Here is a 240326-nt window from a genome sequence, read left to right as displayed (position 1 = left end):
AGTCAATCTGACACTTCTCACCATCATAAAAAAATCTTCCTCTTTGAAGTATTCAGGAAATAAGCTGTATGCTTAACACTCTGCTTGTAAGCGTCTGACAGTTTGGGATAGTCATAAATGCTAGAGCTACAGTCACTGTTTATGTTTTATATTTTTTGTTTTTAAAGACAGTAAAACACGCTCATTCTGGAATTAGATTGGAAGCATCACAGCAGATGCTGTTCAATTTCATGGGGAGGGGGGTATAAATGCACATCCCAATTTCATGTGTAACCCTTCTGCCAGGTGGAGTTGGTGCCAACAGGGGCCGATTTCAATGTCTAAGGGATTCTCTTAACAGAAAATAGAACCGGCTTGAGCCCTACCCAGTAATCTGGGAAAACCAAACACCACCCTTGGGCACCCCTAAGAAGCACTGAGTGTTTGTGCAACAAACTAAAACTTTTATTACAAGGGAAAAAGGACCCCAATGTTAATTTGGCAAAACAGCACAACCATAGGCAAACACCCACCCCCACAGAGCATTGGGCACTGTCGTTTGCCTCAGCTTCTCACCTTGCAGTGTGAAAGTCCAACACTCAACACACCACTCCCCTGTCCCTCTGAGGTACCTCACAGTTAACAAAGACCCAGGTAGTGGGGAACTTCACTGTCAGTGCAGTTTCTATGTAACCTTTCACTGTTTCCACATGAGCTAACGCTAAGCTCCTAAACTCATATAGGAATTACCAACAAGGACTCTTAATTGAGCCTAATCAGCTCTGTCATTAAATGCTGGAGTGGAACAGGTCAAATGATATCTAGGCTTTCTCGGGTAGAGTCCACAATAGCATGTATAAATATCTACCACCCCCCCAATCTCCTCTTTGCTAGGTTTTGGCATCCCTATCCCCTACTCAGCAAGTGAGGTTCAGAACATGTTAATCAGGGTATGTTAAGCACAGGTCTGCTGTCCTTTACTTGTACATAAGAATAACAATATTTCTATCACCCCTGTATTTGAATACTAGAGTGATTTGTGTAGTAAGAGGCCCTGAAACATAAACCCTTGTATCAGAGGCCTGGTCTGAGGCCTAAAGCCTGAACCAAAGTACTTCCAGGCAGTGTTAAGCGAAGCTGGGCTGTGAGCCAGAGGCAGGTCCCACTCACAGAAGTTGGCAAGAAAAGGTTGTTAGAAGCACGTACACACATAAGTGCTAATGAGAGGAACTTGTGCCAAGACGGCATCAGAAAACTCCACAGAGATAACAAGGAACAGGCAGGTGCATCTTAAAGACAGGGTCAAAAGGACAACATGATGGATAGATTCGTTTGAACTATGATGAGTAATCTGTCCTGCAACTGTATAAAAGTAGGTCCGGGAGCACACATCTTTGTCCAGCCTAGGGGGCAGTGGAGTGTCCCGCCACTGACTGAGCTGTGTCCATTGCCAGGGAGCACAAATTCGTAGTATGCTCTGTAGAGTCTATAGGGAACTATTCCTGTGTTTCATTTGACAATAAACCTGGCTCGGTTCCTTCGTACCTTACTAGAGTCTGTGGTTTTGGGGGGATCTCTCGGGGTCTGCTGTGTTAACTATCTGTGCAGAGCTGGGGCAGCACACAGAGGGTACACGCACGCAGCCGACTGTTATCATCATTGAACAAGAGCAGAACACCATACCGGTAGCTACCGACAATAATTTGTAACCCAAACCAGCCAAAATTGATCATTTTTGGCAGAGCAGCTCCATCATGCTGCGCACTGAGGCAGAGTAGGCATGTCTATGCAAACATGGCCTGCTCCTGAAGTCACTGAAGTTGTCAGAGGAGATCTCATTCAGGTCCTGCTTACCCATGTAAGGGCATAAAGAGCAGGATTCTGCAACTTGTTTAGAGCAGATGCTAAAAGTCATAACTGTAGCCATATTTGTTTGTTCTGCTTTACTTTCAGGGCCAAAGCTCTGCGCCTGTTGGAGTTAATCGGGCCACAGTTTGTCCTGCAGTATGTGTCACAGAAAGTGTGTGAGTCGAATTCTGAGCTTGGATGTAGGTGTGGAATTCTCAGATGAGCCATCGCGGTCCCTGTTGGCAGAACTTGGCCCAGAAAGCCTGATCGAACTCCCACTGAAGTCAATGGAAAGTCTCCGATTGTCTTCAGTAGAAGTTGTCAGGTCCTAAATTAGCAGCAGCTTCGGTGTGGGATCTCATTCTTCATTAAATCGTGGATTACTGATCACACTGAGTGCCAGCCCAGTAATAATAAATTTGGAATATTTCTTACAGTGAAAAGTGTGCTTATATATATGAGAGAGAGAAGGTGGTTGAGGTAGTATCTTTTACTGGACCAACTTCTGTTGGTGGAAGGTACGAGCTTTCCAGCTACACAGAAACAAGGAGTCCGGTGGCGCCTTAAAGACTAACAGATTTATTTGGGCATAAGCTTTCATGGGTAAAAAACCCACTTCTTCAGATGCATGGAATGAAAATTACAGATTTTCACTGTAATTTTCACTCCATGCATCTGACGAAGTGGGTTTTTTACCCACGAAAGCTTATGCCCAAATAAATCTGTTAGTCTTTAGGGTGCCACCTGATTCCTTGATGTTTTTGTGGGTACAGACTAACACGGCTACCCCTCTGATACTAGCTCCACAGAGCTCTTCTTAAGGTCTGGGGAAGGAAGCAGAGTGCCTGAGCTAAATATAGGTTGGGACAGATTGTTAAACGGCAGGGGTAACACATATTGGAGGTGGTCACTTGAAATGAAGTGAGCAATTAGGGGTTAGATTGTTATGCATAAAGGGTTTGAAGTGGGCCATTAAGGGTAGCAGGCAGGGTGGTTTGTTACAAATTTTGTTGTAATGAGCCATAAAAAGCAGTGTCCCTGTTAAGGCCAGGGCTTTTAGTGTCTAGCAGATTGACACATGTAAGTTCTCCAGGGTTGCCTTTTGGAGGTATTTTGCGGGTTTCCTTAGAGGACAAGTATCGAAAGATCAGATATGGAGGGATTGTTTGTGAAAAGTGTTCGCCACAGGTGGTGTGGTGTTTTTGTCTTTTATCATTATATATCCTTACATATATTTCCTTCCTTAGGAATAGAGATGAAATTGACATGTCTGTATTTGTTTTATGGCAATAGTACCGTATCATTCCCAAACCTTTGTGGACTAGAATCCTTGGATGATGCCACTGCTGTTCTGGAATAGCCTCTGTAAACTAGCTGCTGCAGCTGCTACCAAGTCAGTGGAGACAGCACAATGCATTCTGGGTTTCTCTTTTGTAAGCTCCATCAAAATAATGGCTCCTAGGTGTCTTGAGGGTTTTTTTTTTTTAGCGTATTTAAAATTAGGGTTACCAGATAGCAACTGTGAAAAAACAGGACGGGGGTGGGGGGTAATAGGCATCTATGTAAGAAAAAGTCCCCAAAAACGGGACTGTCCCTTTAAAAACGGGACATCTGGTCACCCTATTTAAAATGCAAACACCTGGGATGGGCCCCCAAAGAGAGTAAGGGGAAGTCCCCCTGCCCACATTACCTCCCGTTAATTAATTATACAACCTGCACGCTCTACCATAATCTGCCTGGCAACCAGGGATCCTCGAGAGAGGCATTATGAAGAAGAAACTTTAAAATCTCACTTCTGTGAAGGCTTTTGTAATCTAGGTGGCTCTTTAAGATTTCAGCCCAATGACACGGCTCTGTATGAGAAGAATGCGTGTGTATGCAAATGGGGAGGTGGACACCAATTCCGCAACCTTTATTTGGGCTGGGTAGCACTTGACTCCACACAGTCCCATTGATTTCAGCTGGAACGACTCCAGCTGTGTGACTAAGGGTTTACGCTTCTGGGGCCAGATGAAATAAGCAATATTTAGGTGCCCAAAAATGCAGGTAGGTGCCTATGGTGGTTTACACTATACTAGATGCCAAATTGCCTCGTTTGGCACCTAAATACCTGTGTACTGAACCCTGCAAGCTGCTCCATGGAAGTGGAAGGGTCTGCAGAAATGCCAGCTCTCCCGATTTTATCATGAGTCTTGCAATAGTTGGGGGGGGGGGGGGGATTTAAGCCCTGGCTGCTGGAGTTAAGAGATTACTTGAGAATCTCTGCTTTTATTTAAACCAGGACATTTCTAGCCCTCCTGGCTGCAGAGAAGAGCTTGGATACGTGAAGTAAGTGCATCCTGAAGGCTCAGAAACTGGAAGGCAAAGAGCCCCCCCCCATCTATGATTTTAAAAATTTCATGTTTTTACAGCTGATCTTGTGCTTTTGGGGCCTGACTTGTGATTTTTGAACACTTGACATTGGTAATACTGGTTCTGTACCTCTGGAATGGCTTACAGGTTCGGGGTCTAAAGAGTTAAACTCCTTGTATAAAAAAAAGAAAGAATCACTTGTCTTGGGCAATATTTATCATTGATCCTTCTTTTGATGCTTTGTACTGATATTTCGTTCAATAAAAAGATGCACAAACTAACTTGTCATAATTTGTACAGGGTCCAATATATGCAATAGAAAGCAAGTAACCAAGGTACAGCTGCACACCTGGAAAAGTAGACGGGAAAACCCACCTGGGATGCTTTAGTATTACTTATATTGCTGTAGTTTGTAGGAGCCCTACTCATGGATCAGGACTCCATTGTGCATGGGAGGGCTGGACAAACCCAGAACAAAAAGATGGTCTCTGCCCCAAAGGGTTTACAATCTAAGGTATATTTTTGTTTTACAACCCAATATGGTCTTGAAAGACCCAAATCCTGGGCCCACAAAGTGGGGGGCCGTAGACTCAAAAGGAGTTTAAAGACCAAGGATTTGCAGCTCAGCAGGGATTAAAGGAGTGAAAACCTGGCGCAGGGAGATTGATGCTTTGTGGAGAAACCACTGTGTTGGGTTTCTGTCTGTGGATCACTATTTAGGACAATGACGAGCAGACAGGAGCAGGGCCAGTGGGCTGATGTACAGTGTGGTTCTGCTGGCACATGACCACATGGTCGGGCAGGGAACATGGCAGGCTGCATTTTATATCACATCAATCAGCTGTAGTCGTGACCATGGCTCTGCTTTGCTGCTGCCTTGAGGTCAGAGGGGTCAGGATATCATCTCCCTCCTTCTACAGCTCCTGCGTAGTTCTCCCCCCTGCAAAATTTTCCTCTGGTTTTGCTGGCGGCATGATCAGGATTTGAGCCACAGTGCATCTTTACATAAAGCCCTGGGCAAGGCTGTTGTATATAGCATGGCCTGCCATTGTTTGACAGCTCCTTAAAATACGTAGAGCTTGAAGGACAAATCTAGAGCATTCACTTGGCTTTATGGGAACCATACACTTATGATAAGCTTTCATACTGTGACAGATTCGTCCCTGTTATTTATAGAGACTCAGCTGCACGCTGAAATCCAGTGTTCCCAGCGCTCGTGATTTTGTCATAAGTCTCATGATAATTATTGTTTCTCTTAAAGCCCCAGCTCCTGGAGTCACGTGGATCTGTGATGATTTCAGCCTCCAGTCTTAAAGAAAAAATAAGTTTCTAGCCCTCGTGGCTGTGGAGGAAGCTTCCAAATGTGACCCCGGTGCACCCTAAAGGCTCAAAAAGCAGAAGGCAAATCAAAAGAACCCCACATCTATTATTTTTACATAATCTCATGATTTTAAAGCCAATCGTGGGATTTTTGGTGAGCCTGACTCATGATTTTTGAGCATTTGTGCGTGTCAATCCTGGAAACCCTTTTGCTTTTTGCATGGTCTCATTTATGGTGTTTGGTCAATGGCATGGTGGAAAGGTGGCTTCAGACCCTGGCTCTGCTGCTGACTTCCTGCGAAACCTTGGGCAAGTCGCTGTACATCTCTGGGCCTGCTTCCTCCTCTGTAAAACAAGGATAATATTTTCTTACCTCACAGGGTCGTTGTGAGGATAAACTCATGGAAGTGTGAGGTGCCAGAGAGAATCCTGGCAATGCAGGGATTTTCCAGTATTACAGACAGAACTCTATTATTAATCATGTTTATTACACTAGTGCCTAGCCCAATCTGTTCCATCTAGTATTTAGCTGTGACCCTCTGAGTACATTTCCCAAGCCTGAAGAGGAACTCTTAAAGCTTGTCTCGCTCATCAACAGAAGTTGGTCTAATAAAAGATATTACCTCACCCACTTTGCGTCTCTAATGCTCAAGGACACACAGCCAGTCAGTGGCAGAACTGGAAACACAACCCAGGCCTCCTAAGTAACAGTCTGGTGCCCTACCCAGCAGAACATGTGGCCTCTCAGGGCACGTCTACACATACAGCACTTCAGTGGCGCAGCTGCAGCGAGTCTGGTGAAGACGCTCTATGCTGACAGGAGAGAGCTCTCCCGTCGGCATGATGAAATCACCTCTGCGAGCAGCAGAAGCTGTCGGCGGGAGAAGCTCTCCCACTGACATAGCGCTGTGCACACCGACGCTTATGTCGGTGTAACTTACGTCACTCAGGGGGTGGTTTTATCACACCCCTGAGCAGCAAAAATTATGCTGACATAAGCTGTAGTGTGCACATAAGAATGGCCATACTGGGTCAGACCAAAGATCCATCTAGCCCAGTATCCTGTCTTCCTTCAGTGGCCAGTGCCACGTGGCCCAGAGGGAATGAACAGAACAGGTAATCATCAAGTGATGCATCCCCTGTGGCCCATTCCCAGCAAACAGAGGCTAGGGACACCATCCCTGCCCATCCTGGCTAATAGCCATTAATGGACCTATCCTCCATGAACTTATCTAGTTCTTTTTTGAACCCTGTTATAGTCTCAGAGACATAGCCTCATAATGGTGGAAATGCATCCTGTAATCTGATTAGAAAGTCTTAAACATTGACAGTAGAAATTGGCTCAGGATATCTAGTCAAGGCCTATCACTGGCTATTTGCAGGCATTTCTCCAGACCCCTTTAATCTTCCCTTAGGTTTTGTCTACACTACGGAATTAGGTCGAATTTATAGAAGTCGGTTTTGTAGAAAGCGTTTTTATACAGTCGATTGTGTGTGTCCCCACACAAATGATCTAAGTGCATGTAGTCGGCGGAGTGTGTCCACAGTACCGAGGCAACTGTCAACTTCTGGAGCGTTGCACTGTGGGTAGCTATCCCACAGTTCCCGCAGTCTCCACCGCCCATTTGAATTCTGGGTAGAAATCCCAGTGCCTGATGGGGCTAAAACATTGTCGCGGGTGGTTCTGGGTACATATCGTCAGGCCCCTCTTCCCTCCGTCCCTCCATGAAAGCAAGGGCAGACAGTCGTTTTGCACCTTTTTTCTTGAGATACCTGTGCAGACGCCATACCACGGCAAGCATGGAGCCCTCTCAGCTAACCGTCACCGTATGTCGTTATCTTTGAAAACTCATGGCGAACGGGGGAAGTCCCGGATGACTGGAAAAAGGCTAATGTAGTGCCAATCTTTAAAAAAGGGAAAAAGGAGGATCCTGGGAACTACAGGCCAGTCAGTCTCACCTCAGTCCCCGGAAAAATCATGGAGCAGGTCCTCAAGGAATCAATCCTGAAGCACTTACATGAGAGGAAAGTGATCAGGAACAGTCAGCATGGATTCACCAAGGGAAGGTCATGCCTGACTAATCTAATTGCCTTCTATGATGAGATTACTGGTTCTGTGGATGAAGGGAAAGCAGTGGATATATTGTTTCTTGACTTTAGCAAAGCTTTTGACATGGTCTCCCACAGTATTCTTGTCAGCAAGTTAAAGAAGTATGGGCTGGATGAATGCACTATAAGGTGGGTAGAAAGTTGGCTAGATTGTTGGGCTCAACGGGTAGTGATCAATGGCTCCATGTCTAGTTGGCAGCCGGTATCAAGTGGAGTGCCCCAGGGGTTGGTCCTGGGGCCGGTTTTGTTCAATATCTTCATAAATGATCTGGAGGATGGTGTGGATTGCACTCTCAGCAAATTTGCGGATGATACTAAACTAGGAGGAGTGGTAGATATGCTGGAGGGCAGGGATAGGATATAGAGGGACCTAGACAAATTAGAGGATTGGGCCAAAAGAAATCTGATGAGGTTCAACAAGGACAAGTGCAGGGTCCTGCACTTAGGACGGAAGAACCCAATGCACCGCTACAGACTAGGGACCGAATGGCTAGGCAGCAGTTCTGCGGAAAAGGACCTAGGGGTTACAGTGGACGAGAAGCTGGATATGAGTCAGCAGTGTGCCCTTGTTGCCAAGAAGGCCAATGGCATTTTGGGATGTATAAGTAGGGGCATAGCCAGCAGATCGAGGGACGTGATCGTTCCCCTCTATTCGACATTGGTGAGGCCTCATCTGGAGTACTGTGTCCAGTTTTGGGCCCTGCACTACAAGAAGGATGTGGATAAATTGGAGAGAGTCCAGCGAAGGGCAACAAAAATGATTAGGGGTCTGGAACACATGACTTATGAGGAGAGGTTGAGGGAACTGGGATTGTTTAGTCTGCAGAAGAGAAGAATGAGGGGGGATTTGATAGCTGCTTTCAACTACCTGAGAGGTGGTTCCAAAGAGGATGATTCTAGACTATTCTCAGTGGTAGAAAAGGACAGGACAAGGAGTAATGGTCTCAAGTTGCAGTGGGGGAGGTTTAGGTTGGATATTAGGAAAACTTTTTCACTAGGAGGGTGGTGAAACACTGGAATGCGTTACCTAGGGAGGTGGTAGAATCTCCTTCCTTAGAAGTTTTTAAGGTCAGGCTTGACAAAGCCCTGGCTGGGATGATTTAATTGGGGATTGGTCCCTTCCAACCCCGATATTCTATGATTCTATGATTCTATGTCTCCTGGGTGCTGGCAGATGCGGTACTGCATTGTTACACAGCAGCAGTTTATTACCTTTTGGCAGCAGACGGTGCAGTATGACTGGTAGCCGTCGTCGACATAGTCCAGGGTGCTCTTTTAACCGACCTCGATGAGGTCAGGGGCGCTTGGGCAAACATGGGAGTGACTCAGCCAGGTCATTTCCCTTTTAAGTTTCGTCTTATGGCGATTCAGTCCTACCTGCAGTGCACTGTCTTTTAATCTGCAGCCAGCAGAAGACGATGGCCAGCAGTCATACTGCACCGTCTTCTGCCGAGCACGATGGCTAGTGGTTGTGCTGCACAGCCTGCTGCCAGTAAGATGTATAAAGGTAGATGAAGTGGATCAAAACAAGAAATAGACCAGATTTGTTTTGTATTCATTTTCTCCTCCCTCCCTCCGTGAAATCAACGGCCTGCTAAACCCAGTTTTGAGTTCTATGCTTGAGGTTTTGAGTTCTATCCTTGAGGGGGCCATTCTGTTTCTCGCAAAGCCACCCGCTTTGTTGATTTTAATTCCCTGTAAGCCAACCCTGTAAGCCATGTTGTCAGTCGCCCCTCCCTCCGCCAGAGCAACGGCAAACAATCGTTTCGCACCTTTGTCCCTGGATTGCCCGAGCAGGAGCAGACACCATAGCACAGCAAGCATGGAGCCTGTTCAGCTCACCACTGCAGTTATGACCATTGTAAACACCTCGCGCATTATCATGCAGTGTATGCAAAACCAGCACCTGAAAAACCAGGCGAGGAGGCGACGGCAGCACGGTGATGAGGACATGAACACACTTTTCTCTAAAACCGCGTTCCCCCGCAATTTGGAGATCTTGGTGTTAATGGGGCAGGCTCATGCCGTGGAACACCGATTCTGGGCCCGGGAAACAAGCACAGAGTGGTGGGGCCGGATAGTGTTGCCGGTCTGGGATGATTCCCCGTGGCTCCAAAACTTTCGCACGCGTAAGGGCACTTTCATGGAACTTTGTGACTTGCTTTCCCCTGCCGTGAAGCGCAAGAATACCAAGATGAGAGCAGTCCTCACAGTTCACAAGCGAGTGGCAATAGCCCTATGGAAGCTTGCAACGCCAGACAGCTACCGGTCAGTCGAGAATCAATTTGGAGTGGGCAAATCTACTCTGGGGGTTGCTGTGATGCAAGTAGCCAACGCAATCACTGAGCTGCTGCTATCAAAGGTAGTGACTCTGGGAAATGTGCAGGTCATACTAGATGGCTTTGCTGCAATGAGATTCCCTAACTGTGGTGGGGCTATAGATGGAACTCATATCCCTATCTTGGGACCGGACCACCAGGGCAGCCAGTACATAAACCGCAAGGGGTACTTTTCAATGGTGCTGCAAGCACTGGTGGATCACAAGGGACGTTTCACCAACATCAACGTGGGATGGCCGGGAAAGGTTCATGACGCTTGTGTCTTCAGGAACTCCGGTCTGTTTAAACGGCTGCAGGAAGGGATTTACTTCCCAGACCAGAAAATAACTGTTGGGGATGTTGAAATGCCAATAGTTATCCTTGGGGACCCAGCCTACCCCTTAATGCCCTGGCTCATGAAGCCGTACACAGGCATCCTGGACGGTAGTCAGGAGCTGTTCAACTATAGGCTGAGCAAGTGCAGAATGGTGGTAGAGTGTGCATTTGGACGTTTAGAGGGTCGCTGGCGCAGTTTACTGACTCGCTCAGACCTCAGCGAAACCAATATTCCCATTGTTATTGCTGCTTGTTGTGTGCTCCACAATCTCTGTGAGAGTAAGGGGGAGACGTTTATGGTGGGTTGGGAGGTTGATGCAAATCGCCTGGCCACTGAATACGCACAGCCAGACACCAGGGCGGTTAGAAGAGCACAGCAGGAAGCAGTGCGCATCAGAGAAGCTTTGAAAACCAGTTTCATGACTGGCCAGGGTACTGTGTGACACTTCTGTTTGTTTCTCCTTGATGAAAACCCGCCCCCTTGGTTGACTCTAATTCCCTGTAAGCCACCCGCCCTCCCGTCTTCGATCATAGTCCTTGCTTGCAAAGGAAATAAAGTCACTATCATTTAAAAAACATGTATTCTTTATTAATTGATTGTAATAATAGGGAGATAACTCACAAGGTAGCCTGGGTGGGGTGTGGGAGGAGGGTAGGAGGGAAGGAAAAGGCCACTTTAAAACTTGTTGAATGCCAGCCTTCTGTTGCTTGGGCTGTCCACTGGGGTGGAGTGGTTGGGTGCCTGGAGCCTCCCACCCCGCGTTCTTGGGTGTCTGGGTGAGGAGGCTATAGAACTTGGGGAGGAGGGAGGGCAGTTAAGCAGGGGCTGCAGCAGCAGTCTGTGATCCTGCTGCCGTTCATGAACTTCCACCAGACGCCGGAGCATGTCCGTTTGATCCTGCAGTATCCCCAGCATTTCCTCATGCCTCCTCTGATCTTCCTGCCGCCACCTCTCCTCACGTTCATCGGCCACCATCCTGTACTCTGCTATTGTGTCCCTCCACTCATTCTGCTGAGCTCTGTCAGTGCTGGACAACTGCATGAGCTCAGAGAACATGTCATTGGGTGTGCGTTTTTTTTCACCGCCTTATCTGAGATAGCCTCTGGGATGGAGGAGGGAGGCTTGAAACATTTGCAGCTGCTGGAGGAAAAAAAGGGAGTGAAGTATTTAAAAAGATACATTTTACAGAACAATGGCTATACTATTTCTCTGTGAACAACACTATTCACATTACATAGCACATGTGATTTTGGTACAAGGTCGCATTTTTCATCTTATATTGAGTGCCTGCGGCTTTGGTGTTAGAGATCACTCATGCAGGGCCGGGCAACAGAATTCGGCTTGCAGGCAGCCATGGTAAGCCATAGTCTTTCGGCTTCTGCAAGCTTCATAACAGCAGCCCCCTCCTTTCCCATACCAAGCAAAGCCCGTTGAGTTGGCCATTTACTGCTGCAGTTTTCCTGTTAACATGCAGCAGCAGAAATCAAACTAACCGCCTCCCCCCATCCAATTCTCTGGGATGATTGCTTTTCCTCTCCCCCCACCGCCTGGCTGGTATCAGGGAAGAGCCCTGCTAGCCAAACGCGAACAGCTCAGCGCCAATGGCCCCCCCTCCCACCGCGTGGCTAACTGCGGGGAGGATTTATTTTCAGCCACAGGCAAACAGCCCAGTAGGAACGGCCACCTCAGAATGTCCTCTTAATCAAATTCCCCTATTTCAACCAGGTTACCGTGAATGATATCATTCTCCTGAGGATACCACAGAGAGATAAAGAACGGATGTTGCTTGAATGCCAGCAAACACCGGGACCATACACTGCCAGGCTTTGTCATGCAATGATACCAGATTACTTGCTACTAACATGGCGTGGTAAAGTGTCCTACCATGGAGGACGGAATAAGGCTGCTCTCCCCAGAAACCTTCTGCAAAGGCTTTTAGAGTACCTCCAGGAGAGCTTCATGGAGATGTCCCTGGAGGATTTCCGCTCCATCCCCAGACACGTTAACAGACTTTTCCAGTAGCGGTACTAGCCACGAATGCATCCCAAGTCCTTAGGGCTACTTAATCATTAAAAAACACTTGCTTTTATAACAGAATTGCATGCAGCTCAGCATAGAAGCGGCATGTCTGGGGCTCTGTCCCAGAGCATCCGTTTGATTCTTTGGTTTTCTGGTACGCTTGTCTGAGCTCCTTAAGTTTCACCCGGCACTGTGTTGCGTCCCTGGTGTAGCCTCTGTCCCTCATGGCCTCTGAGATTTTTTGAAATGTTTTGGCATTTCGTCTTTTGGAACGTAGTTCTGATAGCATGGATTCCTCTCCCCATACAGCGATCAGATCCAGTGCCTCCCGTTCGGTCCATGCTGGAGCTCTTTTTCGATTCTTGGACTGCATGGTCACCTGTGCTGATGAGCTTTGCATGGTCACCTGTGCTGATGAGCTTGCCTGGCCAAACAGGAAATGAGATTCAAAAGTTCCCAGGGCTTTTCCTGTACACCTGGCCAGTGCATCCGAGTTCAGAGCGCTGTCCAGAGCGGTCACAATGGTGCACTGTGGGATAGCTCCCGGAGGCCAATACCTTCGAATTGCATCCACACTAACCCTAATTCGAAACGGTGATGTTGATTTCAGCGCTAATCCCCTCGTTGGGGAGGAGTACAGAAATCAGTTTTAAGAGCCCTTTATGTCGAAAAAAATGTCTTCGTTGCAGGGTTAATTTGGATTTAATGCTGCTAAATCCGACATCAATGCATAGTGTAGACCAGGCCTTAGAGAGTTAAGCAGCTTTGCATTAAGTGCTCCTGTAGCACAGGCATCATCCATAGATATTTTCTAGGGGAACAAATGCAGTGTATATTCTCGACCTCCTGAGCGCGACCGGCCTGTATTCGGCAGCAGAGACAGGCTGCCGTGAGCATTCCATACGTGTCAGCATGAGAGTGCTTAGCTCCGTGGCCTTAAAACTCATGCATTTCTGCAGTGCAACATTCTACCCAACTCATCTGTAGCTAATCCTGCTCCTGTCCCTACGCGAATGGATCGTTACAGCCCACAGGGATCGTACAGACAGCCACAAAGAGTTACTTTATTCTGTTAAAATGCAGTGATGTCTAAGCGGTTCAAATTACAGGCCTGTAACACTCAGTGATATCAAATGTCCCTGAGGCTTTAATGGCAAAGGCCAGGTGGGGGTTGATAAATGGGAGACAGGCAGCAGACAGCAATAGGGACTGTGGCCTGGACAGATGCGACAATCAATGGATGTCAGAAAGGCTTGACAGGAGCAAGTGGAGGTTTTGTATTTGAAGCATTAAGGAAATTCAATCTGGAAGCGAATTTCTTCAAACAGAGTGGAATCCTCCCTGCCAGCAGGGTGGTGAGTCACAGCTGCTCTCAGCAGCACCCAGTGATACCATATGACTTTTATGGGCTATTTTAGACCCAATCTGACTCTCATTAAAGACACTGGGAATCTTTCCATTGACTTTAATACGGATTGGATCAGGTGCTCACTCAGGAAAACACTTAAGCCCATACATACAGCTAAGCACCTACTTAAATCCCAAGGACAGAAATAAGATTTCAGCACATGCTTAAAATTAAGCACGTACTTAAGAGCATTATTGAACTGGGACCTTAGGTAAAATAAAAATGAAGCCAGGATACTTGGGATTATATCCGTGCTCTTGAAAAACCTGTCTTGTGATTTATCATCATTACAGTAGCCCCCAGAGCCCCTGATCAAACTGGGTCCCACTTTGCCAGTTACCTTAATTATGCATCTGATCAGAGAGATGGCACCTCCATTAGCACCTCACTGGATTTTGGTTTGGGACACACTCGGAGAGAACAGTGGATCACCACCACAGGATCCAGAACACTGCATCTTCTTGTGACGTCTCTTATCCCACGGGGCCCATCTCGTATAGCTTGATAACTATCAACCAGTACTCCTCTTGAGGGTATAATGCTTGCAGATAGATGTAAGCACGTGAAGGGACAAGACAAGGGTTCTCCCCTTGTTGCTGCTACATTTCTTTATTTTCTTGGCTCAAATAAAAGTCAAGATATAGAGAATCTTGGGGCTGTTCAGTCTGGAAATGCTCATCCCCATAAATACTGATCGTCGCTTTGCAGACAATGTAGTGTGGGCAGTTATCAAACTGATAATCTCATTGCAGGGTATTCAGGGACGGAACGCTGGAGTCTGCCAAAAGACCTTCCCTGTGAGATCTTCCAGAGAATTTGTTACCTTTTCTGATGGCTGCGCGCATACATATGATGGCTGGGCGCATACAGCTTGGAACATATGTCCGAGCAGTGGTTGGGAGACTTGTGGGGAATCTGACACAGGCAAGAAAACAAAGGTTGGAGAATTATACAGTTTGGCTCACATTCATAGGCTATGAAGCTAGAACAATGGACACCTTCTTTTATTTGCTCTGGGTCCAAATTTGTCGCTCTTACTCTGATTAGTAACGTACTACACAAATGGTCCCACTGAAGACAATACCTAGCCCTCGTCTAGGACTTTTCATCTGTCAGTCTCAAAGCACTTTCTAAGGGAAGGCAGTATCATTATCCCCATTTTACAGATGGAGAAATGGAGGCAGTGAGGGGACATGATACGCCCAGGGTCACTGTGACAGGATTTGCCATTTTAGAGTGCCCCCTCACAGAAAGACCCAGCCCTGCAGCACTTCCACCTCAGCTTCCTCACAACCATAGGTGCTGAGTTTTTCTTTTCCCTGCGAGGTTCTTCACCCTGCTCTGCCCTGAGGCCCTGCCCCCACTCCGCCCCCTACCCTGGGGCCCCCGCCTGCTTGCTGCTCTCTGCCCTCCCCCACCCCCCTCCTTCAGTCGCCAAACAGCTATTTGGCAGCGCCACCAATCAGCTAATTGGGGGTGCTGCCAAACAGTTGTGGCTGGGGGGTGCTGAGCATCCACTATTATTTTTCCGTGGGTGCTCCAGGACTGGAGCATCCACAGAGTTGGCACCTCTGCTCACAATGATCTTCAGCCTCTTCCTGCAATAGATGGGACTTGGCCCTCTGGCCAAGCCACTTTACAGCATTCAGCCCCTTCTAGAGCACAGGGGTCCTGTAGTCCAAGCCCAAAAATAGTCTCACAAGGAAGATCTCCAACCTCACTGGGCTCAACCTTCAGTCCCCTTCTCGCAGCCCGGCTCGCTCACACTCTAACCAGCAGCGCCTGGCCTCCAATCAGCCCAACGATCCGTGTCAGATCTACCCTCCTACCAAGGGTGTCTGGCCAGCCATAGCAGTCAGCCAGCTCCTCACTCAAGCCCAGCTTCTTGCCTCACATCGGAGCTCCTGTCTGCTGTCACCCCAGCTAACACTTAATTGCCAGGCTTTCTTCCTCAGTCCCCCAGTGCTAGTCCAGTCCACAAGCCTCTGGCTCCTCTTGGGCTCAGTCTTTACATACCACCCCAGCTTCCTCCTGACCCAGGCATCCCCAGCTCTCACGTCCCAACCTCCCAACTCAAACCCAACATCCTGTCCACTCTGCTCCCCAGCCAGTACTTGACTGTGGGGTTCTTCCCTCCTTGTAACTTCCACAGTTTGCACCGGGGTAGCCAGGCTAGGCAAACTGAACAGGGCTGACCTGCCCCAGGCCTCCTGGCTTCAAAGTTAGTCACCCAGCAAACCAGTAGCAGAACGCAGGTCTATCAAATCCCAGTTTCCTGCTCTGTTCACTAGGCCACACTGCCTGGAGACAGTTAGGTGCTTCTCGACACAAGTAACAGGATCAGAAACTGGCTGAGAGCAAAGTACTGCTCAGTGCAAATGTGGGTGGCAGAAGTGAGGACTAAATGAACACAGCGCAAACATTAACTCTTAAAACACCGTTGAAACTGAAATGATTGGCACCATGGGAAGATATATTTGTAGTCGTGTGCACACAGATCACTGATCCCAAGTGTTCAAAAAATCCCCAGTCAGGCCTCCCAAAATGATGAGATTGGTTTTACCATCATGAGCTTTCCAACCATAATAATAAATTTGGGGTACTTTTTATCTGCCTTCCGTTTTTTGAGCCTTTAAGGTTCATGTTTTCAAACTTTTCTCAGTAGCCATGAGCACTAGAAAGTTCCTTTAATAAATGCTGAGATTCTCCCATAATCACATGACTCCAGGAATTCAGTCTTAGGAGACTGTCATATGTTGAGACTCGTGATAAAATCATGAGAGTGATCACCAGGGCAAATGAAAGGTGGGCTGGATAGCTCAGGGCCTTGGCCCTGGGTTAACTAGCCCTTTTGGGTCTGCATTGCCTGTTTGAATCTAACCCACATTAGTGGTATCAGTAACAGTTACCTTCTCCAGCAGGGCCAGGACCGAAGCAGCTGGAGTGAAGGTTTACCAGGTGATCACCAGACCATAACTTTTTTTCTCATTTTATATCTAAAATATAGATTGTGCGTCATTGAAAGGAAGGGACGGAGCTTCCGGCATGAACAGGAACAGAAATGCCATCCTTACATTTTGATTCATGTTCGTTGCAGACTTGTATGCTTATTTTTGTATGTAAGCATTCCTCTCCATGGCTGCAAAGCCAAATCCGGTGGGCCTACTCCTTAGCTCCTTACTCAGTGAAACTCTGCCAGTTTCCACCAGCTGGGGATCTGGTCCCTGGTGTAGTGCATAAGAAAGTGAAATTGACTAAAACAGAAAGTGAAAGTGGTGCCACTATTCAAACTGAGTGATATACTGAAAGTAAAGAAACAGATGAATGTTGAAAAAGTACATTTATTATTTATATTAAAGAAGCACCCAGTGGCCCCAACTGAAATTAGAGCACCATTGTACTAGCCACCGAACAGACACATAGGAAGAGACAGTCCCTGCCTCAAAAGCTTACAGTACAAATAGACAAAGGATGGGAGGGGAAACTGAGGCACAGAGGGGTGGTGTGATTTGCCCAGGGTCACCCAGCAGGCTCGTGGCAATGCTGGGAATAGAACCCAGGTGTCCTCAGTCCCAGTCCAGTGCTCTCTCCAAGAGATCACACAATGTTGCTGAATTTTAAAATATCTTTTCACTTTCAATCACCCTGTGGCTTCTTTGTAACACACGCCCATCACTTAAACACACACACACACATACACACACACACACACGGGCCATGACTTTCAAAGAGGAGTGCCTGAAATTAAGCACCTGTCTCCATAGTTAGATATCTAAATCGTCATCTACAGTACTTAACTCTCCCCCTTTACTGTTGTACCTGAGCGCTTCACAGTGTTTAATATATTCACCCTCATAACCCCAATGGGAGGGAGGGAATCGCTGTCAGCCCCATTGTACCATTCGGGAACTGAGACACAAAGGGGATGTCTTCACTGTACACTGAGCCTGGGCTCTGACTCGGGTTTGAGCCTGAGCCACGCCCTGCCTTCTGTCAGACATAAATCAGTCTGATTCAGGTAAGCAAGGCCTAGGTAGTGGCGTGAGTCGGAGCCCAAGTCCTGTCAATTTGCAATGTGAACAAGCCGCAGGCCTGAGTCAGAAGGCCCATGTAGTGCGGTATGGAGACATTAGCCCAGCTGCGAGACCCAGGTCCAGCAACTGCAAGCCCAGTTTATCATGTAGTGTGGACACTCAAGGGTGAGCTTGGAAACACTAGGTATGTCTGCACTGCAATTAGACACCTGCAGCTGGCCTGTGCCAGCTGCCTCAAGCTCGCAGGGTTTGGGCTTAGGGGCTGTTTCATTGCTGTGTAGACTTCCGGGCTCAGACCGGAGCCCGGGCTCTAGGACCCTGCAATTAAACAGCCCCTTAGCCCGAGCCCCGCGAGCCTGAGTTAGCTGGCACAGGCCAGCTGCAAGTGTCTAATTGCAGTGTAGATCTATCCACTGAGTCCACACTCCCAGGTCCCACAGACCCAGGTCCACAATGCAGTGTAGACATACCCAGAGAGACTAGCCCCAGGTCACAGAGAGCAAGACACTGAATCCAGGTCTCCCAAGTCCAAGGCTCGTACCCTAACCACTGGGCCACCCTCCCTCTCCACTCATTTTAAAAAAAGCGGTCGGCACCTTTCAATCAGACCAAATATTTAGCTATCTCAGTATGGACGTAGGCACCTCATTTTAGGCCTCTGTTTTTGAAAATCATGGCTCGCTCCTTCATGCTGATGTTGCCTTTCTAACCACATCCTGGCTGTCACGCACAGAGCTGAACGGAAGAGCACAGTTTGCTGCTTTTATGTGGGGTTTATTGGATCAGAGGTTCCCTGGAGTAAAACAAATTGAAAAGCAGCTCAAAGGCTATATCAGCACATGCATTTAGGCCCACGCGGAAACAATCCTCAGCATTACGAGAAAGGGACCGAGGGGAGGCTCAAGTTTGGGTGGCTTTAACCGTGTCTGAAAGTATGGGTGGGTTTCTTGGCGTTGAGAATTTTTCTGTGTGACCCGTAATCCTTTATTCAGCTTTCAGACGGCTGTGGCCAAGGGGAGGGAAACACTGCACTGACCTTTTCTCTTTGCATTCGTCCTCGGCTCAGCCTCTCTGTGCCTGCTGGGCAAACGCCCCCACAGGCCTTTCTCCCCAGCTCAGGCACACAGCTGCACGCATTTCTGACCACACTTGCCAGTCAGATGTGCCCGATCCCCGAACTTGTTGAAACCAATAACACATAATCAAATAAGCTGAGCCACATTTTCCGTTGCTTTGTCTTTTGTCTTAGCACTGACAGGCCATGGGAGCCTGCTCTAATCCTGACGGTTACGATGGCATGGTGATGGGGTGTCACGTTTTATTCAGATCAATTTATCTTCATTGTTTCTCTGCTGTCGGCAGAGAAAGCGGCTCCTGGGACTGGAAAGTGCAATTCATTCAGCTGTGACTGCTACAGCCTTCCTGGCTCTCCTGGCCCTTGCATTTATGATCGAACGTACAGCTGAGGATCTCAAAGCACTTCACAAATACGCAAGCCTCGATTATCCCCTCCTCTGAAGGTGGAGCCTCCCAGGATGGGGTTTAGGGGTGAGGAATCTCCATCCCCTCAGGATCCCTGCAGGTACTAGGGGATCCACTTGCAGCAAAGACCTTCCATGTGGAGGTCCTGTGCCTCCATACAAGCTCTGGGCTCCCCTCAACCTCCCTCAGCTCCCTGACAGTGTGGCTGCTTGGCATCTTCAAAGCAGTGCACCCAACTCCCCCAAGAGGCAGAACAGGCCTACGGAAAAGTGACTGCAGCCTCAAGTCTCCTGCATCAGCTGCAGGCATTTGCTGGGCTTTGCTCTTGGTCCAACCAGCAGTAACCTCCAGGTGAATGTCCCCTGGGGACTCCTTTTGGACATGTGGTAGCATGCCTCACCACATAGCATGCTCCTTACTCCTCCCACTCTAATCTTGCACCCCAGGGCCACTGAGCCCCAACACCATGGAGCGCCTGCAGAGAGGCCTCCACAAGGTCCAAGGAAGTGAGGAGAAAAATATTGGGGAGCCAGTCCACCCCTCTTATTTGGCACCACCAGCCTCTGCCCAAGCTGGGCCCCCTCCATATTCCCAGAAGCAGAGAGGGTCACAGTTCAGAGCACCTGCACCTGTATTCCCCCTCCATGGTCCAGCCAGGGCACGCACTCTTAGGTTTCGGCTCCCCAGCTGTCACCCCTTTTGGGGAGAGCCCCACCTCTCTCCCCTTTCTGACTGGGGACTTTCCAGGCTGCACAGTTCCCTGCCTACACGGTATTATTCTCAGCAAGCCAGACTGGCTAGGCTGGCCTGCACTGGTGCAAATGCTTACTCTTCGAAAGCTATGAACAATGTAATGCCCACAGCTGCAAGCTGCCATATAGCCTTTTCTAAGCAAGCACATTTATTCTTAAAGTGAAAGCATTACAGAGAAAACATATTAAAAACAATTAGAAAACCTACTTGGATGATAAGATGCTTACCAGAAATCTCCCCCAACTCCAACAAGGGCTTTGAGCAGATCCAGTCCTTCAAACCCCACAAAGGGTTTTCATGTGGTTACAAGTTCATAACAGCTTTTAGCTCAGAACATGCACCCCAGTGCATAGGTTAGCCTTCTCTGTCTACAGCTTAGGTCGTCGATCTCCTGAGACCATGAACAGGTAATCAGCAGAAAATGGTTCTCTCCTCAGGGCATAGCTTCAAAAGCTTGGGTCTGGAGGTGGGAATTTGCATTTACTTCCCCCCAGGTATTTACTAGGAAACCCTCTTAACTTTAAAAAGAAAAGGAGTACTTGTGGCACCTTAGAGACTAACCAGTTTATTTGAGCATGAGCTTTCGTGAGCTACAGCTCACTTCATCGGATCCGATGAAGTGAGCTGTAGCTCACGAAAGCTCATGCTCAAATAAACTGGTTAGTCTCTAAGGTGCCACAAGTACTCCTTTTCTTTTTACGAATACAGACTAACACGGCTGTTACTCTGAAACCTCTTAACTTTGTTTCTCCCAGAAGTTCCTTCTTGTCTGACGTATCGTCCTCTGAAGCTTGTAACACTTCCCAATGTTTACATAGACCATGTCTCTCCCCTCAAGAAGTTACACACAATCCCACAATAAAGCATAACCTTTGCATTTATAATACAACGGACTCCAAAGCTATTTAAACTTAATTCAATAAGAGCTCCGAGAGATATTCCCGAAAACTAATGTTTCGAGAAAGAACAATCAGGCTCTTGGCATAGAATTAATGTAATTCTGGGGCTGAGTAATGAGAGACCCACCACTTCTCTGAGACTACTTAGATTATGACCTTTCTGGGCCAGGGACTGTCTTCTCTGTGACTTGTTGGTCGCACCATGAGGCCCTGATAATTGACTGGAGTGCCTTGGGCAGCAGTCCCCATACTTTTGAGGGTCACCCCCCCTCACCCCGTCCACGCCTCTCCACCCCCCCAGAGCCGGAGCTGGGAGTCGAGACGCAGCCCCGGGGAGAACGTGGACAAGGGTAAGGGGGCCGAGGCTGGGGCTGCAACTGGGGGTGAATCTGGGGCCAGGAGCGGGGCAGCGGCCAGGGGTCGAGGCTGGGGGAGGGGACGGGAGCGGAGCCACAACCCGGCAGCCATGGGGGCCAGCAGCCAGGCCTGTGGCCAGGTGTGGCTCTGCTCCTGGCCTCGCCCCCAGCCTCGGTCCTCGGCCAGGAGCAGAGCCGTGGCCAGTAGCTGAGGCTGGGGGCTGGTGTGCAGCTGTGAGCGGAGCCACTCCGAGGCTCGAGACAGGGCCAGGCGTGGGGCTGAGAGCTGGGCGTGTGGCTGGGGGCAGGACCAGAGCAGAGCTGGGGGTGGGGCAGGGCTGGGTGGCACTCCCTCCCTGCCCCCCATGGGGGCTTTCCTGTGCCCTGCCACAGCCCCCCCCCATGGATGTTCCTCTAGGCCCCCCTAGAGGGGCATGCCCCACAGTTTGGGGACCTCTGGCCTAGGCACTAACCTAGTAGAAATCAATAATAATTGTGATACACTTTTTCTGTTAGTCACCATCTTAGTGCATTCTCTGTTTATCCCCAATGGACTGGAAATGCCATCCTCATCCTAGGAATTGGTGGTGGAAACTCCTCCACACAAAAATATGTTGCCTGACCCAAAAAACTCCCCCTCTTCTATCTCAAGGGCCAAATCTTGGTTTTATTGGCATCAGGGGGATTTTTGCCATCAGCTACAATGGGATCTGCATTTGGCTCCAAACTATTAGACATGGTTTGTACAAAAAAACCCCAACGCTGAAAAATATTTTCTAGACGCGTTTGACAAGGTTCAGTGTAAACGGGAGACAAGTGGAGGTGACAACCGAGAAAGTAGATGTGAGTGGGAAGTGAAAGCGGCACTTGAAAAGGGAAGTACAAATAATCTATTATTATAATAGCCGCATTGCTCTGATTAAGACTGAGCTGCTGTGCTGTTTCCATTATAAATCTCTCTTTTCAAGGCTTGGAAACCCAGCTCATTAGAGTTTGAGCTGAGCTGAAATGTGGCAGGAAAAAAAAATCTCACTACAGGAATAAATCTGTCATTTGGTGTGCTGATCTTTCTAGGCGTTATTTAAGGGCAAACAAAGGAAATTAACATTTTTATGATCTTTTATATGGTAGGAAGGGCAACTTAGTGGATAAGGTCCTGGATTCAGACACAGTTTTACAGTGTGACCTTGCGCAAGTCATTTACTCTACCTGTGCCTGCGTTCCCCATCTGTAAAATGGGGATAATACTTCTCTATCTCTCAAGGCTGTTGTAAGGATAAAATCCATGGATGACTGAGAGGCGCTCAGGTACTCCAGGGATGAGGGCCACATGTGCAAACAGAGCCAACCTGCTAGTCCACGTCTTAACACTCAAGAGATGTGTTTGGCATACGTGTTCTACTGCCGATCTATCATAAAAGAGAGTGTTGTCCTGTGGTTTGAGCAGGGGTCTTGGTGTCTGGATTCCTTCATTCGAGTGCTAGGTCTGCCATTGGCTCACATCTAGCTAAGGTACGTATATGACTCCACCACCATAGGATATGATCGCTGTCTTTAATGTATTTATCCTCACAATTCCTCTGGGAAGTAAGGAAGTGCTATTATCTGCATTTTACAGATGGGGATCAGAGGCATAAGGAGACAAAGGCCCAGATCCGCAGAGCTGCATAATAACTTCTATTGAGTTCCATGGGAGTTAGGTGCCTAACAACTTTTGAGGATCTGGGCCTAAGTGAGTTAGCCAAGATTACATAGGAAAGCTGTGGCAGAGGAGGGATTTGAATCCAGATCTCCTAAGTCTTAGGCTACTGTTCTAAACCAGTGAACTATCTACCTCAGTTTTCCCATTTCTAAAATGGGTATAAATGTTATCTACTTCACAGGAGGTTTGTGAAGGGTAATTTAGCGATATGGTAAGGGCTGGGTGGTTATGACTTCCAGGCTGAGACACTTGTTCGAAAGTTTTCTCTGTTCTCATTTTATATGGTATCCATCTGTGGCCACCTAGAAACTTCAAAGTTGTCACTATTCTGCACACATTATGGTCATCGTGAACTTCATGATAGCAGTGGAGAGCTAACGGAGATGCTCCTACTCCGTACACAGGACCCCCTCGTGGGATAAATGCCAGCACTATAGGGCAGATGACACAATGGAGCAGTTAGGTTCCACTCCATAGTGGGCATACACACACTTTCAGTACACTGCACTCTGGGATGCAAACAGACCTTTAGTATTGGAGATAAACTGATTAATCTTTTATGCATGTCACAGGATCCAAAGAGTTAATTTTTTCTTCTTCAGATTAATTCCTCAGACAATAAAAATCTCACAGCAGCGTCACGTGACAATACCTCACTCAACACCTGGCTGGATTTAAACATGGCCAGTGAAATGCAAGGATTAACAGACAAAGAGACAGACTGCATGGCAGGGTGATGTTTACCTCCTTTGAATACAAGTGACTTTTAAATCATGTGTATTTTTCCATCCAGTTCTTGCTAGACAAGGTTTATTTGTGGATCGTTGTTATAGGAAACAGGTCTGGATACTGCTGTTTTTAAGAAGTACTTCAATATCGTTTGAAGGTTTAAATGTCTCCCCCAATATAAAAGACACTATTCAATTGCTGATCTCCCAGTATAACTGACACTGTTATATAATTGATCCTCCAGTGTAACCAACATCACCATACAGTTGATGTCTTGTTCCACTATCCTGAGAATCCCCTCTCATTGGCTGTTGGGTAAATCATAACAAGGCTGCTGCTGTCCTGTGCTGTCACTTCCCCCGGAAATAAAACTGCTTCATACACCAGCAATTTAACTTCCCCAGGGACTCAGCTTCTTTTTCTGTTCTCCGTCTGCCATGGCTGAAGCCCAGATAGAGAAGTCAGCTGCATTTGTAAGCAGAAAGGAAAAAGGGAACCTAACGTTGCTTCCGCAGAGACAGGAGGGGAAGCTGTTTGATATTCTGAAGTCACCATGGGACATAAGGTTAAACACAATTCAGACACTTATGGAATGTTGAAGTGTCCTGACATTCTGTGGGAATCAAGATCTCCTCTCTGGTCTCAGGAACCTTTAAGCGTGTGAATGGTCTCACAGACTGCAAGGGAATTGTGCCTGTGCCAAAAATGTGGTATTAGCACTGGGAAAACATGCCAATTACTTTTCTTTTTTATTCAAAATTTCCTTCCTAAATGCTTCAGGCAGCTTTTTGGAAGAAGGGGGCGGGGGGAAAAACAACAACCACCACCACCACCAACTCCTCGCCACCCCCGCGCCCCAAACACACACACATTTTCAGCTTCTGAAAGCCATTTTTGGTAAAAGACAAATTGGCTTTTGGTTAAAAAACAAAGTTTACGAAACCAGAAACTGAATATTTTTGCGCCCCCCGCCCCCAATTCCGTTTCTTTTTTCATTGAAAAGCCAGAAAAATCCAACCACAATGAAAATTGTCTTTCCAGAAAAGCCATTTTCCATAGCAAAATCGGTTGAACAAAAAATATATTCAACTGGCTCGATCCAGTAAAAGTCTGCTCCTGCTCCCACGCAATTCAATGGGGGAACCTCCACTGACTTCGAAGGGGCAGGACTGACTTCTGTTTTCTTAAGTGCTGGTTAAGGGACTTAAAACAGAAGGCAGACAGGGCTCCTTGGTTCTGTTCGCAGCTCTGCACAGAACTGCTGTGTGACCTCGACTGTAAGTAAGGCCATGATTTAGTCACGGGTATTTTTAGTAAAAGTCACAGACAGGTCACAGGCAATAACCAAAAAATCAGGGCCAGTGACCTGTCCATGACTTTTACGAAAAATACCCATAACTAAATCTTACCTGCTGGGGGGAGCGGTGGGGGGGCGGTGCTCCAGGGGACGCTGTGTGGGGGGGGTGGCCTGGGGCCCTGCTGCCGCTGCTGCTTTGGGGGGGGAGCAGCCTGGGGATCCCACCACTGCTGCTCCAGGAGTGGAAGGGTGGCCTGGGGCTCCACCGCCGCTGCTCTTCCAGGCAGGGGGTGGCCCCACTGCCACCACTCCAAGCCGGGGGGCAGCCCAGGACCCCGCTGCCGCCGCTACTCTGGGCAGAGGGCAGCCCAGCGCCCCACTACAACTGCTGCTCCTCCGGGCGGGGGCGGCCTGTGGTACTGCTTCTTCTCCCAGACTGCTGCTGTGGGGCAGCGCCTGGGACCAGTTGCCTGGGGCCGCTGGAGCAGCGGCCGGCCCCAAGGCCGCCCCAGCTGCTCAGGCGGGCAGCCCTGGGGTCAGCTGCACCAGCCGCTGCAGTTGCGGAAGTCACGGAGGCCTGGAAAGTCCTGGAGTCCGTGACTTACGTGACGTCCGTGAAAGATTTGCAGCCTTAACTATAAGCATGCAAGTACTCCCATTGACTTAACTGGTATTCACACGCGTAAAGTTAAGCACGTTTAGGTGCTTTTCTGGTTGTTGGCCACCATGAGATCATATACTACTAAGAGTTCCCTTTTTTTTTTTTTAACTTTGTTGCAATGCATTTGTTGGGTGAGTGTAGAAATACATATAAGTAAACTAAAGATGTTGTGATGCCATATCCTTGACACTAATTTGCAAATCACTGTAACCTGCAGTGAGTTCCCCCAGCGGTCAGTGTGAACTGATGAGGTTCTGTTCCATTATTTTATAGGTGTGTAAATTCCCATAGCAGAACAGAATATGGAAAACAAACGAAGTTGTTGTTTTTTACATATTGGCTTGCTTCGTTTTGCACTTCGGCCCATACCCAGAAATGCAGATCTTTGAAAACTTGGCTTGGAGAGTGTGCGTTGAACCTTGCGTGTCCTTCTCTGGGACCAGTGTTATTGACTGCATAGAAATAACCTTGTGAACTGGGTGAGCAGGATTAGCCCCATGTTTGATGTTAATGAAGAATAAAGAGGAATGAGTCTTTCTCTGACTCACACTTCCAGCTGCTATACGTTTCCTCATGTTTCCTCCTTAATCTCTTGATTCAGTGTCTCTCACCTGTTACTGAATTTTAACTATTTTTACTCGTTTATCCAAACAATACAAGAGGCAGTGCAGCAACATCCGATCATAACAGGCTGATACCTGAGCATGCAGGAAAAAAGCCAACAAGGCAATGAGACTGGGCTGGGAGCCTGGATCCAGTTCCCACCTCTGTCACGGTCTTCCCATGTGACGCTGGGTGTGTCACTTCATGTCTTTGTGCCTTAATTCCCCATCTGCCACATGTGGTTAGAAATAACAATGCTTCCTTTCTTCCAGCCCTTTATCTGGGTTGGCTATTTAGATTGTAAATTCTTAGAGGCAGAGACTGTCTTTTGTTAAGGCCTGCTCTACACTAGAAAATTAGGTCGGTTTACCTACATAGGTCAGGGGTGTGAAAAATCCACACCCTGGAACAGCATAGTTAAGCCGACCTAAGGGCTTGTCTACACTACAAAATTAAGTCGACTTTATCTCATTCAACTTCGAGCCTCCAAATTAATTAATTCGATTGTGCGTGGCCACTCCATGCTCATTGTCTGGATGGTGTGTGTCCTCACTAGCAGTGCCTGCATTGATGCACAAAGCAGTGCATCATGGGTAGCTATCCCAAAGTAAAGCTTGCCGCCATGTGTTTTGGGAAGTTTGTGCAATGCCTCATGGGACCAAAACATTGTCGCAGGGGAGAATGGGAGCATTGCGTCAGCATCCCATGATGCACTGTGTTCAACGGCAAACAACCCAGTGGTTTTTGTGCTTAAAACTGCTGCGTGTACGCCATAACCCCAGAAGCATGGAGCCTGCTCAGTTGTGCACTCTTGCTGTGAGCATCTCAAACACCTCGCGTCTTCTCCTGCAGTATTTCCAGAGCGGAAGTAGGGCCCGCCGCGAGGAACACAGTGATGTCCTGCAAGCAGCCTCGCTGCAAGCCATTGAAAAAAACAATTCACAGTTGCTGCTGGCAGTCACAGAGCAGCTGCACTCCTTTGAGCGCTGTTTCTGGTCCCGGGAAACAAGCACTGACTGGTGGGACTGCATCGTTTTGCAGGTGTGGGATGACGAGCAGTGGCTGCAGAACCTCTGAATGCGGAAGCCACCTTCCAGGAACGTTGTGCAGCGCTTTCCCCTGCCCTGCAGTTCAGCAACACAAAAAGAAGAGCTGCTCTGACAGCGGAGAAGCGAGTGGCGATCGCTATTTGGAAGCTTGCAGTGCCAGACAGTTACCGGTCAGTGGGAAATCAATTTGGAGTAGGTAAATCAACCGTTGGAGCTGCTGTGCTCTGAGTGTGCAGGGCCATTAATCGACTTCTGCTATGAAGGGCAGTGAGTCTGAGAAATGTGCAGGACATAGTGGATGGTTTTGCCGCAATAGGGGTTCCTAATTGCAGTAAGGCAATAGATGGCATGCATATCCCCATCTTGGCACCAGACCACCTTGCCAAAGAGTACATAACCAAAAGGGATACTTTTCAATGGTGTTGCAAGCGCTGGTGGATCACAGGGGGCGTTTCACCGACATCAATGTAGGATGGCTGGGAAAGGTTCATGACACGCGCATCTTTAGGAACTCAGGTCTGTTCAAAAAGCTGCAATACGGGACTTTCTTTCCAAACCACAGAATGAACATTGACGACATTAAGAGGCCTATTGTTATCCTGGGGGACTCAGCCTACCCCTTGCTCCCATGGCTCATGAAGCCATATACCGACCATCTGGACAGCAGTAAGGAACAGTTCAGCTATAGGCTCAGCAAATGCAGAATGGTGGTTGAATGTGCGTTTGGCTGTTTGAAAGGGCGCTGGAGAAGTTTACTAACAAGGTTGGACCTAAGTGAAGAGAACATCCCCATGGTTATAGCTGCCTGCTGTGTGCTCCATAATATCTGTGAAAAAAGGGGGAAAATTTTCCGCAGGGCTGGGCAGTTGAGACAGATCACATGGCAGCCATTTTTGAGCAGCCAGAACCAGGGCAATAAGAAGAGCACAGCCAGGGGCGCTGCATATCTGCGAGGCTTTGAAAAGCTGTTTCAATATTGAGTCACAGTAATGTGAGCTGCTTATCTACTTTGTGTTTTCCCAAACCTTCACCTGCCCTGTATCACTGTCCCTGTAAAGCCAAGCCCACTGCTTCTACTCAATAAAGAACATTTATTTCTCAAATCCATTTACTTTATTTAACAAACATAAGTAAAGAGGGAGAACAGAAAAAAAAGGTAACCTTAGGGAAAAGGGGCTGTAAAGTTGGAACAGGAGAAACATTTTCAGCTCTGTAACATAATACCGCACTCCAGACCATCAAAGGTCCATGAATAGCTCCTTCTGTTCCTTATACCCTCCCCCCAAGTTAAGTGAAAGGGATAATGGACTTCTTACCCATGCCTCAGGGAATGCTTGGCGGAGGGTGATGCTGGCTGGCTGTCCTCCAGGGTCTGCATAGGGATTCTACCCTCCTGCTTCTGTTCCTGCAGTTCAACCAGACGTCTCAACATGTCCGTTTGGTCCCTCATAATCTGAAGCATCTCATCCTGCACTGCATGCTCTTGCTCATTGGAAGCTTTCCTGCTCTCCATGTCCATGTCTAACTTCTCGGACAGTGAAATCCTCCACACTCTCAGCTCTGTGTCAGCTGTCCTGGAGCCGTTCATTCTCTTGGTGAACATGTCCTCCCGCGTTCTCTTTCTCTTCCTTCTAATCAGCGAAAGTCTGCTTTCAGGTGTTGATGACCCACCGAAGGACACATTTCCCGCTGTCAGTCATGGGAAAAAATAAAGGAGCCATTTTACATGAATAAAATGTTTCCATAGCAAGGCCATTTTCATTAAAAAAAAAAAACGCTTATTACACTAGGTGCAGCCGTAACATCATCAGAATCCATAACTGTTCACTGTGCCATTTTGCTGCTCCAGCCATAGTGAGTAGGCCCCCCCGGGTCATGGGTGACCACACTTCTAATGAAGTTTATGGCAGGCCCATGTCGGGAGCAGAGGTAGCTAGTTGAACAATGGCCCTTCCCCATAGCACCATGGGAAGTTGAATTACACAACAGTGCACCTGCACTTCCTCACAGCTGACCCATGAAAATCGAATTAAGTGCTACGCCTCTCGCAGAGGTGGATTACAGAAGTTGACATTAGTGGCGACTTAGGTTGGCGTAAAGGACCCGGTAGTGTAGACACATACATTAATAGGTTAACTTAAGGCGGCTTCCTTCGACCTAACTTTTTAGTGTAGACCAGGCCTAAGTCCCTGTGTAAGCTGTGCTAGGTCAATGGAAGAATTCTTCCATCACCCTAGCTACCGTCTCTTAGGGAGGTAGATTACCTATGCCAATGGGAGAATCCCTCCCGTTGATGTCGGTAGTGTCTATGCTGAGGCACTACAGTAGCACAGCGGTGCCGCTGCAGCATGTTAAGTGCAGAAAAGCCCTAAGAGCTTGGAGGGAGAGAGAGTATAGCCTAGTGGTTAAAGTACGTTGGTGAAAATCAAGCGGTCTGGATTCTATTTCCAGCTTGCCTCAGCCTCCCTACGTGACTTTAGGCAAATCACTTAGCACCAGTTTTTCTAGAGTTTAGGGTCTAATTGCCAGTTTTGCTGAGCAGCCGCATCTCCCGTTGATTTCTACAGGAGTTGGTGGTATGTGGCAGTTGTGAAAAATCAGACCCTCAGTGTCTCGTATTGGACACCCAAAAGGAGTGGGCACTTTGGAAAATGTGGCCTTTAACCTCTCTGTGTCTGAGTTCCCCATTGGCCAAATGGGGATAACAACACTTATTAAATACCAGGGACGTTGTGCAGATAAGGGTCACCATTCAACAAAGCCCTGGTACACATGCTGAACTTTAACTTTTAATTCAGTGGGTCTTCCGCACATGCTTAAAATTAAGCACATGCCACAGTGCTCAAGGAATCCTAGCAAGTGGCTCACAGGAATAGTCTTTTGGGAACAAAGCTTCTTGTAGATCTGCTGGTTTCCAGGCATGTGTATTTTCCATAAATAGCCTGAGCAGATACTTCAGGTTGTTTCATTAGCATAATAACACTAATAGTGGGGTTTTAAAAAACACTCAGCTTTGGCCTCACTCTGTTCCCGTTGAAGTCAGAAAGGCCCATTGACTTCGGCGGGGAGGAAAGTCAGGCCAAAAGCTGAGCACTTTTGAAAAATCCCACCCGTGGCTCTTGTTTATTGCTTTGCATCCAAGGATTCCAAAGTGCTTTGCAAAAGCGGGTAAGTGTCATTATCTCCCATTGAGCAGAACGAGAAATTGAGGCACTTGGGAGGAATTAAACTAATAACACAAAGCCAGCCTGTTGCAGAGCCAGAAGTAGAAGTCAGGTCTCCTGCCATATGCTCCTATACTCTACGCATGGGACTTTGCCATTGCATCTAAAGCTGAAAGGTTCTGCTGCTTTTATATAAAGCTAAAACTGTCCGCAAGCCTCTTTAATGGCGGGGAAAGGCTGGGCTTGCCATGGAGGCTACATGCCTAACCCCTAGAGATGTCGGGGGAGACCACGCATTCCCTTGGATGACTGTGGGTATCAGGTTTCAGAGTAACAGCAGTGTTAGTCTGTATTCGCAAAAAGAAAAGGAGTACTTGTGGCACCTTAGAGACTAACCAATTTATTTGAGCATGAGCTTTCGTGAGCTACAGCTCAGGGACTCTGATCTAATCTCTCAGCTGGAAGAATAGCATCTATGACTTGGGGGACCAGTCAGGCTAGGGGAAGGGGTCTGACAGGGATGCGAAAGACTCTTGCTGGGGAAAAGAATTTGAGGCAGTTGCTAAAAGTGGGAATAAAATGTGTACTGGGATGTGCATAGGGACCATTTCCTGATCAGGGCTACCATGCACATATATATGCACTACGTACCCTTTATCCATGGGCCATACCATGTTATACCCCGTCCGTGACTCATGTGGCTTGGAGGTGCAGGCTCCCCACAACTTGTCTAGGAAGCCTGGAGAGGGGCATCTTGCTTCCATCATGCAACTGAATAGTTATCCCATGGGTTTCCTGGTCCTCTCATCCAAAACGGCTCCAGGAAAATACAAATCTTACACGGTGTGCAGTTTATCCTCCTCCTCCTCCTTTTTCTTCTATTGTGGTAACACCTAAAGGCCAATTAGGTTAGGCCCCATTATGCTCAGCATTGTATAAAATATCGAAAACGACAGTCCCTGCCCCAAAGAACTGACAATCTCAAAGACAAGGTGGATGAGACAAACAAGGGCGTGAGAAGGATAGCAGGGACAAAAATAATCGAAGGTGCTCAAGTCTTAGCCAGCCAGGAGCTGTAATGGCCACAGAGAGAGAGGTTTAAACTCATTCGACAAAGCAAGGGGGGAGGGAAATTTACATTGCACTATAGTATTGTTAGGTAACAATACACCTAGAGGCTCTAACCAAGATCGGACTCCATCATGCTAGGCACTGTACACACATAGTAAGAGACAGCCCCTGCCCTGAAAAGCTTACCAGCTAAATAGACAAAGGAAGACTGAATAACTTACTGAGAGTCACACTGGGTGATTGACCCTATATCTTCTGAGGGCCAAAGTGCCTTTCACCACAAGACCTTACTGTTGCATGTCTTATAGCAGAAACCTTCTTTTTATTTCAGTGCCAACCACAACCAATCATCGGAACATTCTCAGAATGATTCCCTAAGAACATATATCACTTTGAAGTGAAACTCCTCTTTGGCTTATTCTGTGGAGAGATCAGTTAATACATCAAACAAAATCCAGGCCCAATATTCCCATTCATTTTTTTTGGTCCAGAATTTGCTTCTCCACTATCCCCGCCTCAGTGAGACATAAAGCAGTGATGAGCCTTGCCACCATTTTCCATTCTTCTAGGATATTGATTGTTGAATTTATATGGGCTGCCTTTCTGTCGTATTTTCTAGTGTCCAGGTTTGCTGCTGTTTATACTGTAAAGTTAAAAAAAGGGGGAGTCTTAAATTACAAAAAACGTAAGACTTTCCTGGATCTGCATGGGATGAGTCATGATAGTAGAAACTATTTCTCTAATTTAAGGTCCGTCTTTAGAGGAAACTGTTGCAACAGCTTCTCACAACTGGCTAACTTTTGCAGAACAAAAAGAAAAGAAGGACTTGTGGCACCTTAGAGACTAACAAATTTATTTGAGCATAAGCTTTTGTGAGCTACAGCTCACTTCATCGGATGCATTCAGTGAAAAATACAGTGGGGAGATTTATATATATAGAGAACATGAAACAATGGGTGTTATCATACACACTGTAACAAGAGTGATCACTTAAGGTGAGATATTACCAGCAGGAGAGCGCGGAGGCCGGGGGAAGGAAAACCTTTTGTAGTGATAATTAAGATCGGCCATTTCCAGCAGTTGACAAGAACGTCTGAGGAACAGTGGGGGGTGGGGAGGGAAAATAAACATGGGGAAATAGTTTTACTTTGTGTAATGACACATCCACTCCCAGTCTCTATTCAAGCCTAAGTTAATTGTATCCGGTTTGCAAATTAATTCCAATTCAGCAGTCTCTCGTTGGAGTCTGTTTTTGAAGTTTTTTTGTTGAAGAATTGCAACTTTTAGGTCTGTAATCGAGTGACCAAAGAGATTGAAGTGTTCTCCGACTGGTTTTTGAATGTTATAATTCTTGACGTCTGATTTGTGTCGATTTATTCTTTTACGTAGAGACTGTCCAGTTTGACCAATGTACATGGCAGAGGGGCATTGCTGGCACATGATGGCATATATCACATTGGTAGATGTGCAGGTGAAGGAGCCTCTGATAGTGTGGCTGATGTGATTAGGCCCTATGATGGTGTCCCCTGAATAGATATGTGGACACAGTTGGCAACGGGCTTTGTTGCAAGGATAGGTTCCTGGGTTAGTGGTTCTGTTGTGTGGTATGTGGTTGCTGATGAGTATTTGCTTCAGGTTGGGGGGCTGTCTGTAAGCAAGGACTGGCCTGTCTCCCAAGATCTGTGAGAGTGATGGGTCGTCCTTCAGGATAGGTTGTAGATCCTTGATGATGCGTTGGAGAGGTTTTAGTTGGGGGCTGAAGGTGATGGCTAGTGGTGTTCTGTTATTTTCTTTGTTGGGCCTGTCCTGTAGTAGGTGACTTCTGGGTACTCTTCTGGCTCTGTCAATCTGTTTCTTCACTTCAGCAGGTGGGTACTGTAGTTGTAAGAATGCTTGATAGAGATCTTGTAGGTGTTTATCTCTGTCTGAGGGGTTGGAGCAAATGCGGTTGTATCGCAGAGCTTGGCTGTAGACGATGGATCATGTGGTGTGGTCTGGATGAAAGCTGGAGGCATGTAGGTAAGCATAGCGGTCAGTAGGTTTCCGGTATAGGGTGGTGTTTATGTGACCATCGCTTATTAGCACCATAGTGTCCAGGAAGTGGATCTCTTGTGTGGACTGGTCAAGGCTGAGGTTAATGGTGGGATGGAAATTGTTGAAATCATGGTGGAATTCCTCAAGGGCTTCTTTTCCATGGGTCCAGATGATGAAGATGTCATCAGTGTAGCGCAAGTAGAGTAGGGGCATTAGGGGATGAGAGCTGAAGAAGCGTTGTTCTAAGTCAGCCATAAAAATGTTGGCATACTGTGGGGCCATGTGGGTACCCATAGCAGTGCCGCTGATTTGAAGGTATACATTGTCCCCAAATGTGAAATAGTCATGGGTGAGGACAAAATCACAAAGTTCAGCCACCAGGTTTGCCGTGACATTATCGGGGATACTGTTCCTGACGGCTTGTAGTCCATCTTTGTGTGGAATGTTGGTGTAGAGGGCTTCTACATCCATAATGGCCAGGATGGGGTTTTCAGGAAGTTCACCGATGGATTGTAGTTTCCTCAGGAAGTCAGTGGTGTCTCGAAGATAGCTGGGAGTGCTGGTAGCATAGGGCCTGAGGAGGGAGTCTACATAGCCAGACAATCCTGCTGTCAGGGTGCCAATGCCTGAGATGATGGGGCGTCCAGGATTTCCAGGTTCATGGATCTTGGGTAGCAGATAGAATACCCCAGCTCGGGGTTCCAGGGGTGTGTCTGTGCGGATTTGTTCTTGTGCTTTTTCAGGGAGTTTCTTGAGCAAATGGTGTAGTTTCTTTTGGTAACCCTCAGTGGGATCAGAGGGTAATGGCTTGTAGAAAGTGGTACTGGAGAGCTGCCTAGCAGCCTCTTGTTCATATTCCGACCTATTCATGATGATGACAGCACCTCCTTTGTCAGCCTTTTTGATTATGATGTCAGAGTTGTTTCTGAGGCTGTGGATGGCATTGTGTTCCGCACGGCTGAGGTTATGGGGCAAGTGATGCTGCTTTCCCACAATTTCAGCCCGTGCACGTCGGCAGAACTATAAGCACAATAAGCTAACTTTTGCATCATCAATTTTGCAACAGCTAAACCTCTGCTACCTCTGTTTATGCTGCACAGCACAGCCACTCATAACTGCATTGTGACCGTGGGATTGAACCCAGATCCTCTTGCACCAAAAGTCTGAGCCGCTAAAGGAATACCTTTAGCAGGTATTAGTAGTATAGGGTCTATAACACACACTTAAGTAGATGACTCCATCCAGCAGTGACTAGTGGTGTACACGTACATGACATACTTTCTTTTGAGGACTCCAACATGCTTTACAAACACTAATTAATAAGTTAAGCCCCACAGTACTCCTGTGCGGGAGGTAAGTGTCACTGTTTTCAACCAGGACTTTGTCTACTCTTTTGATCTGAGTATTTTGTATTTCAGAGCTCCCTGTATCTCTGCCATGCCTGATAAATAGTGACCATTATACAGATTAGTATACTGAGGCACCATTGGTAAGACTAACATTTTCTAAAATTGTTAACTGGAGACACCCTGTTTTTTAGCAGTAATGAAAACCCAAAGCTTGTGCTATTGTCATTTGGAGTTGTGAGTGGTCAGCACCCATGACTGTCTGGCCCAAGGTGCCTCACTGGACACAGAAACAGAGGCACCAACATTTTGAAAAATTGGGCTAAGTAACTCCCTCAGAGTCACCCAGAAAGCAGGTAATAGAAACAGCGGTCTGGATTCCCAGTCTTGTGCTCTAAACAGTTCTACTCAGTATTAATCACACAGGAAATAAATGTTTGTGCTGTTGACCATGCCAGGAGCTGGAAGCAAGATTTATGATAAGGGAAGTTTCTGGCCAGAGATTTTCATGCCATGATACAGGCTAGACTTTCTGAGGTGCTGATCTCTTCAACAGGGAAGTATAACTAAGCACAAGGGGTTTTTTGCCTTCTCATACTATAACTTAACACAAGGATAGGCAAATTTGCAAAACTAACTCTCTGATTATTCACCATATGGTTATACTTTTGCCATGTCCTCAGCAGAAATAACCTGACATTGGCTCACCTGCAGCTGCTTCCTGTAGAAAAAAAACCCACTCCATGCAGCACATCTATGTATGCAGAAAACAGACAAAAAAACAAAACCCTGAGCAGATGGGTTCAGACCCAGCAAAACCATGCAGGCTGATAGGAACACAGTCAGATATCAGTCAAGTCTTGCAGTTACCAGTGATGTAAAAATGTGTGAATGGCTAGATAGACTGGTTTGATCTAGATCTGGGCCCTGAATCAGCAAAGGACTTAAGCATGCATTTAATTTTAAGTGCATGCGAAAGTCATATCCAGTTCAATGGGACTTAAGCACATGCTTAAAGTTAAGTACGTGCGAGTGTTTTGTTGATTTGGACCGTAGTTCTGTCTGTCTATCCAACTGTAGAACAAGTGCGAGTAAAACAAAGGTGTCAATCACATTGTAATCACTTAACAAATCATAAATAATATCTAGCTAAATAGATCTGTCCGTGTAGCTGTCCATTTGTGAAATAGAAAATGTGTCTGTCTTTTTAGATCTGTGTGCCTGTCCATATCAACAAGAGGGATTGTCCCATCTTTTTCTCTTAGAATAGCTGATGGTTGGGGGTATCTCTGAAGCTACAGATAATATTTTGCAGTATGCACTTAATCTATAATCTGCAGAACTGGTTGACATTTTTTTCTGGTCCAAAATTTCTGAAAATTTCAACCACTGGTCAAAAACAAATATGTTTTTGCAAAAAAATTTCTTTGCAATTTTGAAAAATGTTGACCAACTCTAAGTATCAGCCTTTAAGCTACAGCCAACGCCGACCATATGCACAAAGAAGTGCCTGCATGGGGAGCTGCAGTCAGGAATTGTCTATTATTCCACTTTAATTTCACCAGGTGATGGGTGTTCCTATACTGTACACTCAAAATATACACGTTTTGAGTCCTGATTTCATATTGATTTTAAAAGTTTCAGGATTTAGCTTCCATCATCTCCTTTCGACTTTCAAATACCCAGCCTGTGTTCTTTCATATACCCAACCCCAGAGGTTGCCCAGTAAAAATTATATAAAGAAAAAATTAAAATGAAATTCTCTGAATTGACTCTTGCAGTTTCATTTGCCATTTTTTTAATTTAATTGTATGTGTTTGAGACTTTTTTAAAATGGCTCTTTTCAGCATCTTTAGTCTTGATAAAAGAAGCCTGAGGGAAGACCGAATAACAGTCTTCAAATATGTTAAGGGCTGTTATAAAGAGGACCGTGATCAATTGTTCTCCATGTCCACTGAAGGTAGGACCAGAGGTAATGGGCTTAATCTGCAACAAGGGAGATTTAGATTAAATATTAAATAAAGCTTTTGAACTATAAGGATAGATAAGATCTGGAATAGGCTACCAAGGGAGACTGTGGAATCTCCATCATTTGAGGTTTTTAAGAACCGGTTGGACAAACACGTCAGGGAAGGTCTAAGTTTACTTGGTTAGGCTTTGTCTACACTATCGCTTTTGTCGGTCAAACTTTTGTCAGTCAGGGGTGTGAAAAAGCCCAGCCCTGTGACCAAGGTAAGTTTCCCCAGCAGAAGTGCTGGTGTGGACAGCTATGTCGGCAGGAGAGGCTTTCCTGCCGGCAAAGAGCGGCCACATGGGAGACCTTCCAGGGGCACAGCTGTAGCGGTGCAGCTGCAGGGTCGCTAGAGATAGCCCCAGCGCAGGGGGCCGGACCTGATGGCTTCTTGCGGGTTGCGGTCCCTCCCAGCCCGCAGCCCGAGGCTCTGGCAATGCCAGAGGAGTCTGCGAGATCGCCACGAAGGGCATTGCTGAGGGGGCTTGAGGGGCTGCGCGCCAAAGCCGTATTTCAAAGCCAACTGCAATGCACTATCCGCCGCCACACTGGCGCGGGTGAATGGCTCGGCCGTGAGCTCCGCGCCCCAGCCGCTATTTCACCCCCATGGAGGGCGTTTGCAGCGAAGGAGATTCCTGCGGGGCCTTGGGAGCGCGACACGCAGTGCAATGCGTATGCATTGCCAAGCCTCGCTGAAAATGCATTGTGCCCCCCCCCCCAACATGCCCCCGGTGAGCGCGGCTCTGCCAGGCGGCGGCTCAGGCGGCGCAATTGTCTCTTTGCACCAGCGGCGCCCGCCCCGGCTCGCGCTGCAGCACTCGCGGCGCCTCGGGCTCAGCGCAGCACCCGCCTCCCTCCGCGCAGGCGCGCCCCCCGCCCCAGCACCACGGTGGCATTCCCGTTGGCAAGGCCGGCGTCCCGCCCCTTAGCGACGGGCGGGGGCGGAGCCGCCCGACTGACAGCCGAGCGGCCCAACGGGGGGGAGTCGATCGGGCGCGATTGACAGGGGCTGGTGCCCGGCCCCGCCCCCTCGGCTCGTTGCGGCGGCCCCGCCCACCCCCCTGGCGCGGTCTCTTCACGGCGGCGGCGGCGGCGGCGTCTCCATTTTGCCCTGCTTCTGTCGCCGCGGCCTGCAGCGCCCGACCCGCCCGCCCGCGACCCGGACCCGCCCGCGACCCCGCCGCCATGAACGAGGAGTACGACGTGATCGTGCTGGGCACCGGCCTCACGGTGAGGAGGGGGCGCCCGGCCGGGCCTCATCCCCGCTCCCCTCCCCCGGGGCGGGCGGGCAGGGCCGGGCTCCCGCCCCGTCTCCTCTCACCTCCGCAGCCCCGCCCCGCCCCTCACCCCGTTTCCCCCTGCCCCCCCCCCCCGCCGCCGCCCGCCCTCCCACTTCGCCCCCTCACCGCTGTCCCCGCCCCTTGCTTCTCCCGTCTCTGCCCCTCCCCCCGCCTCTTGCCCCCCCCCGCAGCCCTGCCCTGCCCCCACTCCTGCGCCCGTTCTCCCACCCCACGCGTCTCCTCCTGCCCCCGGCTCCCGACCCTGCCCCCCCCCGCGCTCCCCCACTTTGCCCCCTTCCTGTCACCTCTCTCACCTCCCCCCCCCCCCAGTCTCCGAGGCCGGCTGGGTCCCAGCAGGGCCTGAGCCGCTCGCTGTTCTCCCGGCTCCGCTTGCGGAAGAGGGGCCCGGCCTGTTGGTGGGGTGGAGGTGGAGGTGGGGCGGGGTCTCCCCTGTGACTGCGGGGCTAGGGATCGGTAGTGGTGTCTCCCTTCCTTGAGGCGGCTTGAATATTTGGCTGTAAAATCCTGTTTCCTGAAGCTGCCTCTAGGAGGCCTCAGGAAATGCAGTTCTTAGAAAAACAATAAAAACCCCCATAGGGCTTTTATTGCCTGGTTTGCTGGTGGCTTCTCCTCTCTTCCCCCCCACCCCCGAAAAAAATGCACGCGCTGGGGTTTAAGGAGTTTCAACTGGGACTCCGATCTCCGTGGGTGGGAGCTGGAAAGGCACAAGCCTAGCTTTAGGGTGGAGGCAGGCAGTCTTTCTCCCCCTCCTTTCCTCAATGCAGCGTTCATGCTCTGTCAATCCCTGACTGCAGTAGGAGGGGGTGGGGAAAAGAACAAGCAATTGCGTGACTGAGTTGTAAACAGGCAACCAGTCCCTTCAAGGGATTTTCTTCTGCTCACAAATGGTCCCTCTTTTCTCCACTGCTGAAATTTGACTATTAGTAATACTTCTGGTGGTCCAGATGCAACATCCTTTAGTGTTCATCTTATGAACACAAATCTTAAAAAGGTCACATTGATCGTAACCTGTTTAAGAGCTACAGGTGCTCAACAGTTTTATTTGAATGGGTATACTTGAGTAAATGGCTGTATTGTTATAAAGTGCTTGGAGTGAAACTTAAAGATATCATGTGGTAAAAGGTAGGATTTAACTTGATTCTTTGTACTGTAGTGCCTAGGAGCTCCAGTCACAATAGGCATTGGATTTAATTGTGGAAGTTCTTCTAAAAGACTTTCCTCTTCAAAAGAATACTATGAGGAGATAAAATTGAGGTTTTTTTGTAAGGATAGACTCAAATGTGGGGAAGTGAATGCATGGGAACAAGGGGAGGAATGGGATAGCTAAGGGATTGGAATCAATAAACATAAACTGCAACTTTGAGAGGGAAATAGATTACCAGCCAAAAGTAGGAGATAAATGTCAAACCTGGAATCTCATTCAAACTTGACTACAGGATTTCTGCCCCCGCAAATAAATGAGGTAACACACAAGAAGCTTTCAGAGTAACAGCTGTGTTAGTCTATGTTCGCAAAAAGAAAAGGAGGACTTGTGGCACCTTAGAGACTAACCAAATTGGTTAGTCTCTAAGGTGCCACAAGTACTCCTTTTCTCTTTGCCCTGTTGATCCCCAAACCCCTGTTGAAACTTCACATGTCGGCTGGCCACACCCCCTTAGCCTCAAGGACTCTTCATCTGAGAGAAGCTGGATAGGGTTCCCTTCAGAGGTCCAGGTAGGAAGATGAGTAAGGCATGTTTTCTAAACTTTCTTGAGGGAGGTGCTTTATGGGATGGTTGTGAAGCTCTGTAAGAGTCTCTAGGGGTTCGCATTTGGTGTGTGTTTTGAGGGGGAATGGAGAGATGTCAAGCTCCTAGAGATGAGGAACCTTAATATATTATACATGGAAATACCCTTAACCTGCTTGTCAGAAGTAAACTGTAGAATAACTTGTATCCCTAGGCACTAGTGAAGTGTGTCAGCATTCAAATGTCTGACTGTACAGTACAGTGTTGCTATGCTGCACCTGTCCTTCGAATTACCATCATATCAGCACAACTTTTGGTGGACATGCCAAATGTTGCTGAACTCTCAACACAGTGATGTCAAGAACTTTGGAATTCCAGTCTATATAAAACACAATATATGAAATCTTCTTCCTTGCGTTAATCCCATCAAATGGGATCTTTGTAATGAGTCCTCCCTCCAAAGTACTCTGTTCAATGTCATATCCTCCATCACACTACATGCTAGCATGTCTTCCTTTATTACATCCCACCACCTCTTTTTTTTCTTTTTACTAATTTAAAATAAAAAATTGTTCTAAAAGCACCTGTTGCTTCCCCCTTTTTGTCACTCCCATCAAATGTGAAATAAAATCAATAAGTTGTCAGTGTTAAAATCTCCCAAGCCTTTGTACTGGGACATAAAAACATGCATTGTCTATTGATCATTCTAGAGCCATAGGTTCACTGTTATATAAATGTTGTGGAGAATTAGTAACCTACTGTATTGTCAAATAGTTAGTTTTGATACTTACTCAATTGAGATCTCATGTCAAATTGGGGAAAACTTGCAGTACAAATTTAAATAAGCCCCTCCCATGAATATCCAAAGGCATCACATCACTAACAATTGAAACATTTAGAAACAGATTAGATCTGCTAGTCAATTAAAACAAGCTAATTCTAGAGTTTGCTTTCCCAAGGAGCCTGGTGGATTTGGTAGCCTACAAAAAGTAAACAAACCCTTATACACTTTTGTAAGTCAAATTGGTAGTTCTTTTATTGTTACTTTGTACCTTTAGTGGGAGATGGATCAATTGCAATGCTAATTAGTCATGGTATCAATTGATAAAGAGGTGTTGGGATATTTGTGCAACTTTAAATTACTAAGAAGCTTGGTTTTCCTAGAGTTAAAAGTACAGCTGAACACATGAACTTCTCATTCATGACAGGTTTCACAATCTTTTGTCTGTAGGAATTCAAACTTTGATGCTACTTGTGACCTATCAAATTAAACCTGTATGAGGATGGTGGGGGAGCAATTTTGATCCATCTTAAGTGGTGATGCCTGTCTGCCTACATGTCTACCAAAAGGACAGTTCGTATTTTCAGAGCTGACTGCTGCAAACTGATTGCAGTACAACACCAAAGCTAACACAGGCCCTGCAGTTTTCTTACTATGTCCTAGAAATCCTGGTGCTGAATGGCATTTCAGAGTTGCATTTCAGTAGACTCCTAATGAAGTCTTAACCTTCATTGTTGTAGTTAGAAGTTATGTGCTTAAGGTGCATGTTCAATTGAACCTATGTCTTGGTTCCAGCCTGATGTTGGCTGGCATCAAAGGGACAGATAGCAGTGTCATTCATTCCATGAAATGAATAGGCAATAAATCTTCAGTGTGTAAGAGCATGGGTTGAAGTAGAAGAGAGACTAAAGAATGAGTTTTTGCTGGCCAGGGATCACTGTCAAAAATATTTCCATAGCATGCTTGGTTGAAAAGGCCTAGATAGGCTTACTCTAAACATTGCAAGAAAAGTGTGTCAGTAATGCCTTTCAAGTATCTGGAAAATATTGTTTTAAACAAAATCTCTTGTTACTAATGTGTTTTTCTCATTTTCTTACTTTAATCAGTTTCATTTCTGATTAAACTAGTGGCTTGAGCTCACTTCAGAAAGTGACATGTACTTGCGGCTGGAGGAGTCTGGTTTGACTGCCTGTCAAATCAGCATACATTCAAACAAAGCAATAGTCATAACAGTATCTCTGTAGGAGTCTTCACTTTGTCAAATAGTAATACACTGAATTAGATTTTGTCACCTTGGCAAAAATTATAGAACTAAATTGTATCCACAGATTAAATTGCTATACAAACACATCAGTAGATACTGGTCCTATACAAAACAATTGAGGTAACTCAACTTTTCAGCCTGTCAGCTGATATGCAACTTGGGGTTGATTTGCACTCCATAGGTAACAACTTTGGTTTAGGTTCCTTGACCAACCTAAATCTACCTCTGGGGGAATGTAATTTCCAAAATGGATGGCATGCTGTTTTGTGCACATCATCTCTTCTGGTAGCTGATTATGGAGATGGGATATCCCATTAATCGGAGCTTTAAAATTAGCTGACTAAACTCTCTTCTACCTTGATACTCATTGGTTGGAATATATTAATGATGGTGCTGTGAGTCTCCTAGAGATTTTTGGTGGGGGGGGGGGGGGGGGGAGTGGGAGAGCTTTGAATAACATACACTGTATGTAAACTTAAAGATGAGTAATATTTTCTCTAGTAAGTGAGGATCTTCACCTACTGACATACTACCTGTCAGGTTCTTCTTCGAGTGGTTGCTCATGTGCATGCTAATAGCCGTGTGCACGTGCAGGCCACATGCACGATCGCTGGAAGCTTTTCCCTGTGGTACCCATCGGGTCAGCAGTGGAGACCCCTAGAGTGGCGCCCTCATGGCGACGTGTATATGACCTGCTGCCCGTTCAGTCCCTTCTTAGCGCCCTTGTTGGAACAGCTTAGTGCTTGCTTGCAGGTTACTTAGCCTAGTGGTTTCCTTTGTCTTCAGTGTAGATAGTTATTCAAGTTAATAGTTATTATTCTCCCAAGGGGTTCCCCCCCTTAGTTCTACTCTTCCCCAGTGTTGGGGAATGCCTTGGCCATGGGGGTTTAAACCGTGTGAGAGGTGTGGGAAGCCTATGCCAACAAGTGATCCGCATGCCGATTGTCTCAAGTGTCTCTGCAAGGGCCATCAAACGGATAAGTGCCCTATTTGCAGGGGCTTTAAACCCAGAACAAAGAAAGAGCAGGACTACCTAGGCCTGAAACTCCTTTTGATGGAGCCTGCCCTTCAGCCGCAGATGGAACCAGTGCTGGTCTCCTCGGTACACCATGCGCCGGCCTTGGTACGGGATGTCCCGGCACCGAGGAAGGACCCGGCAAGGAGCCACCGGCACCATTCCCCAGCACGCAAGGTCAGTGCCTCGCGTCCACACCGATACCAGTCTCCAGTGCCACATAAGAAAAATAAGCTGGACAGAGGTCGTTCCCCTGTCAGGAAGCCGAAGGGCAATCACAGTGGGGCGCATCCTCCAGTTGGACACCCTTGGCAAGGCCCTCAAGAGCCAATACCATCTTCCTTGGCCCTGGCTGCAGAGCCCTTGAGTCCGGCGGGAACAGAGTCTCCTACCTGTAGGGAATTGGAGGAAGAGCTCAACCTCCCCTCCACTCCAGACATCTCATTGATATGATGTCGCAGTACCCGGCTCCGCACGTGCGAGATCCGGGCCTGCAGACTCAGCTACCAGCGTAGGTACTGACTGTAGCAGCTTGCCCGGCACCGAGGGGCGCCGCTATACCACCAACAACTTCAGCACCAATGATGGGGGTTCCGATGGCTACGGCACCATTGGGGACAGCAATGTCAGCACCGATGACAGCATCACCACTAATCCAGCACTGCACTAAACCCATGATGCTACGGCGCTTGTCTCCGTCCACGCGCTACCGTTTTCTGGCACCGTTGGGCTCCGCTCTACCGTGGTCAGCGTCAGAGGCCGAATGTTCATGGTCCCAATGCAGTCATTACCGATCTTGGTCCCGACATCGTTCCCGGCACCAATGGCAGGCGGACCAAGCAGCACCCGTAGCCACTTGGCCACCCCAGTGGCAGGACCCAGTACAATGGCCCTTTTGGACCCCCGGGCCTACCATCAGGCACAAGGCCAAGGGTCTAGACCTGTGTTGGTGGTATCGGGACCCTGTGCCACTCCATCAGTGTCATCGATGGCAGTCCGCTCCCCTAGGGCACTGGAGGACTCTACACAGGATGTGACTGTTGATCAGCCGCAGTCGGCCACAGCTCCCGCTCCACCGACGGTAGCGGCCACTCAGCTGGTTGTTGTCAGGCCTCCTGAGTTACCATGTCCAGCCTCTAGACAACTGGAGGGGCAGGTTCCGGGAATGTCTTCCTCCTCTTTGCCTGATGAGGCTTTGGCGGGCACATCCACCGCTTTACCACCAATGGATGTCAAGGGCCACCGGGACCTACTTAGGAGGGTGGCAATTAACCTTAACCTCCAGGCGGAGGAAGTTGCCGAGGATTTAGACCCCACAGTAGATATCCTCGCCCTGGAGGGTTCCTCCAGGGTTGCATTGCCCCTCATAAAGTCTCTACAGACCACCACCAACGTGCTTTGGTAGATTCCAGCCTCTATACCACCGACGGCTAAGGGTGTGGAGAGACGCTACTTTGTGCCACAAAAGGGCTGTGAGCACCTTTTCGCACACCCCCAACCGGGTATGTTGGTTGTAGACCATAAGGAAATCATAAGGAGCGGCAGGGTCAACTGGGTTCCGCTCCTAAGTCATGTGACGCAAAGAAGCTGGACCTCTTCGGCCATAAAGTCTGTTCGACTGGGGGTCTCCAGCTTCAAATAGCTAATCAACAGGCAGTGCTAGGCTGATATCCCTTTAATTCCTGGTCGGTGTTGGCCAAGTTTCAGGAGTTTATCCCAACTGATTCAGGTAGGGAGTTCGGAGTCCTCCTAGAGGAAGGCTGGGTGGTCTCTAGAACTGCTCTTCAAGCAGCCCTCGATGTGATGGTTTCAGCAGCTAGAACTATGGCCACTGCCATCACTGAGACGTAGTGCATGGCTCCAAGTCTCTGGTATCTCTCCCGAGGTCCAAAATACAATACAGGACCTTCCCTTTGACTGTTAGGGCCTGTTTGCCCAAAATACGGACTAACGTTTACACAGCCTCAAGGACTGATGGGCCATGCTGAGATCTCTTGGGCTGCACATCCCTGCACCTCAGAGAAGACCTTTCAGGCCTCAGCCCCCATCTCGCTTCTATCAAGGACCCCCTAGCTGGGACCCACCTAGAAGGAGGGGCAGAAACAATAGGAGGCACCCACAGTCCTCTTCGGGCCAAGGCCAGGGTTGGACTAAACAGCCCCCTGGCCCTAAGCCTAAGTTTTGAAGTTATGCACGAGGACGGTGAACCAGTTGCCTTTTCGGACCCTTCCCGTCCGTTTATGAACCAACTCCAGCTTCTACTGAGCTTGGGCTCAGATCACGTCAGGGTTCTCAGCACAGTAGGGGCGGGATATTCTATCCAATTCTGCTCCCTACCACCCTCTTTCCCTCCCCGCCCCTCTTCAGGGACCCTTCTCATGAGCAACTTCTTTTACAGGAGGTTCAGTCGCTCCTAGCGCTAGGGGCGATAGAGGAAGTCCCTCAGGAATTCAGGGGCAAGGGGTTCTACTCCCGTTCTTTCCTTATCGCCGGGGGGCCTTCGGCCTATCCTGGACCTGCGAGACCTCAATTCGTACATAAAAAGTGACGTTTTGCATGGTCTCTCTGGCCACCATCATTCCCTCAATGGAGCTGGGAGACTGGTACACCGCCCTCGACTTGAAGGACGCGTATTGCCATATTTCAATTATCCCTTCCCACAGGCGTTTTTTCAGGTTCGTAGTTGGTGGCCATCACTACCGGTTCAGGGTGCTTCCGTTCAGCCTTTCTGCCGCCCCTCGGGTATTCACCAAGTGTATGGCGGTAGTGGCAGCGTTCCTCTGCAGGTGCCAGGTCCAGGTTTTCCCACACCTGGACGACTGGCTTCTCAAGGCAGAATCTCAAACAAGGGTAGCGCAGCACGTATCCCTGGTCAGGGACGCGTTCCTCAAGCTGGGCCTTATATTGAACGAATCCAAGTCTATCCTGACCCCCACTCAAAGGATAGAGTTCCCCGGAGCCCTCCTGGACTCTACCATCGCGAGGGTGTTCCTCCCAGACCTACGTTCAAAACAATCTCGGATATTATTCATACCCTCCTTTGTTTTCCAACCGCCACAGCCAGAAATTGTATGGGGCTTCTGGGACATATGGTGGCCTGCACATACGTGGTGCAACACGCCAGGCTCCGCCTTCCACCTCTACAAGCGTAGCTAGTACAGGTGCACAGGCAGGGCAGGGATCCACTGGACTCAATAGTGACCCTCCCTCCACGAATACTCAGCTCCTCCACTGGTGGCTCTAACCTCAGATGGTCTGTGTGGGAGTACCTTTCGCAAAGCCCCAACTGACTATTGTCCTGGTTACAGACGCTTTGGCACTCGGTTGGGGAGCTCATCTGGGCAGTGTCAGAACCCAAGGACTCTGGTCCCAGGCAGAGCTGTTGCTGCACATCAGTGTCCGAGAGTTGAGAGCAGTTCTCCTGGCATGCCAGACCTTCCAGAGTGGTCTCTGAGATAAGTGCATATCAGTACTCACAGACATTGCAGCAGTGTGTTATATAAACAGGGTGGTGCTCGCTCCTCTTCCCTCTGTCGGGAAGCCCTTGCCCTGTGGGATTTTTGCATCACGCACTCCATACACCTGCAGGCGTCCTACCTTCCTGGGGTGCAGAACGAGCTGGCAGACCGCCTCAGCCGCTTGTTCCAGGGACACGAGTGGTCCCTCAGATTGGATACCACCCACTCAATTTTCCAGAAGTGAGGCTTTCCCCACACAGATCTGTTCGCCACGCGGGGCAACAGGAAGTGCCAGAGGTTCTGCTCCTTCCTGAACTACAGCCCGGGCGCTGTTTCGGACGCCTTTCACCTGTCTTGGGCGGGGCACCTGATGTATGCATTCCCACCGTTTCCCCCTTATACACAGAGTGCTCCTCAAGGTTCGCCAGGACAGGGCCTCGTTGATCCTGATAGCACCAGTGTGGCCCCGCCAGTACTGGTTCACCGTATTGCTGAACCTTTCAGTGATCACACCAATCGCACTCCCCATCTGCCCATCCCTAATTTCATAGGACCACGGCCAGCTGCAGCACCCCAACCTGGAGTCCCTCCACCACACAGCGTGGAAACTCCATCGTTGAACCCTTTGGAACTTCAGTGCTCAAAGTCGGTCAGGGAAGTCCTGTTGGGATGCAGAGATTCCACGTACCTGGCCAAGTGGAAGCGTTTCTCCGTTTGGTCTCGACAAAGAGGATCTGAACCACAATCGGCCCCAGTTCCCCTTGTCCTAGACTACCTTTTGGACCTCAAGTGCAAAGGGTTGGTGATATCCTCCCTAAGGGTACACCTAGTGGCCATTTCGGCCTTCCACCTGGAAACGCTGCAGGGATCAGTATTCAGTAACCCTGTGGTGGGCAGGTTATTTAAGGGCCTTGACAGACTTTACCCACCTGTACGTTGGCCTGTTCCCCCCGGGGACATAAACCTGGTCCTAGCCTCTCTCCCCCCGATTTGAGCCTATGGCTACCTGCCCTCTCTCCTATCTGGCCTTTCTTGTAGCTATAACCTCTGTGTAGAGGGTGTCCGAGCTCAGAGCCCTGACCTTTGAATCCCTGTACGCAGTGTTTTATAAAGACAAGGTGCAGCTACGCCCCCACCCTGCATTTTTTCCCAAAGTGGTCTCCCAGTTTCATGTGAACCAGGATATATTCTTGCCTGTGTTCTTCCCTAAACCCCACGTCACCAGCAGGGAGTGCATGTTTCACACCTTAGATGTTAGATGGGCCTTAGCCTTTTACATACAAAGCCATTCCGTAAATTACCACAGCTTTTTATTGCAATTGCAGAAAGGATGGGGGAGGGGGGGTTCCTATCATCACAGAGAATGTCATCATGGATCACGTCCTGCATCAGGATGTGCTATGACCCGGCTAAAATTCTAGCTCCACCTATTACAGTGCATTCCACCAGAGTGCAAGCGACGTCTGCAGCTTTCCTGGCGCGGGTCCCTATCCTGGACATCTGCAAGGCAGCAACGTGGTCTTCAGTCCACACCTTCACTTCCCATTACGCCATTACCCAGCAGGCGAGGGATGCTGCTGCTTTTGGTTTGGCAGTCGTCCAGTCGACAGTCAGGTGAACTCCAACCCCTCCTCCGGGGTGGCCGCTTGGAAGTCACCTATTGGAATGCACATGAGCAATCGCTTGAAGAAGAAAAAAGAGTTACACACCTCTTGTAACTGTTCTTTGAGATGTGTTGCTCACGTCCATTCCAAATCCCGCCCACCTCCCCACTGTCGGAGTCTTCCGGCAAGAAGGAACTGAACAGGAGGCGGGTCGGCAGGGTCATATATACGTTGCCATGAGGGCCCCACTCTAGGGGTCTCCACTGCCGACCCGATGGGTACCACTAGGGAAAAGCTTCCAGCGATCATGCATGCAGCGTGCGCACACCTCTATTGGAATGGACATGAGCAACACATCTAGAAGAACAACAGTTACGAGAGGTGAGTAACCGTTTTATCACCTAGGCTTCCAACTTGTTAGGTTAGAACACTTATGCCTCAACGTGTGTTTAGAGAGGGCCTTAAAATCAATACTTAATCTTCTAAACTAGAGGCTGTGTCACAAGATCAGTTGAATACAGAATCTTTTCAGCCAATTGTGTCATTGTGGGGGAGTTTCTATGATTCTGGCAGTTTGCGGCTGTTTCTGAACTTGTCATACTTGGCATCGAGCTCTAGGAGAAAATCCATACAAACTCAGACTTTTTTTTTTCTCGAAGGTTTTCTGTTTGAGAGTGAGACTTCTGCCATGTTGGCACCAGCAGAGAGAAGCAAATCCTGTTCATGTAAACAGGGCAGGTCACTTGGTGTCCTTGCTTGTGAAAAGCTGTTACTAGGAAGCTTAACTTAAGCCCCAGTGCCTCTGAGCTATCTTTTTCTGTCCCTGTGTTGATATGGGTTCATATCTTTCCTTACCTGTTACTGTATCAGACTATGCTGAATCACAAACTGGACTCTTGCCTTAAACTTAAGTATGCATCCAAAAGGGAATCTGCTTTCAGCTACCTGACAGCTAGTGAAAGGCCCTTAACCTGATTTGAAGCCGTGCCCGGGACAAACAGTCTATGCCCCCAAGGAGCTTGTAGTCTAAAAGGACCTATCACTGACTGACTGCATATGCTACAATGGCACATTGCTGCATGAGTATGGTTAACACTAACTTTCACTTTTCTGATAGTTTGAACAATCTCTTGGGTGTTCATCATGATTTATATGCAAAATGAGCATGCTAAGCCTCTTATTACTACTTCATTCTTTTCTTACACTTTAAGATTCCCTGGGTTATCTGGGTCCCTTTCCCTTGCAGAAGCCTTGATGCATTTTCAGCAATATTTGGTGTTCCAACAGCCACTCTAACTTATTTTAAAAACTACTTGTGGCAGGCTGAAGGGCCTGATTTGGTTCTACCAATAAAATGGGTGGAGGGCCACAAACTGCTACTGAAAGGGAAGTTTGACAGTTAAAAACTATCACTTTCTCCACCTCTTCCTCCCTCCCCAGAGGCTGTTCTTATTCTGTTCTCTGACTAACTTCCCCATCCCAATTTAACATATGGGCATAAAGTTTCAGCAGTGGGGTCCCAGGTGTGAACTGCTGCACCTGGGGCCTGGATGTGACCTCAAAAGCCTGATCAGCCAACAAGTTTGGCTTTGGACAGTCTATATCTGCAACTAATCAGATTTCAGAGTAGCAGTCGTGTCTGTATTCGCAAAAAGAAAAGGAGGACTTTTGGCACATTAGAAACTAACAAATTTATTTGAGCATAAGCTTTCGTGAGCTACAGCTCACTTCATCAGATGCAACAGACTCCATCAGAGAAAAAGATGACATATCAGCCTGATACAGGACATGACATAAGGCTTGATACAGTTTGTTGCTGCCTCTTTCACATTCTCTGTCTGACATAGGCTTGTGGTATTTGGGTACAAACTGCTTAAGTTGAACTCCAGTGCTGTGTGCTAAACCTGCTTTTGGAGTTCAGTAGCAGGCCATTAGTTGCATGGATTTTAATCTATTACAAATGGATCTTAAATAAAATTGTACTAGTTCTTAAAGCCTGAACTATAAGAAGAACTGAAGGAATGAGGCAACTAGAACACTTTCTATGACTTTTACCAAGCTCCAAATTCATCTTTTGCTGCGTCCTCTTAAGATTGTCCTGATGGAAGTAGCATACACCTGTGAACTGGTGAGAGAGAGATGAGGCAAAAGATACCCAAAATGTCTATTTGTGTCACTACTGGGGAGAGGAAGTCCGCTGACATCCGGCTTCAGGAATTTAGTTATTGAAGGCATTAGAGTAACTCAGATATGTTAAGTTGACTTTTTCCTTTTGTTTTGCAATCCTAGTCAGCTTTCTCATGGCTGAACTCAGGCATGGAAGTTATCAGTGCTGTACCACCATCTGCCAGACCTGACAAGCCAGTGTTTTGGCAGATTTTAATTTTTCAAATGGCTGCTGAAGAGCAGCTGTAAAGACAAGCCGTTCAGTTAATGAGGGAGGACCTGTCAAGCCAAATCCACAAAACTACAAATGGAGACTTTGCAGGTTAATTTAGTGAACTGAGTCCAGGGTTTCAAATTAGCCAGAGAATTAATTGCACTTGGTAAAAATCCTGTTGTTCGCTGTCAGAATACAGCTTAGTGGCACCCTCTCTCAGGTAGGGATCGCTCTAATCTTTGCCAGCTCTGCTTCTCGATCAGTGTGACTTTTTTCTTTCTGGATTGAGCAGTAGCTAGGCTAACCTTCGTTCAGGACAAAGGCAATCTAGACATGTAGTTATGCATTCCATTTGGGTGGTATGTAACCAACCAGCAATAACTTCACTTCTCTCGAAAGAGATTCACGTCTTCCTGAATTCTGGCAATGGTAAGAAATGCTGCTGCTGCTGCAGTGTTACTGTTCTTGGAGCTCTGATGTTTGCCACACTTGCGGATAGCGCGGCATGTGAATTCAGCAGACCTTGATCTTACTATAAAGAGAGACCACAGGCTTGGTTCGGTAGCGAAGGCACTCAGCTGGGTTTACTGTTGACAAAGCACAATACTAGTGCTCTGGCTCCATGGTTACAGATGCAGAAACATGTATGGCCATGACAATGGGACCAGCTCAGTGAGCATACCAAGATGCTGCCCCCTTGGCTGGCCAGAGATGCCCCTTCTATGACTTTTTATATACTGATACAAACAAGTTACTTTTACTCCAGATATTGCTAGTTACCACCTTCTCCTTGTATCTGCTAGTTTGAACAGAACATCCTTGTCCCGTATCCTGTCATCCCATCCCTATCTTATAAGGGATTGGTGTGTTCCTGTACCATCTCTTAAGAATGTTTATGTAGGTACTTGAGAACTCTGGGTGGTTCTTATACCTTCCTCCTGTCCGGAATATGCTTACTTGGTTAGCCAAAAATTAGTGCGTTTTGCCAAGGCTGGGGGGGGAAACCCAACCCTGCCCCAAACCAACCAACACAAGCTAGCTATTTTAAGATTAAAGCACCACTTAACTTGATCTTGAGACTCTGTATGGGTGGGAGTCAGGTTAGAGGCAACACTCCAGTTACAGCTTGAGCTAAAAATGCAGTGAAGACAAGCCCTTAATGTATTCTAGTTCAACGTATCCGTGTTCTGTCTAAAAGGTTTGTTTAAGAGCAAACAAGGGTTGACTGTAGCAGAATATTCTAGTTCTGTAACTTATTTTTTTGAGAACCATACACTAAAATGTAGACCCACAAAGGCAGATGTTTGGACTGTTAACCAATATGGGTTAACAGGTTCACTTAGCATTGTGGTAGACCAGACTCTGGAAAAAAAGAGAGCAGTGGACAATGCTGAGAATAGCAAACTAATCGCAACATGTGGTGAACGTTGGTGAAAGAGCATGGCTAGATATGATGGCTTTTGGCTGACAGCTGCATGCTGCAGATTTTCAGGAAGTTGGTAGAAGCAGCATTAGTTTCACTAAAGAAGTAAACTAAACACTTGGCCATTCTAGAGGGCAACTTTTGACATCTGAATGTCTTAAGGATGGATGTTAGCATATCCAGCTCCAGGTCAGATAGGGTGGCAGAGGAACGCTAACAGCTGGTAGCTATTAGGCATGGCCAAAAGACTTACCATCACTATTGATGCCTCTGACAGTGGATGTAGAAGTCAAGGACTGAATGTAGAGAACTACCACTTCACTCTGCAAGCTGTCCTGGGATAAGAGGGAAGGTCCTCTCATTGATTGGTAACTGGTTAAAAGATAGGAAACAAAGGGTAGGAATAAATGGTCCGTCTTCAGAACAGAGAGAGGTAAATAGTGGTGTCCCCCAGGGATCTGTACTGGGCCCAGTCCTATTTAACATGTTCATAAATTAACTGGAAAAGGGGGTAAACGGTGAGGTGGCAAGATTTGCAGATGATACAAAACTACTCAAGATAGTTAAGACCCAGCAAGACTGCAAAGAGCTACAAAAGGATCTCTTAAAACTGGGTGACTGGGAAACAGATGAAATTCAATGTTGATAAATGCAAAGTACTGCATTTTGGAAAACATAATCCCAACTATACATATAAAATAATGGGGTCTAAATTAGCTTTTACCACTCAAGAATGAGATCTTGGAGTCATTGTGGATAGTTTTTTTTGAAAACATCCACTCAATGTGCAGTGGCAGTCAAAAAAGCAAAACAATGTTGGGCCTCATTAAGAAAGGGATAGATAATAAGACACAAAGTATCCTATTGCCTCTGCATAAATCCATGGTATGCCCACATCTTGAATACTGCATGCAAATGTGCTTGCCCATCTCAAAGATATATTGGAATTGGAAAAGGTACAGAAAAGGGCAACAAAAATGATTAGGGGTATGGAACAGCTTCCATATGAGGAGAGTTTAAGAAGACTGGGACTTTTCAGCGTGGAAAAGAATCCAGTTTCATTTATGTGCTCAGGCTATCACTTCAGCTGTTTCTCAGCAGGGCAAATGTAAATGTGTTCTAACTTCAAACATGTGAATGGGAAAAAGGGCCACAACTGGGTCAGTGTTAAATGACTAGTGGGTTCCTTGGTCTAATGTTCAGTAACATCTCTATTCTTAAAGGGTGCCAGCAGCAGCAGTATAAAAATTGTGTTAAGTCAAATTCATAAGAACCGTGGTGTGTGTTCATATGCTCTTCTGCGCATCACTCCGCTTGAACAGAAACAAATGGCAAAATAAACCTTTAGTTTTAACTGAAGTTTTAACTTTTCCACAGTATGCATCCAGTGAAGTGAGCTGTAGCTCACGAAAGCTTATGCTCAAATAAATTGGTTAGTCTCTAAGGTGCCACAAGTACTCCTTTTCTTTTTGCGAATACAGACTGACACGCCTGTTACTCTGAAACCAGTTTTAACTGAAGCTTACTAAGGAAATATCAAGGTCTTGAGTCCTTCAAGGCTTGGCTAGCACTTCTAGTGCTGATATAGCAGCAGCTGCGTCTCCCCATAAGATGGGCATCTTTAAACTGGTTGTAACCTGTAGCTCCACAACAGGCAGCTTTCCTGTCTTGACACACATGCACTATAAAACTTCCCAAAGCTTAATGTGAGAGCCACCATAGCTTCCGTTTTGAACAAAGCTCAGCAAAACGGTAACACAGCTTGGGTCTTCTACAGTCCATGCCAACACTGATCCCAGGCACTGCTTTCCTTCTAACTTGATGGGGAGAGTGGAGACGACTACTACTTGTTCTACCTTCAGTGGACATGCTAATCTGCAGCAGGGAAAATCTGTGTTAGATATTAGGAAAAGATTTCTAACTATAAGGATACCTAAACTCTGGAATAGACTTCACTGCAGATTTTTAGGAGCCAATTAAACATCTGTCAGGGATGGTCTAGTAACATTACTTAATCCTGCCTCAGTGCAGGGAACTGGACGAGATCTATTGAGTGCCCTTCCAGCCCTACATTTCTGTGTATGCTCCTAGTCTGCCAAAAGTTACTTGTGTATAACAGGCTGACGAGCTTCACTCTGAAAAAGAAATGTTCACAGCGTGGGGTGATACCTCAGACAGAATATCTAGAACCGCTGTTTTGAAACACTTGACATCAATGGCTTTTATCACATACAAAACTGCTAAAGACTAGCAGGCTTGTATTGACTTGTTAAATCAACATTGGATTTTGAGTTGCGTGCATCTATTCAATTTTTGCTGCTTATAAGTTGTCTTGCAATTAAAAAATAGTAAAATAACTACTTCAGCATATACTCTCTGTAACAGCACCTTAAAAAGATGCCTATTCCTCATGTCTGCCTGGTGGTCACATTGTCAAAAACTACAACTTCCTGGCATGTAGTGGCTATATACTCCAAGGACTCTTTCCCTGCATTTAAAACCTCTTATTTGTACAGGAATGCATCCTCTCTGGCATCATGTCAGTGAATGGAAAGAAGGTCCTTCACATGGATCGCAACTCGTACTATGGAGGTGAAAGTGCATCCATAACTCCGCTGGAGGATGTAAGTACCTAGAATAATACACTGTATTGTACTCACTCTTGTACCTACATGATCTTGCTTCTAACTCTTTAAGTATCCTCATCCGAAGTGAAGACTGAATCTTGCCCCTGTTCCTAAAGGGAGGATTAACTGCACATCTTACCAGGAGTGCAGCTAGTACAAGCGTGGAAGAGACCAAAAATGTAGCTAACACCTAAAACAAAGAAATGCTGCCTTAGAGCCTTTGGTCCTTATTCCTACACCACTTGGGGAGCTTAATGCTAAGGACAGTTCATTCAATGTCACGTGTAATCTTTCAGCGTTCATGCTAATAGCTAGTATTTTTAAACATGTCTTTAGAAACAAGTTGATCCAAAATAGCTTCGTTTCGACTGTCGTGGTTATGACGTGGCTGTCTTCTGTATTGCTGTCCTGCTTGCTGAGTGACATGACTGTTGTATTTTTATGCCAATGTGTCAAGGCGTCTAGCACTCAAATAGGATCAAAAGTAAAAGCACTAATGCATTTTAATCCAAAAGTCACTGATTGGAATAGACTTAATTGCTTAGCTCACTTACACATGATGATTGCAAAGCTCTCTGAACATCCTAGCCTCAAAGCTGCAGTTGCTGCAAATCACTGATTAATATTCTAGTAGGAATTGATCTCAGTAATCTAAACGCATAAATCCTACAATACAAGATGGACAAAACACTAATTCACATGGAAACTTTTGTTTTAAAAATCAGTCTCACAAATATGGATATTTGCCCTTCTGCTCAGTGAGGCAACAGACTTGATCAGCGGAGTGAAATTACTCTTGCAGTATTATACAACTGCAACTTCAGTTCGGCAGGTCACAAACCTGACAAGCTTGTCTCCAGTTTAAGAGCTCTATATTAGAGGAAAATCAGACACTGAGGAAAGCAGGCCTACCTGATGCTATACCTAAAGTAGCAATGGCTTGACGTGATTTGCACATGTCATCAATTAGTCCAGTTTCCGCCAAACTAAATTCTGGCTGGCCACAGGCTTGCAGCGGGAGGGCGGGCTATAGACTAATGCACAAGAAGTTTTGGCATGTTGTGGGGAGCATAAGCATGTATTGTGATGAGATTATTTGTAACCGTGCAGATTCATTAATGTAATGAATAGTGCATGTTTTCTCCACTGTATAAGAGCATTTATCCTTTTCTAAAGCTTTACAAAAGGTTTAACATACCAGGATCTCCACCAGAATCAATGGGCCGAGGAAGAGACTGGAATGTGGACCTAATTCCAAAATTCCTTATGGCTAATGGTAAGTAACTTAACTTAAATCAAACCAAAGATCCCAAGCTAGTAAACTTTCTATGAATCAGTCACTCTAACAGCTACTATTAAGGACTAGTTTATTGCAGTATCTACTCCAAGGCTTGAAATACTGCTCATCCAAACCAGACAGATACAAGAGCATGCTCTCATTACTTGTAATACACATCTACCCTCTGATGGCAAGTTACACAGGTGCCACAGTTCTAGCTGTCTTTCCAACTGAGATGTTGCACATGAAGATCTGTCTCATAGTAGATGCACTGTAGCATGCTATGCTACTCTAAAGGAATCCTAAAAACACAACTGGAAAATTCTTGTCCTACTGTGTAAGAGAGAGGAAAGTCTGTAGATGACAAATTAACACCTGTTTTGCACACTAATTAATCGGGGAAAGTTGAGCCATGACTTGTGAAGGCTTTATGGAAAAACACACTCTAAAACCTCTGTGCTTACTAAAGCAAGGTTTCTGAATTTTTAGCTAGAGTGGATGCCATTAGGCTGCAGTACTCCTCAAAAAATGTAGGAAGAAACAGTGATTGCAGTTGTCGCGTGGGAAAATTATTGAGTTCACTGACACAAGCTGTTAGTCTATGGCTTGCATACTTCTTGACTCCAGTGATCCCTCCCTTCCTAACTTTTCCAAAAACTAATTTCTTTATAACCACTGACAACTTCAGTAGTACTGAGTTTCCTGCTCCTCAGTGCTTATTGGTGCTGATAAGTGTTCTGGGATGGCTTCCTCTCTTTCATTGGCAGCTGCAGAATTTTTAGGGTGCGGTTGCCTTGTTGACTAGTCAACAACTTGTCCTGTGGTGTGTCCCTTAGAACTTATACTTTCAATCTGACAGTGTATTACTTCTGGTGACTTTGTCACTGAAATGTATGTAAGGGATAAGACACTACCAAGCATAAAACTTGTCTTTGCATAGTGACAGTAACTACATAAAACTAGCTGAAGCTTGAATGTAATAGCTCTGGAACAGCTCATTATGTTGAGACTACTTCGTGTGCAGAACTCTAAACTCAACTAACCCAGATGAAAACAACTAGGGATGTGACTTTTTCTGTCAGTAGGCTAGGTCAGGGGTCGGCAACCTTTCAGAAATGGTGTGCTGAGTCTTCATTTATTCACTCTAATTTAAGGTTTCGCGTGCCAGTAATACATTTTAACATTTTTGGAAGATATCTTTCTAGAAGTCTATAATATTTACTTTAAATACAACAATAGTTTAGTTTTATATAAGGTTTTTAAAATGTTTAAGAAGCTTCATTTAAAATTAAATTAAAATGCAGATCATATCAGTTTAGTGTGATCCTTGCCCTTGCTTTTCCTTGTTGAGTTTTCCAATGTCTGGCACATATTTGGATACTTTAAGCTGCACACAGGCTTCTGAGTGATCAGTTGTTAACCGGCTCCGAGAGGGACAGATTTCATGTGTGAAAATACCTGTTCACACAGGCACATGGATCCAAATGCTGAAAGCATTGCAAACACAATTTTCTTCAAACTGTTAAATTTCACTGGCAGGGACGTCCAGCAGGTCAGAATAGAGGCCCCGTGATCTCTCTTGGTAGCTTCAAGTGCACTCCGCAGATCTCCAAACTTTGATGCCCACAATTCTGACCTTTTTAACTGAATGAGCTGCATTTCGGAATCTTCAACACCCATCCACTGAAATACAGACAAATCCAAGCCACTTTAATTGAACTTTTCAGGTTTAATTAGAAAAGAAAGCATTGGGCCAAATTGCTGGAAATCTTGAAATCGGTCAGAAAATTCTGATTCCAGTTCTTGCATGTACATTCTAATCTCAATGTCAAACACGGTGCGCTGTTCCACGTGGCACGATAGTGATGTCAAAGCAACAAACCAGGACTTAAAAATATCCCAGTACAGTGGTGCTAGAACAATTTTTAAGGGTGGAGATGCTGAGCTGTGCCCCCTCGTGCCCTTGTCTGCCCCCCTCACTGCCCCAGGCTTGGGCCAGTGGCTGGGGGCTGGTATGCCGGCCGGCTGGGGTCCAGGATGTGCCACTGAAAATCAGCTTGTGTCCCGCATTCGGCACACGTGCCATAGGCTGCCTACCCCTGAGCTAGGTAGTAGTATGTTCTTTCCTGTCAGGGATGTATTCATGGGGTCTGAGGCAGAAGGGACAGGGACGGGGCAGGGGACCACCCTACAACTGCATACAACAGCTTCTTTGTTTAGCTTGTTTGTATACTTGACTAATACTCTGCTCTTATGGACAAGAGCTCCTGTCCCTGCTACTACAGTCTATTCTATGTAACATTATTTGGAAAGTTGAAACTTAAGTCTAAACGTTGCTACGTGTAGCAGGCTCCATGATAAATGACAGGGATACTAATAGAGTGGGGACAGTGGTTGTAATATTCTTGTATACTTACCAATGCTCTAGTGTGTGTAATTTGTATCCAAGGAAGTTGTTAAACAGCTGTAAGCTGGCTAAAATTAATAGAATGTCAACATTTTCATAAGTCTCTACAATTTGTGCAACCTCTACCTTGTGTGTGCTAATCTGTGGGAATGCTATGGCAGAGCAGTGCTCCTAGCATTGCAGGAGCTCATCCTAAACTGCAAAAGCACACTTCTGTCATAATGAGGGCCTTGCAAAAAGACTAACAGTCATCTGTCCTTCATACACAGAGTAAATGATCACCTGGCTGCAGACTGCTGGCTGACTTTTCTGTTGAAACTTCTTAATTGCAGGTCAGTTGGTAAAGATGCTGCTTTACACAGAAGTCACTCGCTACCTAGACTTCAAAGTGACTGAAGGAAGCTTTGTCTACAGGGGAGGAAAAATCTACAAAGTTCCTTCCACTGAGTCAGAAGCCCTGGCATCCAGTAAGCTGTTATACTTTGCTGTACTATTGCTTGTGTCCTTCTGAGAGGTCATAGCTGTAAGCTTAATTATTTGACATTTCCTGTGACTTGAGTTGTACCAAGGTCATCGTGGGTCTCGGATGAACTGGGACTCGTTCCTGGATGTGTTCATCTGCAACCACACTATAGAAAAGGGTAACAAGATTTGATTAATGTGTCAAGGTAATGATGTGCATTAGTAATGGTGTTTATAATGTGATCTGTTCCAGTAGCGCATTCTATGCCTGAGTACAGTAATCATCCTCAGCTGCTCACTTTCCAAATGAGAAATCTATTTCTTGCTGCAAACACCAGATGTGGTCAATGTAGCTGACAGATTCTCAACCTTCTTTGAATTGCACCCCACCTTAGTACTCTTTTTTTCTTTTTCTTTTTTTTTCTTTTTTTGCTTGCAGCTCCTCCCCCTTATAGTAGCAGTAAGGATGCTGTCTGGTATGTGGGGTTGCAGTGCCATTCAGATTTGATCTACACACATCTGCATTTGCCTATCATGGAGGGGCTGTGGAAGTGCCCTGCAGGCAGGTGCAGGACCTAAATTTCAGTTTTGTAACTCATTAACTGTTGAGTTGGCAGTAGGGCCTGTTACCCTCCATCAGGGGCTGCATACCCCCCATTCTGCCATAACTGGGGTGGGGGAGGTAAAGGCCCTCTGTGGGGCTGGCACTGCCAGGATCACCTGTCCTAGCCCTGCTCCCTGCAGAAGGCACAAGACCTGGCCCCACTCACTAGGCCTCACTGAGCCTATCTCTTGGCACAGCTGGGCAGCTATAGAAGGGGCAGCCCTCAGGGTGCACAAGAGCTGCTGCTGCTCAGCAGGCCTGGCTCACATCCTCTGACAGAGGCAGAAGTACATCGGGGTGAAGTGTGAGGCCAGTGTCAGCAGGGCTGAATGCAGGGGGCGATGCTTTGCACAGAACCCGAGCAAGGTGAGCCTCCTGGGGAACTAGGCCCCATGCTCATCCTGTTCTGATCCCTTCTCCCCACCTGATCATGACTGAAGAATGTCTGGAACAAATTTGAGTGGTGGTGTAACCTCATGCACCAAATCATAATGCCACATTCAGTCTGGGTCTGACATGCTCTGCCCCCTATTGGGTCTCTGAGGGATGGTCTCTCTAGAAGGTCTCCTGTAGTACAGGACTAGCAGACGAAACTCTGCCACAGACTTATTACCTTGTAGCTGTAATCTTTCCATCTGCAAGTTTCTTCACTGTGAACAAAGATGCTTGCTTATCTTGTATTGTAGGCAAACTGTTAAAATTCTCCTCCTCATATGAATGTGTTAAATAACTTTTCACCTGGCAAACCTGAACTTTCTCATTCCTTTACTACAAACTAGGAATCCGCTAGCAACAGTTAAGGTTAATGACTGAACAGTTTTGTCTCCAAGTAGTATGCTAGTGATTATTCACAGTGCAGTGCAGCTTTTTAGGATGGCCTAAGACAGTCAGGCACTCCCAACACCGCTCCAAATATTAAAATTGGGGTACTAGATAATACCTAGAGCCTGGAAAATCCAAAGATATCCACAGACCATTTTTGCTGATCACAGCTCCAATGCAGATACAAATTTTGTATCCACGCAGGGCTCTGCAGCACACTCACCAGAACAGAGTGACTGTCACCCAGCCCTGAGGCTGCAGCTCCACTCTCTGAATCACACTGCAGCAATTGCCTGCTGGGCATTCTGGGAGTTGTAGTCTCCAGTTTGTTCAGACGGAGGTGATAAAATACTACTCCCAGAAGGGAGCGTCACCATGCACTCCTGTGCAGTGAGTCGAGCACAGTATGTGTTAGAGCTGCTGCTGCACGGCGGTGTCCAAACCCCTCATTGGGAGGGTGGCGCTGCACGTGAGGGCCCAGGATGTAGGCTCCCCTCCCCACCCCCACCCCATAGCGGGGAAGGAAGCATGAGTGTGCTGTGGGAGGTCTCTGGGGAGAAGTGGGCGGTGGTTGGGGGTTTGGCAAAGCCCTGTGTCACTGTTGCGTGGTGACCTGTGGAGCTGTCAGTAGAGCCCTGCAAATCTGCAATATCTGTAGACAATTTATGTGGATCGGATGTGGATACAAATTTTTGTATCCATGCAGGGCTCTAGTAATACCCTCTCCAGAGGAACAAGACAGCCCAGAATCTTTCACAGGTGCAGAAATACCCTTCCTGATGACAAGCTGGGGGAGGCTCTGAATGTGCCAGGGAGGACGCTGCATGTGCGCTCCAGATGCACATATCATGCATGGTACAGGGGAGACCTCTTTGTCAGTAGCAGACCTGGCTGTTAGCAAACCAGAGAGAACAGGTCCAGAGGCAAAAATGTATCCCTTGGTGACCCTGTCAAATCAGCCCTTTGTGGCTAGTCTCTTGTTCTGATTAATTGGCCTTCTATAAGTTTTCTGTGGCATTCCCCTGCTTCAAGTTCCTATTTAACTTTTTCATTTTCACTGACATGTAAAATCCTGAGACTCCAGGAAATTGGTGTATTTGGCTTCTTGCTCAGTAGCAATGCCATCTCTCGGCACTTTAGAGTCTTTGGGTATGTGTACGCTAGAAATGGCACAGCTGGAGCACTTTAGTGTAGACACTACAGCACTGGGAGTGGTCTTGCACTGCTGTAGTACATGCATCTCTCCAAGAGGCAGTAGCTAGGTCCAGGGAAAAACTCTTCTGTTGACCTGGCAGTGTGAACACTGGGGCTTAGATGGCTTAACTTCATCTCTGAGGAGTTTTTTTCTCACCCCCAAGCGAGGTAGCTGAGTTGACCTAACTTTGTAATGTAGACCAGCACTCAGACTCTTAAATGACATTAAGCAGGCAAGATGCATAAACTGAGGAAGAGTTATTTAGGTAGCCCTTTTAGTTCCTTTTGTACCCGTTGCAAAAAAAAGTGACGGTCTAGTAACTTGTAATCATATAAAGGGTCCTTGTGCATTTCTATTGTGGAACACACCTGAATAATATATCATGGGGCAAGACTCTCCCACTTGCTGTCCTATCCATGTAGTTGCTACAGTTTACATGGACCAGCATTACATAGCCATCTTTGGCAAGTATGGGGAACTAAGCCATTAAGTTCCTCAAAGTTGTTGTAAAGAATTCTCAAACGTGAACTGAAAGCAACCAATGAAATGTCTGCCTAAATCTGCAGCTGCTCGGTCTAGTTCAGCATTGCTATCTGTTGACAGTGACTACCTTTTGCTTTTGCTTAGAGCAGCAGTGGATTGATCATGTCTGCTTCATGTCTTCAATTTGGGGAAAGCTGGCAGCCACATAGGCAGTTGCTAACCTTTTGGGGAGGAGCCAAATGCTGTGGAAGAGGGTGTCTGGTTCCCAGTGAATTGGATAGGGGAGAGAGCTCCTTCTCCCTTAGCTAGAGGGTAATAGAGCTTAACACAGACTTCTTCTAGTCTGAGGCTGATCCAAAAAAGCTCACTGACCATGGTCAGGGTCAGTTCCCTCCCCTCTTCCAGTGACTGGAAGTAGTGAAAGCCAGGCCACATATAGGTTGTCTCTGAACTCTCTGGGTGTGGTTGTCATTCTTCCTGCCTCTGAGTAGTGTCTGGCACATCTTCCAAGCTCTTAATAGTCAGTTACTATGGCAGCTGCCAGTATTAAGCAAACTGGTTTTCCATGCTTAGCTGGATTTTTGGCCTCTGTAGCCTGAATGGTTACTTCATACTCTGGCACAGTTAATTTAGGGATACCTTAGGGAAAGATTAAAGTGTAAACTTTTGCTGTCTAGGGTTAAACAAAGCCCTTCATCTCTGTTGTAATACTCCATGGTCTTTGCCATGGAACTGGAGGAAAGCTTACTTTGAAAGGACCTTCAAAGTAACTCATTCCTCACTTCTAACCTCTGATCTGACCCATTCTTTTGGTGTTGTAGGTTTAATGGGCTTGTTTGAGAAACGCCGATTCAGGAAATTCTTAGTGTGTGTTGCCAACTTTGATGAAAATGACCCCCGGACTTTTGAAGGTATTGATCCCAAGAAGACCACCATGAGAGAGGTGTATAAAAAGTTTGACCTGGGCCAAGATGTCATAGACTTCACAGGCCATGCCCTTGCACTCTACAGAACTGATGAGTAAGTGGTTGCTATTCACTGGCTTTTCCCAAAGTAAGCTAGTGGCCAGTGAGTTGGGAGATAATCCTTCAGAGTAATGGACCACGTCCATTAGCCACAAATGTACCTTTCTTGAAGTAAATCTCATGCAGCATCCTTAAGTGCTGCTTGTTGGAATGGAGCCTTTAAACGCTGGGTCTTCAGTACTGATTGGGTTTCTTTCACAAGCAGAAATATCCTCCTGAGGTACTTAGAGCCTAAATGAGTTCTCCAATTGTACACTGAATAAAGTGTTCTCTTCCCTTTCAGCCTGACTGAGAGCTCTTCTGAAGGATAAGCCTTTAAGGGGAAGCAGTGGAGTCGGGGGAACCATGGGGAGCATATCTTCATTGGGGAGGGGGGTGAATGTGAATTCTTAAAGCACAACCTAATCCAAGGCCATCTGGGTCTGAGTAAATCGCAACTCATTTCACCACATGCATTTTACAGTCTTGATTCTCTTTTTGCAGCTACCTAGATCAGCCATGCCAAGAAACAATCAACAGGATTAAACTTTACAGCGAGTCTCTGGCTAGATATGGTAAAAGCCCATACCTTTATCCCCTCTATGGCCTTGGAGAGCTGCCCCAGGGATTTGCAAGGTGAGGACTGGGTTGTGGTGGTGTGAATAACTTGTCTCAAATGCGACAAGTGTATTCGAGGATTCTGTTAGAATCTAATGCACAGACTCTGCTGAGAACCTTTTAAGTATTAAACAGCATTTTCTTTAGCTTCCCTCTTGTCTCTAGGTAAATCCCACTGTGTGGGATGGGCAGCATCAGCCAGGAGCTGGGAGGGGCAGTGCTTCTGCAGGAGGGCAGGATGGTACTTGAATAAGCAGTGTGGATGGGGGCCAGGCGTTTCTCAGAGGATGAAGTGTCTAGTGGGTCACATATTAGTTCTCTGGCCCCAGGTTAACTAAACTGACTTGAAAGGGGAAGGCCTTTCAAACTAAACTTTTCTGCAGAGTTGAGCCGTGGTCTATGCTAATTGTTTAGTGTCAGAGGTGAGCTAAAGCAGAGGTTGTTAATATTGGCTTAACTTAGCAGTTAGCAGGGCATCTGAAATACTACAGGAACTGACTAAGCTGCCTTTGGGAGGTGTGGGTCTTGTTTTTTTTTTTTCTTTTAAAAAAACAAACTGGAAACTACAGTAAAATGCAGTGACTAGCATTTCTACTTTAAATGTGCCAGTGTTTTATGTGGAATCACACTCCAGCTTCTTCATAACTGAGGCCTGCTGGCTGGTGTTCAGAATTACTAAACCTTTGTCTGTGACACAGGGAGATCTGTATAAGCCGAGTAGAATTTGTTCAAAGTCCAAATGTTAAAGCCGAAACAGTATCCAGCTTTTTTTAATAGACTTGGCTTTTCTACCACAGAACAGTTGCCTGAATGCTGCAGGTCTTGGAGTTATTAGTGGCTTGAAGCCTATTTGAGTTACTTGGCCATCAAGTAGCTGATTTACACCAGTCAGCAGATGTAAATAACGGCTTTGACTAGTCCCAAGTATTGGCTGGTGTCTTGATAGTTCACTCCAGCCTCCTCCTTTGGCCTTAAGCTGACAGTCCTTGACTCTTAATCAAAGAAGTAGGTAGTGACTGGACATGTTGGGTCTCTGCTTTCAGTAATTCCCATGCAATTTCAAAACTTGTTGCTTAAGTTACCACATATTGGCCTCTCCTCTTAATATTTGAAATAAGCAATTGCTACAATAAGATGCATGTCTTGGCTAGAACTGCAACTGCTCTTAAAAGTTAATTGTAAAATGGATATTTGGGAGCAAGTATCTAAGTTACTGAACTATATTCTTAGTGGTATCCTAGGCAGTAAAACTATGACCCCAGATTCTTGAGTTACAGGAATAAGACACTTCTGACTCCAAACTAAAGGTGCACGGGCTGTTTAAATGGCCTACTGAGGAATAGTCCAAGTTACCTAGACTTGGGCAGGGCATGTGTTCCCTGGGTGAGGTGGGGTGGGGGTGAAGGGGATTTTTCTTCAAACCCTCCTGGCTCTGACTCTTTCCAGAGACCAGGAAACTGTTACCAGAAGCTCAGTCGCCTCCAGTGTATGCAGCTGCCTGCTAAGGCAGAGTAAATGAACAATCTGCTATAAGAAGGCTGTAGCAAACATGAGGCTTCATTATGCTAAAGCGTCCTTACTCTTGTAGGCTAAGTGCTATTTATGGAGGCACCTACATGCTGAACAAGCCAATTGAAGAGATTGTGATAGAAAATGGCAAAGTCATTGGTGTGAAATCTGAAGGAGAGGTACAGTAATGCTTTGGATTATTTTCTCAGATATTTGCTGTTCGAGACCTCCTCCTCAATCGGCATTAACACAAAAGCAAGTGTAGTGTCTGAGTAACTCAGGCTTGGTTTGGTACATGCACAAACTAGGTTGAGCCATCAGATTGTAAACTCGTTGGGATTTTTGATTCAATCTTAAGGTTGCTTTTAAGCTCGCAAAGCTGTGCCACTGGAGTGATGTGGTAAAAAGACAGTAAGAAAATCTAAACGGGTGAATGTCCTACGTTACTTGAAGTAGACTTAGAAAATAACTTCAGAGGGATTTTATCCTAAATCTTAACTCTGGATGTATGTCAGGATTGTTGTATTCCTTGAAAGCTGAGGAGACCGTTCAATCAAAACGAGACACCTTTCCGTGCAGCTGTCAGTGCATCTAACCTAAACATACAATTGACTCTGCCCTTGTCCTTAAGATGCATTAGTTGCTTGTATATTTCTGGCACTGAATTTTCTTACTGTTTCCTCAGATACACAGTTAAATCAGCCTTGCACAACTATCAGAATTTGCCAGCCCAAGCAGAAAATCTACTTGCCCATATCTGATGGAAGCTCTAAATACACTTTACTCATCTGCCGGTTTGCTTGCAGTTTTACAGGGCGAGTAGAATTTCTCACTTGCTAACCATCTCTATAATACAGATGCCTCTTAATCTTCAAATCATGAAAAAAAAGGCACAGTTGTTCATACCAGGATGAATCCAAATAAAACTCTACAAATGATGGATGCTGTATATAGCAAATATCTAACTTGTGCTCACATTCTGTTTCCAAATCTCCAGATGGCCTCACTGACTGGACACATGCATTTATAACCTTAATCCCTCTGATGCTGATGGGGCAATTCTTGTTCAATGTCCCTACATTCTTACTATTGATACATCCATAAGATGGCACAATATAAATGCGAAGTTACACTAAATAAACATCTGGATTAAGGAAACCAAACTTTGCAGCATGTATTAACTTCTAACCTTTCAATAGTTCATGTGTATAGCTCAAAAGTGTAGAAAAATGTAAGTGTCTGCTTGTAAAGTTGCAGATAATGACTTGTATTGATGACATGTACAAAACTATGGTCTAGAGCTGATGGTGGAAAATCCAGATCCTGCTGAAGGTGGAATACAAACCTATGACACAAGGAAAATAGCTCCTAAATGGAATGCTTCGTAATACTGGAGGCTTCATTGCTCTAAGAGCATTTTACTTCTCTGCTGTGAAAATCTGATACTGCACTAAACTGTCAGGCTAATCTACTAGAAACAACCACCTCACGGAACTAAATCTAAAATAGTTTTGTTTCTGTTGCTGGTCAGCAGCAGTGCATCTCATCAGTTCTGACTAGAGATGCTAAGAGGCTACTCTGTGCTTGAGGACATCTGGGAAAACTCTTCTTCCAGTTGAGGAATTTAAGTTTGTACTTTGTCCATCCTTGGCAGGTTGCTCGCTGCAAACAACTCATCTGTGATCCCAGTTATGTCCCAGATCGTGTAACAAAAGTTGGCCTAGTGATTCGAGTAATCTGTATGTTAAACCACCCAATCAAGAACACAAATGATGCCAATTCCTGCCAGATCATCATTCCACAGAATCAGGTCAACCGGAAATCAGGTGTGTGGGGAATAGTGGCTGTTAAGTGCTTAGCATGTCAGTGCATAAGTGGGTGTTGCTATAGACTGTCTGCACTTAAGTTGGCATGCTCATTAAATCCATACTAAGTGGACTTGCCTCCACTGGGCCAAATGAAAGTCGTAGGCTTCTGTGAAGTAAAGAACTTTATCAGCCATCAAGGAAAACATTTAAACAATTCAGAATAAAAACCACTTCAGGAAGCCACCCTCCCAAAGAACATGATCACCTTCCCTTTTAATGGCTTGCACAGGTGCTACTTCTTGGGGTCCTCAGTGTCTTGGTATAGCTCCCTTCCTGATCCCACCCTTGTAAAATACGGTATTTCTTATTGGGGGGAAAAGAATACTAACATGGCTGCACATGTGCAGCTTTAATGAAGTGGGTACATTATGCAGTTGAGATCCCTGACTTGTGTTCAGTTCAGCTTCCTCTCTAATTTTGCACTGCTTTGCTGTCTGAGGCAATGTGCACTCTCCACGCTTGTTCCGTGTTGTCTCAGCATCATGTGGCAGTAATTCCTGGACTCCTTTTCCCACACACTAGTTCCTAGTCCTTTCCATTGTGGAAGCAGGATTGGTTCCTGAAGGAAACAGCTGTTGGCTGTTTCTGCAGGTGATGATGGTATCATTTAGGCATGCAAAGCCCATCACTCTCCCCAGCATGCATAAGATGTTGAAGTGCTTTATGGACCCAAGTTGGAGCTGCTTGCTGCCCTCCCATAATCTAGGCAGGGACCTCTGTATCTGAAGCACCAAGTGCCAGTAGAGCTACATGAGAAACTAAAAGGTTTAGGTGAAGTTTGTATTTCAGACTGATTTAGGCCCCAAACCTAGGGGGCCTTTCGTACTCAAATCCCTTGTCTGAATCCAAAGCATCCAAGTGGTTGCAGTCCAATACTGGGCACGGGCATGAGCCAGAATGTGAAACTTGCTGCTTCTAATTCAGCTTGGATCTGGAAACGCTCTTTTATGCCTGACACTTTCTTGAAGGGTTGTGATGTACTGGCTTATAAATAGCTGCCCGGTACTGGATGTGGTTGGATCTGCCCAGTTTGCAACTCAGTTGATTGGCCTGATGAGAAGGGCCTCCTCTTCTCTTACTGCTGTCAGTTATTGTCTGTCTTTACTCAAGCAGTGGAGGCAGAGGGCTGAATTCTGTTCCTAGTGCAATCAGCTGATGGGGGTTTGTATGGCCAGAGATCTCAATACTGGGTGTGTGAACTCCTTGAAATTAGGGGTTTTCATATAAAATCCCACTGTATGCTGAGGCCAAGGGCTTGATGTACGTAGAGGTCTGAATTACATGTAAATCCTTGTCCCAACAAACTAAAACTAGATCTCAGACAAGGTTCAAATGCAACAAGTTCTAGGAGGAAAAAGAGGGAAACAGAAATGTGAATGCACATCCCCATGGCCCAGCTATGTGTGCAGCTGGATGGGTGAGTCAGCTCACATCCAAAGTCGCTGCCAGCATCTCCCTAGCTCTTCTCAACTGGCATGTGGTGTAGATGAAATCTCATTACTGTAATGTTTTTCTAGATATCTACGTTTGCATGATCTCTTCTGCACACAACGTGGCAGCGCAAGGGAAGTACATAGCCATTGTTAGCACTACTGTGGAAACAGGAGATCCAGAGAGAGAAATCAAACCTGCCTTAGATCTCTTGGAGCCCATTGAACAGAAGTAAGCTTTCCACCTTGCATCAGCAATCTAGCGGCTCATATGCATTCGTGATTACTAAACTAGCCCGGGGACTAATTAACAATTACTTGCCACACACAGACAGATCTGGGTGTCTTTTGGTTGTATTCTGATCTTGAGAGGTCGTGGGGCAGATGAGGGAGGCTGGAAGGCCAGTAGATACATCCACTCCCATGGGAGTGGATATATCAGTCATTGGAATACCTACTCGGCCTACTCCTTCACCCCCAAGACAACTGCTCCAATGCTCTGTCCTAGCACCAAAACCTCCTCGTGTGCTTCTTGCCCTAGGGCTTTGGCATTTGATCATATTACAAATTACCTGGCTCCTGTATTCGTTCACCTTTCATTGAGGCGCTGGGAAACATTTAAGCATTCTGAAAAATGTCTTCTCTCATAGGTTTGTTAGCATCAGTGATCTGTTTGCACCAACTGACTTGGGAACCGAAAGCCAGGTTAGTATGAAATGGCAAACAATCAAACTGGTGTGCCCATGTAAGGGGAGAATCTCCAGACACTAAGCCTGAAAACTTATTTTCCAGATCTTTATTTCTCGTACCTACGATGCTACCACTCACTTTGAGACGACGTGTGACGACATCAAAGATATTTATAAGAGGATGATGGGATCAGAGTTCGATTTTGAAGAGATGAAACGCAAGAAAAATGATATCTATGGGGAGCAGGAGCAGCAGTAATGAAGTAATGTCTAATTAGGAGAAATTAAATCGGCTAATATGAATATAAGGAACTTTAATGAACACTGTATGAAACTCAATATTGTAAGGCCTGCTTTTGTAATCACATCTCTGAGAGACTGAAGAGTACTGCACTGGTAAATGCTCCCCTTTTGGGTATCATGTGTTAATTTCATTCTAGCAGGGCTGCTGTCCAGAATCTGGCTAATTACTGACACTGATTTAACTGTTCACTAACCTTATAAGCAAACAGCAGACTACTGAACTTTTTTTTGCAGACCTAGACTTTGGTGCAAACTGAAATAACTCATTGACCGGTTACCTTTGTGTTTTTAATCATTTGTAAACCCATTTCCCAATTATGTGCTTCTGGTGCATCCGTGAATTTGACAGATGCCATTCAGACCCGATACCAAGAAAACGCTAAACTGAGCACTCCATTATTGTGGACAGCATCCCTAAAGTCTTTCCCATCAATCTTAACTTTGTGGCAAGTTGTATTATGGACAAAGCCCACATCTATTGTAGCAGCAAATGTTGGCATAGTTTTAGGCACAGAACCTAACCCACCCTTAAGCTTCTAAAACTGTTTACATCAGTTGGGACAACTGTGCCTAAGGTTCCTTTGTGTGTCAATCTAATAAAATTGAGAGAACAAATTACAAAGCAGGCATGATGTGAAAGTATTTTCTGTACCCCATGTGGCTTTTTGGATGGACCAAACTGCACTGCAGTATTGATATGACAGAGCCTCTGCTTCTGATGTCTCTTGAAAAGGCTCAAATGATTTCTGTACTGCAAAGTAAAGCCAAATTCTGGAAACCAGTCCTTTGCTCTGGTCTGATTCACTCCAGTTAGTACAAATAGCGTCTGCTTAAGATCTTAAAAGATGCGTGCCTGCCAGAGTGAAGCTTCTGTGCCTTGGACTTCAACCATCCAAATACAAGGAAAAACCATGGATTTAAACATCCTTGGCTTGACTTTCAAAGCAGCTGTGCACTTACTTTCAGAGCAGTTGATGACCATGTAAGCTGTAAGCCCATCACATGGACACTCAGTCTGTCCCCGCTAACCAGCAGTAAGGGCATAGACCAGATGAATCACTATACAAGGAGTGCACTGCAGCACCTGGGCTAAACACTTCAGCCCTTACTTCTAGCATTACTTGGCCCTATCCTCACTCTCTCAGCAGGAAGTTTGACAGCTTGGTGTGCAGCCAAATTCCTAGACTCTATTCAATCTCACCGGAGCTACTTTCATTTGCCCCTCAAGTGCCACTGTTGCGGTTGAAAACAGCACAGCATCACCTTGGTTCTGGACTGCAAACTCCTGTCTAACTTGATGCCCATTAACAAGCCTAACTTTGGCTGTTTTAAAGATTCATGGGTGTCTCCTTTTTGATAGGGGTACTTCAGACTTTAACCAGATCTGTTAGTACTTCTCATTTCAGTGTTCACACAAAGTAATCCTGCATTTACCAGAACAAGCTTTGCAGGGTACAGCTCAACGTGTTGGACTAAAGCTATGCTGCTACTCAACCTCTATGGGAGGTAGTAAAGCAATTGCTGACCTAGGTTTGGTAAATTGCCTCTGAACCATAACACTCAGTGGATGTGTAAGTTAGGAAGTGATAGCTAGCACCACTGTCTCAGTGAAAAGCCTCCTATCAGCCCTAAACGTGAGCCAAAATGCTTGTGGGGGTGACACATGGCATTAGTGACTGGCCAACTGAACAATAGAACCAGAAGTACAAGGATGTTACCTTGCTACCCTACTGTTGCATGCTAAATTTGAATAAAATACTCAGTTTTACCAGTACCCCTCAAACGCCTCAGCAGTGCTTTTGGAAAAAAGCAGAAATGATGATGGTTCCTGACACACCACCACAATAAAACTGTGTTCAGTTGTAAACCAAGGGACCAGGCTGTCCGTTCCATTCCCAATCTGTTTCCAGGTATTCCAGTAATGTGCTAAAAGTGGGCGTTACTCCATTGATGTGGTGGAGGTGAACGAGGAATAGAATGACTTGCCTTGTTCTTTGAAGACAGGGCTTTTCTGAAGATCTATGTATGGTTGGAAGCCTCTGGTACCTAATAGGTAGGTAGTAAGAGTTGTGCTTGGTAGAGCAAGAGCCATTTCCAGATGTACACTCGCAGAAAGTGCCTCTAACTTGAACTAATGCACCTTGAGAACTTGCATGAGGGGTTAGTTCTTACTATCCCTTTCATAACTCTCCCCTCAGTTAGTGGTTGCTATCTCCAATAGTCTGGTTTTATTCTCAGTAGACTGATTTCTTTTTGGATGCATCTGCTAATTGTTGTCAGTACTGGCCACGCTCTTCACCTTTCAGCAGCCAGTGCCTCATCTCTTGTCTGATTCAACTACTTTTGGAGCCAGGTCTTACTCTTGGGTGACAATCAAGCTATGGGAGGAGTAAATCTTGCCTTTCCCTAAATTTGGCCACCTATGCAATAGCAGAGGAGTGTGTAAAGGAAAGCTAACAGAACTAACTTGTCTTCCACTCAAAGCTCATGGTGTAGGTGGTGGAAAAGGAATGTTACTATAATAAAAAAAAACTTTCCTGTGCTGTTGCTATCCATCCATTGAGTTTGCAGCTTCAAACAGTGAACTGTAGTCTGTTTTCAGAGTTGTCAGAACCCTGAACTCCCTGCTCGTGCCCAAGAAGCTTGTTTCCTTCATGCTGTCAGCTAGTGGTTTTGGCATGAAACCTTTTTCATAAGTGCTGTCTGGCTGCAGGCTCCTCCTTGGAGGCTTTAAGTGAAGAGCTTATTTCTTAAACTATGTCTGGTTAGTGCTCTCCTCTCCCTTCCCTCCCCCCCCCCCAAAATGGGGAAGGAGTAGGGGATGTCCCAGGAAGCCTACATCAGTAGTATCAGAGTGTAGTGTTTGCTTCATGTAGGTGTCCTCTTCTCCCTACCCTGCAAAACCATGAATATCTTCCTCATGAAATCCTTCATCTTTTAAGGTATGAAGTGGGGTGCCTACCTGGCCAACTACTAGAAAGATGTAGGCTTTGGATTCCATCTCAGCTTAGTCTCCCTTGCTTCTAGCACCCTTTTTAATCATGAAATGTGAGAGGTTCATGGACTTCTGCAAACTTTTTGACCTGTCCAAAACCATAGCCATGTAGGCAGTCACACCCTGACATGACAAAGGACTAGAGGAGTGAACTCTCATTGAAGACGCTAAATAGCCCAGGAAGGGTAGGATCACTCCATTGCCCAGTGTAGGGGAAAAGTCAAGTCTTTCCTAGAACTATTGCCAAACTCTAAGCACTGCTATTTCCATACAAGCCCACTGAGGGGTGGGGTGGTGGAGGAATCTTTAACCAACCACCAGCCATGGCTTTTAGCTTGTGGCAACCAGTAATGCCCTATTACTGTTATCCCTTCAGCAGCCCCTTGAAACACAGGCCCTGACTACATGCCAGAGAGGTCACTGCTGGTGTACAGTAACTGAGCTTGAAGATGTGCTTTCCCCCATGCTTGTGGCACTATACGTGTGGTAATGCTCCCTGCAGCTGGGATCAGAGATCTTTAGCCAGTGCCTGGTGGCCTGCACATGTGCTCTCCCTCACTTGTGCTGTGAGTGGCAGCTCCAGGTAGAGGGCCGGGGGGCCTGTTTTTGTAGACTTAAACTCCCTCTCAAGGAAGTGAAAGCAACAGCACAAGCTGCTTCGTATCCTGCATGCCTCTACGACAGCAGAACCTTCCCTATCGCTAAAGCCCTTCTAGACCCAGCCAAGGTTCTTTAGCCCACCCCAGCGTTGATCCTGCCAACCTACAAGCCAGCAGATAAACATTACAGCCTGCTAAGGATGTGGAATTTCTCTTTTCCTGCCCAACTCCCTGTTTGTCAATGCAGTTCACCAGAAGGATTTGTATTTGGGGGTAAGCTACACTAGTTTACAGGGGAGGAAGGTTGAGTGCTTTGGTAAAGTCCTAAACCAACAGCAATGCACGAGACTTTGAATTGTCTTGTTTTATTTGTCAAACATTATACAAAGTCCTCCTGTACACGACAGCTTTATTTTAGTCTGCTTTATTTTAAAAAAATGATTAGTTACAAAACACTTCCCAGTAGATACCGTAAGTATCTTACAAATGTCGCTTGACTGCTGCAGTTTCCTTTCAAAGTCTATTAATTTTTTTTAGAAGACCATAAATATGATTTTTGTTCCAGAAGCCTGACGTTCTGCTATTTACAAGAGTTCCATCTAGTGGAAAACAGGAGTCCCACAAGTCAAATGGAAATGGTACCATCAGAAAACCAGTGAGAACTTAATGTAGTGTTGATTGACCAATTGCAGACTTAGTGAGCTGGAGTAATCTTGAACACGCTGAAAATGTACAAAACTCCTGCTGCTCATATACCACATGCATGTTGTGTACCTTATTTACATAAACACGCATTTATAAAAAGCACTTGCTAAAATGGACTAACATCTCTCCTAAGCTTCAAGTAAACTGCACTTCCCCTAGTTTCCATATGTAGCTGGACTAACTTCAGAAAACAAATAATTTAAAATACTGTATACATTAAAATAGTTCTCTTCCTATGCAGCTGGAGTAGGGTGCATCTGTTCCTCTACTAAGACTCATTGGCTATCCTTAAATAATTAACATTCTACTAAAAAAGGGAAATCTACTACCTCTGCCTTCTGCGCCTAGAGCTTTAGGCTGTAACAGCAGAACCCGAACAAGTTACCTTTTATCTAAACTATTTTAACAAAAGCTTCATTCTTTGTCACTGGAACCACCGCTGCTGTCCTTGAATTTCATCACCTGTAACACATGAAGTTTCCCAGATTGTTTTTAGTAGCTGTTTAAATGGCACTGGCTACCCGCGCTATGCTGTGTGACAGGCAGGATGTTCTATACGTTCACAGGGGATTGCCATGCTGTCAAAATAGGGGCCGAGTCACTGGAAGAACATCCAGGCATCTGGTCGAATGACCGACTGCCAGCTGGTGTTACCTCCAGCAGAGTCTCACTAGGGGAAACATTTTCAGGAAGTCTGTTCAATTCTCCCCCCTGCCCAAGGCTCCCTCCTTTCCAACAACGGGCTCTGAGCCCATCCCTTCTTCCCCTTGTGAGCACAGGACAAAGGAGAGTGCAGCTTGTGTGCCGTAGAGCTGGCTTCATCAACCCCCGCTCCATCCCTCTCCTTCCACTTCTCAGGGGAGGGGGGCGAGGGTGAGCTGGATTGCAGGTCTCCATTCAGTGCAGCACAGCCCCCTCTCACTCAATTCCTGCCAACCGGAACATCACAGCCAACAAAACAAGACCTGGGCTCAGCCGAGGCTGCTGCCTGCTGTCAAGGGAGAGGCTGTTCCTATTCCACACATGCTGTCCCAGCTGAGCTAGAGGGGAATAGGCTGCTGACCGCCCCCCCCCCCCCCCCCCCCGCCACATAATTACCATGACAACCCTTCATCCCTTGAAAGTCTGTGCCAGCAGTTCTCAACCCACAGACCACATGTGGCTCAAATAGGGCCCAGCTGTGCGCTAAAAAAAATTCAAAAATTTGCTGCTCTGGTCTGATAGGGGGAGGGCTCCTGCCAGCAGGGGGCTGGTGACTGGTCTCTGGGCAGGGGCTTTGGGCTGTGAGGGGGTGGAGGGTGCTGGGAACCAGAGGTTTGCAGGGTGCCAGCTTTTAGGTGGGGCTCTGTGCCTAGGGACTTGGCTGCTGGCCCTCCTCTGGCACTCCTGGCTTGGCGCAGGAGTCCCAGCTGCCTGGCCCCATGTGGTGGGATCCTGGGGTCTAGCTACCTGGCCCCACGCCACAGGGTCCTGGGGTCTGGGTTTGGCTGCCAGCTGCCCGGTCCTGCATGGCATGATCTCGGTCCCGGTGCCTGGTCCCCGCAGCGGGGTCTGCTGCCAGCTGCCTGGCCTCGCACTGCGGGGTCCCAGTCCAGGTGCCTGGCTCCCCACGGCAGGGTTCCAGCTGTCCAGTTCCCCCCTCTCAGGGCTCCCCTTCGGGTCCCCTCTGTGGAGGGTTCTCTGGGGGGTGGGCGCTGGGCATAGGGGACTGTAGCTATGGTTCTCACTGATAAACCGGTTGAGAATCACTGCTCTGTGCACGAGCAACCTGCATGTTAACACAAGGTGCGCTGTAAGGGCTTATCTATGCTGCAGTGTTAGCTTGAGCTGTTGCCCCTAATCTGCCTCCTGTCCACGCCAATCTCTAGCTCATGGTAAACGGTGCTTTATGCGGGAGCTAGCTGGTCTGTCCAAGGGGAGTGGGCCTTGGTTTAAAGCTCGGCGGCTGCTCCTGCCGGAGCAAGTGAGACAGCAGGGAGGCAGCTGCTCTGCAGCGGGAGCATGCTCAGCAGAGCTCCGCGAGCTCCAGGAGTTCATTTGCTAGCACAGCAGGGAAGCTAAGCCCTGGGGAGTTACACGCGCACCGAAATAGCTTTAACCCTGCAGTTCCTGGCTAACACGTGCCTGCCTTTTGGCTGCATGGTCTTTCCGACTTCTTTCATCATTAACCCCTTCTGACAGCTTTTCTTAAACTGGGGGAGGAGTCAGGGGCAATCAGGTGGACAGTGGCCGCAAGACAATTAGGCAGGGAATGCCCTGGTGGTGGGAGGAACAGATGCAGGAGCAGGAGAGCAGCGGGGTGCAGAAGAGGTGGGAGGCCAGCTGGCTGGTGTGGCAAAGTGTTGCAGAACAAGGGGCGCAGGCTGGGATTCTCAGGAAGAAGACAAGAGCCTAGCGGAAGTGTGTGCGGACACAGCTCCGCTGTACCCATTTTACTTGTGCGCCGTCCAAGAGACAGCATGGCCCTTTGACACGCTCAACTGTCTGACCGAGGGAAGTAGTTTGAGAGAAGGAAGGCACAGATACCCGGGCGCTGCTGACCACTGAAAACATGCAGGCTGGGTAGGCGGGGCGCTGCCTTTCTGCCTTGACCTCAACGCTTTAAAAAACTGCAATGGATTCAATAGGAGCACATGCCAAGGCAGGTATGTGAGCGTGTTCCATTTCCTAAAGAATTCCATTCAGGAGCGCTAGGATTCCTTTATTCGCGTTCTGGACCGTGCTGTTCCCTTTTTCAGCTGCTGGAAGGCAGCTACCACTCTAGGAATACCAGGCGGGTGTCAATTTAATGTACTGGTGGCTGTGTGCCCTTAATGCAAAGCACTAGTGCAAAAGACAGCAGCACTCAGGAATCCCAGCTCCTGGGTCTTAGACACAACACACACAGGATTTAGCTACAAAGGTAACTCCCTCTCCCAAAGCACCAGAGGGAGCCATTGAGTAGTCAAGCTCCTGAAGTGACTGGGAGGAAAAGAACAGTGATAAGCTATAATGTTATATAGGCCCCCTGTGGAACAGGCTAGATCAGCCTCATCTGAGTAATTCTAAACTCCAGGACTCCACTGTCTCCCCACAGAGCACTGATAAATTCCCTCTCTTATTGAGAAGTCTGTTACTAGATTTGCTGCTTCTGCAATTCTACAATTCCCAGCATGGGCATTAGTGCACTTTCTGATAGAGGGATTCGCATCATAAGCCCTCGTTTGCTCTTACCAATAGCTGCTTTGAAATGGGACAACCACGTTTTGCACAGTTCCAGTGAAGTTATTTACATCAGTGACTAGGATCCCTTTGCTTTCAAAGACCTCTCTGCTGACACTGGGCTTATCTGCAAATGGAAAAGCAGCAAGAAGAATACCCTTGATGAAATGAAACAGTCCTTTTTGCTTATGGAAACCCTAAAGTAACTGTCAAACTGACACATCTAACAGCATGTATTCTCTTCCTTGTGTCAGAGTGGAGTGGGTTCATCTCCCTGGGTGAAATGACTGATTCCAATTATTATTTGCTGTTTTGCAAATTTCAGCAGATTAATGGAAAGTGCCTTGTAAATATCTATTGAGCAGCCAATAACAAATGATCAAATATAAGAAAACACATGAGTGCATTAAATAGCCTTGAAAAATTGGCACAAAAAATTTACTAACGCAGGCAGAAAATTCTCTTGCCCTTTACCGTGGCGAATGATAATGAAACAATCTTTTATTTGCCTGATAAAAAAAATATTACTTGCACTGAACAACTGGAAGTTTGCAATCCGGTACAACAGTACCGAGGAGAGCACTGGAATGGGAGACCCGGATCATATTTCTGCTCTCCTTGTGTGACACTCGTCTGTGCATCAGCTCCCCCAGCTCTAAAGAGCAATTAACACGGTCACTTCACAAGGCTATTCTACGCTTTAATTCCTTAACTGCTTGTAAAGCACTGTGAGATTATCCGAGGGAAGGAACTCTAGAGCATGAAACACCGAGTTATTAGCTATGCCTGTTCCATGGACCCATCTGTTTTCTATCCGCCTAGACTGATGGGTCCATGGAACCACAATGCTCTGTGCTGACAAGCAAACTCTCATCTATGCAAAGCTCACAGAGCACACAGTGAGCCTGCGGGCATGTCGGCAAGGCAGGTAAGCATCTTCACATCATCACGCTCCTTTTGAAGAAGGGTGAAGGGAAGCCCAGAGGTCAGGTGCATCCTTCCAGTGAAAAAGCCAGATAGTAACAAAGCTGGGAAGACAACAAGATGCCTGTGCTTCTAATCCCCTATGCTATAGACACCGCCCCTTTATCAGGATAAGAGGACACGACAGGTGCTTGCCTCACAGCTTTGAGTTAATTAGCATTCAACTCCCAAAGGAATCTTTTCTTTATTTTCACCAATTATAATTCATGTAAAAATGTGTTTGTCATCAAAAGGGAATGTTTAATAGAATCCATAAGAACGGCCATACTGGGTCAGACCAAAGGTCTGTCTAGCCCAGTGTCCTGTCTTCCAACAGTGGCCAGTGCCAGGTGCCCCCGAGGGAATGAACAGAACAGGGAATCATCAAGTGACCCATCCCCTGTCGCCCATTCCCAGCTTCTGGCAAACAGGCTAGGGACACCAGAATGATATGCAATCGGATGTCCCTGTTTTGTTACCCTTGCCTCATGCTGTGTTTCACACCCACCTACCGTGTCTGTTTATGTTCTAACGAAGGACAATTTGGGGGCAGACACTGTCTATTTTACGATTGTAAAGCACCCAGCACAATGAAGCCCCAATGCCGACTAGGGCTAAAGGGTGCTACTGTATGACAAATCATTAGTGGTGTCCTGAGCTCAGTTCTCACCTGTGAGATACACAGCAAACCTAGCACTGATGTGCTGAACCTGCAAGTTTAATAAGCACTTCAGATGCTCAGATTTTGTGCATGATTTGGAGTCGCACTGATGGTAATGAAGAACTTCAACAGTATTAGCTTCTTGGCACGATTTCAGTATCCAGTTCTTTTTGTGCGCAGTAGAATCCACCCTGTTGGAACAGAAACAAATTTTACCCCATGAATCATGGCGTTGGTTTACGTTCAGACAGAATAATCACGGATAATATTTAAAGCCTTTGTTCTACACACTTGTTTCTTTCCCCTTGACTTTCCCCCCTACATGTGTTTGCTTTTTTAACCTGTGCCAATGCAATTACATTAGTAATTATCACTACGGCTCACCCCCACCCCGCCACCTTGCAAGAAAGTTTGCCAAGGGAGCTCCCAACGCTGACCACTGCTTGGGTGGTCTCAGGGTGGCCTGTTATCGTCAGCTCAGGTGTCTTGTTACCAGCACCAGAACAGGGCTTGAGAAGGGCTGCTTGAGTCTAACTGAAGTAATGGTTCCATCTATGTCGCTGACACCTACAGATGTTACGCACTGCAGGAGCCTCGTCTGGTAGATTCTGAAGAGCGAGCCATTGAGGGTACGTCCCTAGTGCAAATAAAACGCTGCAGCAGCGAGTCTCCTGCTTCAGCACGATGCTCCCACTAGGGCAAGAGCCCAGGCTTTGAAACCACCTGGGCCCGAGCGGGAACATCTACGTGGCTATGGTTAGCTCTGGAGCGCAAGCTTGAGTCCGTAAACCCAGACTCGCTGCCCCGGCTTTTGGTTTGGTTTGGTTTTTTCGCAGTGCAGATGTCAGAGGCCCAAAGTTTCTGAGACACCAGAGGCCATTCAAAGGGACGTACTGTCTGATGACAAATCGCATTTCCTGACCTGTATTCACGCGTTAGGTTGCTGAAGGTGAAGGAATTTTAAAACTATATTTACTTTTCACCAATTTTCCTTTCAGTTCTTCTCTCTGCTCGGGCAGTGAAAACAGACTGCTCAGTTTTCACCTTTGATTCTAGTAAGTTTCACTTTCTGTCTTACTCGCTAGCTGGGGAATGTTCAAACAAATGGTTTTCATTTAAAAAAAACATGGAAGCAATATTATTAAATGGACATTGTTAGCTTTAAAAAAAAATCACTTTTTTTTAAACTTAGGGGTCTTACAAGTAGCACCTAAAATGACTGACTGACAGAGATGTTTTTTCCAGCATATATAACTTTGTCCATTTGACAGTACTTCCTAATAGTTGGTTTCACGGTTTTCCTGGCACAGTCATTGTTCGTGTGAGTCTTTCACACAGCAACAGCGGGAAAATGTTTTAAAAAACACAAAGCCACAAACATTATTCTGGAAACTTAGTGGCTGATGTAGGACCACAAAATACTTGGAACTATTTTTCTTTGAAAATTGACTAGAGTTCAGGTTGACAATGCCCCTTTAGCTTTCGCAAAGCTCTGCCTTTACAAAGCTTACACTGAGCCTAATCTGATCTGACAGTTTAATAATAGTACAGCCAAACCCAATTTACCTGAAACTGCTTAATGGAAATTTGTAAAATTAATAATTTCCTTTTTAATATCAATTGGAAAACCCACAACCCACTCCAAACAGCCCTCAATAAACCAGATGTTAAAGTCCTTACACAGGTACCACTCCCAATGATTTCAATGGGAGTTTTGCACAGGAAGGACTTCAGGATCTGGCCCAATGCCAGCAAGTCCAGTACAGCATGAGTAGCTTTTTAATTGCCTATACAATACACCTTTGTTTTCAGTGTAGGTGCACAGTTCGTATATGCACTGAATCAGGCAGGTGTCTGGTGGAAAGACAGTATGTGATCATTTAATTAAAGACTATCACGAATATACACAAGCAACCTTAATTCTGGCATTTTCTAACTCCAGAGGGCTTGACTTGGCAAGCATAATCTCTTTTACCACCGTTGTGTGTGTGGTTTCACTGATTGAGGCCTTTTTTTCACACTCCCCAAGGTTAACAGATTAAAGAAGCGTTTTTGCTGACCTGGATCAGATGATTTTTTGTAACTTTTACTTGATTTATAGATCGTCTGGATTTCAGATTTTAATTATAACCTTGCTGGAACTGGTCCTTGTCTAACAAAAAATTGCTCAGGTAAACAAAAAGTAACACGAGCAGAACTTAAAACCCTCTAATCAGTCCAATAAGGGACCAAGACAAAGTTTCAGATGCTTAACTAGCCCGATCAGTCCATACTGGACTTTCTGAAGATTGTGATGTCAGGATGTATTACTCATGCAACTGACGAAGGGCTGGAAGCTAAATGAATCTGATGGGGCCTGGTCTACAAGGGGGTGTGATTTCTGGAGCACTCTAACATATTGTGCTCAGACTTCTCCATAGACCCTGCTGGCGTGGTCTTAAAGGTACTTAATGTGCATTAATGTAGTCCTGTTTGAAACACAAACGAGAGATCTTGTAGTTCGTGCCAGCAGAGGCTACATAGGGCTGAGTGCTCTAGAAATCACACCTCTGTAGTCCACACTGCAGCACTGTGTAGACAAGCCCTGGGAAACCAGCCAGCCAATGCTGTCATTACTTTAGAATCACAGAATCGCAGGACTGGAAGGGACCTCAAGAGCTCCAGTCCCCTGCACTCAAGGCAGGACTAAGTATTATCTAGACCATCCCTGGCAGGTGTTTGTCTAACCTGCTCTTAAAAATCTCCAATGATGGAGATTCCACAACCTCCCTGGGCAATTTGTTCCAGTGCTTAACCACCCTGACAGTTAGAAAACCTAGGAGTACCAATTCATTAAGGTGAGCTATTCTTTATTCTTTTGTGTAGAGATTGTCCAATTTGGCCAATGTACATGGCAGAGGAGCATTGTTGGCAACCTTGGTACATTGGCCAAACTGGACAATCTCTACGCAAAAGAATAAATGGACACAAATCAGACGTCAAGAATTATAACATTCAAAAACCAGTTGGAGAACACTTCAACCTCCCCAGTCACTCAATTTCAGACCTAAAAGTTGCAATTCTCCAGCAAAAAAACTTCAAAAACAGACTCCAACAAGAGACTGCAGAATTGGAATTAATTTGCAAACTGGACACCATTCAATTAGGCTTGAAGAAAGACTGGGTCAGTACGCAAAGTAAAACTATTTCTCCGTGCTAATTTTTCCCCCCTACTCTTACTCACACCTTCTTGTCAACAGTTGGAAATGGGCCATCCTGATTATCACTACAAAAGGCTTTTTTTCTCCTGCTGATAATAGCCCACCTTAATTAATTGTTCTCCTTACAGTTGGTATGGCAACACCCATTTTTTCACGTTCTCTGTGTATATATATATCTTCCTACTGTATTTTCCACTGCATGCATCCAATGAAGTGGGTTTGGGCCCACAAAAGCTTATGCTCAAATAAATTTGTTAGTCTCTAAGGTGCCACAAGTACTCCTCGGTTTTTTTGCTGATACAGACTAACATGGCTACCACTCTGAAATCTGACAGGAAGTTTTTCCTAATGTCCAACCTAAACCTCCCTTGCTGCAATTTAAGCCCATTGCTTCTTGTTCTATTCGCAGAGGTTAACAAGAACAATTTACCTCCCTCCTTCTTGTAACAGTCTTCTCTTCTCCAGACTAAACAAACCCAGTTTTTTCAATCTTCCCTCATATGTCATGTTTTCTAGACTTTTAATCATTTGTGTCGCTCTTCTCTGGACTCTCTCCAATTTCTCCACATCTTTCCTGAAATGTGGCGCCCAGAACTGGACACAATACTCCAGCTGAGGCCTAAGCAGTGCAGTGTAGAGCAGAAGAATTACTTCTCGTGTCTTGCTTACAACACTCCTGCTAATACAGCCCAGAATGATGTTTGCTTTTTTTGCAACAGTGTTACACTGTTGACACATATTTAGCTTGTGATCCACTGTGACCCCCAGATCCCTTTCTACAGTCCTCCTTCCTAGGCAGTCATTGCCCATTTTGTATGTGTGCAACTGATTGTTCCTTCCTTAATGGAGTACTTTTCATTTGTCCTTATTGCATTTCATCTTATTTACTTCAGACCATTTCTCCAGATCATTCTGAATTTTAATCCTATCCTCCAAAGCACTTGCAACCCCTCCCAGCTTGGTATCGTCTGCCAACTTTATAAGTGTACTCTCTGTACCATTATCTAAATCACTGATGAAAAATATTGAACAGAATTGGACCCAGAACTGATCCCTTGCTGCGGGACCCCACTCATTATGCCCTTCCAGCTTGACTGTGAACCACACTCTGGGAACGGTTTTCCAACCAGTTCTGCACCCATCTTATAGCAGCTCCATCTAGGTTGTATTTCCCTAGTTTGTTTATGAGAAGGTCATGTAAGACAGTATCAAAACGCTTACTAAAATCAAGATATACCACATCTACCGCTTCCCCCCATCTGCAATGTTTGTTACCCTGTGAAAGAAAGCTGGTGGTTTGGCACAATTTGTTCTTGACAGATCTGTGCCGACAGTTACCTTATGTCTTCTTTTAGTTTTTTACTTTCTTTGTAGTGAAGCAGCCATTTCCACTTTCCATGACTGTTCAGCTTTTCCAGTGTTTTAACTATTTCCTTCAGCTGACCTGTGGGAATAAAATATTTCAGTATCGAGTCTGAGAATCCGGTGGTGTCGGAAAACCGGATGTCCAAGCATTACTACATATAGAAAGCACATCGTCATGTTCTTAAAGAGCAATCTGAAGGCCAAAAAGTCAAAGAGTTTTGTATTATTTTCAGTGAGAGTTCAAGGGGTTATTAGAACAGAGGCATCCTTCATCTCCAGCTCGCCAGTGGATCCAGAGAAGTTTGGTATTGGCCAAAAGATGTTACCCACTAACTACTGTCCTTTGGCCTATGTAAAATCAATTAGTGGGAATCTCTGCCTAGTTTCTAGTGTACAGATGTTCACACCACAAAACACTCCCATTCTCACTGGAATGAACTGACACCACAACTGTCATAAGAATGGCCATACTGGGTCAGACCAAAGGTCCACCTAGCCCAGTGTCCTGTCTTCCGACAGTGGCCAGTGCTGGGTGCCCCAGAGGAAATGAACAGAACAGGTAATCATCAAGTGATTCATCTCCTGTCGCCCATTCCCAGCTTCTGGCAAACAGAGGCTAGGGACACCATCCCTGTCCATCCTGGCAAATAGCCATTGATGGACTTATCCTCCATGAACTTATCTAGTTCTTTTTTGAACCCTGTTCTAGTCTTGGCCTTCACAACATCCTCTGGCAAGGAGTTCCACAGGTTGACTGTGCATTGTGTGAAGAAACACTTCCCGTTGTTTTAAACCCACTGCCTATTAATTTCATTTGGTGACCCCTAGTTCTTGTATTATGAGAAGGAGTAAATAACACTTCCTTATTTACTTTCTCCGCAGCAGTCATGATTTTATAGACCTCTATCACATCCCCCCTTAGTCGTCTCTTTTCCAAGCTGAAAAGTCCCAGTCTTATTAATCTCCCCTCATATGGAAGCTGTTCCATACCCCTAATCATTTTTGTTGCCCTTTTCTGAACCTTTTCCAATTCCAGTATATCTTTTTCGAGATAGGGCGACCACATCTCCACGCAGTATTCAAGAGGTGGGCGTACCATGGATTTATATAGAGGCAACATGATATTTTCTGTTTTATTATCTATCCCTTTCTTAATGCCCATGAAGGGCCATGGACACTGAACTACGCTCTCAGCCCTAGAGATGATCTCGCATTGTTAGGGTTCAGGAAAGCTGGCGATGGTGCCCATTTTGTGGACAGAGGGAAGCCAATCCAATGCCTTTCACAAGCATTATATTCAATACACAGAAAGAAAAAAGTTCTCTCTTCTGGGGAGAAATGCTCCATCCTGACTGGCTTTGGGAATACTGGCCTCTGCTACCAACCAACATCTCTCGAGAGGCTCCTGACAATGCCACAGCTTCTAGAGCCACGTGTTTCCCTAGATCCATCCTAAGCCTGCGCTGTATTTAAGTCACAGTTATTACAGTACTGCAATATCATCCTCTTGCAACAAAGACCAATGATTTTCATGGGTATAAAGGGGGAGGAGGTAATTAGACTCACCTAAAGTTACAGTTTCTAACACTTCATCATCAGAGACCACAAACCCCCCCATGTGAAACAGCTCCTGATAAGTGTGATCAGTTACGTCCTCTGGGCTGTCCACTCCAGCAAAGGTTACATTTGGGCAATGCTTTAATCTCAGCAAGGAAGGGATCTGTTAAAGGCAAAAACATTCTTCATGTACAATATGTACCTTTTAATGGGTCAGACTTCACACACCTAACCAGGAACTTCTCTCATTCTTTCTTCTTCCAGGAGACAGGGTGTCCCTGCTGGAGTCCTGAGGATGTTGCCCATTTCCTCCTGTTTTACGCACTCCATCCTCAAGTCTCCACAGCACAGCCCCACCAAGCTGTGGATGACTCAATGGGACTCTGCAGGAGCCTCTTAGCCCTCTCTTTATGAATCCAGTGGTGATCGCTGTGAGGCTATGAGGTACTTCTCTCTCACGCTGAGCCACGGGGCTGAATACATCACACTGCTCCCAGCACACTGGCAGCAATTCAAGGACTACGGGTACGTCTACACTGCATGCTCAGCCCAGGGTCTGACTTGAGCCCAAGACCTCCTTCTGTCCACAGACAAGACACAAAGCCATCTGACTCAGGTCAGCAAGCACTCAGAACCGAGGTCCAAGGAGCCTGCTTAGGGGATGTGTCAGAGCCCAAGTCTTGCTGCGACTCAGGTCCAAGTTGTATCGTCTTGCAGAGGGGACGCAGTCCAAGCCACAGATCGGAGTCAGAAAGTCTGCATAGTGCAGTACGAACACGTTAGCTCGGCCATGAGACCCGGGTCCAGCCATTTTAAACCCAGGTTTACAGTGCAGTGTGGCGGCGTAAGCATGGGCTTGAGAACAGTGAGTCCAAAGACCTGGGCTTAGTGTGTAGTGTAGACATGAGACTAGGTAGAGAAATCAAAACTGGGTCACAGGGTACAGTGAACTCTACTACGTCTTAAAACATGCAAGTTAAAAAAAGACAGAGAAAAGCTGGAGCTGGGGACAGAAAGGGGTACTTTGATAAATAGTCTCTGGTCACATCTTAGAATAAGCAACTACTGGGATAGGCTCACAGGTAAAACTGAAGAAATGCAGGATTTACAATTACCACACAGGCTCCAGAGAATTATTCTAAATGACACTCTGCCATAGTATAATTATAGCATAATTTCAGAAAGTGGCAATTCCTGTGTCTATTCAGTGCCAAGTGAGTTCAATGAAAGCCTCGCCTGGGTTTTATACCTTGTGGATAGCACTTAGACACTGCAGTGATTGGTGCTGCTGGAATGCTGATGGGGATCTCAACAGGGGCCTACGAGCCAGAAATTCCTGCGTTCTAACCCTGGCTCCAACTAGTTTACTGTGCAGACTTGGAAAAGCTAAACCAGACAACCCAGACTGGTGCCTTGCCTGGTTTGTATGGACTTCTGAGGTTGCTAGCTATTTTGTGATCTGAACTGGAGCAACAGCAGTGAAAGAAATGGGCCCTCTGTTCTTGTGGTTTTTACAACTCCTTAGCCATGGACCCTGCGTATGTATTAGGTTAGCTTTAAACTGCGACATCTTTAGGACATCACCAATAGGTATGCAGATGTGAACAATTAAAGACAAAACTCTGGATAGGTGCAAAATTAGAAACCTGTTTAAAAATGGACTGTCGTATTTAGAAAGGGCGTTTCCAGTTTTGACACAAGAAAGATACTTCTGAACCTACTTTATGAATATGCAAAGATATGTCCTCATTTCTAATAATGACAATCAGTCTGTCTGTCTCCAGGTGTTGTGTTTTACAGAAATTCAGAGGTTCAATTTCAGCATGGCCACCTTTCTTCAATAAGCTCTGAAACACAAATAAATCATCACAACAAAGTAAGAATGTTTGTATGGCGAACATTTTTACACCTTACCCAAAACAGGCCATTTAATATGATTTCCAGTTGAGCATGAAAGCTATGATTTATCTGCAAATAACCTGGCTATTCAGACTCTGGTTATGCTAAAGCCCAACATGAAAAATAAATCTCGTCTTGTTTAGATGGGTTTTTTCCCCAATTCTGCAAACAAATTTATATAAAGTTTGATCTTATATAGTTCAGGCTTGTTTGATGAGAGTATCAGTCAGGACTGGAAAGAGTAAGCTATTTTTTCAATATGCCTAAGGCAGGGGTTCTGAAACTGGGGGTTGGGACCCCTTCAGGGGGTCACAAGGTTATTATATGGGTGTCGCGAGCTGTCTGCCTCCACCCCGAACCCCGCTTTGCACTCAGCATTTATAATGGTGTTAAATATCTAAAAAAGTGTTTTTAATTTATAAGGGGGGGGGTCGCACTCAGAGGCTTGCTATGTGAAAGGGGTCACCAGTACAAAAGTCTGAGAACCACTGGCCAAAGGTGTATTTCTGTTATTGATTATTTGGTTTCTAAAATAATCTAATTATCTGAAAATTCAACTTACTCTAAATATCAAACACAAAACTTTAAAAATAAATTGACCACTTACTCAACCACCACACGGGAAAAGAAAGAAGAAAAAAAAAAGGCAAGCATTTTGAAATGGACTCTCCCGTGCCAACCAGTTTGCAGTGAGAAGAGGTTCAGAATGGCCAACACCTCTCTCATCTCAACTCATCAGCACAGCAAAATCTATTTTCGTTCTCTAATATACTCTTGGTTAGATAAACATCTCGATCTATGTATTACATGTGCTCTCGGGAAAGTCCGCTGCAGCCAAAATGCAGAGAGTAGATGACCCAGTACTGAGACAGCGTGCTAGCTCATTTAATTTTACATTTTTTAAAGTTCCATTTACAGACAAACTCCACCGCAGAATTAAGTTGCTGAGGTTAAAAAAAAAAAAAAAATGCACCCAGTCAATCAACTACATAGAAAAGCATGAGTAAGCAGATGGGCTTTCCACCACGCTCTGGAAGTCAGGCTGGAGTTCTGTCAGACTAAGGCTGTGTCTACTAGAGTTGGCCGGAAAACAGATATACCTTCCTGCATAAAATGTTGCGTGTTTGAAATTTTTCTTTTGTCCCACACTGGGACAAAAGGCCAAAAATGCAAAAATTTTCACGGGAAGGGTTTTCAGGAAATCTTTTGTTTCCGGAGCACTGAAACACAATGTTTGGCTTCCTGTCTGCCTGCTTGTAAGACACTTGTCAATTACACTTTTGAAATTCACAGGAGCCTTCCAGCCTGCCTGCAGGAGCTGGAGAGAGTCTCAAAGTGACACAGCCTGGCAGCCCTCCAGGAAAGCTTTTGTCAATTTCACAGGTAGAAAGTGCACTTGACCAGAGCCTTGCTGTCAGGCAGCTGGGGAGCCCTTATTTTGATCTTCCCAATGGGGAAAAAAGTCTCCTTTTTTCCCCTGCAAAACTGAAATTTTCTTGTGGAAAATTGTGTTTTTGTGAAAAAGCCCTCTCCCCCCCTTTTTTGTGTGTGTCAGAAAAGGCACAACTGGGAGCACAGAGAAGGCACTGACACACACCATTGTTTTTACCACCCTGTTTTCTAGACCAGTTCAGAGCTGGGGTAGACAACAACAGTGGTAAAGATGCCAGTGACTGTCTATACTAGCTCTCCAACGTTGCTACTTCCAATGCAGCTGAAACTGAGAGATTTCCCCAAAAAACTCTAGTATAGATATAGCCTAATTGGGGAAACAAATTCCAGTGTCAAAGACCCCCACTGAAAACCACCTTTCAGTAGCATGCAGATGTTCAAAACACTTGGGACTCTCGCCTAAACTCGGCTGTCACAATCAGGCACAGTGAGAGAGGCCGGTTTCTCAGGTTAAACAGGAATCAAACCATGTACTGTAAGGTTTTTTTAAAAAGCACCATCATCAATGTCTTGAACTGTGATCAAAAGCAAACGGAAGACACCAGTACAGTCTATGGAACACTGGTACAAGGTGCTCTCGATGGCTAACTGCCCAAAATAGTTGGCAACCATAATTTATACCACCTGAAATGTGTGTGGGGTCTCCAAGAGTGGCCCCATTTGGATGAACTACGTCACCGGAGCAAGTAGGCAAAACCTAAATCAGAAACAGTCATAGTTGTGCCAAATGCAAATGAAAAAAGGCATTTCAAGCCAGAGAAGCCACCTGGGACTCCGGGACAATCCAGGAGCCAGGACTATTCCTAAACTGTGCAAAACCAGGACAAAGGCAGAGCAAAGGCTGCCTCACATTCTTCCCAGTATAAACATTTTTAAAAAATTATGAAGCATACACAAACTATGGCCATGATACAGGCCTGGCAAATGCAAACCGTAATCATCTGGCACATGGTTTTGTGTGGTTTGCCAATTTTCTTTGCTATTATGAACAGAAAAAAATCTGAGGTGCTGGATTAGCCTTTAATGCCTGAAGTCCACCTCTTTTCTTTGCTCACCAGTGAAAATTAATCAGTGATCGCTGATCCTAGTTCCCTCTGTTTATGCATCACTAAACTACCACACACTTTGGCATAATTTGGTTTGAATTATGGCTCCAGAGAGCCAAGATGAAGTAGCAGAGGGTGTTACTGATCAGGACTGAAATCCCCTAGGACCAACACAGCAGGAAGATACCGCAGGTCAGCATTAAGAAGCATTGGCCAAATCGTGTGAGGAAGCCTGCATAGAGACCCCCCCAGGACTTGGTCCTGCTTTGAGCAGGGGGTTAGACTAGATGACCTTCTGGGGTCCCTTCCAACCCTGATATTCTATGATTCTATTCTATGATTCTATGAGTGCCATACCTGACTCAAGCCACTGGTACCAGTTCAACATTATAAGCAGCACTAAGTTCACTCACAATTTTAAACAAACTAGGAAGATTTAGAAATTGCCACATTACCTTCATTCTCACAAAGAAAGGGTCATCTTCTGTTTCAACTAGGTAGAACATACACGCATTTTTGCAAGCGTCTTTAACAACACTTTTCAGTCGGTAGTGCAGAGTGTTGCATAAGTCACTAATCATGTTCTCATAGGAGGCGGTTCTTTTGGGGAAATGTGTGCATTTTTTCCTTTTGCCTGCACACTCTTCTGGGGTAACGCGCTGACCTCTTCCTTTGTTCCCCGCATGTATATTGTTCAAGATCACCCTGCTGAACTCAGCATATTCATTTAGAATGACCGAAATATCCCCCCGGGATTCTTTTAGTTTATCATCGTATTTTAACTTGCTGAGATGTAAAGGAATACCATAGTCACGGCCCTGGCTTTTGACTTTTGCCGCATTTCTTTCACTGATAAATTTATCCTGCCATGGGACAAAGAGAGGTGGTTCAGCAAAATCTGTGTATATATCGTTTCTCGGGTGCCAACTTGAGCTACGCTGCCTTGAATCTGAACGCACAACTGTTACCAGAAGGGGGCTCCTACTCCTGCATGGTGAATTTAGACTAGGGGCTTCAGGAGCCTCTCTCAGGGGCAAAGTCTCAGCCATTACCTGGGCAGAAATCTCTTTTGGAAAGATACAACTGGAGGTAGAAAGTCGTGATTTCTGGCTCTTTATTACTTGTTTTAGCTTATAACTGAAACGCAGACATTCCATATCTAAAGTGTTCTGGGTAAGATCATCAATAACCTTCCAGGTCCTAGTCAATGAGCTTATTAAGTCAGATCGTTCCACAAAATGGTCATGTCTCTTTGAAGATTGTAAAGGTCTAGTTTTGTCTTTGTGTTTTTTGGTAACAATAAAGTTTGTATAATCCCTCACGGTGCCCTGATCATCTTTAATATTGACAAAAGGGGGCACATACCTAGCATCTTCCCTAAACCCAACGGGCCAGCCTGACTCAGCCACTGAAAATCTTTTGCCTGCTTCCAAGGAGTCCCAGTCATCACTCTTCCAATTTTCATTCGCTGAGCTTCTACATGAACAATCATAATTAGTCCTTGTAACGGTTGTTGCGCGGATAGTACCAATGGGTCTTGTGCCACAAGAACCCCTAAATTTAACTGTGGGATGTACAGTACCTCCAAAGTACTCCTGGTCAGAGTCTCCAGAAAAAGACTCAGACGATAAACTTTCAAAGGTCAAATGCACACCTCTACCTTTGTTAGGGAATTTTGTACCTGGGTTGGCCAAATGTTTCTCCAAAATATCCTCAGTATCACTAACTTCTAGAGTCTCTCTAGAGTCTGCGTGTGCATATAATGTTGTAGGCATTTGAACAGAGGAAACAGGGATTTCTTCCCTAGTGTCATCTAAGTTGGTTTGATGTAAATCAGCAAACATATTAGATTCTTCCATCATACAATCACTCTGCAGTTCTGTTATTTCACAAACAGAGCTCTGGTCACATGCTTCTGCGAACTGTTCCTCCTCCTCTTCTAAAATAGATGGAGTGCTCGCAGCAGGGCTAGTCCTTCCTAGATCAAATTCCTCACGTGATGTGGGTTCTTCTTTGTCATCATTCTCTAGTAAGTCTGCTACTTTGCCGACAGGGATTTTATGCTCTAAAAACATGTCTTTTTTTGCCCATTCTGTGTAACAGGAACCTGAGAAAGCTTCTTCTGCTGTAGAAGGCATCTCCATCACATCTATTTGATCAGTGCGGTCAGAATTCATACTTTTGGAAAATATTGGATTCTTCTCACTTTGCTTTAATAAATTAGTGTGCACATCTGTCTCTCGGCTGATGGGGATACTATGCTGCTGAAAAGCAACACCAGTCAACAATTCTGGGTTAGTACAAGTGGGCTTGTCAGTTGGAGAAATCTCTTCCTCACTCCCCAGTAAGTCTGCTACTTTAACTACAGGTGTTTCGTGTTCTAGAAATTTGTCTTTCTTTGGTCGTTCAGTATAACAAGAACTTGAGGAGTCATCCCCAGCAGACAAGGGTGTTAGACTCTCAGAGATGGAGCATATTTTCGTAACATCTATTTGATCAGTGTGGTCAGAATTCATATTTTTGCAAAGCACTGGATCATGCTCACTTGGCTCTAATATACTTTTGTGCAGTTCAGTCTCTCTGCTAATAGGGCTGCTATGCTGCTGAAAAGGAGTGCCAATCATCAATTCTGGGTCAGTGTGAGTGGACTTGTCAGTTGGACTTGTCTCTTCTTCACTCAAAATAAGACTGTGCGTATACTGATGGTTTACAAAATTAATTTGTTTCAAGTCCAAATGTTCTTTAGCAAAAGATTTTTCGTTATCCACTGATAAGATACAAGCCGATTCTACCAATTTGCAAAGAGAGGTCTCATGTTCTCCATGTGTAATAACCATAGTTACCTGGTTTAATTCATCATTACATGGTGACTTTTTAGTAACAGAACAGACTTCAGTATTCTTAAATTTGTCACAGCTTTTCTTGGCTTCAGAGTCAGCTTCCAAGTGTGTATTTTCAAAGACTAAGCATGGGCTTTCACTTGCTTCTGAAGATTTGTTCAGCAGCTCTGTTGTGTCAGTAGAAGGGCTCTTTTGCTCTCCTTGAGTTGCTGTATTGCTTTGTACTTGATTTGATTCTTTAATAGTCGGAGAAGTGTAATTGGCAGAACCAGTTCCGCTGTCTTCCTGAGAAATGCAGCTGTCCTCTACTGAATCACTTTGTGCTGATGACTTAATTTCTTCAGCTGGTTGGACAGTGATTTCTTGGTTCTCAGGAAGTGCATCTGCAGACTGTGTTATTTCATCAGAAGGTACGTCCTGGACAGGACTTGCACCAGGTGATAATGTTAGAGTTAATACACTATCAAAGGGTTCTTCCAAGTCAATTGGACTGATTGCTTTGCTCTCTTCAGGTATGCAAATTTCCTTAGGAAGTACTACATTGATTGGATCCTGGTCCATATCTTCATGTTCCAGATCTGCATCATTAATTTCTTCAGCTGGTTTGACAGTGACCTCTTGGTTCTCTGGAAGTGCATCTTCAGATTGTGTTATTTCATCAGAAGGTACGTCCTGGACAGGACTTGCACTAGGTGATAATGTTAGCGTTAATACACTATCAAAGGGTTCTTCCAAGTCAATTGGACTGATTGCTTTGCTCTCTTCAGGTATGCAAATTTCCTTAGGAAGTACTACATTGATTGGATCCTGGTCCATATCTTCATGTTCCAGATCTGCATCATTAATTTCTTCAGCTGGTTTGACAGTGACCTCTTGGTTCTTTGGAAGTGCATCTTCAGATTGTGTTATTTCATCAGAAGGTACGTCCTGGACAGGACTTGCACTAGGTGATAATGTTAGCGTTAATACACTATCAAAGGGTTCTTCCAAGTCAACTGGACTGATTGCTTTGCTCTCTTCAGGTATGCAAATTTCCTTAGGAAGTACTACATTGATTGGATCCTGGTCCATATCTTCATATTCCATATCTGCATCATTAATTTCTTCAGCTGGTTTGACAGTGACCTCTTGGTTCTTTGGAAGTGCATCTTCAGATTGTGTTATTTCATCAGAAGGTACGTCCTGGACAGGACTTGCACCAGGTGATAATGTTAGCGTTAATACACTATCAAAGGGTTCTTCCAAGTCAACTGGACTGATTGCTTTGCTCTCTTCAGGTATGCAAATTTCCTTAGGAAGTACTACATTGATTGGATCCTGGTCCATATCTTCATGTTCCAGATCTGCATCATTAATTTCTTCAGCTGGTTTGACAGTGACCTCTTGGTTCTTTGGAAGTGCATCTTCAGATTGTGTTATTTCATCAGAAGGTACATCCTGGACAGGACTTGCACCAGGTGATAATGTTAGCGTTAATACACTATCAAAGGGTTCTTCCAAGTCAACTGGACTGATTGCTTTGCTCTCTTCAGGTATGCAAATTTCCTTAGGAAGTACTACATTGATTGGATCCTGGTCCATATCTTCATGTTCCAGATCAGCATCATTACTTTCAGAAAGTGCTAAATCAATTGGTTCTACATTTATACTTTCATAGTCAAAATCTTCCTCCTCCTCCTCTTCTCCCTGGTTTTCTAATGGATCATACGATTCTCTCCCTTTTTCACATGGGCTATCATGTTTTGTGCTCTTCATATTCACTTCTAACTCTATTGCTTCACAGAGATGTAGTGATCCATCACCACCAGCCTGGCAATTGTCTTTGTCCTCTGCAGAGAGAGTGATGTTGTCCAGTGTCTTTCTTTCCTCAGAAATGACAGTATCATCACTAATAATCGCTGGCTGTTTATTTTCCTGCTTCTCTGGAAATTCAGTCTGCGAAAATGCAGAGTCACTCTGTGAAACTTTACTTAAATCAAGGGCTTGATGTGCTTCATCTGAGTCATCAGTGGAAAATTCTTCAGGTCTTATCCTTATATTGCTGGGTTTACCAGAAGGGCTGCAAGTAGAGTTACTGATAGAAATTACAGGGTCCAGCAATTCCTCTCTTTCACTCTTCTCTTCATCAACCTGAAATTTCAAAGTTCGAAATTTAACTACCGAGAAAGACAAATGTAGGAAGAGAAAGATCTCTGCAACTGGAGAATGTATCTTTTTAACTCCTCAAGCTTTCATAAGACAATCTTTTTTTAAAAACCCTAGAGAAATGAATTTCAATTCACATCCCAAATATCTTACTGCCAAATTCTGTCCTCAAAATAGACAAGTGAGCCCATTCATGTCCTCTATCCTTCCAATTCCTCCTCAAGATCTGCTTCTTCTGTGATACTTATAGGGTATTGGCAACTAACAACAGCTAGGGAGATGGCAAGTAGGAATTCCTGATTTGCTATTTTGTTTATTTGTATCTTAATATTTATTTTTTTAAACTGCCTTGAAATCATCTCATGGTGCACATAGCTAATCAAACCTCACGCTTTCCAACTTTACTCTCGCTTATTGCGTCTTGTCTTGAATTAGACGGTAAGTTCTTTGGAGCCTGGAACTGCCTCTTACATTTGTACAACACCTAACGTAATGGGTTCCCAATGATCCCAATTATGGCCGCTGGGTGCTACTGTAGTACAAGAAATAGTGAAATCAACAGACACTGTTCACACTAATCTGAGGGCTGAATTTGGCTGTAAAAGCTGACTTTTGTCCACGTGGGGCTTGTTCACCTGGTGGGGTAATGGGCTCTCCAGGGGAGTGATTTCTAAAGCACACTAATGTGTGTACATTAATTGGTCTGGGTAGAGCCTGCTGGTGCGCTTTAATGCAGTACTGTTTCAAACAGCACTATGTTAAAGCATACCAGCAGGGTCTACATGGACCAGTTAATATGCAACATGTTAGTGCTTTAGAAATCACTCCCCTGGAGAGCCTATTACCTTACCATGTAAACAAGCCCAAGTGGACAAAAATAGTATTATGTAGACTCAGCAGGGTCTACACATTGTATGGACCAATTACCGTGCAAGACGTTCGTGAGCTGTAGAAATCACACCCCCATAGAACACATTATCCCACCATGTAGACAAGCCCTTGGGTTCCTCCCAAAGTACTTCTAAATTTACAGTACAATACTAAACGTATATTAAAAACCTTTGGTACATGCTTTAAAATGCAAAAGGGGATCCCACTCTATAGTCTTGCAATCTGTTCAAGATGCTCCAGGAGACCCAGTCTAGGGGCTGAGTGCTCTATCCCAAAGCCGAAAAGACTACCAAAAGGTAGCCCAGAAACGGGTTGGGAACAGGGCCCAGAGGGTGGGCTGAAGAGAAGCCCTGGAAGGCATAAGAATCCTTTGGTTTGTTTGGACCTTTGTAGTTTGGACTTTTGCTACCATGGAACAGGTTATGTTTATTAGTGACTTGCCCAGAGGGCTAAGCCACATCTCCAGCACAGACTGGTGTCTGGAAGGCAGACGATACCAGCCCTGGGGAAGGAAACTGAGGCAGGGAGTGCCATGCTCGGCCAGTAGGGGACATTATAGGGCAGCCATACCCCATGACACACACCCTATAGAGAAAAAAAAACCCACACATAACAAGCTATCCCAACCTCAACAGTTAAACCACCCTCCCCACCCCAACTCCCCAGCCCAAAATACCCCTGCAAACAGACAGCCTTTGCGGTGGGCCACAAAGGCCAACAAATTCTGGCTATTTTGGACAGAGGGTGAGTGAATTCCAAACACAAAGGACCTTCATGAATGGAGAATGTCTGGCCAGAGTACTTATAAACAGAAGGGGACTCCATTTCAAACCCCTTGGCTGAGCAGAATGTGGCCGTATCCCATGGGGAGATAGGGTGCTTCTCAAGTAGGAAAGTCTCAAGCCACTCACCGTTTTGTTTCAGCAACAAATGAATGAATGACTGAAACACTGGTCAGCTTAAAAGAGGCACTGTAAAGCTTTTTATTATTTTTTTTAAAAGGATGGTTTATGATCCTGAAATCAGCATCTATAGACTTAAAAGGGTACAAAAACATCACCAACACCCCTTCTGCCAATCAGTTCCTTCCTCATTTGTCAGACAGGGCATGAGTTCATCAGGGGTTCATCAGGGGTTCATCTGATGAGGTTTAATAAGGATAAGTGCAGGGTCCTGCACTTAGGATGGAAGAACCCAATACACCGCTACAGACTAGGGACCGAATGGCTAGGCAGCAGTTCTGCGGAAAAGGACCTAGGGGTGACAGTGGACGAGAAGCTGGATATGAGTCAGCAGTGTGCCCTTGTTGCCAAGAAGGCCAATGGCATTTTGGGATGTATAAGTAGGGGCATTGCCAGCAGATCGAGGGACGTGATCGTTCCCCTCTATTCGACACTGGTGAGGCCTCATCTGGAGTACTGTGTCCAGTTTTGGGCCCCACACTACAAGAAGGATGTGGATAAATTGGAGAGAGTCCAGCGAAGGGCAACAAAAATGATTAGGGGTCTAGAGCACATGACTTATGAGGAGAGGCTGAGGGAGCTGGGATTGTTTAGTCTGCAGAAGAGAAGAATGAGGGGGGATTTGATAGCTGCTTTCAACTACCTGAAAGGGGGTTCCAAAGAGGATGGCTCTAGACTGTTCTCAATGGTAGCAGATGACAGAACGAGGAGTAATGGTCTCAAGTTGCAATGGGGGAGGTTTAGATTGGATATTAGGAAAAACTTTTTCACTAAGAGGGTGGTGAAACACTGGAATGCGTTACCTAGGGAGGTGGTAGAATCTCCTTCCTTAGAGGTTTTTAAGGTCAGGCTTGACACAGCCCTGGCTGGGATGATTTAACTGGGACTTGGTCCTGCTTCGAGCAGGGGGTTGGACTAGATGACCTTCTGGGGTCCCTTCCAACCCTGATATTCTATGATTCTAGGGTCCACAGTGCTTCGTGTGCAATAACAACTTTATTAGGGTCTAAGCAATGAAAATAGGAGCGAACACGCTCCCAGCCTCTGCCTAGGTGTCTGTGATGTCAGGAGACGCTCTAAGAGAAACTGAAGCCTGAACGTGGGACTCAACTGTCTGTCAGGTGCTCTCTAAGTCCAGCGGATTCCACTTAATCGAATCCTGGTATTAGCAACTTCTGCTTAATGGCAACATATTGCTGGGAACCATGGCCATCCCATGAACATCAATGATAAGGGAGTTTGGATATTGGCACCTGCATGCTGCTTATTTAAAAAAAAAAAAAAAGAGCTTAAGAATGGCCCCACTGCAGGCAGGCTTGTGCAGCTGCAGTCAGGGAAGGAAGTGCTGGGACGTGCCTGCCCTGGTCGCCCCCCCCTCCCCCACCCCTCCCCCGCCCCAAGCAAACCTGCCTGCAGCTGCTGCTCAGCCTGTCACAGCACTTCCTTGTGGGCTGCAACCCGGCAAACCTGCTGGCACGCAGGGACCACACCGGAGGTAAGGGGCCCTGGCCAGGGCTGCAGGCTGGGACGGGAAACAGTGGGCAGGGCAGTAGTAAGGGGAAGGGTGGAGGGTGCAGCCTGGATACCAGAGTACCTCTCCTTGCACTCTCCAGGCTGCACCCTGCTGGGGGGACTGCACGAAGCGCTGGGAAGGGCTGGGCCCTGAATGCTGGAGAATACAGGAGAGATAGGAGCCTGTACCCTATCACCCCTGCTCTCTGAGGAAAGCCCCAGCATCCAGCCTGCAGCTCCCCTTCTTGCTGCTGCCCTGCCTGAAGCAGGTTTGCAGGGCTGCAGCCAGGGAAGGCACATCCCTATGCTTCCTTCCCTGCCTGCTGCTGTACAAACCTGCCTGCCACTTATTAGCAACTGCTGGACAATGGCAACTTTTTGCTGGCAACTGAGGGGTTGCTAATCAGTGGCATCTACCGTATGATTAGCTCCCACCTGCAGGGCATGGTCAGAGCCTTCAGGACTCCTCACATTCCTCCCCATTCTGTTACCTTCTTCTCCATCAAAAGAGTCACTGTTGTGGCAACATTCCCCTAACAGGGATGGATACAGCTCCTTCCAGCTCCCACGCACACTGGTAGTTATGAACCCAGCAGAAGGAGCAAGCGTCACTCGAGTGGGAAACAAGGCCCTCTTGTGCCCCCTTTTTACATTACTTAGTATGGGTCTTCGAGGCAGGTGTTTGTCACAAACACTCCCTATGTTGAATTTCTTACATAACTATAGCGACTCAAATCCATGATCTTACCTTATTGAATGCATGGACAATATCTACGCATCCATCAATAATCACCTCTTGTGGTCCATCTTTCAAAGGTGGGCTGCTGGGATCACTGCAGTCATTGTTTGAAAAGGTCTTTATACAACTCGTGGATGATGGTTCATCACAAGAAAGCAATTGCTCAGAGGAATAGGATACTGTGCTATGGACAGTGCTGGAAACTTGATTGACCTCAGACTGAGAATCTGCAGGACATTTTTCCAAGCCGAAAGCTCCTTCACAGTCATCACTTAATTCCAGAGTAGTGCTGGAAGTCTGATTGGCCTCAGATTGAGAGTCTGCAGGGCACTTTTCTAGATCAAAAGCGCCTTCACAATCATCACTTAATTCAAAAGCATCCAGACTACTGTTTATGGATACATATTTTTCAGGGTTACTGTGTTCTACCACCTTCCTTGTACTGCTTAGGAATTTGTTTGGTTTGCTATAAAACAGAGCTACCCACATATGAAGTATAAGCTTCATTTCTTCCACATCATCGGGCATACCAGGGTCCCAGGGCCTGGAGGGAAAAACAAATAAACTTAATTTCTCTAGCTGGTTGTGCAAAACTAATTCACATCAGCTCAATGGATTCAGAAGTCTCGAATGCAGGGAGCTCTTAGCAGAGCTCTAAATTATAAACTAGGCGGTTGTTTGTTTTTGTTTTTCCTTGTCTGAAAAAGGGTGAAATTTGTAGCCATAAATCAGTGGCTACAGTTTTAGATTTTCAATTCACTGGATGGGGACACCAGCCAGGAGCAGGGGGGAATCTGCCCAGAGTCTGGTTGGCTGCCGTGCTCCCTGTGGGGAGCCCGGGTGAGAGCCCAAGCCAGGAGCCTGGGTAGCAGCCTGGCTTGGAGCCGAGACCTACCAGCAGCCCCCCCTCCGGGAACTGGCTTTCTTGTCAATTTCACAGCCCCATCAGAGCCATGAAATTTACAAGATAGCCAGCAGCCAAGGTAAGGAATGCAGTGTCTACAGGACACTGCCTCGCCCTAAGTACACTGACATAAGCCCAACGCCTCTCATAGAGGTGGAGTTATTATTAGGGCTGTCAAGCAATTAAAAAACTTAATCATGATTAATCGCCCTGTTCAACAATAATAGAATACCATTTATTTAAATATTTTGGATGTTTTCTACATTTTCAAATATATTGTTTTCAATTATAACACAGAATACAAAGTGTACAGTGCTCACTTTATTTTTTATTACCAATATTTGTGCTGTAAAAAACAAAAGAAATAGTATTTTTCAATTCACCTCATACAAGTACTGTAGTGCAATCTCTTTATCATGAAAGTTGAACTTACAAATGTAGAATTATGTACACAAAAAACTGCATTCAAAAATAAAACAAAATGTAAAACTTTAGAGCCTACAAGTCCACTCAGTCCTACTTCTTGTTCAGCCAATCATTCACACAAACAAGTTTGTTTACCTTTGCAGGAGATAATACTGCCCACTTCTTGTTTACACTGTCACCTGAAAGTGAGAACAGGTGTTCTCATGGCACTGTTGTAGCCAGCGTTGCAAGATATTTACATGCCAGATGCACTAAAGATGTCCCTTCATCTTCAACCACCTTTCCAGAGGACACGCTTCCAGGCTGATGAGGGGTTCTGCTCAATAACAGTCCAAAGCAGTGCAGACCAATGCATGTTCATTTTCATCATCTGAGTCAGATGCCACTAGCAGAAGGTTGATTTTCTTTTTTGATGGTTCAGGTTCTGTAGTTTCTGCATCCGAGTGTTGCTCTTTTAAGACTTCTGAAAGCATGCTCCACACCTTGTCCCTCTCAGATTTTGGAAGGCACGTCATATTCTTAAACCTTGGGTTCAGTGCTGTAGCTCTCTTTAGAAATCTCACACTGGTACCTTCTTTGCGTTTTGTGAAATCTGCAGTGAAAGTGTTCTTAAAATGAACAACATGTGCTGGGTCATCATCCAAGACAGAAATACATGTCAGAAAGCGGGTAGGAGCAGGAGACATACTATTCTCCCACAAGGAGTTCTGTCAAAATTTAATTAACACATTATTTTTTTAACGAGCGTCATCAGCATGGAATCATGTCCCCTGGAATGGTAGCCGAAGCATGAAGGGGCATACGAATGTTTAGCATATCTGGCACCTAAATACCTTGCAGTGCCAGCTACAAAAGTGCCATGCAAACACCTGTTCTCGCTTTCAGGTAACATCGTAAATAAGAAGCGGGCAGCATTATATCCCAAAAATGTGAACAAACTTGTTTGTCTTAGCGATTGGCTGAACAAGAAGTAGGACTGAGTGGACTTGTAGGCTCTAAAGTTTTACATTGTTTTGTTTTTGAGTGCAATTATGTAGCAAAAAAAAAATCTACATTTGTAAGTTGCACTTTCACGATAAAGAGATTGCATTATGGTACGTGCATGAGGTGAACTGAAAATACTATTTCTTATCATTTTTACAGTGCAAATATTCATAATAAAAATAATAATATAAAGTGAGCACTGTACAATTTGTATTCTGTGTTGTAATTTAAATCAATATATTTGAAAATATAGAAAAACACCCAAAAACAGTTAATAAATTTCAATTGATATTCTATTGTTTAACAGTGCAATTAAAACTGCGATTAATTGCAATTAATTTTTTAAATCGCGATTAATATTATTGAGTTAATCGTGTGAGTTAACTGCAATTAATCGGCAGCCCTAGTTATTATGTTGGTGTAGTAGGGCCCTTACATTGGCAGGAGCAAGGCTGTAGCTTAGACACTGACATAGTTAGGTCGACATAAGCTGCCTTTTGTCAACCTACCTCTATAGCGTAGACCAGGCCAAAGAATCCCCTTTTCAACAGTGCTCCAGAAGTACTGTAGAGAAGACAGGGTAAGAAATATCTATCTACCCACCACTGAGCCACTTACCCATGCAGAGCACGAATTACAGTTTTCTCTAAAGAATTGTTGGTGTATTTGCTATCTAAATTGAAGAGGTATTCAGCTTCCCATTGACATGTCACCTTAACAGATCCATCACAGCTCTTCACTGTGTGAGACTTGGAGAAGTCTTCCTTCAACCTGGAAGAAAGGGCACCTCTTCTGCGTTTTACCACCAAGTCGTCAAATGGCTTCTGCGTATGAGTATTGTTCTGCTGATGCCGGAAAGGCAGAACTTTCCCAACTAGAGGACTCGATTTAGCACTTTTAGCTCCATTTCTGAAGGCAGCAGGGCCCTGTGCTCCTTTTGGGAGGGCGCTTTTTTTAGAATGTTCTGATATCTGTGAGGCATAAGAGTGCTCAGAGGCAATAGAAGAATGCTTGTTCACATCTGAAGTATCTAGCACCTCCTTGGAAAGCAATGGCCGGGCTTTGGCAGAGTTAGGGCTTGTGCAGTTCTTCTTGCTGGAAATTACAGGGCTTTTATCTCTTGGGATAGCAGCTAAGTCTTTTCTTAAATCAGATTTTGCAGGAGAAGAAAGTTTCTGATTCTCTGTTTGGCTAGAAGAGGATCCTCCCTTTAGATGTTTATCCACCCTGTGGTATTCATGATCTGAAGCAATTCGCGAAGGCTTCCTTTTCCGAAGAGAGCGTCGCTCTTTTGACAGGTCATAAGGAGAGGCAACTCTACTATCTTTATGATCAAGTGGAGGAATGCAAGAGCTCAGAGCTAGATCAGCCAACAAATTCAACCCATGCGATTCACAGTTACTTCCTTTCAGAGTCAGGTTGACATCTTGAGCAGTAACACTGTGTGTGTAAGTCTCATTTACGCCACTGACTGTCCCTTGACTTTCTGATGGAACTTCATTTGATGACAGTGACAAAGTCTCTTTCTTTACTGCATAAGAAAAACAAAATCAGATAATAAATACTGAACCACTTATTTCTATCATGAGAAATACTTAAAGTAGAGTTCTGCTCTTGAAAGTGACTGTCCAAATGGCATCATGGCATTTATTACTTCTCAATTATTTCCACCTCAAATATACCCAGTCTGCAAGTATAAAGATGGTAAATTTGCAAATTTAAAATAAAAGTTCAAGAAATACAAAAGTTAATTTTGCTATTGTTGTTACAGTAGCATTTTAGGATTCGCTTTGCTGTGCAAGGAGCTGTGCAGAGAGAGGCTGTGAGTTTACGGTGTAATAGAATCTTAACTTGAACGCGCTGCACATACTGAATATATTCGAGTATACATTTAAACAATACAGCCAGTAAGGAAAAATACGACATATATACAATTTAACTGCTCTTCAACCTTACTTTTACATTTCCTCCCTTTTTTCATTTTAATTTGCAATCTTCATGTTGCACGAACAGTGGTTTGCTTTTACTTCTCCACATAGTTTCTGAAGTCTTTAAAAAGAGGAAACACACCCCACTGATGCATGCTTCCAAGTAGTGCATAATCAGTTCTTCCTAGTGCGTAACACAGATACATGCATCTCAAAGACTGTGCACTTTACACAGATCCAGGCACAATTATGGTGCCTCCTGGAAGTCAGCTAGTGACACAAAACTCCAGAGCGTCAGGAATATTCATTTATTTATTTATTTAACCAATGTTTAAAATGCACCCACCACCATGTCTCTGAGCACGTGCATATAAAAACAATACAAAAATTATATAACATTACATAAAGTAGACTCATAATAAAAAACAGGACAAAAATATCCCTTCCCACTCTTCATGCAAAGCCATGAAAAGATACGCTCTGTATAGTGTCCTGAAGGCTAAACTCTGGCTCTGTAGCAAGGCATTTAAGTTGTGTTTTTCTTCTTCCTAAAAATTTTCCCTTTTTTTGGCACATGCTGGGACTCTGCTCCCAGTTTCTTTCCCTAAAATATTACATATCTACGTACGTGAGTAACCAAACCAAAACAGGACGTGCCCTCTGAGGGCATAAACAAGACACTGGAGGGGCCTGGTGCTCAACTTTGAGACTCCACCTCACCTCTGCCCAGCCAGTGCACAGGTGGGAGACGAGTGCTAATCTAACAAACGCTGAATGAAGTATATTGCTTACACCACAGACAGCACTGCTTATTTTTTATGGTCTGTAGTAAAAGAATAACGATTCATAATTTGAGTCCAGGGAGTGAGATTACTCTCCAAAACCTTCTCTCCACTTGGCAAAGGGGCCAGAGAGAAAGAAAGACTGGAGACAGAGATCTAGAGAAGGATGTTGTAAAACATGCTGAGTTTAAAAAATGTAAGGGCTTTCCTGTTCCATCGTTTATTCTGGCACTAGTTCTCAGTTGTAGACAGAGAGTCTTTGCAAGCCAACATTTGCACATACTGTATAAACAGGCTTTCCACGCTGCTTTTGAAACTCTCTCTAGTTTATTCTTTTGAGTTGTGGCAATTTCACTATTTTTAAAAGCACTGGATTTACAGTGTAATAAGCTAAAAACCTGGTCAGATGCCAAATATAAATTGGGCTTATAAGACATGTTACACAATTTGCCTTAAAGCAGTTTAAAAGCATGAGCCATTTTCAGATGTGAAAAGAGCAGTTTGAATGATCAGAGAACTGCACATTTTCCAAGCTTACTATCTGAGTGATTAGGAAGTGTCTCAAAGAGGCTGGAACGATTTACAAATCAAATATGATATTCATGATATCCCTAATATTTTAGATGAAAAGTTACACAAAGAACAACATTCTTACCAGGTTCCAATTGCTGTATGGCTTTAGGCTTACAGCTCCCTTTAGGTATGGTTTTTATGGTCTTACTTTTTGTTTGCTTTGCGACTTGCTCAGAAATCTGATCATTTTTTGCATCTGGTTGCTTAAGTTTCCTTGGTTTCTTGGTAGCCAAGCTAGTATCTTCAGGCGAAGACGTTCCTTTAGTTGTAGGCTCAGATTGTGTTCTGTGTACAAATTCTGCAGACAGTACCTCAGCACCTTGGATGAAAAAAGCTCTTTTTAAAGGGGGGTTAGTTAAAAAATTTTTTTTAAAAAGAAACACTAGTTTCAATAGACATAGGAATGTACGAGTTACTGCTGACAAGTAAGCACTGGTGACAACACAGGCCAGATGACAATTGGTTTAAAATATTTGATTTTAGAAAGAGGGGTATATGACTGAAAGTAACCAGCAAGTGCTTATTAAAATTTAAGCTTCAACACACAAGCTTATCTTAGTGCACTATTTCTCAACACTGTCACTGTCCAAGAATCAACACTTGATCAGTGTGAACTCGTTTGGCACGTTACTGTACTCCTCCTGCTTGGCACATCTAGATGTAAAGCCTAGATGTATTTATTTAGCATCCCAAGTGGCTTCTGAGCCCTTGTCTCATATTGCTCAGAACTGTAGCCAGGAGCAGAAGCTTTTGGGTAATTTCCAAATGGAAGGCAGCGCAGTGCAGGATGGAGTTTGGCATGTCGGTTGAACAGGTGCAGCCATACTCATAGTTTCCAATCCACATGGAGGAGAAACCATTGTAGACTCCACAAATTCAGCCTAACCTGAACTAAAGACCAGCTCCTGATGTTGCAGCTACTGATACAAACACACACTTCTAAAATGTCTGGAACGACTGCTGTGTGTGGACATATACGACAACAGCTTTGCATGCCCAAGGCATTTTAGCTGCAAGCTTATCACCATGTTTTTTCACCTAGTGTCATCAGGGTCATAGTGAGAAGGAGAGTCCCCTGTAAGGAAGCCAGAAGGAAAACCATGAAAGGAAGTCTTTCAATCAACTAGCAACAAGGGATGACTCAGCAACTGATCTACCTGCCCGAGATATTGGAAACCTGTTTATTATTATTAACATTCTCACCCAAGGTAGGAATCGAGTGGTGTTCCTTAAGTATATCAGCACACAAACAAGGTAAGACAACTGTGATCGAGTTTTAAACTTCAGACATGGATTATATATAGGATGAGTTTTTTTGAGCGAGTTGGTTTATATGGTGCTTACCTCTTTTCCTTTTATGTGGAAACTGCAAATTTGCTAATTTAAGTGTGGGTTCATTAGAATTTGTTGTGAGTCCTTGTTTTTTGGGAAAAGGAAAAGAAACATTCATCCTTTTCTTTTTGGTCCCTTTTCTGTTGCTGTCCACCACAGAAAGAATTTTCAAAGGGGCCCATTTCTTCTTTGTGCTGCTGACAATGGCTCTGTTGGATTTCCTCTTATTCTGCTGCATCTTCAGATTAGCTGCTGGGTTCATTTCCACCTTGGTATCTTCCTGGAACTGGTTCAATTCTGGAATATTCTTAGGTTTTTCAGTTTCAACTCTGATCTCTGCTGCTATGTCAGGAAGCACAGAGTCCGGTGGCAAAACGAAAGCCAAGTCAGCTTCACAGGTTCTGTCAGAAATGCCGCACAGGGACTGAGGATTGCCCGCCAAACAGTCTAAGGCCACGGACATTTCCAAAGAATAGCTGCTGGGGTCAGAAAGGTAAGACTGCAGTTGGGAAAATGACTGTTTCGGGCATTTTTCAGAAGGAGAAACACTTTCAGACTTATTTGGTGATGGATCACAAGAAAGGGGCAAATTGTCATTTGTGCCAGAAGCTGCAAGTGAATTTTTAGCAAGTTTTGCAAATTTCTGGAAGTACCGCTTCACCAAAATGCTGGAATGGAGTCCCGCCTCAGGTGGACATGCTGTCGCTTCCTGTATGGCATAGTGAAGGCCAGGCAAAACAGAGGTTACTTTTAAAGAGATCTCGTTGAGTTTGTTTTCACAGTTCAATTCCTGTTTTTTTACTGGGGGGGAAAAAAAAAGTACTTCAATAATATAACAATATGATCACGCAGACACACAAACATATCAATGCTAAAGTAATGTTAAAGATCTGAAAAACCCACAAAAAGTTATCCCAAAAACAGTCTCCTCACTTTGATGGATGCTTTTAACTCCTGCTAAAGATAAGGAGAGTTCCACATGGATAACAAACATAGACTAGACCCCTCGCAGTCAAGAAAGAAATTCTAAGCTAATTCTCTTTCATTAGCTTGCCCCGTTGTGCAAGTTATTACAGAGGCTTTACAGAAAAGTGTAACATTACATATCATACACAGATCAAGTTCAGTTATCTGAATGTTTCCAAGGAAAACTGAAATGCTGGGATAAACAGAGTTTTGAATAAATGAATTTTTGGTTCCATACCAATTTAAAATTTGAGATACCTCAAAATTCAGGTAACTGGGGTTGGCCTGTGCTGTTTATCTCCCTGTTTAGATGCTATCTTCAATAGTATTTGCATCTTTACTATACCGACCGCTGGAGAAAGTAATTGGCTTGGAAACTACAGTTCTACTAAACAAAAGACATATAGTACGTTGTGCAGAATAGGGAAAAGAGGGTATAAACAGGAGGCGCTAAGGTAATACAAATAAATAATGCCAGAATGTTACTCTCAGCTGGACACATTGCCTTTAATGGGGCCAGCATTTCACCCACTGGGAGTTTTACCATTGACTTCAGTGCGGCCAGAATTTTACTACCCATTGTCTTCAACATTAGGGAAACAGCCAACTTGCTGAAGGTACGGATTTCCATTTGTTAAATGTCCCTGCTGTTTGGGGGAATTCATTTGAAGGTAGAGTCAGATGCTTTTCAACCACACCCATTTCATGAATAACCAATGTGAGACACGGCTTGCTGGGTTTTGCCAGATGCCCAATTTGTGCAACCTGCTTTATTATTTAGCCTACTGCAATCTCACAATGGCAACACAAGCCCTGGCGAGCCCAAGACTTGATTGACATGTGTCACTCTTAGCAAGGCTCCCAGCCGTGCTGCTCCCCTGCCCGTTGCTTGTTCAAGAACGCAGCAGCTCATCTGTTCACTGGATTGAGCAACCCCCGTCGTATTACACGTATCCTGCACTCTTCACATCGGGTGGGCTTCAGAGCCCAGGCTCCAACTTGAGCTGAAACTTCAAAGTGCTGTTTACACAGCTATTTTTAGAGCACCAGCCCTGCCAGCCCAAGTCTGTTGGCCAGGGGTGGGAGGCTTGCTGCCAAACGTTGTGCAGATATACCACGGGCGGGCAAACTTTTTGGCCTGAGGGCTGCATCGGGTTTCCGAAATTGTACAGAGGGCTGCTTAGGGGAGGCTGTGCTTCCCCAAACAGCCAGGCGTGGCCCGGCCCCCGCCCCCTATCCAACCCCCCCTGCTTCTCGCCCCCCCCCAGGACTCCTGCCCCATCCAACCCGCCCTGTTCCCTGACAGCCCCCCCAGGACTCCTGCCCCATCCACCCCCCCTGCTCCCTGTCCCCTGACTGCCCCCCGCCACCCCATCCAACCCCTCCTCTCATTCCTGACTGCCGCCCCGGGACCCCTGCCCCATCCAAGCACCCCTTCTCCCTGTCCCCTGCTGCCCCTGGAACCCCTGCCCCGACTGCCCCCTGCCGCCCCATCCAACCCCCCCTCCTTCCTGACTGCCCCCTGGGGACCCCTGTTCCCCGCCCTCTGACCGCCCCGACCCCTATCCACACCCCCGCCTCTGACCACCCTCCCCAAACTCCCCTGCCCCTTTACTGCGCTGCCTGGAGCACCGGTGACTGGCGGCGCTACAGCAGCGCTGCCCAGAGCACCAGGACAGACAGAGCATTGTGCCGGCGGCACAGTGAGCTGAGACTGCGGGGGAGGGGCCGGGGGCTAGCCTCCCGGACCAGGAGCTCAGGGGACGGGCAGGAGGGTCCCACGGGCCGGATGTGGCCCATGGGCCATAGTTTGCCCACCTCTGAGATATATCCTTAGGTAGGCTCACAACAGACACTGTTAATTTTCAAAGCCTCAAATCTCCAACGGCATAAGAATGGCCATATTGGGTCAGACCAAAGGTCCATCTAGCCCAGTATCCTGTCTTCCGACAGTGCCCAATGCCAGGTTCCCCAGAAGGAATGAACAGAACAGGGAATCATCAAGTGATCCATCCTCGGTCACCCATTCCCAGCTTCTGGGAGACTAGAAACACCATCCCTGCCAATCCTGGCTAATAGCCATTGATGGACCTATCCTCCATGAACTTATCTAGTTCTTTTTTTAACTCGGTTATAGTCTTGGCCTTCACGACATCCTCTGGCAAAGAATTCCATGGGTTGACTGTGCATTGGGGGAAGAAATATTTCCTTTTGTTTGTTTTAAACCAGCTGCCTATTAATTTCATTGGGTTACTCCTAGTTCTTGTGTTATGAGAAGGAGTGAGTAACACTTCCTTATTTACTTTCTCCACACCAGTCATGATTTTATAGACCTCAATCATATCCCCCCTTAGTCATCTCTTTTCCAAGCGGAAAATGTCCCAGTCTTATTAATCTCTCCTGATACAGAAACCACTCGATACCCCTAACCATTTTTGTTGCCCTTCTCTGCACCTTTTCCAATTCCAATATATCTTTTTTGACATGGGGCGACCACATCTGCACGCAGTATTCAAGAGGTGGGCGTACCATAGATTTATAGAGAGGCAACATGATATTTTCTATCTTATCATCTCTCCCTTTCTTAATGATTCCCAACATTCTGTTCGCTGTTTTGACTGTGGCTGCCCATAGAGTGGCTGTTTTCAGAGAATTATCCACAATGACTCCAAGATCTCTTTCTTGAGGGGTAACAGCTAATTTAGCCCCCGTCGCTGTATGTGCAGAGTTGGCATGACTATTAATTCTTAGAATTCTAAAGTGAGAAACAGCAACTGAGTAAATTCAGCGCCACCTCTCTTCTCCTCTCCCTTTGCCCTCCTTTTTCCATCTTGCCATCTTCATAGCCTCACAAAACCCCAGGACAGAGCCAACCAAAAGGCTCTCCACTCCTCCCCTCAGAGCTAGGAGAGGGTCTATAACAGGGGTGGCCAACCTGTGGCTCTTCAGAAGTTAACATACGGCTCCTTGTATAGGCACTGACTCCAGGGCTGGAGCTATAGATGCCAACTTTCCAGTGTGCTGGGGGGTGCTCACTGCTCAACCCCCTGCTTTGCCCCAAGCCCTGCCCCCACTCCACCCCCTCCCCCAAGGTCTCTGCCCCTTTCCCCAAGTCTGCCATGCCCTCGCTCCTCCCCCACAGAGCCTCCTGTGCATGCGAAACAGCTGATTGCGGCAGGTGCTGACTGGCGGGGCCACCGGCAGGTGGGAGGCGTTGCAGGCTGGAGCTGATGGGGGGCTGCTGACGTATTACTGTGGCTCTTTGGCAATGTACACTGGTAAATTCTGGCTCCTTCTGAGGCTCAGGTTGGCCACCCCTGGTCTATGACAACTTTATTTTTAACACTGGGAAGGAGAAAGTTCAGTTCTGGCAGGAAAGCAAGATTTGAACTGGGTTAACACAGGTCTACAATAGCTCATTCAGATAACTGAAATTAAACAGCAACCTAAAAAGGAGTCCTGTTGAAACCAACAACTGGAAGCTACTAAACGTTAAAATCCTACAGTGCAATCTAATTAAAATTAGACTATCAATATAATTTAAGAACTGTAATATAATTAGTACTCTAATTACTATACATTATCCTCTCCTCTTCCCTCTTTTCCTGGCTTGGAACCAGGAAGTAATGGCAAACTCCTTCCCACATCCACACTGTGCTCAAACCTGCCACTTCATTCTCCACAACACATCAAAGCTCTGTCCTCTCTGTCCCATTCATCTGGGCAGCGCTGGGCTCCAATAATTTCCTGCCTTGACTACAGCAAAATCCTCCCCTCTGGCCTCAGTGACACCCACATCATCCCCACTCCAGTCTGTCCAAAATGTGGCCATCAAAATTATCTTCCTTCACAGACTGACCATCTCACCCCGCGTTCTGAATCCCCTCCAGTAGCTTCCCTTTGGAGACACATCAAGTTTAAAATTCTCACATGCATCTTCAAAGCTATCCATAACTCTATCCCAGCCTACATCTTGGATCTTGTCTGCTATCACATTTTCCCCTTCTTGCTCTGCCATTTTCTGTGATTTCCTTCTCTCACATTAGTCTCCATATGTCTCCTCCCACCCCAAGCATGGAATGCCATTCCCAAAGCAGTGTGCCAAGCTACAGTCATCTTTTCATCCAAATTACATTTAAAAGCCTATTTCTGCCACAGCTGCCCGAAGGAAGAGAGTTTATAGCTTAGTTCAAATTATGAATACAAGCTAAACTCCCCCCACCTCTGGATTTCCAATTGGATCCTGTCTACTTTCTAAATCGTGAGCTCTTTAAGGCCTGGTTTGTTTTTATTTGTGTGCTGTACGGCACCGAAGCACATTGTCAGCCCAATAATCACTAAAACAAGAACAGAATAAAATACATGATAGTGTGTGTTGATGTAATGTTTTACTGGCTTGAGTTTAGGATGAATCACCAAAAACAAAGCCAAAAGTTACACAGGTCATTTAAAAGGAGAAGCAAATACAACTTTTCTACCAGCATCACGTATTATATTTCATATGTTTAAAATGAAAAGTTGTTTCAGAAACTATTTTAGAATTGTAACATTTTGAGTGCTACAATTTGTTGTATCCTTCCACCTGTACAGTCTAGTTAGTTGCGTTACAGTACATCCTCACAGCAAGAAAAAAGCATTGCAGCGAGTCCGAGAGCCTGGGTCACCTGACTTGGGCTCACGCTGCAATGCTAAAAATAGCAGCTTAAATGGTTGGCCCTGGGCTGGAGTCCGGGCTCTGGAACCCGGGGACAGGGGAGGGTCTTGCAGCCTAGGATCTAGCCCAAGCATCTACCTGGCTATTTTTAGCCCCGCAGGAGGAGTCCTGAGAGCCAGAGTCTTTTTTTGCTCTGTAGACGTACCCTTAGTTACTATGCGATGAATTCTACAGGTCCCAGGAGGAAGTTATAATACATGTTTAAACACATGACTTTAAATAGCTTTACTGTTCACTGGGATTACACAGATCTATAGTCCAGTATCTTATGATCCACCAGAGATGATAGGGGGTGTGTGTGTGCGTGTGTCTGTGAGCGATATGGGGTAATGTGCCCCCCCATTTGCTGCTTGCCTTGTACTGTTCAGAGGTTTGCAATATTAGAAGTATTCCCTGCTGAGGTGAATTAGTGAAAAGACTGCAGGCGGGGCAGTAAAAAGTGAATAACCATTTTTTCACATGATTAAATAAATAAACTTTACACATTAATACCATCACCCTCTATAAGGCATGGTATAAAATTAATATACAGATATAAAATGTTATGTGAATATAACACTGAAGTTGAAATTGTATTATATTTCGAGATTTGTGTGTGTTTAAATTTGCAACCTTCATTTTCCATTCATTCGATTTTTTTTTTTTTTTTTTTTTTTACATAAAACATAGGCAAATCTTAGAGACCACAAACAGCAGTGAACGTAAGTAGTGCTTTAGTCAACAAAGCTCCTATACTTAACTTCTAGTTCTTACTGAAAATATCATTCAAAGATTTATAATAGGTAAACCACTGTTTATAATTCCATCAGTATTAGAGTTTTAGAATCTGCTGACCAAGAGGCCTAAAGGGAATCATGTAATCAAAATACAAATGCTGTGTTTTATACCAGTTCAATATTTTCACACATATAATAGATGCAAACAGAACACCCTACCTGTCAAACATACTGATCTAGAGGAAGTGAATAAAAACAACGCTTGGAGACTGATGGGCTCATCTAGGTCAAAACCTGTAAAAAAAAAAAAGAAGAAAATGCAGTTTATTTATAAAAAAGAGAGTGTTCTACAATTTAAAAAAAAGCATACAATGTGAAATATTTATTTAGACCTTAGTAAATTCTTACCTTTGTCACCTGTTAACGCAGAGGATGTAAGTAAAATAAGAAACCCTTGATCTTGTAAATATTTGATGATTGCCTAGAATAAGTGCATATGAAACTATAGTGAGTTTTTTCTTTTCCTTTAGAGCAAATTCATTACTCACTAAAGACACACAGCATAGTCACCAGCACTGCGGGTTTTCCCACCAATGTGTCTCAACAAAATCTTAGCAGCGAAACCTCTAGAGATAAGGCAGCAGTTCAGCCTCTAGACCTCTCAGCCTGTGCTGAGATCATCAACAAGAGTGCCAGCTGGGATGATTTTCTAATGTAACTGTTCTCTAAGAAATAGACCAGAATGATCAACTCACTCATTTCCTATATATGAGGTCAATGAACCACAGTCAGATGGTAAAAACGTTTCAGTCAGTACCAGCCTGTACCAATTTGAGCTAGTGACCCATAGATGAAATGTTCCATATAGTCTATTATCAATCCCCCAAATTATCCACTCCCCCCTTATTTCTTAATAATTATATACAGATACACACGCAAAACTAAGAAAATTTGTCCAAATAAATCCAAGAGTAGGAGCGAAATAAAACTCCAGTATCCTACCAGCATACAATAAACAGTTACACCCACATCACCAAACTATAGTGAAAATAAAATGTTACATGTGTTTGACTTATGAATATCAGCAATATAAAATGGGAAAAGTAAAAAAAAAAAAAAAATTCAGTGAAAATACAGTAATTTAGAAACATTAAATATTTTCACTATTTAATATTTAAAGAAATGAATGTTAAAACATTTTATAGTTGTTTTGAACCAGTACGTGAAAAGAATAAAAGCCAAGTTCATCACAAAGTTATTACAATGCGCATCCAAATAAATAAAACAATGACATTTCTTATCATTATGAAGGCTGCAAGCAGGAAGGATGAGGAAAGCCAAACGCTAATTAAACATCAGAGTTTAAAATACAGTTCAAAAATTTATCCTGAACAAAATAGGTGCAGTTTGATTTCAAGCAGCACAACTTACCCCAATATCACTTTCATTTTTAGACAGCAAGAAGAGTATGTATGTACGCACATACAACTGAAAGTGAAACTATGATGCTAGTAATTTTAGTTTCACTTTCAATTAGGTGCCAATGAAGTAAAATTACCAGCAATTAACTAACATAAATAAATGGTAAATAATAATAATATAATAAAAAGCCACAAAACAGAACGGGGCAATGCTTGCTGCCTCCTCCTTGAAACACAGAAGAGGCTTTTCAGCCCAATTTGACTATTTTTTGATACTTTAAATACAACTATGAAATGTTCTTATTTGCACTCAATTCCCAATTCCCATTCACCACCACTGTGAAACCTTGACTTCATAGGCTCCTCTGAGATTCCATTCTACCAGTGCTTAATTTGTAATGAAAGAGGTGCCGGGGCTCAAGCAATTTTTTTACATTCAAAACTGACGCAGCAAGCCCAGAGGTGCCAGGGCTATGAACTGCCAAGCCCAGAGGTGCCAGGGCTCAGCCCTGAGGCAAGCCCTGGCACAAATTAAGCACTGATTCTACCCATGTCACACAAGATGGAAATCCAGCCATCAACCTCTTCAGCCTTTCTGAACAATGAGAAGCTGTAGAAGGCTGCAGACCTTGGGCCAGTCCTCAGCTGGTATACATCAGCATACCGTACCTGAAGTCAACAGAACCTTGCCAGTTTACATCAGGTGAGGATTTGGCCCCCTAGCTCTGAGTCAGGAGGAGAAATTCTTTTTCAGATCACAGCATAGCCTCCACAATTTCAGAACTCAGGAAGCCTATGAAGCTTCTAGGGGACAGCTGCCAAATATCTGGTTGGATTGGGGCTCCTTATCAGCCATAAAGGAGAACTCTGAGAGTGGAGCACCTGGTATCCTTTGCTCAGTAATTCGTCATTCTGCTTGCATTGCAGCAATCAGTCTCCACCAGCTTAATAGATATAATGCACTAAGAGCCCTTTAACTATATGATTTAGTGTGCAATAGTAAAAAAAACCAACCCATCTCGGCAAGCCATAAAGGAAGACTCAAAGGCCTTGAAAAATGCATTGTATTCATTGCTGTGTTTAATTCATGCTAGAAATCAGGTCACAACTTGTACCCTGTGATCTTCTGTCAACACTCCATAAATTACGGTCCCCCACCTAAAAATATACAACATGCCACTTTTCAAAGTTAAGTAACTCAGATGCCAATTTGCATTATTTAGGAAAAGTCCTGTACACCCTTTTTAAAGACTAAGAATCTTCACATAAAAATTAAATATGACCATTTTTCCCTGGACTACAATCACTTAAAATAATTCTTACCAACTCCTTTTCCTTTAGGTTTTCTAATAATGGATCCATTTTATGTTGGTCTTTATTGGAAATTTCCACTTCATACAAACTGAAGTAAATATCTTGATAACAGACTGGGAAGAAAACAAAGAGCACTTTATATTTAAATAACTGACTTAAATGAACCTCTGACATACAAAACAGAAAAAAACGTACTGGCCGCCGCTTCCAGCAGCTCCCATGGGCCTGCAGCAGCGAACCGCGGCCACTGGGAGCTGCGATCGGCCGAACCTGCGGACGCGGCAGGTAAACAAACCGGCCCGGCCCGCCCGGGGCTTTCCCTGCACAAGCGGTGGAACAAGTTTGGGAACCACTGATCTACTGCTGTCACCAGTTTAAGAGGAAGTTCACAGCTGAAACACTGCAGCAGACAAAGCAACTTAATGTATTTTCACTGATTTTGCAGAGCTTTGCGGCGTTGTCCAGAGGTATGTACCATGCAATATAAAATACAACAAGTTGTCATAAAATGCTCATGAATGCTATCAAAACCATCTATTTTCTATCCTGGATTCCATAGGCGGTGTAGTGGAACACAGACACTGGGCCCTATCTAGCAGCTACTGAGGTCAATAGCAGAATTCTCCGTTACAAATTAATATTTAGATCTATCATTCGGCATGGTAAAAATTGGTTCTAAGAGTCCATAAACCATATCCTAATGGTCAAAATCCCATGCCAAAAGACAGATAAACTAACAGACCCAAACTTGAAAACAGAAACACATTTCTTCTTCACATTTGTTCTCCCTCCACCCACCCCATTGACTAGGGCAGAGGGAGAGAGAAAAGAAGAAATCCCTATGCGAATACTTTATATCACAGTGACAAGGGCAGTATAAAATTACTAGCTTAGTAAATCTCTTTTCTCTCCCCTCCCTAATTTTGCTCCGATATGAGAATTCCTCACACTTGACTTCAAATGGTATCTTCCGAGCTTCTCCCAGAGCCCTGTGGATCTTCCCATTTAATTTCTCCCACTCTCAGACACCCAAAGTCACGGTAGCGCTCCCTCTAGTAGACAGCTGGATGCTGCTCCCTGCAGACTCTGTTCTTTGGGCTTATCAAAGGTTGCTAGATAGCGCCATGAGGCCTACACATTGGCTGCTGAATGCCTCCTGCTGGCTTAGGAGTGAGTGACTATGGGTTTGATCAGGCAGGATGTAAAGTACCCCGAGATCAATGATAGATGAGGATACCCAACACCGTGCAAATTCAGGCTCCGAGTGTGGATAGGCAACGGCAGAAGTATCTTGTGCTATCCTCTGTCACCCTATAAAAAGGGCTGCTTTAAAAGCAAACAAGCCACATATGAAAAATTATGAAATAAATATTCATACTGTGAGTGATTTTACACATACCTTCATTTTCAGTGTAATTACTTTTTCCAAATGCAGCTTCCGGTAGCTTTTTTTTCAAATCAGACACGCCTATGATGTATTTCATTTCCAGTTTGGCTGGCCTATCAAAAGAAGAGCAAAAGTGGTCAAGATGAAATATATGTATAGTTCTAACTCAAATGATGAATCTAAGGTTATTATACCATTGTAAAACGGAAAAGCGGAAAACTTCTCATTCCACTGAGCAGAGCTCTGATATGTGGCTTATTGTTTGCAGTGTTGCAGCTGTACTGGTCCCAGGATCTGAGAGAGACTCAAGATGGATGAGGTAATATCGTTTACTGGACCAACTTCTCTCTCTTTCACCAACAGAAGCTGGTCCAATAAAACAATATTACATCACCCACTTTGTCTCTCTCATATTGATTACTGGCTTCCAGAGAAAGGATACTGAAGTGGACCTGACAGAATTAATTAGTTTCAGTTGACAAAATAGAATAGTCTTCCCAAAAATTACTTCTTAAAAATAATACCAATTTATGGCTTCTTTGACTAGCTTGACAATGACGCCAAATGAGTAATAGTCGCCACAGACCAAAGCAGACATCAGAAAGAATTAACAAACATAGATACAGGTGATGCCACCTAATAGTGAAGTGTCCAATCAGATGTCTCAAAAATAAAAGCATGTCCCGCATGAGGTAGAAATGGTTAGGATACAAAGCCACGTGGATGCCTACTGCAGCAACAGAAAGGTGGCATTGTGTATTCTGTACCAGACTTTGGCCTGGACCAGCATCACGTGGTCTCTACTGACCCAAAGAAACCTTAAACAGTGGCATGTTACTGCAAGTCAGGGGGCATATGTTGGAGAAAACAGCTTTTGACCTGAAGAGTTATAGCCAGTATCCTGCCTGTCTGACACTACTTGCTAAAGAACCTACGTAAAGCAGAAGACAATATATTGTACTCTCTCCCACTTTAAAACTTTTTATAAATATGTTTTTAGCTTCGAGGCCAACACACACTCCGTGCGAAATTTATAAAAACCACAGCAGACCTGGGAGGAAAGTATGATCAGAAGAAAATGAGCGACTAACAAATCCCTAGCACCAAACAGACTACAAACCCTTTAACTTGTTAAATTCTTCACTGTTATCTAATTCTGACTAAATATTTTAAACACTTACTTTAATATCTTATTCACCATTTCCCCAAGCTACAGTTCAGCAGTTTCACTTTATTAGTATAATAACAAAGTCTATTTGCCATAGAAAAAAGAAAAGGAAAAACTAGGAATAATGTATTAGACTCAATACTCAACACTAGACACCTCATGTAGCAAAAGGAAAATATGCCATTTCTTGGTGCAGCTCACCTTCCTCTCGATGCCAGCTCATCTGGCAGCATGGGGGTGGGGGAGGGGGCAGCAGAGCCTGGGGAAGGGAGGGGCAAGAGCAGCCACTGCTACCTCTGTGCATGGGAAGGAAGTAGGAGGAGCAGGAGCTCAGAAATGCTAGTGGCTGGCCTCCCCTAACACACCCCCTGTGAAAGTTCAAGTGATAAGGGTAGCCCATGTAGGGTGACCAGATAGCAAGTGTGAAAAATCAGGACACTTTTTTGGGATGGGGGTTTATAGTTGCCAAAATAAAACAAAGCCCCTAATATTGGGACGGTTCCGATAACATCAGGACGTCTGGTCACCCGAAGCCGATGTAAGGGAGTAAGGTGGCTCTTTACCCCACTAAGCAGGGGTGCAGCTGAGCTTATGACTGAGCCTTTAGCTTTTACATCTGCTTGAAGCTGGAAACTGCCTTTCTAGCTAAGGTGCCAAAGGATACATCTGTGATTCCCAGCATCAGTGTCAATAAAGCCTCAAATTGTGGGTTTTTTCCATTTCACTCTGCGGCTACCCAAGCGTACAGAAAAAGGGAAAATATACTTATACTTACAGTTGTGCTGGAATCACAGCACTATATGGGGACCTAAGGGCTATATCACACAGTAGGTGCCCCTGGATAGAAAGCTGCCCTCTCCACGGGCAATAATATACTAAAAATAAAATCAGAAAAAGAATTATGTGTAAATGAAAACAATGCCAATAAAGCTACATTTAAATACCACATATCAAACCAACAAGAGGTTCTCTTACCTTTATTTTCAAGTTCAATTCTAGAGAAAAAAGGGCGGGGGAGGGAGGGAGAAAAGAAGAATGCTTAAAAATGGTCAAGGAAAAGCGGCACATGACTGAATATTGTACAATAATGTAAAGTTGCTTACATTCTTTTATGATTTAATGTTGACATTATTTTAGGTTCAGTGTACTGAAAGGCTATTATTACATAGGGACAGATCTGTCTAGGGCGTTCAACAACAGTGTCACTGGAAAATTCATACACGTAATACTGGAAAGAAAAAAAAAAGGAAAAACAGATGAAAGAGAATGACTTCATTCAGCAGTGCCTTAATGCAGTCCTTCATCCCACACCCATCTCACATTCAGTTCAGAAATATTTCTTCAAGCCGTCTGTTTGTTGCCAGCCACTGTACCTGACTCAATTCGAAGGCCCGAAAATGACTAGTCTCCAAGGAAATATTGTTTATATTCACAGAGATGTGGCAGTCATAGCCAGGAGTCGGATTGGTGTAATTTGCCGTGTAATTCTCTGGCACAAACTTGACCTTTCCCTGTGACAAACACATTTGCAAAAAAACAACGCTGGTAAAAATGCTTTAAACAGCAGCAAACCACCCGTGAATTTGAAGATAACTTTGCCATCCCTCCCAGAATCTCAAAGCTCTCTATAAAAGGGGCTGCTCGCACATCCTCCACAACTCCCTAAAAGAGGGAGGGAGACAGATCGATTTCTCCATCGGGGTCCCGCTGAGCAAGGGAAGCCGGTGGCGGGGAGACAGGGAGCCTATGTCCCCCACCGCACACTCCTTGCGGGGAGAAGACCCAGAACCAGAGCCCTGATGGGAGTCTGGGGCTGTGAGGGGTGGCGAGGGGGTGGGGGGGAGGGAGCCTGGCACAAAGCTTGGGTGGGTTGCTGGGAGCCTGGGGAGTGGCAAGGAACGTGGAGCTGCCTTTCCCACTCTGCTCTCCCATTTCCGCCCCTGCTTCACCGCTCTGCCACCAACGCCCCACCTCTGCCCCCACCACCCGCCTCCCTGCTGCCAGGAGGGCTCAGAGAACGCTGGCCAAGCAGCACCTGGAGACCCACAGAGAGGGGAGGCAAGAGAGGATGCCTGAAATCCAGCACCACAGCAGCGCCCAGGGGCCAGGAGGACAAACATGCAGATGGATATGGGACACCGTAACAGGGCTGCGGGATGGATCGGTGTCACGCCAGATACGTGACACTTGGAAGTGCTGTAATTCTGCCTTTGGATAGGAGTATGTGCGCCGCTCCAATCAGCTTCCGTGGGAGCCCCATCTTTGAACGCAAAAGGCTGAGTTTCTCATTTAAGTCTAGCAGGGTAGTAAATAGGGTGACCAGGTGTCCGGTTTTCGACCAGAACACCCGGTTGAAAAGGGACCCTGGTGGCTCCAGTCAGCACTGCTGACCAGGGCCATTAAAAGTCCAGTCGGCGGTGATGCAGAGCCAAGGCAGGCTAGTCCCTTCCTGTCCTGGGGCACTGCGCTGTGCCCCGGAAGTGGCCAGCAGGTCTGGCTCCTAGGCGGGGGGGGCCACGGGGCTCTGCATGGTGCCCCCGCCCTGAGCACTGGCTCCACACTCCCACTGGCTGGGAACCAGCCAATGGGAATTGGCGGGGGCGGTGCTTATGGGTGAGAGCAGCACGCCCCACGGAGCCTCCTGCCCCCCACTCCCCACCTAGGAGCAGGACCTGCTGGCCGCTTCCGGGGTGCAGCACAGTGCCCCAGGACAGGCAGGCAGCCTGGCTTAGTTCCACTGCACCGCTGTCCTGGAGCTGCCCGAGGTAAGCCCGCACCCCAACCCCGAACTCCCTGCCCCAGCCCTGAGCCCCCCCAAAGCCCCCTCCTGCATCCAAAACCCCTCATCCCCGGCCCCATCCCAAAGACTGCACCCCCACCCTGAGCTCCTCCCCAAACCCGGAGCCTCCTCTTGCACCCCAAACCCCTCATCCCTGGGCCCACCCCAGAGCCCGCACCCCCAGCCCAGAGCCCTCACCCCCCTTCACCTCAACCCCCTGCCCCAGCCCAGAGCCCCCTCCCACACCCTGAACCCTTCATCCCTGGCCCTGCCTCAGAGCCCTCACCCGCTCCTGTATCCCAGCCCCCTGCCCCAACCTGCAGCCTCCTCCCACACTCCGAATCCCTCAGCCCCAGCCTGGAGCCCCCTCCTGCACCCAAACCCCTAATCCCTAGCCCCACCCCAGAGCCCACACCCCCAGCCGGAGCCCTCACCCCCTCCTGCACCCCAACCCCCTGCCTCAACCTGCAGCCCCCTCCCACATTCCAAATCCCTCGGCCCCAAACTCCAGCCTGGAGCCCCCTCCTACACCCCAAATCCCTCATCCCCAGCCCAAGCCCTCACCACCCCCACACCCCAGCCTGGAGCCCACTCCCACACCCTGAACCCCTCATTTCTGGCCCCACCCCGAAGCCCACACCTGCATTTAGAGCCCTCATCCCCTCCCGCACCTCAACCCCTGCCCCAGCCCAGTGAAAGTGAGTGAGGGTGGGGGAAAGCAAGCCACCAAGGGAGGGGGAAATGTCGTGAGTGGGGGCGGGACCTCGGGGAACGGGCAGGGCTAGGGTGTTCAATTTTGTGCCAACAGAAAGTTGACAACCCTAGTAGTAAATAATGCATTGTGGAACAAATACTGAAAGACTTTCTCAGATGAAACTCTCAGTGATATCCACGCTTCTGGAGTAATACCAAGGCACCCTCTGATCTCATACTTCACGGTGCACCGTGCCCCTAATCAATATGTACTAAATACCCCAGATTCCAAAAAAAGGTATCAATATAGTATTGATTTTATAGCATATCAATATTAAGACAACACACCAACATTAACATTTTTGTCTTGCCTGCTGCTCTATGGGAACTTTCATTAACCAGTCTGTGGGGGGACAAAAAGATTGAGTTTTACCTTAATAAGTTTAAAAATTACAATACAGCCAGATTTTCCATGATACCAGGGCCTTGGATGAAGGTAGTCTGAGTACTTGGAAACATAAGCCCCTTTAAAAAAAATAAATTATAAATATATTTAATATTCTTTTTAGAATTCTGGATTATAAATAATGATTAAATAAGAAAATCCCAATGAAAAATATTTTAGCTATTATACTGTATGATTTGTTCTTTGAGTAAAACCTTAATTTTGAGCCTAAGCTACCTGAAAGTGTCCCTTTGTACCCTGAAAAGGGTTCTTAAAGGACTGAAACTGTGACAGCTCAGTGTTGTTTGCTATTGTAGATTGTGGGCCCTGCATTATATTGTTTGTATGATATCCAAGCATATCATGTAAGACCGCACAATTACGTCGCACCCCTCCCGAGACCCTCAAGTCTCACAGGAGATGTGTATGTTATAAGATTTTCCCAGTCAGAAGTGTTTAAATACATTTCAAAGTTAAAACTAGGGCTATGGATTTATTTTAGATATGACTGGCTACAATACACCTCATTCACTGCCAAACTTAGGGCCTACTCCTGTGAGTAGTCCTACTGATTTAGTAGGAGTACTTACAGTACGCGTTTGCAGGATCAGGGCCCTCTATGGTGAAACCTGATGAAAGGTCATAAAGAGCTGTGTATGTTGGCCTAGCATTGAGGGGGTTAATACATGCTGAGGTTATCAATTTGGAATTTACATAAGTAGGAGAGCTCAGACCAGATGTAATACTGTGGTGTTTGCTGAGGGCTTGTTTTTATTCAGCTTTCACCTGGGTTAATTAAAGAGGGACAGTCTGTGGTTCAGGCCAGATGACAACCACGCCTTTCGACTCCTTCTCTGTAACCTCTACATGCCCCTCAACTTCCAGATAAAATAACTCTAAACTATTTCATGACACAAGGGAGCTTTATGTGAAAGTCAGCATCTCCTATCCCCTTTCTCTGTGGGGAAAATCCAACAGTGCTTACAACCAAAAATACAGATAGCTACCAGCAACAGTCAAAAACAATAACTTCCAGTTCATTGGCTGCATTTATCCCTTGATTTCCATATACAAAAGGGTGGCAAGGGAAGGGAGTGAGATTATGTGTTTGAATTCATAGAGGCAACAATTTCTTGGCAGCTGCTAGTGTACAAAACATCAGGAAAAAATGAAACCACAACAGATCTTGAATAACTTTCAAAAGAAGGACCTATGTACAAAAATATTAGGTCAAGCAGGAGAAAAAACCCTAAGAAATTAAAATATTTCAGACACTTTCTGTTTTAGCATTGCTTTCATGTAGCCCCCTTCCCCCAAAAAAACACAAACACATGTCTAAATTCTCAGAAATGTAGTGTGTGATTCACTGCCACACTACTTCAGTTTTACTCCCGTTTGATTCCACTGATTCCAGAATACACCTCCTTGCTCAGGAATCGTACAGTTACAATATTACTTTCAGTGGAACCAAAAACCTATTTCAGCTTCCTGATACCAATAATAAAATAGTTTAAAACAAAAGATATAATGCTGACAAACATGTCGCCTTAGTTTCAAATCTTAAATCAACTTCACAGGGTGGTTTTTTTGTTTGTTTGTTTTAACTTTAAAATGTAAAATTGATGTAAACCTCTAAATTATGCATTGATCAGCTATACGTTGGGTGTGTAAATCAAGTTACGAATATCAGTGGCCCTAATCATCTAGATTTGCTTGTACTATTTTAATTTATATTGAAAAAAATGTGCCAAAGTGTCAGGTTATAACATTTGGGGCATTCAATTAAATATCTAAAACAAAAACGACAAACAAACGTCTGTTTGTTTTTTTAATACGAAAATTCACCCTCAAGAACATTAAATTAAAAGAGTGAAAATCCACAGGGCCTTTTCATCAGCTTCCTGAAATGAATGCGACTTTATGTAATTTATTTAAAAGTTCTTGTTGTCATAGTACTCTTCATAATCCAGTGGGATTAAGATGCAGACATAGATGAAGCAATTCTAACCTTCCCCGTCTGTTATTGTCTAAATTGTTTCTAAATTTGGGGCTCAATCCTGCAAACATTTCTCTGAGCCTAGCATTTACTATCATGAGTGGTCCTACTGATTGTCAATGGGATTACTCACGATGGTTAACCCTATACCAAGTATCTTTTGCAGGATCAGGTCCTTAGACTTTTGGGTCAGGGAATGGGTCTTTTCTATGTTTTGTAAAGTGTGCAGCACTGTATTATTTTGGCACGATATTATTATTAAAAGTAGTAATAACAAGAACTGGCAAAATGCAATGGATCAGCAAGAAGCTCTGGACAAGTATGATGGTCAATGTAGAGGAAGATGTTTTAAATTTTGGCATTTTTGCTAAATTGTTATTCTGACTGAAAAAACTAAGATGGAGAAGAAAGGTGGTAAAACCATCATCATTTCAATAACTAACTACATTACAGGAGGAAAACAATACTGATTGCTTGATCCATAGAACAACTGAATCTAATTTTAAAAAATAAGAAATAACAGATTTTTAATCTTTCAAATAAATAAAATTAACAAAGTAAGTCATAAAAGTTCATTTGTATGTTTCTTTTCAAGAAACTGCTTGCAGTTTATTATAACAAGTCAGATTTTTTCCCCTCTGTACTTAAACCTTACCTTTCGCTGGATCACCTAGCGTGGTAAGGGATCGGGTGTTTATACGAAGTCCACTCTGACACACCGCTTTTGCCTTCAAAATAAGTTATAGCCTCATTTATTTATTTTAAAGATAAGATGTTTAGCTATCCTGTCACTACTACAACACTTAGCAAACATACTTTCAGTTAATAAATGTATTTAAGTATTGCCAAAAAGTTAATTATTTTCACATCCACAAGACACTTATGATCCGAATATAATTACGGACAGATCCAACGTTCATTGAAGTCAGTGGAAAGATGGCCCTAAATGCCGAGAGCCATTTATCAGGTCTGGCTATGACATTTAATGAACATTTTATATTCATGCAACACACAGTGCTTTGGAAGTTTTTGGAAAATTCCACCCCCTCAGAAAAGTCTTGGCAGACAGAAGGCTGATGTCTTGCACTTTCTTAATATTCTAGCACTTTACTTCCACAACCTACAGAGTTTCTTCAAAAGGATGCTTGTAAACTGCTGTCTTCTGTCACTGAGGTTCTTTTTCATTATAAATATATCTGAGCTGTTTTGCTCATGTCTGCACTGGACTGTAAATTCACCAGGGGAGGGAAAATGCCTTTCCCTCTGTTTGCACAGTCTGTCAGCACTCAGACGACAACAACAGACTTTTTAAAAAAAAGATCAGAGTCACTGTCAGATCCTTTTTATCAGAGAAATTCTCCTCTGGCTTATTTATACAGCAATGATCACCATGAAGAGGCAGTGCAGATTACAAAGAGAAACTAAACCATTTAAGAATAATTCTGATGGACTTCCTTGGGGAGGAGCCTCATTGAAAATGAAAGTATTCAAAGATGCAGCATCTCAATATCTTATACTGAATAACTTTTCCACTTTACCTCGCTTTCACTATCAAACAGAAGAAATGCATAGGTCTCATCAAGTTCCTCCTTGGTATAGCCACTCGCTTCCTTTTCCTGGGTAAAAGTTTTGTACTGCAGAAGACACAAAAAGGCTGCTTCTTTTATATATTCCAAGTACTAGACCCACATTAATATTGTGATACAGGGATTATTATGCAGTTATATAGCACACTTCATTTAAAGATCTTAAAGTGCTCTACAAACATTAACTAAAGGTAACTAAAATGCTTTTTTCTTTCATTTCAAAAAGCATTTAAGGTCTTACGGTCTTGAAAGCATACATACTTAATATGTATTAATAATTATATTTTAAAAATCAAAATATGGTAGTTAATAATTAGTTCCTCCTTTATTTATGTGGCAAGACCCAAGTTCAGGGTCTGTGATTTCCCTACAAATATCAGTGACCTCACTAACTCCCAAAGCAACGTAAGGAAACATCTAACCGCACTGTTTAGATGCTAGTAAGATAAACAACTGCCGGTGCAGGAGAAACACGGATCATGGAATGCCTAAAAAGCCTTTCAACACAAGTATTTATAGACTCATAGACTTTAAAGCCGGAAGGGCCCATCATGATCATCTAGTCTGACCTCCTGTTCTTGCACACTGAAGGCCACAGAACTTTTCCCACCCACCCCTTTAATAGACCCATAACCTCTGGCTGAGTTACTGAAGTCATCAAATCATGATTTAAAGACTTAAAGTTAAAGAGAATCCACCATTTACACTAGTTTAAACCTGCAAGTGACCCGATCCCCATGCTGCAGAGGAAGGCAAAAAGCCCCCTCGGTTTCTACCAATCTGACCGAGGGGAAAATTCCTTCCCAACCCCATATATGATGATCAGTTAGACGCTGAGCATGTGAGCAAGACCCAGCAGCAGTGTATTTGTATTATTTGTTCATCTCTTCACCATAGTCTGTTAATTGCTTGAGGCCATTTTTATTATTTTTAAAAGAATTGCAGCAGTACACTTTTTACCCTTGCAACTTCCATGTGATGTCGGCATATGTTATATCCATTTCACAGAAGGGGAAACTGATGCACAGGGAAGTTGGAATACTGTATAGCCTAGGAGTCTTGGTTCCAGTCCTCTGCTCTAAACACACTCCCTTTCTAGGGCATAAAATATATTTAAAATGGTGACAGAATTCAAACTGACCTGCTTAAACTAAAACATTTACCGGGTCTAAACAAACCACACACAAAAAGAATTCTTCATTCTTGCCCCTCTTTACAGAAATGATGTGAAGGTTTTGTATCCAGTATTAAAATTTCTTTCATGACTTGCTCCCTGGACATGCAATCATTGACGAATCATGCAGCAGGCCAGCTGATCTATCCCACTTGTTAGTGCTCGAAGTGTGCACAGGGTTTGAAGGGAAATCCAGGGGACTGTTGAAGTGCCCCGATGTTCCAGACTGACAGCGCTTTGAAAGGGTGAAACTATGAGACAGTGGCTTTGACAGACAAGCGTGATTATGCCTACTCCAGCAATTTTCTCAAAATCTCCTGCGGGTGCACTACCATTGGTGGTATCAGTAGGAGGAGGAAAGGAACAGTTGTTTTTTACCACTGTCTCATCTGTTTACATTTGGCAGGATTTCTTCACTGGCGTATGAGCTAAAACTTCATTTGAAAGCGTAGTTTGACTCCCCCACTAGAAAGCAGGGGAGTGTGTTTGTCAAGGCTTGTGAGAACCTCGGTCCAGATGCACAAAGGGACTTGCTCAGCATTCCATTCTGCCCTTTCTGCTGGCCAAATGCAATTATGGGGGTTTATAGTTTGATTCTTTTAAAACTTTTTTCCAGGGATTTAGTACTTGTATAACTCCAGCCGGGATGCTTTTAACTGAGCTCCACGCTACAGAAAATGTCACAAGAGCCTAAGTGAGCAGGCAGGGAGCTAATTTTTTCAAATCACTTTTCTTATCTCATGGAATTGATTTATGAAATCTCCCTAAAAATTGTGGGAGGAGAGAAAAGATTTAAGATGAGACTGCAAGTTAGAAAAGCAGTAGGCTGAATATCACACTTTCGTTTTTTGTATTTACGCCCAAGTGTGACTGCAGCATTGAAGACGGTCTGATCGGATTTTAAAACAAACGTAGATGTTTGCTAAATTATTGTTAAATAGCAAATGAACTGATTTCTAGTTTAGGAGTCCATGACTGGGATTCCCGGGCTACAATAATATAAATAATAATATTATCTAAAAAAATAAACCGTTATTAGGTTGACAAAAGAATTCTGCCGGCGACCTACTTGTGCCTACAGTGGGGGTTAGGTCGATCTAACTATCTCACAGAGGGCATAAGAACATAAGAATGGCCCTACTGGGTCAGTCCAAAGGTCCATCTAGCCCAGTATCCTGTCTTCCGTCAGTGGCCAATGCCAGGTGCCCCAGAATAGAACAGGTGATCATCAAGTGATCCATCCCCTGTCGCTCATTCCCAGCTTCTGGCAAACAGAAATTTTTCACAACCCTGAGCCATGTGGCCAGGTTGACTTAAGATTTAGGTGTAGAGCAGGCCTCTCAGAGCCTTGGATTACCTACATCAATGGAAAACCCCTTCCACAGATATAGGAAATCTTTACACTCTACAGTGTAACTGTGACACTGTAATGCAGTGAGAAAGAGTCAGAGTGGCCTAAGGCTGATTTGGCAATCGTCCCCATGCAAGTCCAATTGAGGAGATAATTGGCTAAGGACTGGATGTTTAACCAGTTAACAAGGCGAGTCAGCTGCTCAGCTGAGGACAGTTAAAAGAGAGACAGGAAGAGGAAAGGTTCAGATCTTCTACACTTTCCACAGTATGCATCCGATGAAGTGAGCTGTAGCTCATGAAAGCTTATGCTCAGATAAATTGGTTAGTCTCTAAGGTGCCACAAGTCCTCCTTTTCTTTTAGGAAGAGGAAAGAGCAGGGAGGGATACACAGGAAAGAAGAGCCAGTGAAGCCCAGGATCTCAGGGAGGTGAGATCTCTTCTCTCCCCTCTTCCCCTCCACCTCCCACCCCCCTGCCTAGAGGAAATGTAAAAGTTTTATGTTGTGGAGGGACAAGGACTTGTCTACTGTAAATAAAGCACTGGGTGTTGAACTTGCCACTGGCATACATGAGGACTGCTTGCAGAGAGGAATCCAGGGTGAGGTGAACCCTGCCCTGTGACACGCTGACTACGATTTCAGCTCTATTTTTAGTTAATGACAACAGAAGCACTGGTTCCTGGGGGCTCGAAGAGTCATTTGCAGTCTTCAAAGAATACAGCCTCGAGCACAATACAAATGAAGATGGTACTGGAAAGCCCTCTTTAAATAAATATTTTTAAAATGGTTTCACCCCTGCTGTAGAAAGGGCATGATGTGGTTCAGTCTTGTGCATGTGTAGCCCACACACCTCCTGGGTGTGGTGCTCTGTCCCATCTAGTGGCACCGAGACCACTTAGAGAGAGATTAATGAGTCTGCTCTACAGCCTTAGCTAAGAAGACAGTTGGCTTTTAGCTCATGCGGTAGAAGCTCATGCACTAAGCTCCAGAGGTCCCCTGGTTTGATCCCGCCCGCCGACAACTGCGGTCTGTCGGCGTTACACATGAATGTTTGCAAGAGGAGTTAAGGGAAGAGCATAGGGAGCTATCCTGGTCACAGGTAGATGGAGGACCTGACATGCCCCAGCCAGGGCCTCGATAAAAGGAGAGATATCCTGATTTAACTTGGGGCTCAAGTCAGCATGAAGCAGCTCATGCTCCACGCGAAAAGCCCTCGAGCATAAGCATCGCATTAGCATTTCAACCGGGCGTGAGGGCCCCCCATGACTTGTAGAGGAGGCCCTGCAGCTGCAGGTTTTGCAGCCTTTATTCCACAGTCAAAGGAAGGAGTGGGGTAGGGAGCAGAAGGGTCAAGAAGAGAAAAGAAAGAAAATGCTCGACTCATTCAGGAATTGTAAATTGGGCAAAGGTCACAATGGGACGTATAAATTAACTGAACTCTGGAAACGAAAGAATCAAAACATCTGCCACAAATGGCAGGCAAAAAAAACAATGGAACATAACAGAACCCTGGAAGACACGGAAGAAATTCCCTCCTTTGCAAAACCTTTAACTAAACCCCTCGCCCACGAAACATACCTCCTTTAAAAATACATCATTATTCACCAAAGTCACTCGACTGTACTGAAAGCCATTCCGAGATGTGGAATCCAAATACGAGTTATGCAGCACCGAAACTGCTGACTGGTAAAGGGAACTTGAATCCACTGGCATTTGGTGAAAAGCTGTAAGTAAAACAATAAAGAAGTGAAAATATTCAAGAAGACAGTGTGTGTACACAGATCACCACGAGAGTCTCTTCTGATTTTGGTAGCAGCTGAGCAAAAACAACATCAAAAATTGCTAGACTTATTGATAATTCAACAAACCCTGACATTAAATTACAATTAAAAATGTAAAATAAAATTGAGGACATAGGGAAGAAAGGTCTCACCTCATTTCCCTGGTGCCTGTAACTCAGTTCTACGTAGGACTTGAAAATCAATCTCTCTATTTGAATTGGGAAGGCTCTTGGTAGCAACTACCCTCAAATTCATGTAACCTACAATACTTTATAGCTGCAGTTTAAACTACTATCAAACAGGAAGAATAAGAGTTCACTGTTCTCCTCTAGCTTCATTAATAACCTCTAATAACTACTGAGTTCAGTTCCCACACTTTTCTCACAGGACCCCTTCTCTCAACCCCCTCTAAAGAGACAGGACGCTGAGGAAGCCTTATTTTATTCAGAGCAGGCACACCTTCAAATTCCTTTTCACAGCCCTGTTTTGTTTTGTTTGTAAATGATATAAATGCAAAACCAAAGAGAATAACATTTAAATAATAGGGACAAATGAGACCTTACAGCAAATTATGTTTGTGATTCCTAATAATGCCAGATTTGATCATAATATTACAAATATCATCTTAGATCTGTTGTCCCTCTGCTGAGCAGTCGCAGAGGTTGGGACCTTGGGAGCTGGCTTTGTCTTGGAGGAGAAATCAATGATGTGGAGTCAAGGATTTTCTCTGTGTAACTTGTTTATTTACACTATATACACCAGTCATTGAACAAAGGTCACTAACCACATGCAGGCAATCCCAATCCCTCGTTAAGAAATGTCAGGCCAAACACCAATGCCCATTTCCAGGAAGCCACTCTTCAGCAGTAAGAATAGTTAGAGAGAATGATTAAAGCAGAAAAACTCATGGTTTACCACAGCTCCCTCAAAAGAGCTGTGGTAAACAGCCAGTCAGCCACAAAACTAACACAAATACAGACTAACACGGCTGCTACTCTGAAACCTGACATCAATACAGTGTTCAGACCGCATACTGCTCACATTCTAAGAAAAGGCATTTGCAAACCCATGTGTAACAGTAGCAACTGGTGATTCATGCCATAACAGATCCCAAACTATATGTAAATATATTTGACTAGGGAAAAACAAACAGTGTGTTACTATAGAGCTATAGTTGCTAAAATCTATTCAGAGAAAACACAAACACTTAAAATACAGGAAATCCTGAATTAAGGTTCTTAGACTTCACAAATCTTTACTACAGGTGAGGGTGCACAAGCCGGAAGCTTCAGTTCACAGGTTTAGTTTTCAGTACAGACAAATTACAAAATATGTTTTTGTAACTTGTGAACTTAAAATAGAACATGAGCCTGAAGTCACTGAACGACAATAAATATGGAAGCTCACAATGCCATTTAGAGAGTAATTTTTCAGTGGATAGTGGTGCTTTAAGAAAGATACCAGGAGACCTGTAAAGGCAAGGGGTTAGATCTCACGTCAAAAGTAATATCTTCATCATAGTTATGACTAAGTAAGAGATCATTAATCTCTCTCACACCACATTTTTCACTTTTATGATCTCAGGTTTTTTAAAGTGAGTTTGAAGGTTTTTCTTTTTTGCTTCTTTACAATAAAAAACGTCCCTAGTCCTCAAATCCCATTATCCCTGTCAATTACTCAGATCCAAAAAGATCTAACATAAGGAAAATAATGGCCAACACTCCCAAACTGGCAAGCTTTTAATTTATTTAACATAGGCAATGTTGCCTATAGCCTCAGAGTTATCTGATTTTGCATTTCTGCAGCATATGATTTGCAACAATAAAGGGAGATAAATTCTAGTTTTATGTGGGTCAAATGAAACATATGAAGAAAGGCAATTATATCAGTGGAAAACCAGATTTAAATAATTGTTGTAATAAATGCATTTAGAGGACAGACAAGAATGGATATCAGGTTATAATTATGGAAATTAATTATTCGAAAGTGCCTTTTCTCTTTTAACCTTCCTGTGGAAAAGTTACCTCTTTTTTCCCTGTTCACATTTGCCCTTTATCTATCCTGTATTGTACTAATCACTCTGTTGGGATTAGAAAAGGAATACTTGTGGCACCTTAGAGACTAACCAATTTATTTGAGCATAAGCTTTCGTGAGCTACAGCTCACTTCATCGGATGCATCCGATGAAGTGAGCTGTAGCTCACTAAAGCTTATGCTCAAATAAATTGGTTAGTCTCTAAGGTGCCACAAGTACTCCTTTTCTTTTTGCGAATACAGACTAACACGGCTGTTACTCTGAAATCTGTTGGGATTATTATTTAAAAAGTAGAAGTAAAAAAGTAAGAAGCAGAACTATTTTTCCTAAACACACAAAGATGAAAAATATAAACAGCTTAAAGAAAAACATCTGAAAGATATTAATCTATTTTCTCTTATTGAACCTAATGATGATGAAACGGAATATATTAGTTTGCTTTTTCCTGACCCCTCTTATTTTTCTTTGTCTGTAACTTTCCCGCTCACATCTTGAAGATATTAAAAAGATAACATGGGAGGTCAGACTTATTCCTGTAAATCAGATGAGGAATTTTATATAGGTAGAATAAAATTACTTCAACGGTTTCAATTGAAATACACTAGCTTTCTTCCCTTCCTGTCACAAATTTTATGAGAGTGCTGCTGTACGCTTTTACATTCCACCTCAGTGATGGCTGAATTTCATTGGTGAAGGAAGTAATAAAGGCCCGGTTCTTCAAATACGTAAGTTCATAAATCACTTTACTCACACAGGTAGTCCCTGTGATTTGAATGGGGCCAAGGCACAAAACAAGATTAAACCAGCTAGAGACACAAAGAGTAACAAGAAAACATTCTACAAATACATTACAAGCAAGAGGAAGACCAAGGACAGGGTATGCCCATTACTCAATGAGAGAAGGAAAACAATAACAGAAAATGTAGAAATGGCAGAAGTGCTAAATTACTTTTTTGTTTCAATTTTCACCAACAAATTTAGTAGCAATTGAACATCTAGCTTAATGAATGCCAGTGAACAGAAGATAGGATCAGAGGCTAAAATATGGAAAGAACAAGTTAAAAATTACTTAGACAAGTTAGATGTTTTCAAATCACCAGGGCCTGATGAAATACATCCTAGAATACTCAAGGAGGTGACTGAGGAGACATCTGAGCCATTAGCGATTATCTTCGAAAAGTCATGGAAGATGGGTGAGATTCCAGAGGACGGGAAAAGGGCAAATATAGTGCCCATCTATAAAAATGGGAATAAAGACAACCTGGGGAATTACAGATCAGTCATCTTAACTTCAGTGCCTGAAAGATAATGGAGCAAATAATTAAGCAATCAATGTGAAGAAACCTAGAAGATAATAATGTGATAAGTAACAGTCAGCACGGATTTGTCAAGAACAAATCATGTCAAACCAACCTAATAGCTTTCTTTGACAGGGTAACAAGCCTGGGGCGAGGGGAAGTGGTAGTTGTGGTATATCTTGAGTTTAGTAAGGCTTTTGATACTGTCTGACAGTTTATGACTGTCTCATAAACTAGGGAAATACAGCCTAGATGGAGCTACTGTAAGATGGATATGTAACTGATTGGAAAACCATTCCCAGAGAATAGTTATCAGTGATTCACAGTCAAGCTGGAAAGGCATATCGAGTGGGGTCCTGTAGGGATCAGTTCTGGGCCCGGTTCTGTTCAATATCTTCATCAATGATTTAGATCAGAGGTCAGCAACCTTTGACACCCAGTCAGTCAAGATAAAGCCACTGACTAAAGCAGTGGCTAGCACTTCCTTCGGCCCGCGCCGCTTCCCGCAGCTCCCATTGGCCAGGAATGGCAAACTGCAGCCAGTGGGAGCTGCGGGGCTCCATGCCTCTGGACCATCCAGATAAACAAACTGGCCTGGCCTGCCAGTGGCTTTACCCTGACAGGCTGCGTGCCAAAGGTGGCCAACCGCTGATTTAGATAATGGCATAGAAAGTACACTTATAAAGTATGCAGATGATACCACGCTGGGAGGGGTTGCAAGCGCTTTGAAGGACAGAATTAAAATTCAAAATGATCTGGACAAACTGAAGAAATGGTCTGAAGTAAACAGGAAGAAATTCAATTAGGACAAATGCAAAGAACTCCACTTAGGAAAGAACAATCAATTCTACCCACGCAAAATGGGAAATGACCGCCTAAGAAGGAGAATTGAGGAAAGGGATCGGGGGTCATAGTAGATCACAAGCTAAATATGCGTCAACAGTGTAACACCGTTGCAAAAAAAGCAAACATCTTTCTGGGATGTATGAGCAGGAGTATTGTAAGCAAGACATGAGAAGTAATTCTTCTGCTCTACTCCGCACTGATTAAGCCTCAACTGGAGTATTGTGTCCAGTTCTGGGCACCACATTTGAGGAAAGATATGGACAAATTGGAGAAAGTCCAGAGGAGAGCAATGCAAATGATTCAAGTTCTAGAGAACATGGCCTATGAGGGAAGATTAAACAAACCCAGTTTTTTCAGTCTGGAGAAGAGAAGACTGAGGGGGGACATGAGAACAGTTTTCAAGTCCATAAAAAGTTGTTACAAGGAGGAGGGAGACAAATTGTTCTCCTTAACCTCTGAGGATAGGACAAGAAGCAGTGGGCTTAACTTGCAGCAAGGGCAGTTCAGGTTGGACATTAGGGAAAGCTTCCTAACTGTCAGGGTGGTTAAGCACTGGAATAAATTGCCCAGGGAGGTTGTGGAATCTCTGTCATTGGAGATTTTTAAGAGCAGGTTAGACAAACACCTGTCAGGGATAGTCCAGTTAATATTTAATCCAGCCACAAGTGCAGGGACTGGCCTAGATGACCTCTCAAGGTCCCTTCCAGTCCTACGATTCTACTCACAAGAGTTACTCACCTATGTGTTTGTAAGATTGGGGTGTTGGAGCGCTTCAGTGAGACTCCACACGCGTCTAAGAGTCTGCTTGCATGGATCCAATTACAGTACTGGGACCTGTGTTTGTCTAATGCCTTGGGATCCTTTGGAATAGAAAGCACTATTAAAGTGTCAGATACTCATGTATTATTGGCTGAGAGAAGGTAGGCCTTACACTCAACTCGATGACATTTCTCTGTCTGCCTGTAAAACAATCACTTTTGAATGCCACATTTGTAGTTATATTTCTCGCTTTTTCTCTAATTCTCATTTAAACACTTCTGATTTACACCTGGTTTCAGGACCAGCGGTAGCCACTTACAGGAAGCTCCTATAATTCTCAGAACCTAGTCAACAGAGGTGGTGGGCATGAAAGAGGGGGTTGTTGGAATAAGCCTACGGGACTCAATACTGAAATTCACAGGGGGAAATGCAGCCATTTGTATTTCACCACAAGTCTAGTGAAGATAAGCCCATTAGGGGTGAGAAGCCTTGTACAGTGCTTTGGAAGAGCTGGGGGCTCAACTGGGCCCAGAGACCCCATAAAGAGCTTGGGGGGCGGTGGAAGAGAATCTGAGGGGCAACAATCAACTGAGGGGTTAATCTTCAGGAATGTAGCTTTCTAAATGGTCTCCCACAATGCTCAACCCCAGACTCCCATGGGACTCTGTGCTTCCCCGTGTTGGATCTGTGGGGTAGGAGTGTGTGTGCACTCTCTGCTACTCCTGACTGGACTTTCTCTCTCGTGTGTGCGTGTGTGAATCCTGAAAGAGCGGTGGGCAAATGGCAAGAGGAGAAGGGGGCAAGTGGGGGAGGTTTAGCTCTATTCTCTGAGCACCTGCATAGGTCCAGCTCTCTCAGACTAAACAAGGCACAGAAATGCCACAAAGCCATAAAAGTTCTAGCTGCAGAGGACATTTGTGCTCTTCCTTCCGATAGGAAGGTCCCCAGCTCTGCCACAACCTTCCGGAGTGACACTGGCCAAGCAAAAGTCAACCTGGGCCTCAGTTTCCCATCTGTAAAACAGGGCAGAGGCGGGATTGGGACTGTGTGTGAAAGAAGACTGGGAAGATTGCTTCCAATGCCAATGAACTGGGATCTGTTTGGGGCTGGGGACTGGACGTAGGGGTTCATTGGATGAGGTGGGGACGGGGGAAAGAAATTGAGGGAACGAGGTCTGAAAGAGGGTTGGGAAGATAGGTATGTGGGGCTGGGTGGGAAAAGAAGAAGGGTGTGAGAGGTAGTTGGGGTGTGTGGGGGGGAGATGGGGTCCTAGGGCCGGGGAGGCTATGGTTGAGGGGGGCTTGGAGACTGGGAGTGGGGCACATGGGGGGGCTAAGTGGTTTGGGTGTGGAGGCATGGGGACTAGGGGGATTGGGGTAGGGTTGAAAGGTGTGGGTGAGGGAAGATAGGATGGATAAGGTAGGATTGGGGGCACAAGGGGGCTGAGTCTGGGGGAGATGGGAGCCAGGGGGGTTGGGAGTAGGGCCGAGGGGCTCAGGACTGAGGGTGTGGGTGGAGCCTGGGATTTGGGGGTAGGGCTGAGGGGGCAGGGGACATTGAGGGAGGCTGGTTATGAGAGCACTGAAGGAAGGAGAAGGGTGAGACTGGAGGAGATGAGGCAGCATTGGGGGGCTTCCCCTTCCCCTCAACTGCAGGCCTGGCTCACTCCCCGGAGGCCGCTCCCCCTCCCACTCAGGCCCACCCGAGGGCGGTTACCTCTCTCCAAGTAGCCTGGCCTGTCTGTGGGCAGCAATCCTGGGTGAGCAGGTGACACCGGCAAAGCTAAGCACTGGGAGAGGGGGCAGCGGTGCATGCCCCTAGCGACGGAGACTGGCGGGAGTGTTTCGGGAGGAAGGGGGAAATTTTTACAGGGGGGCAGGATTTGGGGGCAGTTTTCAGGAGGTGGAGGCAGTTTTCAAAGGGAAGGGATCTGGGGGGCTGGGAGCCATGCCAGCATCACCCCACAACCTACACCGATGGAAGAGGTTTTCCGTTGCTATAGGAACACCCTCTCCCTGAGTGACGGTACCGTTCTTCTGTTGACCTAGCTGCATCTACTGGGGGGCGGGTTAGGTCGGCTCAGTTACAGCCCTCACACCCCTGACCGACGTACCTATGTCAATCTAAATATTAAGCGAAGACCAGAGCTAATAGTGTAAAACCCACTTATATATAACTGCAGCCACACTGAGCGGTTGTACTGCTTTAACTGTACCAGCAAACAAGATTCACCCTGCTAACTGACAGTTATACTGATACAAAAAGCAGTCCTCAGACTCCTAGCAATGACAGCAGGAGACTACTGGGCGTGCCCAGCAAGTCCTTCAGTGCCCTAAGGTCTGCGCCAACTCCCACTGAAATCAGTGGCCGTCTTTCTACTTCCTTCAAAGGGGGCTGGATTGGGCCCTGCAAGTGGTTACAGCCTGATGTTTTGGCTTTTCTTTGCGTAACAGATCATCTCCGAAGGTTCACCAGAGAACAACTGGGCCTTGTGTACGGTCGTGTCTTCGGATGGAGAAGGGGCTGATGGTAAGAGGATGAACTGCAGGCTTTACCCATGTCTGGTCTCACCGCATTACACGACTGATGACAGCATCTGCCATGAATGACTTTTCCCGGCTAACTTCAGAAATGTAATTGGGTTAATCTGCTAAAAAACATCATGGGCCCCTTCATGGCTTGAAGATTCAATCTCCTCTTTCTTGCCCTACTTCCAAATAAAACCCCTCACAATTATTGGGACGCTCCCACCATTCCTCTGCAACATGATCTGTCTTTTAAATAAAATAAGAGCCAGAGGAATGCTGAACCTCAGCCCGGGGTGGGCAAAGTTTTTGGCCCGAGTGCCACATCTGGGTATGGAAATTATATGGTGGCCCATGAACGTTCACGAAATTGGGGGTTGGGGTGTGGGAGGGGGTGAGGGCTCTGGGGCGGGGCCAGAAATGAGGAGTTCAGGGTGCAGGAGGGGGCTCCGGACTGAGGCAAGGAGTTGGGGTACAGAGGGGGTGAGGGCTCTGGCTGGGGCTGAGGGCTCTGGGGTGGGGCTGGGGATGAGGGGTTGGAGGTGCAGGAGGGGGCTCCAGGCTGGGACTGAGGGGTTCGGAGGACGGGAGGGGGATCAGGGCTGGGGCATGGTGTTGGAGTGTGGGAGGGGGATCAGGGGTGCAGGCTCAGGGCAGCGCTTACCTCAAGCAGCTCCCCGAAGCACCGGCATGTCACCCCTCCAGCTCCTACACGGAGGTGCAGCCAGGTAGCTCTGCACACAGCTCTGTCCATAGGCACTGCCCTGCAGCTCCCACTGGCCACAGTTCCTGGCCAATGGGAGCTGCAGGGGCAGTGCTTGGGGCGGGGGCAAGGGGGACATGCTGCTGCTTCCGGGAGCTGCGCAGAGTGGGGCAAGCCCCTGGCTGGAGCACCAGAGCAGGGCAAGCCCCGGACCCTGCTCCCCGGTGGGAGCTCGAGGGCCGGATTAAAACATCTGGATGGCCGGATGTGGCCCCCGGGCTGTAGTTTGCCCACCCCTGCCTCATCCTGTGTCTCTCATCACCCAGGTTTGCAGAATTATTAACATATTCCATCAGTAGTACGTTTTCCCTGGTGTCCAAAACTAGCTCCACAGTCTGCCTGGGGGAAAGGCAGCAGCATGCAGCTAATTCTAGCCTTTTAGTTACTTTTCCTTTTTGTGGCCAAATGCCACATCCAGTGTGGACTATTTGTGGCTTGGAACACACAATTTGGCAGACAGCAGAACTCAACTGAACAGTGAAGACTCTGATTTCAGACTCCTCTGGCTTGTTTGAGCTGCAGAGTTATCTCAGGTGATCAGCACCCAGGTTAGCTCAGCCCTGGTGCGAGCAGCCGCCCTGCAATGCCCTACCCGAGCGACTGTGTCCGCACTGGTGCTGCGCTCCCCCAGCCTTCTGGGGGCACATCCCATGGTTCTTTGTGCAACAGTATGCTGAGCTGCTGTTTCCCAGTGAATTGTGGGAGAACGCGTCCGTCCCTCTGGGCACACGGGGGGAATTATGGGATGGCACTGGAGGACTGAGAACTCAAGTGGTTTAACTTGTGTCCATACTGCAAAGTGGGCGGGTTACCTGCCTAAGTGAAAGCAGAATTCAGGCTCTAATCCACCCCCTCTCTGAACCAGCTAGCCCTGGCTGAAAGCACCACTAAACTCAGGTGAGAGGCTTTTATGGGTTGAGAGGGAGGTGGCAATGCCCAGGTAAATGCCTCATGTGGCCTAATGAACCACAAAAATCAGAGTGAAACGGACGGCAGATCTTGTCCTTAAACACAAGAATGTTTAAATGATATGCTGCAATCACTACAAGCCTGTTGGTGGATTTACTCTTGAGTCACTATTGCTTTGATGATCGTTTAAGGAATTTTGAATGATAATTTTCATTATTAAAAACCCTAAGCTACAAGTTTGCCACTGGGCCTTGTGCGTCCTTCTTATAAGTCTCAGTCCTGCAAATATTACCAGGCATGGTGCTTACTACTGAGCGTAGCACCACTGAATTGGACCAGACTGGCTGCATTAGTAAAGTTACTTGTATGTGTTAGTACTTGCAGCATTGAGAACCTTAGACCACATCTAGCTGGTTGTCCTTATATTTTAGCTAAGCTGCAGGTGAACACGACACTGAGCCTGAAGAAAGAGAATATAGGGTCATAAACCTGTACAAGCAGGAGAATGCATTTTAAGGGCCCGATGGACTGAAATCAATGAGAATTTTAAGTGCTTGGCATCTTTCAGGATCAGGTTCAACAAGGCAACCTCACAAGAGCCTGGGAAGCTTTCTGAAATGTGACAGAAACAGAACATTTATAGTTAACTAGAAACAAGGAGTTGTGCTACCTAAGGCATACGCTATTCAGTAAAAACTGGAGAAAATTTTAAAAGTTAGTATGTAGATATGTATCAGAGGAAACAATTACAGAAAATGCAACAAATCTGGAAATGCAGTAAAATTCTCAAGTTCTCTTTAAGGCTAAAGGGGCCCTTTCAACTATATTTAGGCCCAAATTTAGATTCCGCATTGAAAAAAAGTTGCAAAACTTAAAAAATTGAAAGCTTTTTTAATTTTAATGGAAACAGCCGTTTCCGTTTTAAACATTCTCCTGTTGTGTCTGCACTGTACTGAGAAGCTGAAAGTGAAACATAGAAGAATAGAAACAAAAGTGAAACTGCCTATTTCCCCCACTATCTTAGCTGAGTATCATAAGAGAAAGAAAAGTAATAGCATAAATGGTGAAAAGGAAATTAGATTTGTAACGCTGATTTAATAATCCCAGGCATTCAGTTATTATACAAGTTGTACTGAGAGTCCCTTGAATTCTGCAGCGTAAAATGAGTAGTCTTACATACTTGATTAAATCTTTTTAACTTTGAGTCTTTAACTATATTCTATATGGTACATATTCTGTAATCATACTTTGCTATTTAAGGGCCAATCCTGGAAACACCTATGCAGGTGAGTAACTTTACTCACCCACCTACTCCTCTGGATATCTGTGGGGTTATTCACATGTGTAAAGTTACTCTTAGGCATCAAAGTTTGCAGGACCAGCGCCTCCATTTATAAATATATTAAGTCTGTAAGGCATTGAGACATGTTAATATGAAATATACTTATTTATCATCTGACTATGACAAACTATTCCTAATGAGTAAGATAATGTAAAATTCATTTAGGTCATTGCTCCAAGAGTAACAATACACATAGAATTAACAGACTGTTACATGATTGTTATTATGGGTACTTGGAAACTGGCCACGAGAGGCCAACCCAGGACGTAGTCTACCAATCATTTCATGGATCAGGTGACATGTTATTACTTTTATAAAGCATATAGTGCAGTGTTTTGGAACAAACACATACTGCATTGCAATGAACAGATGCTTAGAAGTTAATTCCTTTGCTGTATGTCAGAATCTCTACCTGTAGAACAAAACACTATAATTACAGGGAAGGCAAATGATTTCAGCCTAGAGTCATATCAATATTGACTGTCTACTTCTAAGTACAGTTCTGCACGGTTAGATTCTTGCCAGGGAATCAGCAAATCATAGCATAGGAAAGACAATTAGAATTTTCTTTGACAAATCTCTATATGCAGCTAGGTGGCACCAGAATGTTTCAGAGAGCAAGATGGATAAAGCTGCAAGCATCTCCGATAGTTAGGGGACTTGCCATGCCATATTCAGTCCCCCCCCCCTTTTTTTTTTTTTACTTAATGTTTTCTTTTATTTAAAAGATCAGCACAAAATACCATATTCATAAATTTACTTTCTGGAATGAAGCAGAATGTGTTAAGTGTTCGGAATTCCTTTTTTACATTTAAAAGTCAATTTTATGGAGTAGAAGTGAGTTTACATGGGAGTTTTTTGTTCTTAAAATCTTTTCCACATTGAAGATGCAAATAAGTCGTGGGCTATTATTGGTTTGGAATACACCCACACAAATGCATGTCTTTGTCTTAAATTAAGAATTAGTGTTAGACAATTGGTTCTTATCTCAGAAGCAGATTAGGCAGGCAGGATTCATTTCAAGAAATTTGCTTGAGTAGTACAGAGTGAGACCCTTACAAGAGTGAGACAGATTTTTGAGAGCAAAGCTATTACAACCTTGTTCCTTCCTACAAATTGGACAATCCCACTGTCTCTCTTCTTTTCTCTACTGTTCCCCTTCGTCATCTCCTCCATTGTTCCCTGATCTATTCTCTCTCCCTTGGCCATTACTCCTTCCCCCCCTTCTCTCCATGAGCTCGCCACTATGAGACACTGGCAACAGTTATAGTATTGTATCACAGGCAGCATTGAGTAGGGTTTAAAGTACCACGTGCTTCTAGTGATCCGAGTTGTAGGGCCAGGGGGATAAACATGACATAATAGATCACGGGTATGCCTAGGAGACAGCCATGCAGCTTGAGGTGAACCCTGGGGATGGGAGTACTTGCAAGGCTGTATGTTCAGATCCCGGAGCAAGGGAGTGCCTGAGTAATCACCTTTGCCCGTGAGATCAGCATTAATAATTTCTGGAAAAAGCCAGGCTAGTTGCAGCCACCTGGATGTTCTGAAGGAAAGGAAGAGGATTCCAATGTCTTTTTGTATTTCACATTTTCCTAGGCCTATGTGGCCTGATCCAACCTCCATTAAAGCAACAGGCGTCTTTCCATTTACCTCAGTGTACCCTGAGTCAGGCCCCTGGGAGGCGAATTTTAAAAGAATATGTAATTATCACATTGGAGTGATTGTGGCATGAAGGTATCTCCTATGCTACGATGGAAAAAAGCCTTAACGAGTCGGACCACTGGTCCAGTATCCCATCTGACAACAGCTGATAGCATTAGCGATTTCCTATAACAGACAATTACAGACTAACCTGTCCATAGGGGAAGTTTCTTTATAACCCCAGGAAGCTATTTTTACCGAGATGTATGAGCACTCATAGTGCCCAAATCGAGGGGAGCTGCAGGTCTTTACCACTTGGGAAGATCAGACAGAAAGGTGTCTCAAGTTAGGCACCCAAAATCAGTAAACATTCCTGGAAAATTTTAGTTTCTTATTCTCAAATACCTCCCTGGGTGACTTCACTTATTCTTTTGTAGTTGGAATAGGGAGATCATCTCCTTTGATGGTCCAGTAATTGGTTGCCATCCTGTTGTGGATTCACTTAACTGCAAATACTTATCCGATTGAGTATTCCCAAACCTACCACACTTTCACTATGACTTAAAGACCTTTTAGCACTTAGGAAATTAGTGATACTTTTCCTTGCAGCCTACACACCTAGAAGAGTATGCTCACAATCTTCTGATCCTCAAATAACATGCCACATTTCTTATTTCTATCTTTTTTCAGGCCTCGGTTTTCTCTTTTGCTCTGGTTCACCTGATTCACTTTAAATGTTTCCCTGTTCCTTGCTCTCTGTATTGGATGTCTTTGGGCACGATTTAGCTTTCTCCCTTCTGGTTCCTCTATGATCTTCCTCCAACAAAACTGATTCATATCGCTCTCCTGATTTTACTGAATCACACCAATGTAGATTTAGGTTAGATATTTGGAAAAACTTTCTAAATATAAGGATAGTTAAGCACTGGAACAAGTTGGAGGTTTTTGAGAACAGGTTAGATAAACATCTGCCACGGATGGTCTAGGTATACTTGGTCCTGTCTCAGGGAAGGCGGATGTACTAGCTCTACATTTCTAAGATTATGGCTTACCAAAATCCACTCACCACTTTTAACAACCTTCAGTTTTCTGTCCCCCAAATCATGCGTGTACAGTGTTAAACAAGTTAGAGTGCAGGAGAACCTCAGAGTTACGAACATCTAGGAAACGGAGGTTGTGCGTAACTCTGAAACGTTCGTAACACTGAACAAAAACATGATGGTGGTTCTTTCAAAAGTTTACAGCTGAACATTGACTTAACACAGCTTTGAAACTTTACTATGCAGAAGACAAATGCTGCTTTTAACCATTTTAATTTAAATGAAACAAGCACAGAAACAGGTTCCTTACCTTGTCAAGTATTTTTTGTAACTTCCCCTTTATTTTTTTAGTAGTTTTATATTTAAACACAGCACGGTCCTGTATTTGCTTTTTTTTTTTTTTTTTTGGTCTGTGCTGCGGCCTGATTGCGTACTTCCGGTTCCAAATGAGATGTGCGGTTAACCGGTCAGTTCATAACTCCAGTGTTCGTAACTCTGAGGTTCTATTGTATTCCCTTTCATTTTTGTGTCTAATCAGTTTCACTTTCTGATTCACCAGTAGAAGCACAATGACGACGAATTTGGGTATCCAGGGAAGCCAGGGGAAGTTTAAGTCCACTAGAAGGATATTTTAAAGAAATATTTTGAATAGGTTTTGCATTTAAAAAAAAAAAAAAAAAAAACACACAACAAAACCCAAACTTGGATTTTGGGCCTATACTTCCTATTAATGTAAGAGGGGCATCGATACTATGGAAAAAATGCAATATTTATACCTGAATTAAACATAAAACAGCATTTTCTTGTGGTAAGAGCAGAGGATAGGGAGTCAAAAGTCCTGGATTCTAGTCCAGGCTCAGAAACTGACATCTTTTGTGACCTTAGGCAAGTCTTTACACCAGATTTTTCAAACTTGGATGCCTAAAGTTAGGCATTGACATACGGGCGGATACTCAGGCATTCCGAGTACCCAGGTTGCCCTATCAATTTAAATAGGAGCTAGGGTGCTTAGCACCCCCAAAGATCAGTCCACTGATTTAGGCACCCACATTTGAACATGTTGAGTGAGGCTCACAAAGGACCTTAGGTGTCTCAGTCTGCGGTTTAGGCACCTAAGCCCAGTTTTAGGCCTCACTGTGACGCATAAAATTCCTGCCGAACCCCGTAGGCGCCTAAATGCACTCGCTCCCTAAATTTTCAGAATAGCAGTTGCCTCAGTGTCTAGTTTCTGCTTCTGGGCATGTGCATTCCTGCCTCCTTCTAGGCATCTGGGCACCTATTTCCCTCCTAAGCCCTAGTGATTCACGAACCAGGGGATGAAAGGTCTAGCTCACCTGTGAGGCCCAATCCAGCCTAGGGGCCACCTATTAGAACGGGTCCCATTTATAATCTGGCAGAGGGAGGTTGCAGTGGAGGTGCCCACCTTATAGCTTTTATCTCAGTGGTTAGAGCACTCACCGGGGATGTGAGAGACCGAGGTTCAGTTCCCCTGAGGGGCGGGTGGAGGAAAGGATTCGCACAGAAATCCCCCACTTCTCAGGACAGTGCTCTAATCACCGAGTTGTGGGATATTCTGGTGTGTGGGCTCCCCCACTCTCTCCTCTTGAAGCTGTTGCGCTGTGAGCACTATGGATTAGGCTGACCTAACTATGGAGCTAAGGGTGTGAAATTTTTCACAGGGCTGAGCGATGACGCGGCTGGCTTGATCTAATTTTTAAGCATAGACCAGGCCCAAGTGTTTCTCCCACACAGCCCAGCGTCTCCTCCTACTTGACTCAACCGTGAAGATATAATCATGTGCTTAAGTCCTCAGAGGAAATTACTTTGCTATCGAGTCATGCTTACAGCTTCAAGTAGGCAGAAAAACAAAGCTGTAAAGTAGCAGAAAACCCTTCCTAAGTGCAGTGTCCTGACCAAATTGCAGTGGAGGTAATTTATTCCACCGATCACATACAGTGTATATTGGATAAAATATTCTTCACCTTCCCGCCAAACCTGCTGACCAATCAGTTGCTGTGTTTCAACCCAGATGTGGTATTCCGGTGGTAGCGGAAGTAATCCTTATGTGTTGTGCCTACCTGCAGAAAACCATGCCATTTGGATGTGTGAGGAACTCTGTTTCCTCTCTAATTTTTTTTTCCAGTTGAATATATTAGATGTGCCTGAGTATTGAGAGAAGTCCTAAGGGTAATGGGAATCTCATGCCTAACTGAAGAGGAAAACACACCAAACATTATATAACGCTGCAGGATAAGGATCAGAGAATGTGGACTCTAAAAATCTACGTCTACCCAGGAGCTGGGCAGTGCATTTCCCAAATTGCGTAGGTGTACAAGGTGTTAGTGCTGCTTGAGCTAGCACACTAAAATAGGGAGTGCGGCCACGGTGGCAAGGACTAGCCACCCGAGTACAAACTCACTTAACCCCTGAATAACAAATTACACACTCTTTAGGGCCGCAACACTCGCCTTTGACTGTCCTGTACCTTTATAGCACTGAACAAATAATCTATCCCTAAGCAGAACACGGAAGCGACAAATGATAAACAAAGAATGGATTTTTCAGTCTTCAGTTGTGTGTAAATTGGACCCTTCACCATTTTTTCTGTCAATTTATAAGCACCTCTTATGTAATGCTGGCTGATTTTTACTGCCTCTGCTGATTTTTACTGCACTAGCAATAATAAAAGAATCTGAAGCATTGTGCAAAATTAATAAATAACTCAGGCCTTTGTCCTGCAACATGATCCACACAAGCAGGCCTCTCCACAGGCGGAGAATCAGCGCAGGAGCAGGAGGGTCCGCCAATGCACATTGCAGACCCGGGACCTAAATAATAAGGGTCCAATATATAAATAAGCTGACCTCCTAGCTCTCTCCCCAAAACCCACTCACTTATCACAACCAGGTAATTTTCTTCACACAAAAACCTTCCTGAGGCAGCAGGGCGATACAGAGATTTTGCTGTTCGTCTCCAGATGCAGACACGTTTGTTTGGAAATGCTATACATTACAATATTTCACGTACAGTCGCAATTCATCCACGGAAAAAGCGAAGAGACACTGTTTCTTTCTCGCCTGTGTATTTTTCAAGAGGTCGCACCGACACGCAGGGTTTGCACAGATTTTTCTGTGTTGTTTATATTTGCCCTTTTCTTGCATTGCATTATCAACAGGTAAGCTCTTTCTTTCTTCAGTGACCACGTTGCTTGCCTGTTTAAATGATAACCCCCTGGGAGCAGGCTCCATGTCTCCCTTGGCATGGTTAGCACAGCATCAACGCCCACAGCCCTCGCTTTATGTATATATACACATATAAAAATCATCTCTTCCCTCGCCAACCGCTGGACAAGCAATAGTTGTGCAATGGGGCAGGCTCCTCAATACCCCCATGCACAATGAAGGCTGAAACCACCACCGCACGGAGAATGGCGCGTCCCCAGGGCTGAGGCTGCCCGCGATCTGCACAAACTCTCCCCGCAACAGGAGAATCGCCTCTGGAGGGAAACACACACCGACATGCCCACCTGACTGCCCCTCCTGGGCGCCCCATAAGGGCCAAACCTTCAAGCCAAGCTGGGTGGACGGTGTCGTCGGATATTTAAAAAAAAAATAAAATAAAACAAACACAAAATCACCCCCACCCACCCACCCACCCACACTTTGACCCCCCCCATGACCGCCCCCGTCTGATCCCCTTGTGCAGGGCACCCTGCCCTGTGGGCGAGCTCGGCCTCAAGCGAAGACCAAACGCCGCCCGCCCGCCCGCAGCCTTCAGCCCCCGCTCACCTGCGGCTGCGGTGCCGGCGTCCTGCGGCTCCCCCATGGCAGCGGGCGTCTTCTCTCTGCCCCGCCGCCCCCCACCCGCTCCCTCAGCGGGGCAGCGCCGGACCCCGCCGCCCGTCCCCGCCGCTCCGCATGGCCGCAGGGCAGTGGCGGGCCGCCGCCTCCTTTCTGGGGGGGCTTTAACGGCGCCTCCCCCGCCAGTCACAGACCCAGAGGGGCCTTTGCTGCCCCTGGGGCTCCGATCCAGGGGGGCAGAGAGGATGATGCTGGGGGGGGCGCAGGGAAACCACTCATTCAACTGCGGGGCAACGGGGCGTTTGGGATCGTCCCTTCTCTCAAGCTTGCGCTAGGATGGCAGCCCGCGGCCGGAGCAAGGGGGGAGAAATGGCCAGGGATGACTGGGAGGGGTTTTTTTCCCCCCCTCCTCTCTGGCAAGGCGGCCCGGTCTTCTCTCCCATCTGCTCCCCTGGCCAGGGAAGCGACATGGCTAAGCAAAGGGAAACATGTCCGACGCGGGCTCCGCTTTCGCAGGGGAGGCTGCACCAACCATCCGCCAGCCCCAGGAAGTGAAAAGGGAGCTGGGGAGGAAAAGGAGGGAGGAAAAAGGAGAGAAAGAAAGTGAAAACTGAACCGGAAAGCTAACGCGTTGTACTTCCCGCAAGGTCACCGTGCAATCAAGCCAGCAGCTGCGTTTGCAAACCAGCCACTGCCCTGCCAGCGGGGGAGTTGATTCTCCTGAGTGCCACGAAGCTTTTAGTTTATTCCGGTGGCCATCGCCTATGCTGAGGGATTGTTGCCCCCACCCCCCCGCAGGGCTGAGCTGAAAAACAATTGCGCTACAAAAGTTGATCCTCAGAAAGGGGTGTTACCGTGTGAACGGGGATTTCAGTGGCGCACGCTCCGAATACACACTCGAATCCCCACTTCTCCTTCCCACCACGGCTTGGCAGCCTGGAGGGGATTTGGAAGGAAGAGCGAGATCTTGCATGTGTCAGTGAGACGTTTCCGTAAAAGCCTTCCTCGTTAGAGGGGGAGGCTTTAAACATGGGGCATCCAGCTCTGTAAACCCACACAGCCCGTGGCATGGGTGAGCACAGGGAATCTAATCCAGTAAAATTAATCCGAAATCTAGGAGTCCCCTCTCTAAAAAAAAGTCACAGCCTTTCGGCCTGCGCGCCAGGATTAACATTTAAAGAGAACAGGAGAGTTTAAAGGGGAAAGGCAGGAAACATGCCCGTTAAAAAGGTGTATTTTGAAAATCAGTGCTGTAGATTTGGTCAAGGTATAGTAGGGAATCACTTAACTTTACATGTCCCTGTTGAAAACATGCATATATTTAGGCATGGACAGATTAGATTTGTATAAATGTCAGTAAACATGGATTTCAGTGCACACCCACCAACCAACCAAAATATATTTCCACTGATAATCATTGAAATTACAAATAGGCAAAGTAAGAAAACCGCTGTTGGAGAACTTACTAGACTTTTGAATTAGGCTTGTTACAAATGGTCTAGTGAATGGATACCAAAACCAGGTCTGATTTGTTAATTTAAGCATATTTACTTCGTATATTTTGCCCTGTGGTGTTGATACGTTGTGCTTGAACGGTTTATAAAGCTTTATCTTGTTTGAATCTCAGCGTCTCCTGTAGTTAATTGTCCGACCCCCCCACAACTTCCAGCAAGTGTGAACATTTAAATAGATAAAAATTAAAAAAAAAAAAACGTACAAATAAACATTGATATTAGCAGTCTAAATCATAAAAAAATAAAAATCAAATTCTGCCAACCTTACATATACTGCTATTAAATGTTAGGATCAAAGGCCCGGATCCTCAAAGGTATATAGATTCCTAACTCCCTTGAAATCAATGGAAGTTATGACCTTTGAAGATCTGGGCCGAATTGAAGACTAGTAGTAGGCTGAAATCACAATGGCTCACAATTATTGTTTCCCCTGGTTCAAAAGAAAATTATCATCAACCCCTCACCCTGGCTTTCAGCTCCCCTTCTTCCAGGAAAGTATATTTAAGTGAAGACCTATAGATAAATAATGTCATTCACCTCTCTCAAACCAAATTCTATCCCAGTAAAACTGCTGAGTGAAAATGAAAAAACAGTAAATAAATAATACGTGTATTTCCCTCAACCACCAAGAGCTGGCTTGTATCAGTCCATGTTGTAGCTCAATGGTTACTTTTGTAGCTTGCTTATCTTATAAAAAGTGAGTGGAGTGAAGTAGGACCTGTTACCGATTCTTTTGGGCCTGACCCCTGCTTTCTCCACCCCTTTAAATTTAATTAGCTGATTTCGTTGCTCTTCTGTGCCTGGAATGGGCCTGGCAAAATACACTGGGCCGGGAGGTCTTGCTTTACTGAGCCGTTCATGGTACCTGTGGATGCCTACCTTGTGTTTGCTCCAGTGAATGACTGCAGGGTTCGTTATTACTTACTGAAATGCTATCTATCTATCTGGGGAGTACATTTGAAGACTGAGGTAACACAGCCTCTTTACGGTGTTGCAATAGATAGCCTAATCTAGATGGGACTGATATAGGGCTTGCTGTACCTGTAATGGACTTCATTATCATTCACCACATTATTATTGCCTGGAATCTTCAAATTCATGACCTTTTTGTGCTGGGCACCATACAAACATGTAGTAAACACAATCTCATTGATTTGAATTACAGCAGTGTGTAGAGACCTCAGCTGAGAGCAAGGCCCTAATGTGCTTGGCGCTATATACAGTCATAGTAAGAGAGTCCCTACCCCCAAAGAGCTAACAAGAATAGACAAGACATACAAAGGGTGGGAGAGGAAACATGGGCACGGACAGATGAAATGACTTGCCTGAGATCACACACAGATCAATGGCAGAGTCAAAGACGCAAGAGAGTACAAATAATTCTTTCATCTAAGGATCTCAAAACAGCTTACAATTAATTAAACCGCATGGCCTCTGAGAGGTAGATAAGTGTTATATTATCCCCATATCATTACAGAAAGCAAAACGAAGGCACACAGGGGCTAAGTGACTTGCCTCGGGTCACTTGGTGAGTCAGTTGCAGAGTTGGGAGTATGACAGAGGAGTTCTGACTTCTAGTATGTTGCTCTCTCCACTGAACAACACAGCTCAGGCTTGTCAGCCTTTCTAGATCCCATTGCTTTACCAGAAATCTACCCATTGGCATTCATGGCCCTAAATCCACCAAGTAAGATTAATTTTAGAAATCTTTTACATCCTAGATTGCTTGGGGGTAAAAATAGTTTTCCAGGTTCCGTTGTTCTCATTCTAGGGTCAGATGATTTAAAAAAAACCTTCTCCAGGCCAGAGTGCCAACCTGCCCCTTCAAGGGCATATAAAGCATAGTCCATGTCTGTGGACCCTGCCACTGGGACACATCAAAAGGGCCATGAACTTCACTGCTTTTATTATAAAATGTAGAATCATAGACTATCAGGGTTGTAAGGGACCTCAGGAGGTCATCTAGTCCAACCCCCTGCTCAAAGCAGGACCAATCCCCAGCTAAATCATCCGAGCCAGGGCTTTGTCAAGCCTGACCTTAAACACCTCTAAGGATGGAGATTCCACCACCTTTAGGTTTAGGTTGGATATTAGGAAAAACTTTTTCACTAGGAGGGTGGTGAAACACTGGAATGCGTTACCTAGGGCGGTGGTGGAATCTCCTTCCTTAGAAGTTTTTAAGGTCAGGCTTGACAAAGCCCTGTCTGGGATGATTTAGTTGGGGATTGGTTCTGCTTTGAGCAGGGGGTTGGACTAGATGACCTCCTGAGGTCCCTTCCAACCCTGATATTCTATTCTATGACCTCCCTAGGTAACCCATTCCAGTGCTTCACCACCCTCCTAGTGAAAAAGTTTTTCCTAATATCCAACCTAAACCTCCCCCACTGCAACGTGAGACCATTAGAACTTGAGAACGAAATTGCGAGTCCATGTGTTTCTTTTGCAAGCTGTAAAGTACTCAGGCATTACAGCAGGGAGTGTGCTAAAAACACAGGTCGTATTAGAATCAATTGTGGATTTCTAATGCCAGCTTCCGTTCTCAGTGCTCTGTTACAGTCTCTCTCGGTGGGAAGGGCATTAGCAATTCCTCCAGCTTATTGTTTTCTGTAATTTTGTGTAGAGATGACATCCTGATTAGAGCGACTGTAGCTTTTCTACAGGTTTGTTCGTGCCCTCTTGTAGGTGCATTTGTGCGACTTGAAATAACAGAAGCGGCTATCACCTAACTTTGACGAGGTCCTTATTACTGGCAGTACTATATTTTTGGCTTCCCTGAAGCCATGACTCATCTTGGGTTTTGGCATTAAGTACAGCGAGCAAACCTAAAATAAAGACTTCGTCATTTGTAGACCTAGTTCCTCTTTTGTTTAGCCAGAAAACCTGAATGACAGAATCAGATACTTTCAGTCATTCTGAAAAAAAAAAAAAAAAGGGTTATGTTAAAATGTTCTGAACTGGAGGGGGAAACGGGGATATCTTGAAATCTGAAACTGACTTTGCTGAAAGGTGACAAGCAAGGATAAAAAAAAACGGGATGGCAATAGTATTGTGGTAGTGTACAGTCATGGACCAGCATCCTGTTGCTCTAGGAGCTGTGCAAACACAGAAGAAAAATACAGTCCCTGTCCCAAAGAACTCTCTAATATCAGGCTTGGTCCTTGGACCTAAAAATTAGGTCAAATAGAGCTATGTTAGTTAGTTAGTGTGAAAAATCCACCTCCCTCAATGGCATAGTTACACTGACCTACCCCCTAGTTTGGAAGCAGCTAGGTCAATGGAAGAATGCTTCCATTGATGGAGATACTGTCGTTCAGGGAGCTGTTGTTCCTAGACTGGCCTGGTCTACGCTACAGAGTTAGATCGACCTGTTTGTGCATGTGTCTGTGCTCAAATTTGTCTCTGGCCGATGTAAGCACCCAGTTCCGGTGACTCAGTAAAACCACCTCTCTGAATGTCAATCTGGTGTTGAGCTGTAGACCTGCTGTTTTTACAATGAGTTGCATGCCATACTTGTCGGAGACCCCACTGGCACTGCACGAACCACCATGGATATCTTCGAGGTGCCCGAGACACAGAACTTTGTTGTGAACAGTGAGGCGAGGAAGAGAAGGAGTGGGGGGAGATGCAGCAGGGTGGCGGGGTCCAGCTATGTCACAAGCCTGTCCAATAAATGATTTTGGATCTGTTCAATAAATGATTTAGATAATGGCATGGAGAGTACACTTATAAAGTTGGCAGGCAATACCAAGCTGGGAGGGGTTGCAAGTGCTTTGAAGGATAGGATTAAAATTCAGAATGATCTGGACAAGCTGGAGAAACGGTCTGAAGTAAATAAGATGAAATTCAATAAGGACAAATGAAAAGTACTCCATTAAGGAAGGAACAATCAGTTGCATGCATACAAAAGGGGAAATGACTGCCTAGGAAGGAGTACTGCGGAAAGGGATCTGGGGGTTATAGTGCATCACAAGCTAAATATGGGTCAACAGTGTAACATTGTTGCAAAAAAAGCAAACATCGTCCTGGAATGTATTAGCAGGATTGTTGTAAGCAAGACACAAGAAGTAATTCTTCCGCTCGTACTGCACTGATAAGGTCTCAGCTGGAGTATTGTGTCCAGTTCTGGATGCCACATTTGAGGAAAAATGTGGACAAACTGGAGAAAGTTTAGAGGAGAGCAACACAAATGATTAAAGATCTAGAAAACGTGACCTATGAGGAACGGTTGAAAAAAAATAAGTTTGTTCAGTCCAGAGAAGGGAAGACCGAGAGGGGACATGATAACAATTTTCAAGTATATAAAAGGTTGTTGCAAGGAGGAGGGAGAAAAATTGTTCTCCTTAATCTCTGAGGATAGGACAAGAAGCCATGGGCTTAAATTGCAGCACTAAAGGTGTAGGTTGGACATTATGAAAAACTTCCTGTCAGAGTAGTTAAGCACTGGAATAAATTGCCTAGAGAGGTTGTGGAATCTCTGTCCCTGGAGGTTTTTAAGAACAGGTTGGAGAAACACCTGTTCAGGAACGGTCTAGACAATACCTAGTCCTGCCATGAGTGCAGGGGACTGGACTTGATGACCTCTTGAGATCCCTTCCAGTCCTTCGATTCTGTGATTCTAAGACTCCACCACAGTGTAGCCAGCGAGTACAGATGAGCCTGAAGAAGGGGAAGAGACCTCAGGTAAGAGTATGCATGCATTTTTCCTTACAATGTTTAAATGTAAAGATGGTTCCCAGCCCAGCCCCAAGTTAGAAAGACACAGGTATCGACTTTCAGTTGTTGTACTCATATGAGAAGTAGTAGTGGTACAACAAGCCGTGGCAGAGTTGACATCTGCTGTTCATTTTTCCAAGGGTCAGGCTGGGGGCTGAGGGGCATGCAGGACCGTTTGTTTATGTTACTCCTGAGGGCATTCTGCACCAAAAAATACAAATGCTGAGCACAATATTTTAAAATTCTGCAAAATTCTGTGACCTTTGTCAAATAATTGTGGAGGCTCCAGCATGGGAGTGGGGAGCACAGGCCCCTGGCTGCACAGAGGTAGGAGATCACTGTGCAGCTCCCCCCGGGGACATGGACTCAGCAGTGAGGCTGCCCCAACCCTGACACAGCGCAAGGACCGGGCCTGCCCCAGAAACACCGGCCCTGCCCCTCCTTGCCAGGTGCACCAGGTGTGGGCAGGCAGGCTCAGGCAGGCAGGATCCAAGTGTGGAGGGGCTTAGTGTGTGGGGATCCAGGTGTGGATTGAGAGGGTTCTTTGTGGGGCAATCTGGGTGTGAGTGGCTCAGTGGGGGATCCGGGTGTGGAGGGGATGCACAGGGGCTTGTTGGGGGGTTCTGGGTGCAACGGTAATGGGACTCTGCAGGGAGATCCAAGTGAAGGTGGTTGGAGCTTAGCGGGGTGGGGGTCTGGGTGTGTAAGGGATAGAGCTTGGCAGGGGGGCATGGATGTGGGGGCTCAGTGGGGGGGTCCAGATGCAGCTGGTTGGGGCTCAGTGGGGTGGGGATCCAAGTTCAGGTGGCTCATTGGGGTGGTTCAGGTGTAGGGGGAGTGGGGCTCATCGGAGCGGGAGGTTCTGAGTGTGTGTGGGGGTGATGCTTGGTGGAAGGGTCTGGGTATGAGGGGGTCTGGATGCCCAGGGGTTGGGCGGATGGGGGAGAAGCTCCCTGTAAAGGGATCCCGCCCCCTTCAGCTGAGGAGTGATGGGTGCAGGAAGTGTGTGGGGGGGGGGGAGGGGAGGAGGGGAGTTTGCAGAGCTTCGTTCAGCCAGGGGAGAAAGCTGAGGGTATGTCTGATCTGGCCCCAGATGCCATGCAGGGGAAGAGGAAGTCCTGTCCTCCCCAGCCCAGCTGGGACTAGCAGCTGAGCCTGGCACAGGATAGAAGCCACCAGCTGGGTCTTCCTCAGTCCCACCTCCTGCCCCACAGTGATTTACCTCTCTGCCGGCTGCCCTGGGCCCCTGAAACATACTTCTGGGAAGGATTGCATGGCCGCACTTGTGGATTGCCTTTGCTTCCCTGTCAGAAAGTCATTTTTCTGTAGGGAAGCAAAGAAATCTGCCGGGGACATACATTCTGCACATGCGCAGTGGTGCAGAATTCCCCCTTGAGTAATATTATGTACATAGGGATGTCTCTTAGATCCTGAGAGATCTCAATGAAACTTTCTTGGCGATACTCTGCAATCCTCTCCTGAAGGTTTCTAGGGATGGCTGCCTTATTTCTTCCTCTGCGGAAGGACACTTTCCCATGCCAATCCACAATGACTTTGGCTGGTGCCATTGCAGTCAACAGGCTAGTGGCATAGGGGTCTTTGAAGCTTCGGGATGCCAGCAGAAGCTGTGCTGTCTGTGCCTTTGTTACCCTCACAAGTGTGATATCCGCTACAGTCACCCCCACCAGTCAAGAATAGTGCCAGTATTTGGTGCCATAGCCCTATACTCATGCCCCTGGAAATAGGGGCTGAAATCTTATTGTTTCATGCAGCCGAGAATCTTAATGTCTTCCTCCTTTCCCCCTCACTTGCCCCTGGTGGGCCACTCTCACCCTGGCTGGGACACAGTGGTGCTGTGCGGAGGCACTCCAAAGCTGAAGTGTCAATAAGCATGTCTTACTAAAACATTTTCAGGAATAGGGGAAGGGACTTATCTTTCCCTTTCCATTGTGGCTGCAAATCCAATGATACATCTTCCTGTTTTATCTGTAGCTGCTGCCGTTGTGGCCTTGAGAGCCCCTTCACAGCCCTAGATGCCTGGCCCTGATAAGGCGGAGAAAGATGAGAACTAGGGAGGATATGTTCACCAAGATCTTGCAAGTCAGTCCAACAATCAGTGCTCTTATTTCCCTATGCTGTTTCTGGAGAACTCCACTGTAGTAGCCAACATTCCACATTGCATCACGGGTCATGCCCCTTCCCTACCACTCCGTGTCGGGGGACAGTGAGGGCAACCACAGCTTCACATACACTGAGCCATGATAGCCACGGTTCGTGTACGTGCAGCCAAAATGGGCTGCATTTGTGCACTGAAATGGACAGAAATATTTGCTTCCTTTTTAATTTTAAAGTTCTGTTAACTTATGTTAGAAGTTTGTATTGTCTTATCTTTTTTATTTGCACACTGTTTCTTTGCATCGTTTTTGCCACTCAATAAATTTCTCTCTTTTTTAAAATAAATTCCTCTTTATTAGTTCTCAACACATATCGCAGGATGCATAGCAGTTACTCAAAGCACCCAGTACTTGTAAGTGTCCAGCACCACCAAACTCATGGGTTCAAGAAAACACCCAGGCATATGTGTAGAGGTACAGCCAGCACTGCAGAATCCATAGGTTCTGTGCAACACACAGTGTAACATTTATGAATGTACTGAGCATCTACATATCTTAACAACCCAAACACCTTCAAGGCCTGTGCGCAGTCAAACACAGCGCATTAATGTGACTGACTGTTAAAGAGCTCTGTCAAAGACTCCCGCAACTGCATGGCTCCACGATGAACGCTTGTAATGGCTCCTGTGCCTGGCTGCTCAAACGTAGCAGACAGCTGCTCCACCTCCACTCTGGCAGCAACTTTTCCCTCTTTGCCTCACAGATATTACAAAGCAAGCAGCTATAACCATTGGGATATTTTTCTGACTGCAATCCAGTCTTGTGAGTAAACATCGCCAGTGACCCTTCAATCTACCAAAAGCACGTTCAACTGTCATTCTGCACCTGCTGGGTTGGTTGTTGAATCTTTCCTTGGTGCTGTCGAGGTGGCCAGTGTACGGCTTCATGAGCCAGGAGTCCCAGAATCACTATTGGCATTTCAATGTCACCAGTGGTAATCCACTGGTCAGGACACAACGTCCTTGCTTGCAGCTTTCAGAACAGTCCTGTATTCTTAAACACATGAGCATAATGCACTTTCCCTGACCAGCCCATGCTCATATCAGTGAAGTGTCCCCAGTCATCCACCAATGCTTGTGTAACCCTAGAAAAGCAGCCCTTTCTGTTGATGTACTCTGTAGCAAGGTGTGCTGGTGTCACTCCGCTGCATTCAGGAACCCCATTGCTGAAAATCCAGCCATTGCCAGCACAATTTGGCATAGCAGGAGACAATTAATGGTCCTGCGCACTTGCATGGCCCCCACTGTGGATTTTCCAACTCCAGAATGATTCCCATTGGCTGGTAGCAATTTAGCGTTGCCAGCTTGCAGAGAGCAATCACCACGAGATTCTCAACTGTCAATGCAGTTCTCATCCTGGTATCCCTGCGCTGGAGGGCTGGGGTGAGCTCAGCACACAGATCCAGGAATGTCCCCTTTCACATCCAAAAGTTATACATCCACTGCTCGTCGTCCAAACCCTGCACCACAATGTGATCTCACCAGTCAGCGTTTGTTTCTTCAGCCCACAAGTGGCTCATCACCATCTGCAGCTGCTCCATGAATGCCACCAATAACTGTGAATGGTTTTTCACGATGTCCGTCTCCATGAAGAAATCAACACGTCCTCCATTGTTGTGGTACTATTCTGTGGATACCAGGAGAGCATGCGTGCCGTATTAACAATGCTCATGAGAACAGTGCAGAACTCTGTGAGCTCCAGGCTTCAGTCCAAGATGGCAGACAGCGAAGAGTGCCGAGCGGGTTTGCGCTTGCTTGAAAATTATGGGATATGGATGGCATTATGGGATGGAGAAAATTCAACAATGGGAACTTGACCCTCCAGCTCCCAGAGATCCCTGCGTGACTCATTTCTACCTCAGAACACATTGTGAAAATTTCCGAAAAGGCCTTGCGCCGGACGGTGGCGCTTGGCACTTGTGGTCACCTCACTTTGCACTGATGCAAGCAGTCCGGGTAAGTAAGCGCAGTGCCAACGCCAGCAGCTAAGTAGATATGTGCATGAGTGATCTAATCTTTGGCAGCTGTACACTGACATAACTTGAATCAACCAATGTTTGTAGTGTAGACATGGCCAGAGATGGAAAAACCCTTCTGTCGGGTGTAGGCTTTGCCTATGTTATCGGGTTATGCCAGCATACCTACGGGGACATCGCTATGCTGGTATAGGCCCCTAAAACAAAAAACAACAGATGATACAGACAGATGGGCGAGCATAAAGTTTGTACCTCTCTTCCCCTTTTCCTTTGTGCTGTATGAACATGGCATGAAAGATTTTGTGGGTTTTTTTAAAAGGTTCTGTCTGCTCTTTTTTTAAATTAGAAATTCAGGTTCTGTCTCACCTGGGAGTGCCTGTGGGTAGGTCTACACTGCAGCTGGGAGATGTGATGCTCAGCCCGGGTAGACAGATGTGCTAGTTAGCATGCTAAAAATCACAGTCTGGATGTTGTGGCATAGGCTGCAGAAACATCCACCCTCCTGGATTGAACAGGGCTAGTGTGACCCTTTCTACCCATGCTGGGGCCATGTCTACTCTACAAAATTGCATCGACTTAGTTTACATCGCCATGCAGACACCGCAGTTATTAAATCGCTTTTCTGTGTGCCCACTTGGATCCTCATGTCGGCGATGCATATCCTCGCCAGGAGCGCTCGTCTCAGTTGCATTGTCAGTGTGGGGCATTGTGGGACGGCTCCTGAAATCCAGTAACAGTCGATGTAAGTAACGCAGTGTCTACACTGACACTGCGACAACCTCACCACGTCGACCGTGACTCTGCACCGCGCAGGGAGACAGTGTTATTAAGTCAGCTCAGAGAGGGACTTATGCCAGCAGGATTTAACCCGTAAGTATTCCAGGAGTGAAAGTTGAGAAATTTAGAGAGGAAGGAATATTTAGTCAGCCTGTTTGAAACTTTGTCTTTTGTTTGTTTAACTCATATTTAGCTTTAATAAGGGGAGAAAGGAAGCCTTTGATAACCGTTCATCTTCCCCCCGCCCCCTTTCAGTTAAGGTGAGAGAACTAAAAAGGAGCAGCCTCTGAGTCATCCACAGATCCTTCTGCAACAGCCGGGATAGCCAGATCTTTCCAAGTTACAAGAACAAGCAGAGGAAACCACACCTCTTTCAGGCCCACTTTGCACAGTCCTAATGACACAAGAAAGATCACAAGCCCTAGTACAGCCGTTCTCAAACGGTGGGTTGGGACCCCAAAGTGGGTCGTGACCAGTGTTCCCTCTAATTTTTTCCCATGCCTGTGCAGAATGAATTTTGTTATGTGCATGAATACGGAGGTGATGTGTGGCAGGGGTGGGGTCAAGAGGTTTGGAGTGTGGGAGGGGGCTCAAAGCTGGGGCAGAGGGTTGGAGTGCAGGGGTGAGGGCTCCGGCTGCAGGTGCGGGCTCTGGGGTGGAGCCGAGGATGCGGGGTTTGGGGTGTGGGCTCTGGGGTGGGGCCGGGGCTGGGGGGAGAGGCGCCTCTCCCTGCCACAGCAGTTATGGGACTGGGAGAGTTCTCCTCTCTCCGTCGCAGCCCCAGAGCTGGGAGGGAGAGGTGTCTCTCCCCGTCGTAGCCCCGGGGCTGGGGGAGTTAAGTGTGTGGCCTTTGGTGGTGTCCTGTACGGCGTGCAGGCCCAGACCTTAGCGGGAACTTAGGTTGTGACCCTGTTTTAATGGTTTTAAAGGGCTGGCATTAGACTGGCTAGGGTCCAGAGCCAAGCCAAATCCTGAGGCCCACCACCTGGATCTCAGGCTTCAGCTTTAGCCCTGGGCAGTTGGGTTCAGGTCATAGGCCCCCTACCCAGGGATGAAGCCCTTGAGCTTTGGCTTTGGCCTCCCCACTGGGGGTGGTGGGGCTAGGGCTTTGGCTTTGGCCATCCCCTCCCGTGGCGGCAGGGCTCAGGTGGCCTCAGGCTTCAGTCTCCCGCTCCTGGGCTCGTGTAGTACTTTTTGTTGTCAGAAGGGGGTCGTGGTGCAATGAAATTTGAGAATCCCTGCCCTAGTATTTTAAAATACACTGCTGGACACCTTTGTGGAGCATTGTCAGCTTAGAACAGATAGGATTTCCCTGTGGACAGGGATTGGCCTATGATCCTTGAAGACAATGGCCACAAAAGAAAATCCTCATTGGTGGGTCATTGTAATCTGACAGTCTACAGATGACAAAGAGACCCATCAAGGCAACTGGCAGATGGGGAACCATGAGGAATTCAGATGCACATTTCCAACAGCCTTTGAAAAATACACCTGTCATGTCTGTGAAAAATTCACCTGTTTGCATAGAATCATAGAATCGTAGTACGGGAAGGGACCTCAAGAGGCCATCTAGTCCAGTCCCCTGCACTCATGGCAGGACTAAATATTACCTAGACCATCCCTGACAGGTGTTTGTCTAACCTGCTCTTAAAAATCTCCAATGATGGAGATTCCACAACCTGCCTGGGGAATTTATTATGTGTGTGTGTAACGCACGTCAGTTGGGTGTGGTGCTCCGTCCCCTCCGATGAAGTGAGCTGTAGCTCACGAAAGCTTATGCTCAAATAAATTTGTTAGTCTCTAATGTGCCTCAAGTCCTCCTTTTCCTTTAGACCACCTAGAGATTGATGAATCTGTTACAGCCTTAGCTAAGAGCCACATGGCTTTTCGCTCATGCAGTAGAGGCTCATAACACTGAGCTTTAGAGGTCCCAGGTTTGATGCTGATGAATGTACACAAAGGGCATTTCATTCCCCCAATCAACTGACTGTGTATCTCTAGCACGTACTCATTTGTGGGCAAAGTTATCTGGACTGCATATGAGTTTATTAGAAAGAAAACCCCATGTGCCTGAAAATGCTGTGGACTCGTTTGTAGGAGCCTCTAGCAATGGGATTGTGGCTCCAGGTCTGCTATGCACACCTCCTACACCTAATTGTCCTTCCCACCTGGAAGTTTGATCATCTGCTTCCAGGCCCCCTCAGAGGCCCAGAGAGACCCGGGCCACTTCCAGCTTTTGAGGCCCCTAGCCATAATAAAAATAAAAAATGACGACACATGAAAACAAAATAAGGCACCAAAATGTAACAATTCTCTACCTTTCAACACGCACTTAATCCAGCACCAGCCACTAGTAGTGGTTTGTTTATAGAATCCGCTGATCTGAGAGGACACGTTCATCACGGTCTAATCTTGTGCCATCAGAACCGATATATTTTTATTAATATTTATGAATATTTTAAACTCTTTAATATGACAAAATCTATATCAGTTAACAAAAAAATTATGTCTTTTACCAAATCACATCTCTTATTTGCTTAAATTTGCAGCTCTAAGCTGAGTGTGTCACATTTTGGTCCGATAGGGATGCGCATAAAAACAAGTTGCAAAGCTTATCAAATGCCAAAAAATTAACAAGTGTCTAAATCTGAGGCCCCCTTTGAGCTTGAGACCCAGGCCAAATGGTCCTCCTGGCCCCCCCTCTGATTGGCCCTGTCTGCTTCCTGGTCCATGGGGGGTAGTGGTGGGGTGGTCTTTAGAGGCTGCAGAGCCTCACAAAGAAGTGGGGGGATTGGAAAAGACGAGAGGCATTTGCTGATAAGAGGCAGCAGCCGGGAGAGAAAGGTAGATGGGAGTTGTGAGACCCTGTTAGAGCTGGAAAAGAGCTGGAGGGAACTGATCACATTTTATTTCACAAAGGGCTCCATTAAACCTCAGGCCAGCCCTAGCTAGCTATTTCTATAGCGTCCATCACTGAAGCTTGTGAGCCCTGCCCAGAAATGCTTCTCATGCAGGGTGTGGTCTTCCTTATTGGTTCAGCATAGTGCTAGGTTTTGAGCAGAGATGGGCTGACTCAATCAAATCCCCAGATCCAGCCTTCCAACACCAGATCTAGGTTTCCAGGCTAAACCTATCTCTATAATCTCAGATCCAAACACCGAATGAACCAAAACACCTCCTCAGGTGGAAAGAGAAAAGGAGTACTTGTGGCACCTTAGAGACTAACCAATTTATTTGAGCATGAGCTTTCGTGAGCTACAGCTCACTTCACGAAGGCTCATGCTCAAATAAATTGGTTAGTCTCTAAGGTGCCACAAGTACTCCTTTTCTTTTTGCGAATACAGACTAACACGACTGTTACTCTGAAACTCCTCAGGTGGGGAAGTTCAGAATTGCATTTACAAAGCCCCCAGGTCAGGACTGTTTGGATCTGGGGTTTTAGTTCAGGCTCCAGCTCTCATTTAAAAAAAAAAAAAAAAGGCAAAATAATATAGAGCTCATTTGCATTTCTCATTCAGCCACTCACAGCTGGTCCTGTTCTAATGCAGCGCACGGATCCCTTGATACTGTTCCCCCAGTGTTTCAAATGAGGCGTAGATTCCTGAGGTTCTTTATAGGAGTCACTGTGAGAACCAACCGGGGCTTGTGTGGAGCTTCTGGGCATCAGACGAGGATCGGGAGCTGGTAGCTAACTCAGAACTGCCTGCTACAGTTGCTGGTGATCACTTTGTGGGTAGCGACCTACGGACTGAGATCCTCTGGTTTAGTACAACAGACAGAGCTGTGTATAAAAAGTGACATTCCCACTCACCTCTAGCTTATTGTTATGTGCATAGGGAAAGAAACAAGTCCTCTACCCAAGACACACAATGAAAAGCAGAGGACTTAGCTTGTCTATCATGTCCCCTTCCCCAAAGATCCACTATCTATCTCGTGGACAGGAAATACCAACTGGCCACTGCTACCTCTCCCCACTTTCTCCATAAAGCCATCCAATTTCCCTGTACGATTCTGATCCTGCAGGCCTCAGAATTCCCTTGGAATTTTGCCAGACTACGGTCTAAATTTGGCCCAAGTAAGACCTGTAGGTTTATTGGTGTGGGAGGGTGGGGAGAGGTTGGGGCCTATTCAGAGCAAGCCCCTCTGAAATAAAGCTGGTAAATAAAACATTCAAGAATCTTCTCCAGCAAGGGTTGTGAGCAGGCAGTTTCATTTAGACCAGTGGTTCTCAAACTTTTGCACCGGGGATCCCTTTCACACAGCAAGCCTCTGAGTGCGACCCCCCCCTTATAAATTAAAAACACTTTTTTATATATTTAACACCAAGATAAATGCTGGAGGCAAGCGGGGTTTCGGGTGGAGGCTGACAGCTCGTGACCCCCCCCATGTAATAACCTCACAACCCCCTCAGGGGTCCCAACCCGAAGTCTGAGAACCTCTGATTTAGACTGTGCTGCGTGTTTACCACCTGTTTTCTGAGCATCCAGATCAGCTACAGATTTATTGCAAAGGACGGAGTCCAGATGAGTATTCCTTCTTGAGGAATAGTTTATTCCTTCCTCCCCCAAGCATCCTGCTTATCACATGCTCACTGTGCGCCTAGCTAGTTATGCACACCATATTTTAAATGCATAAATACTTGTTTGTCAAGATTCCTTCTTTCCTCTGCTCCTTGAGAAAGGCCCTGAAGCCCTGCCTGTTCCATGCAGTATCCATTACAGCTGCCTGGAACACACCTCACTTCGGGTTTGCTGTAAATAATATTGTACTTTGATTGCCGTTTTGCCATTTGCTCCACTCAAAGTGCCACATGTGTGTCCAATGCTATATAACAGTTAAGACTTCCAGTTTTCAGTTTCTGGTCTTATTCATTTCTGGCGTCTATTTCTGGCTGCTTGGTCACTTCCTTGGCAAATCAGCTTTTTGTTTGTTGTGAAAACACAGATTTCAGCGGAAATCGTTTGTTTCAGCAGCAGAGAAATAAGCCCCAAAGTTAAAAAAAAGAGCTCGTAAGAGCTCTTTTAAAACAGTGTTGTTATCTGGGTTCTCACACTGCCAAAAATCACACACCGCTTCTTGTTGCCACCAAGAAGTGAGCCAAAGAGGACATGAATATGATGTGACACAGGTTGCTTTTTACAGTGGCCAGCATGTGAATTCTGCTTTGCCGTTTTCTGTGTTTTTTTCAGTACTTATTGTTTAAAAGTAGATTCTTGAAAAGTTTTAATCTGGGTTGGTTAACCAATTGTTTTCAGTTTGAACCAAAACCCAGCGTCTCTAACAACACAGTATGTAGTGTTTACTTAACACTTTCTAAACATTAACTTAGCACTCCTTCTCAGGCACCAGATCAGAATAAGAGGTGACTCAAATTCCTTCCAAAACACAAGCCCCATCCACTGATGAGGCCACAATGAAATGCTGCCCAAATTAGATTGTTCAAATGTTAATTCGCTTGTCCCACTGCTTTCTTGTGTACTTTGATCAGCAGTGAAATAGTTAACAAAGTTAACATTTAAATTGCCATCATTAAGCTTCAGTGTTAATGTAAAATTGAGGTAAATGAGAGCAATTCACACTCCTATCTGAGCTCATTCAGGCTGCCTGCAGACTCAGGCAGACAACGCTGAACCAGTGTCTATTATGAAAGGCTAGAGCAGTGGTTCTCAACCTTTACCATTGCGGGCCACATATGCGTTATCTGGGCCACATCCACACAATATATATACTACAGTAATTCCCCACTTAACTTCCTCTTTCTTAACGTTGTTTCAATGTTACGTCCCTGCTCCATAACAGAACATGCTTGTTTAAAGTTGTGCAACGCTCCCTTACAATGCTGTTTGGCAGCCTGCTTTGTCCACGGCTGGCAGCCCCCCTAACAGCTCCCCTACGCCCCCCCCCCAGTGCCTCCCGCCCACTAGCAGACCCCGCGGATCAGCGCCTCCCCCCTGCTGCCCCCAGCCTCCTGCCCATGGCAATCAGCTGTCTTGCAGCGATCAGGAGGGAGGGGGGAGGAGCGAGGACGTGGCATGCGGAGCAAAGGGGGAGGAGGTGGAGTGGGGGGGGGAGAAGAGGCGGGTTAAGGGTGGGGGCTTGGGGGAAGGGGTGGAGTGGGCGGGCCGAGGGTTGACCCCCTCCGCCCCCGGCAAAGTCGGTGCCTGTGCTTGCAAGAACAGCAAGAGGAGCAGGGGGACAATCCACCCTCTTCCACTCTCTGACTCCACCACCTCAGCCAAGCTTCATAGTCAGCGTTGATGACTGTAGTGTTAAATTGTTTCTTTAAAATTATTTAAAACTTATACCTTATTAACTTGCTTGTTTAAAATGTACATAATGCCTTTTGTCTGGCAAAAAAATTTTTTTCCCTGGAACCTAAACTCTCCCCCCTCCACCCATTTACATTAATTCTTATGGGGAAATTGGATTCGCTTCACATCGTTTCACTTACAGTTGATTTTTCAGGAACAGAACTGCCACGTTAAGTGAGGAGTTACTGTACCTGTATGGCCCTGAGGATGTCACATGGGCCGCAGCTGTGGGTTGATTGGGCCACAGGTGGCCTGCGGGCCATGGGTTGAGAACCACTGGGCTAGAAATTATTTTTTTTAAATGAAAGTTTCGACTGTGGCCCACAACATGGAAAGCCTCCAGTGAGAAATGCTTGTGCTTGAAGGACTCAATCCAAAGCTGCTCAGCACCTTGGAGGATCTAGTCCCCAGTTGCCATGAAGGAACCCAACCCGTCCACTGATTTTCAAATACCTCCATGAGGCAGGTACCATAAGTAGGTAATATCCTCATTTTACTGAGGAGGCCCCCATTGGGTCAGACTAACGGTCCATCTAGCCCAGTACCCTGGCTTTGGACCATTGGTCTGACCCATTTTGATGGATAATACTGATGTTTATTTTTAAGTTATTGTTTTTTTTAAAGATTTTTATTTCTTTAAATTTTCATAATTGTGGGAACTTATGGGAGGGCCAGAAAATAGAGGGGGTGGGGTTTAGACACTATTTATTTAATGACAGTAGATGTTGATGTCCAAAAAGTGAAAGTTTTATAACTGTGAAACCATAAACTGTGAATTTCACAGGTCAAAAATATACCAAGTAAATATCCTTAAATCAAACTAGGCTTGAATAAAGACTGGGAGTGGATGTGTCATTACACAAAGTAAAACTATTTCCCCATGTTTATTCCCCCCCTCTTCCCTCCCCCGTTCCTCACATGTTCTTGTCAACTGCTGGAAATGGCCCACCTTGACTATCACTACAAAAGGTTTTTTTTCTTTCCTGCTGGTAACAGCCTTACCTGATCACTCTCGTTACAGTGTGTATGGTAACCACCCATTGTTTCATGTTCTCTGTGTATATAAAATCTCCCCACTGTATTTTCCACTGCATGCATCCGATGAAGTGGGCTGTAGCTCATGAAAGCTTATGCTCAAATAAACTGGTTAGTCTCTAAGGTGCCACAAGTCCTCCTTTTCTTTTTGCGGATACAGACTAACACGGCTGCTACTCTGAAACATGGTAGCGTATGTGAGAGCCGCCGCAGGTCCATAGCAGAGCTGGTGGGGAATTTTCCTTTAGAATAATTGTCCGACAGAAAAATTCACTTTCTGCAAAGTCAAAATTTTTCCACGGGAGAATTGCCAGTTTGGTGGAAAATTCAGATTTGTCCATTGGAAAATGGTTCCCAACTCTGCAGTTCCCCCACCTCTTGGTGGCCCGCCAGCCAGGCTGCTGAGCGGTCAGGACTGCCAGGCCCACCTGGCACGTTGCCAGGCTGCTGGAGCTATCAGGCTCCCTGGTTCTGTGGCAGGCTGCCAGGTGAGCAGCTGGGAAGTCAGCGATCCTGAGAAGTATGTTTCATTCTGGAAACATTGCAATATTCCTGCTTCTGGGAATGTTTTGGTGTTTCCAAAACAAAAGATTGCAGGACTTCAATTCTGTGAAAAATGTTGAGGTTTTGGCTTCTCATCCTGACTCAGGATGAAAATGTTTCCAAAAACTCAGTTTTTAGTCCTTTTCCCAGCCAGCTCTACTCCACCGTCTGTCCACTCCGTGTTTGTATCCTGCCATCATCACCACAGCGAGCGGAGCACCTTGCAAACTGTACAACACCCACACAGGATCCCTGTTTCTCTTTCTCCATTCCCCAAAGGGAGGGCGCATTTTGCTCTGAGTGGTCATTGTGGGAAAGCTAGGATGAAGCAATAGGTTTTACATTTCTTTCTGAAAGGGTCCTCTTTTTTCTAGGGCCCTTGAGGGAAAGTGTCCTCTTTTATCCTGCTGTGGATGGAAGGCGGAAACAGGTGCACCCTGACTCTTGCAAACTGAATTCAGACATAACACACAAACCCAGGGAACAAAAGCACGAAAGGTAAGGTGAGGTGAGATGAGGTGAGGTGGGGGTGGGGGAAGAGCTAGGTCAAAGGTTGCAACAATATGGTAGTGCAGCCATGTGGAAAAACCCTGCACTGGCCCCTTCCCCCAACAGAACAACTAACTTCCGATGAAGTGAGCTGTAGCTCACGAAAGCTTGTGCTCAAATAAATTGGTTAGTCTCTAAGGTGCCACAAGTACTCCTTTTCTTTTAACTTCAGAGATTGAACTACTTCAGTCTCTTTCTTTCTTTCTTTCTTTCTTTCTTTCTTTCTTATTTGACGTTCTCACTCCCTTACTCCTTGCTTGAATTTTCCAGTGATTTGGGGGTGGGGATGAGTCAGGGCAGAGCAAGGGTGTTATGGGCTGTAATAAAAGGGTGACACAAAAATGCTCAGACCCAGACCCGTATCTGAATGACAAAAGTTTAATTAAGAACATTGTCACATGGCAGGGATTAGTACGCACTAAGTCCAAGTGGCTGTTACATCTGAAAAGGAACTTTGTGAAGGTGGCAGCGATTTGAGTGCATATTACCTAGTGAGAAAGTTAGAGTTTAACAGACTATCCTCCAAACATTAGCTACCCAGGAAATGCAGAGTTCAGGTTGCAGGTCTCAAACAGGGCAACCAGACTGCCTTGACCATGTTCCTATAGAGACACCAACCAACCATGGGCCTGATTTGCCACTGCCAGCCACATAGTGTACTGTATTCAGAGTAACAGCCGTGTTAGTCTGTATCCACAAAAAGAAAAGGAGGACTTGTGGCACCTTAGAAACTAACAAATTTATTTGAGCAGAAGCTTTCATGAGCTACAGCTCACTTCATCGGATGCATTCAGTGGAAAATACAGTGGGGAGATTTATATACACAGAGAACATGAAACAATCATACCAGTGCAAATTGAATATCAAACAGGGAGCTCTTCAAAGAGATTTAGGCATGTAATTCCCATTGGTTTCAGTGGGAAGTAGGGCCTGTGGCTGTCTCTAACTCTGGGCCCGCAGCACCTTCCATGCTGGGACCCTGACTGCAGCTGGGGCTTCCCGCTGTCCCCCAACACAAATCACGGATAACGACAATAATGATTTAAATAATAATAATAATTAAAGAGAACCCAGGAGTCCTGGCTTCCGGCTCTGTGCTGCAGGCAGGGCTCGGTGAGTGTTTTGGATTGGTTCCCCGGCAGGGACCTATGCCCTGACGCCCGTGCATGGTGCATTACTCCGAAAGCCGCCGCAGGGAGGTTTGCAGCTGGGCCCGGGGCCAGCACCGCAAAGGGCTCGGCCACCAGCCGGCGGCAGGGGGCAGCACCAGAAAACTACAAGTCCCAGAGGCCTTTGCGCCGGCCCTTTGGCCCCGCCCCCGGCTCTGACGCAGGCAGGCTGAGCAGAGGGAGGGGGTGTCACCCAGCGCCGGAGCCGCACGCGCGGTGGTCGGGGTCGGGGTCGGGGTCGGGGTCGGCGAGCCGGGGGGGGATCAGCCCCCGCCCCTCAGTGAGCAGGGGCTGCTGGGACTTGTAGTTCGGGGCAGGGCCAGCCGCGGGCCATGGAAGGGTCGCTAGCCAGCGGCTCCAGGCTGGGGGAGGTCGGTGAGTGAGTCCTGCACCCAGCGAGGGGGGAGATTTTTTTGGGGGGGGCTCTTCTCCCAGTGGAGGGGAAAAGGGTGATTTGGGGGCAGGGGGCTTGTTCCCCAGGAGGATGGGGGGAGCGCCTGTTTCCATTCGGGGTGGCCCCTGCTATCTAGGAGTGGGGGTGCCTGCTTCTGGGGGGGGGGAAGGGGGGAGTGATTTGGGGAGGCCCTGCTCCCTGGGGAAGGAGGGAGGGGAGCCATGGGGGGCCAGGGGCTCTGCTCCCTAGAGAGGGCTGGGGTGCCTCGGGAGGAATTTGCAGAGCCCCAAGAAGACCTGTGGGGGTCGGGGGGAGAGCCCCTGCCCCCGTGACACGCTCTCCTGCAGGGCAGGACGATTCCCAGCAGAGTGAAGGACGCTGTACGCCCAGGTGCTGGGGCGTATCCCACGCTGCAGCGGACGCAATGCACCTGCTCCGGGGTGCCCTGGTGGGTTAGGAGCAGCGGTCTGCAGGGACTCGGGTGGGCAGGCAGCCGCAGGTCGGGTCCCGCTGGTGCCAGATGCCTTGAGTGGCTGCACCGCACCGTTCGGAGCGTCCGCGCTGCCGTGTAGTTGTGCACACAAGGCTACAATGAGCAGGCTCGGTTTTCCGGGAGCTGAACGGTCCTATCTGTGTCACAAGAATAATGGCCTTCAGCCACGGCAGCGTGCTTTTCTCCTTTGGCTCTGGAATGGCCCGTCTCACCTCCAGCCCTGCTGCTAGCCGGGGAGGGCTGCGCCTTAGCAAACAGCCTGCCCTCTCCTGGGCCAGGTTCCCCTCTCACTTACAGCGATGTAAATCAGGATTATTGCCATTAAACACAAAATAGCTTTCCTCCGAGTGGGGTGAGGAAATGGAGGTCCCAAAAGACTACAGCGTATAGGTGTGCTGTGAAAACACCAAAACCCTTAATAACAGAAAAGAAGAGCTAAGGATTAGGGCAACAATGCACCCACGGTGTCAATGCATCATATTTGCTGCTTTTTGCGGCAACGTTCATGACTCTGCAGCTTTGCATTGAGCAGCGGCGCTTCAATCCAGTAGCAGATACAGCTGGACAGTTTACAGGGAGGGTCCAGCCTTTTCCGTGATGTGGGCACCTCCACGGGCAACATGCAGACCAGACATCATCTGTGTGGCATGACCTCATGTGTACGGGGTGTGCAAGGTCAGGCTGTGCGTTGGGTGCCCTTTTGTGGCCGGCCGAGGTGCCGTGCAACTGTGCTCGAGGCCCATGTCCCTGAAAAGGTTGGAGCACCCTGATACACGCTCATTAGAACCCCCTGCGAGGCAGGCTTGTCATCACCTCACCTTAAATCTCTTCACCCTGCCTGCCCACCCCGGCACCATGGAGTGCTTGCTTCTCAGGGGCTGTGTGGAAGGGCATTTCAGCGTGGGGCCTATAGCATGTTGTTCTTCTTGGTGCCCTGGTAGTGGCTTTTATGCACACAGCTCCACCATGCAGGTTACTTCTGCCCTTAGCACCAGTAATCTGTGGAGGGGCCATATGTGGCGATGCTTGGAGAGGAGGAAGAATTGCATGAAAACACAGCAGCAGCTGACTGAAGACAAAGTGCAAATTAATGCTACTGGCTTCTTTTCCGAGGATTTGGGGTGTGTCGTCCCCATTTGAATGGAGGCAGAATGCGTCCTGTTAAAAGGCATCACATCTAGATTGAAAGAGCCCAGGGCTGTTCTGCGTTTGTCACTAACTCTATAAGCAAAGTACACTTAGGCAGAGACACTGCTGCCTTTGTTTCATACAGCAACCATTTTAATAACCGTAATACTGTGTAGTCAGAGAGCACGTTCACACAAGGATTGCAACCCGTTTGACAAATAGTAATGAAACCCCCCAGTATTCCAGCTTTTATACATGGGGTCCTGGTAGCACACAGAAGTGAAAGTGGCTTACCCAGGGCTATGCACTGAGTCATTAGCAGAGGTGGGACTAGAACCCCCAAACGCTTAGTTTCTTATTCAAGCCACTGGCCCATGCTCATTCTCCTCCCAATAAAGCGAGTTGTCTCCAGCCCACAGTCTATCATTCACATTCTCTCCTTTCTCCCCAGGCTTCTGGGCTGATAGGACACCTGTTCATGAAGCGGCCAGGAGGGGAGAGATCCTGCAGCTGCAGCAGCTGATAGCAAATGGTGCCTGCGTAAACCTGGTCACTTACGACTCTATCACCCCCTTGCATGAGGCGAGCCTGCGTGGTCAGACACAGTGTGTGAAACTCTTGCTTGCTGCAGGGGCCCAGGTTTGTAATAAATTCGAGGGTTCCTTCCCTGTCCGCCCTGGCCTTTTGCTCTTGATTACCCTTCTACAAATCCAATTCAATAAGTGACATTATGTCCCCCGAAGGGGAAAATTTTTAGCTGTACTGTCCTTGCTGTGGGCCAAGCCTTCGCTGAAATCAGTGGGACGTGAGGTTCTTATAGAGTCACAGTTGAGTCTTGCCCTTCTGGATCAGTGCACGTCAGCCGTGCTATCCAAAGTGATCACTAAGTGGCCTAGAGAGCAGCAGGAAAAGCAACTGGAGTGGATTCTCTGGCAAGTTTTGTATTTTATTGCTATGTTCCTTTTAGTACTTCCCTTAGCTCTGTTCTAGGAACAAAAGACCTGGCTCACTTTAGAGTGATGGGACCATACTCAAGCTAGGTTGGTGACAATATCCACCGGCCGGTTCCTGCCTTTTGCAGGGTTAGAGAGAGTGTGTTAAAGACCTAGGCAAGCGAGCACTGGCATACAGCTGCCTCTGAGTCAATACTATCTTTCGGCCTTCTAGGTAGATGCCAGGAACATAGATGGCAGCACTCCGCTCTGTGACGCTTGCGCGTCGGGCAGTATTGAATGTGTGAAAGTGCTCCTGTCCCATGGAGCGAAGGTGAATCCTCCGCTCTACACGGCGTCCCCTCTCCATGAAGCCTGCATGAATGGTGAGCCCACAAGATCCACACTCACACCCATGGCAGCTGCAAAGGGCCTGAAATAACCGTAAGATTCCATTGTTGATCAGACTGTAACAGCTGGAAAGTATCTCCTGTCGTCTCTTTTTGTTAAGATTAGTTGTGTGGTTTTAAGGCCCATTGTGTCAGCAGAGATCCTGCTGAAGTCGGAATGAAAAACTCTGCGGGACTGGGCAAATAAAGAAATTGTAGGTGTAAGGCAGTTGGACACCATGTGATGGACACAATAGAAAATCCTAGCTAGGTAGGACAACAACTTCCATTATTTGTTAATGTAGCCCGGAAGAAGTCCCTACGTTGGGCCCACCCCATGACCTCTCCGTTTGTTACACTCCCATCAAAATCAGATTTGAGTCGAGGGAAGGTTGATCTTCCAGTGAAGGTGCTGGACTGGAACTCAAGACCAGCGATCAGTTCCCAGATCTGGCATAGACTCCCTGTGTGACCTTGGGCAAGTCTCTTATTTCCTCTGTGCTTCACTTTCCCCCTCTGTACATTGGGTGTGATAACACTTCCTTCACCCACCCTTTGCCTGTCCCGTTGGATTGTATGATGTTAGAGGCAGGGGTTGTCTCCCACTGTGAGGTCAGTGGGAGCTGTCAGGTGCTTAGCACTTTTGAAAGCCTGGCATGTGCTTAAATAGCTAATGTTAGGCTCCTAATTTTTGAAGTCCTTGGCATGAGCACTCTTATGAAGGTTCAGCCCGGTTAGATGACTCAGTCCATCCCCCTTGGAGCATAGTCTGCCCAAGTTTAGTCGAGTCTAGCTTCAAAGGACTCTAGCAACAGGGCTTCTACCTCTTCCTATGGATGACCGTGTCACTGTCCATTAGATTTAGCCCAACAGGGAAAAATACACCCAAGCCTTTGCGCTTAATGTCCCAAATGTTAATGACACTCTTAGGGTAGGTCTACATTGCATGGGCTAGCCTGCCTGGGTTAGCTTAGATCCAGCCAGCATGGATAACAGTACCAGTAGTACAAGCTTGGTGTAGACCCTGGGGACATACTTGGGTTACAATCCATGCGGTGTCTTCAGTGCTGTTACTGTGCTAGCTGGATTCAAGCTCGCTTCTGCAGCATACACATACTCTTAGGCCAAGCTGATACAAAGCACGTGGAAGTTCCCCTCAAAGCCAGGCTGTTTCCCACTGATCAGTTCTCTTTTCAAAGGGAGTTCGGCGTGCGTGCAGCTCCTGATAGACGTCGGCGCGAACCTGGAGGCCCACGATTGCCACTTCGGAACCCCTCTGCATGTAGCCTGTGCCCGGGAGCATCTGGATTGTGTGAAGTTACTGCTCAATGCCGGTACGGCACACCGGAGGTGTTGGTTTCAGTGTACGCAGTACCTAGTGGCGATGTTTGTGCGACGCTCACCTCTTGTATCTGTTCTTGGGCTCAGAAGAGAAAAGTTATTTTAGAAGAAGTTTATTAATTCACGGAGCCCTTGAAATGGACATGATTATGTCCTCAGAGTGTCTGCCAGACAAAATAAATATAGACAGAAGGGCTTTTCTTCTGGGCAAAGCAATGCACCTATTTAGCCATTTTTGGAAGGCTTCCAGCTTAGGCAGATTAATATCCATGTCATAAGCTCTCCTGTTTAGTTCAGTGGCATTTAGCTGTTCCTATTTTGTTAATAACTAAACCATTCCAGCATCCTAGAATAATGTTTCAACTCACTCTTAATAATGGTGTTGGATCAATATTGGTAATTTTTTTTTTAAAGTTGAAGATAGAGGAGAGCTGGAAAGAGAGACATATTGAGGTTTGATGTACAACAAAACATTAGGTCTCTGGTGTGATTTGATTGCAGTTACACCAGAGATGGATTCGGCCAGGGGATATTCAAGTAACATTGCATGCTCCAAGTTTCACATCCAGGGTCCCTGGCCGTAGGAACCAGAGCTAGTTCTGAGTCAAATCACCAGAGCCAAGCACCTCCGAACTTTGTTGACGTTTTGGTATGGATTCGGACTTTGTGTCTTGGGTCCCTCCTTGTCAGGAACTCATGTGACCCACAGTATCCACCTATCAGTTCAATAGAAAGGGTAACAGGAAGAGATGGGGGAGTGAGGATACCCTTCTGGCTTGAGTTTACCTGTTCACACTTTCTTAGCAGAAACGAGAACGAACAAGATTCGGTAAACGGTTGATGGATGCTGAAGGGCATCTAGATCTCCAGATCTCAAAATCCCAGCGTAACGAGATGTTTCTGTTAAAATGACCAGCACTTAAATAGTTAACAACACTGACATCAGTAAGTTTCAGAATGAACAACCCATTGAGAAGAACTGGGCAGTTCCTAGCTGGTTTCAGACTGTGTAGACTCAGGACAGCAGCACTGCAGAGGTTACATTCTGAAGCTTGTTTTCATAGCTATATCAGCTAACAATCTCGATGTAAGGAAAACATACGCCTGCTAAAATACATGAGGTGCTAACTAACTACTGGCTCAAGCCTGGTCTATACTTAAAACGTAGGTCAAAATAGCTACGGTGCTCGGGGTGTGAAAAATCCATGGCCCTGAGTGCCGTAGCTATCTCTGACCTAACCCCCAGCTAGGTTGACAGATCTTCCATCACTTGGGGAAATGGAATTCCTACAGCGATGGAAAAATCCCTTCTGTCACCACAGGACATACGCTGCAGGGTTATGCCACTGTAGCTTCGGCACCATAGCTATGCCGCTATAGTGTAGACAGTCCCTTGGTCTTTCAACTGATTGGTGGAACCTCATTTAGAGGCTTTACACCAATTGAGTGGTAATTCGGTCAGGTAAGAGACGACTTCACCAGCGTAAAGGTGGCTATATCGGGGCCTTAATAAACTCATTTTGTTTATGCTCCCAGGGGCAAATGTGAATGCAGCTAAACTTCACGAGACAGCCCTTCACCATGCAGCCAAGGTGAAAAATGTGGATCTGGTAGAGATGCTGGTTGAATTTGGAGGAAACATTTATGCCCAGGACAACCGAGGGAAGAAACCATCCGATTACACGTGTAGGAGCAGCCAGACTGCTAAGTGCTTGGAATACTATGAAAGTAAGTGGGGCTCGGTCCCATCTCCCACAGCTGTGCTAGAATTCATTTCCTCTTCCGCAGGCTGGGTCATCATCATGGTCCTTTCCTGCCTTAAAATCTATACATCTTACGGCTGCCATTTTCTCCCCATCTCATAATCTGCTTGTTCCTCATGGAACTGGAAAAGGTTCAGAAAAGGGCAACAAAAATGACTAGCGGTATGGAACAGTTTCCATATGAGGAGGGATTACTAAGACTGGGACTTTTCAGCTTGGAAAAGAGACGACTAAGGGGGGATATGACTGAGGTCTATAAAATCATGACTGCTGTGGAGAAAGTAAATAAGGAAGTGTTATTGACTCCTTCTCATAACACAAGAACTAGGGGTCACCAAATGAAATGAATAGGCAGCAGGCTTAAAACAAGCAAAAGGAAGTATTTCTTCACACAGTGCACAGTCAACCTGTGGAACTCCTTGCCAGAGGATGTTGTGAAGGCGAAGCCTATAACAGGATTAAAAAAAGAACTAAGTAAGTTCATGGAGGATAGGTCCATCAATGGCTATTAGCCAGGATGGGCAGGGAGGGTGTCCCTAGCCTCTGTTTGCCAGAAGCTGGGAATGGGCGACAGGGGATGGATCACTTGATGATGACCTGTTCTGTTCATTCCCTCTGGGACACCTGGCACTGGCCTCTGTCGGAAGACAGGATACTGGGCTAGGTGGACCTTTGGTCTGACCCAGTATGGCTGTTCCTATGTTCTTATTCTGTTCTCCTGCGTAATAGTCTTTCCTCTAGCTGGGAGGCAAGGTGGGTGAGGTAATATCTTTTATTGGACCAACTTCTGTTGGTGGAAGGGAGACGCTTTTGAGCTTTGCTTAGCTCTTCCTCTGGCCTGTGAACCTACTGCGTTCCTTTGGTGCTCAGCTCACACTGAGTGGGGGAGTTCACACCTCTTCATTGCTGTGGCCATCACATGTCAATTCCGTGACCCCTCTGGACCAGGAGTCTGGTGACCCGTCCCAAACTGTTCATCTCTGCATGGGAACCTGCTGCTGTCCCACACCGAGCTTCCCATGAGAATAGGTTAAAGCGTGTAAGAGTGTGCACTATGAAGGGTGGAAGAAGAGGAAGTGTGTGCGTTTGTGTTTGTTTCAGTTTGAAACACACCTGGATTGGGGCCTGGCAGGCACCTCCTCTAACATCAAAAATTAGAGACCTAAATGGAAAAATTGTGATTTATTTAAAATCCAGCATCTGATTCTTTGTTTGTTTGAATTCTCTCTCCACATGCAATTCTCTCATGCCCATCTTTAAAGGGAACAGATTAGCCTCTCTCTCATTAATATTATTCTCTCTCTTGCTTGTGACCCTAAGCAAGAGGGAATCGGCATTTTGCCGATTATCCCCAACCTTCCCACAAGATTACAAAGAAGTGGTACGGCCTGCTAGGGAGCGAGCACCTCAGGGTTCTTTCCCTGGAATCCAGTCTCAAAGAACAGGGTAAAGGTTCCTCCCACTTCTCCCGGCTGAGCTGTGCCTCTGAGAGCCAGCCCCACGCAGTACTGTCATGCAGTCAACAAAGAGAAGAGCCACTGGTCTGGTACCCACCCGCTGAATGATCCCGGAGTGCTGCAGTAGGGAATGATGTTGCATTGTTTGTGGGTGCAGTGAGCAGGAACTGCTGGCTGGGAGTGTGGGCATGGTGGTGAGTGAGATTTGAAATTGAGCCATTACCACCGCTTTTCCGTGCAGTGCAAAGCCCATCTGGAATCCTGTGAACTCTGCGGATCCCGTCGAGGCCTGTTGTAAGCGGAAACAGCCTCGTGACTTTGATGGGAGCTGTGCCAGCTGAGTTTGGCCTCCATCCATAGGCACCGACTTTTACTTTTCCCTGGGGGTGCTGTGCCCTGAGGCCCCGCCCTCGCCCTGCCCCTTCTCCCAGGCCCCGCCCTCACCCCGCCCCCTCACACAAGGCTCCGCCCTCACTCCGCCACTTCCCACTCCACCCTCCCCCCCAAGACCTCCTCCCACCCGCTGCTGCCTGGTTTCCACTCTCCCGCAAGCCGCTCCCTGAGCTGCGAAACAGCTATTTGGCAGTGCAGCCTATCAGGTGATCGGCAGCACCGCCGAACAGCTGTGGCTGGTGGATGCTGAGCGTCTGCTATTTTTTTTCCCATGGGTGCTCCAGCCCCAGAGCACCCACACAATCGGCACCTTTGTCGGTCTGTGAAGAGTTCTACGCTTGGCAGAATTAAGAGCCTTCTGCCGAGCTGGCACAGTGACGCTGCTGATCTTTTTTTATCGTTTCAGAAACGCCCCTGAGTTTGTCGCAGCTCTGCAGAGTTAGCCTGCGGAAAGCCACCGGCCAGCAAGGGCTGGCGAAGATTGCCAAGTTAAATATTCCTCTGCCATTAATGAAATACCTCTCGTACAACTGACCGAAAGAAGGTGACCTTGCAGGACGATATCGTTAGACCCCACAAGATGAAGTATCTTGAATCTTTCTCTCTCTCTCTCCCTCCCTTCCCCTCCCCATAAGAAGTTCCTTTAATTTAAGTTAATTTATGTAAATACTGTTTCTGAGGCAGCACATCCCCCGGCATCCCATCGTGTGACTGAGAGTTTTGACAAAGACAATAACTTAGATCTTGTGTAGATCCAGGCTTTTAGCTAGTAATTAGGGCTGTCAAGCGTTTAAAAAAATTAATTGCGATTAATCGTGCGATTATTTTTTTTTTAATTAATCGCGCTGTTAAACAGTAATAGAATACTATTTATTTAAATATTTTTGGATGTTTTCTACATTTTCAAATATATTGATTTCAGTTACAACACAGAATACAAAGTGTACAGCGCTCACTTTATATTTATTTTTGATTACAAATATTTGCACTGTAAAAAACAAAATAAATAGTATTTTTTCAATTCACCTCATACAAGTACTGTAGGTGCAATCTCTTTATCATGAAAGTTGAACTTACAAATGTAGAATTATGTACAAAAAACCTCTGCATTCAAAAATAAAACAACATCAAACTTTAGAGCCTACAAGTCCACTCAGTCCTACTTCACCCAATCGCTCAGACAAACAACTTTGGTTCCAATTTGCAGGATATAATGCTGCCCTCTTCTTATTTACAAGATCACCTGAAAGTGAGAACAGGGATTCGCATGGCACTGTTGTAGCCGTCGTCGCAAGATATTTATATGCCAGATACGCTAAAGATTCGTATGTTCCTTAATGCTTCAACCACCATTCCAGAAGACATGTCCATGCTGATGACGGGTTCTGCTCGATAACGATCCAAAGCAGAACAGTCCGACGCATGTTCATTTTCATCATCTGAGTCAGATGCCACCAGCAGAAGGTTGATTTTCTTTTTTGGTGGTTCTTGTTCTGTAGTTTCCGCATCGGCGTGTTGCTCTTTAAGACTTTTCAAAGCATGCTCTACACCCCATCCCTCTCAGATTTTGGACGGCACTTCAGATGCTTAAACCTTAGGTCGAGTGCTGTACCTATCCTTAGAAATCTCACATTGGTACCTTCTTTGCGTTTTGTCAGATCTGCAGCGAAAGTGTTCTTAAAACAAACACGTGCTGGGTCATCATCCGAGACTGCTATGACATGAAATATAGGGCAGAATGCGAGTAAAACAGAGCAGGAGATATACAATTTTCCCCCAAGGAGTTCAGTCACAAATTTAATTAACACATTTTTTTTAATGAGCGTCATCAGCATGGAAGCATGTCCTCTGGAATCGTGGCCGAAGCATGAAGGGGCATACGAATGTTTAGCATATCTGGCAAGTAAATACCTTGCAACGCCGGCTACAAAAGTGCCATGCAAATGCCTGTTCTCACTTTCAGGTGACATTGTAAATAAGAAGCAGGCGGCATTATCTTCCGTAAATGTGAACAAACTTGTTTGTCTTAGCAATTGATTGAACAAGAAGTAGGACTGAGTGGACTTGTAGGCTCTAAAATTTTACATTGTTTTATTTTTGAGTGCAGTTATGTAACAAAAAAAATCTACATTTGGAAATTACACTTTCATGATAGAGATTGCACTACAGTACTTGTATGGGGTGAATTGAAAAATACTATTTATTTTTTATAGTGCAAATATTTGTAATAAAAAATAAATATAAAGTGAGCACTGTACACTTTGTAATCTGTGTTGTAATAGAAATCAATATATTTGAAAATGTAGAAAAACATCCAAAATATTTAATAAATTTCAGTTTGTATTCTATTGTTTTAACAGTGCGATTAATCACGATTAATTTTTTTGATCACAGTTAATTTTTTTGAGTTAACCGTGTGAGTTAACTGCGATTAATCGACAGCCCTACTAGTAATCTTTTTACACTAGAGATTACCGCTACCCCCAGTGGAGTCTACTCTACAATGCCTTGTGTTCCTGAAGAGGTAATGGCTAATCACAAAGGTAGTAGGGGATAATTATCTGGGTGCCCTAATTAGACACAAATTTCACTTTTAGGCCAGAGGCTGTCAGCGGGCCTCCCAAGTCATGCAATGCAACTCTCGGCAGGCCTCATCCAGAGCCCATCACAATCTCTGGGTGTCTTTCCGGTGACTTCATTGTATCTGCCCTCATAGTTTTGGAGGTGCGGCCTACTGAGATAACAACCAATCCCAGCATGCAGTGCTCCATCTGGATCTGAGCGACCAGCCTGATGGCAGCTGCAGCCATCTCAATTTGATGTAAAAGTGGTTTCAGCCCACCGATTCTGGCAGGTGACCAGTGCAGCAACGGTCTTGGGCAATACTTGGGCACCCCGTCTACAGGCCAGATTTTATCCCCAGAGGAGCAGTTTGCAGCACAGCTATACAATCTGATAACAAATCCATCCATGCACCAGTGACCAGAGGCACCAACTTTGAGAGGTCCTGGGGGGTGCTTGACCCCCAGGCCCTGCCCCCACTCCACCCCTTCCTCCAAGCCCCCACCCTGCCTCTTCCCACCCTGTTTTCCTCCTTCTCCACCCCTGCTCCTCCGCTTCCCCCCCAGCGCCCCCTGCACGCCACTGAACAGCTGATCACCGGCAGGCGGGAGGTGCTGGAGGGAGGGGGGGCAGCTGGCTGCCAGCGGGTGCTGAGCACCCATTAATTTTTTCCATGGGTGCTCCAGCCCCGGAGCACCCACAGAGTCGGCGCCTATGCCAGAGACAGGGATGCACCGATGAGCTCTGACTAGGCTTTTAAGATTTTTCACTCTGAGGTTGCCTCTTGTTTCAGCTACTCCTTTAGATGTTTGCCCTGGCACAGCCACGGGGTCTGGTCCCCTGCCATATAGCTGCATATTGTCAACGTTGATTTCCTCTGTTCTTTACAAACTGTCACAGCGTCCTTTTGATATTTAATCCTTCTGGGTGAGGTTAGATTAGAAGCAGAGCAAAAGTCTTAGTCCCCCTTAACATGTGCGATTTCATTGACCTGAAATCTGAAGGCAGCTGGCCACTTTAGTGGGTACCGCGTTAGCAGAGTCTAGTCTTCTTGATGCATGTCTGGTAAGTCTTAGCACATTGAGATGAGAATAAAACCCATCCTCTTAATGATCCTGGGCTCGTGGAACCCTCTAAGGGTGTCTAACATGGCATAAAACTAGATCAGTTTTCAGAGTAGCAGCCGTGTTAGTCGTATCCACAAGAAGAACAGTACTCCTGTTCTTTTAACTAGACCAGTGGTTCTCAAACGCTGTCACATGGTGGACTGCTACTTAAAATCTTATAGCTTACTCCTGCCCCCCCCGGCCATCAATCTTAATCTTACACTTTCCCTGTTGCAACTGTAGTGCTATGCTACATGGGGAAAATAGGATGAGGGCAGTATTAGGAAGATGAGATGAAAATATTTTCAATTTAAAGGTGACCTGCAAATGGTTTTTTAAACATTGGGTTCATGCCCCCCCTCCCCCTACACACACTTTTCTTTTTTCTGCTGCATGGTATATAAAGAAAACCTGAAGAGTTTTTCATAGATATATAAAATTCTGCTTGGATTTTTACATGGGAAATATCAAGTTTGCTGGGTTTTGCTGGAGAAGCTCTGGGAGGTCTTAGAGATGTGTAGTGTGGGCTCTTTTGCCTTACCTGGAGGGACAAGGCAGTTGAATCTTTAACAAAAGCTTCCTGTATCCAAAATGTGAATTAGTCATTGGGATCAGACAGGTGTCCAGAACGCTAAACGAAAACCAAACTGTTTTCATCAGTCTGGCTCAACATCCCTCCCCATCTCAGCAGCTCAGTCTTCACTATCTTGTCCCATTTCACTAGGTCTCCAGTCACCACAGGGTCTTCCAGCTCCGACAGGACCTGAATTTCCAATATAAAAAAATCAAGCAGAAACAAACAAATCCCTTTCATGTCATCTTTATTTTCCCCTTTGCAGGTCACCTCTAGTGTGAGTGCCACTGTTTGGTTATGTCTCTCTTCTATTTTATCTGCGCTGTTCATTTCCTCTCCCTGGGCTTCTGGGAATTTATCCTCGGCCTCTCTCATCCCATGTGATCATAGTTGAATGTATGCCAAAAAGGAGCCAATAAAGACTTATCAACAGACCCAAGCTCCTTTGCAGAAACCCAGCTGGGCACAGGGCACCAAAGGAGATCTGCAGGGATACCCAAGCGTGCACAAAACACACTTCTTAGGGAAAGGCGGGACTGCTGCTTGTTCCAGCCGTGTATGCTGCAGCACTGTGATGCAAAGCAGCTCCCTGGACTGCCTGGAAGTGCTTTGAGAACCAGTGAACTAGGAGACAATCTGTAGTTGTTGACCTGTTTGTAATGGTGCTGAGTCAGGCAAGATGGGCTCAGGGCGATAACCGGTGATGACCTAGCTGTTTGAGATAGCATTGACCTGAAGAGAAAGGTGATTGTACTCAGGAATCGCTGGGTGAGATTCTCAGGCCAGGGGTATGCAGAGGTCAGACTAGAGATGGTCATAATAATGGTTCCTTCTGGCCTTGGAATCTATAAATCTACCTCCAGTTAGCAAGTGGTAGTAGGGCAAGCTAATTGACCCAATCCCAGGTGAACAAGAAGCTGCAGAGGATGTCTTTTTATTCCCCCCGCTCAAGATGGCCCTAAAACAAGGGGAAGTGGACTCAGTACTCCATCGTCTGTCACAGTCCGGTCCCTTCGCTAACTATCCGCTAGCGAGAGCGCCCTTGTCAGCTGTCTGAGCAGCGGCAGCACCAGGCGTAAAGAACAAGATAGAGACTGCCCGACAGGTGTCTGAGCTGGTCACCCTGAGCTTGGGAGCTCTCGCTCATTGCCTGATACCGAGCCTGGCTGCCTGCATGTGATGGCAGCCTGCGATAATAGTATCTAGCTCTTTATATAGGGCTTTTCAGCAGTAGGTCTCAAAGTGCTTTAGCATTATCCCCATTTTACAGATGGGGAAACTGAGGCACAGAGGGGTGAAGGGACTTGCCTGAAATCACCCAGCAGCCTAGTGACAGTGCCAGGAACACAACCCAAGTCTTCTGCGTATTCTACTGCCATTTCAACAATGGGTGAAGTGACTCCTGATTTGTAAAGAGCTTTGGGGCGAAAGACGCAACCTAAATCTCCAATATTAAGTCTTTTCCAAGTCTTCTGGGCTGAGTCTGTTTAGGTTACACCCGTAGCTTTGTTTTCATGCAGGGTTTGATCATTTACCTTCCTTTGCGTTTGTTTGTGATTAGGAATGTGCAATCAAAGCGCACATCCAGTGCAAATAAAATCAACCTCCCCCCCCCCCGCACACACACACACACCAGCTCTTGCTCCATATGTTCCTTTCAACCCGTGCCAGGGAAGGAAGAGATGAATCTGCAAATGCAGCTCGGCTTTCCACTCCTGCTCCTCCCCACTTCCGTGCCCCCCTCCACTCCACACTGCCTTGCAGAGCCGTCTTCGCAGGGAGAGGCCTGAAGAAAACCCCTCCAATCCAGCCACAGCTTGCGCTTTGGGGAAAGTCCAGCTCCAGATGTGGTTCGGCTCTGTCTCGCCTCTTTTACAGTTAGCACCACTCGAGAATCCTCAGGATTGTGTTGCTGGCTGCTGCCAGCAGAGTGCATTCGCGTTGGCTTGCAGTGCAGGCATTTGATCACAGCAGCTTCATTCTAACGATGTCAAGTTGGTCCAATGAAAACAAGGTGTTGCCTAGAATTTTGTGCCTGTAAAAACCTTGCAGAACTGAGGGATTAACTGTTTGTAGCCCAGCCCTGTTGTTTTTCCAGTTTTGGGGGCTTGCGTGGGAAGGAGACTCAATCCCTGAATCTCATTGCTAGTTGTATTAAGACACGGAGAGCTTGGGTGGGAGAGGAGGTGTCAAATGCAAACAAGAATAATTGACACCTTAGAATTCAGGTTTCAGAGTAACAGCCGTGTTAGTCTGTATTCGCAAAAAGAAAAGGAGTACTTGTGGCACCTTAGAGACTAACCAATTTATTTGAGCATGAGCTTTGAAGTGAGCTGTAGCTCACGAAAGCTCATGCTCAGATAAAGTGAGCTGTAGCTCATGAAAGCTCATGCTCAAATAAATTGGTTAGTCTCTAAGGTGCCACAAGTACTCCTTTTCTTCTTAGAATTCAGGTTGCTGTGTACAACCAGCTTCAAACAGCATGTCCCCTTGCAGGCTTTGGGTGATCATTGGATCTTAAAATCTGCCCTTGCCTAGAAGTGCAAGACAAAGATGGAGGAGCCTTTCTGAGGGAGGGGCAGTTGCTCATGGGAGCATGATGGGGGATGGTGTTGGGTGGGTGGGGGGGGAACCGAGGGAACAGCCTTGTGGCCAGGGAAGTGTGGTTTGCACGTTCCTTCTCTATGGTAGCGAGCCAAGGTGTGTGTGAGGTGTAATATCTTCTATTGAACCAGTTTCTGTGGGTGAGAGAGAGACGCATTCGAGCGACACGCAGCTCTTCTTCAGGTCTCTGCTGTAGTGAATAGGGCCCTTAAATAAGCCTAGGGCGAATTTGTGCCCTGAAGGGACGCAGCAGTGCTAACCACTGCAGGACCGGGTGGCTGCCGGAGGACGGGGAGAATGTGATTGGAGCAGACTTTGCTCTTAGACCCACAGGAACCATGAGGGCTTGGCCTGCTGCCCCAAACCTGCTGCAGAGGCGTACGAGCACCCGCCCTGCCGGAACACACTGCTCAGCGTTCAGCGAGGGGGGGTGTATTGACAGAGACAAGCCAGGGCCCGCTCAAAGCCAGCTGGCGTCAATGGGAGTGTTGCTGGCGCTTGCAGCGGGCTTTGGAAAACCTCTGTGACGCGTACAGCCGGGGGGGACCCATTGCAGAACGGAACCGTCCCCTCTCGCGGGCTGCTCCGGCAGCCCTCAGCGTCTCAGAGCATGAATGGACTCGGCCCTTGCGACCCCCCCGGGAAGTATTCTCCCCATTTTAGCTGGGGAGCTGAGGCACAATGAGACTAAGGCTCAGCTCCTCAAAGGCATTTCGACTCCTGCCTCAGTGTCAGTGAGAGCTAGGTGCCTGGGTACCTTTGAGGCGCAGGGCCCATGTGACTCGTCCAAGGTCACAGAGTGGCTGAGGCAGGAATCGAACTCGAGCCCCAGTCTAGTGGCCTGCCCGCTAGGCCACCCTTCCTGCCTCCCAGCCCTCTAGGATGCTGAGCCTACCCGGGGCTCGGTAATCTGGGGATCGAGGGTGCTCGTCATGTTGCAGAATTGAACTCACAGCCTTTTACATGTGGGTTTCACCGTAGCCTGAATTGTCTTGGAACAAGGCGGGACGCCTCCCCCGATCCCCTGACGCCTCCCCCCATCCCTGCCCCTGTCGGTGGAGTTTGGTCGTCTCTCCCCCAAGGGGCTGGGGTGTAGGCTCAGCTCTCCCACCGGTATTTGTGGCATATGCTCCCAGGGGAAACACGTGACCCTGTCCTGTCTGTCCGGTGCCTCCTCGAGGGCCTGGTTCTAGCGCTTACACCAAATGTCCCCGTCAGACGAGGCTCCGAAGCAGTAACGAGTCTGCCCCACAGCCAGACCTACTGGGCAAAGATGATTCCCAGCGGGTGCCGGGCTTGGATCAGACGTGTGCAGGCCCTTATGTTCTTAACCCTCTGCATGCCCCTGCAGTAACCAGGGCAGCATAATGCTCCCACTACAAGGCTGCCTTTCCTCTGGCAGAGCTTGCTCGGCTCTGCAGCGCTGCTTCCTTTCCCCGGCCTCTCCTCCTTCCCCCCTCGCCTCTTTTCGCCTCCTCGCCCCCGGCCCCCCCAGATGGTCTGAAAGCTCCTTGCTGCACAGGGCAGGAACGCTGCCAAGACTCCCCTCATTGCCCCTCCTCCCGCCAGCCTGTCCAAAACACTCCCACCCCCTCTTCCCAAATTTCCTGTGCCCCTGCTCTGGGCCTCACGGGCCTCTTGCTCAGTAGGCCCCTGCCAGGCACACAAGCAGTGAGTGTTTGCTGGGTCTGTGGCAGCACCTCCTCGGTGGGATTTGGGGCCGGGGAGTTGTAACTTCCAGCCCAGCAGTTTGCCGATGGCCGCGGTCTCTCTGGCAGGGGGTCTCTGTGTAGCCCCCAGCCCGGGTTCAGTAAGTCGTGTGTGGCACATCTCAGGCTCCGCGTTATTATTTTGTTGCCTTGGTCCATGGGGAATCTCCCGTCCCGCACTGCCCCATGTCACCGAGTGATAATCAAACAGAATCAACACACGCTAACCAGTGCTAGCTCTCTGGACCAACTCAGCAGCCATTTCCAAAGCCTCGGCTAATTGGTTCCAGGGCTCCGTCTGTCCTGTGGATTGGCCCCTTGGCTCAAGGAGTTTTTATTTTTCCGGCGCTCGCCCTTAACTCAATCCAGCTGTCAAAGCTTTTCTCTCTGAGTGTGTCCTGACGTTTGCTGCTTTACCCCTTAAACCAGTCTTCCGGTAAAAGAAATGTAGCTGTACCCTGACTGGGCTGGGTTATACACCTCATATGAGTTGCTGGGAGCTGCTTTATAGCAGTGATGCATGCTCCTGAAATGTCCTGGCTGTTCACAGGTGAGCAATTTGTGCAGCACTCTTCCAACTTGTCTTTAAAGCTTCCCTTCTGTTTGGGGTGCTCATTAATAGCACAGTGTACACAGAGTGGCCACTGCGACTGAAACATGTTCCTACAACTCTGGCACTGTATCCTGCAGGAGAGGAAATCTTCACCTTTGCTACTGGCTTACTGGGTGAACTCAGGCTGGTTATTTTACTGCTCCGTGCCTCAGTTTCCCCAGCTGAGGAAGGATGTTATGATGCCTTGTTACTGCAGTGGCACCCCATTGGGGATAATTCTGAATTTCTTTGTAAAGTGCTTTGAGATCTATGGAGAAAAGCACTGCGTAAGAGCTAGGTATTATCATGCAGCGTCAAGAAAGCTGGAGAATGGAGACAGATAGTATCTAGCCAACATGAGGTGGGACACCTGGGTGTACTGGGCCTCTCCCTCGGCGGGTTAAAATCAGAAACACTTCCATGGCTGCTTTTAACTGTTTGCGCTTTGCACCTGATTTGTTTCAATCAAATATACAAAATAAAGAAGAAAAAAGACCACCTGACCTGGACAAACTTTCCTAGCTCCAGGCTGAGCAATCTCCGTTGAAGGAAGCTTTTCAAGTTGTCGAGATAGGTATGTAATAAAACATCCTCTGATGTCAGGGCCGAAGAAGAAGGTGTGGTGTGTTTTTCAGTAGAAAAGTGAATTCATGATCTGCACGTTCAGGCAATGCGTGCATGGAGAGACATACGTTAGTCTGGGCAAACTGCCGGAGGAAAATGTATAGCAATGCTACTCCCAGCTGGCTATGCTTGGAGCTTTCAATGTATCTCGCTGTAACAGAGCGGGGTCTAAACTAAACTCCCGGACCCAAACGCTCCCCAAAACTTCGGGGAAGTTTGGACACAGTTGCCTAGGAGCAACCTCTGCTCACAGCGAGTGGGGCTTACTACATGGGAGTCCCATTGAGGTCGATGTGTGAGAGTCAGTTTTTCTCAGTATGAGGTGGGACAGTTGACTACGACCCTGAGGTTGGCCCGGGCTGTATTAAATAAACATCTGGAAAGGTGGTTTTTAAGAGCCGCTGCCAGGTTTTGTAGACATCACAGTGGAAAAAACGTGTGGTTCTCAAAGGCCCCGGTGTCCCGTTTCCTAGACCCTTGCGGGTGCTTTATTATCGGAACAAAGAGACAGTCTGCAGCCCGTGGCACGAGGTTATGAGGGACCACTCCCCGAAGTGCTGCGCATTGTACAGCTGCCGGCCCTCTTAGTGCCAAGGCCACCCCTGGAGCAACGCTGAGACAGACACAGCTCCTGAAACAAGAGATTTGGGGGCTTGGGCTCTGCGGTTTTAACTCTTAGCAGAAAAGCCTGTGTGTGTGTGTGCATGTATGTGCGTGTGTGGATGAGTGTGTGCACGTGTATGCAGTGATGAGCTGCCAAAATCTTAACAACCGGTTCCCTCCTCACCCCACGAGGGGGTCGTTGCCCACCCCCCCCCCGGGACTCCTGCCCCATCCAACCCCCCGTGTTCCTTGATGCCCCCCCCATCCACCCCATCCCCTGACTGCCCCCAGAACTGGGCAGGAGGGTCTCATGGGCCACTGTAGTGGGTGCCCACCCCACCCCTAAGAACCAAAGAACCCTAAGAATCCCCCTAAGAACCTGCCGGGGGGCGAGGTGGGGAGTCCCGGTGGTGCTTACCTGGGGCAGCTCCCAGGAAGCATCCGGCAGGTCCCTCTGGCTCCTAGGGGCCGGGGAGCGTAGCTGGGGGGGAGCAGGGGGAGGGGGAGCGGCTGCTGCCCCCACTGATCCCATCAAAAGTGGCGCCTTAGGTGCCGACTCTGTGGGTCCTCTGGGGCTGGAGCACCCAAGGGGAAAATTTGGTGGGTGCAGAGCACCCACCGGCAGCTCCCCGCCCCGCGCCGGCCCCAGCTCACCTCACCTCCACTCCGCCACCGCCTCCTTCCCTGAACGCGCTGCCCCGCCCTGCTTCTCCGCGCCCCCCCCCACCGGCTCCCCACAAATCAGCTGTTCGGCAGGAAGCCGGGGAGGGCTGAGAAGCAGGTGGTGGCTTTGCGCTCAGGCCGAGGGTGGCGGAGGTGGGCAGACGGCGGACGGCCCTCCTCGCGCCCCCCCCGCCCCAGCTCACCTCCGCCTCCCTGGGCCTGAGCGGGAAGCCGCGGCCTGCGTCTCAGCCTGCCCCAGCTTCCCGCGCAAACAGCTGATTCGCGGGAAGCCTGTGGGGGCGGAGAAGCAGAGCCGGGCGGCACGTTCAGGGGAGGAAGCGGAGCGGAGGTGAGCTGGGGCTGGGGGTGGGGCGGGGAGCTGCCGGTGGGTGCTCTGCACCCACCAAATTTTCCCCTTGGGTGCTCCAGGGCTGGAGCACCCGTGGAGTCGGCGCCTAAGGCGCCACTTTTGGCCGGTTAAATTTAGACACCCTTTTAGAACCGGTTCTCCCCCGCGGAACAACCAATTCTAAAAGGGCTTCTAAATTGTACAACCGGTTCTAGTGAACCGGTGCGAACCGGCTCCAGCTCACCACTGTGTGTATGTGTGTGTGCATGCACATGTATGTGTGTCTGTATGTGCATGTATATGTGTATGAGTGTGTGCATGGCATGCACATATATGAGTGTGAGTGTGTGCATGGGTATGTGTGTGCGCAGATTAGTGTGTGCATATGTGTGTGGATGAGTGTGCATGCACATGTGTGCGTGCATATGTGTGTGTGCATGCATATGTGTGTGTGCATGCATGTGCATGTGTGTGTATGAGTGTGTGCATGCATATGCGTGTGTGCATGAGTGTGCATGCATATGCTTCTGTGTGTGCATAGGAATGTGTGCACGGGTATGTGTGCGTGCATATGAGTGAGTGAATGTGTGTACGTGTACGAGTGTGTGCATGTGTGTCTGTGAGTGCCTGCGTGTATATGCGTGCGTGTGTGTGTGTGTGTGTGTGTTGAGGGATCAGGAGGAAAATTCAGCCTAGGCTGGCTGGTCCCTTTCGCCAGCCCCCTGCAGCTCTTCCTCCTCTCTCTCTCCCCTCAGTCTCCCACTTCCTAAGTCGTCCTCCTCTTACAGGCAGGGTCTGGCCCCTGCCCTACAATCCTGCCCCACTCACTCCTGCCCCACGCCCCTCTGGAACTGCCTCCCTTCCACCCCCATTTCCCACCCTGAAGGGGGGTCGTCCATGGAGCTCCCCCATTGCACCGTAGAGGCCGGTGAGGCTGCTGCTGCCTAGCTGTAGGGAGCACTGGGCCCTCGAGGGGGCTCTGCCCTGTTCAGTTGAGCATTGAGCTGCCTGCACAGTGGATGGGCCAGCAGCTGCTTGCGGGCTGCACGGAAACTGCCAGCCACTCTGCCCAGTTCCCTGCCCGACATGCAGTGTTGGTGTCTGTGTCCCCAAATCACAGCTGCCAAGGTAGTGCTGGGTGTGCTGCCAATGCTGGTACCACCCCAGAGCTGGCTGCATTTGAGTAGTGGGTGAGTGAGCTCTGTGTACAGTCTGAGGAGCACTTGGGGATCCTCGTGGCCAAAAAGCCCTCTCTAAATTGGTCACCTCAGCATGTTTGTTAAAAGAGCCCCTGGCTGCCTTCTATATCCAGCCCCCATCAAGGCAGTAGTTGAACCAGTGCCACAGTGAGACTGGAGCGCCTCTGTGCCTTGGAAAGATTCTCTGTCTAGGTAGGTCTATGGTCCCAGGCCTAGTGTCTGAGCACCTCCGGCAGGAACTGTCAACATTTCCTGTCAAAACTGGTTCTTGACAGAAAATGGGGTTTTGCCATTTCTTTGCATGGAGTGTCTACTTTTCACAGAAAGTTTTTTGATTTTTCATCCAGAAAACCAAATGCCTGAAAAATGAAGTATAGCAATTGGGTTAGCCTGCCACGGTGCCTCATGGGAGCTCTTGTTTGGATTCCTCATGTCCCCATTCTCCGCTATGGGCCAGGCACCCCAGCTGGACTACGTCTCCTGTGATGCACCATGGCCGAGGACTCTAGTGATGCAACGGTCTCCACTCAACAAGTGAGCAAACTGAGGTGCACCATAGGAAAAGCAGTCCACCAACCTCCTTAGTTTTAAGGCAAAGCTTGATAAATTTGTGAATGGGATTGTATGACAGCGTTGCCCATAGTGATTAAAGCACATAAGAATGTAAGAACGGCCAGACTGGGTCAGACCAAAGGTCCATCTAGCCCAGTAGCCTGTCTTCCAACAATAGCCAGTGCCAGGTGCCCCAGAGGGAATGAACAGAACAGGTAATCATCAAGTGATCCATCCTCTGTCGCTCATTCCCAGCTTCTGGCAATCAGAGGGTAGGGACACCATCCCTGCCCACCCTGGCTAATAGCCGTTGATGGGCCTATCCTCCAACAATTTATCTAGTTCTTTTTTGAACCCTATTATAGCCTTGGCCTTCACAACATCCTCTGGCAAAGAGTTCCACAGGTTGACTGTGCATTGTGTGAAGAAATACTTCCTTTTGTTTGTTTTAAACCTGCTGGCTATTAATTTCATTGGGTGACCCCTAGTTCTTGTGTTATGGTTCAGGGTTCAGGAGCCCTGGGGGTCGCTTCTGATTCAGAATCATAGTAATGTCAGGCTGGAAGGGACCTTGAGAAGTCATCAAGTCCAGCCCCCTGCTCTGTGGCAGATCCAAATAAACCTAGCCGCCCGTGACAGGTGCGTGTCCAGCCTGTTTGTAAAAACCTCCAATGATGGGGATTCCACAACCTCCCTTGGAAGCCTGTTCCAGAGCGTAACTACCCTTAGAGTTAGGAAGTTTTTCCATATATCGAACCTAAATCACCCGTGCTGCAGATTAAGCCCATTACAGCTTGCCCTTATGTCTTATGTTCCTAAAACCTCATGCTTCAGGGCTTCAGCCAGGCACCGGTAGAAGTCAGGAAAGGAACTTTCTCCTCACAATGCGGTCTGGCTTTTGTGAGGAGAAAATTTTCTCCTCATAGTGTATTCGGACTTTTATTTTTTTTCTTCTGAACCAACAGAGATGGAGAGGAGACACTGGACATGGTGGGCCGGTGCTCTGAGGAGGCACCAAGCATTCTCTTTCTCAGGTGTCTGGCTGATGGGTCCCTCTCATGTGCTCACAATCTAACCGATCATCGATCATCGTATTCAGGGTCAGGAAGGAATTTTCCCCTGGGTCAGATTGGCTGGGACTTTGGGGGCGTTTTCACCTTCCTCTGCGGGTCACTTGTTTATCTCATTTAATCAGTTCCCTGCCATTGCAGGGCCCTCTGGCATGTGCACCTTGGTGCTGCCTGTTCTCTGCCTTTGGCACAGACTATCTCTGTCCTTTGAAGCAAGGGCGGAAGAAGCTCACTTGAATTGCAAGGGTGGGGCAGCGGTCCATATTGAAACCCAAACACCCCAGCACCAGAGTAAGATACGGCGCCTGTATGCCCCTCGAGCCCCAGCATTCCCACAGTGCATTCCGCACCCAACGGTGCATTCCTCAGCCCTGCGCCCCCTGTTCATTGCTGCCACTGAGGGTGACGAGCTGTGCGGGTGAAACCATGATCAGTGCAGCCTTGTGAACTTGTGAAGGGCCGGGGTGTGGCGGGACTGAAAGAGCAACGTTTGCTGCTTCTGGTTTATTAAAAAACATGTGAGATAACAAAGAAGCAGCTGTTTCCTCTTCATGTCTCTGCATGGGGAGCAGTGGGCATCAGGGCAGTGGGGCAGGAGGGGAGATGGGGGGTCAGGGATAGGAGGGGATGGGGCGGGTGATCGGCCTGGGGAGTGGAGGTGTTGGGGTGTCAGGGATAGGAGGGGGAGGGCTGGATGCTCTGCATGGGGAGTTGGGGGAGGTCAGGGTGTCAGGGATAGGAGGCAGAGGGGGTGGGTGCTTTGCCTGGGGAGTGGGGGAGTTGGGATGGGGGATCTCAGCGGTTCATGTCTCTCTTGCTGAGGGTAGCTGCTCCTGGTCCCAGCCTGATTTCCCCCTTCCCCAGTTCCTGCCTGCTCCTGGGTCAAGAGTGGCCACACTAGCCCTTCCATGTCCTGTTTTCACCCAAGAACCAAATATCGGGGTGGAAACATGGATCAGTTCCCACACTATTTCCCTTATGGGGATGCCGTGCCCCATCCCCTGTCCCGGTCCTGCTGCCCCTGCTCCGAGGGCTGTAATACCTTGGTCCAATCAGGCTTATCTGAGCTCTGCATTAGTCCCATTTCAAACAGTCCTACATTAAGGTGAACAAGGACCTTTCAGTGTGCACCGGCATGGTCCATGTAGGCCAGTGAGCATGTGACGCCCTCGTGCATGCTAGAATTGACCCCCGCTAGTGCGGCCTAATGCACAGTGTAGACAAGCCCTAATTCTGGTTGTTGGGGTAGGTGAGCAGGTGCTGCATGGCGGTGGTGGCCTGTGAGATATAGGAGGTCAGATTAGCTGATCTAATGGTCCCTTCTGGCCTTTGACTCCAGGGAGCCCAGCCTGTCCTGGAGAACGAGCCCATGACGTGCCCACTCTACTGCTCCCATGCGGTACCACCTCAGCATTTCCGAATCGAAATATTTCAGGGTTTGATTTTTGGGGAGGGGTGGGGGTGAAAAGTCAAAATTTTCTATTGCTTCAACCTCCAGCAGCCCTGAGGAGGCCAAATGTAGCTGTCTCCAACTTTTTAACAAAACAAACATAAGCGCAGCATTCATGTCCATCGCAGATTTTTTTTCTCCCCGCAGAATAATAGATTCTGCTGGGAAGGTGCTACAATTACACCTTTTGCCCACCAGGGGCTGCTCTGGCACCAGAAGAGTGGGCAGCTGGCTCACCACTGAAGCAGCCAGCCATGGACAGGGAGGGGGGCACTTTGGCCTTGTCCCCCCACGTCTATAAAGGTTCCGGGGCCCTTGATCGGTGGGCCAATGTCCTTGATAGTGGAGGATGTTATAAGGGAGGCAAGTTCTGCAGTGTAGCTTTCTCTTCCTACCAGCAACACCTCTGCTTTGCTGGAGTTCACCTTTAAGTGCCTTCTATTCAGCCACGTGCTGATCTCAGCCGAGCACTGGGCAAGCTGGGAAACTAAATTTGTACAGGGTTTTCTTGGGTTGAAAAAATTCTTCACAGTTTTTGAATTGTGTCTGCTCCAAGGTAACTCGCTGCGTGCTTCAAAATAAAGCAAGAGCCACCATAATGATATGGAGACTGGCCCGGAAATTTTACACAGCTTGTTTATTTCCTAAGTGGATGATTTAACATACCTAAGATGCTAAGATTTAGCATACCTAAGAAGTGTTTCTTCCACTCCATAACAAAACAAAAGGCAGGCACAGTGCAGGGTCATTTGAGTCAACTTTTATAGCCAATGTTAGGCAGAATTCAGGGAGCGGTTTTGATGATCATAAGTTAAAGAAATGCACCACAAAAATCTTTAGCTAACAGTTGCTGCAATGACTAGTAAATAGAACCATTATATACATTGCCTCTGGTATTAACACAACTACATCAATTTACAACACTTGAGGGTCTGGCCCAATATATACGAGAACAACAATTTAAAAAACCCCTAAGCATGACAAAGACAAGGACTGCCCGTGTAAGATAGCTTGTGTAATTGTTCCCGTCCAGTTATATTTTCCAGTAATGACAATACCCACGTGCAAATTTACCTTACAAACTGGAAAGAAGATGCAGGTTAGCAAGGTGGGTAATTAACCAGTGGAACAATTTACCAAGGGCTCTGGTGGATTTGCATCTCTTAAAGATTTTAACTCAAGTCTTTCTAACAGATGCACTTTGAGTCTAATTCAGCCACAAGTTGTAGAGCTTGATGCAGAAATCACTGGGTAAAAATCTACGGCCTGTTACACAGGAGGTCAGACTAGATGATCACAACAGTCCCTTCTGGGCTTAGACTCTATGAATCTTACATGTTCTGACAGAAACCCTGATTTGTAACGTACGCTGATCATAACCTTATCTTGAACGCCCTTTGGGCCACCATCACGAAGGAATTAAGCCTGGATGTGACTTTCTCCTGAGAAATTCCAGATCAGAGAGCCCAAAGCCGAGAGCGTTAGCCAGGGGCCACGTGAGCTCCATGGTGGCGGCATGGGCAGCGGGTATAATAGGCAAGGGGAGGCGTTGCCTCCCCTAGCACAGCAGTCCCTGCCGCCCGACACCAGGGCCATGGTGCCCCCCCCCCGCCTCTTCCCCTCCCTGCTCTGATCCTTCCCCGAGGCTGCCACGAGTTGCTGCTGCTGCCTGGAGTCTTCCTCCTCTCCTCTCCTCTCCTCTCCTCTCCTCTCCGCTCCTCCACCCCATCCCCTTCCCCCCTCGGAGGTCCCTGCAGCTGCTGGCCGTGTCTTTCCTCACCTCCCTCCCCGCAGGGCGGGGTGGTGTGTGTGTGAGAATGCGCGTGGGGAGTCAGTGGCAGACAGGGGGAGTGAGGAGGCGAGTGGAGGGGATCCCTGAGTAACTTTACACAGTGACAGATTTCAGAGTAACAGCCGTGATAGTCTGTATTCGCAAAAAGAAAAGGAGGACTTGTGGCACCTTAGAGACTAACCAATTTATCTGAGCATGAGCTTTCGTGAGCTACAGCTCACTTCATGCTCAAATAAATTGGTTAGTCTCTAAGGTGCCACAAGTTCTCCTTTTCTTTTTACACAGTGAAAAGCCTTCCAGAGACCTAGTAGCGGAGAGCACTGACACTGTTAAAGAACCATTAAAGTGGTAATGAAGCCATGTACTGTCCCAGGCATTTGCCAACGCCCAGGAAGCCTTTGGCCACATTCAGCTGGCTTTTATAGTGTAGGGAAATGTGTTATTGGGGCTAAAAACAGGTTCCAAATGACCCGTCAGGTATTCTCTGTAACCAGCAGAAGTAACTGCGGACCTGGCTCAAGGAGGAGCTGACATAGCCAGTGAGTTTATTTCTTGATCTAGTCGTTTTATTCAAACCCCAGTTTAAGTAAACGAGTCTGGCAGGGAATTCTGTGTAAGGAAGGTGATTAAATGCAGAATGCAGGCTGTCACTGACAAGGACAGATTAGGAGAGATTCGGAGTCAGGTTGGCGCAGGTAGCCTGGCGTTTTGTCTCCCTCTGTACAGCAAACACCGAACTCCCTATCTGGCAGTTGAGCTATACCTGTTGGGGGATGTTATTAGTACTTTAAGGTGAAAAGGGGAGAGCGTGTCACGGGGGCGGGGGGGCAGCAGCAGGGTGAGGACCCAAGCAGCAAGCCAGCTGCACAGCAGGTGGGGATGGGGGTCTCGTGGCGGGCGGGGACAGGGCCTGGTGCAGGGGTGAGGAGGTAAGCAGCAGGGGGGCGAGGGAGGAGGTGATCGTCGGGGGATCTCGGGTGGGGGGTGTGAAGAGGTGAGTGGCGAGTCAGCAGCAGGTGGGGGCGGGGCCTGGGGCAGAGCAGGGGTGGAGTGTGGGCGGGGGCTGTGGGTGGAAGAGGCACGACAAGGAACTCGCCTCCCCCAGGGGAAGTTTCACCCTCGGGGGGTGGCCATTTGGTTTTTTCCCACAGTTCCGTTGGCAAGCGCCAAAGGCCTCTGTTGGGCTCCCGCAGGCAGAGTGGGAAATGCCAGCCGACAAAAAGGAAAACGCGGATTTTAGCAGGCCGCAGACGCTGGCCCGGCTGGAGAGAATGGACTGGGCGCTAGGTGCCTAGCCGCACCCCTTCCCAGCCCAACTCCTTGTGCGTTGGGGCGCGAGGGGGCGTTCTCCAGACTCACCTACCACTTTCCACGCAGGGGACCACACCTAGCGCTGACCTTCCCTGCGCCCACAGGGAGCCTCTCCTCACACCCGTGCTGGCGCTCAGCACCCTTGCCAGGCCCAGGGGGAGAGAGTAACTGTAGTGCGAGGAGGATTGCTCACGCCGGAGTAGGATTTAAGGATAGCCGGTGTGCCACCACTAAGGGTCTGGGACGGGATTGTACTTGGGGCAGCTTGGTCCCTCCCGCTGCTGTGGCTAAACTTCTGTTTTCCGATCCGGTCTCCTCGAGCTGGAAATTACACCTTCCAGCTCCAGTGTAGACATCCCCTAAGCACCACGGGCCGGGTCTCCTCAGCCTGGGAGATAGAGAGCCAGGGAGAACCAGAGGGTCCGTCCATGTCCGGCGGCCCCGGTAAAGAATCGCCTTTATGTTCATCACACCAGAATCCGTCTCTGCTGCGAGACACACAGCAATGTTTAGCCGACTTCAAAGGAGAAGTTTGCTGCTTCCTGCTAACCAGGAGCTGTACAAGTCAGGCTGGCTCTGTGGTGATATGCCCTTCATTGCATGACCTTAGTCTTCTTGGTCCTGAGGCAATTGTGGGGGTGTCTTCATGGCAGAGTTAGCTCAGGCTTTTACCTAGGCGTTTTTCCAGCCCTCCACCTTCCAGCCACATCCACAACGCACTCACCAGAGTTGAGTGGTGCTGTCAACCTGGGCTAGCTGGCCCAGTGGGGATAGAGGCTGGAGCTTAGGTGCTGCTTGCTTGGACTGGTAATCCACCCCTTTGGATGCAGGCTAAATCACTACAGTGCTGGGAGGCCTGCAATGCCTTCCCACCATCCCCCTGGGTGCCCAGAAGGACACACAAGTTCTCCCACTGGGAAAGAATCACAGAGCAGCGCGGCTCACTGGGACTATGGGATGTGCCCCCAGAAGCCGTAGCAACACACACAGGTGAGTGCAGCCCTAGAGGGGACCCAGGAACTCTGGTAGGGCTTTGCAGTGTGGCTGCTGCTACCCAGACTAGACTAACCTGCGTGCTAATGGCTGGGGCTAATTTTAGTGAAGACATACCCATGGAGGAAGACACAGGTGCTGCCCTGAGAGAGCTTCCGGACAATATAGCTCAGATGCAGATCCCTTCTCTGCCCAAAGCATTGAAATGTTGCCTCAGAGCTGACCTAAGGTAATGTAGCATGACTAGGGTCAGAACCCAGCACCTTTAGCTCCACAGTGCAGACTAGGAGTAACTCCATTAGCAGGCAGCAGTAGTAGGCTGTTGTACTCTAGTGGACCTGCTTCTAGTGAGGGAGACAAGACACATACGGTGAATTATCTAAACAATGAAAAGCAGGGGACAGCCTTTGCTTTTAAGTATAAATGGCATCCTTGAAAATTCCTTCAGAGGAGGGTCCTTAAAAATTATTCTCCTTCATCAAACAGGTGCTGCCACATTCAAGTCGATCGACGGACGCTTTTCAGTAGAGAGACGTAAGAATGGGCCATATGCTTATGTACCTACACGGGGAACTTCAATCTAGCCGATAAAGATATAACCAGATCTAGCGGTTGGAAGCTGAAGCTAGAAAGATTCAGACCAGAAATAAGACTGGAAATAAGTGATGACAGTTAACCATTGGAACCATTTACCAAGGGTCATGATGGATTCTCATCACTGGCCAGTTTAAAATCAAGACTGGATTAAAAAAACAAAAAAAAAAAGGTATCCCCGAGTTCAGACTGAATTATTGTGGTGCAGTTCTCTGGCCTGTGCTATACAGGAGGTCAGACTAGGTGATCACAGTGATCCCCTCTGGCTGTAGAATTTACGAATCTAAGAATAAAAAGATCCCTTCCAAAACTACTGAAACAGGGAAGCCATTAAAAAGGATTGCAGGATTGTGGCCACTAGGGGGCAGAGGTGCACCAAGCTGCCTGCAAGGCTGAGCCTCAAGCCCTGGCAGATCCGGCAGGGTGGCTGACTCAGGTCTGAGTTGGTTTGGCAGATTAGCTCAGGCAGGTTTGTTTCCAGCAAGCCGGGCCTCACTCCCCCAGCCCTGTCCCAGGCCTTGCCCATACTGAGCTGGTTAATGGGACAGGCAACCGCGGAATTTAAGCCTGCGGAGGTGACGAGCTTTGCAGACTGGATGGGCCGGGAGTCCTGTGTAGCGTGGAATTTATACCTTGATTCCTTGATTTCTGAGAGGCCCTTTCCACCCTGTAGCTGACTCTATGCAGAGGCTTTCCCAGGTCATTTACTCGGATGACAAAACAATTTGCCAGAAAACAATTTGCATTGTGCAGCCCCAGGCATCTGCCCGGCCTGCCTCTCCTGTGACTTGTCTCCACATGCTTCTCTTGCCTATGAGTGGTCACTGATTTCCGACCTGCCTCAGGTCACTGACTGTGCTCAGGATAGCCAGTGAGGAGCCGCAGATCCCCCCAGCAGTGTTACTGAGTTAACCTCAGCCTGTCTGTTGTAATAACGGATTTTCTGGATCCACCCTAGTTCTTAGTTTCTGGCCCTGGGCTGTTTGTTCCAAGCAGGGGGGAGGGCAGGAAGGCACACACTCAGAGCAGAAAGAAAAGGAGGACTTGTGGCGCCTTAGAGACTAACCAATTTATTTGAGCATAAGCTTTCGTGAGCTACAGCTCACTTCATCGGATGCATTCAGTGGAAAATACAGTGAATGGTTGTAAACTGCTGTTTATTCCAAACCACGCAGGGTGAGGGGTACGAGGCTTCAGTCGCCCATCCCAGGTTACACTGACTTCAGTGAGATTACGCCTGATTTATTCGTAATATTTGTAACAATCATACTTACATCAGTGTATTGCAGTAGCAACGTGCTGTCTAAGGCAAAGTGGGTTTGGGCTACACTGTGATAAGACCTAGAAAAGGCTACCTGCCCCAGTGATCCTGGGCTTTGTTTAGCTGAACGCTTCCAGCTGTCTTTGCCTCGCACCCCGCTTTCCAATGAAACAACGAATGCCACTGAGATCAGTGGGCTCAGGCCATGGCGCAGCGTGGTGGTGATTCATACCGTTGACATGCATTAGGCCAGTGGGTTGGGTGCTCAGGGCGTATGGGCTCTGCCCCAGACCCTGGGTGTGACTTTGGGCCCGTCACTACAGCTCTTTGTGCCTCGGTTCCCCATCTGGCACATGGGGATAGCGCTTGCTTGCACCCACCCTTTGTCTTGGCGATATAGTTTAGGAGCTCTTCAAGGCAGGCGCGGTCTCTCCCTGTGCGTTTGTAGATCACCTAGCACCATGGGGTCTTGGTCTCAGTTGGGGGTCTCTGGGCACTACCGTCACAAACAATGATAAGGAAGAAGAAGATGGTGCCAGAGAGAAGCGCAGGCTCTTGGACTCACAGAGGTGGCGTTGTGCGGCAGGACAGAGGGAAGTCAGGTGGCAGAGAAATTAGAAGAGTGGGAGAGGGCAGTAGAAAGGCCAGATTCTGATCTCCCTTACGCTGGTCCAACTCCATTAACAAGAAGGAAGTCATTCCTGCCTGCCCCTGCCTTCGGGAGGTCTGACACAGGCTCAAGACCTGTGAGATGATTATGAGGTGTTTGTTAAGCGACGTGCGCTCGGCGCTGTACAAAACACAAGCAGAGCCCAGTCCTTACGTGAGCTCTGCACAGGCGGATCCCAGCGCCTGCGTGGAGCCTCCCTGATGTCAGCTGGGCTCCCTGCAGGCCTCATTGCACTATATGGCCCAGCATGGAAATAAAGGGCAAATTTTTAATAGTGAGGATGATTAACCATTGGAACAGCTTGCTAAGGGATTCTCTATCATGTGGAGTCTTTTAGCAGGAGGTCTCCACTCTTGATTTAAAGAGACTCCAGCTCAACTAGAAGTGATGGACTCAGTGCAGGGACCATATAGGGAAATTCTCTGGCCTGGGGTGTACCAATCAGACTAGATGATCACAGTGGACACTTCTGGCCTTAAAAATCTGTGAGTGTGGTAAACTCAGACTCTACAGCGCCCTCTTGTGGCCCACCACGGCACTGTTTGCCCTGCCTCAGTTTCCCTCCATGTCTTCAGTGCTCTCCAGCCACTGATATGGTCCGGTGCTGTAGCCCTCTGCCAGAGTCCCACCCCTGCCAGAGTATCAAGGTTCCAAAACAAATATCCCAAATTCAAAGAAGGCGGGGGCGGCATTCATCCATCCCAAGCCTGGACTGGGCCCAGCCCTTCCACTCAGGCACTTCCCTGGGCTCCCTCTCCTCCCTCCAGCTGCGTGAGGCCCTGACAGGCAGCAGTCCTGCATACGGCCACCAAGCAAGGCCCTGGCACAGAACTCAAATCTTCCCTGGGGGAGGCTCTGTTGGCCAGCAGTCCAGCTCCCTGGAGCTCCCTGGTCTTCATTCACTGAGGGAGCGCCAGGGGTCTGCTCTCCTTCCCCATCAGCCTCCAACTGGGCTGGGTTCAGCCCTATCCGCTCCTGCCTCCAGGCCTGACACAGTATAGCAGGTTGGGGCTGTTTGGGCCCACAGGCTCCCGTTGTCCCCTTCTTAGCTAGTGTGGGGTTTGTACACTCCTCCCCCCCATGCTCTGTGAAACATCTCCGAGCTGTTCATTAGCCGCCATGGTTCCCATTCATATAGCACCCAATGGAAAGCCTGGTGTGTAGGCCCCACAAAGAACATGCCGGAATATTTATTAAGGAAGAAGTGGATCCGCCATTTACAGTGATGGCCAAGCTTATCTGCTCTTCCTCTCTCTTGTCCCACCCTGGCTCGCTGCCTGGCACTTGACCCCAGCGTTTCTTACATAGCTGCCATGGGAACACTTTGAAACATTGCCAAATTTCCACTGATTTGCCCTTTGGTCTTTTAATACACTTCAGTTTCTTCCCAAGGTGACCAGATGAATGTCCGGGTAGCATATGAGCCAAGTGTAGCTGCTAGCGATTGAAAACCAGGGGGGAACTTTTATTTAAAGCCCTGTTGTGAGCTATGAAATGGCTTGAAAGCTTTGAAGGTTCCTGGTACTGCGGGGCTGGGGGGTGGCGGATGGCTCCTTGTGGATGGCCGTTGGAGATGTTTGGCTGAGAAGCCGCCATAGGGATGGATGAAACTGGCATCAATAGTTGAGCAGAGGTGGGGATGGCGACACAGTATCAGGCTGGGAGGGCCTTGATGGGGAAGAAAAGATGCTTGATCTTAATGTGGTGAAACAGGGGTAGCCAGTGGGAAGCATGAAAAGGGAGGGGTGCTGTGGCTAGAGCGATGGATGTTGGCAGCTGTGTCCTGTGTAGAGCAGAGGGGAGTGATGGGTGATCTAGGGGTTGAAAGAGGAGATGGTTACAGTCTTGTTCAAATGCCACCGCCTACCTGCATGCCCTCTGCAATTTCAGTTCAATACATTAATCCTGTCGGGTAGTCTATTGTTAAACAGCCATCGCCTGCCACCCCAGAGCTGGCTGCATTTCTGTGCTGGGTGAAGAGATTCCTGTGTGCAGTCTATAGAGCACTCTTGGATCCTTCTGAGTCAGAGGTGCTACATACAGTAACTAAGTCACTGTTGCCATTCTCTTCTCTGTGTTCTTTGTACTCAGCTATGGGAGATGGAATCACAGTCTGTCTTGAACAGGAGGCATTTATTAAAGAAAAGAACTGTAGCTAGAGCCACAGAAACAAGCTTCCACACAGCTCGAACTCCAGCTTTGTCTCCCGTGTTTACAAGTGACCACCTGCTGCCTGGAACTCTGCACAACTGACAGAGCCATCTAGTGGCTATATCATGTAACTTCAAGCATATGGGTCAAATGAGATCTCCTCAGTTCCCCCAAGCAATGACATACCTGCAGGCCGTTATCCTGTGGTGACAACAGAACTCACACAGATCACAAAGAATTAATGTGTCTCTCAGACTTTTACTAGGGAAATCATTGAATCACAATCAATGCCGGGGCTCAGAAAGAAGGTGAAGTGAGAGTGTGCTGAGCACTTATTATTCGTGTATATATCACAATAAATGTACACAGCGCTGTACAAAGGGACAGCAGTGCCAGAGAAGGTGCTTAAATGCAACAGCAGGATGGACATCAGCTGTGGAAGGAGGTAGAAACCTTTGCTAGGCCAGAATGTCACTGGAATGTGAACCAGGCAATCTTATTTGGAAGGCCGGAGAGATGAATGCCTAACAAAGTTGCGTGCTGGGCAGCCTCTTTGTGGCTCCGTTTCCTGATCCCTCTGCAGCAATTACTCCTCCTTCTGCTCTTCATACGCTGCTCATCTGATCGGTCTGATGGTGGCTTCCTTCCAGATCTGTTAATGCTCCTCTTAGCAGAGCGTTGCCAATGTCGAAGGAGCGGGCGTGCGGCCACACCTCAGGCTTTTTTTAGACATCTGGGAGGTTTGCACCCTCTGCAGCAGCTCTGCCCCTTTGTTACCCCATGCCCGCACAGAGCCTTTTATAGTGAGAATAAGCCCCTCATTTGTCACTTGTCTCCTTATGCCTTGCAGTGTGGGTTGCCTTCCCCAGAAGGTGGGGGTGGTCTAGCGATGTTAGTACAGGGGCTTGGAGACGGAATCTGTGGGTTCTGCTCCTGGCTTGACTTCTGATTTGTTGCGTCTCTGTGCCTCAGTTTCCCCATATGTAAAATGGGGATAACAATATCCACCTTTGTAAAGCTTTTGGCTGAAAGGCAGCCTAAGCAAGAGTGCTGGTGCAGACCCAGTGCACCTAGAATGAGCTACATTGGTGAGCTACAGCTAAAAGAAGGGGGCTTACCAGGGAAGACTTTTCTGCCGGTTTTCGTTTCATTTCTTTTTTTTCTTTATTAGGTGATCTCTGGGGAGCAATGGCCCTGTCTGTTCAACTGGGGCCTTTTCCTAACTAGGGGATTCCGCCACGGGTGCAGCTGCACCAGAGAAAACCTCTAATGTAGATGGGTTAAAGCTGCAATTGCCACTAATGCAGTTTAGCGCTGCTTGAATTAGCCTGCGGAACTCTCTGCTACTGGAAGTCATTAAGACCAAGAATTTAGCAAGATTCAAAGAGGGACTGGACTTTTATATGGCTAGCAAGAATATCCAGAATTGACATAATGAGAAGAAAAATATTGGTAGGGATATTAAACCTCATGCTTCAGGGCTTATGCCAAACACTAATTATTAGAGACCAGGATGAGATTTAATGTGGTTGGCAGATTATTCCACATGGTCTAAGGTTCTTACACCTTCCTCTGAAGCATCTGGTGTGGGCCTGTCGGAGACAGCAGGCTGAGCTAGACGGGCTGAGCCAGTCTGGTAATACCTGTGCTGACACCAGGGTAAATTGCCGCGTGCCCTGTCTACTCAGAACTATTCTCTAGTGGCTGTCACCATTGCAAATTCCCAGAGTGCACAAGGCCTCGGCCTGTCATGGAAACACACATCCGGCTAGCAGGCTCCTCTGATGAGGCGGTGAAAGGGTGCCCGGAAATCCAGTTTGGGGGGCAAGACCCCCCTCAGCATGTTGACAACCACGACCATAGAAAAATGAAATGATGTCAGCCAGCCAGGCAGTGCCAAAGCGCCGATGAGGCAGGTGGCACGGCTAGGGTGACCAGATGAAACGGACAAAATATCGGGACACATGGGGGAAGCAAAAAAAAACAAAAACAAAACCGCTGGAGCGGCCAAAGCCGCAATGTTGGGACAACTGGCATCAGTCGGGACGTGGGACAAAGAACTAAAAATCGGGACAGTCCCGATTTTATCGGGACATCTGATCACCCTAGGCACGGCTTGCTTGCTGGTGGTGGAATTGCTTGCCTCACCCTGTCTAATGTCTAAGCCTGGCTCCCTGGGCAACGCCTCCCTCTCTGATGTCATCTCCACCGTGTGCTGGAAGCTCCCTCTGAAGACATCTGGGTTTGCCTTCCCCCCGCTGCTTACGGTTTACATCAGAAAGCCTGGGGGAGTGATTGTCCCCCTCTCCTGCATCCATCCTCCTCCCTGTGTTGCTTGGTTTGGAAGCTCCTTGAGGCAGGGACTGGGTCTTTGTAGGGGGCAGGACAAAGGCATTTCAGGGCTGGCCTGAGAATTGGAAGGCGCAGGCTGGAGGAGGGAAGGAGCCTAGCTGGGATGTTCTGTGCTCAGGCCGCTTGGACCATGGGTGAGAGTCAGTGCTCTAATCTACACCTAGAACCAAGCTGGCATCCAGGCTCCCGGCCTTTTTAAATAACTCTCTCCTTTATTAGGCTCAGCACCCGCACAGGGCTGAACTGCGGCCTCTGTGTCTTGGTTTCACTGTCTGTAAAACGGGGCAATGATTTGAACTTTTTTTTGCCATGAGCAAAAGCCAAAAATTAACAATATTTAACATGCTGCATGCTCACTTCCTGGCCTTTTCTGTGGTGTTCCAGTGTGCTGGTAAAGCAGCCGCCGCATGTCACCCCAGTACCAGCTGCATTTTGGTAGCAGATCCCTGCGTCCGTTTGGCTCATGCCTTGGGCTCCTTCGAGCTGAACGGCGTTATAGAAATGTAAGAGGAGAATGATTGATTGGTGACGGCCTGAAAACAAGTTTCTACTCTGATGACATAGGGCCAAATTCCCAGCTGGAGTAAACCAGCTGTCGCTCCATTGACACAAATGGACCAGATCCCTACATGGTGTAAATCAGTTGTCGCTCCATTGACACCAATGGGCCAGATCCCCACGGTGTAAATCAGCATAGTTTAATTGAAACCAATGGGCTAGATCCCCACATGGTGTAAATCAGCCTAGCTCAATTGAAATCAATGGACCAGATCCCTACATGGTGTAAATCAGGTGTCATTCCCTTGAAACCAAATGGCCAGATACCCACATGGTGTAAATCAGCTGTTGCTCCATGGAAACAAACAGGCCAGACCCTCACATGGTGTAAATCAGCTGTCGCTCTGTTGAACTAATTGGACCGATCCCAGATGGTGTAAATCGGCATAGCTCCATTGAAGTCAATGTGCCAGATCCCCAGATGGTATAAGTCACTGTACTGCCATTGAAGTTTTAGGGCCAGATCCACAGCTGTATAAATCAGTACAGATCCAGTGCAGGCCTTGGGCCAGATGCCCGGGTGGGATACACTTGCATAGTTCAACTGGTGCCAACAAAGCTACCCCAGCTGACTGTCTGGCCCCAGTTTTTTCACAAGGCCCAGCGTAGCTATAAACCCTTGGAGTGCAGAAGGTGTTGACAGGAGGCACATCTGGTATGTGCTTTTTGTAGCTCCATGTCCTGATGAATTTGGCAGGAACTCCTCAGTTCCAGACAGCCGTGGCTGGTCGGAGGAGTTCTCATGGATTTGTGACTCCCCCTAGAACCGTATGTTCCATTAGAACACTGGCCTCTTTTTCCTCGCTCAGGTTATAAATCCTGCTCAGATTAAGCGGGATTCTTGGGAAAAAATACTCCAAGGCAATAAAACCTTCTGGTAGCTGCTTTTATTCTCAGCAGTGTTCGGTTCCATTTCATTGAAAAAGAAAAATTGCCCGGATGCCTTATTTGGCTTCCTTGTGTCAAAGGCATAAAGGCTACGCAAATGTCAGATTATAAACGAGATCGTTATAGGAGTGACAGATGTAACCTTTCCTTTCTCCCTTCCGCCCTAATATTTACCTGGCGTTGTTGAACCCGTCTCTCTGGGGAAATGGGGCTTTCAGAGGAATGGATGCATTGGGACATCCCATGGGGGAAACCAGAATTTAGCACTATCAGTGCAAGGTGGGTCACATATCCTGAGGGTACAAACTCTCCGGCCTGCTCCACAGACCCACATGCAGGAATTTCCTCTCTGCACGATTGCCTGAAAAACCTTTCCCTGCTCCCAAGCGAGGAACCGTTTCAGCGTGTCCGATGATAACGTCGCTCCGAACAACAAATCGGGTTACCAGGAAAGTGATTGGTGCTCTCGAAGTGGACACACGTGGAAAGAACAGCCCCAGCCCGTAGAGGGTGGGATCCGATTGTTCTGGAGGAGGATTGAGTGTATGGGTTGTAAACAGCACGCCGGGCTGGCGTCTCTGTAAAGCCACGGGTCATAGGGGGTGGAATGAGTGCAACAAGGGGAGACGTCGAGGCGTTCTGGCTGACGGGGCCAGAATTCTCCCAAGCACCACTGGAGCGGGAGCTCAGCACCCTTTTACACGGAGCAGCCCATTCTCTGGTGGCTGGCGCAGACGGAAGTGGAGTCATAATCTTACCCTGGCCCCAGCCCCACTGAAGAATCTCATGATAGCACAAGGTTAGCACGGTCCCTTGTTCTCCCTGATGGGACAGTGGCCAGACCCTGCTTGGGGTGTAAGGGGAAGAAAGGTGTTTGGCACTCATTTCTGACCCAGATCAGCGGGTCCCATTGCAGGACCCAATGCGTTCCAAAGGGATTGCAGCAAATGGGTAGAATTGTGTAATGACCTGGATGGTGCATACCGCTGCCTTCTTCTGGAGAGAATCAGAACTGCACAATTGTACTGCAAGCAGCTAAGAAGCGATTCTTCATTAGCTCAAGAGGTAAAGACCCCTGCTTTCAAAGGATGCGCATCTGCGGTCTAGCCCTGCTGGTGCTCTGAGGAGCTCTCGCGCACTCAGAGAAGTTTCTGGACAAAGGTGAGCTTCTTAAAATGCTCTATGGTCAAGCCCAGACTGCTTTGCAAAACTTGGCCCGCGCCTGCTCTTTAGTGGTGTTAAAAGAACAGTTACAAGAAACAAACCCCCTTTGTTGTAACCTTTTCAAACAGACTGTTGTTTGTGGCCCTGAGCTCTGGTAAATTTACTGCCGCGACAGAAAGAAAAATGGAACTGATGTTTGCTTTCATATCAGGCTGATACAGCTGGTGAGCTTTTCCAGACCTGGGAAATTAAAAACCATTACAAATGAAATGCTTTCATAACTCCAGCAGCCTACTCTGTGCAGCCTCAAAATGCTGTAATGCCTTTCGAGGTGTAACAGACACACTGCTAATCCTGAACTGGCTATTAATAGAAACTGGAGGGTCTGGGTACTCCTGGTTTTTAACCAAGTTTAAAAATGTATTTAATGAACTCTGCTTTAAAACCGGTTCTGGCTAAACGGGTTTCTTGCAGAATCTGGTGCAGTCAAAGGCCCAACTGTTCATTACAACTGACCAAAATTTTCAAAAGCGGCCAGTGACATGGGCGGTGGGTATCACAGGCCAGGGGAGGCTAAGCCTCCCCAAATAGCCAGATGTGGCCCCGCCCATGCTCTGCTCCGAGGCCCCCTCCTGCTTTCTCCTCTTCCCCCATGGCCCTAGCCCAGGCTGCTCCTCTTCCCTGAAGCAGGTGGGGGTAGATGCCGGTGCTTGGGCTGGCCAGCACTGAGGCCGCCAGTGCTCTAGGGCTAGGGCACTGGGGCTGCCCACCTGGCGCTCTGGGGCTGGGGGCACTCAGGCGGGCCAGCTGGGGCAGCCCGGGGCTGGAGTTTTGGGGCTGGTGGCTGGGGCCGGCTGGCAGTCAGGGACTCGGGGCAGCTGGGGCATGGCACCTCCGGCCGTGGTGGGGGGCTTGGGGCTCCGGAAGGGGTCGGGGATGTAAAGGGGGTGGAATGGAGGGAGGGGCAGCAGAAGGGGCTGGGCCGGGGGATAGCCTCCCCGGGTGGTTCACACTTTGGCTGCCTCAACTCTAGACACTGGAAGGGGGCTTGATTTGCAAGGTGGGATGCTCAGCACTTTCTGAAACGTGGATCCTGTTAAAGCGTCACAGGTCAGGTGTCCAAAAATCACTAGGCAAAGTCTTTGCCTGCACTGCACAAAAAAGTGTCTCTCAACGGGAAAGCCAGGTAGTTTTTAACCTCGACGTAGCTAGTCAAAGTCAACCCTGATTCCCCCCCCCCCCACCCCCCCCAACATGGGCTTTATCTGACTAGCTGCGATCACTAAAAACCACCGTGGTTTGTCTCCGGGAGATCTTACCCTGGGGTCACTATCTCGCTGTGCAGCACCCTTTTTAATACAGTGAAGACGTAGCCGAGATTTAGGCCCTGTTGCGATGGAGCCGCATGCTGCAGAAAATCATAGAATATCAGGGTTGGAAGGGACCTCAGGAGGTCATCTAGTCCAACCCCCTGCTCAAAGCAGGACCCATCCCCAATTTTTGCCCCAGATCCCTAAACGGCCCCCTCAAGGATTGAACTCACAACTTTGGGTTTAGCAGGCCAATGGCTCACTGAGCGATCCCTCCCCTCAATGGACACAATCAGCAGCTGAACGTTTCACTCGCGTGCTGGTGCTTGGGGAAGTGAGATGAGAACCCTGGGCTGTCTGCTCCAAAGCCACAGACCTGGCTCACTTGCTGGAAAGGAGATTTACTGCTGCCTGGTTTAGTAGTATGTGGGGGGCATGGACAGAAGCTCCCTGCAAATGGGGATAGGAGCGGGGTAGTGAGGGGAGGTAACTGAGACTTAGGGGCAGCTGGCTCCAGGCTGGGAAGGAAGGTTCTGAGGCTTCCGACTTGCTCCCCAGATCAATCCTGAGCCCTGCGACAGCCCCTCCAGATCCCGCTCTCGCCTCTTCCCCTCTGGGTATATGTGAGCCCCCATAATATTTCCACTGTGGGGTGCTAGCCCTCCCTGCCCTCCCCTGTGGTTCTACCATCCCTGTAGTCCGAAGGCCCCATCCACTCTGGTGGCAATGTGACACAAACACAGCACGTTGTGTTGTTTGCTGTGAACCAATTCTTGTGGCAGGGCTGCAGTCCCACGGCGGCCGCTCCTCCTCCCGACACAGCTAATCAGGTCACAGTCTTGCAGTGCATTTTGGGTGGAGCTGGGTTTTTAACCACGATCCTGAGCTGTGCTCAAATCCAGCATCGCAGCGTGGTCTGAGAAGAGGGTCGTGGCCGGGCGTGGGCCGTGCCTGCCTCTTTCCAAACAAACTGTTTGGAGACCTTCTGCAGGTAAAACACCCAGTGATTTCTTTACAAAGTTCATGCCCACCAGATTGTGCAGCAGCTTTAACAAACTCAGCAGGGGAGAGACCTCCTTTGACTTGGGCTCAACCAGCCTACAGGTCTTTCACATTCTCGTCCCCCTTTCGCACTTCCCTTCTGTGCCTTTGTACTTTCTAAATTAATGAGGCAATTAGCTTTGACCTCTCTCCAGCCTATCCTCAATCTCTCAGTTTGGCGCAGTTCCCATATTCAGGCCCGTGGGGGACAACTAACTGAAGTTTCAGTGATCAGAGAGCTGGATCAGCTGCTGTTGCCCAGATCTCTGTCCATGCTGATTTGGCCTCAGCTGGAGTGTTGTGTCCAGTCTGGGTGTCACATTCCAGGAAAGATGTGGACAAATTGGAGAAAGTCCAGAGAAGAGCAACGAAAATGATTAAAGGTCTAGAAAACATGACCTCTGAGGGAAGAGTGAAAAATTTGGGTTTGTTTAGTCTGGAGAAAAGAAGACTGAGAGGGGACATGATAACAGTTTTCAAGTACATAGAAGGTTGTTACAAGGAGGAGGGAGAAAAATGGTTCTCGTTAACCTCTGAGGATAGGACAAGAAGCAATGGGCTTAAATTGCAGCAAGGGAGGTTTAGGTTGGACATCAGGAAAAACTTCCTAACTGTCAGGGTGGTTAAGCACTGTTATAAATTGCCTAGGGAGGTTGTGGAATCTCTGTCACTGGAGATTTTTAAGAGCAGGTTAGACAAACGCCTGTCAGGGATGGACTAGATAATACTTAGTGCTGCCAGGAGTGCAGGGGACTGGACTAGATGACCTCTCGAGGTCCCTTCCAGGCCTACGATTCTCTGATTTAGGCCGTTGGAACAGGTTTACAAACTGTTGCCATGTAAATATCAGAGACAAAACCCATCATCATTCCAACAGTGAGCTTTTGTTTGGAGAAATGTTATACTGTAATGCCATCAGCTCTCTCTCTTTAACAGTGTTACCCTATTGCAGAGAGACTGCGAGCCTCCTTGCGCTGCCCAGAATGTGTCATTTCTCGTGATTTTATTGAATGGAATGAAACTGCTGGAGACATAGTTAAGCCCGGTCCCTTAAATCAGCTTGATGCAGTTGGGGGCCTAGTGCCTGAGATGCAATGCACAGAAGAGGAGTTTGCCTTTCATTCCTAGCCAGCTCTCTCTGTGCAAAGGGCACGCGACCATGTGTTTATAATCACCACCGCTGTTCCTGTGCCAAGTCTCAAAGCCCTGGAGACCACCGGAGGAATCTGTGGAGGTAGCATGAGCAATAGCAATGTTCCTCTGAGCCTCACCTATGGGGGCTGAAACTCAGTCAGGACTAGCAGAGAACAACTGTGATCCAGCGGGCTTTGGAGACGAGACCCCTCACCACTACTCCGGGGGGGCGGGAGAGGGGGCTGAAACCTGACACCCAGTGAAGTCAGTGCAAGGATCAGGGAAAGGTTATGGGCGGTGGGTGGAGCCCCCCTTTGGGGAGGCTAGCCCCCCGGCCCTACCCCATCCACCCGAAACCCCGCCCCCCCGCACCTGGAGGAACCCTAAGTCGTCCCCCCTCCCGCGGCCGGAGGAGTTCAGGGCAAACCGGAGCCCTGAGGGCCCCCCCACCGTGGCCAGAGGAGCCCTGGGCCAGCCGGGGCCACCCCAGCTGCCTTGCACCGCCCCCTCCTGAGACCCCAAGCCACCGGGTGGGAAAAGCTCTTGTCTCTTCCCAAAGAACCTGAACTTCTTCTACGCGTCATGCAAACAAGAGGAAGTATTTCTTTACACGACACACAGTCAACCTGTGGAATTCTTTGCCAGAGGATGTTGTGAAGGCCAAGACTATGGGTTTGTGTACACTACCATGCGGGGTCGATCTAAGATACGCAACTTCAGCTATGTGAATAGTGTAGCTGATGTCGCCATACTTAGATCTACTTACCGTGGTGTCTTCACTGCGGTAAGTCGACAGCTGACGCTCTCCCGTCGACTCCACTTGTGCTTCTCGTTCTGGTGGAGTACCGGAGTCGGCGGTAGATTTAAATCGACCCCTGCTGGATCGATCGCTGCCTGCCGATCCGGCGGGTAGTGTAGGCAAGCCCTATAACAGGGTTCAAAAAAGAACTAGATAAGTTCCTGGAGGATAGGTCCATCAATGACTATTAGCCAGGATGGGCAGGGATGGTGTCCCTAACCTCTGTTTGCCAGAAGCTGGGAATGGTCAACAGGTGATGGCTCACCTGTTCTGTTCCTTCCCTCTGGGGCACCTGGCGTTGGCCACTGTCAGAAGACAGCATGCTGGGCTAGATGGACCTTTGGTCTGACCCAGTCTGGCCATTCTTATGTTCTTATGCTGATGGGATAGCTTCTCCCGTTGACATTGCTACCATCTCTCGGGGGGTGGATTAACTTCGCTGACAGGAGACGCTCTCCCGTTGAGACGAAGGGGCGCCGTGACGAGGCATGGAGCTCCATTTGGCCTATTGCAGGATAATTCATCCATCCCCGTACTAGACCAGCTCATGTCAGTTCAATGGAAAAAAGGACCAAGCTTTTGGTTACATGGATTTGTAGCATTTTGGGCTAGGGAGAGCTCTTGGAAATAGAGCCCTGGCTTGATATTGGTGTGACTATCAGTGTTGTTGATCGCGACTGCACTGCATGGGTGTTGGTACTGTCCCAAGTGCTTCCAAAGTCCTGTCGCATCAGGACGGGATGGGTCTGGTGGGATTTGGGTCTTGCGGGACAGAATGTGGCTGATGGCTGGGGATGAACCCCGGGGGCTGTAGTTGCCTCTCATCCCCCATATTGGTGATTAAATCCCACAGACTGCCCTCTGCTGGTTTTGTTACTGTTAGTTTAGTTCCCCCATGTTGCTCCCCCCACTCCGCCCCAGTATGGTGTCGCATCCAGGAATCCTTGGATTAGATGAGCCCAAATGATGCCGCTTCTCTGGCTTTGTTAGAGTTATCCCGCACTGAGGATGACAATCAAACACCTGGGGGGAAATCCTGGCCCCATTGAAGTCAATGGCCAGCTACCACTGACATCAGCATTTCACCCAACCTCCAAGTACTCTTTCCACTCAGGAACATAGGACTAGATCAGACCAGGGCTCCATCTGACAATCATCCTTAGCTTTTACATAGCGCTCTCCACCAGTAGATCTCAAAGCGCTCTACAAAGGCGGTCAGCATCATTATTCCCATTTTTCAGACGGGGAAAGTGAGGCACAAAGAGGGGCTGTGTCAGGAATCAGGGCCTGCAGCAGAGCCAGTCTCTGGGCAAACTGACAAGCACAGCTGGCCTGTAATAGGCTGCCTGATTGGCTGGAAGAGTGACCAGATCGGCTCTTAAGCCCAGCAGCAGCAGCAGTCCAGCGACTGCTCAAAGCATTTGCCAACGGCTGCATTAGCTCCTGTGCCTGCTTGTTCCTAGCCCTGCTCCCACCTTGTGCCAGCCCTGCTCCTGCCTGGTGACCTGGTTCTGACCCCTGCCTCTGATTCCTCATTTGTGATTGGGGCTCTGACCCTGATTCTGGCCCTGGGCTTCTATTCCTGGCTACCGACTCCTGCTCCAACCACTAGGCACAACCGCCCACAATCTGGTCTCTGACAAGACGTGTGACTTGCCAAGGTCATAGGAATAAAACCATGTCTCCTGAGTGACACTGCTCTGCCCACTAGGCCACAGAGCCTCTCCTAGCAGTTAAGACAATATGCTTTCTCCGGCACTGGCCACTCCAAGATGCCTCAGAAGAAGGTGAAAGAAATGCTGCAGTGGGCAGTTTTGGGATAGCCTGTTTCCAGAAAGAGTTCTTCTTTGGAGCTGGAGAGTGGTTTATGCCCTGGAGCATGCGGGTTTATATCCCTTCCAAAGCTCTTGTTTTTCTCCTCAATTCTGACTATTGTAATTGTACATATCCGTGATAGTCATATAAATATCCAAGCCTTTTTTGAATCTTCCTAAACTCTCGGTCCCAGCAATGTCTTGTGGCAATGAGTTCCACAGGCTAACTGCACCCGCCATGAAAAAGCATTTCCTCATATCTCTTTGCTGCCCTCCCCTCCCAAAGCTATAGTAGTCTGCAGTGTCATTATTTCTGGAGATCAGAGTCAGTTGGGGTGTGACACCTTGTGCGAGCGTTGCAAGTCACTGTATCAACAGAGGCTTTATCACGAATTACAATGCTCCATTGCAGTGGAAACATACTCTGTGCTGCTCTCACATCGGTGACTCACACAGCTTCACTGTAATGTAAACAGTGTCAAAGCTGAAATGGAGTGAGCAAATATTAGACATGGCTGGGCCATGATCCAGCTGTGCCAGGATTCGGTGCACATTTCTGTTGTTCCATCTGTTTTCACCAGATCTGGATTTGACCTAGATTTTAAATTTGGTTTTAAAGTTGAAAGAAACTCTGTCTGATGGGTTGCATGAAAAGCCAGACCAGATCAGATCCATGATCCAGTAACTTGCCGTTGACAGTAGCCAGTTCCAGTTACTTCAGAGGAAGGTGCAAAAACTCTTACAATTGGCAGATATGGAATAATCTGTCCATAGAGAAAGTTGCTTCCTAGTCCCCAGCAGACAGAGATCAGTTTATGCCCTGGTGCAAGAGGGCTTATATCCCTTCCAAACTTTAAAACTATGTATTGATGTAACTCAGGATGTTCTCCTCATTCAAACCTTTTCTGAATGCTGCTAAGTGGTTGGCCTTAATCTTGTGGTAATGAGTTCCTCAGGTTGTCTGTGAACTGCAGACGCTCAGTGGCTATGTCTACATTGCGGGTGATTGGCGGTTGTCAGTGACGGGGACGTGGGCAATTGTGCCAAGTGGCTAGAGCAGGAGTTGGTAGTCAGGAATCGGAGCCCAGGTCAGGTGCCAGGGTCAAGGGTCAGAATTGAATTCAGAAGTCAGGAATCGGCGCTGGTATTTGGTCTTATGTGATTTTCCAGTCTGACTTAAAGTGGAGCCTGGGCTTAACTCATCTCCAAACTTGGGCCAGAGGTTTTTCTGTGTGGATGGTAGAGATGAGTAAGGCTCAAACCCACGTAAGAGCCATTGTAAGGAGAGTGATCACTTTAGATAAGCTATTACCAGCAGGAGAGTGGGGTGGGGGAGGTATTTTTTCATGCTTTGTGTGTATAAAAAGATCTTCTACACTTTCCACAGTATGCATCCGATGAAGTGAGCTGTAGCTCACGAAAGCTTATGCTCAAATAAATTGGTTAGTCTCTAAGGTGCCACAAGTACTCCTTTTCTTTTTGCGAATACAGACTAACACGGCTGTTACTCTGAAACCTGTAAGAGCCCTGGTTACCTGTGCAGCATAGACATACCCTTTGGCCTATCTTCAGTAGGATAAAGAAGGTGTTTTTTAACCTTTGTGTGGGCTAATGCCTGGTAGCCAACGTGGGGTAAAACCCTAGTGTGGACGAGGCAGTTGTAGCTTTCACCGGTGTTAGCAGGTTGAGTTCACTCCAATCTCCCTGCTACAAGTTCACCATGTGTGAAAGCTACACCCTGCCTTGCCATTACCAGGATCGTACCACGGGTTAGTTACCGCGTGTTGACACCTTTTCTTCCTCCTCTGTGCCTGTCCCACCCGACAGCTTTCCAAGATCCTGTCAGAGGGAACAACACTGAGGCTGAAAGGTGCTGGTGGTGTTTTGGATGCAAAGACAATCCCAGGCTTCATTATAGTGAACGACTCACTGATTTCTCAACCAAAGGGAAACCACCCGGCCAGGCCCAGGATGTTGGCTGCTGCTCTGCCAAAGAGGCAACTCTGCTGTTCAGTGGCTGGGGCGGGGGGGTGGGGGGGCAGGCAGTAGCCGGTGCATTGGGATGCCGGGAAGGAGAAGCCTCTCCTGGCTAAATCTGGTTCTTCACCCCAACCCTTGAGTGCTGCACCTACACCCACCACCGGGTATAGGGACCTCCCGAGTACTAGCCCCAGATCTGACACTGATGCCTCTCGGGGCTCAAGTCACTTCAGTTCCCCATGCCAGTTTCCCTGGCTGTGCAACCAGGAGGATAAGCCTTACCATACATAACTATCTCCCGGGGGTGCTTTGACGACCCCCCCGTTAATGTGTGTACCTCACTCAGGGTCAAGTTCAGACCTGGTGGAACACTACCGGAACCAGGGGAGTTGCGCTGAGAACGATTTGGCTTGTAAAGCACCGTGTAAGTGTTATTATTTAGCTGATGCTGGCAAACCATGGTGAAGATAATGGCTAAGTATTATGATTTGACTGCTGTGGACAAGGCTGAACTCGCTGTGGAGCTATAATTATTATGCCTCTTTATTATTTGTCTTAAGGTACAAAGAGGCCCTGATCAGAGCTCCTGTGTGCTGGGTGCTGTCTATCCATAATAAAGTCAGTCCCTGCCCCAAAGAGCTCGCAGTCTGTACATGTGATGAGACAATCGCAGAGGGGTGAAACAGGTAAATGGGGTAAGGATATCAGAAGAACAACCCTAGTTAGCTTAATAAGGAGCAGGGACAACATCGCCACTGTTTCTTAACAAACCTTGGGAGCTCTTACTAGTTCACATCCTGCAAAACGAAAGCTAAACCTCGTGACCAGACTAATGTGCCTTGCTTTTCTCCATCTTGGGCTAAATCTTAGATGACGGGAGAGTTACTGCCATCTGGAAATAAGCCACATGCTCAGTTCCCAGCCCAGCGAGACACACCAAGCACCCTGAAATGAAAAACATACTCTAACAGGAAAGAATGAGATGTGATAGGGCCCAATCCTGCATCCCTAGCGCCCTCAAAGCCAAAGTCACTGGGAAGTCTGGGGGCACAAAGAATACAGAGCCGGATCCATGAGAGCCAGGCAGTGGAAAAAGAAATGAAACTCGGTTCTATTTTTTCCATGGTCAAAAATATGTGACCTTTGCTCCTCCTTTCTATTCTTGGGGTGTATTTTAGGAATAACTTTATTCCCGTCAATGTATCATTAAAGTCAGTAAGGGTCTGATCGTAGGAAGCATTGGGAGCCCCTCAACTCTCTCTTACATCAGCAGGAGCTGAGAACACGCTGGACCTCATTGGAGGAATTGAGTATCATGAAGGATCAAAGTCTGTAACTGCGGTTTCAGATAATGAGATGAAATTCTCAAGCAAGAGGACAGCGCAATCACTCAGTGTCCTTTCCGAAGGCACGTCAGAGCTGGCTAGTTCTGAGATTTTCCTCTTCATTTCACTGCTGGGCTCCTTCACCATCCTCCGATCATTTCTGGGAACTGCTCCTGTAACCCCGGCATTTCTTGTATGCAAAGGCATCCTTAGTTGGCTGCTTTCGCAGCAATGCACACCCGTGGGGCATTGTGCTCTAAGGCTGGAGCTTTCCCCAGAAAGGACATCAAGGCACCAATCAGATTATCTTCCTCTTGAATCAGCACAGGACAATGCAAGCGGAAGGAGGAGCTCCGTTAAAGTAAACAGTGACCTTTTGAAAACAACAAAACAATCCAGATTCCACACCCCCCCCTTTCACCTACCCGATGCCGGGAAGGCCAGAAATGCAGGAAGTGTGTTCAGCAAATCCTTGCCACTGACATCATAGCTTTGGCCTTTGCTATTTTAGGGGATTGCCGACCCCTCGGCCTCATGCTGCCCTTTTTAGCTGTCTTGGTTTGTTGTGTGGCACATGGGGGCGACGCTTGGAACAAAGGGATGACATTAACAAAAGGGAAAATATAGGCTTAATGTCAGAAACCACTTCCTGACGGCAAGATGTAGGAGGCTGGGGAATCGTCTCCAACCAGCGAGTGGCAGACCCTCCGTTGCTTTGGGACATTCAAAGCTAGACTGGCCCAAGCTTTAGAAAGGGAGGGCACAACCTTGCCCCGGCCAGCAGGGGATGGGCTGGATGATCTAATAGGTTTCTTCCATCGCTCACTGCTTTGATGGACAAGAAATTCACAAGAGCAGCAGGACAAGGATATGGTATATCCTGATCGGTGGATGGGGATTGCAATGAAAGGGCAAATAAATGCCAGGTTCCGTCAGCTTATTAAATGATCTAAGGAGGAAGAACATCTCCTCCCCTGGAGCAGCTCTGCTGATGGCCTAAAGAGGGCTAGTGATAGCAGCCCAGCAGGGGTATAACCATAGATAACACAAGGCCACCAGCAAGGTGTGGCTGTGTGGCTGGTTACCGAAGCATGCTCCTCCTTTGCAGCATACCTCTGTGCCGGGTTGCCTGCTGCAGCACCAGTACCCTGAGGGGGTCACTCAGAGATCTGGGCACTAGACAGCGTGAGCTGAAGCTGCCTGGTGCTGCTTGCATGTGCCCACTGACGTACAATGAACTTCTATGGCAGGGAGGGGACCATCCAGGGCAGGCTGGTTCGCCCTGGCCCCTCCTGTATGGCTCACTTCCTTCCAGCTACACCTACCAGCATGGATGAGCAGAGCCAGGCCTGCTGCTGGAAGAAATGCTTGCACTTGTCACACCGAACACGGATAGAAATATGCTTGTGTGGCACAGCCAGCCTGGGTCTAGGGGGGAACCTCGGTGGCCAGCGGTCAATTCAGTCTCTTAGTCCAGGGTACCAAGATAATGCTATTCGCATCCCTCCTGAGTCACCGCCAGCGAGCCCAGGTGGCAGCAGACACGGGGTCATCGTCCCACCGTCTCAGGCAGGTTCAGCTGAGACGTGGGGCCAGCAGCCCAGGGGCACCGGCATAGTGAAGAAAACTCATCCCAGGCTTCTCCTGGTGGCCGTGCGTGGAGATTGAACTGGGGGAGGAGACAGAATGGGATCCTGCAGCACTTGCATGAGAGAACCTTTCCTGCTGTGATCGCCAGCTGGGTTGTCTCTGCCAAAAAGGAGCAAAGCCACTCCAAGGCAGCCCCATCTACTTCCCCCAGGGACAGCACCTGTGCCAGCCACATCTTGAGGTGAACAGAGTTAATACTTAGTCCATGCCATGAGTGCAGGGGACCGGACTAGATGACCTCTTGAGGTCCCTTCCAGTCCTACGATTCTGTGATTCTATGAAAGGAGTCTCATCAACAGACTAAAGCCAGCATGGACACCTGGCCTCTCACCCATTGCTAGATCACCAGCTAATGCCACCAGTGCACGTGCAGTCCCATACCTGGATCTAAAACTAGACTGACCAGGATCCAGAGCAATCTGAGGATTCTAGGCTGCTTCACCATCACTATCTCCATAATTCGGTGTTTCATCCATCCAGTCGTTCCTGGAGCACACCTGGTGCTCTCCCCTCCCCTAGAGAAGTTACGGACAACCTCATCCCATCTCAAGCCTGTTGCCACCCCAGTAGTCGTAACCAGCCAGGAAGGACAAGGGTCCAACTCAAAGTATGCAACCTCCTTAGCCCTTCTAGGGAGACAAGGAGCAACCCTGTCTGAAACCCGCTCGGAAAAGTCTCAGCGTCCACCCTCACGAGAACTCCCTGGCTCCACAGACGCTTGATCTGGGTCTGAGCCATTTTAGTTGTAAGGTTACTTGGAACATTTCTCACAACAAGAAAAATCCTGATTCTGTAGTGAGGTGGTGGAGGCCTGGGTGAGCGGCGCTACGCCGGACTTTGCCGGTACTGCGGTGGGGGAAAAGAACCCAATGAAAATTCTGTATGCTGCCCTGATCTATTCGGCTTGGCACCGTCCTTCTCGCTTCATCTTTCCTGGGCCAGCTGTAAAGCACAGTGACCTGTGAGAGTGAAGCCAGGGACAAGGGCCTTTAGGACCCGGTGAGTGTCCCGGTGGTGGACACTGATAGTGATCCCTGGCTCCATAGTGCTCTCCTGCAGAGCTGTCTCCTCGACTGGCTCCATCAATGTCCCTGTGCATTGCCCCAGTGTGCTGGGGGTGCTCCAGTCTCAAACCATAGAAGGGGTAGGTCAATCCATGACAATGGCATAATCTTCACCTCACCAACCCCAAACCCCAGCCCAACTACTAGAGTCCCAGTGGTCAGCTACGTGGACTGAGCCAGAAGACACCTGAGCAAGCCCCAGGGTTGCCATGGCAGCCATGAATTTCCAAGTCAGTCCAGAGAAGCAGCAGCCAGGTAGACACTGAAGTCCCTGAGCATGATCAGCCTTCATGTATCAGAGCGGTAGCCGTGTTAGTCTGTACCCACAAAAACAACGAAGACTCTGGTGGTATTTTAAAGACTAACAGATTTATTTGGGCATAAGCTTTTGTGGGTAAAAAACCCACTTCTTCAGATGCATTTCATGATTATGCCCAAATAAATAGATCAGTCTTCATGCTTCCTGTGCCACCATGGTGAGGGACCTGAGGAAGGCAGCCTGGACCTCTGTGGGGCAGCAGGGAAATCTGGACACCACCATTGGGCTCTTTTCATGCCTCTCTGGGATCTGAACCCTAGAAAGAGACATTGAAGAAGATCCAGGATTCGGTGGTGGTGGTGAGTACCCCACACTGGAAATCAGCTGCCTCAAGGGCAGCCACTTCTCTCCAACTGCTCTTGGTTCAGGAGGAAGTGACCCAACCAGAACCCGCCGTGGTACTCTGCAGCTTCTCCAACTGGGTCTTGGCTGATCATTCTACAGCTGGCCGGCTTCCCCTGAGCCACGTCACGGGTCATAGCTGTTCTCTTAGCTACTGACCCGGCGTTTAACAACATGGCGCAAAGACCTGGCTGTAACTATCTGCCATCAACATGCAGACAATACCTCGTATAACTGCAGTGGGTAGCATCGCACCGTAAAAGGCAAGGCTTGTAATTTTCAAGGTTATACCCATGTCGCCTATTAAAAAATAACCACATGCTAGGACTCAATATAAACAAACGTTGCATTTCTGGCGCCGGATTCTGCTTGACGTTGGGAGGAGTACATGGCTTCGGCTCCCAGCCCTACCATTTCTGGAGGCAGTTTATCCTGAGCACATGTGGCGCGCAGATATTTTGAAGGCTCAGCTCACTGAGCTGGCACCGGCGAAAGGACAACAGCAAGAGAGGCTGGATGTGTGATCGCTGAGGTAATGCAGCTATTAATTTCATGTTGTTAAAACCCTAATGGCTCCAGCAGCGTGAGGATAGACTTTCAGGGAAGCAAAACAACAAGTGAGTTCCTATTCCAGCAGCTTTTGGGACCACTCAATTACATCACCCTGCTGGAGTTAACCCATTCGTCTGACCTAGCCAGGAGACTTATTAAAAACACTCACACAAGGACTCCATTCAGATCCAGTTTCGAGTTTGCTGCTTCCCGCAGTGTGTCTTGAGGCAGGGTGAGAAGGAAGGAGCCATAGATTGGGCTAAGGAACAGGCTGATATGTAGCAGGATCAGAGAGAACCCAAAGCAGAGGGACGTCGCAGACACAGAGGAATAAGCACCCGTGTGCCCAGAGAAAACACACTCCCAGAAACAAACACATGCACACAATCAAAGAGGCAACACACACCAAAACGAACATACATACACACAAGTAGAAAAATCACACCATCACACCTGCGCGCTCTCAAGAGAGAATACACACACGCTATTTCAGAAAACACACACCGACAACCGAATGTGCTCCCAATCAAAGAGAAAAAGCACTCACAGAAATGCACTGAAAACGACCTACATCCCTCATGCATGCCGAAGTAACCACACAGAAAAACACTGCGACCACACCGAGCCATACAAATGCACAGGCATATGGAAACATGTGAATAGAAGCATATGGGGAAAAAACACCAGACAGGTACACAAACACACTTGTGTGAGCACTCACACACACACACACTCAGAAAAACACTAAAGCACTTGCACGTCTACACGCAGAAATAGCACACGCTCACAGGAACACGCATGCACCGAAACAAACACATCCATGCCCATGCACGTAAACAAAGAAGGCTCTAGCTCCACCAGAAATGATGGCTGATGCAGGGACCTCTGGGCGAAAGATTCTTCCCTGTGCTATACAGGAGTTCAGACTGTGACGGTCAGAGCGGCCCATTGTGGACTCAGGATCTGGGAGTCTATGAAAGGCCGCCCTGACATTGGCAGCGTTCGGAACGTTTGATACACTCGGCGGGAATCCGAAGCCCAGCGTACCCTACAAGAACGAGAGGCTCAGAGACATCCGAGCCCAACAGCCTTTGGGAAAGTTCAGTTCTGGGTCTGAACAGGGTGATTCCAGAACAGGGCTGCACCCAGGCATCCGGGCCAAACCCTTGCTCTGACACTCGGGACTTTCAGCTCCGGCCTTGCATTTCGTGACGGGGGCCATCTGTGATTTGGACATGAGCAGAGACCCAGAAGCTGCCCATAGCAAGCTTCTGAGGGAAGGAATTGCTGGGCAAGGCTCAGTGGCCTGGGGTATGCCAGAGGGCAGACTAGATGACAGGAGCTTTAAATTCTCTGGCTCGCTGAGTGTGGTTTGCCTTCTGCTGGGCAGAGAGTGGTGCACGGTATGCCTGGGAAAGTCTGCAAAGTCGACCTGACGCTCCTAGCAGCTCATCCACTTTAATCCTTTCCAGCCATTTGGGCAGGTGGACTTGCCCTGTGTCTGCTCGTCCTTTGAACCCTTTTGCTCTGCCTGTCCCATCGACCCGCCATAATTTACTTCTTCACAGGCACCCGGCTCATTGCATTTCATGCTAGAAAGCCCCTAGGCCGGAGCCCAAAGGAATTTGGGTAATCTTAACCTCCTCCCGCCTCATGAAAGACTCATTTGTGCGGGCGCAGGAAAGAGACGAGCACCGTGAAATGTGGCGGCAGGTGCTGGCAGGGTTTAGAGTTCAGCTTCTGGAGCCCCGGCTGCCCAGGGAGTCCGGCTGGTGCATTCCAGCGTCTCAGCCCCTGGTCCCTTGCTGTTACATGTCACGCTGGGGCCTGTAAATACCCGGCATTGAGTTTCCTGGGTGGCTCCGGGCAAAGGGATTGAGGCCACTGCTTGAGAGACAGGCAGGAAAGTCACTGGGGCATTCCCGAATCAGGGCCTGAAAGCCTATTGCTTTGTGGACTTCATTTTTAAACACAGCCTGAATCCAACCCCCAGACTGACTTGTGAAAAGCCTAGAACCCAGGTCAGCTAAATCCTAACTCAGCTGCTGGCCTATATCGCCTTTGCTTTGCCTTCGTGTTCCTATCTTGTGCAGCTGGGTCTGCTCTGCAAGGGCCTGGCTTTACGCCGTGATGCAGCCCAAGAGTGGCTCTGGTGAGGGAGGAGGGGATTGGTGCATACTCAGAGGACGTAGCGAGTGCGTCAATGTGTTGCTCCATCCCCAGTCGGAGACAGCTGCGGGATTTGGGATGGCATGGCAAGCTTTCTGCCCTGCGTTCAGCGGGCCGTTACAGATCCAAGGGACCACCACACAGGGAAAAGGGGGCTCGTAGAGGCACAGAGGATGGCGAGAGAAAGGCCTGGAGGGGCAGATGGGAGAAGGGGACAAAGGGACGAGTGTGGAGCCGGGTGGATGGGTGGGGAGGAAAGCGCAGGAGGAAATGAAGGCTAAGATCCAGGCTGGCAAGGATCAATGTGTTCTATGCAGAGCTGGGTGGTCCAGTTGTTAGGGCATAGCCTAGCCATTAGGAGACTTCCTTTGTGACCTTGGGCAAGTCACTTAGCCTCTCTGTGACTCAGTTTCCCACCTGTGCAATGGGGACAATAGCACTGCCCTATCTCCCAGGGGTGTTGTTGAGGGTTATTACATCAAAGGCTGTGAAACACTGTGAGATCTAGTGATAAAAAGTGCGACACAAGAGCCAGATATTATCACGCACGTACATATTACACACACCCGTGCCCGTATACACACACATGCAGGTTCTATAGGTACCCTTCAGATGTGCACGTATAGTTACAAACGCCCATCAGCTGTGCACATCGATTGTTCTCCATGCAGCTGGCAGATCTTGGGGGCCTGTCCGGAACGGGGGAGCAGGCAGACACCATCTGTTCTTCTCTGCCAGGCCTTCGGCTGAGAACACGGGAACCCATAGCCACCCCTGCTGTAACGCCACTGACTGGCTTGAGTGGCATTGCACCAGGGATGAATTTGGCCCAGGGAGTTATTATTAACCCCTCGTGTCTCCACTGTGGCTGGCTTAGCGCTCACGGCTGTGTCTCCTGGAATAGCTAAAATCTCCTCCTTCGAATGCCACAGTCCCTCTCTCTGTCACGTGCTGTCCATTCTGACTTGGTTTCCCCCCCCCACCTTCTCCTTCTTCCTATTGGTTTTGCCTCTTTTCCCATGATCCATTTTCGAGCCTCCTCCCCGTATGCCTCCCTTAGGTAACAATCTATCAGGCTGGAAATAGCTGAATGTCCGCGATGCCCCGATAAACATGCTCTAAAATAGCTCTGGTTTAAAGCCCTACGGGATGCGGTGTCTCCGAGCCCCGCTTGTCTGGCTACACAGCTCTGCCCCATCTGCGCAGCTCACAAGCCGTCCTGCTGGGAAGCTGTATTTACAACATGCCTGGGCTATATTTGAACCGTCCCGGGGCACCTCATGTATCCGTCTGGCAGCCGCGCGCGCTATGTCAGCACAGCACGCTTGCTTTCCGATGAAGCTGGCTGCCCCTGGAGCTGTCGGTTTCCCAAAAACCTCTCATCATCTTTGTCCGAGCTTCCCGGCCGATGATGTTTTTGCCAACGGTGCATACAGGACGGGAAGGCGACTTGCCAGGTGACTTGTATTCAGTGGCATTAGGCAGTTTCTTTGCCTGGTTCATGGCCATGCAAGGCAATGGTTTATAAAGGTTGTCACTAGAGGCAGATAATGCCGGTAGCTGCTGCTAAAGTTTCCTGGGCTTTTGTCTCTGGCCGGTTAGCGGCTCTCTGGTGAAGTCAGCAGCTTCAGAAGAGCATTCAGGGCTCAGCACGGAGACGGGCGTGCAGCTATGCAGCCGCCACATTGCTGTCTCCTAGTTACCAGGAGCCTGGAATTAATAGACTAAGGATTAGCAGCGTTTATTGAATGCATCCAGTTTGGCTGCAGCTCTGCGTCGTAGTGAGCAAAACACTCCCACGTGTCCCGTCCCACCATGCTCTGCACCGTATGGCCAGCCCAGGCTGACCGCCGCCAGATCAGCATTCCAGAGCGCCGGGCACGGGGCAGGAGAGGATCTTGCCTGGGCATTACACGTAACACTCTAATCCACACTGGCTAGAGTCCTTAAACCCAGATTTATTGCACTCTCATGCTCTGGGCTGGACTCCGATCTCGTTCAAACCATTCTAAATCTGGAGTCACTCCACTGAATTCAATGGAGACACTCTGGATTTAGAGTGTTGAGCGGAGTCTCTCCAGAGGTACAGCCGTGAAAATGGGTGAAACCGGGATCAGAATCTGGAATCAGTGCAGCAGAGGGCCCATGCTGATAATTTACGGGTTGGTGCAGGCAGCGTCGAGCCAACAGGAATCAAATCCTTTCCCTGATCAACTGGGAGCAGGAACAGCCCAGTGCTTGCTGCCTTTGGAGAGCAAATCCATGGAATGGGGGTGGGGTGATGGGGCCATAGCCCCACAACTGCCCACATCAGCCCATGCTGCAGGGATAGGCCATTGGGAGGGAGGAATCTGCACCGTTCGAATAGATGAGGTCAAGTGAAAGCCGCTTCTGTGACTCAGCAGCACCCCCTCGCAGGCTGGCTTGCCACTGCACAATCGAACCCCAAATTGATACGCATAAGAGTGTTACATTTGTACGGCACCTCCCATCCAGAAGGGTCCCAAAGCACTTTGCAAATTGGACAAGGATCGGAGCATCCACCGTCAGGGGGCGAAATGCAGTCACTGTCTCTCTACACACAACAGCAATCCATGGAGAACACCTTTCCCAAAGGCGCCTACGGAGGGAATTTCAGGCCTGAATTAGAATCCAGCCACCCTGATTCCTGTAAAGAGTGTCACAGGATCTTTAACGGGCCCCAGCAGCCAGGACCCCAGCGTGGCATCTCATGGGAGCCCGCTGCAACCCCCGGAACATCACGCTGACTCAGTGGGGCGGGCTCTCCCTAGAGAATTACCAGCACCATCTCCTTCAGCACACAGGTGCTCCGCAGAGGTCTCCTGAAGCCAGTACTGACCCGGCCCACCCTGCTAATCTCGTGGGATCTGACGGGCCCAAGATAGCGCGTCTGCTGGCACAGAGTGAGTACATGAGTCACCGTGCTATTTAAATATCCCGTTTTTTAAAAATAGCACTGCCCTGCTCTCTGCGTGGGACGCCTGATAACTTTCCATTCTCGCGGAGACCTTGCCAATTTGGGCCAAGCCAAAACAGGACTCAGAGGCAAATATTTAGTGTCCAGCACATCACCGGTGGCTCTGCTGTCACTGAGACTGAACAGCAAATGAACATTAATATCACAGGAACACCTGGAGGCCCCTTTGTACACACAGCGAGAGACAGACCCTGCCCACGAGAAAACCTGGATTTGTGCTGGAAATGGCCCAACTTGATTATCATACACATTGTAAGGAGAGTGATCACTTTAGATAAGCTATTGCCAGCAGGAGAGTCGGGTGGTGGGAGGTATTTTTTCATGCTTTGTGTGTATAAAAAGATCTTCTACACTTTCCACAGTATGCATCCGATGAAGTGAGCTGTAGCTCACGAAAGCTTATGCTCAAATAAATTGGTTAGTCTCTAAGGTGCCACAAGTCCTCTTTTTCTTCTTGAGCCCAACGTTATGTATGTTGAGAGCAGCGACTCTTTGGACTGCCCCGTGACCTGCTAAGGTGACTTGCTGGAACAGCAAACTGCTGGCCTTGCGCTGTCCTTTAATGAACAGTGCATTCACCTCCTGTTGTTCTCTCTGCCACATTGATGGGCTCAGAGCAGTACAGCTGGGAAAAACCGCCAGGAAGAGAGGCAGGAGCAAAACCAGTTCCTTAGCAGGCCTCGCCAGGACAGCCTGGGCAAAGTCCAGCCTATTCCAGAGCCAGGCCACCTCGCGGCAGCTCCTTCCACTCCGGGGCCTGCTGTCTCATCTGGGAGCAGCTCTCTGCACAGAGTTTTGCATCCTCTGCCAAGTCACTCAAAGGAGATTGAGTCTAAAAGTCCTCTGGAGGGATTGCCGACGAGAAGGCCCCCAGGGAGCGGAGCCCGTCTGTGCGCTCCACCCCCAGGATGGCGCAAGCGTCCCTGATGTCATCCCACCAATGGGCCTCAGCTGGAGGGAGACGCACGAGCATGGGTGCATAGACATAGAGTGAGTGTGGGTGGGTGTAACCCTCGGTGCTTCAGAGGAGCTCTGACCTGCTCATGTTCTGTCAAGCTGAATACCCTCAGTGGCTGTTCTCAGCCCCTTCATCCATCGTCAAACACATGTTAGAGTTATCCCTGTTCCCCCTGGTTGCAGCCTAAGCCCATCACAGGGTTCTCCTCTCATTGACTCAGGAGACTAATGGATCTGTGTCCTTCCCCTCACCTCCTTTACATATCTGTGAGCCATCACATCATGTCTCCTTGGCTTCTCTCTAGACGGCAGTCCCCTTAACCTTTCCTCTGAGCCCTCATTTCCTCTCCACCGGCACTGAAATTTGAGGCACCTTCTAACGTTCCACCGACTGGCCACGAAGCCAACAAAGCAGAACAGGCTGGAGCTGATATTCTCATTATGCTGAGTGATCCAGTGGAGAAAAGTGCCCTAGGGAACATTCTCTTTTTTTGGCCTGAGCTGGCTTTTTTGGCTACTTGCGCTGGGGGCGTGCTGAGCTTCCAAGCTGCTCAGAAGCCGGGGGTTCTGAGTGACTGAAATGCTGCAGGGTGGGGTGGGGTGTGCCGGAGGGATGCTGCCCTGCACGCCGTGCAAAGAGCAAGCCACAGTTCCAAAGGAAGTGGGGGGCAGAAGAACCCTAAAAGCTAGAGGTGGAAAAGTCAGATCAGCCCAGGGGTCATTTATTAGCGTTCTGCTCAGCTCTTGGGCTTCCCCTGGGAACTGATTCCGCAGCCCCAGACAGCTCACTGGCAGGACTGTTTTTTGGATTTAGAACTTCCCTTTCTTCGTGTCACCCCATCGCTCCTGTTACTCTCCTATGTACTTCATTAAATAATTGGTGTGAACGCCCCTTAGGGGTAACACACTGGCACCGTTAAGCTGTGTCCTCCTCCCACTAATGGCTGGTTCACATAAGAGACTCATGGCCTGCTACTGCTGCTAGCTCAGGGAGTGCCTCCTTTAGATCGAGCAGTAGAGGTGCGTGCTAAAGATCATGGGTTCAAACCCCCCTGGTAACTCAGCCCAGGGATTGTTACATTATATCTCCTCCATTTGGTCATTGCTTTGCCAGGTTATAGGTAGTTAGCCGTTCATCATTTTCTGTAAGTCAAGCCCTCCAGCCTTCTGGGTCACTTTCATTGTTCTTCTCATCCAGACTGATTTTGGTGATGAGATGCCCAGTGTCACAGCATGAGCTGGCCCTTTAAGGGGTTGGGAGCTCAGCCTCACCTGTGCCAGGCTTAGCCACCTCCCTAGGTGATGGGAATGAGGGCAGGAGTCATGTGACAAAGGGGGGGGGGTGGAGCAGACCTAGAGGGAGATGGTCCATTAATGAATGGGAGAACAGCCTGGAAAGAGTCTGAACACCCAGGAAGAAAAGCCGGGGCAGTTGTGTTACAGGGATGGACAGCCCGGTTGTTTAGGGTTCCAGGGTAGGAGAGGGTGGCTGTGGGTTCTCCCTCTGCTGTTTCACCAGGAGGAGGTGCAGCAAGCTCAGTCCACAAGCGGGCGAAGGGTTAATTGGAGCCCAGGGGGACTGGTCGCTGAGCCCAAGAGCAGTGCTACAGACTGCGGTGGAGTAGGGTGGACCCTGGGGAGATGGGCTGGGGCAAAGGATTGGGTTGTGTTTGCTTTTGGGCTTCTGTTAACTCTGCAAGGGGTGAATTCCTGTGACTTAACTGGAGGGTTCATTCATCTCAGCTATCTGAAGCTGCAGGCTGGCCAGCTGAGATGGGAAACTCAAGCCAGACCAGGTCAGTCCCTGTCGCACCCTGTTCCAGAGGTAAGTGCAGAGGTGAGCAGGGAGGTGAAAGTGCCTCGTTATACCACTCCAGTGAGATTGCAATGGCAACACGCCATGAATTGCTGGGGACCTCGCTACCAGCAAGGTGGAGGGACTTCAGAGAAGGTCAGCTGGAAGGACTGACTTAAGGAGAAAGATGAAAAGATTTCATAGACTCACAGACTTTAAGGCCAGAAGGGACCATCATGATCATCACATGACAGGCCACAGAACCTCACCCACCCACTCTATAACCTCTGGCTGCGTGACCAAAGTTCTCGAATCTTGAGTTAGAGACTTTAAGTTATAGAGAATCCACCATTTACTCTAGTTCAAACCAGCAAGTGACCTGTGCCCCCACACTGCAGGGGAAGGTGAAACCCCCCCAGGATCTCTGCCAATCTGATCTGGGGGAAAATTCTTTCCTGAATCACAAATCCCAGACAGACCCCTGGGAAAGAATTCTCTGTAGTAAATCAGAGCCCTCCCCATATAGTGTCCCATCTCTGGCTGCTGGAGATATTTGCTAACAGCGGATGCGGCTGGGCCATATGCCATTGTAGGCAACGTCTTCATACCATCCCCTCCATAAACTTATCAAGCTCAATCTTGAAACAAGTTAGGTTTTTTGCCCCCCACTGCTCCCCATGGAAGGCTGTTCCAGAACTTTGTTCCTCTGATGGTTAGAAACCTCCATCTAATTTCAAGCCTAAACTTGTTAATGGCCAATTTATATCTATTTGTTCTTGTGCCAGCATTGGCCCTTAACTTAACTCCTCTGCCCTCCTGATATTTATCCCTCTGATATATTTACAGACAGCGATCATATCAAGCCAAGCTCCTTAAATCTCATCTTGTAAGGTAGGTTTTCCATTCTTCTGATAATCCCAGTAGCCCTTCTATGCACATACTCTAGTTTGGATTCTTAAACTTGGGAGACCAGAACCGCACACAGTATTCTAGATGAGGTCTCACATGTGCCTGGTACAATGATGATAACACTTCCCTATCTCTACTGGAAATAGCTTGCCCAATGCACCCTAGGTTCACCTTTCTCCCCATTAACCAGTTCCTTACCCATCTTTCGATTCTCATATGAATCCCCATCTTCTCCAATTTAACTAATAATTTCCCATGTGGAACTGCATCAAATGCTTAACTGAAATCCAGGTAGATGAGATCTACTGCATGTCCTTTGTCTAGAAAACTGGCTATCTTCTCAAAGAAAGAGACCAGGCTGGGCTGGCGCACAATCTACCTCTTGCAGAACCATGTTGTATTTTATCCCAATTACTGTTCATCTCTATGTCTTTAATTACTCTGTCTTTCAAAATTTGTTCTAAGACCTTGCATTCAGTTCAAGTCAAACTAATGGGCCTATGGTTTGCAAGATCACTTTCCCACCCCCCTTTCTTAAATAGAGGTACAATATTAGCAATTCTCCAGTCATAAGATATGACCCCTGAGTTTAGGGATTCATTAAAAAATCCTTGCTATTGGGCTTGCAATTTCAAGTGCCAGATCTAAATTTGCCCAAAGAACTGACCCCTCCCAATGATCATCTTCCGCTTGTCATTCACAAGCCCAAGACAGGTGGCTTTCAGATGTGCATATCTTCATGAGGCTAAGTCAGTTGTGACTGAGAGCCAACCATCGCCACACGGTGTAGATGTGTTCTTGTGAGATGCTCACTGCCTTGGATTTGCAGAGCGAACACTTTCAGGTACCTTTATGAGGCTTTCTAGGATCTTCTATATGTTGTAACCTATGAAGGTCTCTCTGTTTTATTGTTTGCCATATCTAGCAAGCTAGACTGCATGCATCACCATGATATCTGAGCAGCTTGCATGGGACTTCCATAACACCTAGGTTTAGATCCTCCAACTTGTCTAGGTACCTAACTCCTATTGATTTCAACGAGAGTTCAGTGCCTAAATATCTTTGAGGGTCTGGGACCCAGTGCTTTCTCTGATCTTGAAAGCCAGTTTGGAGCGAAGTCCTGTCTGGATGATTGAAGGCCTGATCCCAAGCCAACGGGGGGATTATGAGAGTCTATCCATTGACTCCAATGGAAGATGGAGGATCAGACCCTGCGCAACATGAAGAAAGTCTGAGAGCTGCTCATGCTGCAATTTTGCCAGGTGGTACTTTGGACAAACAAGACATACTTCTAGGGGGCATGTTCGCTCAAGAGGGGGGAGGAGGAGGAGGGAGAGAGAGGGGGACATAAACCGCATCTCTAATTGTACTGTTACAGTCACTCCAACAGACATGACCGCTCATGTTCTTTTCTGGTTCCTACTCCCTGGACTACTTGATTTATCCCAAGCTATGCAATTGCTGGGGACCTCGGCAGGCAACCGGATCATGTGGTACTGTCACTCTAGTTTGTTGATGGATAAATGGTGCTGAATCTAGTTTTGAAGCATGGCTAAGAGCCCAGCTTTTTCCAAAGTACTCTGTTCGCAGATGTAAAACACACACACTTCAGGCTATGCAGGGGGTGCTGTGCTTTCTCAGGTCCACAAAGATAAGGCCAAAAGAACATGTCCATCAAGGACGTTAACGGCGGTCTAATGAAAACACAGACAGCTCTTGCTTGTGTTTGTAACGCCTTGGAAATCTGCAGTAAATGTTCCCCAACCAGGATTCTTGAACAACAAGCAAACAAAGCAGAGACTGTCCCCTGGAACTCCAGCCCTGGCTTTATGCTAAGCTCAGTGTGTGATGCTGGCATTAATGTGGGCATTAGCTAAGAACTGACAACCTCATAGCTGTAGCCCAGACCAGGTCACCTGCATGTTAGTTTTGCTCAAAATAGGCATTAGTCTTATAAGAATGTATTTAGTGTTTAGACTCTGAAATGTTCGTATGTTTCTGCCTGCATTAATCTCACTGATAATAATTGTAGCGCATGTTATAAAGTAATATTTAAGTGTTTACTCTGTGACTGTAAAAGCGTTTGCTCTGAACCGGTAAACTCCCGCAGTCAGGAGAGAAGCATTAGCGAGTGGGAAATACTAGGTTGCCACAGGAGATATTGTCTCCTGCCCCACTAAAGAAGGCCCATAGACACCAGACAAACCATAGCTGAACTTTGTTGATGTCTCCTCCCACACCCATGAAGAGGAGACGTGCATGAGAATTCGTCCCATCATCTTGAACTCTGGGGAAAGGGAATAAATAGCCCTGACGAGAAGAAATTGCATCTTGTTGGCTGCTTGAACTCTGACGGACAGGCAGATAGGTTCAATACACCTCAAATTTCTATGAAATCCCAGTTCCTTTTATTGTACTTAGGCAGGGCCCATAACTGGGAGGCCCACACCTACGTAAGTGGGGACAGGTATACTTTGCTTAGAACTGTATAGTCTCCGAACAGACTGATCACTGACAGCGTTTTCCTCTCCAGAGGGACTCAATGGATCTGAAATGGCCCCGCCTGCTTGCTGTCCTGAATATGAACCCCAGGCTGACCCTGTTGCTGCAGCAGCTACCTTGACTCTCTCCCCCGCCAATAACTGATCATGAGTGCTGGCGGTGCTGATAAGAAGTGAACTCACGGACTCCGTCACACGTACCCCGTGCTGCAGAAAGTGCCAGGCGAACGCCGTGAAGAGCGGCCTGTGAGTGCAGAACAGGGATCCAGAGCTTTCATCCACTCTGGGTTGGCTGTCTGTCCGACCCACCGGCCAGGCAGTTCAGCATGCCAACGATCTATGTGGCAATGCTTGACTTGGTTAAGCCCACATACACCATGGCTTGGTCCTCTCTAAGAACTTCAGGACCTGGAACTCCATGCACATGAACTCCACCCTGAATCGACGTGCTCGCCTCTGTGTGGGCTTAGTGGACCCCAGCCAGGTTTGGCCAGTTTGTTCCATCAGGGAGTTATCTGATCCAGCCAAAGGCTCGGCGATTTCCACCAGTGACATGGTGCAGAATAGCAAGCTGAGGGGGCTCTAAAATCCCATGTCTTGCACCAGCTGCAGGGCAGAACAGCTGTAATAATGTGGCACCTTCTCAGACCGAAGGCCTTCTCAGACCTTTCTCCTTAGGCTCCGTTGCAATGCCTGGCATAGGGCCCACGTCTGAGCTATTGAACAGGACACATGCTGGGTCGAGAGCTGAAGATTCGCTGGCCTGCGGCGCGCAGTGCGAGCCAAAAACGTTTCGGCCCAGCATTCGGCCTTGTCGTCTGGCTCTCCCACGCCAAGCTCGGGCTCTAGCTGGGGAGTGTATTTTCCCCTCCCCTTCCCACATTTTGTGCGTTAGGTGGCTGACGCCATGTCTACACTACAAAACGAAGCCGACTTCACTTAGGTCGGCATGCAGCCGCCGCCATAATTACATCGCCTGTGCGTGTCGACGCTCTGCTCCTTGTGTCGGCGGTGCGTCAGCGTGGGGCATTGTGGGATGGCTTCGGAAAGCCAGCAGCAGTCGGTGTAGGCAACGTGCTGTCTAGGCTGACAAGGCCTAGGCCTAGGGCAGCAAATTTGCAGGGGCGGCAAATTTATAATAGCAGCCGGAGGCGGCTGCTTCCCCCGGTGCCGGTTTGCCCGCCCTGCCCCCGGCCCCGCCCCAACTCCACCGCTTCCCTACCCCCTCCCTGCCCCTATTAGTCCCCTTCCCCAAATCCCTGCCCCGGCCCCGCCTCCTCTCCTGAGCGCGCCGGTTCCCCCCTTTCCCCCCTGCTTCACAAAGCTGTTTCCCGCACAAGCGCTGGCAGGGAGCTGGGAGAAGCAGGACCCGGCGGCGCGCTCAGGGGAGGAGGCGGAGGAGGAGCGGAGGTGAGCTTTTTGAGGGGGGGGGAGCAGCAATTATTTCTGGGCCTAGGGGCGGCAAAATCATTAATCCACCACTGACCCTGACGCTACGCCTCTCACGGAGGGGGAGTGAAGTCGGCGTAGCAGGCGAGTTACGTCGGCGGGAGCGAATTTTTAGTGTAGACACTTCCCTAGTTAGGGCGATGTAAGCTGCCTTGCATCCACCTAACTCTGTAATGTGGACCAGGCCTGAGAGGGGTTGGATGGTTTCGCCCCTAGAGTGAGCAACAGTCGTTGAGGATTCACTGTTTAGGTGAGGAATGCGCTGAGGCTATAGCGATGAAGTGAGCTGTAGCTCACGAAAGCTTATGCTCAAATAAATTGGTTAGTCTCTAAGGTGCCACAAGTCCTCCTTTTCTTCTTGCGAATACAGACTAACACGGCTGTTACTCTGAAACATAACACATTCGTTACCCGGACTCGTCACTGAAATGCAGCCAGCTCTGGGCTAGAGACCGCACATGCAGGTTTAGCAGGAGGAACGGTGTCTATGGGCCTCCAGAATAATTCGGGAACAAGCCGTGAGGAGTAGCGTATCCAACTGTCAATCTTCTTAGACCTTTCTCCTCCCCTTGTTCCCAGAAATAAAGCTTTGAACCCGCACAGGACTTCAAAGTCGCTCTAAGGGGTTAATCCTCACAATTATCCAGTGAGAGTAAGTTGTGTTATCCCCAGTGATGAGCGGCCAAAATCTTAACAACGGGTTCCCGCCTCACCCCACGAGGGGGTTGTTGCCCACCACCGCCCCCCGGGACTCCTGCCCCATCCAACCCCCCGCGTTCCTTGATGCCCCACCCCCAGGACCCCTGCCCCATCCACCCCCCTCCCCTGTCCCCCGACTGCCCCCAGAACCGGGCAGGAGGGTCTTGTGGGCCACGGTAGTGGGTGCCCACCCCACCCTTAAGAGCCAGAGGGACCTGCCGGGGGGCGAGGTGGGGAGTCCCGGTGGTGCTTACCTGGGGCAGCTCCCAGGAAGGTCTCTCCGGCAGGTCTCTCTGGCTCCTGGGGGGGGGAGCGTAGCTAGGGGGAGGGGGAGTGGCCGCTCCCCCTCCCCCCACTGATCCCATCAAAAGTGGCACCTTAGGCGCCGACTCCTTGGGTCCTTGGGGCTGGAGCACCCACGGGGAAAATTTGGTGGGTGCAGAGCCCCCACCGGCAGCTCCCCGCCCTGCGGCTGGCCCCAGCTCACCTCCGCTCCGCCACCGCCTCCTCCCCTGAACGCGCTGCCCCGGCCTGGCTCTCCGCCCCCCCCGCCCCCCGGCTCCCCACGAATCAGCTGTTCGGTGGGAAGCCGGGGAGGGCAGAGAAGCAGGCGGCGGCTTCGCGCTCAGGTCATGGGTGGCGGAGGTGAGCTGGGGCGGGGAGCGGTTTCTCTGCGTGCCCCCCCCGCCCCGGGTTACCTGCTGCGGCGTGGGTGGCCCTCCTCGTGCCCCCCCCCCCATTCAGGGGAGGAGGCGGAGCGGAGGTGAGGTGATCTGGGGCCAGCCGCGGGGCGGGGAGCTGCCGGTGGGTGCCCCCATGGAGTCGGCGCCTAAGGCACCACCCTTGGCCGGTTAAATTTAGAAGCCCTTTTAGAATCGGTTCTCCCTCGCGGAACAACCGGTTCTAAAAGGGCTTCTAAATTTAACAACCGGTTCTAGCGAACCGGTGCGAACTGGCTCCAGCTCACCCCTGGTTATCCCTATTTTACAGGTGGGGAGACTGAGGCAGGGAGCAGTTCAGGTCTCTGCTTGGGACTGCACAGGGATGGCCTGCAGCTCTTAGGGACTAGACTGGAGACTGTGGGTGCTCAGCCCCTGGGCCTGGGTTTAATGGGGAGCCAGGCTGGGAAAACAGCCCAGTTCTCTGGATGACCAGTTCTGTGTTGTAACCACTAGACCCTGCCCCATCCCTTTGTTAACAAATAGAGGAAATGGGTGTGGAGGGGGATGGATCTTTTTTTCCCCTATATACATTTTCCTGTATTCAGCCTTCTCCAGAGGCCGTGCTCCCCCTGGCTCTTTGTGGGCTGCTGTTAATCAGGGCCGGACAGGTTTGGGAAGGGCTGCTTGCTTGTTCTGACCTAGTCACCTGCTCTTCTGTACAGAAGCGCTAATGGGCGTGCCACGCCTTTCGAGCTTTTCATCTCATTTATAATTTCCTGGCCTGCTCTGGATGATTGTCCTCAGCTCCTGGCCAAGAAAAGCAACACATTGAGTGAATAAATGTTATCTCAAGAGCCCAGGCCACGGACGTCTCTGGCAAAGCTATCTGGGCCTCGGCTCCTTCCTTCCAGCACTTGGGACACGGCCGTGGAGAGTCAAAGATGCTTCCCCTATTCTGGGGATGTGCAGAGCCCCACATGGCCCCTGGTATAAATTAGAGCTGCCTCAGGATGGCTCTGATTTGCCCTCCATTTCCCATGGCCCTTGGGAAGCACAGAATAGCCATAGAGCAGTGTACTCCATTTCCCCCTCCAACCCCCTGCCCCAATCTGCTCTCTATGCCAGATTTTAGGAGCAGGGCTGGCTGGTGTAGAGCCCTCATGAAAAATCTACACCAACAAGGCCCCACTGTAAAGTGAGAATAAAGCCCTTTCTGTGTGTGTTTCTCTGGATTCCACCGCACACACCAGCTAGACCCAGTCGCCCATCGTCGGAAAACAGCAGCACGGCAGAGCTAGGAAGGAGCAGGAAACAGAGCTGGTCTCTGCCAAGAAGGGAAAGAAAGTCTCCGTTAAAAATGTTCAGGTCTCTAAGAACATGCAGGAAGCGGGGGGAGTTCTGTCAGGCTCTTTCTCTCTCCTCACAGGGGAAATGGAAACAAAAGTCTGGCTATTCGCCAAAAGCCAAATGAACCTCTGAGTCACACACTGTGGCCTCATCAGAGCTGAGAGAAGGCAGAAAGCGATGGTAGCATGTCGGTGCCCTCACTCCAGGAGGAGCGGGGGAGGTAGCCCGCGGGCCTGGAGCTAGTTTGCTTTGCTGACTCGATCGTGGGCATGGCACACGAGTGTCCATTCACCAGCACTGCCTAAACTCCCAAAGTCCTGTCCCAGCATGAAACCTGGGGGTGGTGGTGGTGGTGGTGGTGGTGGTGGGGGGGGGGGTGCGTGTTCTCCTGCAGGGATCCTCTCCGGACATTTCACACCCTTGCGGTTTAATTTGTAGGTCACAGACCATGATGGGAATTCTTAAGCATTTGAAATAGAGCGTTTATGGCTGGAAAACTGAGACGGAAAGGCAGAACAACTTGCCCTAGAGCTGATCAGTAGCAGAGGCAGGCCTAGACCTCAGGTTTGCCTGGCTCCCAGCCCCACTGCGCATTCCTCTAGCCCACCCTGCTCATCCTTGGGGTGCTTTCAGTGCTGGGATCCCATGCATAGCGGTGAAGGGCCCAATCTTGCATGCTGCTGAGCGCCTTCTGCCAAGTGCTGAATGACTCCCCCCCATGCCAGCTAGGGCTTGTGAAGAGCCTCAGGTGAAAGGTGCTAGGGAAGGCGAAAGTTACTGCTGGTTTTAGTCATGAGGATCCCGGATGAAACCCCCAGACTCAAGGACCCCTCAACTTTGGGATCATCTTAACTTTCCAGCTAGCTCCTGGAGCTGTAGTGGGCCAGACCACGTCCCTAGATCCAAACATCCCCCCCGACAAAAAACCCACTGGGGATGCCAGACCCCCACTCCAGGCCCACACCTTGCCCATGCAATCCATCTCCCGTTACTAATAAAGGCAGCTCCTGGGGCTCTTTTATACAGTAGCCGCCTCTGTCCGTTTTGGCAAAGAGCCGAGACACCGCGTAATTCACAGGCCCTTCAGACCTCCAGGGACCCTTTCTGTACATGCTCCATTATTCCAGAGGGCGGAGTATTTCTGGCAGCTGTACTTCCCCGTACATGGGCGTGTTGAGAGCAGGGAAAGTGATATGGGCCTGAGGTGTAACGCATGGGGCGTGTTTGCCAGCGTGCCCACGTGTGCACGCCGCTGGCCCCGACTGGATGGAACAGATATCACTGCTGCTGAGGGATTAATGGGCCCAATTCTGCTCCTCATACTCCTCGTGAGCCGCGCTTTACTCTGCGAGTCATCTGAAAGGCTGATCGTAACGGGGGTCAGCGCTGCACCCCATGGACAGTGCAAGGAAGGGGTTGTGCCTTCTCTGGTGCTCTCTTGGCTGCTGCTGCATGGTAGTCATTTGTTGCTGGTCTGCATCAGTAGCAAAGGGCAGCACCGTCCCTGCCCTGGCAGAACTCCCCTAGCTGGGTGAGGTGGCAGAGTCTAGACCTTGCTCCTGTGGGTGGGGGTAGCACCCGTGCAGCTGCGTAGCACGGATCGGAGGGGCAGGGAAGTGCTGCAGGGCCGTTGCTGGGAAACGTCCTCTTTTAACACTGGACAAGTGCCTGAAGTTTTGGAAAGGTACCAAAAATCCCAGCCACGGATGCTGGGACAATTTGTATAGGGGGGTGCGGAGAGCCATTGGACCAAACTGTAAACCCTGGATACGATGGAAACCACGTCAAGCCAGGGGATGCAGCAGCACCTATGATGCCAGTTTTGGGTACACGCATCGGCGAGCTGAGACACGGGATCGGGGGCACATCTCTGAGCGGCACGTGGTATTTCCCCTGACGTGTGGGAGCAAACAGAGCACAATGCAAACAGTGCCGCACAATCTAGCTGGCCTACCGCCCTCACTTTGCTGCAGCTCGTCAAAGTCTTGAGCGGGAAGGCAAGGGCTGGTGCATGAGTCGGTACGCGTGCCCACAAGCAAATAGGCAAAGGCTGAGTCCGTGGACTTTGTGACGGGGGATGTAGCAGCGAGGAATGTTAATAATACTGTAAAGCAGCAGGAATGGGGAAGGGCGGGTGTCAACATCTAGAGCGGGAAGCCACAAATGGGCACAGCAGATGCAGGGGGGTGGTTTGCGGGATCCAGCGCTTCGCAGCCAAGGCAACGAAAGGATTTGTTGGTACTGCAAATAGCGGGGGTTGGGTGATTGTAGCTATCGAGTGAGATTCAAAAGTAGGCACTCCTGGGTCAGCTCCTCCGCTGGTGTATATGAGCCTAGCTCCGTGGACTTTGCCCCAGGGGAAGAGCTGACTCGACTTGAACAAGAGAGACGAGCCTCTGGAGTTAGGATGGCTCTGACAAGGTTATAAATCTTATCAGTCGTCATGCTTCAGGGACTCACTCGGGTCAGGAGGAAATAAGAAAGTCATTGCTTGGGAGGAAAATGTTGTCCCTCCTGGTGTAGTACGACACATTAGTAATAATAACAAAGGAGGTCAGTGTCACCAGCCTCATCTTACGGAGTGGGAAACTGAAGCTTGGCCAGAGTCCCCAGCAGCAAGGTGGGGCCTGGAACCCAGGTCTCCAGATTAACAGGCTCATGTGTGGGCTACACTTTAAGGGCATCACCCCTCTGAGCTCCCATGGAAGTCATGGGACATTGCAGTTTCTCAGGATTCAAGAACTCAGCACTCCTCAAGGCCCTTTATGTGGGTTTTACTGCATCTTCTGAAGCATCAGCTACTGGCTGAGGGCCGGAGGCAGGATACTGTGGGTTTACATCTGTACCTGTGCATCCAGGTATAGAATGATAGCGAATGCTGAGGAATTCATGCCAGTCAGCGATGTAATAGCTTAAAAAAGGGGCTGGTGTGCAGAGCTAAGTTTCATTCTTCTGCGTCTGTACGGGAGGAGCCGTCCCTTGTACTGCCAGCCATGGGCAGGCCGGCTGAGACTCCCTGTCTGAGAATCATAGAATAGAATATCAGGGTTGGAAGGGACTCAGGAGGTCACCTTGTCCAACCCCCTGCTCAAAGCAGGACCAATCCCCAATTTTTGCCCCAGATCCCTAAATGGCCCCCTCAAGGATTGAACTCGCAACCCTGGGTTTAGCAGGCCAATGCTCAAACCACTGAGGATCAAGTTCCTTGTTGATCCGATGCCTGGCTGGCCGGTGCCTTGCATGCAGGGAGCGTGTGTGCTGGGGAGCTGACGTCAGAGCTGGTTCTCCAGCGGGCTTGTGTTTCAGGTGAACTGCAAGGTGCATAGTTGTAGGCTGACATTGTGCCCTCCCACCGACTCGGCGCCCCAGCTAATAACCGTCCAGGCAGCTTTGATTTGTATCCTATGGGAGTGCACTCCACTCAGCAGGAGGAGAAGGGGTCTGTGTGTCACAGGCCGCCAGCCCCACCCAGCACCTGCACACCAAGCCAACGACCAGAATTAGTCCAAATTATTACAGCCCTCAGGAGAGCAAACTATTGTGAGCCACAGGCAGAGACCAGAGAGCCAGGTGCCACCAGTGCCCAAGGTTCTTGCCATGGCAGGGAATTGATTGAATTCTAATGTGAGAGCGACCCAGCATGGTGTACAATGGGCACACACCCTCATGTACTCCACGCACGCCTTGCTACCAGCACCATGGGGGGAAGGGGGCATGGTCAGTACAGCGCTGAAGTTATCCCTGTTCCAAGCTAGGTTTCGAGCCCATTGTATGCCATTATACAAGCTGGCATAACTTAGAGCAGCCCTGAGGCTGCTCTAATGTAGTACGTGGTGGAAGAAAAGCAGAGAGCAGGACCTGTGCAAATGGGAGCTTTATGCCAGCTTTGCACCCCACCGTGTGACTTGCTCTCTGGCCATTTTGGGCCGTATCCTGTTCCCATTGAAACCAAATGGAAGCTTTGCCATTGACTTCAATAGGAGCAAGAGTCGGCCCTTTGGGAGAACCCAGGGATCTGGCCTATCAAGCTCCATGCAGTTTACTGGGCATGGGCTGATGGGATAAGGCCATAAGGACTGAGATCCCATTTACTCTGCAAGGATATTAAAGCTCCTCTGGTGCTGAGATGGGCTTTGGGCTGGTCTTTAGCCAGAAGTATCTACCCTTCCTTGGCTGTGTGCCCTGTGCCAGTTGGCAGCTGTCCTCCACCCCAGAAGAGGCTGCGTTTCCATAGCGCTGTACAGCGATAAAGCTCTTTACCATGTAAATGCCGGCAGCTTTGATCCTATCTTCAATGACCTTTACAGCTATGTAGGGTTTTCACAACACAACAGAGCAACCAGCCTCCAACCTGCAGGGGCTTCCCCCACTGGCCCTGTGATTGTTTCCCTCTTGTCCTCCCGCCAGGCCTGCGTGTGGGAAAGGCCTGGACTCAGTCCCTATCTGCCACCTGCAGAGTGCCCCGGGCTGCGGTGCCAGCTGCTTTCAAACCTAAGAAAGTGTTATGGATCCATAGAGAGGCTGCAATCAGCAAGAGGCGGAACGTGGGAAAGACCTGCTACTCCATCCCCTGTAGCCGGCCCAGCATTGTTCTCTGCAGGCTGCAGCACCTTTCCTGCAGCGTAATCCTGTTAACCCAGTTGGCAAAGAATAACAACCGCAAGCAGCGTGGCGCTGTCCCGGGGCGATCTCTCCCCCGCACTTCTCGGGCTGGCCGAAAGTAAAACCGGCAAGGCTTCCAAAGCTCCCATCAGGCCTGGATACGCAGAGAGGATAGACTTGTGGACAGGTGGATAGGTAGACTTGTGGACACTGTACGGTAGGAGATGTGAATCCTGTCCCCTGTTCTGCCGCTGGATCCTGGGCAAGGCTCTTAACCGGTCCGTGCCTCGGTTTCCCCTTCTAGAGTATTTGTTTGGCAGTAATGCTTAGGAGCCCCAGTCATGGCCCAGGACCTCCTTGTGCTAGGTGCTGTACAAACAAGGACCAACAAATGGCCCTTGCCCCAGAGAGCTGAGACATGCACTGATGTATTCATTTAGCTGGAAGAAATGGGCCAAAAGTGTTAACATGACCCAGCATTAAACAGTTTTTAACACGGTTTCATGTACAGAGACTTGAGCCTGCTTAGCCCCGTGGCAAACACGCCATTAACAATCCTTTTCACTGTTATTAAAGATTAAGAAAAGAAGGAAAAGCAGTTACAGTGTTTGCAAAGTTCAGTAGAAAGGCTTTTACTTTAATGACAGCCCTTGCTCCCGGTCCCTCTAGCTGGAGAGAGTTTTAGAGGGAAACGTTCCCCTGTCTGACAGCCTCCTAGGTGGAATCAGAGCTGGTGATAACCGAGCTTTTGGGGAGAAGAGATGTGATTAGCTGAGAGAGGCTGGGGCTGCTGCTGCTGTTAAACCCGATCCTGTTTCATCCCCGGTGGCGGCTGGGATCCAGCTGAGCCGGCAGAGGCGGTGATGCCATCTAGGTCCCTCTCGCTGGCCTGGTCTGGTCAGGACGTCTCTCAGGATCAGGATGATCACAGGGGCTGACTTTCCAAAGTGCCGAGGGGTGCTCAACCCTGGCTCTGCCCCAGGCCCCACCCCCGCTCCACCCGCCCCGCCTCTTCCCATCTCAGCTCCGCCCCCACCCGCCTCTTCCCGTCTCAGCTCCGCCCCCATCCCGCCTCGTCCCGTCTCAGCTCCGCCCCCACCCACCTCGTCCCGTGTCAGCTCCGCCCCCACCCGCCTCTTCCCGTCTCAGCTCCGCCCCCACCCGCCTCGTCCCGTCTCAGCTCCGCCCCCACCCGCCTCTTCCCGTCTCAGCTCCGCCCCCACCCGCCTCGTCCCATCTCAGCTCCGCCCCCACCCGCCTCGTCCCGTCTCAGCTCCGCCCCCACCCGCCTCTTCCCATCTCAGCTCCGCCTCCACCCGCCTCGTCCCGTCTCAGCTCCGCCCCCACCCGCCTCTTCCCGTCTCAGCTCCGCCCCCACCCGCCTCGTCCCGTCTCAGCTCCGCCCCCACCCGCCTCGTCCCGTCTCAGCTCCGCCCCCACCCGCCTCTTCCCATCTCAGCTCCGCCCCCACCCGCCTCGTCCCGTCTCAGCTCCGCCCCCACCCACCTCTTCCCGTCTCAGCTCCGCCCCCACCCGCCTCTTCCCGTCTCAGCTCCGCCCCCACCCGCCTCGTCCCGTCTCAGCTCCGCCCCCACCCGCCTCTTCCCGTCTCAGCTCCGCCCCCACCCGCCTCTTCCCATCTCAGCTCCGCCCCCACCCGCCTCGTCCCGTCTCAGCTCCGCCCCCACCCGCCTCTTCCCGTCTCAGCTCCGCCCCCACCCGCCTCGTCCCGTCTCAGCTCCGCCCCCACCCGCCTCTTCCCGTCTCAGCTCCGCCCCCACCCACCTCTTCCCGTCTCAGCTCCGCCCCGCCCTGCATCTTCCCGCCCCCGCTCCACCCCGGCAAACCTCTTCCTGCCCCCGCTCCACCCCACCCTGCCTCTTCCCGTCCCAGCTCCACCCCGCCCCGCCTCTTCCCATCTCTGCTCCACCCCATCCCACCGCCTCTTCCCACCCCCGCTCCACTTCGCCCTGCCTCTTCCCACCCCCGCTCCACTTCGCCCCGCCTCTTCCCACCCCCGCTCCACTTCGCCCTGCCTCTTCCTGCCCCCGCTCCACCCCGTCCTGCCTCTTCCTGCCCCCGCTCCACCCCATCCCACCGCCTCTTCCTGCCCCCGCTCCACCCCGCCCTGCATCTTCCCGTCCCAGCTCCATCCTGCCCCGCCTCTTCCCGCCCCTGCTCCACCCCCACCCGCCTCTTCCTGCCCCCCCTCCACCCCGCCCCGCCTCTGCTCCACCCCCACCCCGCCTCTTCCTGCCCTTGCTCCACCCCTGTCCCACCTCTTCCTGCCCCCGCTCCACCCCGTCCTGCCTCTTCCCGCCCCATTATGCCCCCTCCCCAAGCAAGCCGCATCCTCACACCTCCCCCTTCCCCCCAGAACCTCCGGAATGCCATGAAACAGCTGATCGTGGTGGGCGGGTGGCGCGGGGAGGGAGCTGAGAGCGGGGGCGGCCGGTGGGTGCTTAGCACCCACCGTTTTTTCCCCGTGGGTGCTCCGGGGCTGGAGCACCCATGGAGTCGGCGCCTATGAGGATGGGGAAGGCCCAGGGTCCCAGGGGATGGTGGGGGTGGCAGCCATGATGGTGAAGTCTCCTCCTTTAAGGTGGAACAGCCCCACCCCCTTATTAATTTGTCCACCAATTAGTTCTAGGTTCCCACACACCAAGTTTGGTTCGCCGATCGCAGTCCGTTCTCATTTACGAAGCACGATCTTCACACAGTCCTTGAGTTATCGCCCACGGCCCTTTCGTCCGGACTCGTTCAGTCCGTCCGTCTCTTCCCATCAACGTTTGTTATTCTTGTGCCATCTCACCAACTTCCTCATACTCTTGACACTGGAGGGCACCAGGAGGGTAACTCTGTCCGTCCAGTTACTACACCAGGTTTGTCGCAGGCGTTGTGACCTAAGGCTGAAGAGTCCTAAGATGTGTACGAGCAGCCACGTGTAAATTATTACTCGGTAAGATTTATATAGCCGTAGCTGCTAGACGCACTCTCCAGGATCGGGGCCCATTGCTCTGGGTGCAGCGCACACACGCAGTCCCTGCCCCAAAGAGCTAGGATAAGACAAGGTGCGTAGGGCTGCCAACTGTCTAATCGCACAAACCCGAACACCCTTGCCCTGCCCCTGCCCCGCCCCCTCAGGGCTCAGGGCTGGGGCAGGGGGTGCGGGAGGGGGTGAGGGCTCTGGGCAGGAGTTTGGGTGCAGGACGGGGCTCAGA

At 47.6% G+C, this 240326-nt stretch overlaps 3 protein-coding genes and 1 long non-coding RNA gene across 13 annotated transcripts; 3 read left to right on the top strand and 1 right to left on the bottom strand.

Annotated features, from left to right (window-relative positions):
- Positions 1-37824: 37824 nt before the first annotated feature.
- GDI2 (GDP dissociation inhibitor 2) lies at positions 37825-69914 on the top strand. The gene is made up of 11 exons (XM_037889393.2): positions 37825-38111; positions 54350-54457; positions 55637-55736; positions 58479-58613; positions 62534-62732; positions 63221-63352; positions 64923-65022; positions 66498-66669; positions 68229-68373; positions 68792-68846; positions 68934-69914. Exons 1-11 carry the CDS (start codon positions 38067-38069, stop codon positions 69087-69089), a joined length of 1347 nt encoding a protein of 448 aa, XP_037745321.1. The 5' UTR covers positions 37825-38066; the 3' UTR covers positions 69090-69914.
- Positions 69915-73071: 3157 nt separating this feature from the next.
- On the bottom strand, positions 73072-151327 carry TASOR2 (transcription activation suppressor family member 2). Of its 8 annotated transcripts, XM_037889391.2 has the most exons (25): positions 145235-145946; positions 128083-128228; positions 123932-124027; positions 123049-123121; positions 120386-120477; positions 117854-117991; positions 117584-117708; positions 117456-117475; positions 117256-117355; positions 115325-115425; positions 113935-114038; positions 111599-111671; positions 111410-111484; positions 104807-105595; positions 103545-103781; positions 100798-101710; positions 97875-98409; positions 93206-93746; positions 89232-92950; positions 86101-86226; positions 84389-84542; positions 82796-82901; positions 78267-78448; positions 76646-76760; positions 73072-73894 (listed from the first exon to the last, which is right to left on the bottom strand). In XM_037889391.2, exons 1-25 carry the CDS (start codon positions 145269-145271, stop codon positions 73891-73893), a joined length of 8601 nt encoding a protein of 2866 aa, XP_037745319.1. In that variant the 5' UTR covers positions 145272-145946; the 3' UTR covers positions 73072-73890. The 8 variants fall into 8 exon arrangements, with proteins under 8 accessions (XP_037745319.1, XP_043376997.1, XP_043377001.1 ...); XM_043521062.1 differs by lacking the exon at positions 145235-145946 and adding an exon at positions 151300-151327 and having other exon boundaries at positions 89232-93746; XM_043521066.1 differs by lacking the exon at positions 145235-145946 and adding an exon at positions 146101-146222 and having other exon boundaries at positions 89232-93746.
- LOC119565084 lies at positions 86125-136109 on the top strand. Its single transcript, XR_005223823.2, has 6 exons — positions 86125-86255; positions 104505-104716; positions 104954-105287; positions 111144-111175; positions 113953-114392; positions 135677-136109. It is a non-coding gene; the product is annotated as an uncharacterized LOC119565084 (long non-coding RNA).
- Positions 151328-166150: 14823 nt separating the features above from the next.
- On the top strand, positions 166151-188961 carry ASB13 (ankyrin repeat and SOCS box containing 13). Of its 3 annotated transcripts, none has more exons than XM_037889386.2 (6): positions 166151-166381; positions 168473-168660; positions 169189-169339; positions 170542-170676; positions 172220-172411; positions 174703-178972. In XM_037889386.2, exons 1-6 carry the CDS (start codon positions 166339-166341, stop codon positions 174828-174830), a joined length of 837 nt encoding a protein of 278 aa, XP_037745314.1. In that variant the 5' UTR covers positions 166151-166338; the 3' UTR covers positions 174831-178972. The 3 variants fall into 3 exon arrangements, with proteins under 3 accessions (XP_037745314.1, XP_043376985.1, XP_043376987.1); XM_043521050.1 differs by lacking the exon at positions 174703-178972 and adding an exon at positions 188399-188961 and having other exon boundaries at positions 166178-166381; XM_043521052.1 differs by lacking the exon at positions 174703-178972 and adding an exon at positions 174145-174332 and having other exon boundaries at positions 166179-166381.
- Positions 188962-240326: the final 51365 nt, after the last annotated feature.

This window comes from Chelonia mydas, chromosome 1, assembly GCF_015237465.2.
Source record: "Chelonia mydas isolate rCheMyd1 chromosome 1, rCheMyd1.pri.v2, whole genome shotgun sequence".
Lineage (NCBI taxonomy): Eukaryota > Metazoa > Chordata > Testudines > Cheloniidae > Chelonia > Chelonia mydas.
The sequence above is the reverse complement of the archived record's forward strand: the minus strand, read 5'-3'. Positions and strand labels throughout refer to the sequence as shown.

Coding starts and splice junctions, on each gene's coding strand:
- GDI2 (XM_037889393.2), top strand. CDS start 38,067: ATGAACGAGGAGTACGACGTGATCGTGCTGGGCACCGGCCTCACG. Junction 55,737..58,478: donor AAAATTCCTTATGGCTAATG/GTAAGTAACTTA, acceptor TCTTAATTGCAG/GTCAGTTGGTAAAGATGCTG. Junction 65,023..66,497: donor GTGTGAAATCTGAAGGAGAG/GTACAGTAATGC, acceptor CATCCTTGGCAG/GTTGCTCGCTGCAAACAACT.
- TASOR2 (XM_037889388.2), bottom strand. CDS start 145,271: ATGGGGGAGCCGCAGGACGCCGGCACCGCAGCCGCAG. Junction 124,028..128,082: donor ATGATGTATTTTTAAAGGAG/GTATGTTTCGTG, acceptor TGTCTTCTGCAG/TACAAAACTTTTACCCAGGA. Junction 117,356..117,455: donor AATTGAACTTGAAAATAAAG/GTAAGAGAACCT, acceptor TTTTATTTTTAG/TATATTATTGCCCGTGGAGA.
- ASB13 (XM_037889386.2), top strand. CDS start 166,339: ATGGAAGGGTCGCTAGCCAGCGGCTCCAGGCTGGGGGAGGTCG. Junction 166,382..168,472: donor CTCCAGGCTGGGGGAGGTCG/GTGAGTGAGTCC, acceptor CTTTCTCCCCAG/GCTTCTGGGCTGATAGGACA. Junction 172,412..174,702: donor GTGCTTGGAATACTATGAAA/GTAAGTGGGGCT, acceptor TTATCGTTTCAG/AAACGCCCCTGAGTTTGTCG.